Below are 288,358 nucleotides of genomic sequence, written 5' to 3'. Positions count from 1 at the left end.
GCAATTATACTCCAGTAAAGATATTAAATGAAAACACATTGAAAAAATTGATGATCTTGTATAAATCTAAATTTTATTCTACAGATGAATGCTAATAAGAATTCCTGATTTAAAGCCTGTTCAATAAACATTGGTTCCTTGAGTGTTTAAATAAATAATAAACAAACAAACAAACAAACAAACAAACAGGGCTTTGGTATGTAATGTACAGCATGGTGACATACTCCTTGGAGTAGAACAAACCCCAATAATACTTGAATGACAGCTGTGTTAAATCTCCTATAATGATAGTGACTTTGTCTATTTTTTCCTTGTTGCTCTGTTGCTCTATATAATTTGAAGTTAAGTGCATACAAATTTAAAATTTCCTGGTAAATTGGACCTGTTGATATGAAGTGCCCTTGTTTATTTCTAGTAATGCTTTTGCTTTCAAGTCTACTGTATCTGTTATTATATAATTTCCTTTTGGTTTATATTTTCACAGTAAAAAAAAAGAATAGTGGGCTTTTTATATAAGTCAGACAGCGTGTAGCAGTTTGTATTTCTCTGTACAATAAAATATTCTTATAAAAGTAAAAGAAATAGTCAATAATACTGTATTGCATAGTTTGTAACTCTCTATGGTGACTGAGGGTATCTAGATTTATTGTGGTGATCATTTCACAGTGTATACAAATATTTAATCATTATGTTGTGCACCTGAAACTAATGTTATTTGTCAATTAAACCTAAATGAAAAAAAAGAATTAATAGAACAATTAGCTAGGAAGTTAATAAAAGTAGATATAAACAATACTAGAATCATCGTCTTAACTGACACTTGTAGAACACTATACCCAGGAACAGTCAAATTCATATTCCTTGCAATTGTACATGGAATGTTCACCAAGATAAACTATATCCTAATTCATAAAAAAACTAACAGACTGGTTTGTTTCATTAGCAAAATAAATTTAAATTTTCTCCATGTCTCTTCTCCATGTCTCTCTTTTTTTTTTTTTTGGTGTGTGTGTGCTTCAAAACATAATTTTTTATTTGCTATGTGGAATAAAGACTGCGGAAGGGAGACAAAATTTAGAGACACAGTTAAGAGGGTATTGTTTTATAAGGGTACAAAATTCTCCATGTCTCTTGATAGCTCATTTCTTTTTATCCCTGAATAATATTTCATTTTATAGATGAACCACAGTTTATCCATTCATCTATTAAATAACATCTTGGTTGCTTCCAATTTTTGGCCATTATTAATGAAGCTGATATATACATTCATGTGTAGGTTTTTGTGCAGTCATAAATTTTCATTCATTTGGATAAATGTTTAGAAGTGTGATTGCTGGATGTCATGGTAAATCTATGTTTAGTTTTGTAAGCAACTGCCAAATTGTCTTCCAAAATAACTGTACCATTTTGCATTCCCATTGGCAATGAATGAGAGTTCCTCCTGCTCCACATCCTTGACAGCATCTGATATAGTCAGTATTTAGAATTTTAGCCATTCTAACTGGTGTGTAGTGATATTGTTGTTTTAATTTGCAATTCCTTAATGACACACGTTGTTGAGCATCTTTTCATAAACTTATTATTCATATGTATATCTTCTACGGTGAGATATCTGTTCAGATTTTTGCCCATTTGAAAATCAGGTTGTTTATTTTCTTCTTATTAAATTATTTTAAGAGTTTCTTGTATATTTTGGAGAACAGTTCTTTATCAGGTATATCTTTTGTAAATATTTTCTCCTAGTCTATGGCTCATCTTCTCATTCTCTTGAGAGTATCTTTTGCAGAGCAGAAAATTTTCATTTTAATGACGTCCAATTTATCCCTTCTTTCTTTGATGAATCATGCCTTTGATACTGTATCTTAAAAAGTCATTGTTAAGCCCAAGATCATTTAGATTTTCTTCTATGTTATCTTCTAGAAGTTTTATAGCTTTGCATGTTACATTTAGGTCTACGATCCCTTTTAAATAAATTTTTTGTGAAGCATGTAAAGTCTGTGTCTAGCTCCCAATCAAGGCTTACCATATGAAACCTTGAGTGGCAGGCTGCCAGCATTTTCTGTACCCTACAATTCAAAGTTGAAAAGAATAAATTCCTGGTGAGTGCAGCCAAGAGCTTGTGGACTCCTTTCATTTACCCAGTTCCAACTGATAGGATGGAGATTCTACTCCAGGTGTGGCAGACCTAGTATACTGGAACCCTGACTTTTCCCCCCTGTCCCAGCTTTTTTATAGGTCAGAGGTTTCACCCAGGGAAATAATAAACCTAAAAGTCAACAGACTACCACTCCACCCAGTACCCATAGTAGGTTTTCAGAGAGTTTTCTCAGGGGTGGAGGCAGTCCACAAGAAAGGGGGCATGAAATTTCTATCCAAAGCAAATGACTATTTGAAACAGAGTGTGGGAAGTTCAAGTCTAAGAACATTCTTGAAATAATTAGTGCCTCTCAATTAAGAGCAAGAGGATATACCATAGGCCAGTTAGTTCACCAGAGAGAACCAGAGAGAGATATAGCAAAGAAGAGACCTCCTTGGAGTAGAACAAACCCCAAAGACAGCCTTCAAAAACTATCACTTCATGAATTTAATTTGATTAGACTAATGGGCAATTTATTCCTCAGAACATTGAAAACATTAATGCAATCATCTGGGAATTAGTTGAGCCTAATAGGTGATGTATAATAATATATAAAGCAGTTTAAAAGAGAGGTCAGAGAAAGAGATAGTCAAAGAGAGCACTGCCAAAATCTCTGTGATCCCAAGGTGACTATACATATACTTGAAACTTTACCCTCTGAAGAGAAACATCAAAAGCTTCACACTACAAGGAAATAGACTTCTTTAAAATAGCCCAGTCACAAAACAAACAACTACAACATCAAAAACCAAGGAAACAATAAAAACAAGTCTTGGAGAGGGTTACATGTTAGGATCCAATGACTCACATATTATTTAAAATGTCTAGTTTTTGACAAAGAATTATGAGACATCCAAAGAAACAAGACCATGTGACCCATAAACAGGAAATAAAGTAGATAACAAAAGTTGCCCATGAGCAGGACCAGATGTCATATTTAACATCAAAGACTTCAAAGCAACCATTGCTTCAAAGAAATGTTCAAGGAACTAAAGGAAATGGGGAAGATCAAGATGGCAGCATAGGAAGTCTCTGAGCATACTTCCTTCCATGAAACACCAAATCTACATCTACATATAGAACAATTTCTCCTGAAGAAGCCCTAAAGGCTGATTAATCAGCTATTTCACTTAGAAGGACCACACAGGAATGGGTAGGAAACAGAGAGACTTGGTATCCATGAGAATCCTACCCTCTTCATGATGAACTACAGTAGGGAGGGATATAGCTGAGGGGCTTGAGCACACACCTGCATTAGGACACATTAAACAAAAACAAAAATTTCCCAGAAGGTTATAGGGAACCTAGATTATACAGGGAAAAAAATCCATGTGCTAATTTTAGAGCTCCTGCCGAACAAGCAGGGAACTACTGGAGCCCTCTCTGGGGTCAGAGGCACTCCCGAGTGCCATTGCTGAGTCCCCCTGAACTACTCCCACCCCACAATGGCTCCAGGTCCAGCCCCAGCTATCCAGCCAAGGTGACCTCTGGTCCAGTGCTCCCTAGGGACTGACCCCAGCCAGGGTTTCTCCAGCTGAAGTTGACCTACCAAAGCCACCAGACATAAACAGTCTATACAGGCGACACTCAGATGCAAGCCCACTTCTTCAAAACCAGGAGAGTTAGATATTTCACATAATTCAAAGAAGCAAAAACCAAAAATCAAACAAAATGAGGAGACAGAAGAATATGTTACAAATGAAAGAACAGAATAAACTCCAGCAGAAAACCCACAGAAATGGTGATAAGTAATTTAACTGATATAGAGTTAAAAGAAATGATTATAAGGATACTCACCAAACTTGGGAAAGAATGGAGGAACTCAGTGAGAAATGCAACAAATACTTAGAAAATATAGAAAAGAACCAATCAGAAGTGAAGAATGCAATAAATGATATAAAAATACACTGGATGGAATAAAAAGAAGATTAGGTGATGCAGAAGAATGGAGTAGTGATCTGGAAAGTAGAATAGTGAAATTGACACAATCAGAACAGCAAAAAGAAGAATTTTTTGAAATGAGTAGAGTTTAAGGAGCCACTTAGACAACATCAGGCATACCAATATGCACATTATAGTGGTCCTAGAAGAAGAGAGAAAGGGACAGAAAACCTATTTGAAGGAATAATGGCTGAAAACTTCCCTAACCTGGGGAAAGAAACAGACATCCAGGTACAGGAAGTATAGAGAGTCCCAAACAAGATGAACTCAAAGACATTCACAACAAGACATGTTATAATTAAAATGGCAAAAGTTAAAGGGAAAATCTTAAAGGCAGCAAGAGAAAAACAATTAATCACATACAAGGGAAACTCTATAAAATTATCAGCTGATTTCTCAGCAGAAACTTTATAGTCCATAAGGGGGTAGCAGGATATAGAGTGATGAAAGGAAAAAACCTTAGAATCTAGAATACTCTATCCTGCAAAGTTATCATTCAGAATAGAAGGATAGATGGTTCCCCATACAAGCAAAAACTAAAGGTGTTCATCACCAGTAAACTGGCCTTACTAAAAATGTTAAAGCATCATCTTAAGCAGAAAAAAAGGCCACAAATAGAAATAAGAAAGTATATGAAAGAAAAATCTCACTGTAAAGGCAAATATATAATCAGATATTTAAAGATCTGATTATTTACTTAACAATAAGTAGTTAAGAGACACACAAAATAAAATGGAGTAAATTATGACACCAGGAAAATGAAAAGTGTGCGTGTGGGGGGTGTTAAAAAGGAATGCTTTTAGATTGCTTTTGAACTTAAGTGACTATCAGCTTAAAATACACAGGTATATATAAAGGTCAATATATATGAACCTCATGGTAACCACAAACTAAAAACCTACAATGGATAACACAAAAAATAATGAAAAAAGAATCCAAACATAACACTAAAGGAATCCATCAAACAAGAAGGAAGAAACCAAGAGAAGACAATAAAAGAGAACTACAAAAAAACTGAAAAGAATGAACAAAATGGCAATAAGTAATAACCTATCAATAATCACTTTAAATTCAATGGACTAAATGTCCCAATCAAAATGTATAAGGTGGCTGACTGGAAAAAAAAAAAAAGGACCCATCTACCTATTTATATGCAGCCTACAAGAGGCTCATAATAGATCTAAAATACAAAGACACACATAGATTGAAAGTGAAGGGTTGGAAAAAGATATTCTATGTAAATGGAAAATAAAAGAAAGCTGGGGTAGCAACAATTTATATATGAAAAAAACAGACTTTAAGACAAAGACTAATAAAATACAAAGAAGGACATTGCATAATGATAAAAGGGTCAATCCAACAAGAGGACACAACATGTGTAAACATTTATGCACCTAACATAGGCTCACATAAATATATAAAGCAAATATTAACAGAAATAAAGTGAGAAATAGATGGCTATACAATAATAGTAGGCGATGTTAATGCCCCACTTACATCAATGGATAGGTCATCCAGGCAGAAAATCAGTAAGGAAACATTGGCCTTAAAAAACATTTTAGGGCTTCCCTGGTGGCACAGTGGTTGAGGGTCTGCCTGCCAATGCAGGGGACAAGGGTTCGTGTCCTGGTACGGGAGGATCCCACATACCACGGAGTGGCTGTGCCCGTGAGTCATGGCTGCTAAGCCTGCGTGTCCGGAGCCTGTGCTCTGCAGCGGGAGAGGACACAACAGTGAGAGACCTGTGTACCACAAAAAACAAAACAAAACAAAACAAAATCCACTTTAGATTACATGCACTTAATAGATATGTATAGCAAACTCCATCCAAAAGAAGCAAAACACACTTTTCAAGTGCACGTGGAAAATTCTCCAGGATAGATCACATGTTAGGCCAAAAAACAAGTCTCAATAAATATAAAAATTTTGCAATCAAGTCAAGCATCTTTTCTAACCACAATGGCATGAAGCTAGAAATCAACTGCAAGAAGAAATCTAGAAAAAACAGAAACATGTGGAGACTAAATAAAATGCTACTAAACAATCATTGAGTCAATGAAGAAACCAAAGAGGAAATAAAAGATTACCTTGAGACAAATGAATATGGAAACATAACTTTCCAAAATTCATGGGATGAGGCAAAAGCAGTTCTATGAGGGAAGATCATAGTGATATAGGCCCACCTCAAGAAACAAAAAACATCTCAAGCAAAAACTCTAAATGTATATTTAAAGAAACTAGAAAAAGAATAAGCAAAGCCCAAGGTTAGTGGAAGAAAGAAAATAATAAAGATCAGAGAAGAAATAAATGAAATGGAGACATAAAAATCCCCAAAACAAAACAGAATAGATAAATGAAATTAAAAGTTAATTCTTCAAAAAGACAAAATTGACAAAATATTAGCCAGACTCACCAGGAAAAAGATATAGAGAGCCCAAATAAATAAAATCAGAAATGAAAGAGGAGAAATTACAACATACACAGATGAAGAACAAAGTATAGGAGAATACTATGAACAATTATATATCAACAAATTAGACAACCTAGAAGAAACAGATGATTTCTAGAAACATATAAACTTTCAATGCTGAATCATGAAGAAATAGAAAATCTGAATAAACCAATTACTAGTAATGAAACTGAATCAGTAATTTAAAAATCTCCCCAAAACCAGAAATCTCTCCCAGCAGCATCAGAAGCAGCAGATTAAAGCTCCACAATCAACTTGATGTACCCTGCATCTGTGGAATACATGAACAGACAACGAATCATCCCAAATTGAGGAGGTGGACTTGGAGAGCAAGATTTATGAATTTTTCCCCTTTTTCCTCTTTTTGTGAGTGTGTATGTTTTTGTGTGAGATTTTGTCTGTATAGCTTTGCTTCCACCATTTGTCCTAGGGTTCTATCTGTCCATTAAAAATTTTTTTTTTCTTAATAAATATTTTTTATTTTAATAACTTTATTTTATTTTATCTTACTTTATTTTATTTTACTTTATCTTTTCTTTCTCTTTCTTTCTTTCTTTCTTTCTTTCTTTCCTTCCCTCCTTCCTTCCTTCCTTCCTTCCTTTCTTCCTTCCTTCCTTCCTTTCTTTCTTTCTTTCTTTCTTTCTTTCTTTCTTTCTTTCTTTCTTTCTAATTTTTCTCCCTTTTATTCTGAGCCATGTGGATGAAACGCTCTTGGTGCTGCAGCCAGGAATCAGTGCTATGCCTCTGAGGTGGGAGAGCCAACTTCAGGACACTGGTCCACAAGAGACCTCCCAGCTCCACAAAATATCAAATGGCGAAAATCTCCAAGAGATCTCCACATCAATACCAGCACCCAGTTTCACTCAACGACCAGCAAGGTACAGTGCTGGACACCCTATGCCAAACAACTAGCAAGACAGGAACAAAACCCCACCCATTAGCAGAGAGGCTGCCTAAAATCATAATAAGTCCACAGACACCCAAAAACACACCACCAGATGTGGACCTGCCCACCAGAAAGACAAGATCCAACCTCATCCACCAGAGCACAGGCATTAGTCCCTTCCACCAGGAAGCCTACACAACCCACGGAACCAACCTTAACCACTGGGGACAGTCACCAAAAACAACGGGAACTATGAACCTGCAGCCTGCAAAAAGGAGACCCCAAACACAGTAAGATAAGCAAAATGAGAAGACAGAAAAACACACAGCAGATGAAGGAGCAAGATAAAAACCCACCAGACCTAAGAAATGAAGAGGAAATAGGCAGTCTACCTGAAAAAGAATTCAGAATAATGATAGTAAGGAGGATCCAAAATCTTGGAAATAGAATAGACAAAATGCAAGAAATATTTAACAAGGACCTAGAAGAACAAAGATGAAACAAACAACGATGAACAACACAATAAATGAAATTAAAAATACTCTAGATGGGATCAATAGCAGAATAACTGAGGCAGAAGAATAGATAAGTGAACTGGAAGATAAAATAGTGGAAATAAATACTGCAGAGCAGAATAAAGAAAAAAGAATGAAAAGAACTGAGGACAGACTCAGAGACCTCTCGGACAACATTAAATGCACCAACATTCGAATTATAGGGGTTCCAGAAGAAGAAGAGAAAAAGAAAGGGACTGAGAAAATATTTGAAGACATTATAGTTGAAAACTTCCCTAATATGGAAAAGGAAATAGTTAATCAGGTCCAGGAAGCACAGAGAGTCCCATACAGGATAAATCCAAGGAGAAATACGCCAAGACACATATTAATCAAACTGTCAAAAATTAAACACAAAGAAATCATATTAAAAGCAGCAAGGGAAAAACAACAAATAACACACAAGGGAATCCCCATAAGGTTAACAGCTGATCTTTCAGCAGAAACGCTACAAGACAGAAGGGAGTGGCAGGAAATATATAAAGTGGTGAAGGAGAAAAACCTGCAACCAATATTACTCTACCCAGCAAGGATCTCATTCAAATTTGATGGAGAAATCAAAATCTTTACAAACAAGCAAAAGCTGAGAGAGTTCAGAACCACCAAACCAGCTTTACAACAAATGCTAAAGGAACTTCTCTAGGCAAGAAACACAAGAGAAGGAAAAGACCTACAGTAACGAACCCAAAACAATTAAGAAAATGGGAATAGGAACATACATATTGATAATTATCTTAAATGTAAATGGAAAAAATGCTCCCACCAAAAGACACAGATTGGCTGAATGGACACAAAAACAAGACCCATATATATGCTGTCTACAAGAGAACGACTTCAGTCCTAGAGACACATACAGACTGAAAGTAAGGGGATGGAAAAAGATATTCCATGCAAATGGAAATCAAAAGAAAGCTGGAGTAGCAATTCTCGTATAAGAGAAAATAGACTTTAAAATAAAGATTATTAGAAGACACAAAGAAGGACACTACAAAATGATCAAGGGATCGATCCAAGAAGAATATATAAAAATTGTAAACATTTATGCACCCAACATAGGAGCACCACAAAACATAAGGCAAATACTACCAGCCATAAGAGGCGAAATCGACATTAACACATTCATAGTAGGGAACTTTAACACCCCACTTTCATCAATGGACAGATCATCCAAAATGAAAATAAATAAGGAAACACAAGCTTTAAATGATACATTAAACAAGATGGACTCAATTGATATTAATAGACATTCCATCCAAAAGCAACAGAATACACATTTTTCTCAAGTGCTCATGGATTTTCTCCAGGATAGATCATAACTTGGGTCACAAATCAAGCCTTGGTAGATTTAAGAAAATTGAAATTGTATCAAGTATCTTACCGACCACAATGCTGTGAGACTAGATATCAATTACAGGAAAAGAACTGTAAAAAATACAAACACAAGGAGGCTAAACAATACACTACTTAACAACGAAGTGATCACTGAAGAAATCAAAGAGGAAATAAAAAAATCCCTAGAAACAAATGACAATGGAGACATGACAACCCAAAACCTATGGGATGCAGCAAAAGCTCTTCTAAGAGGGAAGTTTATGGCAATACAATCCTACCTTAAGAAACAGGAAACATCTCGAATAAACAACCTAAACTTGCACCTAAAGCAATTAGAGAAAGAAGAACAAAAAATCCCCCCAAAGTTAGCAGAAGGAAAGAAATCATAAAAATCAGATCAGAAATAAATGAAAAAGAAATGAAGGAAATTATAGCAAAGATCAATAAAACTAAAAGTTGGTTCTTTGAGAAGATAAACAAAATTGATAAACCATTAGCCAGACTCATCAAGAAATAAAGGGAGAAGACTCAAATCAACAGAATTAGAAATGAAAAAGGAGAGGTAACAATTGACACCGCAGAAATACAAAAGATCATGAGAGATTACTACAAGCAACTCTATGCCAATAAAATGGACAACCTGGAAGAAATGGCCAAACTCTTAGAAATGCACAACCTGCCAAGACTGAATCAGGAAGAAATAGAAAATATGAACAGACCAATCACAACCACTGAAATTGAAACTGTGATTAAAAATCTTCCAACAAAGAAAAGCCCAGAATCAGATGGCTTCACAGGCGAATTCTATCAAACATTTAGAGAAGAGCTAACACCTATCCTTCTCAAACTCTTCCAAAATATAGCAGAGGGAGGAACACTCCCAAACTCATTCTATGAGGCCACCATCACCTTGATACCAAAACCAGGCAAGGATGTCACAAAAAAAGAAAATTACAGGCCAATATCACTGATGAACATAGATGCAAAATTCCTGAACACGATACTACCAAACAGAATCCAAGAGCACATTAAAAGGATCATACACCATGATCAAGTGGGTTTTATTCCAGGAATGCAAGGATTCTTCAATATACGCAAATCAATCAACGTGATACACCATATTAACAAATTGAAGGAGAAAAACCATATGATCATCTCAATAGATGCACAGAAAGCTTTCAACAAAATTCAACACCAATCGATGATGAAAGCCCTGCAGAAAGTAGGCATAGAGGGAACTTTCCTCAACATAATAAAGGCCATATATGACAAACCCACAGCCAACATCATCCTCAATGGTGAAAAACTGAAAGCATTTCCACTAAGATCAGGAACAAGACAAGGTTGCCCACTCTCACCACTCTTATTCAACATAGTTTTGGAAGTTTTAGTCACAGCAATCAGAGAAGAAAAGGAAATAAAAGGAATCCAAATTGGAAAAGAAGAAGAAAAGCTGTCACTGTTTGCAGATGACATGATACTATCCATAGAGAATCCTAAAGATGCTACCAGAAAACTACTAGAGCTAATCAATGAATTTGGTAAAGTAGCAGGATACAAAATTAATGCACAGAAATCTCTGGCATTCCTATATACTAATGATGGAAAATCTGAAAGTGAAATCAGGGAAACACTCCCATTTGCCATTGCAACAAAAAGAATAAAATATCTAGGAATAAACCTACTAAGGAGACAAAAGACCTGTATGTAGAAAATTATAAGACACTGATGAAAGAAATTAAAGATGATACAGAGAGATGGAGAGATGTACCATGTTCTTGGATTGGAAGAATCAACATTGTGAAAATGACTCTACTACCCAAAGCAATCTACAGATTCAATGCAATCCCTATCAAACTACCACTGGCATTTTTCACAGAACTAGAACAAAAAATTTCACCATTTGTATGGAAATACAAAAGATGCTGAATAGCCAAAGCAATCTTTTTTTTTTTTTTCAACGCAATCTTGAGAACGAAAAACGAAGCTGGAGGAATCAGGCTCCCTGACTTCAGACTATACTACAAAGCTACAGTAATCAAGACAGTATGGTACTGGCACAAAAACAGAAAGATAGGTCAATGGAACAGGATAGAAAGCCCAGAGATAAACCCACGCACATATGGTCACCTTATCTTTGATAAAGGAGGCAGGAATGTCCAGTGGAGAAAGGACAGTCTCTTCAATAAGTGGTGCTGGGAAACTGGATAGGGACATGTAAAAGTATGAGATTAGATCACTCCCTAACACCGTACACAAAAATAAACTCAAAATGGATTAAAGACCTAAATGTAAGGCCAGACACTATCAAACTCTTAGAGGAAAACATAGGCAGAACACTCTATGACATAAATCACAGCAAGATCCTTTTTGACCCACCTCCTAGAGAAATGGAAATAAAGACAAAAATAAACACATGGGACCTAATGAAACTTAAAAGCTTTTGCACAGCAAAGGAAACCATGAACAAGACCAAAAGACAACCCTCAGAATGGGAGAAAATATTTGCAAATGAAGCAACTGACAGAGGATTAATCTCCAAAATTTATAAGCAGGTCATGCAGCTCAATAACAAAAAACAAACAACCCAATCCAAAAATGGGCAGAAGACCTAAATAGACATTTCTCCACAGAAGATATACAGACTGCCAACAAACACATGAAAGGATGCTCAACATCATTAATCATTAGAGAAATGCAAATCAAAACTACAATGAGATATCATCTCACACCAGTCAGAATGGCCATCATCAAAAAATCTAGAAACAATAAATGCTGGAGAGGGTTTGGAAAAAAGGGAACACTCTTGCACTGCTGGTGGGAATGTGAATTGGTACAGCCACTATGGAGAACGGTATGGAGGTTCCTTAAAAAACTACAAATAGAACTACCATATGACCCAGCAATCCCACTACTGGGCATATACCCTGAGAAAACCATAATTCAAAAAGAGTCATGTACCAAAATGTTCATAGCAGCCCTATTTACAATAGCCCGGAGATGGAAACAACCTAAGTGTCCATCATCGGATGAATGGATAAAGAAGATGTGGCACATATATACAATGGAATATTATTCAGCCATAAAAAGAAACGAAATTGAGCTATTTGTAATGAGGTGGATGGACCTAGACTCTGTCATACAGAGTGAAGTAAGTCAGAAAGAGAAAGAGAAATACTGTATGTTGACACATATATATGGAATTTGAGAAAAAAAATGTCATGAAGAACATAGGGGTAAGACAGGAATAAAGACACAGACCTACTAGAGAATGGACTTGGGGATATGGGGAGGGGGAAGGGTAAGCTGTGACAAAGCGAAAGAGTGGCATGGACATATATACACTACCAAATGTAAGGTAGATAGCTAGTGGGAAGCAGCCGCATAGCACAGGGAGATCAGCTTGGTGCTTTGTTACCGCCTGGAGGGGTGGGATAGGGAGGGTGGGAGGGAGACGCAAAAGGGAGGGGATATGGGAACATATGTATATGTATAACTGATTAAATGTGTTATAAAGCAGGAAAAAAAAACTATATCATGGATCACTTGGGAATAATGGAAACTTAAAATAAAAAAAAATCAAAGCAATAGTCCAAAAAAATAGTAATAATTATATTTTCCTGGGGTCTCAGCTGTCAGTGTTCTTGCCCCCACTGTGAGTCACAGCCAACCTCTGCCTCTCCAGGAGGCCCTCCAAAACCTCTAGGTAGGTTTCTGGTCCCCCTGTGGGCACTGTGTGGGCAACTCAGACTCTGTCCTGGCCCACCTTCCATGTGTACTAGTCCCCAAAGTCCACAGCTTCTAGAGCTAGACCAGTTTCATTTGTGGGAAAACTCACTGTCCATTCAGATATTCCGTAGATGCAGTGTTTACCAAGCTGGTCATTGGGATTCAATCTGTGGCTTGTGCAGCTGCATGGGAAGACTTTTGTTCCTGTTCCTTAGTTGCCCTGCCCCTGGTCTCAGCTGTGGCTTTAGACTCACCTCTGCGTGTGGGCCAGGCTGCCCTGGAGTACTCGGTTCTTCCCCAGTGAGGACAGGGAACAGAGATGGCACAACTGCCTGGGTTGCCCTGTTGGCAACAGGTGTGTGGGAAAGCCAGAGGCCATGGGCACGATAGATCCAGCCCTAGTGCCTGGCAGCCAGCATGAGGTCAACCCTGCTGGGGGCTTTTCTTAGCACCTGGCAGGGCAGGGGTTCAGAGTATGGATAGAGAGGCTGCAATGGTGGCTCCACCCCTGTGCATCACTCAACAGTGGTGCCTTGCTTCTATGGCAGTCTGGATTTCCTCCACAAGCATTCCTGGTTATGAATTTCCTCCCTACCATCCCCTCAGGCTGTCTCCTCACAGCCAAAAGCAGTCCTCCACCCTGGTTTGCTCTCCAATCCCCACCTTCCATCTCTCAGTCCCTGTGTGCACCGGCAGACACACTTCCCAGTCCGGGGCACGCAGGGTTGTGGCATGGACCATCTGTGTAGGTCTCACTCTGTCCTGTCTGCCACAGACCGGCCATTTCACGCTGCTCCCACAGCCTCAGAAGCTTCCCTTCTGTCCCAACTGATTTCCCCATCAGTGAGGGGGATTCCCTGGATGTAGAAGCCTCTCCTCTGCTTCAGCTCCCCCCAAAGCAGTGCAGATCCCATCCCACTTCCTCTCCTCTTCTTTTTCCCTTCTTTCTTTCATCCTACCTGGTTATGCGGGTGTCCAGTGTCCAAGGTCTTCTGCTTTCAGCCAGTGTTCTGTGAGAACTGTTCCATCCATAGATGTATTCTTGATGCATTTGTGGAGAGGGATGAATTCCATATCCTCCTATTCCTCTGCCATCTTGGTCCTCCTCCTCTTTCATTTCTGATTTTATTTGATTCCTCTCTCTTTTCTTCTTGGTGAGTCTACCTAAGTTTTGTCAATTTTGTTTATCTTTTCATGTAACCAGCTCTTACTTTCATTGATCCTTTCTATTATCTTTTTAGTCTCTATTTCATTTATTTCTTCTCTAATCTTTATTTCCTTCCTTCTACTAACTTTGGACTTCATTGGACATTCTTTTCCTAGTTTCCTGAGGTGAAAGGTTTTGTTGTTTGAGTCTTTTCTCGTTTTTTGAAGCAGGCATTTTCTGCTATGAACCTCCCTCTTACATCTAGTTTTGCCACATCCCATAAATTTTGGTATGTTACACTTCCATTTTCATTTATCTTGGGTAATTTTTATTTCTCTTTTAACTTCTTCTTTGACCCATTGGTTATTCAGTAGCATGTTGTTTCATACCCACACATTTGTGAATTTTCCAGTTTTCTTCATGTAATTAATTTCTAGTTTCATACAACTGTGGTCAGGAAAGATTTTTGACATTATTTCAATATTCTTAAATGTATAAAGACTTGTTTTATGCCCTAACATATGATCTATCTTGGGAAATGTTCCATGTGCACTTGAGAAGAATGTGCATTCTGTTGCTTTTAGATGGAATATTTTGTAAATATCTTTTAAGTCCATCATGTCTGAAATATCATTTAAGGCCAGTGTTTCCTGATTGATTCTCAGGAATCTCTGGATGATCTACATATTGATGAAAGTGGGGCATTAATGTCTCCTACTATAATCGTATTGAAGTCTATTTCTCTCTTTAGGTCTGTTAATATTTGCTTTATATATTTAGGTGCTCCTATGTTAGGTGCATAAATGTTTACAAATGTTGTGTCCTCTTGTTGGATTGACCCGTTTATCATTATGTAGTGTCCTTCTTAGTCTCTTATTACAGTCTTTGTTTTAAAGTCTATTTTGTCTGATATAGAGTATTGTTACCCCAGCTTTCTTTTCTTTCCCATTTACATGGAATAACTTTTTCCATCCCTTTACTTTCAGTCTTTCTGTGTCCTTTTATCTAAAGTGTGTCGCTTGTAGGAAGCATATAGATGGGTCTTTTTCTTGATCTATCCAGTCACTCTATGTCTTTTGATTGGAGAATTTAGTCCATTTGCATTTAAAGTAATTATTCATGAGTATGTGTTTATTGCCATTTTGTTCATTGTTTCCTATCTATAAGAGTCTGTTCTAAGTTGATAACAACTTAAGTTTAATTCCATTCTAAAGCTCAACATTTTTACTCTCTTCCCCACATTTTATGTTGTTGATGTCACATTTTACATCTTTTTATCTTATGTATCCCTTAACTAACTATAGTATAGTTATTTTTACTACTTTTGTCTTTTAGCTTTAATCCTAGCTTTATAAGTGATTAATACACTACACTTACTATATCTTTACCTTTACCAGTGAGATTTATACTTCCATATGTTTTCTTGTTATTAGTTAGCACTCTTTCTTTTTGACTTAAAGAAGTCCATTTAATATTTCTTGTAAGTCTGGTTTAGTGGTAATGAACCCCTTAATTGTTGCTTGTCTGGAAAACTCTATCTCTTCTTCAATTCTGAATGATAACTTTGTTGGATAGAAGATTCCTGGTTGGAAATTTTTTCTTTCAGCACTTTGAATATATTGTGTCACTCCCTTCTTCCCTGCAAAGTTTGTACTGTAAAACCTGCTGATAGCCTTATGGAGGTTCCCTTGTATGTAACAGGTTGTCTTTTTCTTGCTGCTTTAAATATTCTCTCCTTGTTTTTAACTTTCGTCATTTTAAATATAATGTGTCCTCATGTGGGTCTCTTTGGGTTCATCTTATTTGTAATTTTCTGGGCTTCCTGGATATGGATTTCTGTTTCTTTCCCCAATTTAGGAAAGTTTTTAGCCGTTATTTCTTCAAATAAGATTTCTGCCTCTTTCCCTCTCTTTTGCTTCTCCTTCTGGGGGCCCTATAATGTGAATGATAGTCTGCTTTATGTTGTTCTTTAAGTCCCTTAAGCTGTCTTCACATTGTTTTTTTTAAAAATTTTCTTGCTACTCTGATTGGATGAGTTCCCCTACCTTGTCTTTGAGTAGACTGATGCTTCTGCTTCATCTAGTCTTCTCTTGGACCCCTCTAGTGTATTTTTCATTTCAGTTGTATTCTTCAGCTCTGTGACTTTTATTTGGTACTTTCTTATATTTTGCACCTCTTTGTTGAAGTTCTCACTGTGTTCATCCATTCTTCTACCCAGTCCAGTATATTTTATGACCATTACTTTGACCTCTTTATCAGGTAAATTTTATATCTGTTTCATTAAGTTATTTTTTTCTGAGGTTTCCTTTTGTGCATGCATTTGGAATATATTTTTCTGTTTCTTCATTTTGCTTGACTCTGTGTTGGTTGCTCTACAGTAGATGAAACAACCACCTCTCCCAGTCTTAAAGGAGTGGCTTCATGTAGGAAATGAAACTTTTCATTCATTCCTGCCCCAGCCTTTTTTCATCTCTCCACCATCTGTATTTATCCAATCAGTCTATTATATTTGTAATAGCTCCCAGTAGTTGAGGATGTGGCAATATTTGTTAGTGTCAGCATCTGGATTCAGGGTGACTGGAAGACAGACCCTCAGGCAGTAGCTTTTAAAAGTGTATCTATATCTATATCTTTATCTATATCCACAGTCACGAGGGGCTGCAAGCATTAGCCTCACTGGCTATCAAAACCAGGCAATCTAGAGGTGTCTCCTAGGCAGCAGTCACAAAAACTGTGGCTCCAGATGAGTGGATAAGCTCCTTTCTGGGAGATATCAGTGAACTGAAATAAGGCAAAGGGAGAGTGCCAAGATGGCATCCACAATCTACGTTCCTTGAGAGCAGCTCTGTAGGCCACTAAGTGTGGCCAAACCTGAAGGCTGATCCTCAGTCTGGAGCTCTAGGACAAGCAAAGTGGCCTCCTTCACAGAAAGACAGGGGGAGTATGTGTGTCTAATTCTGCTGTCTGTGCAATGCCCTGGGGTGGTAGCCTGCTGAGAACTGTCCCTCTGATTGCTACAGTCCTGTGGGACACAGGGATGCAAACCATTTTGGTCACCAGTGCCAAGCAATCAAGGGTTATCCTCTGGGCATCAACCGTAAGATCCAGGAACCAGACACATGTAAAGCTCCCCTCCAAGAGACACTGGTGCTCTGGAGCATGGCAGAAGGTAAGTGTGAAGATAGTGCCTGCCCTCCAAGGTCTCTGGAGAGGATTACAGTCAGCCTCTACATGCATGTTTAATTAGAACCCTGTCCCTCAGGTCACAGTCATGATGATTAGCTAATAGGCCTCTTTCACAGAAAGACCAAGCTCTTGGGTTTATTGTCTCTTGCTGTGCCCTGGAGGTGGTAGCTGTTTATGAACTCTTTTTCCACTGGTTACAGTCCAGTGGAACCCAGGAGCATAAGCCCCACTGGCCACCAGAGCCAGGCAATAATCACAAAACCTGGGGTGCTAAATAAGAGTATGAGCTTCTTTGTGGGTGACACAAATTATTACAGTCTCATGGTATCAGAAAAGGTAACTCCCCTGGCCTCCAGAGCCAGGCATTGAAGAGACATTCCCTGGGTGTCAGTTGCCAAAAATTGGGACATGAGATGCATGTGAAGTCTGGAACATGGTAAAGGGAGAGCACAAAGATGGCACCCACCAATCTCCATCCCAGGAGAGTTTTCCAGCAGGCTCCTAGATGTGTGTGTTAAATTAAATGCCTGCCCCTCAGGCCGAGGTTTCAATATGAGTAGGTGAGCCTCTTTCACTTTAAGTCTAGGCACTATTAGCTGTCTCTGAGTTGGGCTGTGGGGCAGATAAGTCTGAGTGCATGTGTCCTTTAAGATGTGTTTCTCAGATTGCTACTGTCTTGTGGGTCTCAGTATGTGAGCCCTGTTGGTTTTCAAATTTAGATGTTTGGGGGGCTTGTCTCTTAGGTGCACATCTTAAAATTTGGGGTGCCTAATATGGGGTCTCAACCCTCTGCTTTTCAGAGAGAAGCTCTGGGATTTCGGTTCCCTTCCAGTTGTGGATTGCTATGCCAGGGGAGGGATTTATGGCAAGATTGTGTCCCAGCTTCTCCTACCTGTTTTGATGTGGTTTTCTTTTCCTTTGCCCAATGTGTAGTCATCACCCAGCCAGACTTTGTCTTTTTAGGAAGAAATTGTTCCATATGTAGCTGTAGACTCAGTGTGTGAGTGAGAAGGGAGTTTCAGGATCTTTCTATGGTGCCATCTTGAACTAGCTAAACTTAAATTCTTGCCATAAATTCCATTTGGCCATAATGAATTATGCTTTTCATATATTATTGGATACAATTTACTAAATTGTTATTGGAATTTTGCATCTCTGGTCATCATGGATATTGTTCTGTAGTTCTATAATCTTGTGATGTGGTATCAGAGTAATACCTCATGAAATGGGTTGGTAAGTGTTACCACCTCCTCTATTTTCTAATATTTGTGTAGGATTGTTAATATTTCTTATTTAAATATTTGATATAATCCACCAGTGAAGTCATCTTGGCCTGGACTTTCCTTTGTGGGAAGAATATTTTTACCAATTTAAATTTGTTCATTGATATAAGTTGTATTTCTTTCCTATTGCTACTCTAACAAATTACCACAAAACTAGTGTCTTAAAAGTATACAAATTCATTATCCATTAATATTTAATGGTGTTATTATATGGTTGGACATCTTCTTACAATCTTATTATTTATTTTCTACATGTCTCCTCTGTTTTTTCCCTCTGTTCCTCCTTCCCTTCCTTTATTTAGATTATTTGAATATTTTCTAGCATCACTTAATTTACCTTTGGGTTTTTTATTTTAAATATCCAAAGGTTTCTCTATGCGTTATAATATACATTCTAAGCATTTTACAATACACTTATGGCTAGTGTTATACCATTTAATGTAAAAAATGGAAACTCTGCAACTGTATAATTTCATATGCTTGACATCTCCCCTCATTGATATTACAATTGTTATATTTATTACTTATAAATAGATAATAAATCCCACAAGTGAACATTATACTTTTTGCTATAATTAGTGTGTGACTCATAAAAAAGGTAAATAGCAAAGAAAAAAATTATCTTTTCTATTTATCCAGAGACATAATTTTCAATAATCTTCATTCTATTCTGAGTGTCTCTGTTTCAACCTGGTGTCATTTTCCTTCAGTCTGAAGAAGATATTTTATCATTTCTTTAAGTGCAGGTCTGCTAGTAACAAATTCTCATAGGTTTCCTTTTTCCCTTTTCTTTTATTCCTTTCTAACCACTTTATTAAGGTATGATTGACATACAAATAGCTGTACTTAATGTACACAATTTCATGAGTTTGGAGATACATCTGTGAAACCATCATCACAATCTATGTCAATAAACATACCTACAAAAATTTCATCTTGCCTTCTTTACCTATTATTACTACCACCACCACCACCACCACCATTATTGTTGTTATTATTCTTAAACACCTAAAATAAAATCTACCACTTAGACAATTTTTAAGTATACAATACAGTATTAACTCTAGGCACCATGTTGTACAGTAGATCTCTAAGAATCATTCATTTTGCATAACTGAAACTTTATACACTTTGACTAACATCTCCCCATTTTCATCTTCCCCCCAGACCCTGGAAACCAGCATTCTACTCTCTACTTCCGTAAGTTTGACTAGTTTATATCCTTCACATAAGTGGTATTATGTAGTATTTGTACTTCTGTGTCTGGCTTATTTCACTTAGGATAATGTCCTCCAGGTTCATCCATGTTGTGGCAAATGGCAGGCTTTCCTGCTTTTCTTAAGGCTGAATAATATTCTATTTATGTATATATTATACTACATTTTATTTTTCTAAATTGAAGTATAGTTGATTTACAATGTTGTGTTTCTGGTGTATAGCAAAAATGATTTATATATATATTCTTTTTCATTTTATTTTCCATTATAGTTATTGCAAGGTATTGAACATACTTCCCTGTGTTATACACTAGGATTTGTTGTTTATCTGTTTTATATATGGTAGTTTGTATCTGCTAATCACAAACTCCCCACCCTTTCCCCTTTGGTAACCATAATTTTGTTTTCTATGTCTGTGAGTCTGTTTCTATTTTGTAAATAAGTTCATTTGTATCATATTTTAGATTGTCAATTTTTAATATTCTCTATTTCTTATTTATTTTTAATCTTTATTATTTTCTTCCTTCTGCTAACTTTGGGCTTTGTTCTTTTTTTCTAGTTCCTTGAGGGTAAACTTATGTTGTTTATTTGAAATCTTCTTCTTTGTAAACGTAGGTGGTTATCTCTATAAACTTCCCTCTTAGTGGTTTTATTACTTTCAAGTCACACATTTAAGTCTTTAATCCACTTTGAGTTGGTTTTTTGTGTATGGTATAAGAAAGGGCCCAGTTTCAGTCTTTTGCATGTGGATATACAGTTTTCCCAATACCATTCATTGAAGAGATTATCCTTTCTCCATTGTGTGTTCTGGGCAACTTTGTCAAAAATTAATTGAGCGTATGTACTTGGGTTTATTTCTGGACTCTATTCTGTTCCATTGGTCTACGTGCCTCTTTTTATGCCAGTACCACACTGTTTTGATTACTATAGCTTTGTAATATAATTTGAGATCAGAAAGTGTGATGTCTTCAACTTCGTTTTTCTTTCTCAAGATTGCTTTTGTTATTCAGGGCCTTTTGTGGTTCTCTACCAATTTTTAAATTCTTTTTTTTTTCTATTTCTGTGAAAACACCTTTGGAATTTTGATAGGGATTACAATGAGTCTCTAGGTCTTTGTGGGTAGTATGGACATTTTAACAATATTAACTCTTTCAATTCATGAACACAGGATATTTTTCCATTTATTTGTGTCTGGTTCATTTTCTTTCATTAATGTTTTATAGTTTTCAGTGTACAGATCTTTCACTTCCTTAGATAATTTTATTCCTAGGTGTTTTATTCTTTTTGATGTTATTGTATATGGGATTGCTTTCTTTATTTCCTTTTCAGATTAGTCATTGTTGTCATGAAGAAATACAACTGATTTTATATGTTGATTTTTGTATCCTGCAATTTTACTGAATTCATTTATTTGTTGTAACAGTTTTTGTTTATGGACTCTTTAGGGTTTTCCACATATAGGATCATGTCATCTACAAACAAAGATAATTTTATTTCTTCCTTTCTGATTTGAAGGCCTTTTATTTCTTTTTCTTGTCTAGCTCTTACTAGTACTTCAGTACTATATTAAATAGAAATGGCAAAGTGGAGATTCTTGCCCTGTACTCAATCTTAGAGGAAAAGCTTTTCAGTTTTTCTCCATTGATTAGGATGCTATCAGTGGGCTTTTCTAAATGGCTTTCATTTTGTTAAGGAAAGTTCCTTCTATTCTTATTTTGTTTAGAATTTTTATTGTGAATGTATGTTGAACAAACTATTTTCTGCTTCTATTGAGATAATTGTGTGATTTTTATCCTTTATTCGGATAATATGGTATATCATATTGATTGATTTTCATACGTTAAACCAACATTTCATCTCAGGAATAAACCTCACCTGGTCATGGTGTGTAATCTACTTGATGAGTTGAATTCAGTTTGGTAGTATTTTATTGAGGATTTTTGCATCTATATTCATCAGAGATGTTGTCTTATAGTTTTCTCTTCTTGTCATATCTTTGGCTTTAGTGTCAGGACAATGCTGACCTCATAAAATAAATTTGGAAGTATTCCTTTTACTTTTATTTTTTGGAAGAATTTAAGAAAAATTAGCATTAAGTCTTCTTTGAATATTTGATAGAATTCAGCAGTGAAGCCAACTGAGCCTGGGCTTTTCTTTTTTGGGAAGCTTTTGATTACTACTTCAATCTCCTTATATTTTTATTGGTCTGTTCAGGCTTTCTATTTCTTCTTGACTCATTCTTGTTAGGTTGTACATTTTTAGGAATTTATCAATTTATTGTAGCTTATCCAATTTGTTGGCATATAATTGTTCATAATAGTTCCTTATGATCTTTTTAAATTTGGATGCATCCATTGTAATGTCTCTTTTGTCATTTCCAACTGATTTTGAGTCTTCTCTCTTTTTCTAATTTAATCTAGCTAAGGGTTTGTCATTATTGTTCATTTTTTTCTAAAATCCATCTCTTCCAAAAATTTTTTTTCCAGGGGCCTTACCTCTTTTAATAGTGTAATAGTTATTATAGGAGTAACAGTTGATGTTTATTCCATTTTCAAGAAATAGGTCTTATTTGTGACTCATTAATAATTTACAATTCATTTTCATCTAACTGTCCAATGAATATCAATACTCAGAGAATCAAAGTTTTGTTGACTTTTTCTATTGTTTTTCTAGTTTTAAAAAATCTGCTAAATCTTTATTATTTCCTTCCTTATTTTAACTTTGGGTTTATTTTGTTCTTTTTATAATTCCTTAAGGTATAAAGTTAGATTATTTGAGATCTTTTTTAATGTAGGCCTTTATTACTATAGAAGTCCCTTTTGGTACTTCTTCTGCTGCATCCTGTAGGTTTTGGTAAGTTGTGTTTTCATTTTCTTTTGTCTGCAGATATTTTTAAAATTCCCTTTTGATTTCCTCTTTTACCCAGTGGTTGTTAAATAGTGTGCTATTTAGTTTCCACATATTTGTGAATTTTCCCATTTTCTTGCCACTATTGATTTCTAGTTTTATTCCATTGTGGTAGGAAATGATTCATTGTATGATTTTAATCTTCTTATATTTGTCAAGATTTATTTTGTGATCTAACTTGTGACCTATCCTAGTGTATGTTCCACGTGCACTTTAAATGTACTCTTCTGCTGTTGTATGATAAGTTCTGTATATATCTGTTAGGTCCATTTGGTCTACAGCATTGCTCAGTTCTGCTCTTTATTGACTTTCTGTCTGGATGTTCTATTTATTATTGAAAGTGGGTTTATTGACATCTCCTATTATTGTATTGTCAATTTCTCCTTTCAGTTTGTCAGTGTACTTATGCACTCAACATCAGAGCACGTATGTATTTAGAATTGTTATATCTTTCAGTTGAATTGACCCTTTTATTATATAATGTCTTTACCTCTAGAAACAGTTTTTGACTTAAAGTCTGTGTCTCATAATAAAAAGAAAACAAAGCAGGAGTGGCTAATATCTTTTTCCATTCCTTCATTTTCAGCCTATGTGTATCCTTAAATCTAAAGTGAGTTTCTTACAGATGGCATAAAGTTGGATCTTTCTTATTTAATCCATTCAGTAACTCTCCTTATTGGGGAATTTAGTCCATTTACATCTAATGTAATTATTAATAGGAAAGGATTTACTATTGCCATTTTGTTAGCTGTTTTCTGTTTGTCTTGTGATTCTTTTGTCCCTCTTTTTCTCTCTTCCTATCTTCCTTTGTCTTCCCATTGGAATTTTTTTTTGGTATTGATAGATTTTGATTTTTAATTTTTTTATTTTGTGTAACTTCTATAGCTATTCTCTTTGTGGTCACATAGGGGCTTACCTAAAATATCTTAGAGCTATAATAGTCTACTTCAAGCTGATAACAACTTAAAATAAGCTGATAACAACTTAAAGTAAGTTGATAACAACTTCACTTGCATACAGAAAGTCTCAGGTTTATCTCTCCTCCTCACTCATTATATACTATTGATATGTATGATTAACATAATTTATAATTGTTTTTAATACTTTTATCTTTTATAGTAGAATTAAAAGTTATTGTTACTGAGTGGAAGCTCATACTGCTTGCTTCACAACAGGCCAATAAATCAAGAGATGTGTTGTTGGGGCAAGGAATAATGACTTTATTTAGAAAGCCAGCAGACCAAGAAGATAGTGGACTCACGTCCCGAAGAAACATCTTGCCTGAGTTAGAATTCAGGAATTCAGGCTTCTTCTGAAAGTGGATGGAATCAAGTAAAATATTTCCTGATTCTGGTCAGCCTCTGGAGGGGATGTGTTCCTGCAGTCATTCACAGGTGGGCCTGGTCAGTATATTTCCTGTGAGCTAAACAAAAGTAGCTTAGCTTAATGCTCATTACCTGGGAGGCAGGGTTCCAGAGATGGGCCATTATGTATATTTAAGCTTACATGCAACATCCCTTTAGTGATTAACTTGTAATAGAATACAAAGATTCTTCCCTGTTACAATTCCGCACTGTCAATGTCCATTCCACAATCTTGTGGGAAAAGTTACAAAGACCACTCTGGCTACTTCCTGCTGAATGGAGGTGACAAATATTCCTTATAATCTTTAGTCAGTCCTTTTTTAGCTACAACGTATTGAACCTGATGAAACCCCTTAGCACTCTGTCTAATTTGTAATTGAACTTGGGGTGTTGGTTCCAGTTCCCAATACGTACACTAAATTCCTGTTGTAATTATCTGGACAAAGTTAAACAAACTGATTAACCCTTCTCCAGCTGCAATGAAATTACCATCTACTTCAGTTGGATATGCAGACTTGTTGGAGGCAAACTCATGAACAGAGGATAGTATAGTGCCCAAAGTTTTAATGTATTTGGCAACTGCTAGTTCTTTTAGAGCACTTATAGATTCTCTCACCTGGGCAGACACCTGGAATGGCCTACCATGCAATATTTCAAAAGGGCTTAATTTAAGCTTGCTTCTTAGAAGGAGCCACTGATCAATATCAGAGCAACTGGCAAGGCCTTATCCCAAGTTAATTTACTATTCATTTTCTTGGTTTTTCCTGTTGACTGTGGGCTCCAGGATGAATGTAGTTCCAATGTCTTAATCTAAATCAGGGGATAATTTCCTTAAGGAGGGCTTTAACCAATTAAGTACTGATTTTAAAAACTAATAACTTTGCCACACACAAAACAAATGGTCCCCAAAACATTCTCCTTTCCTTCTGAAGATTTTATGATGCATTGTTATCATTAACCAGTCTTTTACTATTAAACTTAAATGACCAGTTAAAACAAACAGTTCTGAGACCATTCTTCCACCACTGATTAAGACTAGGGTGGCAAGTATTGGGGATAATATTCATTTAGACTTCTGAGATTTCTGGGAAGACTTGGTGACCTTGCCAGCTTCAGCTGCCTTCTTGTCCACTGCTTTCACACCCACAGCAACTGTCTGGCTCATGTCACGAACTGCAAAAATGGCCCAGAGGAGGATAGTCAGAGAAGCTCTCAACACACATGGGCTTGCCAGAAACCATATCAACAATGGCAGCATCACCAGTTGTCGAGAATTTGGGGCCATCTTCCAGCTTTTCCCCATAACAATCAATCTTCTTCAGCTCAGCAAACTTGCAAGCAATGTGAGCTGTGTGACAATCCAGCACAGGTGCATATCCAGCACTGATTTGGCCTGGATGGTTCAAGTAATATCTTGAGCTGTGCAGCCAGCTGCTTCCATCAGTGGTCATTTTTGCTGTCACCAGCCACATTGCCACAACGAATATCTTTGACAGATATGTCCTTGACATTGAAACTCACATTGTCCCCAGGAAGGGCTTTACTCAAAGCTTCATGGTACATTTCAACAGACTTTAGTTCAGTTGTAGTATTGACTGGAGCAAAAGTGACCACCATGCCAGGTTTGAGAATACCAGTCTCCACTCAACCCACAGGAACAGTACAAATACCACCAATTTTGTAGACGTCCTGGAGGGGCAGACACAAGGAATACACTGGCTAGGAATACACTGGCTGGTACTGACAAGTCGATCTGTGGGAGAAGTGCTCCTCTTGCCTCAGAGGATGTTGTTTTAGATTAGGTGTCCCAGCATCCCTTTTTAATGGGATTACTATTGGCCATGTGTTTTTGGCCTTCCCTGGGCTGCTGTTAACACACACTTCTGGTCTTACCCTTTTGTAAACCTTGGGGGTGGGGGAGAGCTCTGTTTCCTTTGCTGGAGTTTTCATGAACACCATCTGTAGGCTTAAAGTGTGTTCTGGTGGGACTCTGTCAAGCTGTTCTGGTGAAAAACTTCAGGGTGAAGTCTGTCAAAAAGTTAATCAGCTCATTCTCCACTGTCAATTTTACTGGGGGCTCCTGTGGGGAATTAGTTGCCTCAAGTCCAAGGGAGCCCCTGGGCCTCTTAATTCTTCAGAATCTTCCTCTTTCTACCATATGAGAGGTTCTTGTCTTTTATTTTCTTCTTATGTTTCAGCCTAGGGCAATCTGTTTTCCAATGTTCTTCCTCCTTACAGTAAGCACATTGTTCCTTCCCCAACAGTGGCTTACCTCTCTTCGGTTACTCAGCTTCCAGGAATCCAATACCACTGCCAAAAAGTGGTGTTTCATTTTGCGTCTTCTTTCTTCTGTTGTTGCTCCCTGTTGAACACTTTAAAAGCAACATCTACCAATCGATAAGGATTTATTCCAAGTGCACCGTCTAATTTTTGCAACTTTCACCTGATATCTGAGGCACTTTGCCCCCCCAAAAAAGGTCAAATTTATCATTCTAATATTTTAGGGGGCTTCAGGATCTGCATTAAGATGATGTCTGTAGGCCTGATAAGACCTCTCTGAATTTTTGGAAAGGATTTTTATTTTGAGTCTCTTGAATTTTGCTCAAACTCTTTTGCTTTGGTTCCCCTTTTCAAAGCCCTGCCAAGATGCACTAATAAGTAGTGCTCTAATAAGGGCATTCTTCCCTCATTGGGGTCCTAATTTGGTTCGGCTGGGTACTGCCAAGTGGGCTTCAGGTGTAGAGGATCCTCCTTATAAAGGAGGGTTGCAATCTTTCCAATTAAAACGTCTGAGAAAACCATCTGGCTGATTATTTGCATTTAGCCCCCCTATATGAGATAACGGCAATGGAAATTACCTTGCCCTGGGAGTGGCTCCTGGCCCAAAGTGGGTGCCCTGTCGGGTCTCAAATTGTGATACCAGACCAAGTCCCTGTGCCCCAGAAACTAACACAGGATTTTCTAATTGATCCCTAGAAGGAGGGGAAGTCCTGAGCTCAGCCGGAGGAGTTAAGATTTGAAGCAACATACCCTCAGTCTCATTCCATTTTCTTATTTTCCCTGATGTAATAGCATACATGCTGGCATACAAAGGATTTCATCGTTCTTCCCCGCTTCTTCACAAATAGTTATAGAGTTATTCAAAAGCCACTGTAAAACCATGAATACCAATTGATCATCTCTAACCATTAAAACGATGCCTTTATGCTTTGGCATCAACCAACCAGGATTTCAATGCAATTGAAAAGAAACTTGGTTACTGCTGTGACATAAAACATTTTAAGATAATACTAAAATTATGACTGATCATTTACCAGGATACATCAGCATTTTAGGAGTTCCATATAGTTTTTTAAAATAAATTTTAATTAATTAATTTTATTTTTGGCTGTGTTGGGTCTTTGTTGCATGCAGGCTTTCTTTAGTCGCAGCAAGCAGGGGGTACTCTTCGTTGCAGTGTATGGGCTTCTCATTGCCGTGGCTTCTCTTGTTGCAGAGCACAGGCTCTAGGCGTGCAGGCTTCAGTAGTTGTGGAATGCGGGCTCAGTAGCTGTGGCTCTCAGGCTATAGAGTGCAGGCTCAGTAGTTGTGGCCCATGGGCTTAGTTGCTCCGTGGCATGTGGGATCTTCCCAGACCAGGGCTCGAACTCGTGTCCCCTGCCTTGGCAGGTGGATTCTTAACCACTGTGCCGCCAGGGAAGCCCAGAAGTTCCATATAGTTTCTAGAATGTGTATATTAATGTTTACCCATATGATACAATCTAAGAAATTTTATCACCACTTATTTGATAATGCTTCCCACATAATTTAATATACCAAATAAGCCTAATTAGTTTAATATTCCTCTCAGCAATAGAAAGAAAACAATCTGAGGTGTTCCAGGGACCCTTTGGAAAACCTCAAATTTAGCTAGAGGTCGAATTAACTTCATTTAGAATTTGATCTTTGGGAAGTTTGTCAAAAATATCAAAAAGTTTTAACCAGTGATAATAAAAGATCAATGGCAAATACAGATCACTTAAAGAAATTCATGGGGCTTCCCTGGTGGCGCAGTGGTTGAGAGTCCACCTGCCGGTGCAGAGGACGCAGGTTCATGCCCCGGTCGGGGAGAATCCCGCATGCCGCGGAGCGGCTGGGCCCGTGAGCCATGGCCGCTGAGCCTGCACGTCCGGAGCCTGTGCTCTGCAACGGGAGAGGCCACGGCACTGAGAGGCCCACGTACGGCAAAAAAAAAAAAAAAAAAAAAAAAAAAAAGAAATTCACAATTACCAAAAGCAGTTCAATATTTTAAGAAAACTTTGTCCTCTTAGAGAACCAAATTCAGGTTTTGTACCACTTTACCTTTAAAATTCATTTTCTAATTTAAAATTCATTTTCTAAATTAAGTTCAATCTTATTTTAGCCAATCCTGACCACGCACACAAATCTTTCAGTTTTCCTCCTCCACAAACCTTCCACAATTTTCTGTATCCATATTAATCTGTTCCTCACTTTCTTTTCCATTCAGAAACAACCAGCTCTAGGACAGAAACACCTTTTCCCCTTTAACAAAAATGCATTTCATTCCTCATACCTTCTTTGCTGAAAACACACATCCTACATCTTTGCATGCTGAAATGTTTCCCTTATAATTCTTAACCTTAAAACTTTAATCTCTAGTGAAAACCAAGAAGCAAGTAATTATAAACTGTCTGTCATACCAGCATTTCCTGATTGACAACTTATGCTTTAGTCATCCTCCCTCAAGAAGGCAAAGGTAGGTAAACTTAGACCTGCCCAGCAATGAATGTTCTAATATTTTATCCTATTTGCAATGACCCAGAGAGTCAATAAATTCTCTTCATTTAACTTAGTTTAAAGTTATGAAAATCTAGATAGACTATTTTTAGCACAGGGAGACCAGCTCAGTGCTTTGTGACCACCTAGAGGGGTGGGATAGGGAGGGTGGGAGGGAGACGCAAGAGGGAGGGGATATGGAGATATATGTATACCTATAGCTGATTCACTTTGTTATACAGCAGAAACTAACACAACAATGTAAAACAATTATACTCCAATAAAGATGTTAATAAATAAATAAATAAAAGGAGAAATAAAAATTCAAAAAAAAAGAAATACAGTGCATTTATTTTAATGATTGTATTTTTCTCCATATACAAACACTACTTATGACATAATACCTTGTGATGTAAGGCTAGTAGATAGTCAATAAATTTTTATTGTTTAAAAAATATATATATATATAAATAAAAGAAGAGAGACTATTTTAGATAGACATTCCCAAAACATAATTATTCCTATAGAGTTTACCTAAAACTCTTACCTCATTTACCTCTATTTTATTTACTTAAAACCTTTGTCATATTGTTACTTTTCTTGCTGACAAACTTTGTAACAGCAATAAGTCTTATTTGATTTCTAGTAAACCTAGGTACAATAAAAGTATTACACTTAATGTTGATAACTCTAAAGACATGATTATATTAATCAAACCAACAGGCTTAAGCTAAATTTAATACAAAATATTAATTCAATACTGAATATTTCCTAGATCACATGAACCCAAGACTAATCCTGGCCAGTTTCTTTTATATATGAGTATTTATGTAAGTGCTTAATTTCCTTTAAGCCAGTTAAACAGAGCTCTTTTAAAAATTAATTTTGGCAATGCCACACATCTATAACATGTACAAACACAGGGACCTCATAGTTCCCATTCCAAAATTTCAGCCATGAGTCAGGTACAACATTGTAAAACCCATCAGTTACAAAAGAGGTTGGATTCAAATTGGGTTTCTGGCAGATGGGACAAATCAAGGTCACCTGTCTAGATGGCTAAGCCCTTTTCACTAATATTTATGGAAAATACACTTCTATTTCTATTTGTAGCTTTTGGTGATTTTAGGAAACAACTGGAACCTTCCTTTTCTTCCCGGGAATGTCCCACTCTTGGACAAGAACAGTTTTTTTTTTTCTGTTCCTTTCCTCCATTTCACATCAGTAAAAGTTTTAAATATCACAAAACTGATTTGGCTGTAAATAGAGAAACAGCACCAAACAAAATGAAACAAAAAACCCAAAGGACAAACAGAAAACCCTAAATAAACCCTCAAGTTTGGTCTTTTTTTTTTTTTTTTTTTTTTTTTTGCAGTTTGTGGGCCTCTCACTGCTGTGGCCTCTCCCATTGCAGAGCACAGGCTCCAGACGCGCAGGCTCAGCAGCCATGGCTCACGGGCCCAGCTGCTCCGCAGCATGTGGGATCTTCCCAGACCGGGGCATGAACCCATGTCCCCTGCAACAGCAGGCGGGCTCTCAACCACTGTGCCACCAGGGAAGCCCTGGTCTTGGGTTTTTACATATACCAACGACACAAGAGACCATAAATGACATAGCTAACACAGTAAGGATAGCAGTACATGGTGCACAGGGTCCCAGGATAAACCTGCCTAAGCCCCTTGTGGAGATCCTAACAGGTACTGTGGCCACATATTGTTACAATAAAATATCATCTTCCTCTCACCCATGGGTTTATAGCTGTGATCAGAGTACTTATCCAAAATGCACCTCAGAGGACTTTCTTTAGTGATAGTTGAAACATTCCCTATTTTTAGAGACAGAAATTCAAGACAAACAGAACACAAGCTGCACACACAAAGAAACAAATGAACCAGTTCACAAATCAGGTAGAAGTCCAACAACTCTTTCCTCTCTCCAACAGGATACCCCATTCCAATACAAAACAAGTCGGCTTATTCTGGAGAAAAAACCCCAAATGGAAGGAAATAAAGTTTCTGGCTGTACACACTGGACACTGGAGTGACTTACCCTACTCCGTGGAGCCTGTTGGGTCCCAAATGTCAATTCCTTGCTCCAACTGCCTAGTGCTGGGGCAGCCGGTGCTGCTTTGGGGAATTTTGAAGGGATGATCTTCAGGACAAGTGGTCCTGGCAGCTGCTAGGGCCTTATCCCAAAATTCCCCAACTAGGGCCAGCTGGCCCTGAGCAGCAAGGCTCCTGGCTGGCGGTACCAAAATTTGTTACCAAGTCTATGCTCCTACTGCTCACTGCACAACAGGCCAATAAACAGATGAACTGTTGAGGTAAAGAATAATGACTTTATTCAAAAAGCCAGCAGACTGAGAAGATGGTGACTCATGTCCCCAAAAACCATCTTTCCTGAGTTAGAATTCAGGCTTCTTTTATGCTAAAAGGGGAGGGAGTAAAGTCAAACATTTCCTGATTCCGGTCAGCCTCTGGAGGGGATGTGTTAATTTCTTCCCTTCCTGCAGTGGTTCACAGGTGGGCCTGGTCAGGATGTTTCCTGTGAGCTACACAAAGGTATTTTAGTTAAAGCTCATTAACTGGAAGGCGGGGTTCCCAGAGATGGGCTATAATGTATAATTTAAGCTTACAGGCAACATCCCTTTAGTGATTAACTTGTAATAGAATACAAAGGCTCTTCCCTGTTACATTATTATTGGGGGAGTGGAAGGTACAAACTATTGGGTGTAAGATAGGCTCAAGGATGTTATTGTACAACATGGGGGAATATAGCCAATATTTTGTAATAACTATAAAGTAACCTTTTAAAATTTTATAAAATTTTAAAAAATGTTATTTACTCACCACTGGCCTCATGTAAGATATGAATCTTGCCAATCAGAACAGCCAGAGGTTCTGGGTGCCTCACAAACCTTTGTGCTTGTTCAAACCACCACCTTTGTTCTTAGTGGCCCCAGGAAATTAGGATGTGCCAAGTCCCATCAGTGTCCCAAGACAGGTAAGACAGAAGCCAGTCCCTTGAGTAGCAGCTAGAAATGTCAGGGTGCTAGATGTGTGGACCAATTCCTTCTCTTCTCACGGAGAAGCTGGGAGCTGGAGTTTATCACCCACTCACTCTGCACTCTGCCAGAGAAAGGATCTATTACAAATACTTACACTCTCATTCAGACCACACACTATTTTAACTTGTTGTTTTGCTTTAGATCATGCCCAGGGGCCTAGCGAATGCTAGGTTGTGTCAGCTCTCAGAGACAGGTGGGTTAGCTGGAGGGCTGGTTCTCTCTCTTGAACAAGCTAGGCTGAGGAGGTATAGGAAGTGCCCACCCAGCTGTTTAAATTCCCAGAAGACAAATGATTATTGATTAAAGCCACCTCTTAGTTCTTCATGGTCCCAGGAGGCTAGCAAATGCTGGGCCCTGTCAACTCCCAGAGATAGGCTAGTTAGAAGCCAGTCCCTATGGTACAGATATAAAAGTTGGGGCACTAGATATGTGGTCCAACTACTTCTAGGGAGAAACTGGAGGCTTGGTTTTATCACTGGAGGTAGTTGGCGGGAGAAGGCACACGAAGTGCCCACATGTCTGTTTGGGCTCCTGGAAGACTATTAATTGCCTGTTCTATCAGCTCCTAGATGCAGGCTAATAAGAAGCCTGACCTTCAGCCAGCAGCTGAAAATACAGGGACATTAGGCAGTCAAATCTCTTCCAGGGAGAAACTGGAAGCTGGGCATTTTTGCCTCTTGTTCGGCACTGAGTCCAGGGGGATAGCTGTGGGAAGTGCTTATTCCAGATTAGTCATTAGCTGTATGAGCTTCTGGTCCTCCATTTCTCCCTCCTCATTCCTTCTCATGTTCTATGAGTAGTGAGAAGATTATGGACATATAAGTGAATTGCCTTAGAGACTGTCATGAAAAAGACATTCTACACACTCAAGACCTCACTATAAGAGAAAGCTGAGCTGTAAAACTCAGAATAGTAAAATTCTGTCACCATCTATTAATCCAAAGTTGCTTCTGAAGGGCCACATGTCCGAGGGAGAAGAAGAAAGAGGAATACCATTGATCCTTGAACAATACAGGGGTTAGGGTCACTGACCCTCTGTGCAGTCAAAAGTTAGTGTATAACTTTATAGTCAGCCCTCAGTATCTGAGATTCTGCATCCAAGGATTCAACCAACTGAAGATTGTGTGGTACTGTAGTATATATTTATTGAAAAGTATCTTCCTGAAAGTGGACCTGTGCAGTTCAAACCCATGTTGTTCAAAGGTTAACTGTTAACCCTTTATAAGCAAACTTTCCTCTACACTGCTTCATTATACAAAGACAAAATTAAGAACTATAACCATGAACCCTTATCAGTGGTCTTCAACTTAAGTCAGGAGGAAAGCCAGATTAAAATTCACCTAACATTGATTGACTATTCACTGTGTACAAGTGATTCTCCTAGGCTTTTTTTTTTTTTAGCTCATTTAACAAAGCTCACACATCAATGATAAGGGTTTCTTGAAAGTGGACTCATAACAGACAATTAGTTTGAGTTCTGGTTCATTGCCTCCAGGCCTTTATATTAACACTTAATTTGCTCTCAGATTTTAAATCAAAGGACTGCTCCTCCCTGTCTCGAGTCTAACCTACAAACAGGTTAGTACTATCATCCCAACTTTTCAACATTAATATTGGAAATACTGAAGCATGATTTGGGAGAATGTACAGCTGTCTTTGTGCCTATTCTGACTTGGAAACCAAAGAAGCCCTTGCTTCTCCCTGAACCCAAGACGACTTGAGTTAAACCTCGACTTTTTTATGGGCTACAGCAGGAAGAGCAAGGAAGACCTTAGGAACTAAGCCATTGGCTTCTGCAGTCCCTTCTGGGGTTACTGAAAGGGCTCTTGGTCTCAACTAGGACAGTGCCTAGTTGTGGGCAGAACAAGGTTTTGATAAAATTCAAGTGTTGTATAAGTCTTTGGAAATCATCTTATTTCCCCACCTTCAGTCTGTTTTGCAGATAGGGAAAGCAAATCCCAGAGAGAGCATATACAGTTCTAAGAGGAAGCTGATCACCCATCATAGTCACTGAGTGGGCATAGTAATGCTCTGTGCAAAGGCATAAAGTAACACTGCCCCTTTAAAAGTAATGTTTATGTTTTCTTCTCTAATATTGAGAAATATAAAGAAAAAAATCGTCCATAATTTCACTGTCCAGTTGATTTTTCCCCCATTGTCATTTTTTACTAAGTAAAAATAATGTATGAACATGGTTAAAATACAGAAATATTACAAAAAGAAAAGTAAAAGCCACCTTCCCCTAAAGTTCCTCTCTTCAGAAATGACCACTGTTAACAGTTTCTTTTGATTCCTTGGGAAAAAAATATGCATATACGTGGATTTTTGTTCCTGCATATTGTCTTATACATTTTTATTTATATAAAGGAAAATACTATGCATACAGCTATGTGTCTTACTGAATCACTTCATTTATCTTGGAGACCCTTCTATACCATGATATACTGGTATATGTCAAAAACTCTTTTTTTTGTTGTTTTTTGTTTTTTTTGCGGTATGTGGGCCTCTCACTGTTGTGGCCTCTCCCATTGCGGAGCACAAGCTCTGGATGCGCAGGCTCAGTGGCCATGGCTCACGGGCCCAGTCGCTCCACGGCATGTGGGATCCTCCTGGACCAGGGCACAAACCCGCGTCCCCTGCATCGGCAGGCGGACCCACAACCACGGCACCACCAGGGAAGCCCCAAAACTCTGTTTTTAATTGGCAGTTTTGTGTTTAATCATGTAGACATATTGTGTCATTTAACTGTGCCTTTACTGATGGATGCCGTGTTTCTATTTCTTTGCTATTACAAACTGATTCAATGAACATCTTTGTCCATATACCTTGGGGCACTTTTGCAAGTACAGCCAGAACCTAGAAGATTGCCTGTCACATTGTAGGCATTCAGATATTTGTTGAATGAACATCCATAGAGATTTTTAGCAATAAGAAATGCTGAGTGAAAGGTATGTGCATTTGATATTTTCACATTGCCAAGATTCCCTCCAGAAAGAGTTCTTCAATTTACACTCCCAGCAAGTGTTTGAATGCCCAGGCATGCTGTAACCTACATAACAGCCTCCTGAAGAATTATTGGGGCAGAAAATAATCATAGCCCAACCAATCCTAGCTACCAGATGTAGCTATTGTGCTTTTGAAGAATAAGTGTAACAGTTCCTGGGACTGTAACACTTAAAACAAGAAGGAAACCTGAACAAGAGAAATGATCCTGAACAGACCCGGGGAGAAGAACAGAGGCCTGGAGAAACATCTGTTGAGGTACATCTACAACTCCTGTAGTCTTTCTGAATCCTGCATCTTTTCAAAGGTTCTATGGAAATCTTTCTTGGGGATGTCTAATCTACTTCTCTCTAATTGGAATTTGGGTTACTGTCTAGTGCGGGTAGAGAGGAGGCAATGAGTTGGCTGCATTCCCCTAAGCAACTTGTGATTTCCAAGGATACAGCACCACTGTACTGCTGTGCATTTCTCTGTGAACAACTAAGGGCTTTTCATTGAGGACAAACTCTGTGATTTTCTGGAGCATGTGGGTAGCCCCTCCCCTCCTCTCTCTCTTGCCTTCTGCCTCGGGTCTGAAACACTGAGCTTTTGTGATTGGGTGGGGGAGTGGGATGGAGTTGGACAGGTGGCTCTGTTTTCTATCAGACGTGAAGCAAAAAATGTGAGCAGCCAAAGAGTAGGCCTCCTTACCAAGGCTGCTATGGGAGCTGCAGCATTAATTTTCACGACTTCAGTCCAAAGGACCTAGCCTGGATCCCACCCTTGAAACTTTGGGTGGGGCTCGCCAAATTCAGGAGTGTATGTGCTGGGAGGAGAGAGTGCATAAGTAGGGGAGGACACAGATATCCTGCAACCTCTGGGCCTTTGTGGATCATGGAATCTAGGGGACATGCCTTGCAGGGGTCCCAGGCAGACATGAAGGGACAGACCTGGAGGCTGGAATGGCCAAGGTACCATTCAGGGTGGAGCTTTCTCTCGGGTCCTGTGTAGATCCCACATGCCCACAGTTGTAGCCCCACCAGTCCCAGAGATAGTCCAGGAATTAACATAGGGGCAACCTTTGGGGAGCAAGACTAAAGAGAACACAGTGTTGGTCCCCCTGTCCTGCCTCTCCTCAGCAGTGGCCCTTGGAAACTGAGCAGGATTTCCAAAGCATGTGAAGTCATCCCCTTGCCCTCTGAGTTAATACCTCAGTCCCAGAGAGGCGGTGGGCTGATAGCAACCCATAACTGGCAGCAATGATACTACCACAGTTCTGATGTCTCTAAGTTAGGTGCCTCAAGTGGTCTCCCCACAAAGACCCTGGAGAAGTCCGCTTCTCTCCCTGTTCCTTTCTCTCACAGGGCAGGCACAGCAGGAGAGGGCATCCAATCTTCTGAAGTACCTTAGTGTTACAGGGCCCTGCTGGTCTTCTGCCTGTTGGCTTTGCTCTCTGGCTGCACTTTGCCCTGAGAGCAAAGAATTTAATGTCTGCCTTGGGTACCTATGGCCACAGCTAGATGGCCAGATTCTGATTTATCTGGGCTCTGATGCTTTTTGTACTTGTCACTGAGAGACTGAATATACAAACAGACAATGGCCAGATCATATATGTCAATAGAACTCTGACACAGGTAAGAAGCCCAGGAAACCAAACCATAAACTGCAGCAACCAGCCCAGGAAGCCAAACTATAATCTCTGTAGCAACTGGCACAGAATGGTCATAACTTGGTCATTGACTGCCAGTTTCCTTAATTTTGTTCCACTTCCAACTCAGGACCAACCAGGAAAAATCAAATGTGCTCTCCAAACCAATCACATAAGATTTCCTGCTTCTTGTTAGCCTGCTTCCAGCTTCTCCATGCCAACAACTTCTAAAAAGAGCATACCTGAAGCCTCCTCTTTTTTGACTCCCCTGTGAGAAAGCTTTCCCACTCCACTGATAGCCTCTGAGCTCTGCCAAACATAAGTGATAATGGCTGACTCCCTTGCTATAGCAAGGTCTGAACAATAGCTGTTTATTTTCATATGGGTGATCTTAGTTTATTCCTATGGTTTTCCTAGAGGCTTCACCCGGACATGATTTACACTGCCCATCCCGCAGTACCCTAGCCTTAGATGTGCAGCACCCATGTAGGGCCCTGTGCTTTTCTGCTCACTACATGTCAAGTCCACACAGATTTTGTAAGTAAGTACCAGATACGAACTCCATTGTCTGTATCTTAAGTTCCTTGTCTATTCTCAGTTTGCTACCTGGGTTTTGATATCAGCTGACATTTATTTGGCATTCTCGGTATAAATATGACTTTCCTTTCATACAGCTTTTCTCTCTTTTGTGCCTCTACTTTGTGTTGTGTTTTTTAATAGTGTCATTTATCATAACGAGAATCACGGGTAGAACACTGAAGCAGGTCCTATAAGCCTCACAAGCCAGTGAGTTTTTGATTCTCAATGTACTGGTTCCAACCAGATGAAATCTGCTGTGAGTCACCAGTAAAACAAGATAAAATTCTCCTTCAATTCTGATATTTTTGTCCTGAGAGCTTGGCTTTCATTCAGAGAGAGCATCCTCTTTGGCTTTCCATCTGCCTGGTGGCACAAATTCTTGGTTCTGTGTTCAGAGGTGGCTAACCATTAGGTTGAGGGGGGGCCCTGAGACACAAATTGTAATTTCAACTAAAAGTAGCTACTTTTCATGGGGCTGTATACTTTTAAATTCTCACCTCCTCTAGGAAAAACTCCTGATATATATATCCTCTCATTATAATTTTAACTGTGCTTATTTCTCTAAATGGCATAACTTCATAAAGGATGGTTTGGGATTTCAATGGGAGAACATTTGAATTGAACAAAATCATTCATTTGTGAGGCTCCTCAGAAGAGAAAAGGAATAATATTTCTCAGGCCCAATGGGAAGCAGTTTTTTATTGGTAAGCAAAGGCCTTCAAACAAAATTCTGATTTGGAAATTGTATCACTAAAAGATTCTTTAGCCAAAGCTAGGGAGATATTTGACAAAGTTAAGCAACAACAAACTAGATTCATTTCCCTAGTTAGTGCTCCCACTCCTTGCCTTCTAGTTGTCTTCCTATATCATCTCTTTCTCTTTGCAACACAAATGTCCATCAATGACAGGTGGATAAATATGTGGTACATACATGCAATGAAATGTTATTTAACTATCAAAAAGAATGAGGTACTGATATATTGTACAAGGATGAAACTTGATACCATTATACTAAATGAAAGTAGCCAGACTCCTCAAAAAACACATATTGTAAGACAGTTGTGGGGATTTCTAGATTTCAATGGATATTTAGGTTATGGTTGTCAAGTTTTTTCTGATATTTTGACACCTCTTTATGAATTGACTAAATCCATAGTAAAAGATTCTCTCCTCTGGGAATCCAAACATGAACAGGTCTTCTGTAACCTTAAGAAGTTCTTCAGTAGCCTCCTTTCCTAGGCATCTCTAACTACAAAAAAGGCTTTTTGTCTACTTGTTCATCAGACAAATGCTTAGGCTTCATGGGACCCACCAAAAGATATTGTATACTAGGACTTAGATGCAAAGTTTTATCCACTTTTGCCATAGGGCAATAGCTGCCACTGTAAAACTTGCTGATGCTTCTGCTGAATTAGTTCTAGGATCCACAGTTCAGCTCTTGGTTTCTCATGCAGCAAAGACATTACTACTGACTGAGAACAAACAACACGTTTCACCTATGAATTAATCTCCATTACTCTCTCTCTCTGTCACGTTACTATTTACCACTGCAAAACCCTGAATCTTGCCACTCTCCTTCTGCTAACAGAAGAAGGGGGACCCCACAATTGTCTTACCAAAGCTGGGTCATTTCTCTCTTTTTTTAAGATATAAAGCATGAAAAAATTTACTCTTTTAAAATGTGAAATCCATTGGTTCTTAGCATACACACAGTTATGCAACTATCACAACTATCTAATTCAAGGATATTTTACTCACTCCAAAAAAACCCCCTGTACCTATTAAAAGTCACTCATCATTCTTCCCCTCCCCCCAGCCCTTGGCAACCACAAATCTGCTTTTGGTCTCTATGGATTTGCCTACTTGGCACATTTCATGTAAATGGAATTGTACAAAATGTGCATTTTTTGGTCTGGTTTCTTTCATTAAGCAAAATGGTATCAAGGTTCATACATATTGCAGCACACATCAGTACATAATTCAGGTCATTTTTTTTTTTTTTTTTTTTTTTTTTTCTTTTTGCGGTATGCGGGCCTCTCACTGTTGTGGCCTCTCCCGTTGCGGAGCACAGGCTCCGGACGCGCCGGCCCAGCGGCTGTGGCTCACGGGCCCAGCCGCTCCGCGGCATATGGGATCCTCCCAGACCGGGGCACGAACCCGTATCCCCTGCATCGGCAGGCGGACTCTCAACCACTGCGCCACCAGGGAGGCCCTCAGGTCATTTTTTAAAACATCTTTATTAGAGTATAATTGCTTTACAATGTCATGTTAGTTTCTGCTGTATAACAAAGTGAATCAACTATATGTATACATATATCCCCATATCCCCTCCCTCTTGTGTCTCCCTCCCACCCTCCCTATCTCACCCCTCTAAGTGGTCACAAAGCACCGAGCTGATCTCCCCATGCGGTGCAGCTGCTTCCCACTAGCTATCTATTTTACATTTGTTAGTGTATATATGTCAATGCTACTCTCTCATTTCATCCCATCTTACCCTTCCCCCTCCCCGTGTCCTCAAGTCCATTCTCTATGTCTAATTCAGGTCAGCATGCAGTTAATTCTCTTAGTTTTTGTTTTTGGAGATTTTGGGAATCTCCTTTTTTTAAACTTTATTTTTATTTTTTCATTGTGGCAAAATACACATAATATGATATTAATCATTTTAAAGTGTACAATTTGGTGACATTAACTACGTTCACACTTTGGTGAAATCATCAGCACTATCTAGTTCAACATTTTTTTTCATCATCTCAATGGAAACCCCATACCCACTAAGCAGGCACGCCATATTATCCCCTCCCCAAGTCCATGGAAATCACTAATCCACCCTTTGTCTCCATGGATTTGTCTATTCTGTGTATTTCATATATATGGAATCATAAAATATGGGGCTTTTTGTGTCTGGCTTCTTTTACTTAGCATGCTTTCGAGGTTCACGCATATCATAGCATGTATCAGTACTTCTTTACCTTTTATTGCTGAATAATATTTAATTGTGTGGACATACCACTTCTTTTTCTGGCTGCACTGCAAGGCTTGCAGGATCTTAGTTCCCTGACCAGGGATTGAATCTGGACCATGGCACTGAAAGCGCTGAGTTCTAACCACTGGGCCACCAGGGAACTCGCTGGAAATACCACATTTTATTTACTCATTCATCAGATGTTTTCAACGTTTGGCTATTCTCAAGAGTGCTGCTATGAACATTTGTGTACAAGTTTTTGTCTGAACACCAGTTGCCCATTCTTTTGGGAATCAGTCTAGGAATGGAATGGCTAGGTCACATGATAATTCTGATATTAACTTGTTAAAGAACAACCAAACTATTTTTCAGTGGCAGCACCATTTTACATTACCAACAGAAAAGTACGTATGTTCCTATTTTCAGAAGAAAACTATAATGCAAAAAGATACATGCACCCCAATGTTCATTGCAGCACTATTTACAATAGCCAGGGCATGGAAGCAACTTAAGTGTCCATCGACAGATGAATGGATAAAGAAGATGTGGGACATATATACAACGGAATATTACTCAGCCACATAGAGATTGTCATACAGTGTGAAGTCTGATAGAGAAATACAAACATATGATATCGCTTATATGTGGAATCTAAAAAATGGTACAAATGAACTTATTTACAAAACAGAAATAGAGTCACCGATGTAGAAAAAAAACTTATGGTTACCAGGGGGGAAACGGGGGGAGTCATAAATTGGGAGATTGGGATTGACATATACACACTGCTATATACAAAATAGATAACTAATAAGGACATACTGCATAGCACAGGGAACTCTAGTCAATACTCTTTATTTGCCTATATGGAAAAATAATTTTAAAAGAGTGAATATATTTATATGTATAACCTATTCACTTCATTGCACACCTGAAACTAACACAACATTGTAAACCAGCTATACTGCAATAAAACAAAAGAAATGAAACAGATTTCTGTATATTAATCTTATATCCTGTTACCTTGCTTAATTTATTTACTTGGTCTAGTATTTTTTGTGTGGAGTCCTTAGGATTCTCAATATAGAGTATCACGTCATCTGCAAGTAATGACAGTTTTACCTCTTCCCTTCCAATTTGGATACCTTTTACTTCTTTTTCTTTCCTGATTTAATTTCATCATTGACCTGTTGGTTTTTTAGTACCATCTTGTTTAGTCTTTTCCCGGTTTTCTTTCTGTGGTTGATTTCTAGTTTCACACCACTGTGATCACAAAGGATCCTTGAAATACTTTCTATCCTTTTAATTTTGTCAAGGCTTGTTTTGTGACCCAGTAAGTGGTGTATCCTAGAGAATGTTCCATGCGTGCTTGAAAAGAATGTGTATTAGGGGGGTTTTTTGGATGTAGTGTCATATAGATATCAATGAAGTCCAACTGGTCTATTGTGTTGCCTTATTGATTTTCTGGCTGGGTGAACTGTCCATTGATGTCATTGCGGTGTTAAAGTTTCCTAATGTTTTTTTTGTGTGTGTGTGGTATGCAGGCCTCTCACTGTTGTGGCCTCTCCCATTGCAGAGCACAGGCTCTGTACACGCAGGCTCAGCGGCCATGGCCCACGGGCCCAGCCGCTCCGCGGCACGTGGGATCTTCCCAGACCGGGGCACGAACCTGTGTCCCCTGCATCGGCAGGCAGACTCTCAACCACTGCGCCACCAGGGAAGCCCTCCTAATGTTTTTTTTTTAAATTTGTTTATTTATTTTATTTTTGGCTGCATTGGATCTTCGTTGCTGCACATGGGCTTTCTCTAGTTGCAGTGAGCGGGGGCTACTCTTCGTTTTGGTGCACGGGCTTCTCATCATGGTGGCTTGTCTTGTTGCAGAGCACAGGCTCTAGGCACGTGGCTTCAGCAGTTGTGGCTTGCAGGCTCTAGAGTGCAGGCTCAGTAGTTGTGGTACACAGGCTTAGTTGCTCTGCAGCATGTGGGATCTTCCCAGACCAGGGCTCTAACCCATTTCTCCTGCACTGGCAGGCGGATTTTTAGCCACTGCACCACCAGGGAAGCCACTCCTACTGTTATTTTATTCCTGTTAACTTCTCCCTTTATATCTGTTAATATTTGTTTTATATATTTATGTCTCCTGTCTGTATTGGGTGAATATAGGTTAATGTGTGTGATATCCTCTTCTTGTATTGATCCCTTTATCGTGATATGTCCTTTTTGTCTTTCTTTATGGCCTTTGTTTTAAAGTCTATTTTTTCTGATATTTGTATTGGTACCCCTGCGTTTTTGTCATATCTATTTGCATGAGTTATCTTTCCATCCTCTCACTTTCAATATGTGTGTGTCTTTTTCCCTGAGGTGAGTCTCTTGGGCAGCATATTGCACGTTCTTGTTTTTAATCCAATCTGCCACCCTATGTCTTTTGATCAGAGCATTTAGTCCATTGATATTTAAAGTTATCATTGATAGGTATGTAATTGTTGCCATTTTATTTTATTTTTTTTTATTTTTTATTTTTTTGCGATACGCGGGCCTCTCACTGCTGTGGCCTCTCCTGTTGCGGAGCACAGGCTCCGGACGCGCAGGCCCAGCGGCCATGGCTCACGGGCCCAGCTGCTCCGCGGCATGTGGGATCCTCCCGGACCGGGACACGAACCCGCGTCCCCTGCATCGGCAGGCGGACTCCCAACCACTGCGCCACCAGGGAAGCCCTGTTGCCATTTTAAACCTTGTTTTCTGGTTGTTTTGTAGTCCTTCTTTGTTAATTTCTACTTCTTTTTGTTTTTCCTGCTGTGGTTTGATGGTTTTCTTTTGTAGTATGCCTGAGTTCCTTTCTTTTTGGTTTAAGTGAATCTATTGAATGCTTTTGATTTGTGGTAACCCTGGGTTTCAAGTATGTGACCCAAAACTATATCTACTTGCTTTAACCTCATAGTCATATAAGATCAAACATATTCAAAATGATCTACACTTTTATATGCACCTCACCCAAAATTTTGTGATTTTGATGTCCTAGTTTACATTTTCATGCTTATCCTTTTGCTGTTCATTATAGTTTTTATTGAATATATATTGTAGTTTTTTAATTGAAATGTAGTTGATTTGTGATGTTCTGTTAATTTCTGCTGTACAGCAAAGTGATTCAGATATATAGATATAGATATATATACACATATATATTATGTACATTATTTTTAAATATTTTTTCCATTATGGTTTCTCATAGGGTATTGAATATAGTTCCCTGTGCAAGGGAACAACAAGTAGGACCTTGTTGTTTATCCATTCTACATATAATAGTCTGCATCTGCTATCCCCAAATTCCCACTCCATCCTTTTCCCACTCCCCTTCCCCCTTTGCCACCACAAGTCTATTCTCTATGTCTGTGAGTCTGTTTCTGTTACACAAGAGTTCACTTATGTCATATTTTAGATTCCACATATAAGTGATATCATATGGTATTTGTCTTTCTCTTTCTGGCTTACTTCACTTAGTATGATAGTCTATATAGTTCCATCCGTGTTGCTGCAAATGGCATTATTTCATCCTTTTTTATGGCTGAGTAATATTCCATTATATATGCATCACATCTTTTTATTCATCTGTTGAGGGACATGTCTTGGCTATTGTGAATAGTGCTGCTATGAACATAGGGGTGCATGTATCTTTTTGAATTATATTTTTGTACAGATATATGCCCAGGAGTGGGATTGCTGGATCATATGGCAGCTCTATTTTCAGTGTTTTAAGGAACCTCCGTACTGTTCTCCATAGTGGTGATAGCAATTTATGTTCCCACAAACAGTGTAGGAGGATTCACTTTTCTCCACACCCTCTCCAGTATTTATTGTTTGCTGAATTTTTGATAATGGCCATTCTGACTGGTGTGAGGTGATACCTCACTGTAGTTTTGATTTGCATTTCTCTATTAATTGATGATGTTGAGCATCTTTTCATGTGTCTCGGCCATCTGTATGTCTTTTTGGAGAAATGTCTATTTAGGTCTTCTGCCCATTTTTGGATTGGGCTTTTTGTTTTTTTGATATTGAGCTGCATGAGCTGTTTGTATATCTTGGAGATTAATCCCTTGTCAGTTGCTTCATTTGCAAATATTTTCTCCCATTCTGAGGGTTGTCTTTTCATTTTCTTTATGGTTTCCTTTGTTGTGCAGAGCTTCTAAATTTAATTAGATCAAATATGTTTCTTTTTGTTTTTATCTTCATTACTCTAGGAGGTGGACCTAAAAAGATCTTGCTGCGATTTACGTCAGAGAGTGTTCTATGTTTTCCTCTAAGAATTTTATAGTATCCAGCCTTACATTTACGTCTTTAATCCATTTTGACGTTTTATTTTATTTTATTTTTTGTGGATTGTGTTAGAGAGTGTCATAGTTTCATTCTTTTCCATGTAGCTGTCCAGTTTTCCCAGCACCATTTATTGAAGAGACTGTGTTTTCTCCATTGTATATTCTGGCCTCCTTTGTCATAGATTAGGTGACCATAGGTACATGGGTTTATCTCTGGACTTTCTATCCTGTTCCATTGATCTATATTTCTATTTTTGTGCCAGTACCATACTGTTTTGATGACTGTAACTTTGTAGTATAGTCTGAAGTCAGGGCACCTGATTTCTCTTGCTCCATTTTTCTTCCTCAAGATTGCTTTGGCTATTCAGAGTCTTTTGTGTTTCCGTCCAAATTGTAAATTTTTCTGTTCTAATTCTGTGAAAAATGCCATTGGTAATTTGATAGGTTTGCATTGACTCTGTAGATTGCTTTGGGTAGTATACTCATTTTGAAAATACTGATTCGTCCAATCCAAGAACATGGTATATCTCCCCATCTGTTTGTCTCATCTTTGATTTCTTTTGCTAATATCTTAAGAGTTTTCTGCTTGCAGGTCTTTTGCCTCCTTAGATAGGTTTATTCCTAGGTATTTTATTCTTGTAGTTGCAATAGTGAATGGGATTGTCTCCTTAATTTCTCATTCTAATCTTTCATTGTTAGTGTATAGGAAGGCAAGAGACTTCTGTGTATTCATTTTGTAACCTGCAACTTTAAAAGATTCATTGAGTAGCTCTAGTAGTTTTCTGGTGGCATCTTTAGGATTCTCTATGTATAGTACCATGTCATCTGCAAAAAGTGACAGTTTTACTTCTCCTTTTCCAATTTGGATTCCTTTTATTTCTTTTTCTTCTCTGATTGCCAGGGCGAAAACTTCCGAATCTATGTTGAATAATAGTGGGAGAGTAGCACCCTTGTCTTGTTCCTAGAGGAAATGCTTTTAGTTTTCCACCATTGAAGATGATGTTTGCTATGGGTTTGTCATATATGGCCCTTATTATATTGAGGTAGGTTCCCTCTATGCCCACTTTCTGGAGAGTTTTTATCAAAAATTGGTGTTGAATTTTGGCAAAACCTTTTTCTGCATCTATTGAGATGATCATATGGTTTTTATTCTTCAATTTGTTAATATGGTGTATCACATTGATTGATTTACATATATTGAAGAATCCTTGCATCCCTGGGATAAATTCCACTTGATCATGGTTTATAATCCTTTTAATGTGTTGTTGGATTCTGTTTGCTAGTATTTGTTGAGGACTTTGCACCTATATTCATCAGTGATATTGGTCTGTTATTTTCTTTTTTTGTAGTATTTTTGTATGGTTTTGGTATTAGGGTGATGGTGGTCTTGTAGAATGAGTTTGGGAGTGTTCCTTCCTCTGCAATTTTTTGGAAGAGTTTGAGATGGATGGGTGTTAGCTCTTCTCTAAATGTTTGATAGAATTCACCAGTGAAGCCATCTGCTCCTTGACCATTGTTTGTTGGAAGACCTTTAATCACAGTTTCAATTTCATTACTTGTGATTGGTCTGTTCATATTCTCTATTTCTTCCTGGCTCAATATTTGAATAGTTGAAGGTTATATCTTTCTAAGAATTTGTCAATTTCTTCCAGGTTGTCCATTTTATTGGCACACAGTTGCTTGTAGTAGTCTCTTCTGATGTTTTGTATTCCTGAGGCGTCTGTAGTAACTTCTCATTTTTCATTTCTAATTTTATTGACTTGAATCCTCTCCCTCTTTTTCTTGATGAGTCTGCATAAAGGTTTATCAATTTTGTTTATGTTCTCAAAGAATCAGCTTTTAGTTTTATTGATTTTTGCTATTGTTTTCTTTCTTTCTATTCCATTTTTTCCTGCTCTGATCTTTAGGATTTCTTTCCTTCTACTAACTTTGAGTTTTGTTTGTTCTTCTTCCTCTTGTTCCTTTAGGTGTAAGGTTAGATTGTTTATTTGAGGTTTTTATTATTTCTTGAGGTAGGATTGTGTTGCTATAAACTTCCCAGAACTGCTTTTGCTGCATCCCATAGTTTTTGGATCGTCGTGTTTTCATTGTCATTTGTTTCTAGGTATTTTTTGATTTCCTCTTTGATTTCTTCAGTTATCTTTTGGTTATTTAGTAACGTACTGTTTAGCCTCCATGTGTTTGTGTTTTTTACGTTTTTTCCCTGTAATTTATTTCTAATCTCATAGCGTTCTTGTTGGAAATGATGCTTGATATGATTTCAATTTTCTTAAATTTACCAAGCTTAATTTGTGACCAAAGATGTGATCTATCCTGGAGAATGTTCCATGTGCACTTGAGAAGAAAGTATAATCTGCTCTTTTAGGATGGAATGTCCTATAAATACCAATTAAATCTATCTGGTCTATTGTATCATTTAAAGCTTGTGTTTCCTTATTAATTTTCTGTCCAGATTATCTGTCCATTGGTGTAAGTGAGGTGTTAAAGTCTCCCACTATTATTGTGTTACTGTCAATTTCCTCTTTTATAGCTGTTAGTATTTGCCTTATGTATTGAGGTGCTCGTATGTTGGGGGTATATATATATATATATATATATATATATATATATATAATTGTTATATCTTCTTCTTGGATTGATCCCTTGATCATTATGTAGTGTCTTTCCTTGTCTCTTGTGACCTTCTTTATCTTAAAGTCTATTTTGTCTGATATGAGTATTGTTACTCCAGCTTTCTTTTGATTTCCATCTGCATGGAATATCTTTTTCCATCCTCTCACTTTCGGTCTGTATGTGTCCCTAGGTCGGAAGTGGGTCTCTTGTAGACAGCATATATATGGGTCTTGTTTTTGTATCCTTTCTGCACATCTGTGTCTTTTGGTTGGAGCACTTAATCCATTCACATTTTAAGGTAATAATCGATATGTATGTTCCTATTACCATTTTCTTAATAGTTTTGGGTTTGTTTTTGTAGGCCCTTTTCTTTTGTGTTTCCCACTTAGTGAAGTCCCTTTAGCATTTGCTGTAGAGCTGGTTTGGTGGTGCTGAATTCTCTTAGCTTTTGCCTGTCTGTAAAGCTTTTGATTTCTCCATTGAATCTGAATGAGATCCTTGCTGAGTAGAGTAATCTTGGTTGTAGGTTCTTCCCTTTCATCACTTTAAATATATCATGCCACTCCTTTCTGGCTTGTAGAGTTTCTTCTGAGAAGTCAGCTGTTAAACTTATGGGAGTTCCCTTGTATGTTATTTGTCATTTTTCCCTTGTTGCGGTTAATAATTTTTCTTTGTCTTTAATTTTTGTCAATTTGATTACTGTGTCTTGGCATGTTTCTCCTTGGATTTCTCCTGCCTGGAACTCTCTGTGCTTCTTGGAGTTGGGTGGTTATTTCCTTTCCTATGTTAGGGAAGTTTTCTTCTATAATCTCTTCAAACATTTTTTCGGGTCCTTTGTCTCTCTCTTCTCCTTCTGGGACCCGTATAATGCAAATGTTAGTGCATTTAATGTTGTCCCACAGGTCTCATAGGCTGTCTTCATTTCTTTTCATTCTTTTTTCTGTATTCTGTTCCTCAGCAGTGAATTCCACCATTCTGTCTTCCAGGTCACTTATCCGTTTTTCTGCCTCAGTTATTCTGCTACTGATTCCTTCTAGTGTATTTTTTATTTCAGTTATTGTATTGTTCATCTCTGTTTTTTCTTTAATTCTTCTAGGTGTTTGTTCTTTAATTCTTCTAGGTCTTTATTAAACATTTCTTGCATCTTCTTGATCTTTGTGTCCATTCTTTTTTCCAAGGTCCTGGATCATCTTGCTCTCATTATTCTGAGTTCTTTTTCTGGAGGGTTTCCTATCTCCACTTCATTTAAATTTTTTCCTTGGGATTTATCTTGTTCCTTCCTCTGGTACATAGTCCTCTGCCTTTTCATTTTGTCTATCTTTCTGTGAATGTGGTTTTCATTCCAGAGGCTGCAGGATTGTAGTTCTTCTTGCTTCTGCTGTCTGCCCTCTGGTGGATGAGGCTATCTAAGAGGCTTGTGCAAGCTTCATGATGGGAGGGACTGGTTGTGGGTAGAGCTGGGTTTTGCTCTGGTGGGGAGAGCTCAGTAAAACTTTAATCCATTTGTCTGCTGATGGGTGGGCTGAGTTCCCTCCCAGTTGGTTGTTTGGCCTGAGGTTACCCAGCACTGGAGGCTACAGGCTTTTGGTGGGGCTAATGGTGGACTCTGGGAGGGCTCATGGCAAGGAATACTTCCCAGAACGTCTGCTGCCAGTGTCTTTGTCCCCCAGTGAGCCACAGTCACCACCCCCTCTGCAGGAGACCCTCCAACACTAGGAGGTAGGTCTGGTTCGGTCTCCCCTGGGGTCACTACTCCTTCCCCTGGGTCCCGATGTGCACACTACTTTGTGTGTGCCTTCCAAGAGTGGAGTCTCTGTTTCCCCCAGTCCTGTTGAAGTCCTGCAATATAATCCTGCTAGCCTTCAAAGTCTGATTCTCTGGGAATTCCTCCTCCCATTGCCAGACCCCCAGGTTCGGAAGTCTGACGTGGGGCTCAGAACCTTCAATCCAGTGGGTGGACTTCTCTGGTATAACTATTTTCCAGTTTGTGAGTCACCCACCCAGCATTTATGGGATTTGATTTTATTATGATTGTGCCCCTCCTACCATCTCATTGCAGCTTCTCCTTTGTCTTTGGATATGGGGTATCTTTTTGGGTGAGTTCCAGTGTCTTACTGTTGATGATTGTTCAGCAGTTAGTTGTGATTCTGGTGTTCTCACAAGAGGGAGTTCCATCCCCTCACTTTCAATCTGCATGTGACCCTAGGTCTGAAGTGGGTCTCTTTTCAACAGCATGTTTATAGGTCTTGTTTTTTTATCCATTCAGTCAGTCTATGTCTTTCTGTTGGAGCATTTAATCCATTTATTTAAGGTATTTATCAACATGTATGTCCCTATTCCCGTTTTCTTAATTGTTTTGAGTTTGTATTTATATGTCTTTTTTCCTCCTTTCGTCTTTTGTTGTCTTCTCTTGTGATTTCATGACCATGTTTAGTGTTGTGTTGGGTTGCTTTCTCTTTTTTATGTATGTATTTATTGTATTTTTGTAGTTTGTATTACCCATGAGGTTTTGATATAGCAGTCTCTATATATACAAGGTTCTTTTAAGTTGCTGGGTCTCTTAATTTCAAATGCAATTCCCATTTCCTGCATTTGTACTCTCCTCAAGGTTGCTGGTATTGGTATCATATTTGTGTGTGGATGATTTCCTACTTTTACTGTATGTTTGCCTTTACCAGTGAGCTTTCCCATTTGTGATTTTCTTGTTTCTAGTTTTGGCCTCTCTCCCCACCCCACCCCCAACCCCCGGCCTAGAGAAGTTCCTTCAACATTTGATTCAAAGCTGGTTTGGTGATGCTGAATTTTGTTAGCTTTTGCTTGTCTGTAAATCTTTTGATTTCTCCATCAAACATGAATGAGAGCCTTGCTTGGTTGTACGTTTCTTGGTTGTAGGCTTTTCCCTTTCATCACTTTAAATATATCATGCCACTTCCTTCTGGCCTGCAGAGTTTCTGCTGAAAAATCAGCTGATAACCTTACGGGGATTCCCTTGTCTGTTATTTGTTTCTTTTCCCTTGTTGTGTTTAATGTTTTTCTTTGTACTTAATGTTTGTTAATTTGATTAATATGTGTCTTGGCATGTTCCTCCTTGGGTTTATCCTGTACGGGACTCTCTGTGCTTCTTGGACTTAGTTGACTATTTCCTTTCCCATGTTAGGGAAGTTTTCAACTATAATCTCTTCAAATATTTTCTTAGGCCCTTTCTCTTTCTCTTCTTCTGGGACCCATATAATGTGAATGGTGGAGTGTTTCATGCTGTCCCAGAGGTTTCTGATACTCTTCTCATTTCTTTTCACCTTTTTTTGTATTTTCTGTTCTATGGCAGTGAGTTCCACCACTCTGTCTTCCAGCTCACTTATTAGTTCTTCTGCCTCAGTCATTCTGCTATTGATTCTTTCTTAGTGTATTTTTCATTTCAGTTATTGTGTTGCTCATCTCTGTTTGTTCTTTAAATCTTCTATCTTTTTTTTAAACATTCCTTGTATCTTCTTGTTCTGTGCCTCCACTTTTTCTGAGATTTTGGATCATCTTTGCTATCATTACCCGTAATTCTTTTTCAGGTAGATTGTCTATCTCCTCTTCATTTAGTTACTCTTGTAGGTTTTTATCTTGCTCCTTCATCTGCAACATATTTCTCTGTCATCTCATTTTGTCTAACTTACTGTGTTTGTGATCTCCTTTCTGCAGGCTGCAGGACTGTACTTCCTCTTGCTTCTGATGTCTGTCCCCTGGTGGGTAAGTTTGGTTCTGGGGCTTGTGCAGGTTTCCTGGTGGGAGGGACTGATGCCTGTCCATTGGTGGGTGGAGCTGGGCCTTTTCCCTCTGGTGGACAGGGCCGTGTCACATGGTGTGTTTTGGGGTGGCTGTGAATTTAGTATGACTTTAGACAGCCTATCTTCTAATGGGTTGGTCTCTGTGCCTGTTTTGCTGGTTGTTTGGCCTGAGGCATTCCAGTACTGGAGTCTGCAGGCTGTTGGGTGGGCTGGGCCTTGTTGCCGATATGGGGACCTCTGGGAGGGCTCACACTGATTAATATTCCCTGATGCCTCTACTATCAGTGTCCTTGCACCCACAGTGAGCTACAGCAAATCCCTGCCTCCCCAGGAGAACTTCCAAGACCCCTCGGTAGTTCTAGCCCAGGTTCCTATGGAGGTACTACTTTGTGCTGGGTTCCAGTGCACCTGAGACCTTGTGTGCACCCTCCAAGAGTGGAATTTCTGTTTCCCCCAGGCCTGTGGTGCTTCTGCTCTCAAGCCCCGCTGGCATTCAAGGCTAACTCTTCTGGGGGTTTTTCCTCTCATTGCCAGGCCCTAAGACTGTCTTGGAGTGCTGTTTTTATGTGGGAAGGTCCCTGTGTAGCCTGTGTGGGTTAAATATGCTTTTTATTTTATTTTTTTGGTGTGAGGGCTGTTTTCTGTATGGATGTCTGCCACCCCTTTCCTCAGTATATGCTGGCCATTATCCCCATGATAGAGGGTTTGACTGGTGTTGTGGTGACCAGAGCCTGCCCTGGATATTGAGTGGAGCCTCCCCTTGGCTCTGTGGTTGTCACTGCCCTGTCAGGGAAGGGTCTGCTCTCTAGTTGTTGGAGTAGAGGCTCCCAGATATATTTCTTAGCTGTGTTTCTGATCTGCAGTGCGAGGTAGGCAGGACTGGAGCACTCCCACTGGGAGGGAAGTCACTGAGTATTCCTCCTCTGGAGCTGTACACCTGTGAGTGTGCTCTGCTGTGTCACATTTTGTCCATTGTGTGGGCTCACAAAGTACACTGTTGTTGGCACTTCTCTTGGTCCCACCTTAACCATGGGTATGTTGGCACTTGGCCCTAGTGACTCTCAGGCATTGTTTTCACCAGGCCACTGGTTCAGATCCACTGAATTCAGGTCCCAGGACTGCAGTAGTCATGCACCTGGACCCATTATAGGAGATATGGAGGCAGCTCAGACTCTGGCCTTGCCCAACCCTCACATGTACATGCCCACAAAGCCCATAGCTGCTAAAGCCAGAGCCATCTCAGCTGTGGAAGCACTTGGTTGTCCATTCAAATGTTCCACAGGTGCTGAATTTATGAAGCCATCAGCGAAGGTGTAACTCTGCAGTTCACGCATCTGTGAGGAGAGATTTCAGCTCTTCATACTTAGCCATATGGCCCCTGGGGCTCAGCTCTGATTTCAGCCCCACCTCTGTGTGCAGGCCACCAACTGGCAAATGCTTCCAAGGATGCTGGAGCACACAAGCCTGTCAGGCAGGGAGCGGGGGATGGGAGAGGCGGTGATTGGGGCAAGCAGGCTGCCCAGGCGGGGAAGGGGCGGAGGAGATAACGGCCAGTGTCACACAAACCCACTCCAGCGGGAGCCCTCCTCAGTGCCCATGAAGGAAGGGGCCAGCACATGGGCAGAGAGGCTGCAATGGTGGCTCCACCCTTTGCATGTCACTGAACAATGGCGCTTTGCTTCTATGGCAGTCTGGGCTTCCTCCATGAGCATTCCCAGTTGCAGAGCTCCTCACTCCTGTCCCCTCAGGCTGTCTCCTCACAGCAAACAGCAGTCCCTTCCCTGCATCTGCTCTCCAAACCCCATGTTCCAGCACCCAACCACTGTGCACAATGGTGGACACCTTTCTCAGGCTGGGGCATGCAGGGCTGTGGCACAGACCATCTGTGTAGGTCTCACTCTGTCCTGCCTGCCACAGACGGGTTGCTGTGCTCTCCTCTGTGCCCCCGAAGCTCCCCTTCTGTCCCAGCTGATCTCACCACCAGTGAGGGGGCTTCCCTGGATGCAGGAATCACTCCTTTCCTTCAGGTCTCCACCAGGAGTGCAGGTCCTGACCCGCTTCCTCTCCTCTTAATTTTCCTTGTTTCTTTCGTCCTACCCAGTTATGCAGGAATCCTTCTTGTCCTTTTAGGTGTCTGAGGTCCTCTGTTAATGTTCAGCATGTGCTCTGTGAGAATTGTTTCATTTGTAGATGCATTCTTGATGCGTTTGTGGGGAAAGATGAACTGCACATCCTCCTATTCCTCCACCATCTTGACTCCAGCTACATGAAACATAATCTTTTTTTTTTTTTTTTTGCAGTACGCGGGCCTCTCACTGTTGTGGCCTCTCCCGTTGCAGAGCACAGGCTCCGGACGCACAGGCCCAGCGGCCATGGCTCACAGGCCTAGCTGCTCCATGGCATGTGGAATCTTCCCGGACCAGGGCACAAACCCATGTCCCCTGCATCGGCAGGTGGACTCTCAACCACTGCGCCACCAGGGAAGCCCCCAGAAAACATAACCTTAAACTGAAGAAATTTCCTCTTCCTGCTCAGTGGGCTTGGCTTGTCCAGCCACAGGGACAGGAAGTACCAGAGGACCTCCAGTCCCAGGAAGCTACCCACCACCAGCAAACTGCATAAGAGGAGCCGGATCTTCAATCTCATCTTCCTCCAGTGGTGAGAAGCACACAGCCTGGTGCAGCCACTGCCACTGTGCAGCCACTGCCACTGCCTCCTTCCCCCTCCATGCTCCCCACCTCCTCCCTGTCCCCAACTGCCCAGAGGCCCTGTTGCAATTCTTTGCACTAACAATGAGATATCAGAAAGAGAAAGTTTTTTTAAATCCTATTTAAAATTGCATCAAAAAGAATAAAATACCTAGGAAGAAACTTAACCAAGGGGGTAAAAGACCTATATGATAAAAACTATAAAACATTGGTAAAGGAAATTGAAGATGATTTAAAGAAATGGAAAGACAGCCCATGCTCTTCAACTGAAAGAATTAATATCATTAAAATGGATATACTACCCAAAGCAACTTACAGATTTAATACAACCCCTATCAAAATATCCATGACATTTTTCACAGAACTAGAACAAATAATCCTAAAGTTTATATGGAACCACAAAAGACTCAGAATTGCTGAAGCAATCCTGAGGAAAAAGAACAAAGTTGAAGGCATAACCCTTCCAGACTTCAGACTATAGAAAAAAGCTACAGTAATCAAACAGCACAGTACTGGCACAAAAACAGACATACATTTCAACGGATCAGAACAGAGAGCATAGAAATAAATCCACACACGTACAGTGATTTAATCGATGACAAAGGAGGTAAGAATATACAATGGAGAAAGACAGTCTCTTTAACAAGTGGTGCTGGGAAAGTTGGACAGTTGCATGTAAATCAATGAAATTAGAACAATCCTCACACCATACACAAAAATAAACTTGAGGGACTTCCCTAGTGGTGCGATGGTTAAGTATCCACCTGCCAATGCAGGGGACATGGGTTTGATCCCTGCTCTGGGAAGATGCCACATGCCATGGAGCAACTAAGCCTGTGCACCACAACTAGTGAGCCTCTGCTCTAGGGCCCGCGAGCCACAACCACAACTACTGAAGCCTGCATGCCTAGAGCCTGTGCTCCACAACAAGAGAAGCCACAGCAATGAGAAGCCCATGCGCGGCAATGAAGAGTAGCCCCCACTCGCCACAGCTAGAGAAAGCCCACACGCAGCAATGAAGACCCAACCACAGCCAAAAATAAATAAATAAATAAATAAATAAATAAATAAATAAATAAATAAAAAATATAAACTTGAAATGGCTTAAAGACTTAAACCTAAGACGTGACACCATAAAACTCCTGTAAGACATCATATGCAAAACATTCTCTGACATAAATCATAGCCATATTTTCTTATATCCGTCTTCCAAGGCAAAAGAAATAAAAGCAAAAACAAACAAATGGGGTAGTTCCCTGGTGGCCTAATGGTTAGGATTCTGTACTTTCACTGCCATGGCCCAGGTTTAATCCCTGGTTGGGGAACTGAGATCCCACAAGCCACGCAGCATGGCCAAATAAATAAATAAATAAATGGGACCTAATTCAACTTACAAGCTTTTGTACAACAAAGACAACCTTCAACAAAATGAAAGGACAGCCTATGGAAATGAAGAACATATTTGCAAATGATGTGACCAATAAGGGGTTAATATCTGAACTATATAAACAGCTCATACAACTCAATATCAAAGAAACAACCAACCTAGTCAAACAATGGGCAGAAGACCAAAATAGACAGATGGTCAATAAGCACATGAAAACATGCTCAACGTCACTAATTACTGAAGAAATACAAATCAAAACCACAGTGAAGTATCACCTCACAAGAGTCAGAAAGGCTATCATCAAAAAGTCTACAAATAATAAACGCTGGAGAGGGTGTGGAGAAAAGGGGATACTTGTACAGTGTTGGGGGGAATGTACATTGGTGCAGCCACTATGGAAAACAGTATGGAGGTTCCTTTAAAAACCAAAAATAGAAGTACCATATGACCCAGCAATCCCCTTCCTAGGCAGATATCTGGAAAAGACAAAAACTATAATTCAAAAAGATACATGCGGGCTTCCCTGGTGGCGCAGTGGTTGAGAGTCCGCCTGCCGATGCAGGGGACACGGGTTCGTGCCCCGATCCCGGAAGATCCCACATGCCGCGGAGCGGCTGGGCCCGCGAGCCATGGCCGCGGAGCCTGTGTGTCCGGAGCCTGTGCTCCGCAACGGGAGAGGCCACAGCAGTGAGAGGCCCGCGTACAGCAAAAAAAAAAAAAAAGATACATGCACCCCAATGTTTATCACAGCAGTATTTACAATAGCCAAGACATGGCAATGACCCAAGTGCCCAAAAATAAATGATTCGCTTAAGAAGATGTGATATATATATAAAAAAAGAAGATGTGATATATACATACAATGGAATACTACTCAGCCATAAAAAGGATGAAATTGCCATTTGCAACAACATGGATGGACATAGAGAATATTATACATAGTGAAGTAAGTCAGAGAAAGACAAACATTATATGATATCGCTTATATGTAGAATCTAAAAAATAATACAAATGGATCTGTATGCAAAACAGAAACAGGCTCACAGACATAGAAGACAAACTTATGGTTACCAAAGGGGAAAGGGAGGGGGCAAGGGATAAATTAGGAGTATGAGATTAAAAGATACAAAAATAGATAAGCAACAAGGATTTACTGTATAGCACAGGGAAGGATATTCAGTTTCTTATCATAACCTATAATGAAAAATAATCTGAGAAAAACATGTATATATAACGGAATCACTTTGCTGTACACCTGGAACTAACACAGTCTGTTAAATCATCTATATTTCAATAAAAGAAAGAAAATCTCAATGAGAACCTGACCTAATATTATGTGTTGATGTATCATACTTGAAAATGAAAGCTGGCGGTTATCAAGCAGCATATGTTGTCATTAATTTAAGCTTTCCTTTGAAATACAGTCTTCTAATGGAAGCAAAAACAACACAGATAGCAGAACGTGTATTTACTAGAGCTTGTCAACTAACCGAAGACCAGAGTGTAAAAAGATATACACAATGAAGGTTGCTTTTGGAGCAGTGAATACCTTTGGAATTCTTTGAAAGCAAAGGAGTTTCTCACCTCTGATAGAGCCCCCATCAAAAACTAAAAACAAGTTGAAGAACTCTTATATGTACTCTTACTTCCTAGAGAGGTGGCTATTATAAAGATTGAGTCCCATACAAAATGAGGTAATATGGAACTAAAAGAAATGCACTATCTGATCATTATGCCAAACAAGTAGCCTTAGCCAAATTTATTATTTCAACTAAACCCTCAAAGGATAAATTTCTGGAGTGATTCAAATAAATAATATAAAATATCAATATTTATTTAGTCCCTGATTTGGAAAAGAAATCTTTTTAAAAATCTCTTTGTACCCTTGAATGAGATAATGTGGTGTTTCCAAGAAAATCACATGGTGGCATGAAATGAATTCAAATGGATATTAATAAAATTTCTCCATGAAACTACTCATTATGGTACAAATTGGCTACTATTTTAAAATCAATGTTGGTGGGGAAACTTTAAAAAGACAGCTGAGTTTATTTGGGGTCATTTGTACCCTGTCAAAAACATAATCCTGCCATTTGCAGCAATATGGATGGACCTAGAGATTATCATATTAAGTGAAGTAAGTCAGACAGAGGAAGACAAATATCATATGATATCACTTATATGTGGAATCTAAAAACATGATATAAATGAACTTATTTACAAAGCAGAAATAGACTCACAGACATAGGAAGCAAACTTATAGATACCAAAGGGGATAGCAGCGGGGGTGGTAGTGGTGGATAAATTAGGAGTTTAGGATTAACATATACACACTACTATATATAAAATAGATAAACAACAAGAACCTACTGTATAGCACAGGAACTATACTTGATATCTTGTAATATTCTATAATTGAAAAGAATCTGAAAAAAATGTATATGTAAAACTGAATCACTTTGCTGTACACTTGAAACTAACACAACATTGTAAATTAACTATACTTCAACTTAAAAAAAAAAGACATAGAAAAAAGAAAACCCATAATCCTGGAAAAATGGTAAAAGTGGGACATGGCCAAGAACCAAGCCTCAAGGGCTCTTTGAAGACATTAGAAGGATTTGATCTAGCTTACACGCTCCATGGGATTTGAATATGTTTTAGTTATCATGTGTGTCCTTTCTATATGGGTTGAATCATTTCCTTACTGGAAAGTTACAGCCTTTACGGTTGTTGGGGAACCTCTTAATTTTGTGTTTTCAACTTAGGGTATGTAAACTTTTATACCAAGTGACCAGGACACACATTTTACAGAAACCATTATAAAAGAGCTCTGTAAAGTGATACTCTTTCTTAAAAAACTATTCTCTTTCCATACAAAATCCCCTGGTAAGGTTGAAATAACCAGAAGAATCCTTAAAATTTGCAAAAAATTCAGAAACCGTTGAACTTCCTTAGCCAAATGTACTCACATAACCATATGGCCCACTCCTTCAGGGACACATTGATTATCCCCTTATGAAATGGAAGGTATACGTATTTAGGAATTTCATTTCTGATACTACTACTCTTTCCTGCTGCATAAATATATGGCAAAATATTCTATGGGACTCATATACTGTACTCAGTGCTATAACCAACAGGTCACACATCTTCCTAAACAGTCCTAAAAGTCTCTTCATGATCTTCAACCAAGAGGTTTACCTACTGGAAGAGATACCAGAGAAGAACTGTTCTTTTGTAATCCAACTTTAATGAGACATAATTTACATATAACACCATGTAAGTTTAAGGCATACAGTGTGATGATTTAATACACATATATATTGTGACAGGATGACCACAATAATGTTAGTAATACATCACAATCACCTCACATAATTACTTTTTTTGTGGCAAGAACATTTAAGATTTACTCCTATAGTAATTTTCAAGTACATAAGATAGTATTGTTAACTATAGTCATTATGCTATACATTAGATCACCCAAATGTATTCATCTTATACCTGGAAGTTTGTACCCTTTGACCAACATCGCCCCATTTCCCACATACCCCAGACTTCTACCAATATTTCTATAACTTTGCTTTTTTCAGATTCCACATATAAGTGAGATCATGGTATTTGTCTTTCTATGTCTGGCTTATTTCACTTAACATAATGCCCTCAATATTCATCCATATGGTTGCAAGTGGCAGGATTTTCTTATTTTTCATGGCTGACTAATATTCCATTATGTGTGGAATGTTCTTTATTCATTATTCAATTGAAAGACACATAAGTTGTTTTCATGTCTTGGTTATTATGAATAATGCTGGAATGAACATGAAAGTGCAGATATTTCTTTGAGGTAGTGATTTTACTTACATTGAGTATATACCCAGAAGTGGGATTTCTGAATCATATGGTAGTTCTATTATCAATTTTTTGAGGAACCTCCACACTGTTTTCCATAGTGGTTCTACAAATTTAAATTCCCAACAACTGTGCACAAGGATTCCCTTTTCTTCACATCCTCACCAACATTTACCTCTTGTCTTTTTGATAATGATCATTCCAACAGGAGCTTGGTGATATCTCATTGTAGTTTTGATATGCATTTCTCTGATCATTAGTAATGTTGAGCAGGTTTTCATGTACTTGTTGGCCATATGTATGTCTCCTTTCAGAAAATATGTGTTCAGGTCCTTTGTCCATTGTTAACTGGATTATTTGGGTTGTTTAAATTTTTGTTGTTGTTACTGAGTTGTAAGAATTCCTTACATATTTTTATATTAATATCTTAAGACATAAGATTTGCAAATATTTACTCCCATTCTCTAGGTTGCCTTTTCATTTTGTTGATGGTTTTCTTTGTTGTGCAGAAGCTTTTTAGTTTGATGTAGTCCTACCTGTTTATTTTAGCTTTTGTTGCCTATACTTTTGGATTCATATCCAAAAAATCATTGCTAACATTAATTTCAAGAGGATTTTCCCCTATGTTTTCTGCCAGGAGTTTTTATAGTGTCAGGCCTTAAATTTAAGTCTTTAATCCATTTTGAGTTATCCTTTGTGAGTAGTGTAATATAAGGGACCAAGTGCACTCTTTCACATGTGAATATCTAGTTTTCCCAACACCATTTATTAAGGAGATTATTCTTTCCCCATTGAGTATTCTTGGCTATCACGTCAAGTATTAGTTGACCATATATGCATGAGTTTATTCCTGGTCTCTTGATTCTGTTCCATTGGTTTAAGTGTCTGTTTTTATGCCAGTACCATACTGCATTGATTACTAGAGCTTTGTAATATAGTTTGAAATCAGGAAGTGTGACACCTCCAGCTTTGTTCTTTCTCAGGATTGCTTTAGCTATTCAAGGTTTTTTTGTGGTTCCATACAAATTTTAGGTTATTTCTATTTCTGTGAAAAATGCCATTGAAATTTTAATAGGATTGCATTGTATCTATAGACCACTTGGGTTCTGTGGACAATTTAATAATATTAATTATTCCAATCCAAGAACACAGAATACCTTTCCATTTATTTACATCTTCAATTTCTTTCATCATTGTTTTATAGTTTTCAGTGTACAGATTTTTCACCTTCTTGGTTAAATTTATTCCTAAGTATTTTACTGTTTTTGATGCTATCATAAATGGGATTGTCTTCTTTATTTCTTTTTCAGATAGTTTGTTATTAATGTATAGAAATACAATGGATTTTGTACGTCAATTTTGTATCCTGTAAATTTACTGAATTTGTTTATAAGTTCCAACAGTTTTGTGGTGGAGTCTTTAGGATTTTCTATATACAAAATCATACCATCTGTAAACCTAGACAATTTTGCTTTTTTCTTTATGATTTGGATGCCTCTTATTTTTTTTTTAATTTTTATTTGTTTGCAGTATGCGGGCCTCTCACTGTTGTGGCCTCTCCCGTTGCGGAGCACAGGCTCCAGATGCACAGGCTCCGTGGCCATGGCTCACGGGCCCAGCTGCTCTGTGGCATGTGGGATCTTCCCGGACTGGGGCACAAACCCGTGTCCCCTGCATTGGCAGGCAGACTCTCAACCACTGCGCCACCAGGGAAGCCCTCTTATTTTGTTTTATTGCCTGATTGCTTTGGCAAGGAAATCCAATACTATGTTGGATAGGAGTGGTGAGAGTGGGCACACATGTCTTGCTCCTGATCTTAGAGGAAAAACATGCAAATGTTCACCATTGAGTATGATGTTAGTTGTGGGCTTGTCATTTATGTCTTTTATTATGTTGAAGTCTGTTCCTTCTATACCCAATTTGTTGAGGGTTTTTATCATGAAGGAATGTTGAATTTTGCCATTTTCCCACTGTATCTATTGAGATGATCACATGTTTTTTTCATTCTATTAATGTGGGGAATCATATGTATTGATTTGTGTATGTTGAACTAACCTTGAATCCCAGAGATAAATCCCAGTTGATCATGGTGTATGATCCTTTCAATGTGTTGTTGAATTCATCTTGCTAGTATTTTATTGAGAGTTTTTCCATCTATCATTGGGGATATTAGCCTATACTTTTCTTTTTTTGTAGTGTCTTTATCCGGCTTTGTTATCAGGATAATGCTGGCCTCATAAAATTAGATTAGGAGTGTTCCCTCTTCTTCAACTCTTTGGAAGAGTTTGAGAAGGATTGGCATTAAGTCTTTAAATGTTTGGTAGAATTCATCAGTGAAACCATCTGGTCTGAAACCATCTGGTCCTGGGTATTTCTTTATTGGGAGATTTTTGTTTACTGATGCAGTCTCCTTACTCATTATTTGTCAGTTCAGATGTTCTATTTCTTCATTTCAATCTTGGTAGGTTGTATGTTTCTAGGAATTTATCCATTTCTTCTAGGTTATCCAATTTTGGGCATATAATTTTTTTTTTTTTTTTGCGGTATGCGGGCCTCTCACTGCTGTGGCCTCTCCTGTTGTGGAGCACAGGCTCCAGATGTGCAGGGGTCAAACCCGTGTTTGTTGGTTAAGTGACCTTAAACAAATGACCTGTGACTCTGCTTGTGTCCCAGAAAAAGAACCACTTATTAGAACTATTATTAGAACTATTGATCAGATCCTGGGAATTATGAATTTGAATTTAACAATCGTAGGACAATGTGCCAAATGCTTACCACCTGGAATTAATTAATAGAAGTTCAATTTTTCTTTTTAGTTTAAACAAATTGTTTAAATGTAAAAAAAGAAAGAAATTTATATCTGTAACCTAGCTAATGTAAGGCCTTTTCCAGACCTTATATCATGAACAATTCCTTTTTCCTTGATTTCCATGTGCTTCTAACAGACATTACTTCTTTGTGGCTAGGACACTTGGTCCTGTTTGTCTCAGACTAACATCTCATGCACCTTAGGAAGAGTATTCTGAGACTTGTCTGTACAAAAAGACCCTAATTCTATACATCTGCAAGGCTGAAATTCTGACTCAGATGTGAACTTCAAAATGAGGTCACCCTTGATTATTCAAGCATTCTACCTGAGGGAATTACTGAATCATTGTTTATGTGAATAATCAGAGCAGTATACCCAGTAATGGAAATCATACAAATAGAAAAAACTGTGAGACACTTACCACTAACTTTGGCAGAAGTTATTAATACCACCTCTGCCCCAGGTAGAATACAGGTTAGTCTCATTTTGGCATGAGTAGTGACAATCTCATTACTCTAGATTTCTTTTGGGCTAGTCATGTGTCATCACTAATACTTCTTGCTGTATTTGGATCAATGAGACAGACAAGGCAGTACAGGCTACACTTTGCCTTAAGGAAAAAGCTACTTGGATCTCTAAGGTTGATCATCATGGCCTATGGGAATTGTTCTCTTGGCCCGAGTTGAGCAATTGGAGTTCTGGGTTCCAAAGCATCATACAGAGAGGTAGCACAAGAGGGGTTTGGAGTAAGTGAGGAGCTGGAAAGGTAGTGTGAGCAGGGACAGGGGATTTAGAGCAGGTGGAAAGTGAGTATAGAAAGGTAGTGTAACCTTGATCTGAGCAGAGATCTGTAGAGGCTGCAGGAATGGAAGCCTGAAGGGAGAAGAAAGAGACAGCACTAGCAAGAACTGGAGGGAGGGCCAGAGCAGAGAAGCAGTGCAAGTGGAGTTCGAAGTGGGTTGGGGAGCTAAGAGGTGGTGCAAACCAGGATGAGGCTAATAGTAGTTGAGAGCTAGCAGAAGCAGGTATAGGGAACCAGAACAGAGAAGTAGTGCCAGCCGGGGCTGGAGAGAAAGTGCAAGCTGGGGTCTCGGCAGGAGCTTAGCAGAGATGTAGCCCCAGGAGTAGCTACAGAACGGTGGATGGATGGGGTGTGTAGCCTGGAGGTAGCGCTGACCAGAGAGGAGTGGGTTCCTGGTGGGTGAGAGAAGTAATGCTGGGGCTGAGGAGGGTAAATTGGAATTGGAGGCCGTTTTGGAGAGGAAGCACGAGTGAGGAACAGAGAAGTATCTTTTTTTTTTTTTTTTGCGTTATGCGGGCCTCTCACTGTTGTGGCCTCTCCCGTTGTGGAGCACAGGCTCCAGACGCGCAGGCTCAGCGGCCATGGCTCACGGGCCCAGCCGCTCCGCGGCATGTGGGATCTTCCCAGACCAGGGCACGAACCCGTATCCCCTGCATTGGCAGGTGGACTCTCAACCACTGCGCCACCAGGGAAGCCCCAGAGAAGTATCTTGAATAGATGTTGGGGCTGGTTTGGAGTCTGAGAGGTAGCACGATCGGGTATGAAGGGGGTATGAGTGGAGATGTAGAATGATTGGGATCAAGTTGAGGTGGAGGCTGCGGGAGGAGGGAGAATGGAAAGAGAAGGTCAGAGAAACAGTGAGAGCTGGCAACTGTGGATGGGAGAGGGTGGTGGAGAGAGGACCTGAGGGGTAGTTGGGAGAGGTATCACAAATGGGAGCCCAAGCAAGGCAGGACAAGCTGCACTGACCTGGGCTTTGCTCTCAAAGTCCCTTAGAAAACTGGACTTAGGGGGTTTTGTTGCAGTCATGGCATCCATTATTCTAATGCATCAACAAGGAAAGACATAAAACCAAATAGTGTCGAGGACTGGCACTCCCAATTGCTCCCAAGAGCGTGAAGAGATGTCTATACTCTGAGAGACATATATCTAGCAGGGACTAGGGAATATGAAGTCCCAGTTTTTGGAAAGCCTGACACAAACAGAGATAGCAGAGGCTGAACCTCTGGGGCACAGCAAGAAAGTGATAACTTGGCCTCTCTATTCTAAGCACATCTGGAATAACCAGGTCATGCTCTATGACTTGTATCAATCTTTCCATTTCCTTCTTTCTCAATCTCCCCCCTTCTCTTTTATCCCTTCTCCCCACTAATGTAAAAAACTTATCACCTTCCCCTGGGAAAGGCCGGCTATTGCCTCCTTCACTGTTCTTGAACAACACACAGCAGTTATACAACCACACCATGATTCTCTCATAGGTCCTTTCTTACCCTGCAGTGGTCTAGAGCTAATTTGTGAAAATGACCAGGTGATATGTGGAACTCTGCACTTTGGTACAAGGTTGAAAATGCCCTGGTACTGAATGCAGTGTGCCTTTTCCCTACCCTATACTCTCCCACTTTTTTCCTTAGAGGGAATCTTGCCATTGCTGACCTCCTGGGATGCATTGGGCTGATGATCATTAAGTGCTCAAGTGATTACATCCATATTGAAAAACCAGCTATCAGTGCTGGTTATGTCAAGTATGTTTCTAACAGATAACTTTCTCCTCCTTGTTTAGTGGGATCTTGGCCATCACTGTTGACCTCTACATACCTCTGCACAATGCTTTTACCTACCAAGTGATTTGCACCATGTCCCATACCTTAGGAATATTAAGCAGGGTACAGTTATCTGAGTGGCTCTTGGTTTGTTTCCAGTAATGGGATGGAATTGTCTAGACCACCCTGATTCCTGCAGTGTGTCCATTTGTTTGAGAAAAGACAATACTTGGTTGTGTACTTCTTGACTGTCTTCATTCTCATGCTTCAAATCTATATTTAGATCTCCTACTCTTTCCATCACCAAGCCTAGGAGGTCCTGTGTCAGTGTCAGGATCTAGGTCAGGTTCAGGACAGCCCAAGCCAGAGTGGCTTCATCTGAAACTTCAAGTGCATCACCACTGTCTCCCTGGTACTGGGCCTGTTTACTGGATGGACATGTCCTGCTCATCAGAGATGCCTCATATCCCTGGCTTCCCAACACTTCTATGGCCCTGAAAACTACCTTCCATTCAGTCATCATTCCCATCACCTACAGATTTCAAAATGCAGAAATCCAGAGGACAGTCATCCATTTCTTCAATAGCTACTTCTACATCCACCTGTACAGCCTTTTATGCAGAGTTCCTGGGTGAGCTTGTGGTATCAAGAAATCATATATATACAGTACCAAACGTAAGGTAGATAGATAGTGGGAAGCAGCCGCATAGCACAGGGAGATCGGCTCGGTGCTTTGTGACCGCCTGGAGGGGTGGGATGGGGAGGGTGGGAGGGAGGGAGACGCAGGAGGGAAGGGATGTGGGAACAGATGTATATGTATGACTGATTCACTTTGTTATAAAGCAGAAACTAAAAAAAAAAATAAAGAAAAGAAATCATTTTTCTGGTGGCTCCACCAAATCAGAATGTGTTGAGGGGTTGCCTGGTATAAGTTCTGGAATCCAAAGATGGTTGGGACACAGGCTATTTGGGTCATGCTGCAGAGCCACCTCCTGTGTGAGGGAGGAGGCTGTGGCAAAGTCCTTGGAGACCAGTGCTGGGGTAGAAGGAGGAGGAGAGAGTAATAGAGTAGGAGGTGGAAGGGGGAAGGGTAATGGAAAGGAAGTAGTGGGGAAGAAGTCATCTTCTTGGGCAGAGGCAAAGGAGACATTCCAGATGATAGAATCTCTCCTCTTCAAGCATGTTGCTCCTTCACTTTCTTGTTTTCTGGGTACAGAAAAACAACTTTGGAGAAGGCCCCAGTTGGCTTCTATCCTCTATCTATTTACTTCTGTCTCTGTGTATTTGTGCCTATTGTAAATGCTGTTTGGGTGTGTATGTGTATAAATGAATGCCTCCATGATTGGGGGATTCCTGGGGTGAGGGGGTACGGGCAAAGAGTGGTACTGTTTTATCCCTTTTCCCCCTTCTCTTTCCAATGTTTAAGAAGAACTGTATTTATTGGTCTTATGCTCTCACTTTCAGTTTTATCTAGTGTCCTCTTTCAGCATCAGCCAGAATGAAAAGCTCACAGCTGGGAAGAGATGGACTGAAGCATGGTGGTGTGGGTGAGGACACAGGCGGGAGCCATTCCCAGATATCCCAGTCTGTGCCAAGAAAGGCTTCAGGCTGCTGAATAGCCACCGCAAAACTGACTTGTCTTCCTCTACATCCAAATTTCTTCCCAAGTACTCTGAAAGATTTGCTCCTTCTTGGAGTCCGTAAGAAGGGGCAAGATCAGATTCCCAGGACTGCCTTCCATCCTCTTCCAGAGGGTGTTCTTTTTTGGAGCAAATAAAACAGTGGAAAAAACCTCCTGAATGAGTCTTTCAGCTTTTCCTCCCCTGCTCCATGAATGTATCAGGAATCCTTAATGGAGATTCCCCTACTGGCCCAGGGCTCAAGGAGTAAGCGGGGAGTGGGAGGGGAGAGAAGCAAGCTGAAAAGGCAGAAAGTAAATGAGAAAGCAGGGAAGAAAAAACATTCTCAGTTTGACTACCCTTCCCTTCCCACCAGCCCTACCCGTAACTATACACAGACATCTATTGAATATATAACTTTCTACCAACCTCTTCAAGTCTCAACCTTATCAGGCAACCTCCTCTCCTCACAGTCTCCCCCTTCCCCTTTTGTCTCTCATCTCACACTTTTTGCCATAGAAATGAAGTACCCTTTACATTTCTAGGTTTCATTTCTATTCTGGCCACTCTAACCTCACTGAATGCAATGGTATTAAACCTCGAGGTTGAGAAGGGTGGGGGGCCTGGTGAGGGTGAGAAGGGGCTGTGCCACACTGCCCACACCTCTACTACTAAGTTATAGCTAAAAGCATCAATTTCATGACCTTGAGAACACAGAGGTCATTTTAAGGGACCCCAAGAGTGTGCCTGCAACTTTCTCTTTCCCAAGGAAGGCTGTTTTCACTTACCACTTTGCAGGCCATTGAAGGCCAGCCCACAGAGTGGCAGTGAGCACTTTGTCTGGAAAATTGGCCTACTTAATGAGATTCTAGAGTCTGTATAGCTGTCATTTTCTTTCTATGTGTGTGTGTTGGTAAGGTTTCATAGCGTTTGAATGCAGACATTATAATATGTATTTTCAAAGAAGGTGACATAGCCCCATCTCCTCCCCGCAGCTGGCTCATTTAAAAGCTCTGAAACTCTATGGTGCATGTACTATTGAAAAATTCATAAAGTTTTAAATTAGATATAAAATAAGCTACACGGATATATTGTAAAACATGGGGAATATAGCAAATATTTAATAATAACTATAAATGGAATATAGCCTTTAAAATTTGTGAATCACTAATAAATAAATAAATAAGAATTCACAAAGTTTTAATCTTTATCAAACCTCATCCACTTTTCTATTTGCCATTCTGCTTTTTGTCTTATCACTTGGGCACCTTTATTTTTCTAATGAATGACTGGTTTGATTTTTGTTTCCCACCTCTTTATTTCACTTTGCTAGAGGCCTGTGATGATCCTGGAGTTTGCCGGGACTATGCCAGGGCCTCACACAGAGTGCAGCTTGTAATATGTCTAATAAAATCGCCTTTGGGAAAGTTCACTTTACTTGATCCTGGAGATTCAACTGTTCCTCACCCCCCTCCTGTTGTGTGTGGCAAGCTGCAGGCCTGGTGATTTTTAAGAACTTGAGGGTGGGGTTTTGGAGAGGAGATGTGGGCTTAAGCTATCCATTTGAGAAGGATCTACAAAGAAAAAGAGAGCACCCAGGCAACATATCAGCCAGCCCCAGTGGTGTGCTGACTTAACAACCAGCACTATGAAAAATTTCTGGCATGTATATTGCTGATTTCCACGGTGTGTATACTCTAACCATGACCAACTTCAAGATACAGACTTACGCCACTAAAGGTGGAGTTGGGAATAAATGCACACAATCTGATTTCCTGAGTCCTTAAGAGTCATTCCAGTACACCACAGCTCTGCATACTATGGACAAACTGCATCATATCTCCTAGAGATGGGGTCTTCCTCTTGGCAATAATGAGGTTGGACTGAGCAGTGCATAAGGAGCCTTGGAGCTTTGACATTCATAAGTTAAAGGTTCAGAGTCTGAAGGTTTGTAATCCTGACAAATGAGCAGGAATACTGGGCAGGAAGCTGGACCCCAAGCTGATATGCATATTCACAGATGATAAATATCAGGTGTGCTAGAGTTTGATAAAAGTGGAGAGGAATTGCTTTTTTCTAGGAGGGGAGGGTTAATAATCAAAAAGTTGAGAGTAGGCAATGACATTATTCCCAGTTTTCCCAGGAAAGAGTATTTGAAAGCCAAGGACCCTCAATACCTTTGTTTTTCAGGAAGTTCCAGGAGAGCAGCACCTCTCACCAGCAAGGCCTACCTAATGCATCACACTCTCCTTGACCTAAATATTGTGGCAAAAAGGGGGTCTCTGGTGCAAGACTTCTGAATGTTTGGTAAAAATTTTCTGAAATGTATTTTCTCAAGTGGATAGTCAATCACTCTGTGAGCTTTGACTCTTGCTCTATATGGGGTTGGGTTCATTAGGGTTCTAGGGGAAGTGACATGGGTGATTAGGGTCATTGCTCTAACAAGAGACACTTTCTACCTGGCAACTCATTTTCTGGACTTCCAGTCCAGTGCTTTTTCTAATGCATCTGATCTCTTGGAGACAGAAGCCATATTTTCCCAGGCCAAGGAACGATTTGAGCAGATAGGATGGAGCTCTGGAGGCATCAGTTAGCCAGGAGGCACAAGTTTTTGAAAAGCATTGGCACCCATATCCCCTGCCCCTAACAAGTGTAATAAGGCATATCTGTGCTCCAGCTGTGTGCTCATGAGCAAGTAATTGCCTTGAACCTCTCTCTCCTCGTGTGAAAAACAGGAGTAATAATATGAGTACCTATCTATGACATCTCGTTTTTGTGAGGATTAAAACAAAGCACTTAATAAGCTCAATTAATGTTTAATTAGTAGTAGCAGGGTTACATTTCACCCCTGGACAACACTGCTGAAGTTTTTGAAGTTTCCTTGGTTCCATCCCTTCTGCCCCCCAGCTATCCTGAATTTGTATCAGAATTCATAACTACCCCAGGGTCTCTTGATTTACTTTTGCTTGAGGGAGAGGAAGAAGCCCTTGGGCTGGAAATGGCTGAGTCTCAGGAGGCCTCTATGGAACAAAGGGACTTCTAAATCCCTCTGCCTCCAAGTGACAGAATGTGGTGGGGGGGGGGTGAAAAATTGGGTGGGACAGCAAATGCCTCACCATAGGTTCTGTTCAGATGAACACAGAATGGCCATTTTAAACCTCAGATTCACAGCAGCAGACTAAGGCAGTGCAGTGTCTTGTGCTTTGGACCCAGAGGAGAAGGGTGAAAAGCCTGTGGAGGGAATGCCCTAGATAATTGCTGACCTGGTGTTGTTTGCCTGTTTAGTTTAGTTAGTTTTGATGAAATTAAAATTCATATTTTAAAGCAAATCAAGGAAAATTTAAACATGAAATTTTTCTCTGCCCTTTGACCTCTTCCCTTCCCTCTGGTGTACATCGTGTATCTGCATTATGCATTGACCAGACCTCCCCAAAGACAGAAATACCTGCTCAACCACATAGAGCAATACTCTCCTAATGTCAGCAAGATGACTCTTTAGGAGATAATATTTCTTCCTAACCCTATAAGGGGTCTTGATGACCCACTATTTTGTACATGCAGATCTGGATTGTGTAAACTGTCAGTACATCGTATGATGTATAACCCTCTGTCTCAAAAACGTATATAACTGGGCTTTTAACTTTTAACAGGCGGAACAGTTCTCAGAGCTCTCTGAAAGACTTATCTCCTATGTTACACTCCTCAGGGTGGCTTCAATAAAATTTTTCATTTCTTTCATAGATTGACTGACTATTAATTAATTTTTCATTGACATTTGCATGGCATAGCTGGCAGGATATCAGAAACACCCACTAGAGGACACCTGCAGGACACCCCGAACTGGCCCTTGGTACCAACATGGGCCCTTTGAGATTCACTGGCTTCTCAGTATCTCTCAGGTGCTCTGGTAAGTTCTCCTGATATTTGTTTTCTTTTTTCTTTTTTGGAGTATAGTTGCTTTACAATGTTGTGTTACTTTCTGCTGTACAGCAAAGTGAATCAGCTATAAGTATACATATATCTCCTCTTTTTTTGGATTTCCTCCCCATTTAGATCACCACAGAGCACCGAGTAGAGTTCCCTGTGCTATACAGTACTTTCTCATTAATTATCTATTTTATACATAGTAGTGTATATATGTCAATCTCAATCTCCCAATTAATCCCATCCCTGTTCCCTGTTGGTATCCATACATTTGTTCTCTATGTCTGTGTCTCTATTTCTGCTTTGCAAGTAAGTTCATCTGTATCATTTTTCTAGATTCCACATATAAGGGATATTATACGATATTTGTTTTTCTCTTTCTCACTTACTTCACTCTGTGTGACAGTCTCTAAGTCCATCCACGTCTCTGCAAATGGCACAATTTCATATCTTTTTATGGTTGAGTAATATTCCCTTGTATATATGTACCACATCTTCTTAATCCATTCCTCTGTTGGACATTTAGGTTGCTTTTATGCCCTGGCTATTGTTAAACAGTGCTGCAATGAACACTGGGTACATGTATCTTTTGGAATTATGGTTTTCTCTGGGTATATGCTGAGGAGTGGGATTGCTGGGTCATATGGTATTTCTATTTTTAGTTTTTAGGAATCTCCATATGGTTCTCCATAGTGGCTATACCAACTTATATTCCCACTAACAGTATAAGAGGGTTCCATTTTCTCCACACCTTCTCCAGCATTTATTGTTTGTAGATCTTTTGATGATGGCCATTCGGACAGGTGTGAGGTGATAACTCATTGTAGTTTTGATTTGCATTTCTCTAATAATTAGTGATGTTGAGTATCTTCTCATGTGTCTTTTGGCGACCTGTATGTCTTCTTTGGAGAAATGTCTATTTAGATCTTCTGCCCAATTTTTGATTGGGTTGTTTGTTTTCTTGATATTGAGCAGCATGAGCTGTTCATATATTTTGGAGATTAATCCCCTGTCAGTTTCTTTGTTTGCAAATACTTTCTCTCATTCTGAGGGTTATCTTTTCATCTTGTTTATGGTTTCCTTTGTTGTGTAAAAGCTTTTAAGTTTAGTTAGGTCTCACTTGTTTATTTTTGTTTTTATTTTCATTACTGTAGGAGGTGGGTGAAAAAAGATCTGGCTGTGATTTATAGTAAAGAGTGTTCTGCCTATGTTTTCCTCTAAGATAGTGTCCAGTCTTACATTTAGGTCTTTAGTCAATTTTGAGTTTATTCTTGGTTATGGTGTTAGGGAGTGTTCTAATTTTATTCTTCAACATGTAGCTGTCCAATTTTCCCAGCACCACTTATTGAAGAGACAGTCTTTTCTCCATTGTATATTCTGGCCTCCTTTGTCATAGATTAGGTGACCAGAGGTGCATGAGTTTATCTCTGGGCTTTCTATCTTGTTCCACTGATATGTATTTCTGTTTTTGTGACAGTACCATACTGTCTTGATTACTGTGGCTTTGTAGCATAATCTGAAGTTAGGGAGCCTGATTCCTCCAGCTCCATTTTGCTTTCCCGATTACTTTGGCTATTCAGGGTCTTTTGTGTTTCCATACAAATTGTAAATTTTTTTGTTTTAATTCTGTGAAAAATGCCACTGGTAATTTGATGGGGATTGCATTGAATCTGTAGATTGCTTTGGGTAGTATAGTCATTTTCACAATATTGATTCTTCCAATCCAAGAACATGGGATATCTCTGCATCTGTTTGTGTCATCTTTGATTTTTTTCATCAGTATCTTATAGTTTTCTCTGTACAGGTCTTTTGCCTCCTTAAGAAGGTTTATTACTAGGTATTTTACTCTTTTTGATGTGATGGTAAATGGGATTGTTTCCTTAATTTCTCTTTCTGATCTTTCGTTGTTAGTGTATAGGAATGCAAGAGAATTCTGTGTATTCATTTTGTATCCTGCAACTTTACCAAGTTCATTGATTAGCTCTAGTAGTTTTCTGGTGGCGTCTTTAGGACTTTCTATGAATAGTATAATGTCATCTGTTACCAGAGACAGTTTTCCTTCTTCTTTTCCTATTTGGATTCCTTTTATTTCTTTTTCTTCTCTGATTGCCGTAGCTAGGACTTCCAAAACTATGCTGAATAACAGTGGCGAGAGTGGACATCCTTGTTTAGTTCCTGATCTTAGAGGAAATGCTTTCAGTTTTTCACCATTGAAAATGATACTTGCTGAGGGTTTGTTGTATATGGCTTTATTTTATTGAGGTAGGTTCCCTCTGCCCACTTTCTGGAGAGATTTTATCATAAATGGGTGCTGAATTTTGTCAAAAGCTTTTTCTGCATCTATTTCAATGATCATAAGGTTTTTATTCTTCAATTTGTTGATGTGGTGTATCACACTGATTGATTAGTGTATATTGAAGAATCTTTGGATCCCTGGAATAAATCCCACTTGATCATGGTGTATGATGCTTTTAATGTGTTGTTGGATTAGACTTGTTAGTATTTTGTTGAGTATTTTTGTGTCTATGCTCATCAGTGATATTGGCCAGTAATTTTCTTTTTCTGTGATATTTTTGTCTGGTTTGGTATCAGGGTAAATGTGGCCTCGTAGAATGAGCTTGGGGTCTTCCTTTTCTGCAATTTTCAGGAAGAGTTTGAGGAGGATGGCTGTTAGCTTTTCTTTGCTAGAATTGGCCTGTGAAGCCATCTGGTCCTGGACTTTTCTTTGTTGGAATTTTTTTTTTTTTTTTTTTTTTTTTTTTTTTTTTTTTTTTGCTGTACACGGGCGTCTCATTGTTGTGGCCTCTCCCGTTGTGGAGCACAGGCTCCAGACACACAGGCTCAGCAGCCATGGCTCACAGGCCCAGCTGCTCCGCAGCATGTGGGATCTTCCTGGACCGGGTCACGAACCTGTGTCCCCTGAATCGGCAGGTGGACTCTCAACCACTGCACCACCAGGGAAGCCCCTTGTTGGAATATTTTAAATCACAGTTTCAATTTCAATTTCATTACATGTGATTGGTCTGTTCATATTTTCTATTTCTTCCTGGTTCAGTATTGGAAGGTTGTACTTTTCTAAGAATTTGTCCATTTCTTCCAGGTTGTCTATTTTATTGGCATATAGTTGCCTGTAAGAGTCTCTTATGATCCTTTGTATTTCTGTGGTGTCAGTTGTAACTTCTTTTTCTGTTCTAATTTTATTGATTTGAGTCCTCTCCCTTTTTTTCTTGTTGAGTCTGGCTAAAGGTTTATCAATTTTATTTATCTTCTCAGAGAACCAACTTATAGTGTCATTGATCTTTTGAATTGTTTTCTTCATCTCTATTTCATTTATTTCTGCTTTGATCTTTATGATTTCTTTCCTTCTACTAACTTTGGGCTTTATTTGTTCTTCTTTCTCTAGGTGCTTTAGGTGTAAAGTTAGGTTGTTTATTTGAGATTTTTCTTCTTTCTTGACATAAGATTGTATTGCTATAAACTTCCCTCTTAGAACTACTTTTGCTGAATCCCATAGGCTTTGGGTCATCGTGTTTTTGTTGTCATTTTTTACAGGTATTTTTTGATTTCCTGTTTGATTTCTTCAGTAATCCATTGGTTATTTAATAGCATATTGTTTAGCCTCCATGTGTTTGTGTTATTTTACAGTTTTTTTTCCTGTAATTGATTTCTAATCTCATAGCTTTGTGGTTGGAAAAGAAGCTTGATACGATTTGAATTTTCTTAAATTTACCAAGGCTTGATTTGTGATTGAAGGTGTGGTCTATCCTGGAGAATGTTCCATGTGCACCTGAGAAGAAACTGCATTCTGCTACTTTTGGATGGAATGTCCTATAAATATCAATTAAGTCTATCTGGTCTAATGTGTCATTTAAGGCTTGTGTTTCCTTATTAATTTTCTGTCTGGGTGATCTATCCATTGGTGTAAGTGGAGTGTTAAAGTCCCCCACTATTTTTGTGTTACTGTCAATTTCCCATTTTATGGCTGTTAGCATTTGCCTTATGTATTGAGGTGCTCCTATGTTGGATGCATAAATATTTACAATTGTTATAACTTCTTTTTGGATTGATCCCTGATCATTATGTAGTGTCCTTCTTTGTCTCTTCTAGTAGTCTTTATTTTAAAGTCTATTTTGTCTGATGTGAGAATTGCTACTCCAGCTTTCTTTTGATTTCCATTCACATGGAATATCTTTTCCATCCCCTCACTTTCAGTCTGTATGTGTCCCTAGGTCTGAATTGGGTCTCTTGTATACAGTATATATAGGGGTCTTGTTTTTGTATCCATTCAGCCAGTCTGTATCTTTTGGTTGGAGCATTTAATCCATTTACATTTAAGGTAATTACCAATATGTATGTTGCTATTGCCATTTTGTTAATTGTTTTGGATTTGTTTTTGCAGGTCTTTTTCTTGTTTTGTGTTTTCTGCCTAGAGAGGTTCCTTTAGCATTTGTTGTAAAGCTGGTTTGGTGCTGCTGAATTCCCTTAGTTTTGCTTGTCTGTGAAGCTTCTGATTTCTCTGTCAAATCTGAATGGGATCCTTGCTGGGTAGAGTAATCTTGGTTGTAGGTTTTTCCCTTTCATCACTTTAAATATATCATGCCACTCCCTTTTGCCCTGCAGAGTTTCTGCTGAAAAATCACATGATAACCTTGTGGGGATTCCCTTGTATGTTATTTGTTGCTGTTTCCCTTGCTGCTTTTAATATTTTTTCTTTGTATTTAATTTTTGTTATTTTGATTAATATGTGTTGTGGCATGTTTCTCCTTGGGTTTATCCTGTATGGGACTCTTTGCACTTTCTGTACTTGGGTGACTATTATTTCCTTTCCTATGTTAAGGAAGTTTTCAACCATAATCTCTTCAAATATTTTCTCAGACACTTTCTCTTTCTGTTCTTTTTCTGGGACCCATATAATTCGAATGTTGTTGCATTTAATATTGTCCCAGAGTTCTGTGAGACTGTCCTAATTTCTTTTCATTCTTTTTTCTTTACTCTGCTCCTTGGCAGTTATTTCCACCATTCTGTCTTCCAGCTCACTTATCTGTGTTTCTGTCTCAGTTATTCTGCTATTGATTCCTTCTAGTGTATTTTCATTTCTGGTATTGTGTTGTTCATCACTGTTTGTTCTTTAGTTCTTCTAGCTCCTCATTAAACATTTCTTGTATCTTCTCATTCTGTGCCTCCATTCTATTTCCAAGATCTTTGATCATCATCATTACTCTGAATTCTTTTTCAGGTAGATTTCCTATTTCCTCTTCATTTATTTGGTCTTGTGGGCTTTTAACTTACTCCATCTGCAACATATTTGTCATCTCATTTTGTCTAACTTACTGTGTTCGTGGTCTCCTTTCTGCAAGCTGCAGGGTCATAGCTCCTCTTGCTTCTAGTGTCTGCCCTGTGGTGAGTGAAGTTAGTCCAGGGTCTTGTGTAAGCTTCCTGGTGGGAGGGACTGGTGCCTGTCCTCTGGTGGGTGGAGCTGAGTCTTGCCCCCCTGATGGGCAGTGCCATGTCAGGGGGTGTGTTTTGGGTTGTCTGTGAGCTTAGTACGACTTTAGGCAGCCTGTGTGCTGATGGGTGGGGCTGTGTTACTGTCTTGCTGGTTGTTTGGCGTGAGACGTCCAGCACTGGAGCCTGGAGCCTGTAGGCAGTTGGGTTGGGCAGGGTCTTGGTGTTGAGATGGAGACCTCCAGGAGAGATCACGCTGATTAATAGTCCCTGGGGCTGGGAATTCTCTGCTGTTCCAGCATCCTGGGCTCAGCACGCCCAACCCAGATGCTCGGACCTGACCCCTGGCCTGGGATCCAAGACCCTGAAAGCTGTGAGGCATGGCCAAAAAAGAAGGTAAAAGAAGGAAAAGCAAATAGACAGGGGACTTCCCTGGTGGCACAGTGGTTAAGACTCCAAGCTCCCAACATGGGGGGCCCCAGTTCGATCCCTGGTCAGCGCACTAGACCCCATATGCATGCTGCAACTAAGAGTTCACATGCCACAACTAAGGAGCTGGCAAGCTGCAACTAAAGGAGTCCGTTAGCTGCAACTAAGGAGCCTACCTGCCGCAGCTAAGGAGCAGGTGAGCTGCAACTAAGGAGCCCATGAGCCACAACTAAGGAGCCCGCCTGCTGCAACTAAGTCCCGGTGAAACCAAAATAAATAAATAAATAAATAATTTTTAAAAAAAATTTAAAAAAAGAATAGAGACAAACAATACCCAAGACAAATAGCGAAACAGAAACATCAACAACAACATAAAAAAATAAAAGAAAACAAACAAAACCCAGGACAAACAATAAAAGCAAAACCAAAAAAACAAAAACAAAAACAGAGAAAAAAATAAAAATACAAAGAAAACAAAAAACAAGAGAACAATGAAACAAACAAAAGAACCCCAAAATGAAAACAAACAGTAAAAACAAGACTACTAAAAACAAAAATACAGGAAGCAAACTGAAAAAAAAGCAAAGAAAACATAAAACACACAAAAACGATCAAAGAAAGTTCCAAACAAAAGAACAAAAAGAAAAACAATAAAAAAACAACAGTAAAGTAAAAATGGAAAAATAAAAAATACATTACAATTTTTTTGAAAAGAAAAAATAAATTAAAAAAAACAGCAACAGAACAAAATGTAACAAAAAATTTAATAGTAACAACAATGTTTTCCTGGGGCCAACTCCCACATGTACTTGCCCCCAAAGTCCACAGCTGCTAAAGCTAGACTGGTCTCAGTTGTGGGAGCACTCCTTGTTCATTCAGATAGTCCACACATGCAGGGTTTACCAAGCTGATTGCAGAGATTTAATCCATGGCTTGTGCAGCTGCATGGGGAGATTTCCATTCCTCTTGCTTTGTTGCACATCCCCTGGGGCTCAGCTTTGGTTTTGGCCCCACCTCTGTGTGTAGGGCACCCTCAGGCCTCTGACTCCCACCCAGGCAAGAGGGGACAAAAGCAGCGGCTGATTGGGGCACACTTACTCAGGCTGGGGAGGGATAAGGCAGTCACAACTGGGGCGTGTGCGAAGTGCCTGCAGCGGCAGAGACCAGCAGGAAGTTGCAATAGACTGGAGTGTGCTTGCTTTGGCAGCAGTCCCTCCCAGTGCCCGTGGAGGCAGGGGCTGGCATGTTGGAAGAGAGTCTGTGACTGTGGCTCCGCCCCTTGCACACCACAGAAAAATGGTGCCTCCTTTCCAAGGCAGACCACCCTTCCTCTAGGAGCATTCCCAGCTGCTGGAGCCCCTCACTCCCATCCCGTTAGGTTGTCTCCACACAGCTAAGAGCAGTCCTCTCCTCAAATCTGCTCTCCTAACCCCATGCTTTAGCACTCAGTACCCACCAGCATTGGTGGATTCCTGTCTCAGGCTGGGGCGCCCAGGACTGATTCCCAAGGAGGCTTTGGCATGGGTGGCACGTGTGGGCCCGCTGGGGCCTGTGCATCCAAAGGAGGCTTTGGCAGTGGTGGTGCTCAGGACCCCAGAGCCTGCGTGGGTGGAGGAAGCTTTGGCTTGAAGGGTTGGTGAGCCTGCTCAGATGGGTGCCCCTCCCAGTGCCTGTGGAGGCAGGAGCCAATGGGTGGGGAAGGGGGTTGCAATGGCGGCACCACCCCTTGCACACCACTCAACAATGACGCCTTGCTTCTATAGTGTCCTGGGTTTCTTCCACAAACTTTCCCGGTTGTGGCGCTCTTTAATCCTGTCCCTTCAGGCTGTCTCTTCACAGCCAACAGCTGTTCCCTCCCTGGATCCACTCTCCAAATCCCACTTTCCAGCACCCAGCCCCTCTCCACACCAGGAGACACACAACTCAGGTGTGCAGGGCTGCGGCATGGATCATGCATGCAGTTCTTACTTTGTCCTGCCTTCCACAGACTGGTTGTTGCATTCCACTCTGATCCCCCAAAGGTCCCTTTCTGCCCCAATTGATCTTCCCACCTTGACGGGGCTTTCAGCATGTGGGAACCTCTCCTCACCTTTAGCTCCCTGCCAGCAGTGCTGGTCCCTTCTCATTTCTTTTTTCTTTTTTCTTTCTTTCATCCTACCCAGTTGTGTGGGGATTTTTCTTGTCCTTTTATGTGTCCAAGGTCTTCTACTAGTGTTCAGCAAGTGCTCTGTGAGAACTGTTCCATTCGTAGATTGTTTGTATTCTTGATGTACTTGTGAGGAAAGGTGAATTCCACATCCTCCTATTCTGCCATCTTGACTCCTCGAGTTCTCCTGATAGTTGGATCTCATTGTTTGAGTGACGATGCTAAAAATTTTATTTGAGCTGTTTTTACTTAAGACTTGAAGTCTTAAGGGGCGTTGGTGCATTTTCCTAGGCAGGGACGTAGGCGGATCTGGGTAGGAGGTCCAGGGAACCATAGGTGGCTGGTTTTTTGTTAAATTTGGCTTAACTTTAGAAAAAACAAGTTGATATATGGCCTGAATAAACCGTTTGCTAGTGAAATGAGAGACTGAATTATTCAGCTCCAAGGCGCAAAGGACTTTTGCTCCTTCCAGCCACAAGGCATCCTCAGGTGGCTAAGAACCTAGCAGAAGTGTCTGAAGATTAATCCTTGTGATATGTAGTGGTCCCAAAGGGAGCCCCACTACAACCATTAAGTAAATACTGCTCTTCTGGGAAATGTGACAGAGGCTGATCACCTAGTGATCAGAACACCTGTGGTAGTTTTAGACCAAGACACATGAAAGAGTTGAACTGACCCAAGGGTAATTCCTTGGGGAGCTAGACTCAGAAGCAGCACCCATCCAATCGAACACACCATCCTCAGAAAGTTGTTCAGATCATATCTCATATCTGAATTAGGCTACCAAATTAATAAAGGGGAATTGTGCCTCAAAGGCCAAAAAGCTCCCAGACCAACAGCCACTTATGGGAAACCCAGCTGGGTTTATGTATAACATCTATGGAACTGACACTTGCAAGTATTTAACTAAATGGTAAGGTCTGACCAAATATAATTTGTGCCTGAGATGGCCAAAATGGGGCACTTTTGATTTTAAACTAAGTTGGTTTACTTACAGGCTCAATTAGAAAAATATCCAGCTATAAGATCAAACAGCCAGAATGGAAGGCATATTTTAATTGGTACCTGGAAGCCTCAAAGCAAGAGAATGATAAAGTGGCTTCATTGCAAGAGACAAATTGAAAATTATTAGAAGCAGTGGCTTAATTAGAAAAGACCTCAGAAACCATTGCTCATTCTCCCCCTCTTTCCTCCTCCTTCAGCTTCTTCATATCCTCTTCTTTTTGTGCTTCCCTATCCTGACCTTCCTGCTCTTCTACCTTCAATTTCAAAGAAAGAACTTATTGAGTCTAAGGGAAAGGATAAAGACAGCTCTAAAATAACAGCTGCTCCCTTTAAGGAGAAACCCACAAGTAGAGGGGAGCTTGATCTTACCTATACCCCTTGGACTAAGACAGAACTTAAGAACTTAACTAAGGATTTCCCAGATCCTTTACAGGATCATTTGGGTTTTGCTAAATAATTTGACCTTACAGTAACAACTTACGAGCCTGGATATTCAACCTTGTACCAGCTTGTACAATTACTAGTCTCTGAAAATAAAGCAAAAGAATGGCTCCAGGAGATAGATTAGAAGACACCTATGGAAGATTTTCTTAAACAAGGCTGCAGATTGCCAGAAATGTAGAGAAATTGCCCACAACTTTTATTAAGCTATTCCAAAGATCTTTCCAAAGGAAATAGATTGGGCAAAAATCCATCAATGCAAACAAAAGCCAGAAGAGACTTTTTTTTTGATTATTTCAAAAGATTTGAAAATATAGTCAAATACCACTCTGGCACTGACCCAAAGAGTTTCTTGAACCATCAGAATGATCCAATATTAAATTATATTTTCCTAGAAGGAATAGGTGAATTGGCATGACTGATAAAAAGATATGAACTTGATTGGGCTACTATGTATACTAATACACTTGTCACTATTGCTGACAAACTCTCCAAAACCTTACAGAAAAGAGAAAAGGAAAAAGCTGACAAGGTTATGAATATGCAGTTACAACAGCTCAGCGGTCCATTGAGACTACCTGGCCCAAATTTCAATCAGTCTTGAAGCAACCACACCTGCCTTTGGAACCCTGTGGGCCCCCCTTCCAAGTACAAAGGCCCCTTCCATGTTCCCTGCCTCTTGTTTGTAGAAAAGCTGAAATCTCCCAGCCCTCCGTGAGTCACAAAAGAGCAGACTCAAGCAGTTAATGATTAGGACAATAAAGTCACAGATTCAGTATCTGATACACATTTCTGAGTTGTTTTACAGATACTATAACTGCCACCAGAAGGAAAAAGCTAACTGCATGATGGCCAGATTGCAGCCATGACATAAGCTGCTCCATCTTGAGCAGTGCTGAATCTATGACTAGCACAATTCCAAGAACCGTCCTTAAGAGAATGGGATTAACACTATATCTCATAGGTATCACCTCACACCAGTCAGAATGGCCATCAATAAAAGGTCTACAAATAAATGCTGAAGAGGGTGTGGAGAAAAAAGAACCCTCCTACACTGTTGGTAGGAATGTAAACTAGTGCACCCATTATGGAGAACAGTATGGAGGTTCCTTAAAAAATTAAAAATAGAACTACCATATGATCCTGCAATCCCACTGCTGGGCATATATCAAGAGAAAACTCTAATTCGAAAAGATACATGAACCTCAATGTTCATAGCAGCACTATTCATAATAGCCAAGACATGGAAGCAACCTAAATGTCCCTCAACAGATGAATAGATAAAGAAGATGTGATATATATGTATGTATGTATATATATATATATATATATATATATATATACACAATGGCATATTACTCAGCCATAAAAACAGAATGAAATAATGCCATTTGCAGCAACATGAATGGACCTAGAGATGATCATTCTAAGTGAAGTATGTCAGACAAAGACAAATATCATATGATATCATTATATGTGGAATCTAAAAAAATGATATAAATGAACTTATTTACAAAACAGAAACAGACTCACAGACATAGAAAATAAACTTATGGTTACCAAAGGGGAAAGGTTGGGGGAAGACAAATTAGGAGTTTGGGATTAACATATGCACACTACTATGTATAAAATAGGTAGACAGCAAGGACCTAGTATATAGCACAGGGAACTATACTCAATATCTTGTAATAATCTATAATGGAAAACAATCTGAAAAAGAATATATATATAGTAAATTAACTATACTTCAATTAAAAATAGGAAAGGAAAAACAAAAGAAAAAACACCATTGCTCATAATAATCTATATATTTGTGGGCATCAAAATAATTGTAGCTTGTTCTGCCCATGTATGTAAATAGTCAACTAAAACTGTCAGCAAAGAGATGCTACAGAACTATGTTGACATCTTCCACTCTAAGAATATGGCACCCTATGTCAGCAGGAAGAAGTTACAGAAGACGGACCTTCACCCATAATCCCACAAAAATGGAATGATGTTCTGACAAGTGGGGATTTCTAAGCAGCTTTTGGCAGGAAAGAGCTCTTTGCAGAAAAGATCACTCTGCAGGAGGCCCCTTTGTTTTGTCACTTTAGCAAAGCTATATTGTAACTAATATAACCAGGCACCCCCATGCTCTGTTCACCTCTGGCCCTAGCACACATTTCATATCTTTTGATCACACAGTATTTTGCCTAACCTGCTGGTTCTTTCCATAGATCAGAGAAGTAGAAATGAAGAAAAAGTACTTAACAGATGACCAGATTGTTTCCCTAGCTTCCCCTTCAGTAATCTTTCAAATAAACTTTGTGAACAAACTGTGTGAACAAAATAGCATCTAAAGAAAGATCACGAGGAGTCAACAAGCCTGCATGCAGTGGGAGATGGCGATGACTCAGACCCCCTATCTCAATGATTAACTGAAATTACTTGTCCTTTTCCCTTTAAAACCTTTCATAGCAAAGCAGAATCTTGGGAGTTAGTTTTTGAGGGACATGAGTCCACCTTCTCCCCAGATTGCCAGCATTCTGATTAAAAGCAACTTTCCTTTCTACCAACAATTGCCTCTTGATATTGATTTTTGAGTGGCAAGTGGCCAGACCTGAGTTCAGTAACACCTTTATTGCAGAAAACCTGGGCATTTTAAAAAAGACTGCCACAAATTTAAATGAGATTTAGAACAAGGTAGGATTAACAAGGAATACGAGTGCTCTGAGGATTATGAGAAGGCATTCCCCCTCCTTCTCACTAACTACCTTAGGGGAAATTGAAATAAAAACCAGAGGGAAAACTTCTAAGGCCCTTGTAGACACAGGGGCTACATTATCTGTTCTTAACCCTACTCTTATTCATTGCCCTCTCCCTCAGAGTAAACAGTCGATTCAAATGATAGGGGTTTCTAATTTACCTATACAAGTTTTTAAACCAGCACCAATAACTTTTCAGCTAGGAACTATCATTGGAAGACATGTTTTCCTTTTGGTAAAATGTGCTCCAATTCATTTAATAGGATGAAACTTTCAGAGGCATACAACACCCATATTATCTTTCCACCAAAGGGTGAAATGATTTTAGATTTATAAAACTTAGATGCAGACCAGAACATAATTACCAAGAAATTGATGGTAGTGAAAACAAGAGTTTGGACAGATGGAGAGGAAATTAACTACTGTTACAAGTACCTGAGGAACTATGGTCATTCTCCTCCTCAGACATTGGGAAAATCAAGTCAGCTACTCCCATTAAAGTAACTATTGATAATTCCAAGCCTCTACCCAATATTTGACAATATCCACTTAGATCAGAGGCATTAAATGGAATTCCTATTATTCAGGAATTCCTCAATAAAGGACTTATAATTCCTTGTACCAGTCCTTGTAATAGCCCTATTTTACCAGTAAGAAAGTTAAATGAGGAAGGCTGAAGGTTTGTTCAGGACCTGAGAGCTATAAATACCATTGTGATCCCATGCTACCCTGTGGTTCCTAATCCTCACACCCTGCTCTCAGCCGTTCCAGCAGACACCTGTTATTTCTCAGTAATAGACCTATGTAGTGCATTTTTTAGTATTTCAGTGGAAGACGAAAGCAAATACCTCTTCGCCTTTATGTGGGAAGATCATCAGTATACTTGGAGAGTTATGCTGCAAGACTATACTGAAGGACCCACTTATTTTTCTCAAATACTTAAAGCTGATTTGGCTGTTCACTTCCTTAATGGCTCTGTTTTGATTCAATATGTAGCTGATTTGATTTTGTGTTCTAGAACTGGACAAGACTTTCTTTATTTTATATTTATTTATTTATTTATTTGGCTGTGCTGGGTCTTAGTTGAGGCACATGGTACCTTTGTTTTGGCATGCAGGATCTTTTAGTTGCAGCATGTGGGCTCTTAGTTGTGGCATGCATGTGGAATCTAGTTCCCTGGCCAGGGATCGAACCTGGGCCCCCTGCATTGGGAGCATGGAGTGTTAACCACTGGACCACCAGGGAAGTCCCCAAACAGGACTTTCAAACAGACACTATATGTCTGTAACAACAATTAGCCTCTAGGGGACATACAGTGTCTAAAAACAGACTGCAATTCTGTTTACCAATTGTGAAATATTTGGGTCATTTGATATCCAAGGAAGGATTGTTAATCGATTCTGAAAGAATTAAGGGAATCCTGGCTTTCTTGCTCCCCAAAACAAAGAAATAGCTAAGAGGATTTCCAGGTTTGACTGAATATTGTAGGAATTAAGTACCTACTTTTCCTCTCATTTCCCAACTCCTCTATGTGTTACTTAAGTACGACTGATCAGGCCCATTTCAATGGACAATAAAAGGAGAAAAGGCTACAGATGCCTTAAAAATACTCATTGACTCAGGCTCTGGCATTAGGCCATCCTAATTATAAATTACCATTTTTTCTCTTTGTGCATGAACATAAAGGAAATGCCCTAGGGGTGTTAACTCAGAAGCGTGGTGAACAGCATCAACCCATAGGATAGTATAGCCACCACCTAGATTCAGTGGCAAAAGGAATCCCACCCTATATGAAGGTTGTTTCAACAACAGCTCTCTCGTTCAAAGTTACTGAAGGGCTCATAATGGGGTCTCCTTTGACTGTCTATGTTCCACATTCAGTGGAATCTCTTTTAAATTCTCATTATACTCAGCACTATTCTGTGAGTAGACTCACTTCTTACAAGGCATTGTTGCTTTCTTTGTCTAATATTATTATACTTTGGCTCAATGTGATAATCTTAACCCCAAAATTTTGCTTCCAGTACCACAGGAAGAAAACAGCCACATCCGTATTTTATTAACGGATTATCTTCTTACTCCTTGGAATGATTTACAAGAAATCCTATTGATAATGCTGACTTAAGTTGGTTTACAGATGGATCTTACTTAAAAGATGAACACGGACATTACTGAGCTGAATATGCAATAACATCCACTGTGGACATAACTGAAAGTTCTTACTTACCAGAACCAAAGTTGGCACAACAAGCTGAATTAATTGCTCTAATCAGGGCTTGCCAGCTAGCCAAGGATCAAATAGCAAACATTTATACTGATAGTCGCTATGATTTTGGAGTGGCCCATGATTTTGGAATGCTCTGGAAGGAAAGAGGATTTCTTTCTTTCTTTTTTTTTTTTTTTTTTTTTTTTTTTTTTTGCAGTATGCAGGCCTCTCACTGTTGTGGCCTCTCCCGTTGTGGAGCACAGGCTCCGGACGCACAGGCTCAGTGGCCATGGCTCACGGGCACAGCCGCTCCGTGGCATGTGGGACCCTCCCGAACTGGAGCAGGAACCCGCGTCCCCTGCATCGGCAGGCAGACTCTCAACAACTGCGCCACCAGGGAAGCCCTGAAAGAGGATTTCTTACTTCCTCAGGGAAACTCATAAAAAAAATGGGAAACTAGTCTCAGAATTACTAGACTCCAGAATTACCCAAACAATTGGCCGTTATCAAAATACCTGGACATTCCAAATCTGATTCAATAGAGGCTAAACAGAATCAATTCATGGACTTGGCAGCTAAACAAGCTGCTTTAAGTTCTATTTCTGTCCAGCTCTGAGAATGTCCACTACTTAAACTTGACCCTGGTTTAACTGTTAAGAAATTTCCCCTACAGGTTCAAGAATTAGCCCCAAAAGATGAAAAAGAAATATGGAAGAAGAAAACAAGATGCTTTGATCCCACCTAACGAATATGATTTGGAAAATAATAAGATAATTACAGGGCCCATGGGGGTTCAGTTACCCTTACTCCAGCACATGCATTCCCTGACCCAATAGGCTCCTGAAAAAATAACTCTATAGAGAAAAGAGTAAATTTCGAAGCCCTCCCCAATGGTAGCCAAAAAGGCATATACTTGATGTATTATTTGCCTTAAATATAATCCCAGAAAACCACTCCATTGGTCACAAGGTCACTTTCTCATTCCTAGGGGACCCTTTCAGGTATGTCAATTGGGCTTCATCCAAATGCCACAATCTCAAGGATATGAATATATTTTGGTAATGATCTGTATGATTTCACACTGGGTTGAAGCTTTTCCGTGCAGGACAGCAACAGCTTTAACAGTAGGTAAATTACTATTGGAAAGAATAATTCCTGTTTGGAGGATCCATTTCCAGTTGCACAGTGACCAAGGGACTCATTTTACTGGGCAAATAATAAAATCCATATTTGGCCAATAGTGCACTTACCACCCCCAATCTTCAGTATTGGTAGAAAGAATAAAGAGTATTATCAAAACTCAATTGACAGATAGCCTCATCTACCAGAGGGCAGACAGCAGAAGCAAGAAGAACTACAATCCTGCAGCCTGTGGAACAAAAACCACATTTACAGAAAGATAGACAAGATGAAAATGCAGAGGGCTATGTACCAGATGAAGGAACAAGATAAAACAACAGAAAAACACCTAAATGAAGTGGAGATAGGCAACCTTCCAGAAAAATAACTCAGAATAATGACAGTGAAGATGATCCAGGACTGAGGAAAAAGAATGGAGGCAAAGATCGAGAAGATGCAAGAATGCTTAACAAAGATCTAGAAGAATTAAAGAACAAACAGAGATGAACAATACAATAACTGAAATGAAAACTACACTAGAAGGAATCAATAGAAGAATAACTGAGGCAGAAGAACGGATAAGTGACCTGGAAGACAGAATGGTGGAATTCACTGCTGTGGAAAAGAATGAAAAAAGAATGAAAAGAAATGAAGACAGCCTAAGAGACCAGTGGAACAACATGAAACACAAAGACATTCACATTACAGGGGTCCCAGAAGGAGAACAGAGAAAGACAGGACCCAAGAAAATATTGGAAAAGATTATAGTTGAAAACGTCCCTAACATGGGAAAGGAAATAGCGACCCAAGTCCAGGAAGTGCAGAGAGTCCCATACAGGATAAACCCAAGGAGAAACACGCCAAGACACATAGTAATCAAATTGGCAAAAATTAAAGACAAAGAAAAATTACTGAAAGCAGAAAGGGAAAAATGACAAATAATATACAAGGGAACTCCCATCAGGTTAAGAGCTGATTTCCCAGCAGAAACTCTACAAGCCAGAAGGGAGTGGCATGACATATTTAAAGTGATGAAAGGGAAGAACCTAAAATGAAGATTACTCTACCTGGCAAGGATCTCATTCAGATTCAATGCAAAAATCAAAAGATTTACAGACAAGCAAAAGCAAAGAGAATTCAGCCCCACCAAACCAGCTCTACAACAAATGCTAAAGGAACTTCTCTAGGCAGGAAACACATGAGAAGAAAAGGACCTACTAAAACAAACCCAAAACAATTAAGAAAATGGTAATAGGGACATACAAATTGATAATTACCTTAAACGTAAATGGATTAAATGCTCCAAACAAAAGACACATGTTCGCAGAATGGATAAAAAAACAAGACCCATATATATGCTGACTACAAGAGACCCAATTCAGACCTAGGGACACATACAGACTGAAAGTGAGGGGATGGAAAAAGATATTCCATGCAAATGGGAATCAAAAGCTGGAGTAGCAATACTCATATCAGTTAAAATAGACATTAAAATAAAGAATGTTACAAGAAACAAAGAAGGACACTAAATAATGATCAAGGGATCAATCCAACAAGAAGATATAACAATTATAAATATATATGCACCCAACATAGGAGTACCTCACTACATAAGTCAACTGCTAACAGCTATAAAAGAGGAAATCAACAGTAACACAATAATAGCGGGGGACGTTAACACCTCACTTACACCAATGGACAGATCATCCAAACAGAAAATTAATAAGGCAGCACAAGCATTAAATGACACAATAGACCAGATAGATTTAATTGATATTTATAGGACATTCCATCCAAAAACAGCAGATTACACTTTCTTCTCAAGTGCGCATGGAACATTCTCCAGCATAGATCACATCTTGGGTCACAAATCAAGCCTCAGTAAATTTAAGAAAATTGAAATCATATCAAGCATCTTTTCTGTCCACAATGCTATGAGATTAGAAATCAATTACAGGGGGAAAAAACCGTAAAAAACACAAACACATGGAGGCTAAACAATATGATACTAAATAACCAAGAGATCACTGAAGATATCAAAGAGGAAATCAAAAAATACCTAGAGAAAAATTACAATGAAAACACGACCATCCAAAACCTGTGGGATGCAGCAAAAGCAGTTCTAAGAGGGAAGTTTATAGCAATATAAGCCTACCTCAAGAAACAAGAAAAATCTCAAATAAACAATCTAAACTTACACCTAAAGGAACTAGAAAAAGAAGAACAAACAACCCAACGTTGGCAGAAGGAAAGAAATCATAAAGATCAGAGCAGAAATAAATGAAATAGAAACAAAGAAAACAACAGCAAAGATCAATAAAACTAAAAGCTGGTTCTTTGAGAAGATAAATAATATTGATAAACCATTAGCCAGACTCATCAAGGAAAAGAGGGATAGGACTCAAACAATAAAATTAGAAGTGAAAAAGGAGAAGTTACAACAGACACCACAGAAATACAAAGCATCCTAAGAGACTAGTACAAGCAACTCTATGCCAATAAAGTGGACAACCTGGAAGAAATGAACAAATTCTTAGAAAGGTATAACCTTCCAAGACTGAACCAGGAAGAAACAGAAAATATGAACAGACCAATCACGACTAATGAAATAGAAACTGTGATTAAAGGTCTTCCAACAAACAAAAGTCCAGGACCAGATGGCTTCACTGGCGAATTCTATCAAACATTTAAAGAAGAGCTAACACCCATCCTTCTCAAACTCTTCCAAAACCCTGCAGAGGAAGGAACACTCTCAAACTCATTCTATGAGGCCACCATCACCCTGACACCAAAACCAGACAAAGATTCTACAATAAAAGAAAATTACAGACCAATATCACTGTTGAATAAAGATGCAAAAATCCTCAACAAAACACTAGCAAACAGAATTCAACAACACATTAAAAGGATCATACACCATGATCAAGTGGGATTTATCCCAGATGTGCAAGGATTCTTCAATATTTGCAAGTCAATCAATGTGATACACCATATTAACAAACTGAAGAATAAAAACCATACGATCATCTCAATAGATGCAGAAAAAGCTTTTGACAAAATTCAACACCAATTTGAAAAAACTCTCAATATGAAAAAAACTCTCCAGAAAGTGGGCATAGAGGGAACCTAACTCAATATAATAAAGGCCATATACGACAAATCCACAGCAAACATCATTCTCAATGGTGAAAAAATGAAAGCATTTCCTCTAAGACCAGGAACAAGACAAGGATGTCCACTATCACCACTATTATTCAACATAGTTTTGGAAATCCTAGCCACAGCAATCAGAAAAGACAAAGAAATAAAAGGAATACAAATTGGAAAAGGAGAAGTAAAATGGCCACTATTTGCAGATGACCTGATACTATACATAGAGAATCCTAAAGATGCCACCAGAAAACTACTAGAGCTAATCAATGAACTTGGTAAAGTTGCAGGATACAAAATTAATGCACAGAAATCTCTTGCATTCCTATACACTAACGATGAAAAATCTGAAAGAGAAATTAAGGAAACACTCTCATTTACCACTGCAACAAAAAGAATAAAATACCTAGGAATAAACCTACCTAGGGAGACAAAAGACCTGTATGCAGAAAACTATAAGACACTGATGAAAGAAATTAAATATGATACAGAGAGATGGAGAGATATACCATGTTTTTGGATTGGAAGAATCAATATTGTGAAAATGACTATACTACCCAAAGCAATGTACAGATTCAATGCAATCCCTATTAAACTACCACTGGCATTTTTCACAGAAGTAGAACAAAAAATCTTAAAATTTGTATGGAGACACAAAAGACCCCAAATAGCCAAATCAGTCTTGAGGGCAAAAACAAAACGGAGTTGGAGAAATTAGACTCCCTGACTTAAGCCTATACTACAAAGCTACAGTAATCAAGACAATATGGTACTGGCACAAAAACAGAAATATAGATCAATGGAAAAGGACAGAAAGCCCAGAGATAAACCCATGCACCTATGGTCAACTATTCTATGACAAAGGAGGCCAGAATATACAATGTAGAAAAGACAGTCTCTTCAATAAGTGGTGCTGGGAAAACTGGACAGCTACATGTAAAAGAATGAAATTACAACACTCCCTAACACCATACACAAAAATAAACTCAAAATGGATTAGAGACCTAAATGTAAGACCAGACACTATAAAACTCTTAGAGGAAAACATAGGAAGAACACTCTTTGACATAAATCACAGTAAGATCTTTTTATCCACCTCCTAGAGTAATGGAAATAAAAACAAAAATAAACAAATGGGACCTAATGAAACTTAAAAGCTTTTGCAAAGCAAAGGAAACTACAAACAAGATGAGAAGACAATCCTCAGAATGGGAGAAAATATTTGCAAACGAAGCAATGGACAAAGGATTAATCTCCAAAATATATAAACAGCTCATGCAGCTCAGTATTTAAAAAACAAACAACCCAATGAAAAAATGGGCAGAAGACCTAAATAGACATTGCTCCAAAGAAGAAATACAGATGGCCAGGAAGCACATGAAAAGCTGCTGAACATCACTAATTATTAGAGAAATGGAAATCAAAACTACAATGAGGTATCACCTCACACCAGTTACAATGGGCATCATCAGAAAATCTACAAACAACAAATGCTGGAGAGGGTGTGGGGAAAAGGGAACCCTCTTGCTCTGTTGGTGGGAACATAAATTGATACAGCCACTATGGAGAACAATATGGAGGTTCCTTAAAAAACTAAAAATAGAATTACCATATGACCCAGCATCACTACTGGGCATATACCCAGAGAAAACCATAATTAAAAAAGACACATGCATCCCAATGTTCATTGCAGCACTATTTACAATAGCCAGGTCATGGAAGCAACCTAAATGCCTATTGACAGATGAATGGATAAAGAAGATGTGGTACATATATACAATGGAATATTACTCAGCCATAAAAAGGAACGAATTTGGGTCATTTGTAGAGATGTGGATGAATCTAGATACTGTCATACAGAGTGAAGTAAGTCAGATAGAGAGTAACATTACCATATATTAACGCATATATGTGGGACCTTGAAAAATGGTACAGATGAACCGGCTTGCAGGGCAGAAACTGAGACACAGATGTAGAGAACAAACATATGGACACCAAGGGGGGAAAGCAGTGGGGGTGGTGGTGGTGGTGGTGTGACGAATTGGGAGATTGAGATTGACATATAAAATGTATAACTAATAAGAGCTTACTGTATAAAAAATAAAATAAAATTCATAAATTCAAAAAAAGAAAATAAATCATACATAAGATCATGAAGATAACAACAACAACAAAACTCAATTGGCAAAATTCTCAGAGGCTTTTAGTCTTCCATGGTGAAAAGCTTTCCCATTGGTGCTTCTCAACCTCAGGTCTATCCCTTTTGGGAAACATCAACTGTTTCCTTTTGAAATAATCACTGGGTGACCTATGTGCTTAGATGAAGGCATGTAAGAACCAGCATTACTTAAGGATGCCATATCATATTATTGCCAAGGACTTATTAAAGCACTTAAAGAAAATGAAAAGTTACTAACTAATTCCTTTCACAGCGAGCTCCTGGGAGACAAAGACTCTAAGGACCACAGGTTACAGCCTGGAGATTTTGTCTATTGGACAAAATATCAAATAAAGTCCTCTTAACAACCACATTGGAAGAGGCCATATCAGATATTACTAATAAATCTGTGCTGCAAAACTTAAAGGAGTAAGCTTTTGGATTCACATTGCTCACCTTAAAAAGCCTCCTCTCCTAAATGGACTGCAACTCCTGTTTCTGACACCCAGCTTTGACTAACTAAAACCAGCACTACCAGACCAGGATGAGACAATGAAATCCGAAGTAAACAGATGACCCAAGATGCTGGACCAGGTCTGTATGCTAATTACTTTGATAATCGCTCACTTTTGCTTATGAACCAAATGTATTTATTTCTTGGGCTCAATCATATGAAAATTTCAAAAATCAATCCAATTGCTGGGTTTGTGACCAGTTACCCATGTCCAGCACTTCTGGATTACACTGGTGGGTTTAACCTCTTCAGGGTTCAGACTGGCTAGACCTAAGGCATTTTATCTTAGAAGAAAGAAATTCTAGTACCATGCAAGCCACCAATGATATCACTAAGTGGGACCCTCTTACCTGGTTAATTAATGACACCTGTTCTGAACCTGGCCATAAATACTCCTTTTCACTAGATGTTACCCAATCCCAACCAGAGCAGCATGCTAAGGCTAAACCTCAAAATGTAACAACCCGTCTTTTTGGTGGCATTATTCCCCAGTTATGGGATGAATTTATCTGATGCCAGCCTATGGCAACCTGAATATGAGGGACCCTCTCTGTTGGGGACAAACCAATCATACCAAAGATAATCAAACTAGCAATACTTATAAGTTATGGTGGATGCCACCTGAAAGTTGTCAATATACTATAACTTTGAGGATCAGTGATTGGTTTGGAACTAATTGGTTAAGAGGACCAGGGATATACTGGGTAGCTTCTAATGGGATCCAATGGATCTGTGGAACAAATTTGTGGCCTTGGCTTTCCTCAGGTTGGTTAGGGAGATGCACAATTGTTTACCCTTGGGTTCAAGGTCACTTACCAGTAACCTTGGAAACAGCCCCTGCCAATCTGCCTTTAAAGTGGGCACACTGGGTTTGATTAGTTTTTCAATGATATGATCATTTGGTCATGATATTTGTTCCTGCACATGGAATAGAAGATATCATTACTCACATAGAAGCTTTACTAAAATTTACTCAGCAAGCTTTGAATGATAGTAATTAAGCCATTAGCTTGTTCAATTCAGAAGTCTCCATGATGAGAAAAGTGGTCCTACAGAATTGCATAGCCCTTGATATTCTAACTGCTTCTCAAGGGGGAATTGTGCTATAATACATACTGAATGCTGTGTCTTTATACCTGACAAGTCTTCTAATGTAACTCATTCTTAATACATATGAAGACTCAAATTTCTGGTCTGAATAATCCTCTTCAAAGTTTAGGGGAAATACTAGGAAAATGGTTTGGTTTAGGAGGATCTTGGCTTAAAACTTTACTAATAATGTTGTTTACTCCACCTGGCAATTTTAATTACAGTTTGTCTAACTTGTAAGGTGATAGTTTCTTGCCTTTCATGCTATATATTACCTACTCCTACGAAGATAATGATGTCTAAACAACTTGAAATTATTGATTACATCTATAGTTCTTTATAAAATAATGGACATGCACAATGCACATGCAAGGCAAAACTGGCATAAATCTTATTGGACAACCTGGAATTGACCTTCAATCCTTGCTGAACATCCTATTAGTATAACCACCCCCCTGCCCAAGAATAGAGAACCAGGCTACTAGGTCCCAGCCATCAAGGGACATGATGAGCCCAGGGCAGGTAAGCAACCTGCACCGAGGGACGAAATAATTGATCACCTTATGCTTTTTATCAAAAGATTTATGATAAAAAGGGGGAGATTGATGAAATAAAAATTCGTAATTTAAGGTAACTCTCTAAAAATTTAAACATAAAATTTTTTTCTGCCCTTTGGCCTCCTCTCTCCCTTCTACTGTGCATTGTGTATCTGCATTATGCATTGACCAGACCTCCCCCATAGCAGAAATACCTGGTCCACCATATAGAGCAATATACTCCCAGTGCTAGCAAGATCATTCCTTAGGAGATAACATTCCTTCTTAATCCTGCAAGGGGTCAGGATGACCCATTACTTTGTAAGTGCAATTCTAGATTGTGTACACTCTCAATACATCCTGTGATTTATAACCTTCTGTCTCAAAAATGTATATAACTGTGCTTTGACCTCTAATGGGCAGAACAGTTCTCAGAGCTCTCTGGGTTATAATCTATCTCCTGGGTTATAATCCTCAGGTTGGCTCTAATACAATTTTCCATCTCTTTCATAGATTGACTATTGATTAATTTTTCATCAACACATTTTTTTTTTTAAGCCTGTAGCCGGTTACTTTGTAAGAGTCTGGAGGTGAGCTCACAGCAAGTTTGAGTGTAATATAACCATTTCCAAAGAGGGTTTTATTTTACTTTGTAATAAAATTTTAAGTGATTTGTCAAGAAAATATCCAAACTCAAATAAAAATTTGTCTCTTGTTCTACAGTTGGATCATGTATACTAAGACATTTTTTCACTATGTACAACAAAAATAAAGTATCTTTGGGTCTTTCCTGGCGGTCCAGTGGTTAAGACCCTGCGCTTCCAATGCAGGGGGCGCAGGTTAGATCCCTGGTTGGGGAACTAAGATCCCAAACGCCATGTGGCACAACCAAAAAAAATAAAAACAAGTAAAAAATTAAAATAAATAATGAAGGGAAAATAAAGAAAAAAAATTCTCTTTAAAATGACATTTCAATAGCTGATGTTGCCAAACTAATTAATATAAAAAAGGGGTTTGAAAGGGAGAAAACCTTTTTTAAATATGAGTTACTTGGTACTATATTAAGATTAAGGGGAAAAATACTTTTCCCGCAAATTATGAATCTGTATCTGTATCTTATTAATATGAGCATTTTTAATATTATTCCTTTATTTTAGAATGAATAATGCTTATAAGTATAACTAAGTCTCAAGTATAAAGGGGCTGATTATCTGCCTGGAGTATAATTTGAGCCTTTATTCCACTCCCAACTTATCATTTAGAAATTTCATTGTATTAATAACAAAAGTTAGGCAACTAAAGGAACAAGGTATAATTCAAATAAGCAAATTCTGTTCTTTATTAGCTGCCCTTGAGAAAGTTTGAAAATGGAGTTGAGGGGAAGAAATACCATAATGCTTATACTCATCAATTTATTTAATAGTGTTCTCTTTCTTCTCTATTAGCAAAGCAGTTGAACAAAGTTTTATGTACTTACTCAAAGAGACTAAATCTCGGTATGTTAAATGGCTTGCTCCATGTTGGTTTAACATGCACACATAAACATATAAAACAAACCAAATAACTACTTAAGAACTTGATGTAGAGAGGAGATTCCTTCCCCAAAAAGAAGCTTCTGGTGAGATGAAGTAGACATACTTTTCCCTATTCTTCTCACTATTCGTTCTTACAAATAAGAACCCTGGACATTATATATAAAATAAGAATATGAAAGGTGGAGAGAAGGCAGACAGCTAGAGTCCTTGGGACCAAAAGGAAGAGATGTTTATGAGTTCTGTGGGGTTTCTCTTTGCCTCATATATCCCAGACTTGGAACTGAAGAAGCTAGAAACCTCAAACTGCCAATTACTGCTGTAAAAGTCCCAATAAATCCCGGTCTCCCTAGCAACAGATCAGGAAAGGAGCATCTTAACAAGGCAGAAAACTTTTATATAATAATTGCTCTACTCCAGTCAAACATTACAGAAAAGAACTGTGGCTCCTCACCCCTACCCATACCAGAAAAATCCAGGTGGGTACCACAGAATTCTCATGAGGTTGTAGCAGAGCACCATAACATTCATGCGTGGGTGATGTTCAAGAGGTCTAAGTAGATAACTGGGATTCTCATCCCCCTTCGTCAGCAATGAAACCATTCATCCCCATGATACCAGTGGAGACCACGTAGAAACTCTGGACTTCAGCCCCATGCAGCACAACATTTTTTTACCTAATGGGGAAATATCAAAGGAGAAGTGGAGAGTAAGGAACTTCACTATCACCTAATGGTACCAAAGCACCCCCATTACAGTATCACTGGAGACTGTGAGAGAAGTCAGAATTCTGATTCTGGCCCAGCAGTAAAAATAAGCAAATAAGCTCCCATCCTTAGGTGGTAATGAGGTCAAGTGGGGAATCTGGAATTCTACTTACACCTGGAAGTAACAAGGTGGTGATACTCCTTACACTGCCAAAACACTGTGAGAGAAAACGAGGTGAAGCAGAAGATTTAAATAACACCCAGAGTCTAATAACATAATATTAAAATGTTCAGGTTTCAACTTAAAATCACTTATACCAAGAACAAGGAGGATCTTAAACTGAATGAAAAAAGAAAATCAAAGTGTGTCAACACTGAGATGATACAGATGATAAAATTATTTGAAAATGATTTTCAATCAACTCTTATAAATAAGCATCAGTGAGGAGTTAGAAACACAGCTGAAACAAAAATAGAAAGTCTCATTAAGGATTTAGAAAGCACCAGCAAGGAAATAGAAGAAATAAAAAAGACCAAATGAAATTTTAGAAGTAAAGCATAGAGTAAGTAAAAATTTAAAAGCTCAATAGGTGGGCTCAAGAGATTGGAGAGAACAGGTAAAAAATTTATGAACTGAAGATGCAGCATTAAAAATTGCCCAAACTCTTATAAGAAACAAAAAGCAGAGAATGACATCCTTCATAAATGTATATGCAAAAGTATTCAACAATATATTAGCAAACAGAATTCAAAAATATATAAAAAGGATATACACCATGACCAAGTGAGATTTCTTCCATCTATGTAAGGCTAGTTCAACATTTGCAAGTCAAATGATGTAAACTCTCACATTAACAGAGTAGAGAAGAAAAATCATATGATTATATCAATAGATGCAGAAGAAAACACTTGACAAAATCCACCAGCCATTCACGATAGAAACTCCCAGAAAGCTAGGAATAGAGAAGGACTTCCTCAATTTGATAAAAAAAAACATTAAAAAATCCACTACAGCCAAAATCATTTTTTTTATATTTTTAACATCTTTATTGGAGTATAATTGCTTTACAATGGTGTGTTCGTTTCTGCTTTATAACAAAGTGAATCAGTTATACATATGCATATGTTCCCATATCACTTCACTCTTGCGTCTTCCTCCCTCCCACCCTCCCTATCCCACCGCTTTAGGTGGTAACAAACCACCTAGCTGATCTCCCTGTGCTATGCGGCTGCTTCCCACTAGCTATCTATTTTAAGTTTGGTAGTGTATATATGTCGATGCCACTCTCTCACTTTGTCACAGCTTACCCTTTCCCCTCCCTATATCCTCAAGTCCATTCTCTAGTAGGTCTGTGTCTTTATTCCCATCTTGCCCCTAGGTTCTTCATGACCATTTTTTCCCTTAGATTCCATATATATGTGATAGCATACGGTATTTGTTTTTCTCTTTCTGACTTACTTCACTCTGTATGACAGACTCTAGGTCCATCCACCTAACTACAAAAAACTCAATTTCGTTTCTTTTTATGGCTGAGTAATATTCCATTGTATATATGTGCCACATCTTTTTTTTTTGACTGTTTCAAATCTTTATTTCCCTTTGAATGTAGCCCAAGCCTCAGTACTTTCATCTAAGAAAGTATCGTGTCAGATTGTATGACAAAATAAAATTTTATAAGTCCTATAAATAATTCCAAGTTTTACCCAATTTCCATTCCCCACAGCTCCAGCCCCACAACAAATTATAATTCAATAGGAATAAATTATTCAAAACAATAGATCTAAAGAAGTTTTCTAGACTCTTGTGGAATAATAGGGTAAGCTAGATAAATCATGTACCTGTATTTAGCTTAGTTTAAATTTTAAACAATTTTAACAATAGCTGTTACAGAATTTATAGTGAAAGAGGTACCTCAAGAATTGCAGGCAAAGGTTAATCTAAGTTGCTCTGTCTAAACTGTGCTTTGGGGTCCTATTTAGCATTTTTTAAAATTTATTTATTTATTAACATCTTTATTGGAGTATAATTGCTTTACAATGGTGTGTTAGTTTCTGCTTGATAACAAAGTGAATCAGTTATACATATACACATGATCCCATATATCTTCCCTCCGGCATCTTCCACCCTCCCTATCCCACCCCTCTAGGCGGTCACAAACCACCGAGCTGATCTCCCTGTGCTACGCGGCTGCTTCCCACTAGCTATCCACTTTATGCTTGGTAGTGTATATATGTCCATACCACTCTCTCACCTCGTCACAGTCTACCCTCCCCCTCCCAATATCCTCAAGTCCATTCTCTAGTAGGTCTGTGTTTTTATTCCCATCTTACCCTTAGGTTCTTCATGACCTTTTTCTTTTTTTTCTTAGATGCCATATATATGTGTTAGCATATGGTATTTGTTTTTCTCTTTTTGACTTACTTCACTCTGTATGACAGACTCTAGGTCCATCCACCTCACTACAAATAACTCAATTTTGTTTCTTTTTATGGCTGAGTAATATTCCATTGTATATATGTGCCACATCTTTATGAATTCATCTGTCGATGGACACTTAGGTTGCTTCCATGTCCTGGCTATTGTAAATAGAGCTGCAATGAACATTTTGGTACATGACTCTTTTTGAATTATGGTTTTCTCAGGGTATATGCCCAGTAATGGGATTGCTGGGTCGTACTAGAACAAAAAATTTCACAATTTGTATGGAAACACAAAAGACCCCGAATAGCCAAAGCAATCTTGAGAATGAAAAGCAGAGCTGGAGGAATCAGGCTCCCTGACTTCATACTATACTACAAAGCTACAGTAATCAAGACAGTATGGTACTGGCACAAAAACAGAAAGATAGATCAATTGAACAGGATAGAAAGCCCAGAGATAAACCCATGCACATATGGTCACCTTATTTTTGATAAAGGGGGCAAGAATATACAGTGGAGAAAAGACAGCCTCTTCAGTAAGTGGTGCTGGGAAAACTGGACAGGTACATGTAAAAGTATGAAATTAGAACACTCCCTAACACCATACACAAAAATAAACTCAAAATGGATTAAAGACCTAAATGTAAGGCCAGACACTATCAAACCCTTAGGGGAAAACATAGGCAGAACACTCTATGACATAAATCACAGCAAGATCCTTTTTGACCCACCTCCTAGAGAAATGGAAATTAAAAAAAATAAACAAATGGGACCTAATGAAACTTCAAAGCTTTTGCACAGCAAAGGAAACCATAAAGAAGATCAAAAGACAACCCTCAGAATGGGAGAAAATACTTACAAGTGAAGTAACTGACAAAGCATTAATCTCCAAAATTTACAAGCATCTCATGCAGCTCAATATCAAAAAAACAAACAACCCAATCCAAAAATGGGCAGAAGACCTAAATAGACATTTCTCCAAAGAAGATATTCAGATTGCCAACAAACACATGAAAGAATGCTCAACATCATTAATCATTAGAGAAATACAAATCAAAACTACAATGAGATATCATCTCACACTGATCAGAATGGCCATCATCAAAACATCTACAAACAATAAATGCTGGAGAGGGTGTGGAGAAACGGGAACCCTCTTGCACTGTTGGTGGGAATGTAAATTGATACAGTCACTATGGAGAACAGTATGGAGGTTCCTTAAAAAACTAAAAAAAAGAAGGAGTATTAAACATGAACAAGTTTAGACCTAATGGTTTGGAAAATTCTCAGTCTCTCCTAAAGGCAAGCTATGTTGAAGTTAAGAAATGGCTTCCAAGTAACGATCAAACCCAGGGTCCTGCCAGAAAAATACTGTATGCTCTCAAGGTGAAGCTGAGGGTATAGCTCTAAAATCCTTTGTTAAGGCATCAAAAAGATACAGTGTTCTGCTTTAGCCTATTAAGTTGGACAAAAAAAGCACTTTAGAGTTTAAGGTTGTGCCTAAGAGTATCTTCATCAAACAAGAGTATCTAAGAAACATAAAAACTTTATTATACAACCCTCCTGACATAAGACCAGGGTGAAGAAGGGTTTAATTGGAAGAAATTCAGGGTGTGGTGTTTATTCATAAGAGACCAAAATGATTTTAAAAGAATTACATTTCCAGACATACCACCAACTTTCACTGACAGGGACAAAAACACTACAAAAAGGAAAAAAGGACTTTGAACCTCCGAAACCTACTAGCAGGGAGCAAACCACAAAAACTACATAGTTGAAAATATAGCTTACCTAGCAAATAAAAGGAAGGATGACTCAAAGGGTGGAACCAAGAACAATGAGTAAGGACTGAGCCATTCCTGGGCAGGAATGGGGCTGAGTCCTTAATGAAGAAATTTACAAAATTTTCCTGTCTGGATTTCAGAATTTCTATGTACTTCTTTGTGCTTCACATTTTCTCCCTATTTGAATAGGAATACCCATAGGGGTTTTCTTTATCACTCTCGACCCTGTATGTTGGGCAAATGGAGTGCACATAATTCAGATCGAGAACTATACTTGAGGTGATTTACTTAAGAAAGTATACCTGAGAAAACTTCATCTGTGCATGGATCTGATTTAGATGATGATTTCACAGACTTTGAGCCAACGGTATAGTGAGATGAGACTTTTGTGGGCCTTTGTAGTGGGTAAGTATATTTTGCATGTGGGAGGATTGTAAATAATTTGTGGCCACATGGGGGACCTATAGGGTTTTTAAATTCACATGTACTTTACATGAGGTAAAATTCACCACTTTAAAGGGTACACTTCCGTGGTTTTGGGGACATTCACTAGGTTCTGCAACCACCTCCACTATCTAATTCCAGAACATTTCTATTGATACCCCCACCCACCAAACCAAGCCATACCTATTAGTAGTTAGTCCTAGTTTGTCTCTCCTCCCATATGATAGCAATAACTACTCTACAGATTTCTATCTCTATAGATTTGTCTCTACAGATTTGTCTATTCTGATTATTTCATATAAGTGGAATCATAGAATACGTAGCCTCTTGCATAGGGCTTCTTTCACTTAGCATGTTTTCAAGGTTTATCCATCTTGAAGCATGTGTCAGTTCTTCATTTCATTTTATTTCTGTATAATATTCCTTTGGATGGTTATGTCACATTTTATCTGTCCACATCCGTTTTATTTGTCCATCCAGCATTTAATGTATTGAATACATTTGGTTATTTTCATTTTTTGGCTATTATGAATAATGTTCTTATAACCAGTCATGTACAAGTATTGTATGGACATACGTTTTCATTTCTCTTGGGTATATACCTAGGAGAGGAATTCCTGTGTCATAAAGCAACTTTATTTTACCTTTTTGAGCAACTGCCAAACTTATTTTCCACAGCAAATCCACCATTTTACATTCCCTTATGATTTCTTTTTTAACCCATTCCTTATTTGGTAGTGTGTTGTTTGATTTCCACATTTTGTGGTTTTTCTAAATTTCCTTCTGTTACTAATTTCATATTTCATTTCACTTTAGTTACAACACTTACTTTGTATGATTTAAATCCTTTTAAAATGTATTAACACGTTAATGGCTTAAGATACAATCTATCATTCACAGTGTTCCAGGTTCACTTGAGAATAATATTCTGATGAAATTGGGTGAAGTGTTCTATAGGTAACTATTAGATCTGCTTGGTAATTAGGGATGTTCAAGTCTTCCATTTCCTTGCTGATCTTCTATCTACTGTTTCTGTCCATTATTGAAAGTAGGGTACTGAAATATCCAACTCTTATGATTAAATTACCTATTTCTCCCTTCCATTCTCTCCATTTTTACTTTATACATTTTGGAGCTCTGTTGTGAGGTGCTCTGTTGTGAGGTGTTTAATTTATTATATTTTTTCCAGGGATTGATGATTTCATCATTATATAATGTCCTTTCTCAGGACTTCCCTGGTGGTGTGGTGTTTAAGAATCCGCCTACCAATGCAGGGGACACGGGATCGATCCCTGGTCCCGGAAGATTCCACACACCATGGAGCAACTAGCCTGTGTGCCACAACTACTAAGCCTGCACTCTAGAGCCTGTGAGCCACAACTATGGAGCCCACGCACCAGAACTACTGAAGCCTGTGTGCCCTAGAGCCCATGCACCACAACTACTGAGCCCACGTGCTGCAACTACTGAAGCCCATGCACCTAGAGCCTGTTCTCTGCAACAAGAGAAGCCACCGCAATGAGAAGCCCATGCACCACAATGAAGAGTAGCCCCTGCTCACCACAACTAGAGAAAGCCCACGTGTAGCAATGAAGACCCAACACAGCCAAAAAAAAATGCCCTTTCTCTCTAGTGACAATTTTATTTCAAGGTCTATTTTGTCTGATATTAGCATATGAACTTCAGCTCTCTTGTGAGTAGTTTCCGTACACTATATTTTTACTTTCAAACAATTTGTGTCATTAAAACTAAAGTATCTGTAGACAGCATTTAGTTGGATCATTTTTAAAAAAAATCCATTCTGCTAATCTCTGCCTTTTAATTGGAGAGGTTAGTCCACTTACATCTAAAATAATTATGGATAAGGAAGGACTTATTTGTAGCATTTGGATATTAATGTTCCATATCTTATGTCTTTTTGGTTTCTCCATACTTATTTTATTTCCTTTTTTAGTATTAAATAGATATTTTCTAGTGTATTATTTTCATTCCCTTGTCATTTATTTTACTATATCTTTTAGTCATTATCTTACTGGTTGCTCTAGGATTACAATTAACATCTTAACTTATAACAATCTAGTTCAGATTAACACTGACATAATTTCAATAGTATACATTTTGCTTCTACATATCTCCATTCCTCTCCCAATCTGTATGCTTCTATTGCCACAGAATACATCTTTACATGTTGTGTTCCCATTAATGCAGATTTATAATTACTGCTTTTTGCAACTGTCTTTTAAATCATATAGCGAAAAAGAAGTTATAAGCCAAAAATACAATAATACTGGCATTTACATTTACCTATTTAGTTACCTTTCCTGCTGTTCTTTATTTCTTCATGTCGAGTTGAGTTACTGTCTAGTATCCATATATTTCAAACGAAAGGACTCTCTTTAGCATTCATTAAAAGGGCAGGTCTGCTAGTAAAAAAAACCCCTCAGTTTTTGTAGATCTGGAAATGCCTTAATTTCTTTTTCATTTTTATTGTGGTAAAATATACATAATTTTTTATCATTTTAATCATTTGTAAGTGGCATTAAATATACTCACAATGTTTTGTAAACATCACTACTAAATCAATACCCAAAACATTTTCATCATCCCAACAAAGCCCCCATACACATTAAACAAAAACTTGAGCTTCTAACCCCATCCTTTGCCCCCAGCCTCTGGTAATCTCTGTTCTACTTTCTGTCTCTATGAATTTGCCTATTCTAGGTGTGTCATAAAAGTGAAAGGATACAATATTATATTTTCATCTGTATCTGGCTTATTTCACTAAGCATAATGTTTTCAAGGTTTACCCATGGTATATCCTATATCAAAATGTAATTCCTTTTTGTGACACAATGATATTCCATTGTATGAATATATCACATATAGTTTATCCATTCACCTGTTGATTGACACTTCAGTTGTTTCCACCTTTTGGTTATTGTGAATAATGCTGCTATGAAACTTGTTACAAATATCTGAGTCACTGTTTTGAGTTCTTTTGGATATAAATCTAGGAGTGAAATTGCTGTATCATTTGGTAGTTCTATATCGAACCTTTTGAAAAATTGCCAAACTTTTTCATAGCAATTTCGCCTTTTTACATTCCCACCAGAAATGCACAAAGATTCCAAATTCTCCATATTCTTGACAACACTTGTTTTCTTTTTTTTTAAATTATAGACATCCTTTGTAGGTGTGAAATGGTATCTTACTGTGGTTTTTATTTATATTTCCCTGATGACTAATCATGTTCAACATCTTTTCATGAACTTATCAGCAGGTTGTATATCTTCTTTGGAGAAATGTGTACTTAAGACCTTTACCAATTTGGGGTGGGTTTGTTTGTCTTTCTATTGTTGAGTTTTAAATGTTTTTATGTATCCTGGGTATTAATCTCTTATCAGATTTATGGTTTGAAAATATTCTATAGCATTCTTCAGATTGTCTTTCTGCTTTCTTCATAGGATCATTTAACGCATAAAATTTCTTAATTTTCATGACGTCCCATTATTTTTTCATTTATCTCTTGTGCATTTGGTGTCATTCATGAAATCATTGCCACATCCAATGTCATTAGGATTTTCTGCAGTGTTTTCTTCTAAGAGTTTTAAAGCTTTGCAATATAAATGTAGATATTTGATCCATTTTGAGTTAATTTATGTATATGGTATGAGGGTCGAGTTTCATTCTTTTACATGTGAATATCCATGCAGTTTTCCATGCACCAATTATGAAAAAATTGTCCTTTCCCTACTAAATGGTCTTGGCACATTTGTCAAAAACAAATTGATTATATATGTGAGGGTTTATTTCTGGCCTTTATATACTATTCCACCTATCTCTATGTCTGTCCTTAACACCAGTACCATCCTGTTTTACCTACTGTAGCTTTGTAGTAAGTTTTGAAGTTTGGAATTGCAAGTCCTCCAAATTTATTCATCTCTTTCAAGATTGTTTTGGCTAACATGGACTCGAGATTCCATATGAATTTTAGGATGGGTCTTTTTGATTTCTACCAAAAATGTCATTAAAATTCTGATGATTGCATTGAATCTGTAGATCATTTTGAGTAGCATTCTCATCTTAACAGTATTAAGTTTTCCAATCCATAAACACAGGATGTCTTTGCATTTATTTAGGTCTTCTTTAATTTCTCTCAGCAAAATGTTTTATAATTTTTGGTGTACTAGCATTTTGCCTAAATTTATTACTGAGAATTTAATTCATAAATTAATTAAATTAATTAAGTTTTTACAGGTCCCACTCAGGAAGGAATGCATCAAACACATTCACATTTCCATTCTTTTTTTTAAGCAAATGACAAAGACCCAGCTTACCAGCTTTACTTTTTTAAACCTAAGCTTATCATTACATGTTTAAACAATTGTCAAAATGTACTAAGTGGCCAGCATTCATGCATAAGTAGAAAACATCCTCAATTTATATTAAATCAAAAGTGTGTTACCATTAATGCATTAATGTCTTTCACTACTAAATACTGAAAAAAATAGAATTTGTGTATGTATGTGTGTGTGTGTTTGTGTGTGTGTGTGTGTGTAAGATTCATCCTGGCAATACTGACTTCACAGCAGACTGACACTACTTGGCTCATGTTTCAAACACAATGCAAAAGAAGGTCTGTGCTGGTGTTAGTGTACAAAAGAATCAAAGCCACCTTAGATTACATTTAATAAAAAAAGCAATGTGCATATACAGATTTACAACAATTTTAAAGACCAAAAAATATGGAACTGTTATGTGGTCCCAACAATAAACTTGAAAGCATATGACAAATAGGGGTTCCAGTGAACTGTTTATAAATACTTTACATTAGGTGCAGTTATACTAAAAGTTGAATTCATTTTAAATCTTCAAGAAATGTTCCTATATTTATAGTTTAACATTTCAGTTAAATGCATGCAATTACTCCTTATCCAAGCATAGCTGCTGCTCCTTGCATTTTATTGTTAAGGACTTTAACTGGCCATCTTTTTCAACTTCTAATCTTTCTTCACCATTCTTGACAATTCTCTTTGTAGTGATTTTTCTGCCATTAATTAATTTAGTAGAAGTTGACATAGATTTGAAGTTGCCCATCCCACTATCACCAAATGACAGGGAAGAGAATGAAGTGAGTCCCCCATGACGTAGTGAACTGAACAATGTAAATTTTGGGTCAAAAGAAGAACATATACCTCCAAAAGATGGAAATCCACTTAAGGCAGAGAAAAATGACCCTGTGCCCCAGCTTTTGTTTCCATGGGGCCCCTGCAAATATGTTCTCAAGTGGGTCTTCAAAGAGGTCAAATAAAAAAAAGTATCTTCCACCAAAATATTCCCTGAACACATCTGGATTAAGGAATCTGAAGCCAAACTCAAATGGCCTGTCAAAATGACTTCCACCTCCATCATTTGTTTTTAGCATATCTGTCATAGATGTCCCATTTTTTAATATGTGATAACATCTCAAACACCTCATATACCTTGGCTATTTGAATTTTCTCTCCTCTTTTTCTTCTCAAGATTTTTATCTGGTTGCTATGCTGATGCCTGTTTCCAAGAAGCCTTTTTAATATCCTTGAATGAAGCATGTGTCTGCATGCATAGAACTTCATAGTAATCCATCATGTTTTAGCAAGCTGTTGGAAGGAGTCCAAGGACGTGGAAGCAGGTGGATAGAAGCAGCAGCGATGGGGTGATGGCCTGGGTCTCCTGTTGGCTCTGGCATGGCTGTGCTGGTCATGGAGGTGCAGATGGCAGCTCCCCAAGATTTCCTTTCTCTCCTTGGATTTAGGCTTTTAGATATTATTATAAATGGAATTCCATTCTTAATTTCATTTTGGATTGTTGCTGATGTACAGATACACATCTGATTTTTGTTTTCATTTGTACCCTGCAATTATGAAGAACTTGCTTCTTAGTTCTACTAGCTTTCTTGTGGATTCTTTTGAATTTTCCAAAGATTAGATCACATAATCTGTGAATAGAGGTAGCTTTACCCCTTCATTTCCAATGCTGATGCCCCCTTTTTTCTTGTATAATAGCTATTGCTAGTAATTCCAGTAAGACGTGAATGGCAAATGATGAAAGTGGGTATCCTTGTCTTGTCAGTGATCTTAGGGGTAAAATTTGCAGTCTTTCATCAATGAGTATGATGTTAACTGTGGGTTTTTCATAAATGTCCTGTATCATGTTGCAGAATTTTCCCTATATTCCCAGTTTTCAGAGTCTTTATCAAAAAAGGATGCTGGATTTTCTCAAATGCCTTTCCTGCATAAATTGAGATGATCATGAGGTTTTTTTCCCCTTTGCTCTATTCACATCATGTATTACATTGATTGATTTTCTTATGTTGAACCACCCTTGCATTCCTGGAATAAATTTGACTTGGTCATGGTGAGTCATCAATCCATTTAATATGCAACTGGATTTGGTTTTCTAAGATTTTGTTGAGGACTTTTGCATCTATATTAATAAGGGATATTGATCTATAATTTTCTTCCTTGTTATGTCTTTATTTGGCCTTGCATCAGAGTAATGTTGTTCTCATAGAATGAGTTAGGAAGTACTTTAATTTTTTGAAAGAGTACTAAAATATTGTTTTTATTTCTTCTTTAAATGTTTGGTGGAAATCACCAAAATTAATTCAGGACTTAATTTTTTTGTCAGGTGTTATGTTAGTTATTCATTCTCTTTACTTGTTAGGTCTGTTGAGATTTTCTATTTCTTCTTGAGTCAGTTTAGGTGAATTGTGTATTTCAAGGAATTTATCCATTTCTTCTACGTTATCTAATTTGCTGTACAATTTTTTATACTATTTTCTTACAATTCATTTAATTTTGTTAAGGTCAGTTGTTGTGTCACCACTTACATTTCTCATCTTAGTTATTTGTATGTACTCTCACTCCCTGTTTTTTCTTAGTCTTACTAAACATTTGGTGATTTTGTTTATCTTTCCAAGGAACCGTCTTCTAATTAATTTTCTCTATTGTTTGCTTAGTCTCTATTTTATCACTACTTTGATCTTTATTATTTCCTTCTTTCTGTTACCTTTGGGATAGTTTCTTCTTTTTTTTCTGGCTCCTTCATGTGTGAAATTAGGTTACTGATCTGAGACCTTTATTCTTTTTTGATTTACATAATTACAGATATACATTTTCCTCTAACAACTGTTTTCACTGCATAGCATAATTTTAATGTGTTTTTATTTGCACTTGTCTCTAAGTATTTTCTAATTTACATTACAATTTCTTCTTTGACCAATTGGCTGTTTGAGTGTGTTAATTTTTTTTTTTTTTTACACAATTTTTTTTTATTAGTTTCTGCTTTATAACAAAGTGAATCAGTCATACACATACATCTGTTCCCACATCCCTTCCCTCATGCATCTCCCTCCCTCCCACCCTCCCCATCCCACCCCTCCAGGGGGTCACAAAGCACCGAGCTGATCTCCCTGTGCCATGCGGCCGCTTCCCACCATCTATCTACCCCACGTTTGGTAGTGTATATATGTCCATGCCTCTCTTTCGCTTTGTCACAGCTTACCCTTCCCCCTCCCCATATCCTCAAGTCCATTCTCAAGTAGGTCTCTGTCTTTATTCCCGTTTTACCCCTAGGTTCTTCATGCCATTTTTTTTTTAAATTCCGTATATGTGTGTTAGCATACGGTATTTGTCTTTCTCTTTCTGACTTACTTCACTCTGTATGACAGACTCTAGGTCTATCCACCTCATTACAAATAGCTCAGTTTCGTTTCTTTTTATGGCTGAGTAATATTCCATTGTATATATGTGCCACATCTTCTTTATCCATTCATCCGATGATGGACACTTAGGTTGTTTCCAGCTCCGGGCTATTGTGAATAGAGCTGCAATGAACATTTTGGTACATGTCTCTTTTTGAATTATGGTTTTCTCAGGGTATATGCCTAGTAGTGGGATTGCTGGGTCATATGGTAGTTCTATTCTTAGTTTTTTAAGGAACCTCCATACTGTTCTCCATAGTGGCTGTACCAATTCACATTCCCACCAGCAGTGCAAGAGTGTTCCTTTTTCTCCACACCCTCTCCAGCATTTATTGTTTCTAGATTTCTTGATGATGGCCATTCTGACTGGTGTGAGATGATATCTCATTGTAGTTTTGATTTGCATTTCTCTGATGATTAATGATGTTGAGCATTCTTTCATGTGTTTGTTGGCAGTCTGTATATCTTCTTTGGAGAAATGCCTATTTAAGTCTTCTGCCCATTTTTGGATTGGGTTGTTTGTTTTTTTGCTATTGAGCTGCATGAGCTGTTTATAAATTTTGGAGATTAATCCTTTGTCAGTTGCTTCATTTGCAAATATTTTCTCCCATTCTGAGGGTTGTCTTTTGGTCTTGTTTATGGTTTCCTTTGCTGTGCAAAAGCTTTGAAGTTTCATTAGGTCCCATTTGTTTATCTTTGTTTTTATTTCCATTTCTCTAGGAGGTGGGTCCAAAAGGATCTTGCTGTGATTTATGTCGTAGAGTGTTCTACCTATGTTTTCCTCTAAGAGTTTGATAGTTTCTGGCCTTATATTTAAGTCTTTAATCAATTTTGAGCTTATTTTTGTGTATGGTGTTAGGGAATGATCTAATCTCAAACTTTTACATGTCCTTGTCCAGTTTTCCCAGCACCACTTATTGAAGAGGCTGTCCTTTCTCCACTGTACATTCCTGCCTCCTTTATCAAAGATAAGTTGGCCATATGTGCATGGGTTTATCTCTGGGCTTTCTATCCTGATCCACTGATCTATCTTTCTGTTTTTATGCCAGTACCACACTGTCTTAATTACTGTAGCTTTGTAGTATAGTCTGAAGTCAGGGAGGCTGATTCCTCCAGCTCCGTTTTTCGTTCTCAAGATTGCTTTGGCTATTCGGGGTCTTTTGTTTTTCCAAACAAATTTTGAAATTTTTTGTTCTAGTTCTGTGAAAAATGCCAGTGGTAGTTTGATAGGGATTGCATTGAATCTGTAGATTGCTTTGGGTAGTACAGTCATTTTCACAATATTGATTCTTCCAATCCAGGAGCATGGTATATCTCTCCATCTATTTGTATCTTCTTTAATTTCTTTCATCAGTGTCTTATAATTTTCTGCATATAGGTCTTTTGTCTCCTTAGGTAGGTTTATTCCTAGATATTTTATTCTTTTTGTTGCAATGGTAAATGGGAGTGTTTTCTTGATTTCATTTTCAGATTTTTCATCATTAGTGTACAGGAATGCCAGAGATTTCTGTACATTAATTTTGTATCCTGCTACTTTACCAAATTCATTGATTAGCTCTAGTAGTTTTTCGGTAGCATCTTTAGGATTCTCTATGTACAGTATCATGTCATCTGCAAACAGTGACAGCTTTACTTCTTCTTTTCCGATTTGGATTCCTTTTATTTCCTTTTCTTCTCTGATTGCTGTGGCTAAAACTTCCAAAACTAGGTTGAATAGGAGTGGTGAGAGTGGGCAACCTTGTCTTGTTCCTGATCTTAGAGGAAATGGTTTCAGTTTTTCACCATTGAGGGCGATGCTGGCTGTGGGTTTGTCATATATGGCCTTTATTATGTTGAGGAAAGTTCCCTCTATGCCTACTTTCTGCAGGGTTTTTATCATAAATGGGTGTTGAATTTTGTCGAAAGCTTTCTCTGCATCTATTGAGATGATCATATGGTTTTTCTCCTTCAACTTGTTAATATGGTGTATCACATTGATTGATTTGCGTATATTGAAGAATCCTTGCATTCCTGGAATAAACCCCACTTGATCATGGTGTATGATCCTTTTAATATGCTGTTGGATTCTGTTTGCTAGTATTTTGTTGAGGATTTTTGCATCTATGTTCATCAGTGATATTGGCCTGTAGTTTTCTTTCTTTGTGACATCCTTGCCTGGTTTTGGTATCAAGGTGATGGTGGCCTCGTAGAATGAGTTTGGGAGTGTTCCTTCCTCTGATATTGTTTGGAAGAGTTTGAGAAGGATAGGTGTTAGCTCTTCTCTAAATGTTTGATAGAATTCGCCTGTGAAGCCATCTGGTCCTGGGCTTTTGTTTGATGGAAGATTTTTAATCACAGTTTCAATTTCAGTGCTTGTGATTGGTCTATTCATATTTTCTATTTCTTCCTGATTCAGTCTTGGCACGTTGTGCATTTCTAAGAATTTGTCCATTTCTTCCAGGTTGTCCATTTTATTGGCATAGAGTTGCTTATAGTAATCTCTCATGATCTTTTGTATTTCTGCAGTGTCAGTTGTTACTTCTCCTTTTTCATTTCTAATTCTATTGATTTGAGTCTTCTCCCTTCTTTTCTTGATGAGTCTGGCTAATGGTTTGTCAATTTTGTTTATCTTCTCAAAGAACCAGCTTTTCGTTTGGTTGATCTTTGCTATCGTTTCCTTCATTTCTTTTTCATTTATTTCTGATCTGATCTTTATGATTTCTTTCCTTCTGCTAGCTTTGGGGGTTTTTTGTTCTTCTTTCTCTAATTGCTTTAGGTGCAGGGTCAGGTTGTTTACTCGAAATGTTTCCTGTTTCTTAAGGTGGGATTGTATTGCTATAAACTTCCCCCTTAGAACTGCTTTTGCTGCGTCCCATAGGTTTTGGGTCGTCGTGTCTCCATTGTCATTTGTTTCTAGGTATTTTTTAATTTCCTCTTTGATTTCTTCAGTGATCACTTCGTTATTGAGTAGTGTATTGTTTAGCCTCCATGTGTTTGTATTTTTTACAGATCTTTTCCTGTAATTGATGTCTAGTCTCATAGCATTGTGGTCGGAAAAGATACTTGATACAATTTCAATTTTCTTAAATTTACCAAGGCTTGATTTGTGACCCAAGATATGATCTATCCTGGAGAATGTTCCATGAGCACTTGAGAAAAATGTGTATTCTGTTGTTTTTGGATGGAATGTCCTATAAATATCAACTAAGTCCATCTTGTTTAATGTATCATTTAAAGCTTGTGTTTCCTTATTTATTTTCATTTTGGATGATCTGTCCATTGGTGAAAGTGGGGTGTTAAAGTCCCCTACTATGATTGTGTTACTGTCGATTTCCCCTTTTATGGATGTTAGTATTTGCCGTATGTATTGAGGTGCTCCTATGTTGGGTGCATAAATATTTACAATTGTTATATCTTCTTCTTGGATCGATCCCTTTATCGTTATGTAGTGTCCTTCTTTGTCTCTTCTAATAGTCTTTATTTTAAAGTCTATTTTGTCTGATATGAGAATTGCTACTCCAGCTTTCTTTTGATTTCCATTTGCATGGAATATCTTTTTCCATCCCCTTACTTTCAATCTGTATGTGTCTCGAGGTCTGAAGTGGGTCTCTTGTAGACAGCATATATATGGGTCTTGTTTTTGTATCCATTCAGCCACTCTGTGTCTTTTGGTGGGAGCATTTAGTCCATTTACATTTAAGGTAATTATTGATATGTATGTTCCTTTTCCCATTTCCTTAATTGCTTTGGGTTGTTATTGTAGGTATATTCCTTCTGTTGTGCTTCTTGCCTAGAGAAGTTCCTTTAGCATTTGTTGTAGAGCTGGTTTGGTGGTGCTGAACTCTCTCAGCTTTTGCTTGTCTGTAAACGTTTTAATTTCTCCATCAAATCTGAATGAGATCCTTGCTGGGTAGAGTAATCTTGGTTGCAGGTTTCTCTCCTTCATCACTTTAATTATGTCCTGCCACTCCCTTCTGGCTTGTAGAGTTGCTGCTGAGAGATCAGCTGTTAACCTGATGGGGATTCCCTTGTGTGTTATTTGTTGTTTTTGCCTTGCTGCTTTTAATATGATTTCTTTGTGTTTAACTTTTGACAGTTTGATTAATATGTGTCTTGGTGTATTTCTCCTTGGATTTATTCTGTATGGGACTCTCTGTGCCTCCTGGACTTGATTAACTATTTCCTTTCCCATATTGGGGAAGTTTTCAACTATAATCTCTTCAAATATTTTCTCAGTCCCTTTCTTTTTCTCTTCTTCTTCTGGAACCCCTATAATTCGAATGTTGGTGCGTTTAATGTTGTCCCAGAGGTCTCTGGGACTGTCCTCTGTTCTTTTCATTCTTTTTTCTTTATTTTGCTCTGCATCAGTTATTTCCACTATTTTATCTTCCACCTCACTTATCCGTTCTTCTGCCTCAGTTATTCTGCTATTGATCCCATCTAGAGTATTTTTCATTTCATTTATTGTGTTTTTAATCGATGCTTGATTCATCTTTAGTTCTTCTAGGTCCTTGTTAACTGTTTCTTGCATTTTGTCTATTCTATTTCCAAGATTATGGATCTTGGAAATAGAATCTTGGATCAGCTTTATTATCATTATTCTGAATTCTTTTTCAGGTAGACTGCCTATTACCTCTTCATTTGTTAGGTCTGGTAGGCTTTTATCTTGCTCCTTCACCTGCTGTGTGTTTTTCTGTCTTCTCATTTTGCTTATGTTACTGTGTTTGGGGTCTCCTTTTTGCAGGCTGTAGATTCGTAGTTCCCGTTGTTTTTGGTGTCTGACCCCAGTGGCTAAGGTTGTTTCAGTAGGTTGTGTAGGCTTCCTGGTGGGGGGGACTAATGCCTGTGTTCTGGTGGTTGAGGCTCGATCTTGTCTTTCTGGGGGACAGGTCCACGTCTGGTGGTGTGTTTTGGGGTGCCTACTGCCTTATTATGTTTTTAGGTAGCCTCTCTGCTAATGGGTGGGGTTGTGTTCCTGCCTTGCTAGTTGCTTTGCATAGGGTGACCAGCACTGTAGCTTGCTGGTCGTTGACTGAAGCTGGGTGCTGGTGTTGGGATGGAGATCTCTGGGAGATTTTCGCTGCTTGATATTATGTGGAGCTGGGAGGTCTCTTGTGGACCCGTGTCCTGAAGTTGGCTCTCCCACTTCAGAGGCACAGCACTGGCTCCTGGCTGCAGCACCAAGAGCCTTTCATCCACCCGGCTCAGAATAACAGGGAGAAAAGGTAGAGAGAAAGAATTAGTAGAAGAAAGAAAGAGAGAGGGAAAGAAAGGAAGAAGGGAAGAAAGGAAGGAAGGAAGGAAGAAAGAAAGGAGGGAGGGAGGAAGGATGGAAAGAAAGAAGGAAAGAAAGGAGGAAGGGAGGGAGGAATGAAAGCAAAAGGAAGAGTGAATGGAAGAAGGGAGGGAGGGAGAGAGGAAGGAAAGAAAGAAAGAAAGACAGGAGGGAGGGAGGGAGGAAGGAAAGAAAAAGAAAGTGGAAAGAAGAAGGGTGGGAGGGAGGGAGGGAGGAAAGAAGAAAGAAGGAAAGGAGGAGCGGAGGGAGGGAGGGAGGAAGGGAAGGTAGGAAAAAAAGAAAGAGCAGGTAAAGTAAATTAGAATAAAGTATGAAATATAGTAGCGTTATTAAAATTAGAAAGTAATTATTGAAAAAAAAAAAACGGACCGATAGAACCCTGGGACATATGGTGGAAGCAAAGCTATACAGAGAGAATCTTACACAGAAGATTACACATACACATTCACAAAAAGAGAGCAGGGGGAAAAATCAAAAATCTTGCTCTCCAAGTCCACCTCCTCAATTTGGAATAATTCGTTGTAAAAAGAGGAAAAGGGGGGAAAGTCTTAAATTTTGTCCTCAAAGTCCACTTCCTCAATTTGGGATGATTCGCTGTCTATTCATGCACTCCACAGACGCAGGGCACATCAAATGGACCGTGGAGCTTTAATCCGCTGCCTCCGAGACTGCACAGAGAGATTTCCCTGTCTCTGCTCTCACAGCTCCCGGGTCTCAGCCTTGGACCCGGCCCCGCCTCTGTGCGTAGGTCGCCGGAGGGCGTCCGTTCTTCGCTCAGACAGGACGGGTTTAAAGGAGCTGCTGAGTCGGGGGCTCTGGCTCACTCAGGCAGAGGGGAGGGAGGGGCGGGCAGTGTGGGGCGGGCCTGCGGCGGCAGAGGCCGGCGTGACATTGCAGCAGCCCGTGGCGCTCCGTGCGCTTTACCGGGAAAGCCGCCCCCGGGTCTCGGGACCCCGGCAGTGGCGGGGTGCACAGGCCCCCCGGAAGGCGGGGCGGACAGCGACCCGCGCCCGCACACAGGCCCTGCGGCGGCGGGCGGCGGCGTCGGCGGCGGGCCGCGGCGTCGGCGGCGGGCGGCGGCGTCGGCGGCGTCGGCGGCGGGCCGCAGCATCGGCGGCGTCGGCGGCGGGCCGCAGCGGCGGCGGCGGCGGGCCGCGTCGGCGGCGGGCCGCGGCGTCGGCGGCGTCGGCGGCGGGCCGCAGCGGCGGCGGCGGCGGGCCGCGTCGGCGTCGGCGGCGTCGGCGGGCCGCAGCGGCGTCGGCGGCGGGCCGCGTCGGCGGCGGCGGCAGGCCGCGGCGTCGGCGTCGGCGGGCCGCGTCGGCGGCGGCGGTGGCGGGCCGCGTCGGCGGGCCGCGTCGGCGGCGGCGTCGGCGGCGGGCCGCAGCGGCGGCGGCGTCGGCGGCGGGCCGCGTCGGCGTCGGCGTCGGCGGCGGGCCGCGGCGTCGGCGGCGGCGGGCCGCGTCGGCGTCGGCGGCGTCGGCGGCGGGCCGCGGCGACGTCGGCGGCGGGCCGCGGGCGGTGTCGGCGGCGGCGGCGGCGGCCGCCCACACCCGTCTCCGAGGTCCGCGCCTTACCCGCGGCTCGCGCCTGTCTCCAGCGCTTCCCTAAGCAGCCCTCTTAATGCCCTCTCCTCGCGCACCAGGAAACAAAAGGGAAAAAAGTCTCTTGCCTCTTCGGCAGCTCCAGACCCTTTCCCCGGACTCCCTCCGGGCTAGCCGTGGTGCACTAACCCCTTCAGGCTCTCTTCCTGCCGCCAGCCCCAGTCCTCTCCCTGCGCTCTGACTGAAAGCCGATACCCGAGCCTCAGCTCCCAGCCCCCCCGCCACGGCGGCCGAGCAGACAAGCCTCTCGGGCTGGTGAGTGCCTGAGGGCACCGATCCTCTGTGCCGGAATCTCTCCGCTTTGCCCTCCACACCCCTGTTGCTGTGCTCTCCTCCGCTACTCCGAAGCTTTCCCCCTCCGCTACCTGCAGTCTCCGCCCGCGAAGGGGCTTGTAGTGTGTAGAAACCTTCCCTCCTTCACGGCTCCCTCCCACTGGTGCAGGTCCCGTCCCTATCCTATTGTCTCTGTTTATTCTTTTTTTCTTTTGCCCTACCCAGGTATGTGGGGAGTTTCTTGCCTTTTGAGGGGTCTGAGGTCTTCTGTCAGCGTTCAATAGGTGTTCTGTAGGAGTTGTTCCACGTGTAGATGAATTTCTGATGTATCTGTGGGGAGGAAGGTGATCTCCGCGTCTTACTCTTCCGCCATCTTCCTCCGGGGTCGAGTGTGTTAATTTTAAAATATTTGTGATTTTATTAGTTCCTTCTGTTGTTGATATCTAACTTCATCCTGTTGTGGTCAGTGAAGATATTTTGTATGATAACAATCTTTTTACATCTATTGAGACTTGTTTTGTAGCTTAAAATATACTCTGTCCTGGAGAAAGTTCCATGTGCATGTGAGAGAATGTGTAATCTGCTATTGTTGTGTAGAATGTACTTTATATATGTCTGTTAGGTGTATTTGGTTCAGAGTTGTTCAAGTCCTCTAACTCCTTACTTATTTTCTGTTTGGTTGCTATTTCCATTATAGAAAGAGAAGTATTGAAGCCTCTCATGCTTACGAAGAACTATCTATTTCTTCCTTCAATTCTATCCAGTTTCCTTCATACATTTTGAGGATCTGTTATTAGGTTTGTAAATGTTTACAATTGTTATGTCTTCTTGTTGAATTGAATATTTTATTAATATATAACTCCTTCATCTACTATAAACTTCTTGATTTAAAATCGACTTTATTTCATATTAGTATAGACACCCCTGATCTCTTTCAGTTACTATTTGCATGGAGTCTTCTTCAATGTCAGTATATTTGTGTGTTAGATCTAAAATGAGTCCCTTTTCTTTTTTTATTTTTTTAACAAATTATTTTATTTATTTTTGGCTGCATTGGGACTTTGTTGCTGCATGTGGGCTTTCTCTAGTTGCGGCGAGCGGGGGCTACTCTTCCCTGCATTGTGTGTGCTTCTTATTGCGGTGGCTTCTCTTGCTGTGGAGCACAGGCTCTAGGCATGCGGGCTTCAGTAGCTGTGGCTCGCGGGCTTTAGAGCGCAGGGTCAGTAGTTGTGGCGCACAGGTCCAGTTGCTCTGCAGCATGTGGGATCTTCCCAGACCAGGGATTGAACCCGTGTCCCCTGCATTGGCAGGCTGATTCTTAACCACTGTGCCACCAGGGAAGTCCCCATGAGTCTCTTTTAGATACAATATAGTTTGACGATGTTTTATCTATTCTGTCAAGCTATGTCTTTTTTTTTTTTTTTTTTTTTTTTTTTTGCCGTATGCGGGCCTCTCACTGCTGTAGCCTCTCCCGTTGGGGAGCACAGGCTCCAGACGCACAGGCTCAGCAGCCATGGCTCACGGGCCCAGCCACTCCGCGACATGTGGGATCTTCCTGGACCGGGGCACAAACCCACCACCCCTGCATTGGCAGGTGGACTCTCAACCACTGCGCCACCAGGGGAGCCCTAAGCTATGTCTTTTTTTTTTTTTTTTTTTTTTTTTTTTTTTTTTTTTTGCGGTATGTGGGCCTCTCACTGTTGTGGCCTCTCCCATTGCGGAGCACAGGCTCCGGACGCGCAGGCTCAACGGCCATGGCTCACGGGCCCAGCCGCTCCGCGGCACGTGGGATCCTCCCAGACCGGGGCACGAACCCGCGTCCCCTGCATCGGCAGGCGGACTCTCAACCACTGCGCCACCAGGGAAGCCCAGCTATGTCTTTTGATTAAAGATTTTATTCCTTTAAAATTCCAAGTAGTTATTAATCAGGAGGTACTTCTTCTGCTATTTTGCTATTTGTTTACTATATGCCTTATGGAATTTTTGTAACTCATTTCCTATCATTACTGACATCTTTTGTGTTTGGATGATTTTTTTTCTAGTGAAACATTTTGATTCCCTTCTCATTACTTTTAGTGTATATTCTATACATAGGTACTTTGTGGTTACACTGATCATTACATTTAGCACCTTAAGGTTATAACAGTCTAATTAGAATGTATACCAACCTTGAATGTAAGTTGGTGCAGCCACTATGGAAAACAGTACGGTGGTTCCTCAGAAAAGTAGAAATAGAATTATCATATGATGCAGCAATCCCAGTCCTGGGCATATAACCAGAGAAAACTATAATTCAAAAAGATATATGCACCCCAATGTTCACAGCAGCACTATTAACAATAGCCAAAATATGGAAAAACCTAAATGTCTACTGACAGAAAATGGATAAAGAAGATGTGGTACATATAAACAATGGAATACTACTCAGCCATAAAAAAGAACAAAATAAGGCCATTTGCAGCAACCTGGATGCAAACAGAGATTATCATACTAAGTGAAGCAAGTCAGAAATAGAAAAATACCATATGATATTACATATATGTGGAATCTAAAATACGGCACAAATGAACCTATGTACAAAACAGAAACACACTCACAGACATAGAGATCAGACTTGTGGTTGCCAAGGGGGATGGGGGAGGGAGAGGGATGGACTGGAAATTTGGGGTTGGTAGATGCAAACTATTACACTTAGAATGGATTAACAAAAAGGTCCTATTGTATAGCAAGGGGTACTATATCCAATGTCCTGGATAAAACAAAATGGAAAAAAATATTTAAAAAAAGAATGTCTAGGGGGCTTCCCTGGTGGTGCAGTGGTTGAGAGACCACCTGCCAATGCAGGGGACATGGGTTCATGCCCCAGTCCAGGAAGATCCCACATGCTACGGAGCGGCTGGGCCCATAAGCCATGGCTGCTGAGCCTGTGCATCCAGAGCCTATGCTCTGCAACGGGAGAGGCCACAACAGTGAGAGGCCCGCATACTGCCAAAATAAATATAAATAAATAAATAAATAAATAAATAAGAATGTCTATATGTGTATAATTGAGGCACTTTGCTGTACAGCAGAGATTGGCACAACATTGTAAATCAACTACACTTCAATTAAAAAACAAAAAAGAAGGTATACCACCTTAACTTCAATATCATACAAAACCTCTGCTTCAGTAGAGCTCTGTCCTTCCCTCCTTCTATCATTGATGACATAGACTACATATTTATAAATTGTGTGCCCAATAAATAGAATGATAATTTTAATGCATTTATCTTTTCAATCATGTAGAAAATAAAAATTGGCATTACACATTTTCCCATTTATCTTTACCAGATATTTATTTCACTAATATTTACTGATGTTGAACATTTTTTCATGTGCCTGTTGGCCATCTGTATGTCTTCTTTGGAAAATGTCTATTCATTTCCTCTGCCCCCCTTTTTAATCAGGTTGCTTGCTTTCGTTTTTGAGTTCTATGAATTCTTTATATATTTTGGATATTAACCCCTTATTGGATATATGATTTGCAAATATCTTCTCCCATTCAGTAGGCTCTCTTTTTGTTTTGTTGATGATTTCCTTTGATAGGCAGAAACTATTTAGTTTAATGTAGTCTCATTTGTTTATTTTTGTTTTGGTCCCCATGCCTGAGGAGACATATCCAGAAAGATAATGCTGAGACTGATTTCAAAGAGCATACTGCCTATGTTTTATTCTAGTTTTATGGTTCCAGTTCTTACATTCAAAGCTTACAAACAATCAATTTTCAGGTGATTTTTGTTTATGGTGAAACAAGGTGATCTAGTTTCATTTTTCTTTTTGCTTTGCATGTGACTGTCAAGTTTCCCCAACATCATTTACTGAAAAGAGTATTGTTTCTCCATTGTATGTTCTTTGCTACTTTATCATAAATTAATTGTCCACATATGTCTGGGTTTCTGCTAATACCATGCTGTTTTGATTACTATACCTTTGTAATACACTTTGAAAGTAGAGAGTGTCACACCTCCAGATTTGATCTTTTTTCTCAAGGTTGCTTTGACTATTTGGGGTATTTTGTGGTTCCACATAAATTTTAGAATCTTTTTGTTCTATTTCTGTGAAAAATGTCCTTAAGATTCAGACAGGAATTGCACTGAATGTATAGATTCTTTTAAATAATATGGACATTTAAACAATGTGAATTATTCCAATCAATGAGCAGGAAATATCTTTCCATTTACTTGTGTCTTCTTCAACAATATCTTCTACTCTTCAGAGTACAGGTATTTCACCTTGTTAAATTTGTTCCTGGGTGTATTATTCTTTTTGATACAACTGTAAATGAGATAGTCTTCTTCACTTCTCTTTCTGATAGCTCATTATTACTGTATAGAAATTCAACAGATTTCTGTGTATTAATTTTCTATTCTGCAACTTTACTGAATCCATCTCTTATTTATAATAGTTTTTTGGTGAAGTCTTTAGAACTTGATGATATTGGGATGCTAAAGTTCCCTGCCATTACTGTATTGTCAAATTTTCCCTTTATATCTGTATTTGCTTTATATACTTAGGTGCTCCTACATTGGATTCATAAATGTTAAAAAGTAAAATATACACTTCTTGTATTCATCCCTCTATCATAATATAATGCCTTTGTCTTTTGTTAGACTTTGCTTTAAAGATTTTTTCTGATATTATTGCTACCACCCCTTTCTTATCATTTCCATCTGCATAAAATATCTTTTTCCATCGCTTCATTTTCAGTATGCATGTGTCTTTAGTTCTGAAGTGAGTCTCTTGTAAGCATCATATAGATGGGTCTTGTTTTTTTTATCCAGCCACCCTATGTCTTTTTTTTTTTTTTTTTTTTTGCGGTATGCGGGCCTCTCACTGATGTGGCCTCTCCCATTGCGGAGCACAGGCTCCGGACACGCAGGCTTAGTGGCCATGGCTCATGGGCCCAGCCACTCCGTGGCATGTGGGATCTTCCCAGACCGTGGCATGAACCCGTGTCCCCTGCATCGGCAGGCGGACTCTCAACCACTGCGCCACCAGGGAAGCCCACCCTATGTCTTTTGATTGGAGCATTTAGTCCACTGACATTTAAAGTAATTATTGATAGGTATGTACTTATACCTGTTTTCTGATTATTTTTGTCAGTTTTCCCTGTTCTTTTCCTCTTCTTTTAGGTTCTCCCCATTTAGTTTGATGATTTCCTTTATCAGTATGCTTGTGTTCATTTTTCTCATTGACAGTAACACAATAAAAGTAGGGGACTTTAACACCCTCCTTACATAAATGGATAGATAATCCAGACAAAAAATAAACAATAAAATACTGGCCTTAAATGACACATTAGACCAGTTGTACTTAATCGATATATATATAAAGCATTCCAACCAAAAGCAGCAGCATACACATTCTTTTCAAGTGTGCATGGAATATTCTCCAGGATAGATCACATGCTAGGCCACAAAACAAGCCTCAGTAAATTTAAGAAAATTGGAATCATATCAAGCGTCTTTTCCGACCACAATGCTATGAGACTAGACATCAACTACAAGAAAAAAACTGCAAAAACCACAAACACGTGAAGGCAAAACTATATGGACTAAACAACCAATGGATCACTGAAGAAATCAAAATGGAAATTTAAAAAACTACCTACAAATGAAAATGAAAACACAACAGTCCAAAACCTACGAGATGCAGCAAAAGCAGTTATAAGAGAGAAGTTTACACTGACACAAGCTTACCTCAGGAAACAAGAAAAATATCAAACAACATAACCTTATACCTAAAGGAACTAGAGAAAGAAAAACAAATAAAACCCAAAATTAGAAGTAAAGAAATCAGGACTTCCCTGGTGGAGCAGTGGTTGGGAATCTACCTGCCAATGCAGGGGACATGGGCTCGATCCCTGGTAAGGGAAGATCCCACATGCCATGCAGCAACTAAGCCCATGTGCCACAACTACTGAGCCTGCACTCTAGAGCCCGTGAGCCACAACTACTGAGCTCGCATGCCACAACTGCTGTAGCCCACATGCCTAGAGCCCAAGCTCCACAACGAGAAGCCACTGCAATGAGAAGCCTGCACACCACAATGAAGAGTAGCCCACACTCACTGCACCTAGAGAAAGCCCACATGCAGCAACAAAGAGCCAATGAAGCCAAAAATTAATTAATTAAGAAAAGAAGTATGAAGTATCACCTCACACCAGTCAGAGTGGCCATCATTAATAAATCTACAAACAATAAATGCTGGAGAGGGTGTGGAGAAAAGTGAACCCTCTTTCACTGTTGGTAGGAATGTAAATTGATACAGTCACTATGGAGAACAGCATGGAGGTTCCTTAAAAAAATAAAAATAGATATGACCATATGACCCAGCAATCCTACTACTGGGCATATACCCTGAGAAAACCATAATTCAAAAAGAGCCATGTACCACAATGTTCATTGCAGCTCTATTTACAATAGCCAGGACATGGAAGCAACCTAAGTGTCCACTGACAGATGAATGGATAAAGAAGATGTGGCACATAGATACAATGGACTATTACTCAGCCATACAAAGAAACGAAATTGAGTTATTTGTAGTGAAGTGGATGGACCTAGAGTCTGACATACAGAGTGAAGTCAGAAAGAGAAAAACAAATATCATATGCTAACACATATATATGGAGTCTAAAAACAAACCAAAAAAAAAGGTTATGAAGAACCTAGGAGCAGGACAAGAATAAAGACGCAGATGAAGACAATAGATTTGAGAACACTGGGAGGGGAGAGGGTAAGCTGGGACGAAGTGAGAGAGTGGCATGGACTAATATATACTACCAAATATAAAACAGATAGCTAGTGGGAAGCAGCTGCATAGCACAGGGAGATCAGCTCGGTGCTTTGTGACCACCTAGAGGGGTGGGATGCGGGGTTGGGAGGGAGATGCAAGAGGGAGGAGATATGGGGATATATGTATATGTATAGCTGATTCACTTTGTTATAAAGCAGAAACTAACATACCATTGTAAAGCAATTATACTCCAGTAAAGATGTTTTTAAAAAAAGAATTAAAGAAATCATAAAGATCAGAGCAGAAATAAATGAAATAGAGACTAAAATAAATAGAAAAGATCAATGAAACTAAAAGCTGTTTTTTTTTAAGATAAACAAAATTGATAAACCTTTAGCCAGACTCATCAAGAAAAAAAGGGAGAGGGCCCAAATCAATAAAATAAGAAATGAAAAAGGAGAAGTTACAACTGACACCACAGAAACACCAAGGATCATAAGAGACTACTACAAACAACTATATGCCAATAAAATGAACAACCAAGAAGAAATGGACAAATTCTTACAAATGTACAATCTTCCAAGACTGAACCAGTAAGAAATACAAAATATGAACAGACCAGTTACCAGTAATGAAACTGAATCAGTAATTTAAAAACTCACAACAAACAAAAGTCCAGGACCAGATGGCTGCACAGGTGAATTCTATGAAACAGTTAAAGAAGAGTTAACACCCACACTTCTTAACGTATTCCAAAAAACTGCAGATGAAGGGACACTTCAAAACTCATTCTATGAAGCCAGCATCACCCTGATACCAAAACGAGACAAAGGTATCACAAGAAAAAGAAAATTACAAATATAACTAACAGACATAGATGTAAAAATCCTCAACAAAATATTAGCAAACCGAATCCAACAATACATTACAAGGATCACACACCATCACCAAGTGGGATATATCCCAGGGATGCAAGGATTTTTCAACATCCACAAATCAATCAATGTGATACACCACATTAACAAATTGAATAAAAACCATATGATTGGGCTTCCATGGTGGCGCAGTGGTTGAGAGCCCACCTGCCTATGCAGGGGACACGGGTTCGTGCCCCAATCCGGGAGGATCCCATATGCTGAGGAGCAGCTGGGCCTGTGAGCCATGGCCGCTGAGCCTGCGCGTCTGGAGCCTGTGCTCCGCAACGGGAGAGGCCACAGCAGTGAGAGGCCCGTGTACCGCAAAAACAAAAAAACAAAAAAACAAAACAAAACAAAACATATGATTATATCAACTGATGCAAAAAAAGCTTTTGACAAAATTCAACGTCCATTTAGGATAAAAACTATCCAGACTGTGGGCATACAAGGAACATACCTCAACATAATAAAGGCCATATATGAGAAACCCACAGCAGACATCATACTCAACAGTGAAAAGTTGAAAGCATTTTCTCTAAGATTGGGAACAAGACAAGGACGCCCACTCTCACCACTTTTATTCACCATAGTATCAGAAGTCCTAGTCACAGCAATCAGAGAAGAAAAAGAAATAAAAGGAATTCAAGTTACTATACTTTTCAAGTTTAAATATTCTATTTAGTTACTCTTTATATAATTTCTATCTTTTTATTGATATTCTCACTTTGGTGAGACATTTTCTCATACTTTTCTTTAGTTTGTTAGATAATAGTTTCCTTTAGCTCTTTGAACACTTCAAAACTCATTCTATTAAACTCATTTAAAACAACCAACTTAAAGTCTTTGTCTAGAAATACATCATTTGTGCTTCCTCAAGCATGTTTGTATTGATTTTTCTCCTGTTAATGTGCCATATTTTCATTTTTTATATAATTTATTTATCTTTGGCTGCATTGGGTCTTCATTGCTGCATGTGGGCTTTCTCTAGTTGTGGCAAGCAGGGGCTACTCTTCATTGCGGTGTGTGGGCTTCTCATTGAGGTGGCTTCTCTTTGTTGTGGAGCATGGGCTGTAGGTGTGCAGGCTTCAGTATTTGTGGTACGCAGGCTCAGTAGTTGTGGCTTGCAGGCTCTAAAGCACAGGCTCAGTAGTTGTGGCACATGGGCTTAGTTGCTGCATGGCATGTGGGATCTTCCTGGACTAGGGCTCAAACCCATGTCCCCTGCATTGGCAGGCAGATTCTTAACTACTGTGCCACCAGGGAAGTCCCACATTTTCTTTTATTAAAATGTCTTTTAGATTTTTCTTGAAAAGTGGACATTTTGAATATCATAATATGGCAGCTATAGAAATTAGATTCTCACCTCTCCCCAGGAGTTTTTATTAATGCTGCCTATTGATCTTTTAGTGACTTTTTGAAAAAAAAATCCTCAAATTCATTTTAAATGGTAGCCTTTTAATACATTCTTTTCTTAAATTTTATTGAAGTATAGTTAATTTACAATGTTGTGTTAATTTCTGCTGTACAGTAAAGTGACTCAGTTATACATACATATATATATATGTTCTTTTTCACATTCTTTTCCATTATGGTTTATCACAATATATTGAATATAGTTCCCTGTGCTATACAGTAGGACCTTGTTGTTTATCCATCCTATACATAATAGTTTACATCTGCTAATCCCAAACTCCCAATACTTCCCTCCCCTACTCCCCTCCTCACTGGCAACCACAAGTCTGTTCTCTATGTCTGTGAGTCTGTTTCATAGATATGTTTATTTGTGTCATATTTTAGATTCCACATATAAGTGATATCATATGGTATTTGTCTTTCTCTTCCTAAATTACTTCACTTAGTTAATTTAAGCTTTCTTAATAATGTTGTTTCTTCTTACTAAATCCCATGCAAGTGAATATGTTTTTAGATCACTGTCCTTGAGCCGTCTTCTGCATTATTGTTGTATTTTCCCCAGTTCCTCTCAACAGTCATTTGAATCTATCTACTTGTGGTCTTTTACTTCATAGATATTAACATGCATGGTTCTTTACTGAAGGATTCTGTCCTTGCATTTTAGTCTACTTGTATTTTTATCAACCCTCTATAATATTTTAATGGATTTGTTAATATTCATTCTCCTTTTTTATAGCTTAATAAAGATGCTACAGAAACCGAACCAGTATAAGACCAGGTCCACAGAGCTCAGCAGTGCAGATGGATGTCAAAGATGAAGAGACTTGCTGGAACGTGATTAAGCCCTTCTTCAGGAATGACTCAAAGCTGAGATACTTAGAGAAAGGGGAAGATAAAACACCACTCTGTAGAGCAACATGACTGTTTTACTTCAGCTACCACAATCTTTCAATGAGTTTACAAACCACATTACTAATGTATGTGGTAAGCTGTTACTTATAACCAGTCTGCTATTAATCTCCAAACTTTTTTAACTGAAGTTGGAATGGAAAAAAACATTAGAATGACCAAGTTACTCAATCACCTAAGCTAAAACCTGCATACCACTTAAATAAATAATGAGATGCTTCTTAAATTTACACCAAGCATTCTATTCTTTCCCATCAATTAAAACTATTATCCCACAGTTTGTTGAGTTTAAAATAATAATATAAATAACCACTAAAAATATACTAGCAAAACTGAATAAGGGCATGAATGTGTGTGTGTGTGTGTGTGTGTGTGAAAGGGAAAAGAGACAGAGTAGTTATTTGCATAGCTGCATAATTATTTCAATATTCCTTTCATTTTACACATTTCTTTTTATAGAGGTCTCATTATTACATAAATACAGTTGACTCTTGAATAATGTGGGGGCTAGGGGCACCAAACCCTCATTCAGTCAAATACCTGCATATAACTTTTGACTCCCTAAAAACTTTACTAATAGCCAACTGTTGACCAGAAGTCTTACTGATAACATAAAGTCAATTAACACATATTTGTATGCTATATGTATTTTATACTACATTCTTACCATAAAGTAAGCTAGCGAAGAGAATGTTATTAAGAAAATCATGAGAAAATACATTTACAGTACTGTAATATATTAATTGATACCATAAGTTTACATCATTTGTTTACAAGATGAATCGTCTGTGAGTACCCACAACACTCTTATATGATACAAAACACTTTAGATGTTATACATATTATTAACACTAGACATCAAAAATGAAACAATGTGAAAAAAGATATTAATATTTATTTACAGGTATAATGATTCACACATTGATAACAAAGATTGCTTTATGGTAGCCTAGTGTAATCAATATGATAGCCTATACACTAATGAATGAAATGTTATAAAAATTTTATGGTATAAAATATTACAGTCACATTCATAATACAGTATTGGAAAGGTTATTACACTTTTAAAAAACCAATTATCTGTGATAAGGCTGATGCACAGTTTCTCCAATAACAAGAGGCATACTGTAATGTCATTCTTTGAAAGTAAAGTTATAAAATAGTAAGAATACTAACCCACTATTAATTTTATATTAAATGTCATTCACATTATGCCTATGTAAGGATAGGTTACCCAGCTCAATACAAGTCTTGTAGGGGATGTTATATACAATGAATTCTTAGGGGATGATGATGATGGTGACTAAAAAGGTCTCATAGTTTTTTTGCTGGAAGTTTATTAGATTTTCATATGAAGACACTCACAGACATACACAATAGATACGTTTCTAAACTGTAGAGAATGATGATTATTTGCTATCATTAAGTGAAAGTGGATCATCGTAAATTCTTCATCTTCATCATCTTCACATTGACTGGACTGAGGAGGATGAGGAGGGTTTGGCCTTGCAGTCTCAGGGATGGCAGAGACAGAAGGGGAGGCAGGAGAGGCAGGCACACTCGGTGCAACATTACAGAAATACATGATAATTTGTCTGACTTTTTTGCCTTTTCATTTCTCTAAAACTGTTTCTATATGGTACTAATCCTTCTTCCAAGATTTGCTTTAGTTTCAGCACCTGTATCATATAAGGGTCCCTGTCATAAAAGAAGTCAAAAGCAGTCCTGAATAACTGGAACACTGCTAGATTGTCTAACGTCAATTTGTTTTCTGGCACTGCTTCTAAGTCTTCTTACTTGTCGTCTGGCACTGGTTCAGAAGCACTCATCTCCATCAAGTTGTCATATGTTAATTCCTCTGGTGTGGTGTCTGTTAGCTCTTGAATTTCTCCATAGATCCATATCTTGAATCACTCACTCCCCCCATCTTTTTGGCCATATCCACAATCTATTTCATGATTTCTTTGATGGCTCTGTCATAAATCCTGTGAAGTCATGCACAACATCTGGACAGTTTTATTTCCAGCAGGAATTTATTGTTTTGGGCTTGATGCCTTTCATGGCTTTTTCTATAACAACAATGGCATCTTCAATGGTGTACTCCTTCCAGACTTTCATGATGTTCTCTCTATCGTGGTTCTCTTCTATAGCGTTGATAATCTTTCCCATACAGTACTGTGTGTAATGAGCCTTAAAGGTCCTTATGACCCTCAGACCTAGAGGCTGAATTAGAGACATGTATTTGGGGGCATAAACCACTTTGACGCCCTCAGTATTGAACTCATGGAGTTCTGGATGGCCAGGGGCATTGTCCAATATCAAAAGAAACTCAGAAGGCCATCCCTTACTGGCAAAGTATTTCCTGACTTCAGGGACAAAGCATTAATGGAACCAATCCAGAAAAAAAAGGTTGTTGTCCAGTCCTTCTTGTTGTACAACCAAAAGACTGGCAGCTGGTGTTTATCTTTTCCCTTCAAGCCTCGGGGGTTAGCTGCTCTATAGGGTAAAGGCAGTCCTGTTCATAAACCCGACTCCATTTGCACAACACAGTAGAGTTATCCTACCCGTTCCTGCCTTAAATTCTGATAGTTGCTTCTCTTCCTTACTAATAAAAGTCCTTTGTGGCATTTTCCCCCCAGAATAGGGCACTTTTGTCTGCGTTAAAAACCTGTTCAAGAAGATATCCTTTCAGCAGGACAGTGGCCATGGACGTTGGAATCCGCTAAGGAGTGTGTAACAACTCACCTGCCAAATTAACTAGCCCTGAAAATGGATGGCGCTGGAGAGTCGGGCACATGCCTGACTGTTGCACAGATGGCCAACAAACACATGAAAAGAAGCTCAACATCACTAAGTACTAGAGAGATGTAAATCAAAACTACAATGAAGTATCACCTCACACCAGTCAGAACGGCCATCATCAAAAAAATCTACAAACAATAAATGCTGGAGAGGATGTGGAGAAAAGGGAACCCTCCTACTCTGTTGGTGGGAATGTAAATTGGTACAGCCACTATGGAGAACAGTATGGAGGTTCCTAAAAAAACTAAAAATAGAACTACTATATGACACAGCAATCCCACTACCGGGCATATACCCAGAGAAAACCATAATTTGAAATGATGCATGCACCCCGATGTTCATTTCAGCACTATTTACAATAGCCAGGACATGGAAGCAACCTAAACATCCATCAACCGAGGAATGGATAAAGAAGATGTGGTACATATATACAATGTAATATTACTCAGCCATTAAAAGGAACGAAATTGGGTCATTTGCAGAGACGTGGATGGACCTAGAGACTGTCATACAGAATCAAGTCAGAAAAACAAATATCATATAATATCACTTATATGTGGAATCTAGAAAATGGTACAGATGAACTTATTTGCAAAGCAGAAATAGAGACACAGATGTAAAGAACTTACGGATACCAAGGGGGGAATGGGGGTGGGATGAATTGGGAGATTGGGACTGACATATATATATTATTATGTATAAAATAGATAACTAATGAGAACCTACTGTATAGCACAGGGAACTCTACTCAGTGCTGTGTGGTGACCTAAGTGGGAATGAAATCTAAAAAAGAGGGGATATATGTATACGTATAACTGATTCACTTTGCTGTACAGCAGGAACACAACATTGTAAAGCAACTATACTCCAATAAGAATTAATTAAAAATAAATAAAATACATATTTTTAAAAAAGACATCCTTTCTCCTCAGTGATTTTCTTAATGGTATCTGGAAACTTGTCTGCTGCCTCTTCATTAGCAGAAGTTGGTTCTCTTGTTATCCTGACATTTTTAAAGCCAAACCTCTTTCTAAAATGATCAAACCATCCTTTGCTGGCATTAAATTCTCCAGCTTTAGATCCTTCACCTTCCTTTTGCTTTGCCATATAGTGACTGCTTTATTTTGAATCATATTAGAGTCTATAGGCATGACTTTCTTATACCAATCCTGCACCCACATAGAAGCTGCATTTTCAATAGGAGATAAAAAGTTATTTCACAAAAAGTGCAAGGTTTTTAGGTCTGTTGCTAGCCACAGCAAGGACTTTATGAATTAGTTTTCTTTTCTTTTCTTAAAATGGTCCTTATACTGGATTTATCTTGAAATGGCAGGTGCATGTCAAGCAATTCAACTTTTTCTTGTAATGTCACGACTTTTTTCTGTTTCTTGGGAGCACTTCCAGCATCACTAGTAGCACTTCGAATGGGTCCCATGATGTTATACAAGGTTTACTGTATTGCACTAAACATGAAAAATACACAAAAACAAGGCTTCCCTGGTGGCGCTGTGGTTGCGAGTCTGCCTGCCAATGCAGGGGACACGGGTTTGTAACCCGGTCCGGAAGGATCCCACATGCTGCGGAGCAGCTGGGCCCATGAGCCATGGCCATTGAGCCTGTGCATCCGGAGCCTGTGCTCCACAGCGGGAGAGGCCACAACAGTGAGAGGCCCGCATACCACAAAAAAAAAAAAAAAAGGAGAAATCACTTTTTACTGTTATGCAATTTACTGGGGACAACTCACTCACACAAAGATGATTAACATCACACAGCGTTTCAAGCAGATCCTCCCAACACTTGCTCTCACCACAATAGCAATAGGAGGTGGCTACAAAATACAAGTGATGGTACACGACTCAGGAGGACTATATCACAAAAGGCACTGGAGGCTTCTTCCTTGCTCTCTGTCTTGGATTGTTCACTCTGGGAAAAGCCAACTGCTATATGCTGAGGCCCACATAGAAGGAATGAAATATTCCTACCAAAAGCAATGTGACTGAGCAATCTTCTAAGTGAATCCCACAACCCAGTCAAACCTTCAGATGGTTCCAGTCTCAACAGACTCCCTGGCTCCAATATTCTGAGAAATGCTGTGCCAGAACTATTAGCTAAGCTATACCTGAATTTCTAACCCCTACAAACTGTGAGGTAATTAATGTTTGTAGTTTTAAGCCTTCATATTTTGGGCCAATTTTTTACACAACAGTAGATATCTCATAAACCTACTTGTAAAGAAAACAAAAGTTTTAAAATTTTAGGAGCGATCCTGAAAAATATACTAGATGATAATCCTTTCCAAAGCTAATCAAAAAAGATATTTGTGGAAGAACAGGTTAAAGACTTCAAATAGATTGTAGACGTAGACAGCTTCACATTAAACTTTATATTCGTTTTCTATTCCTGGCTAAAAATTACCATGAAGTTAACAGCTTTAAATAACACACATTTTTTATATCGTGTTATGTGTTGGCCAAGGATCTGGGACAGCTTAGCTGCCTCTACTGCTTAGGGTCTCACAAGACTGTAATCAAGGTGTTGGCTGGGCTGGGTTCTCATCTGGAGGAATAGTTAGGAAAAGAATATACTTCCAAGTTCATTCAGGTTGTTGGCAGAATTCATGTTCTTGTGGCTATATAACCAAATTTCCTGACATTTTGCTGGCTGCCAGCAGGAGACTACCCTTAGGTCCTAAATAATGCACACAGTTCCTGTTTCCCATGTGTCCCCCCAAAATAACTGCTTACATTGTCAAACCAGCAATGACTTTCTTCCTCCAGTCTGATATAAGATAGTCTTACATAACATGATATAATCATAGAAGTGACTTTTGGTCACGTAACATAACCTAATCAAGTGAATGACATTCCATCACCTCTGCCATTGTTTACAGTTTGCTATTGGTTGGAAGTCACAGGTACTGTGTGCACACAAGGGGAGGGGAATAGACAAAGGTGTAAACACTAGTAGACAAGAAAATATTGGGGGTTACCTTATGGTTTGTCTGCCACAAACCTATTTTAAAAACAGGACCAAGAGTTGCTGTTATTTAGAATTGGTATTTCCCAGACCTAAGAAGATACCCAACTACTATATATATATGTATAATAGTTTATCTTTACTTACTTTTCAATATTTTTATTAATGCCTGCAATTTACTCTTCTATAATTGGCATGTTTAACATTGTTACAGTAAAAACTATTAACTTTAGTTCTAATAGTCTACAAAAATCTTGATGACACTTGTAAATACATTTGAAAATATATTATTTTTGGAATAAGTTATCATGAATATGGCTCAGCTTAAAAACACTGCCAAGTGGTTATAATGGTTCTCAAATAAATTTCCCATACTGAGGTATAATTGCTCTACTGGTATATTTTTCTAATTATAATTGCTCTAACATTTTAAGGTTAACTTTTTTTTTTTTTTTTTGCAGTACACGGGCCTCTCACTGTTGTGGCCTCTCCCATTGTGGAGCACAGGCTCCGGACGCGCAGGCTCAGCGGCCGTGGCTCACAGGCCTAGCTGCTCTGTGGCATGTGGGATCTTCCCAGACTGGGGCACGAACCCATGTCCTCTGCATCGGCAGGCAGACTCTCAACCACTGAGCCACCAGGGAAGCCCCTAAGGTTAACTTTTGAAAATATTATGAAATAGACATGAGAATTTTAAATCTAATACTTGAAAGTATGTCTTTAAAAATTAATTTGAGCATCCTAATTCTGAGATTTCAATTTCAAAGTGGTGTTTTTTCTACTCCTTCACTTTACACATTCATATAAAGTAGTTATATTAGTCAGGGTTCCCCTTAGAAACAGAACCAGAAGGATATAAAACAAATATATGAAGAGATTTATTATAGGAATTGGCTCATGTGGCAACACAGGCTGAGAAGTCCCACGATCTGCTGTCAGCAAGCTGGAGGCTCAGGAAAGCTGGTGGTATAATTCAGTCCAAGTCTGAAGTCCTGGGAACCAGGGGAACCAATGATGTAACTCCCACTCCAAGACTGAAACTCTAGGGGAGAAGAGAGGTGGTGGTGTAAATCCTGGAGTGTGAAAGCCTGAGAACCAGAAGCTCCAATGTCTGACAGCAGGAAAGAATTCACTCTTCCTTTGCCTTTTTGTTCTATTCTGGCACATGGGTGAGGGCGGATATCCTTTACTCAGTCTACTGATTCAAATACAAATCTTCTGGATAGACTCTCACAGACACACCCAGAAATAATTCTTTACCGGCTATCTGGGCATCACTTAGTGCAGTCAAACTGACACATGTTGTGACTTGTTAAATTATCATTTGTCAAGTAGAGCCTCAGGATGTCAGATGGTGAGTCACAGTTCAACAAAAGACCACAAGAGTTCCCAGGCTAGGGCTGAATTGGTCAATTCAAACCCAAAAGAATCGGGCTTTGGAAAGCTTCTTGAGTCTAATATAAAAGGTGCACAAGGGGGAGGCTTTGGATGACAATGCTTACTACAAGGGCAGTTGGGGGAGTCATATCAGGACCTTACATTTACTTGTGCCCCTGCTGTTATATAGGGCATGCATTCTTTGAAGGGGCTAGTGTCAACTTAAGGCCCCTGAAGGGTACTTAAACATACAAAATGGATGCCAAGGTAGCAATATTATGGAGTAGTTTAAATTCTCAACAACACATAAAATTAATCCTCACAGTAGTCAACTACATAATACTACTTCTCATCCATTTTCCATTTAAAAAATATGCCCAAAGTAGGAATATGGAGAAATATAAAAGTTCTGGGGAACCAAATAAGAAAATGTATAACAGAATATCATATATAAAATGTTTTAAAATATAGGAAATATCATGATGTAAGTCATCATAGAGTTCAATTAAATATATTTTATATCCATATGATACCTTGCACTGAATCATTTTAAAAAACTAATATCTCACAATTGTTACACTAATTTGACATATGGAAAACTGATACACAGAAGAGTCTCAAGCTGAAAAATAAGTTCTACAAAAAGTTTATTTGTGATGTATTTTTTAGTCACTTATTTCATCACTCAATCATACAAAAATATTTATTGAAAATATTTATTTAGTAGGTAGACAGTATACTACTAACTGCTATGATCATATTTGGAATACTGTTAATTCTACAGATAAATGTGAGGAGAATTGGCATCCTTACTATGATGAGTCTTCAAATCCATGAACACAGTATGTCTCTCAATTAATTTAGGTCATTGATTTCTTCTACCAAAATTTTGAAGTTGAAAGGTTATTTAAATACAAATTATATAATTCTTTCATAAATATGGGCCTATTCAAATTATCTGTTCTTGGGGAAATTATAGTAGCTGGTGTTTTAATATCTTTTAATGCCTTTACGGTTTGTAATAATGTCATCTTTTATTCATGATAATGATAATTTTGTTATGTCTCTTTTTTTCTTGGAGGTTATGGCAGGGAGCTTATCAAATTTATTGATTTTAAAAAGGTTTCCTTTTGCTAATTTTACTTATTTTCTTTTTTCAATTTCACTGACTTTAGCTGCCATATTTATTATTCATTACTACCGCTTGCTTTCAGTTTAATTTGTTCTTTTTCTACCTGCTTCAAGGGGAAATTTCTAATGATTTAAAGCCTTTCTTGAATACCAATGTAAGAAATTAACATTAAAAATTTCAAGTTCTGTGTAGAAACATCCCAGTCTTGATATGCTGTCTGTTTTATTCAGTTCAAAATATTTTCTAATCTAATTCTTATACAAATCTAATTTCTAATCTAATTTTTTATACTATTTAGATTTGGAGAGGTTGTTGCTTAATTTCCAAAGAGTAGAGGACGTACCAGATGTTTCTGTTATTGATTTCTGGTTTAATTCCATTATTGCCACAAACAACACTTTCTATGATTATGATGATAGTACATTTGATCAAATTTCCTTTTGGCCGAGCATATGGTGAATACTGCTGAATGTTTCAAGTGAACTTGCAATCTACAGTTGTTAGGTGGATTGTTCCATAAATGTCATCTAAGTCAAGTTGATTTATAGTGTTCAGACTTCTACATCCATGATATTTTCTATCTACGTGTCTTAATATATGAACAAAATAATGAATTAATAATAATTGATGAATAATGAGAGAGGAAAGTTAAATTCTCCAAGAATAATTGTGGATGTTTCTATATCTTTTTTCACTTTTTGTTTCACTTATGTTGAAAACTATAGTTAGTTGCATCTTAAGTTAAGAATAATCCAGAGATGGCCATATCTCTTGCGCCCATGGCTGCCTGCTTCCCTGCGCATTTGGTGCCACTGGGGCTCATGCAATGCAAACAGTCATACCACCTCTGTGCATGGTCCTCTCAGGGGCAGACCCAAGAGCTCCAAGTCATCCACAGGACCAGATTCCTGTGGGTGGACCACACACAGAGATGGGAATAAAAGCAAAGCTGAACCCCAGGGATGGGGTGACTAAGGAACAGAATCGAGTAGCTTTGCATCACTTGCACAAGCTGAAGATTAAATCCCTGTGATCAGCTAGTTAGACCCTGCATCTATGGAATATCTGAGTAGACAATGAGTGTTCCCACAAATGAAAATGGTCAAGCTCTGGCAGCTGTGGACATTGGGGGCAAGTGGACACAGGAATTCGGACAGATCAGAGTCTGAGTGGTCCCCACAGGGCCCACAGGAGGTCCAGAGACCAGCCCAGAGGCAGAGGAGAGATCCTGGGGAGGCGGAGGTTGGCTGTGACTCACAGTGTGTGCAAGGACACTTACAGCAGAGACCCCAGGGAAAAATAATTATTACTGTTAATTTCATTATGTTTTGATTCATTGTGTTGTTGGTTCTGGCTTTTTTGTTTTATTTTGTTGTTAGCTGTTGTTTTAGTATTTTTTTATTTAGTCTTTTGGGATCTCCATGTTTTATAACATAGCTTTTAATTTTTTTAAATATTTCTATTCCTACTTTGCTTTTCTATTGTTCTGTGCTTTTTCCCTTTTTATTTTATTTTTATTTTATTATTTTTAATCATTTTTATCAGTTTGTTCTGTTTCCTTGCTTTCTTCTTCAGTTGGGACACTGCTTTGGTTTTGTTTTCAGGTTACGTGTTTTTGTTAGATTTAATCCTAATTGATTTTCTTTTGAATTTTTCTATTTGGTTGTTCTCTTGCTGTTTGTTTTATTTAGCTCTGTTTTTGTTACTTTTATGTGTGTGTCTTTCCTTGTTTCTGTTTTTGTCTGTTTGACTTTGTTTTTACCATTTCTCTGGGTATTGGTTGACTTATTTTTTCTTTTTTATATTTCTATTTCAACGTTGCTATTCTGTTGTTCTGTCTTCTTTCCCCTTTCTCGTTTTCTCTTTTACTCATTTTTGTCAGTTTGTTTTATTTCCTTGCTTCATTCATCAGTTGGCACTCTGCTTTGGTTTTGTTTTCTGGTTTTGTGTTTTTGTCAGTTTTCCTTTTAATTGTTTGAGTTTGTTCTTGGGTTCTTTTGTTTGTCTGGTTATTCTCTTCCTTTTTGATTTTTTTTGGTTCTGATTTCATTTCTTTTGTGTGTGTGCGTGTTTCCTTGTTTCTGTTTCTCTTTGCTTGATTTTACTTTTTACCATTTCTCTGGGGTTTTGTTAGTCTTTTATTTTTAATCTCCTTTATTGATGGGATGAGAAACTTGCAGGGTCTTGGTCCCTTGACCAGAAGTTGGGCCTGAGGCTCTGGGGTGGGAGCATCAAGTCCAGGACGCTGAACCACTAGAGAATTCCCATCCCCAGGGAAGATTAACCACTGAGAGCTCTCACAGAGGCCTCTATCTGAAGCCAAGACCTGGCTCCACCCAACTTCCAGCAGCTCCCAGCGCTGGATGCCTCACATCAAACAAACAAGACAGCAATACAAACCCACCCATCAGCACGCAAACTACCTAAAGTCATACTAAGTTCACAGACAACACAAAATACACCACCTGACATGGCCCTGCTAATCCAAGAGAAAAGACACAGCTCCACCCACTAGAAAGCAGGCACCAGTCTCTCCCATCAGGCAGCCTACATAAGCCACTGGACCAACATCACCACCAGGGGCAGAGAACAGAAGCAAAATGAACTATGACCCTGCAGCCTGCAGAGAGGAGACCTCAAATACTGCAAACTAGACAAAATGAGAAGACATAGAAACATCTTATAGGAAAAGGAGCAAGGTAAAAACCCACAAGATATAAAGCAGAACCTAACACACCACTGTAAAGCAATCATACTCCAATAAAGATGTTAAAAAATCAATAAATAAAAAAAAACAAGAGCAAGTAAATGAAGAGGGAATAGGAAAATTACCCAAAAAAGAATTCAGAGTAATGACAGTAAATATGATCCAAAATTTCGAAAACAGAGCAGAGAAAATACAAGAAACGTTTAACAAGGACCTAGGAGAGCTAAAGCACACACTAACAGTAACGAACAACACAATAACTGAAACGAAAAATACTCTAGAAGGAATCAATAGAAGAATAACTGAGGCAGAAGAATGAAAAGTGACCTGGAAGATAGAATGGTGAAATAACGGCCACAGAGAAGAATAAAGAAAAAAGAATGTAAAGAATGGAGAACAACCTCAGAGACCTCTGGGACAAAACTAAGCGCACCACCATTTGAAGTGTAGGCATCCCAGAAGAAGAAGAAGAAAAAAGGCTCTGAGGGGCTTCCCTGGTGGCGCAATGGTTGAGAGTCCGCGTGCCGATGCAGGGGACACGGGTTCGTGACCTGGTCCGGGAAGATCCCACATGCTGCGGAGCGGCTGGGCCCGTGAGGCATGGCTGCTGAGCCTGCCCATCCGGAGCCTGTGCTCCACAATGGGAGAGGACACAACAGTGAGAGGCCTGTATACCACACACACACACAAAAAGGGTCTGAGAAAGTATTTGAAGAGATTATAGTGGTAAACGTCCCCAACATGGGCAAAGAAATAGTCAATCAAGTCTAGGAAGTGCAGAGAGTCCCACAGAGGATAAACCCAAGGAGAAACACACCGAGACACATGTTAACCAAACTAAAAAAATTAAAACTCAAAGAAAAAATATTAAAAGCAGCAAGAGAAAAGCAACAAATAACATACAAGGGAATCCCCATAGGGTTAACAGCTGATCTTTCAGCAGAAACACTACAAGCAAGAAGGGAGTGCCAAGAAATGTTTAAAGTGATGAAAGAGAAGAACATACAACCAAGATTCCTCTACCCAGCAAGGATCTCATTCAGATTTGACAGAGAAATCAAAAGCTTTACAGACAAGCAAAAGTTTAGAGAATGCAGTACCAACAAACCACCTTTACAACAACTGCTAAAGGAACTTCTCTACACAGGAAACACAAGAGAAGAAAAAGACTTACAAAATGAAACCGAAAACAATTAAGAAAATGGTAATAGGCACATACATATTAATAATTACGTTAAATGTAAATGGATTAAATGCCCCAACCAAAAGACACAGACTGGCTGAATGGATACAAAAACAAAACCCGTATATATATGCTGTCTACAAGAGACCCACTTCAGGAGTAGGGACACATACAGACTGAAAGTGAGGGGATGGAAAAAGATATTCCATGTAAATGGAAATCAAAAGAAACCTGCAATAGCAATATGCATATCAGACAAAATAGACATTAAAGTCTATTACAAGAGACAAGGAAGAACACTACAAAATGATCAAGGGATCAATCCAAGAAGAAGATATAACAATTGTAAATATCTATGCACCCACATAGGAGCACCTCAATATATAAGGCAAATGCTAACACCCATAAAAGGGGAAATAGACAGTATCACAACAATAGTATGCCACTTTAAAACCCTATAATAGTAGGCAACTTTAACACTCCACTTACAACAACAGACAAATCATCCAAGCAGAAAATAAGGAAACACAAGCCTTAAATGACACATTAGACCAAATGGACTTAATTGATATTTATAGGACATTCCATCCAAAAACAATGAAATACACTGTCTTCTCAAGTGCACATGGAACATTCTCCAGAATAGATCACATCTTGGGGCACAAATCAAACCTCGGTAAATTTAAAAAAACTGAAATCACATCAAGCATCATTACTGACCACAATGCTATGAGATTAGAAATAAATTACAGGGGAAAAAACATAAAAAACACAAACACATGGAGGTTAAACAACACATTACTAAATAACCAAGAAATCACTGAAGAAATCAAAGAGGAAATCAAAAAATACCTAGAAACAAATGACAATGAAAACATGATGGCCCAAAACCTAGGGGATGCAGAAAAGGCAGTTCTAAGCAGGAAGTTTATAGCAATACTATCCTACCTCAAGAAATAAGAAAAATCTCAAACAATCTAACCTTACACCTAATGCAACGAGAGAAAGAAGAACAAACAAAGCCCAAAGTTAGTAGAAGGAAATAAATCATAAAGATCAGATCAGAAATAAATGAAATAGAAAGAAATAAAATGATAGCAAAGATCAGTAAAACTAAGAGCTGATTCTTTGAGAAGATAAACAAAATTGATGAACTTTTAGCCAGACTCACAAAGAAAAGAAGGGATAGGACTCAACTCAATAAAATTAGAAATGAAAAAGGAGAGGTTACAATGGACACCGCAGAAATGCAAAGCATCCTAAGAGACTATTATAAGCTACTCTATGCCAATAAAATGGAAAACTTGGAAGAAATGGACAAATTTTAGAAATGCAAAACCTGCTGAGACTGAACTAGGAAGAAATAGAAAATAAGAACAGACCAATCACAAGCACTGAAATTGAAACTGTGATTAAAAATCTTCCAAGAAACAAAACTCCAGGACCAGATGGCTTCAAAGGTGAATTCTATCAAACATTTAGAGAGGAGCTAATTCCCATCCTTCTGAAACTCTTCCAAAATAAAGCAGAGGGAGGAATACTCACAAACACATTCTATGAGGCCACCCTCACCCTGATACCAAAATAAGACAAAGATGTCACAAAAAAAGAAAATTACATGCCAATACCACTGATTCACATAGCTGCAAAATTCCTTAACAAAAAACTAGCAAACAGAATCCAACAGCAGATTAAAAGGATAATAAACAATGATCAAGCGGCGTTTATCTCAGGAATGCAAGGATTCTACAATATATCCAAATCAATCAATGTGATGCACCACATTAACGACCTGAAGGAGAAAAAACGTATGATCATCTCAATAGATGCAGAAAAAGCTTTTGACAACATTGAACACCCAGTTATGATAAAACCTCCCCAGGAAGTGGGCATAGACGGAAGCAACCTCAACATAATAGAAGCCATATATGAAAAACCCACAGCCAACATCATTCTCAATGGTGAAAAACTGAAAGCATTTCCTGAAGATCAGGAACAAGACAAGGGTGCCCACTCTGACCATTATTATTCAACATAGTTTTGGAAGCTTTAGACATGGCAATCACAGAAGAAAAAGAAATAAAAGGAATCCAAATTGAAAAAAAAAAACTAAAACTGTCACTGTTTGCAGATGGCATGATACTATACATAGAAAATCCTAAATATGTCACCAGAAGACAACTAGAGCTAATCAACTAATGTGGTAAACTAGCAGGACACAAAATTAATGCACAGAAATCTCTTGCATTCCTATACACTAACAACGAAAAATCAGAAAGAGAAATTAAGGAAACAATTCCATTCACCATTGCAACGAAAAGAATAAAATACCTAGGAGTAAACCTACCTAAGGAGGCAAAAGACCTGTAGGCAGAAAACTAAAAGACACTGATGAAAGAAATCAAAGATGATATAAACAGATGGAGAGATATACCATGTTCTTGGATTGGAAGAAGCAACATTGTGAAAGTGACTCTACTATACAAAGCAATCTACAGATTCAATGAAATCCCTATCAAACTACCAATGGCATTTTTCACAGAACTAGAACAAAAAATTTCACAATTTGTATGGAAACACAGAAGACCCTGAGCAGCAAAAGCAATATTGAGAAAGAAAAACTAAGCTGGAGGAATCAGGCTCCCTGACGTCAGACAATACTACAAAGGTACAATAATAAAGACAGTATGGTACTGGCACAAAAACAGAAGTATAGATCAATAGAACAAGATAGAAAGCCCAGAGATAAACCCATGCACATATGGTTACCTTATCTTTGACAAAGGAGGCAAGAATATACAACGGACAAAAGACAGTCTCTTCAATAAGTGGTGCTGGGAAAACTGGACAGGGACATGTAAAAGAATGGAAGTAGAACACTTCCTAACACCATACACAAAAACAAACTAAAAATGGATTAAAGACCTAAATATAAGGCCAGACACTATAAAACTCTTAGAGGAAAACATAGGCAGAACACTTTATGACATAAATCACAGGAAGATCCTTTTTGACCCACCTCCTACAGTAATGAAAATTTGTTTAAAAAATGAACAAATGGGACCTAATGAAACTTAAAAGCTTTTACACAGCAAAGGAAAACATAAACAAGACGAAAAGACAACCCTCGGAATGGGAGAAAGTATTTACAAATGTAGTGACTGACAAAGGATTAATCTCCAAAATATACAAGCAGCTCATGCAGCTTAATATCAAAAAAACAGACAACCCAATCAAAAAATGGGCAGAAGACCTAAATAGACATTTCTCCAAAGTAGATATACAGATTGCCAACAAACACATGAAAAGATGCTCAACATCACTAATCATTAGAGAAATGCAAATCAAAAACACAGTGAGGTATCCTCTCGCACTGGTCAGAATGGCCATCATCAAAAAATCTAGAGACAACAAATGCTGGAGAGGGTATGGAGAAAAGGGAACCCTCCTGCACTGTTGGTAGGAATGTAAATTGATACAGCCCCTATGGAGAACAGTATGGAGGTTCCTTAAAAAATAAAAATAGAACTACCATATGACCCAGCAATCCCAATACTGGGCATATACCCTGAGAAAACCATAATTCAAAAAGATACATGTAACAAAATGTTCAGCATTGAACATAAATTTGCAGCACTATTTACAATAGCCAGGACATGGAATCAATGTAAATGTCCATCAACAGATGAATGCATAAAGAAGATGTGGCAGATACATACAATGGAATATTACTTAGCCATAAAAAGGAATGAAATTGAGTTATTTGTAATGAGGTGGATAAGCCTAGAGCCTGTCACACAGAGTGAAGTCAGAAAGAGAAAAACAAATGCCATATGCTAACGCACAAATATGGAATCTAAAAAAAACAGTACTGTATAATTGTAAAGCAATTATACTCCAGTAAAGATATTAAAAAGGAAAAAAAAAGAATAATCTAGATAACTTTCTCCATTCTGTAGTCTGAATGGTAATTCTACCCATTTCACATAGTTTATCATTTTCTTCCTGTTACTCATTACATATCTTTGTTACTCTATTTAAAGTGGGTGTTCTTTGGGATTTTTCTAGGTGATGTATTTTTTAAAAATTATATTTATTTATGGAGACATAAGATATTGCAAAGACAGTAATAAGTTTGCTCAGACCTCTTACCTATTTTTCTACAAAGGTAATATTTTAATGTAACTATAGTAGCATATCAAAACCAGAAAATCAACATCGGTACAAAGTGTGTGTATAATTCCATGCTATTTTATCACATATGTAGTTTAGTGTAACACAACAATCTACATCAGAACTAATACAACATTACAAAGATATCCATTGTGCTACTCCTTTATAATCACTCCCACCTTATGACATGGCTAAAAGATGACAAACAATAATCTTTTCCATCTGAATAATTTTGTTAAGGAATGATGCATATGTGACAATCTGAAATTAGTTTTTCCTTCACCATACTACCTGTGAGACCCATGCAAGATTTTGTGTATAACAATAGTTCACTCCTTTTTATTGCTTGGTAGTATTTCATGGTATGGATATACCACAAAATTTTTAACCATGCACCTACTGAAGCACATATGGGTTGATTTCAGTTTGTGGCTATTCCAAATAAAAGTGATGTGAATATTTAGATGCAGGGATTTGTGTGCAGACGTAAGCTTCATTTGTCTGACATTAAAAAATCACATGATTGCAATTGCTGAGTCGTATCATGTGTTCAGTTTTAAAAGAAACTATTAAAATATTTTAAAAAATAAACATAAGGAAATACTATGAACAATTTTATGCCAACAAATTCAACAACCTAGAAGAAATGGACAAGGCTCTAGAAACAGGCAGTCCACCAAAACTGAATCAAGAGTAAATAGATAATTTGAGCAAAATGGTCACTAGAAGTGAAACAGAATCTGTAATTTAAAAACTCCCTGCAAACAAAAGCCCAGGACCAGATGTCTTCACAGATGAATTCTACCAAAATACAAAGAATTTATACCAATTATTTTCAAACTCTTCCAAAAAACTGAAGAAGGAACACTCCCAAAGACATTCTATGAAGCCACCATCACCCTGATACCAAAGACCCCACCAATAAAGAAAATTACAGACCAATACCTTTGATAAAAACATATGCAAAAATTCTCAACAAAATACTAGCAAACTGAAACCAACAACACATAAAAAAGATCACAGACCACAAGCAAGTGGAATTTATCCCAAGTTCACAATGATGGTTCAACGTATGCAAATCAATCAATGTGATACACCACATAAACAAAAGACAAAAAATATATGATCATCTCAATAGATGCAGAAATAGCATTTGACAACATTCAACATCCATTCATGATAAAAACTGTTACCAAACTGGGTATAGAGGGAACATATTTCAAGATAATAAGAGCTATTTATGGCAAACCCATAGTCAATATAATACTCAGTAGTGAAAAGCTGAAAGGCTTCCCACTAAAATCTGGAAGAAGAAAATGATGTCCACTCTCACCTCTTCTATTCAACATAGTATTGGAAGTCCTCGCCACAGCAATCAGACGAGAAAAAGAAGAAAAAATGGTATCCAAATTGGAAGGGAAGAGGTAAAATTGTCATTATACACAGATATGATACTATACATAGAAAACCCTAAAGACTCCACACAAAAACTACTAGAACTCATAAACAAATTCAGCAAAGTAGCAGGTTACAAGATTAACATACAAAGGTTGCATTTCTTTATATCAACTATGAAATATCAGAAAGGGAATGTAAAGAAACAATACCTTTTAAAATCACACCGCCAAGAACAAAATACTTAGGAATAAACCTGACCAAGGAGGTGAAAGACTTATATGCTGAGAACTATAAAACATTAATAAAGGAAGTTGAAGATGATTCAAAGAAATAGAAAGATATCCCATGCTCTTGGATTGAAAGAATTAATATTGCTAAAATGGCCATACTACCCAAAGCAATCTACAGATTAAATGTGATCCCTATCAAATTACCCATGAGATTTTTCACAGGGCTAGAATAAATAATCCTAAAATTTATATGGAATCATAAAAGACCCAGAATTGCCAAAGCAATCCTGAAGAAAAAGAACAAAGCAGGAGGCATAACCTTCCTAGACATCAGAGAATACAACAAAGCTACAGTAATCAAAACAACATGTTATTGGCACAAAAACAGACATATGGATCTATGGAACACAACAGAGAACCCAGAAATACACCCACACACTTATGCAGCCACATAGCCCAGAGAGATCAGCTCGGTGCTTTGTGACCACTTGGAGGGGTGGGATAGGGAGGGTGGGAGGGAGGGAGACACAAGAGGGAAGAGACATGGGAACATATGTATATGTATAACTGATTCACTTTGTTATAAAGCAGAAACTAACACACCATTGTAAAGCAATTATACTCCAATAAAGATGTAAAAAAAAAATTAGCCAACTTCACAAAACTAGTTCTGTGAGAGCCATAACTCAAACCAAGGTGTTATCTTGCTTAAACTCTTGCTTTAATAAATGAATAAGTGCATGACAAAAAAGCCAAAAAAACCCCAAAAACTAAAAATAGAGCTACTGTATGATCCACCAGTCCCACTCCTGGGCATATATTCAGAGAAAACCATAATCTGAAAAGGTAGATGCACCCCAACGTTCATATCAGCACTATTTACAATAGCCAAGAAATGGAAGCAACGTAAATGTCCATTGACAGAGGAATGGATATATAAGATGAGGAACGTATATACAATGGAATATTACTCAGCCATAAAAAAGAATGAAATAATGCCATTTGCTGTGACTTAGATGAACCTAGAGATTGACATACTGAGTGAAGTAAGTCAGAGAAAGACAAATATCAAGTGATACGCTTATATGCAGAATCTAAACAAGTGGTACAAATGAACCTATTTACAAAACAGAAATAGTCACAGATGTAGAAAACAAACTTATGGTTACCAAAGGGAAGGGAAGTGAATGGATAATTAGGAGATTGGGATTAACATATACACACTACTATATATAAAACAGATAAACGACAAGGACCTACTGTATAGCACAGGGAACTATACTCAATATTTTGTAATAACCTATAAGGAAAAAGAATCTGAATATATATATATATATATATATATTCAGTTATACAAACATACATGTATGTATGTATGTAAAACTGAATCACTGTGCTGTACACCTGAAACTAACATGACATTATAAATCAAGTATTTTTCAATAAAAAAACAAAATAAACCTATGCACTTATGGTCAATTAATCTATGTCAAAGGAGGCAAGAATATACAATGGGGAAAAGACACTGTCTTCAATAAGTGTGCTGGGAACACTAGATACCTACATGTAAAAGAATGAAATTAGAACATCCTCGAACACCACATACAAAAATAATATCAAAATGGACTAAAGACCTAAATATAAGACCAGAAACCACAAAACTCCTAAAGGAAAATACAGGCAGAACACTTTTTGAGATAAATAAATAGTAGAAATATCTTTTGGGGTCTCTCTCCCAAAGCAAAGGTAATAAAAGCAAAAATAAACAAATGGGATCTAATTAAACTAAAAAGCTTTTGCACAGCAAAGGAAACTATCAACAAAATGAACAGACAGCCTAGAGAATGCGAGAAAATATTTGCAAATGATATGACAGATAAGAGATTAATATCCAGCATATATAAATAACTCATACAACTCAACAGAAAAACAACAAACAACCTAATTTTAAAATGTGCAGAAGAACCAAATAGACATTTTTCCAAAGAGGAAATGCAGGTCACCAACAGGCACGTGAAAGGATGCTCAACATCACTAATCATCAGGGAAATGCAAATCAAGACCAGAATTAGACATCACCTCACACCTTTCAGAATGGCTATCATCAAAAAGTCTATGAATAATAAATGTTGGCGAGGATGTGGAGTAAAGGGAACCCTAGTACACTGTTGGTGGGAATGTAAATTGGTGCAGACACTATGGAGAACAGTATGGAGATTCCTTATAATACTAAAAACAGAGTTAGCATATCATCCAGTGATCCCACTCCTTGGTATATATTCAGAGAAAACTCTTAATTCGAAAAGATAAATGTTCTTCAATGTTCTTGCAGCACTATTTCTGGTAGCCAAGGCATGGAAGCAACCTAAGATTCCATCGACAGATGAATTGATAAAGAAAATGTGGTACATATATACCATGGAATAGTACTCAGATAGAAAAAAGAATGAAATAATGCAATTTGCAGCAACATGGATGGACCTAGAAATTATCATACTAAGTGAAGTAAATCAGACAGAGGAAGACAGATATATATCACTTATTTGTGGAATCTAAAAAGTGATGCAAATGAACTTATTTGCAAAACAGAAATAGACTCACAGAACAGAACCTTATTGCTACCAAAGGGAAAAGAGGGAAGGAGGGACTTGGGATTAAAATATATACACTACTCTATATAAAATAGATAACCAACAAGGACCTACTGTATAGCACAGGGAACTATAGTCAATATCTTGTAATAACCTATAATGGAAAATAATCTTAAAAAGAATATATATATATACACACATATATATATCTGAATCATTTTGCTGTACAACTGAAACTAACACATTGTAAATCAACTATATTTCAATAAAACATTTTTAAAATACAATTTTAAAAAATGATACTACCTGTAGGTTTTTTGAATAAGTTGTTATCAGGTTAAGGATGTTACTCTTTATTCTTTATTTTTTTACAAATCATGTATGGGTTTTGGATTTTGTCAAAAGACTTTTACTGCATCTATTTATATGACCATATGATTTTTCTTTTTTTAGCCTGTTGATGTGATGGATTACAGAAACTGATTTTTGAATGTTGAAACCATGTTGCATACATGGGATAAATTCCATAAGTTCATGGCTTAAAATATTTTAATACATATTTGGATTTGATATATTTTGTTAAGGATTTTTATATGTGTTCATGAAATACAGGTTTGTAGTATTCTTTTAATGTCTTTGATTTTGATATATGATAATTGTGGTCCCATTTTATGAGTTAGGAAATATTCCTACTGCTTCTATCTTCTGGAAGACTTTGCAGAGTATTGATATAGTTTCTTCCATAAATTGTTGATAGAATCCCCCAGTGAATCCATCTAGGCCTTATGCTTTCCCTTATTGAAGGTTGTTATTTATCAATTTAATTTCTGTAATACGTAAGGGCTTATTCAAATTATCTATTTGTTAAGGAATTGTACATCTATATTAAATTGATATTAGTCTGTATTTTATTTATTATTTAAGTTCCTTTGCCTTTGATATAAAGGCAACACTAGTCTTATAGAATGAGTTAAGAAGTGCTTTTCTTTTTCATTTTCTGAAAGAGATCACATGCAAATTGGTGATAAATCTGCAAATATTTAATTCATTTTTGCAGTAAAACTAAGTGGGCCTGGAGATCTTTTTTCCAGGAGTTTTAAAATTATAAATGTAAATAAGTTGTTATTGGACTATTCATTTTACTTCTTTTAGTGAGTAACAGTAATTTGTGTTCTTTGAGGTATTGGTCCATTTCATTTAATGTGTCTAACTCAAGCATGGCAAGTTATTCATATTTTCTCATTTCTTTAAGGTCTTCATAGTTTATTGTTATATCTTGTTTCTCTTGTGTTATTGAACTATTTGTGGCTTCACTTTTTTCCCAGTCTTGGTAGAGGTTTGTTAATTTCAACCAGCCTTTCAATGAAACAGCTATGTTTCATTTTCTCTATTGTTTTGTGCATTGTTTCATCAGTCTCTAGTCTTATCTTTTTTCATTCTCTTCCTTCTTCTTGTTTTGTATTTAATTTGCCATTCTTTTCCTAGTTTCTTAAGGTGTTTTGTTTACTGATTTTGAGGTTTTTGTTTTTTCTGATGTGTGTATTCAATGGTATGTTTCTCGCAGCACTGATTGACCTGTATCTTACATATTTAATATTTTTTCTCATTCATTTTTAGGTATTTGTATTTCTTGAAAGACATTTTCTTTCATCAGTGGGTTATTTAAAAGTACGTTTTGGGCTTCCCTAGTGGCGCAGTGGTTGGCAGTCCTCCTGCCGATGCAGGGGACATGGGTTCGTGCCCCAGTCCAGGAAGATCCCACATGCCATGGAGTGGCTAGGCCCGTAAGCCATGGCCGCTGGGCCTGCACTCCGCAATGGGAGAGGCCACAACAGTGAGAGGCCCGCATACCACACACACACACAAAAGTATGTTTTTTAGTTTCCAAGTGTTGATAAAATTTCCTGTTACCTTTCACTTATGCATTTCTACTTTAATACTATTGTGGTCAGAAAACACTCTGTATGGTTGAAATGCTTTTAAACATATTGAGATTTGCTTTGTGGCACAAAATATGGTATCATTTCTACATTTGTTTATTTCAAATGTTCATCTGAAGAGAACATTTACTTTGGTATTACATGGATGGCCTGTTTCTTCTGTCAATTAAGTCTGGGTAATTCATAGTTTTGATCAGTTCTCTACCCTTACTAATTTTGTCTAATTCTATCCACTATTGAGAGGAGTGTTTGCCAACTCTATTATTTTTGTATCGATTACTACTTTTTGTATTTTCAACCTCTGCTGTTTGATGCATAAAATTTAGGATTGTTATACATTCTTAGTTGACTCTTTTATCATGTTTTGTCTCTTCCTGGCCCTTGTGATTTTTTGTGGTGAAATTTACAGGAACTCCTAATTTCTTCAGGTTCATATTTGCATGGTTAGCTTTTTCCATCTTTCTACTTCCAAGATATATATATCACCATATTTTGAGTGATTTACTGACATATAGCATGTATAACTGGCCACGTAAATTTATCCTCTATGCCATTCTGTCTTATAATTGTACCCATATTATAATTTATGTTATATATATTATTGTATATTATATACATTATAATTGTTCCATAATTAGAAAATTACATTTATTATAACTTTTGACATGGTAGGGTTAACTCCACAATTTATATTGCTATTTGCTTGCTCCATCTGTTTTTCATTTATGTTTATCTTTCCTACCTATTTTTTACTTGAGTGCGTTTTAGGATATCATATTGATTTATCTAGTGCTTTTGAGTATATCTATTCTTAGAGATCTTTAGTTGCTCTTGGTAATAAGTGCAGAGAACTTTTGTCTCTTTTCCCTCTATTTATAATAGTTTTAAATATTTTCACCACATGCTTTGAGAACCATGCCACACAGTGTTAAACAGTCTTCACCTTCTACTGTTCTTTTGTCCCTCCTGGTGTTCCAATATTTATCATTTCGCTTGTTTGGAGAATGTTCCTTAACCATTCTTATAGGTCTGGGAGCATCAATTTATCCTGTGTTTAATTTCTTTGAAAATGTGTTTATTTCTTCTTCATTCCTGAAGGATAACTTTGCCCACTATAAAAATATAGGTGACAGTTCCTTTATGACTTGAAAAATGTAAAGTCACCTCTTTCTGGCCTCCACATTTTCTGAGGACAAGTCTACTATCATTTGTGGTTTTTTTCTATAATAGTTTTTGTTTGTTTTTGGCCCCCTCTGGCTGCTTTCATGAGTATCTTTTGTTTTTAATGGTTTGACTATTGTGTGCCTTAGAATGGATTTCTTTGGGTTTCTACTATTTGGGGTTCACTAAGCTTTGTGAATCTATGTGTTTTAAAAAATTGGAGGAGTCTTCAGTCATTGTCAAACACATTTTGGTCTTACCTTCTTTCTTACCTTCTTCTGGGACCCCAGTAACAGGAATCGTGGAACTTCTGTTATTGTCCCAAAGACCCTTGAGGCTTAAAAAAATGTTTAGTCTATTTGCTCTCTGTGAATAATTTTAATTGTTCTATCTTTAAGTTCACTGGGTCTTTTCTCTGTCATCTCCATTGTGCCGTTAAAACCATCCATTTAGTTACTTCATTTATGTTTTTCAGTTCTGAAATTAAACACTTGGTCCTTCATATCTTCTTTCCTGAGATTTTCTGATATTCTATTTCAAATGTGTTTTTAATTGCTTGTTAAAACATTCCTGTGGGGGCTGCTTTACAGTCTTCAATAGGTAATTCCAACATCTGTGTCACCCCTATGTTGGCAGCTATTCATTGTCTTTTCTCATTAAAGTTGAAAATTTCCTGGCCCATGATTATGATTTTTTTTTACACTAGACATTTTGGGCATATGATTCTGGAATTCATTTGAATCTTCTTTTTACAGACCTCCTATGAGTCAGCTCTGGTGAGGGATGGAGATTCTGCCATCTAAGCACCAGGTAACAGTGAATGTACAGGTTCTCCCCTTGACATTCTTTAAACTCCAGAAGGGAGAGGAAGCTCATTACTGCTGATCATATGTAGGTGTGAGGGAACAGCATATTATATCAATGCTCCTCACCCATGTCCTCCACAGATATCAGAATGGGTGGTTGGGACAGCACTCAATAGGGCTGGAGAGTGATTAAAGTACTAGCTTACCACATGGCCTCATCTGACAAGCCCCATGTAGAGAGGGAAGTGCTCTTTGTTACTGCTGGATGTGGATATGAATCCAAGATGCCCACAAGGCCTCTATTTATGCCATGGGGATTAGTGTTGCCACTGTGCAGTAAAGGTTTTGCTGTCCAACAGGCCTTCTCTCATACTACCCTGACATTGGTTGAGGGTGGATGAGAGTCTCACTGTAGATTGGCAACAGAGAAGGCTAGGATGCCACTCAGGCTTTGCTGATGGAGGTGTGGATTGAGCAGTGATTTTGACCCTTAGGTTTGGAAGTAGTAGGGCAATACTTTCTAAAAGTTGTCTTATTTGATGGGTTGCTACTGGCTAGAGAATCCTTTTCCTAGGGATTTGTTCTGTCTTGATTTTTGGTCTGTGCTCACAGGTCTTTCTATGTGCCAGATACTTCAGCACTTAACCTGAGATATATTAGGCAAAAGAAAAAAACTCAACGTAATGTCTTTCCTTGGGTGCCAATGTCTCTTGCTGATCTCCATCCCTTTTCATTCTTCTTTTATTTCTTTTATATATAATATCCAGGGTTTTTGGCAAATATGAAAGTGCATCTCTGATCTTGAGCCCAAAGTCCTAGGCCATATAAAATTAAGATATTAATTTGTATGCATTTATGTCTATCTTTTTATTATGTCTCTCCTCTTTTTAAAATTCTATTTTCCTTCTTTCCTCTATTCCTTTTGATTTGAATATTTTATAGTATTCCATTTTAATTTAATAATTTTTAGTAGGTTTTCCTATATTTCAGAGGTTTCTCTAAGGATTAAAATGTACATGGGTGAAGTCATCGGGGTAGGCTCGGCGGCGCCGGCAGGGCTGTGCGGAGCGGTCGGCGGTGGCCCTAGGGAGGCCGCGGCACCATGGCGGGGCGGCAGACGTGCTCAGGCCGGCGAGGCGAGAGGCGGCGGTGTTCATCTGGTCCGCAGCACCCTTTGGCAGGAGCCTGGGGTGGGGAGTGCCAGGGCGGGGGTCATCCCGGGCAACGCGGGGCCACGGGGCGGAGCTCGCAGGCTGTCGGGGTGCAGGAGGCCTGGGCCGCCGCGAGGAGCCGCTGCAGGCCGCTGGGCTCCGCCGCTGGGCCGCTTGATGACGACGCTCCCGCAGGGGCCTCGCCTGAGCAGGACGCGGCTGCGGCGGCTGCGAGGCCACGGGAGGCCGTGGAGGATGGAGGAGCAGAAGGAGGAGGGCGAGGCCGAGATCCAGGAGCACGGGCCTGAGCACTGGTTCTCGAAGTGGGAGCAGCAGTGCCTGGCCGAGGATGAGCAGGACGAGCAGTTGCCCCCTGAGCTGCAGGAGGAGGCGGCGGCCGCCGCGCAGCCCGAGCACAAGCAGCAGAAGCTGTGGCACCTCTTCCAGAACTCGGCCACCGCCGTGGCCCAGCTCTACAAAGACCAAGTGTGTCAGCAGCCAGGACTTTCTCTCGGGGTTCCCTTCCAAAATGCAGCCAATGCCGTCACCAACCTTTACAAAGAAAGCGTGGATACACATCAGCAAAGTTTTGATATTGGAATTCAAATTGGCTATCAGCGACGCAATAAGGATGTGTTGGCTTGGGTTCAAAAGCGCAGAAGAACTATTCGTAGAGAAGATTTGATCAGCTTCCTGTGTGGAAAAGTTCCTCCACCGCGACACTCTAGAGCTCCCCCAAGACTGACTGTAGTGTCCCCTAACTGAGCTACTTCAACGGAAAATAGCTCATCTGTAGAGACTGATTTGCAACCCTTCTGGGAAGCCATAGCTCTGCATGGTAAAGCCGTTTAAACATATTTCTTTGGAAAAATGGTTAAGAGTGTGCCTGTGGACCCAATTTCACATTTAGGTTTAGGTCCAGATATATTGTCTGTTTTGTGTCTATTCTAGTTACTACTTGCTTTAGAAATGTTTAAATAGAATGTAAGCTAAGAACTTATGGGCAATTTTTGAATGTTAGCCAGCCTATCCTAAAAAAGTTTTTAGAAAGTTAGTTTGAGCTGATTGGTGTTACAATAACAGCATTTTTTGCAACACTGATTAGAATTTATTGCTTTACACAATTACATTTTACATGTTTCCTTACTCTTCTGAGTCAAAGAGGAAGTTCCTGTGTCTTAAGAATTCTACTGCATTTGTAACTACCTGGAGAGCCCAGTCAGTTATGGACAAGTAAGGCAGATAACTGTTGGGCTAGTTCTCATGGGAACTCCCTTTGACACCTTAAGTTATTGAGTGAGCCTGTAGAACCTGAGCGTTGATGACCCAAGAGGGAGTGGACAGATGTAAGAATAATTAAATTGACTTTCCTTATGTCTGTTGTCCCTTAGGGCCTTGCTTTGATAGTCAGGACTGTTAGAGAACAGGTCCATCACCATCTCCCCAGGCCAGACCTGCCATAAAAAGACATTCTTGGTTGAGGGGTTTAAGTATTATTGGAGAAGCCTGGGGTATGTAGTCAATAAGTTTGTTGTTGCTTGTTCTCTAATACAGGCTTCCAGATAGAACTGGGAGAGGTACTTATAGGACATTCAATACTCCTGTAAAAATAAAACAACAAAATAATAAGACTTGGTTGAAGCCAAGATGAAAACATGGATTGTACAAGTGACTAAACAGATAGAAGTAATTAGTGAGTTAGCTCATGAGTCCTGTTAAAAGTTAACATATTTCTGAGCCATAGTGTAGGTCATCTAAAATAAAATAACCTGGAGATAAAAACTGGTATGTATACAAAGGGCTTCTATATCATTGAAACTATAATACTTCAGAGATTCTTGTTCTCATTGGCAAACATTGATTCTTTATCTAAAACCCCATTCAGAACATGGGACTTGGGAAAAGTGTTGTTTTTTTTTCCCCTCCTAATTGTGAGTTTGTTTACGATAAGTTAAACACACAAAAGCATTTTATTGCAAGAAAGTCCATGATGTATGGATGCAGTACGTAAGACTGCTTGCTGTTTCTAATATAGTGGAATAGTTGATGCTGTCAGAAGATTGAAACTCAGGCAAAATAGAGACTGATCTGTTCCTACTGAACTAGAGTTTCATATCTTTTACCACTGTTTGAAAAAGATTACTAGAAGTGTACATAGTTTGTCAGATTAATTTTAGTGCATGGTAGTATTTGATGTAGTTGTGTTTTCCTTAAGTATTTTGATTTCCTTTGTCATCAGGTGGATTTATGATTCATTCCATATTTCTCTTGTTAAAGCGTCCTTTTTTCTGTATTAAACTCTACTATAGAAGGTAGTTTTAAGAAACATAAATGCCACTCTTGTTATAAAATCTTAATGCAGTTGTACACATTGTAAAAAGGGCAAGCCAGCAGCCCTCCCCACTGCAACTACTATATTCTCCAAATCCCATTAAACAAGATGGACTTAATTGATATTTATAGAACATTCCATCCAAAAACAACAGAATACACATTTTTCTCAAGTGCTCATGGAACATTCTCCAGGCTAGTTCATATCTTGGGTCACAAATCAAGCCTTGATAAATTTAAGAAAATTGAAATTGTATCAAGTATCTTTTCCGACAACAATGCTATGAGACTAGATATCAATTACAGGAAAAGATCTGTAAAAAATACAAACACATGGAGGCTAAACAATACACAACTTAATAATGAAGTGATCACTGAAGAAATCAAAGAGGAAATTAAAAAATACCTAGAAACAAATGACAATGGAGACACGATGACCCAAAACCTATGGGATGCAGCAAAAGCAGTTCTAAGAGGGAAGTTTATAGCAATACAATGCCACCTTAAGAAATAGGAAACATCTCGAATAAACAACCTAACCTTGCACCTAAAGCAATTAGAGAAAGAAGAACAAAAACACCCGAAAGTTAGCAGAAGGAAAGAAATCATAAAAATCAGATCAGAAATAAATGGAAAAGAAATGAAGGAAACAACAGCAAAGATCAATAAAACTAAAAGCTGGTTCTTTGAGAAGATAAACAAAATTGATAAACCATTAGACAGACTCATCAAGAAAAAAAGGGAGAAGACTCAAATCAATAGAATTAGAAATGAAAAAGGAGAAGTAACAACTGACACTGCAGAAATACAAAACATCATGAGAGATTACTACAAGCAACTCTATGCCAATAAAATGGACAACCTGGAAGAAATGGACAAATTCTTAGAAATGCACAACCTGCCAAGACTGAATCAGGAAGAAATAGAAAATATGAACAGACCAATCACAACCACTGAAATTGAAACTGTGATAAAAAAATCTTCCAACAAACAAAAGCCCAGGACCAGATGGCTTCACAGGCAAAATCTATCAAACATTTAGAGAAGAGCTAACACCTATCCTTCTCAAACTCTTCCAAAATATAGCAGAGGGAGGAACACTCCCAAACTCATTCTACGAGGCCACCATCACCTTGATACCAAAACCAGACAAGGATGTCACAAAGAAAGAAAACTACAGGCCAATATCACTGATGAACATAGATGCAAAAATCCTCAATAAAATACTAGCAAACAGAATCCAACAGCACATTAAAAGAATCATACACCATGATCAAGTGGGGTTTATTCCAGGAATGCAAGGATTCTTCAATATATGCAAATCAATCAACGTGATACACCATATTAACAAATTGAAGGAGAAAAGCCATATGATCGTCTCAATAGATGCAGAAAAAGCTTTCGACAAATTTAACACCCATTTATGATAAAAACCCTGCAGAAAGTAGGCATAGAGGGAAATTTCCTCAACATAATAAAGGCCATATATGACAAACCCACAGCCAACATCATCCTCAATGGTGAAAAACTGAAACAATTTCCACTATGATCAGGAACAAGACAAGGTTGCCCACTCTCACCACTCTTATTAAACATAGTTTTGGAAGTTTTAGCCACAGCAATCAGAGAAGAAAAGGAAATAAAAGGAATCCAAATTGGAAAAGAAGAAGTAAAGCTGTCACTGTTTGCAGATGACATGATACTATACATAGAGAATCCTAAAGATGCTACCAGAAAGCTACTAGAGCTAATCAATGAATGTGGTAAAGTAGCAGAACACAAAATTAACGCAGAGAAATCTCTGGCATTCCTACATACTAATGATGAAAAATCTGAAAGTGAAATCAAGAAAACACTCCCATTTACCATTGCAACAAAAAGAATAAAATATCTAGGAATAAACCTACCTAAGGAGACAAAAGACCTGTATGCAGAAAATTATAAGACACTGATGAAAGAAATTAAAGATGATACAAATAGATGGAGAGATATACCATGTTCTTGGATTGGAAGAATCAACACTGTGAAAATGGCTCTACTACCCAAAGCAATCTACAGATTCAATGCAATCCCTATCAAACTACCACTGGCATTTTTCACAGAACTAGAACAAAAAATTTCACAATTTCTATGGAAGCACAAAAGATCCCAAACAGCCAAAGCAATCTTGAGAACGAAAAACGGAGCTGGAGGAATCAGGCTCCCTGACTTTAGACTATACTACAAAGCTACAGTAATCAAGACAGTATGGTACTGGCACAAAAACAGAAAGATACATCAATGGAACAGGATAGAAAGCCCAGAGATAAACCCACGCACATATGGTCACCTTATCTTTGATAAAGGAGGCAGGAATGTCCAGTGGAGAAAGGGCAGTCTCTTCAATAAGTGGTGCTGGGAAAACTGGACAGGGACATGTAAAAGTATGAGATTAGATCACTCCCTAACACCATACACAAAAATAAGCTCAAAATGGATTAAAGACCTAAATGTAAGGCCAGACACTATCAAACTCTTAGAGGAAAACATAGGCAGAACACTCTATGACATAAGTCACAGCAAGATCCTTTTGGACCCACCTCCTAGAGAAATGGAAATAAAAACAAAGATAAACAAATGGGACCTAATGAAACTTCAAAGCTTTTGCACAGCAAAGGAAACCATAAACAAGACCAAAAGACAACCTTTAGAATGGGAGAAAATATTTGCAAATGAAGCAACGGACAAAGGATTAATCTCCAAAATTTATGAACAGCTCATGCAGCTCAATAAGAAAAAAACAAACAACCCAATCCAAAAATGGCCAGAAGACCTAAATAAACGTTTCTCCACAGAAGATATACAGACTGCCAACAAACACATGAAAGGATGCTCAACATCTTTAATCATTAGAGAAATGCAAATCAAAACTACAATGAGATATCATCTCACACCAGTCAGAATGGCCATCATCAAAAAATCTAGAAACAATAAATGCTGGAGAGGATGTGGAAAAAAGGGAACACTCTTGCACTGCTGGTGGGAATGTGAATTGGTACAGCCACTATGGAGAACTGTATGGAGGTTCCTTAAAAAACTACAAATAGAACTACCATATGACCCACCAATCCCACTACTGGGCATATACACTGAGAAAACCATAATTCAAAAAGAGTCATGTACCAAAATGTTCATAGCAGCCCTATTTACAATAGCCTGGAGATGGAAACAACCTAAGTGTCCATCATTGTATGAATGGATAAAGAAGATGTGGCACATACATACAATGGAATATTACTCAGCCATAAAAAGAAACGAAATTGAGCTATTTGTAATGAGGTGGATGGACCTAGGGTCTGTCATACAGAGTGAAGTAAGTCAGAAAGAGAAAGACAAATACTGTATGTTGACACATATATATGGAATTTAAGAAAAAAAAATGTCATGAAGAACCTAGGGGTAAGACAGGAATAAAGACACAGACCTACTAGAGAATGGACTTGAGGATATGCAGAGGGGGAAGGGTAAGCTGTGACAAAGCGAAAGAGAGGCATGGACATATATACACTACCAAACATAAGGTAGATAGCTAGTGGGAAGCAGCTGCATAGCACAGGGAGATCAGCTCGGTGCTTTGTGACCACCTGGAGGGGTGGGATACGGAGAGTGGGAGGGAGACGCAAGAGGGAGGGGATATGGAAACATATGTATATGTATAAGTGATTCATTATGTTATAAAGCAGAAACTAACACACCATTGTTAAGCAATTATACTCCAATAAAGATGTAAAAAAATGTACATGGGTGATATTTTCCCATTTACTAAACACTAAAATATTACTACTTTAAATAAAATCTATAAATCTTAGGACCATATAGGTCCCATTACCATCTGCTTTGTAATGAACTATAGTCCTCTGATTTTGTCATACATACAAGCTAAAAGTAAGCCTGTTAGTTTTATGAATTCTGGCAGAAGACATGAACATCATGCCTCAATGACAGAAGATTTTATAACTCATGACATAGTAAGCTGCATGAGCATCTTCACATTGATTTCATGAGTTCACATTGGTTCTTCAAGCCTTCCACCTTATTCCAAGGGGCAATGAAAAATGGTCTAGGTTGATTCTGCACATGTAATGGGTTTGCATCAGAAGTGAGGAATCCCAAGTTTAGGAAACCTGAATATTTTGGATTCTCTGTATATTAACTTTTCCAATAGGCCCAAAGGATTAATCCAGGTACCACAGGATCTATTAGTGATTGCAGAGGCTCTGCCTTTGTCTGCAAGTTGTAACTCTAGGGCAATTCTATAATCTAAATCAAACCCTGGCCAATGAGTTGAAGCTGACTTGACTGCATTCAAGGAATAGGTAGAGGAACCTTAATGAATTAAGCACCCCATGGTGCTTTCACTGAAGCTTTGCTTCAGGTTGTGGAGCAGGAGATAAAGTTTCCCAGAGAGGGAAAGCTGCAACATTTCAAAGTGAAGATGAGATTACCCTGTGGCTAATGTTTCTGTATTATTAAAAAATACTAACTTCATCTGACAAACAAGGCTTGTTGGACCTTTTTTCTCAAAATGGATATTCTAAATGTTTTAAGAGATTGCAAAGTGTCATGCCATCCTCTGTCACAGAAGGAAACATTATTATTTGGATAGAGCAAAACAATAAATTTAAAAACCAGCCCTGTGGGATTCCCTAGTGGCACAGCAGTTAAGAATCCACCTGCCAATGCAGGGGACACAGGTTCGAGCCCTGGTCTGGGAAGATCCCACATGCCGTGAAGCAACTAAGCCCGTGCACCACAACTACTGAGCCTGCACTCTAGAGCCTGCGAACCACCAATACTGAGCCCGTGTGCCACAACTGAGCCCACGCTCTGCAATTACTGAAGCCCATGTGCCTAGAGCCCGTGCTCTGCAACAAGAGAAGCCACCACAATGAGAAGCCCGCGCACCACAATGAAAAGTAGCCCCCACTTGCCGCAACTAGAGAAAGCCCACACGCAGCAACGAAGACCCAACACAGCCAAAAATAAATAAAAATAAAATAAATTGAAAATACCTAAAAATAAAAAAAAAAAAACAAAAACCTGCCCTGTGCTAAAATTACCTCCCAACACCTACTTTATGTTGTTACCATAATTTAACATCTAAATACATTGAAATTCCTCTCAGGCAATGTCATAATCTTGTTTCCAAGAGTCATGTACTTTTTAAAGGGTTTAGGAGAAAAACAGTTATCGTATATCCCCAGATATTTACCATTACTTGCTCAAACTTTATCCCTTTGAAGTACCAAGTTTCTCTCTGGTGTCACTACCTGAAGAAAACCATTATCATTTCTTTTAGAGCATTTTTGTGATAAAAAATTATCTAGGTTTTCCTTCATTTGAGAATAATCCTGAATTCATTTAAAATGATATTTTTCCTAGTTATAGACTTCTGGGTTAATTTTACCTTCAGCACTTTAAAGATGTTCTATTTTCTGGACTCTGTAGTATCTGGTAAGAAATACAGTTATTTATTCAAATTACCATTACCCTATATATAATAAACTGATTTTTGGTAGGAACTTTCAAAATTTTTTCTTCATCATTGGCTTTCATCAGTTTGATTACATTGTGTTATCAGTATGCATTTGGGTTTATTCTCTTCAAGGTCACAATGCTTATTGAATCTGCACATTTATGTCTTTCACCAAACATTATTATTATTTCTTCAAATGTTTTCTGTCCCAATCACCATGAGGTGACGGATGGGTAAAGAAAGTAGTATGTCCATATACTGCAATATTATTCATCTATAAACAGGAATGAATTATGGATACACAGTATGACATGTATGTTCCTCTTAATCATTGTGCTAAGTAAAAGAAACCAGACACATAAGGGTCTTATTCCATTTACACACCCTTTTACTATGGCAAATAGTGTGGCTATACATATTTCTATACAAAATTTCTACTTGAACATTAATATTCCTTTACATATTTCCATACAAAATTTCTACTTGAACATTAATATTCCTTTAACTGAGGAATATACCTTTGTGTGGAATTTGTGGGTCACAGGCATTCTATAAATTTTTGAGGGACCACCATACTGTTTTGCACAGTAGCCTCACTATTTGACATCCCCCATAACAAAGAACAAAAATCCCAACTTCTCCACATCCTTAGCAACATTTATTATTTTCCATTTTTCATTTTATACCCAAAATGTTAAGTGATACTCATGGTTATTTTGAATTGAATTTCTCAAGTAAAAATATTAAAATTCGTTTCATGTACTTACGGCTCCTGGTATATTAACTTCTGAGAAATATTTATGTCCTTGGTGCATTTCTAAATTGTACTTTTCTTCCATTTTTTAGTTGGAAGTGGTCTTTACATATTCTCCATGCTAGTAAGTTCTAATACATAATTTCCAAGTATTTTCTCCCGTTCTGTGAGCTGTCTTTTCACTTCCCTCAGAGTGTGCTATGGTGCACATGTTTGGTAAGTTGGATAAAGTCCAACTATGGGCATACCTCTGAGATAGTGAGTGTATTGTTCCAGCAAATATCACAGTAAATTGAGTTGAGTCAAATGAATTTTTAGGTTCCCCAGTGAAAATAAGTTATACTTACACTACATTGTAGTCTATTAAGTATGCAGTGGCATTATGCCTAAAAAACAATGTACATACCTTAACTAAAAAATACTGTCACCTGAGCCTTCAGTGAGTAGTTATCTTTCTGCTTGTGGAGGATATTGCCTTGATGTTGATGGCTGCTGACTGATGAGGGTAGTGGTTGCTAAAGACTGAGGTGGCTATGGCAATTTCTTAAAATAAGACAGCAGTGAAGTCTGCCACATCAACTGACTCTTCCTTTCACGAACAACTTCGCTGTAACATGCAATGCTGTTTGGTAGCATTTTACCCACAGTGGAACTTTAAAATTGGAGTCAGTCCTCTCGAACCCTCCCACTACTTTATCAAGTAAGTTTGTGTAACAGTCGAAATCCTTTCTTGTCATTTGGACAATATTCAAAAGCATCTTTAATGGGTGTAGACTCCATCTCAAGAAATCACTTTTTTAGTTCATCCATAAGAAGCATCTCCTCACCCATTAAAGTTTTATTACAAGATTGCAGCAATCCAGTCACATCTTTGGGCTCCACTCCTAATTTTTGGTTCTCTTCCAATTTCCACCACATTTGGAGTTACCTCCTCCACTGACATCTTGAACCTCTCAAAGTCATCCATGAGGGCTGGAATCAATGTCCTCCAAAGTCCTGTTAATGTTGATACTCTGACCTCTTCCCATGAATCACAAATGTTCTTAATGACATCTGGATTGGTGAATCCATTCCAGAAGGTTTTCAATTTACTTTGCCCAAAACATCAAAGAAAACACTATCTATGGCAGGTATTGTCTTACAAAATGTACTTGTTAAATAATAAAAATTGAAAGTCAAAATTGTTCCTTAACCAACAGGATGCAGGATGGATGATGTTAGCAGGCATAAAAACAACATTAATCTCATTGTACATCTCCACCAGGGCTCTTGAGTGACCAGGTGCATTGTCAATGAGCAGCAATATTTTGAAAGGAATCTCTTTGCTGAGCAGTGGGTATCGACAGTAGGCTGAAAATATTCAGTAAACCATGTTGTAAACAGCTGTGCTTTCATCCAGGCTTTGTTGTTCCATTTGCGGAGCACAGGCAGAGTAGATTTAGCATAATTAATAAGAACCCTAGGATTTTCAGAATGGTGAATGACAACTGGCTTGAACTCAAAGTTACCAGTTACATTAGCCTGACAAGAGAGTCAGCCTGTCCTCTGAAGCCAGGAATTGACTTCTCCTCTGTAGCTATGAATGTCCTAGATGTACTTCTTCCAATAGAAGCTGTTTTGTCTACACTGGAGATCTGTTGTTTAGTGTGGCCACCTTCATTAATTATCTTAGTCAGATCTTCTGAATAATTTGCTGCAGCTTCTACATCAGCACTTATTGCTTCACCTTGCATTTTCATGTTATGGAGATGGCTTCTTTCCTTAAACTTCATGAATGAACCTCTGCTAGCTTCAAATTTTTCTTCTGCAGCTTCCTCATCTCTGTCAACCTTCATAGAATTGAAGAGAGCTAGGGCCTTGCCCTGGATTAGGTTTTGGCTTAAGGGAATGTTGAGGCTGGTCTGTTTGTCTATCCAGACTGCTAAAACTGTCTCAGTATCAGCAATAAGGCTGTTTTGCTTTCTTATCATTTATGTGTTCACTGGAGAAGCACTTTTCATTTCCTTCAAGAATTTTTCCTTTGTATTCACAATTTGGCTAACTGGCACAAAAGGCCTAGTTTTTGGCCTGTGCAGGCATTCAGCATGCCTTCCCCACTAAGCTTAATCATTTCTAGCTTTTGATTTAAAGTGAGAGATGTGCAAGTCTTCCTTTCACTTGAACACTTAGAGGCCACTGTAGGGATATCCACTGGCTTAACTTCATTTTTGTTGTTTCTCAGGGAATAGACAGGCCTGAGGAGAGGGAAAGAAACAGGAAAACGGCATGTCAGTGGAGCATTTAGAAACATACAACATTGATTAAGCTCACCGTCTTATATGGATGTGGTATGTGGTTTTCTAAAACAATTACAATAGTAACATCAAAGATCATTGATCACAGATCACCATAACAAATATAATGATGAAAATTTTTGAAATATTGCAAGAATTACCAAAATATGACACAGAGATATAAAGTGAGGAAATGCTGTTGGAAAAATGGTATCAATACACTTGCTCAATGCTGGGTTGCTACAAACTTTAAATTTGTAAGAAACACAATGTACCCAAAGTGCAATAAAACCAACTGCAATGAGGTATACTGTAATTTATTATTTCTTTTGATGATTTTACTTTCAGTGTCATATCTAAGAATTGATCGCCAAATTAAAGATCAAGAAAATTTTACTATATATTTTCAATTATGGATTTTTGCAGTATTAGCTTGTATATTTAGCTTTTGATAGGTTTTGAGTTAATTTCTGTAAAGGTTATGAGTTAAAAGTCCAATTACATTCTTTTATATGTTGATCTCCAGTTGTCAAAGGACCATCTGCTAAAACTACTCTTTCATAATTGAATGGTCTTGGCAATCTTCTGGAAAATCAATTAGCCATAAGTTGTATTTCTGAACTCTCATTTCTGTGACATTGGCCTATATGTCTATCCTTACACAAATACCATACTGTTCAAGATTACTGTTGCTTTGTTATGGTTTGAAAAAAGTGTAAATCATCCAAATTTATAGTTTTCAAGATTGTTTAGGCTATTAAGGTTATTTGCAATTTCACACCTATTTTAGGTTCAGCTTTTCCGTTTCTGGAAAAAAGGCAGTTGAGATTTTGATAAGGATCACATTAAATCTGTATATTGCTTTATGGGCTGATGGCATGTTAAATATGCTTTCCAATAAATGAACGCAGGATGTCTTTCCATTTTTTAAATTTCTTTCAGCAATGTTGTGTAGATTTCAATTTACAAGTCTCACATCTATTTGAATAAATGTACCCTACATATTTTATTATTTATGATATTGTAAATGGAATTGCTTATTTGCCTTTATGTATTGTCCATTGCTAGTACACAAAAATATAACTGATTTTTCTGTATACTCTGAAACACTGCTGAATTTCTTTTAAGATCTAATAGTTTTTTGCATGTATTCTTTAGGATTTTCTGTATGTATGACAATATCATGAGAATAGAGACAATTTCACATCTTCATTTCCAATTTTGATATATTTTATTCTTTTTCTTGGCTAATTGTTCTGGCTGAAACTTTTAGTGCAAAATTGAATACAAGAGGCATCCTAGTTTTATTTCTGGTCATAAGGAGACAGCCATCTTTTCCCCTTTAACTATGTTACATGGTATTCATAAATGCCTTTCATCATGTTGAGGAAATTCCATTCTATTCCTAGTTTGTAGAGCTTTGTATATCATGAACGGGTATATATTTTGTCTAATGCTTTCTTTGAAATGAATTATCACGTTATTTTTTTCCTTTCTACTATTAATATGGTATGATTGATTTATGTATGGTAAATCATCTTTGCAATTCTGGAAACAAAATCCCATTTTGCTCATGGTGTATAATCCCTTTTAGCATGTTGTCACAATTTTTAACTAGTATTTTAAGGTTTTTGGCATTTATATTCATAAGGTATACTGACCCATAGGTTTTGTCTTTGTGTTTGTCTGACACTGGTATCATGGAAATGTTATCTCATGAAATGAATTTTAAAATGTTCCCTCAATTGTATTTTTGGAGAGAGGCTGAAAAGTGGTATTAATTCTTCCTTAACATCTGGAAGAATTCACCAGTGAAACCACTTAGTACTGGGCTTCTTCACTGGCAGATTTTTAAAAATATAATTTCCTGAGGTGACGTTCACATAACTTAAAAATAACAATTTAAAGTGGCATTTAGCACATTCACATGATTTAGTAGGAAACATTCTCATCACTACAAAGTAAAGCCCTATAGTCATTAAGCGGTTTCTCCACATTCCCTCTATTCCTAGTTCCTGGCAGCAAATAATCAAAATTATTTCTCAAAGTAATGTCTATATGTATGAAATCATATAACATGTGACTTTTTGTGTCTGGTTTCACTCACTTAGCATAATGCTTTGTAGGTTCATCCAAATTTATCATGTTGTAAGTACCTCATGACTTCTGTGGCTTAATAATACTCCAATGTAGGCATATACCAAAATTTCATTGTCTCTGTAGACATTTTGCACTGTATTCCACAGCAGCTGAACCATTTTAAATACCAGCTATGTGGACAAGATTCAATTTATGTATATTCTTGCCAACACTTTTCTTTTTCATGCTTTTAAAATTACAAACACATTAGTGGATATGAAATTATCTCATGGCTCTGCTTTTACCTCACTTATGTCAAATAATATGAAGCATCTTTCATGTGCTTTTTGTCCATTTATACATTTTCTTTGAAGAAATGTCTTTTCAAGTTTTTGCCCATTTTTTAATTGGGTTGTCTACTTGTTGAGATGTAAGAGTTTTGTTTTTTTGTTTTTAATACATAACACATCCTTGATACTTGACCCGTATTGGGCATATGCTTTGTATTTTCTCATCTTCTGCATGTTGCCTTTTTCCTCCTTGGTAATGTCCTATCATGCACAAAAGTGTTGATTTTTGATAGCATCTAATATATTTATTATTTATTTATTTACTTAGACTTTAGATATCACATCTAATATCCCACTGCCAAATCCAAGGTCATGAAGATTTATTCCTATGCTTTCTACTAAAAGTTACAGAGATTCAGTTCTTACATTTGGGATGTTGATGCACATTGAGTTAATTTTGTATATGGTACATCTTCATTGCTGAGTACATTTGTCCAAGCTCCATTTGTTGGTAGGGGTTCAGCTTCATTCCTCTGCATGTGGAAATCCAGCTGTCAAGCACCATTTGTTGAAGGGACTACTCATTCCTCTAAATGATCTTGGAAACCTATCAATAGGCAACTGGGTATAGGTATATGGGTTTATTTCTAGAAACTCGATTCTATTTCGTTGGTCAATATGTATATACTTATGCCAGGACTGTATCATTTTTGATTAATGAAGCTATGCAGTAAGTTCTGAAATCAGAATTCAAGTCTTCAGACTTCGCTCTTTTTCAAGACTGATTTGGTTACTCACAAACCTTAGCAATTACATATGAATTTGAGGACCAGCTTTTCCATATCTGCATAAAAGGCTATGCATGTTTTGAAAGGAATTGCACTGAATGTGTTGATCACTATGGGTTATACGACATCTTAAGAATATTGTATTACAGGGCTTCCCTGGTGGCGCAGTGGTTGAGAGTCCACCTGCCGATGCAGGGGACATGGGTTCATGCCCCGGTCCGGGAGGATCCCACATGCCGCGGAGCGGCTGGGCCCGTGAGCCATGGCCGCTGAGCCTGTGCGTCCGGAGCCTGTGCTCCGCAATGGGAGAGGCCACAACAGTAAGAGGCCCGTGTACCACACACACACACACACACACACAAAGAATACTGTATTATAATACATTTACACAGGATGTCTTTCCATCTATTTACATGTTCCTTAATTTATTCCAGCAAAGTTTTGCAGTTTTCACTGAACAAATACTTCAACTCCAGGCTAAATTTATTCCTAGGCATTTTATTCTATTGAATACTATGGTACATGGATTTTTAAAATAATTTTTAAATTTCCTTTTCAGATTGTAGTTAGCTACAGAAATACAAATAATTTTGAGTGCTGATGGTTTAATTTTGCTGATCTTATTATCTCTAGAAACTTTCTGTGAATTCCTTGGAATTTTCTACATAATAGGAATATAAAAAGAGTTTTAATTCTTACTTTCCAATTACTATGCCTTCCATTCCTTCTTCCAGCCTAGTTGCTGTAGCTACAATATCGAGTACAATATATAACAGCAATGGTGAAATCAGGTACATTTGTCTTGCTGATGATCTTAGGAGAAAAGCAGTCATTTGACACTGATATTAGCTATGTGTTTTACATAAATGCTATTTATCATGTTCAGAAATTTCCTATTCCTAATTCACTTTTTTTTTTCTTTTCTGAAATCATGAAAGGTTTGTTGGTTTGTATCAAATTCTTGCTCTGTATCAACTGAGATGATGCTTTGGTTTCTTTCCCTCATTACATTACTGTGATGTATTATCCTTGTATTACTGGCAATAATTCTACTTATTTATGGTGTATAATTCTGATAATATGATGTTGGATTCTTTTTTGTAGAGTTTTCTGGAAAAAATTTGGAATCTATATTCTAAAACATACTGGTAATTAATTTTCTCTTCTTTTGATGGTTTTACTTGGCTTTGGTGTCAGAGTAATGTGGACACAGAGAATAACTAAGTATTCCCTCCTTTCCTTTTTTTTTTTTTGCAGTACATGGGCCTCTCACTGTTGTGGCCTCTCCCATTGTGGAGCACAGGCTCCGGACGTGCAGGCTCAGCGGCCATGGCTCATGGGCCCAGCCGCTCCACGGCATGTGGGATCTTCTCAGACCAGGGCACGAACCCATGCCCCCTGCATCAGCAGGACTCTCAACCACTGCATCACCAGGGAAGCCCCTCCATTTTTTTTTAAGAATTTGAGTGATTATTATCAACACAATATTTGGTAGAATGTACCACTGCAGGCATATGACAGAGGTCTTTACTGACTGGTTTTATATTTTGGTTACTTGTTCAGTCCCTTTATTTATATAGATCTCTTCAAATTTTCAAACACCATCTGAATCTATTTTTTTTTACTGAAGTACAGTTGATTTACAATATTCTGTTAGTTTCAGGTATACAGCAAAGTGATTCATATAGTATTTGTCTTTCTCTGACTTACTTCACAAAATATAATATTCTCTAGGCCCATTCAGGTTGCTGCATATGGCAAAATTTCATTCTCTTTTATGGCTGAGTAGTATTCCACTGTATATATACCACATCTTCTCTATCCATTCATCTGTTGATAGACACTGAGGTTGCCTCCTTATCTTGGCTATTGTAAACAATGCTGCTATGAACATTGGGATGCATGTATCTTTTGTAATTCTTGTTTTCATTTCTTCAGATATATACCCAGGAGTAGATTTGCTGGATCATACGGTAGTTCAAAATTTGTTCTGACAGTATTTAGAAGCTTTTTATTTCTGTAAATGGGACAGATATTTGATGTTCTCTATTCCCCCATCTACACTGACATCAAACTACAGCCTGTTTTTGTAAACAAATTTTTATTAGAACACATCTGTACTCATCAATTTACATGCTTTGTACATGACAGTAGAGTTCAGCACTGTGAGAGAGACAATATGGTCCACAGGTTTAAGACATTTACCATCTGGCACATTAAAAGAATAAGTTGTTGGCTCCTCTACTGAGATGTTACCAAAGAAGAATTATAAAGTTAGAAGATTTAAACTACAAAACAATAAAAATTAGGACAGCATGGTATGGAGGAAGAAAATGGCTTTCCTTAATTTTTAAAATGTATTTTAAAATCTGTGTAAAATGTTTATATTCTGGTGTCCACGTTTATTATTTTAAAAATGCACTGACTCATCTAAATAGCACCAAGCATCAGGAAACATTTCTGTAACCAAAAGAAAAAAAAAACACTTCTTTGTTCCCCATCATTTCACACTTAATCTCAGGAAAAGATCAATTTCTTCTGTGTTACTATACTTGGTGTATGCTGAAACATCATCTGTATGTCAGCATTTTCAGTATGGATTCTTTTATTGAATACATTAACAAAATCCATTTGAGATTCATCTATATTGTTAAATGTATTAATAATTCATTATGCTTTACTGTGAAGTAATACTACATTAAATGGATGTAGCACATTTTATTGATCCACTACCCTGTTGGAGGCCGTTCAACTTCTTTCAAGTTTGGGCTGACAAAAAAGCTGCTATGTTGTGAAGGTATACATTAATGAATAGTTCTATATGATAACAAAGGTTATTATTTCAACTTGGATAAATAACTATGAGAGCAACTGCTTGGCTATAGCATAGATATAGGTTTAATTTTATAAAAAACTGACAAACTGCTTTTACGAAGTACCTGTTCCATTTCATAAACAAAGCTTAAGACTTCCACTTATTCTATATCTTTAGCAGCACTTGGAAATGCTGGGGTTTTTTACTCAGCCATTCTAGTAGAGATTTATTGATACCACAGTGATTTCTAATTGGCATTTCCTTACTGACAAGTGATGCTAAGTATTTTTCCATTTGCTTATATATCACTTTAATGAAAAAGTATACTTCCATCTTTTGCACATTTATTTTATTGTGATATAATTCATATACAATAAAATTCAACTTTTTACTTTCTCACTTACCACTCCTTCTAGCCTCTGAAAACAACTCTCTACTTTCTGTCTTTATAAATTTTCATATCGTAGACATTTCACATAAATGAATCATGCAATATGGTGCATTTTGGGTCTGGATTCCATCATTTGAATAGTATTTTCAAATTCTTCCATTTTGTACAATGTATCAGTACTTCATGCTTTTAATTGTACTTTATTTCACTTTGATAGTATCTCTTCAAGGACAAAAGTTACCGTATTTTGATTTGGCTGCTTGTACTTTAGACTTAGTATCAAATCCAAGGTCGCAAAGATGTACAACTATGTTTTCTCTTAAGAGTTGCAATGTTAGCATTTAAATTTAGGTTTCTGATTCATATTTTATTCATTTTTGCAAAGTGTGAAGTCGCTGGACCAAATTTATTCATTTGTATGTGGATATCCACTTGTCCCAATATTATCTGTTGAAAAGATTTTGTTGTTCCCCACTGCAGTGGCTTGACACCCTTGACAGAAATCAATTAATCATGTATTTGTGGGTATACTTGTGGACTTTCCATTTCCGTCCTCCCATATGCCTATATAACCTATATATCTATCCATACAATTTTACAATGAGGTCTTAATGACTAGTTCTCTGTACTAAGCTTTAAAATTAGGAAATATGAGTTCTCTAATGTGTTTTTTTCAAAATTGCTTTGTCTATTCTGTATCCATATTTCCATATGAATTTTAGACTCAGCCTGCCAATTTCTACAAAAATGCCAGCTGGGACATTGATAGAGACTTCTCTAAATCTCTAGATCAATTTGGGGACTACTGTCAATTGTATTCATTGCCTATAGCTGCCTAAAAGCCAACAACTGGAAAGCTTAACAAAAGAAAAATTAGTTCTTCCACAGTTCTGGAGACTAGAAGTCTGAAATCAAGTTGTCAGTTTAACACAAGTAAAATTAATTATCTCACAGTTCTATAAGATAGAAGTCTGAAATCAAAGCATTCATAGAGTCGTGCTTCCTGTGAAGGCTCTAGGAGAGAACATATTCAATGTTTCTCTAAGCTCCTGGTGTGGCCATCAATCCTTAGTGCTCCTGTTCTTGTAGACACATCATGTTAATCTCTGCCTTTGTAATTACATGACATTTTCCCTGTGTATCTCTGTCTCTGTGTGCCCTTTCCTCTTCTAATAACACCAGTCATATTGGATTAAAAACCCAATCTCCCTAGTATGATCGCAGATTAACTTAATGACATCTGCAAAGCCCCTATTTTCAAATAAGGTCAAATTCATAGAAAGCAGAGATTAGAATATTAGCCTATCTTTTAGGGATACATAATTCCATTGATGACACCATCTTAACATTACTAATTCTTCCAATTAAGGAACATGAGGTATCTTTCATATTGCTCAGTTCTTCTTAAATTTCTTGCAATGTGGTTTTTCTGGTTCTCAGTGTAAAAGTCTTACACTTATTTTGTTCAATTTATGTCTAAGCATTTTATTCTTTTGGATACTATTGTAAATTGAATTGTTTTCTTATTTATTTATTTATTCAGATTATTCATTGCGACTATACAGAAATATAGCTCATTTTCCTATATTATCTTATATCATGCAATCTTTCTGAAATCATGTATTAGGTCTAATTATGTACTGTGGGTTACCTAGGATTTTCCACACACAAGATCATTTCATCTGTGAATACAGTTTTTGTGCTTCATTTCCAATCTAAATGCAATTTATTTTTCTTACCTAATTAATCTGGATAAAATTTCTACGATAATGTCAAATAGAAGAAATAAGAGTAGACATTCATGTCTCATTCCTGAATTCAGAGGAAAAGTACTCAGTCACTGAGTATGTTAGCTGTAGGTTATTTCTAGATACACATTATCTGGTTGAGAAAGAAACCTTCTATTCTTAGTTTCTGAGATGTTTTTAATATGAACAGGAGTTCGATATCGACGAATGCTTTATATAGATCTATTGAGCTTATGCACATTTAAAAAACCGGGTTACTTCTTCTAACGCTGTCAACTTTTAAGAGCATTTCATATATTCTAGATAGATGTTATGTGTTACATAAATGTGCTTGAAATATACTCTTCCACTCTATGACTTATTTTTTTCATTTTCCTAGCACTTTCCTTTGAGAGAAAAATTATAATTTTGATGAAGTCAAATTCACCTATTTTTTCATTTATGGATAATGCTTTTGGTGTCCTATCCACAAATTCATTGCCTAGTCCATGGAAAGAAAATTTGTGTTTTATTTTAAAAGCACAATAGACGTATTTTCTTTTAAATTTAGCATATGACCAGCATTGAGTTAATTTTTTATAAAGTGCATTAATCTTTTCTACATTGAGGTCAATTTTTTATTATATACATGGGAAATCATTACCAGCATCAATTGTTGAAATGACAACATACTTCCATCAAATCAACTTCAAAACTTTGTAAAATATCTATGGACCATATTTGTTTGGGCCCACTTGTAAACTCTCCTCTATTCTATTAATTGATGGCTCAATCTTTAGACTAAAATCAGACTGATATCATGACTACAGTTTAGTATACTAAGATTTGAAATTGTGCACTTCTTTCCTATAATTTTCTACTTTGAAATTATTTTGGCTGTTTCAATGACTATGCCATTCCATAAATTTTAGAATCATGTTGTCAATATCTAGAAAAATATCCTAATTTATTCTTAATTAGGATGGCCATTAAAGATATAGATCAATTTGGGAGAATTAAGAATATGGTGTTTTCAACTGATGAATAATTTTTTTGCATCAGTTATTTGGGCAATGTTTTGTTGCTTTCAGCACACAGATTCAGCAAAACTTTCACTATAATTTTACTTTCCTACAGGCAATGCACTCTTTGCATGGTTCCAATATTCACAAATTTCTGTTACCAGGGTTTAGTTAAATAATACCTGTCTTCAGATAACACCAGTCAAATTTTAGTTACTATAATGTATAAACTGAGTAAATAGGTAAAGTAAAAAAAAAAAAAAATTCCTGCTACTGCTTTATTCCAAAAATTATTACATAAATAACCAATGCACATCATGATCACTAACTAATCATGTTGCTTTTGAAAAATAAGATTTTTTTCATACTCTACTTTTTTTGGAAGTAGTTGTTTACAATTATCATATTAGTTTCACATATACAGCATAGTGATTCAGTATTTTTATGAATTATATTCCATTAAAAGTTATTACCAAATAATGGCTATATATCCTGTGTTATACAATATGTCTTGTTGCTTCTATATTTTATACATAGGAGTTCATATCTCTTAATCCCATACCCCTACCTTGCACCTCCTCACTTCCATTTCCACACTGATAACCACTAGTTTGTTTTCGACATCCATGAGTTTGTTTCTGTTCTGCTATGTACATTTGTTTTGATCTTTAGATTCCATATATAAGTGATTCCATACAGTATTTGTCTTTCTCAGTCTGACTTATTTCACTAAGCATAATGTCCATCCACATTGCTGCAAATGGTAGAATTTCATTCTTTTTTATGGCTAATATTCCATTGTGTGTGTGTATGCATATGTGTGTGTGTATAATATACACACACACACGTATATATACCTCTTCTTTATCCATTCATCTATTGATGGACACTTGGGTTGCTTCCATATCTTGGCTATTGTACATGGTACTGCTATGAACACTAGGGTGCACGTATCTTTTTGAATTAGTGTTTTCATTTTCTTTGGATATACACCCAAGACTGGAATTGCTGAATCATATGGTAGTTCTATTTTTAGTTTCTTGAGGAACCTCCATACTGTTTTCCACAGTGGCTGCACCAATTTACATTCCCACCAACAGTGTACTAGGATTCCCTTTTCTCTACATTCATGCCAATTTTTGTTATTTGCAGACATTTTGAGGTTAGCCATTCTGACAGATGTGAGGTGGTATCTCGTTGTTTTGATTCGCCTTTGTCTAATACTTAACAATGTTGAGCATCTTTTCATCTGCCTATTAACTATCTGTAGATCTTCTTCTCTGGAAAAATGTTCAGGTCTTCTGCCCATTTTTTAATTGGGTTGCTTTTTAGAAATGGAGTTGTATGAGCTGTTTATATAATTTGGATACTAACCCCTCGTTGGTCATATCATTTGCAAATATTTTCTCCCACTCAGTAGGTCATCTTTTTGTTCTGTTGATGGTTTCCTTTCCTGTGCAAAAGCGTTTAAGTTTAATTAGGTCTCATTTGTTTATTTTTGCTTTATTTCTTTTGCCTTATATTATTGCCAATTCCTCCTTTTGTTTGTTAATATTTGCTTTATATATTTAGATGCTCCTGTATTGGGTACATATAGTTAATAAGTATAATTTATTGTATTGATCCCTTTATCATATTATCATGCCCTTGTCTTTTGTTATACCCTTTAAAGTTTTGTCTGAGTATTACTACCCTCACTTTCTTATTTCCATTTGCATGAAATATCTTTTTTCCATCCCCTCACTTTCAGTCTGTGTCTGTCTTTAGCTCTGAAGTGAGTCTTCTGTAGGCAGCATGTAGATGGGTCTTGCTTTTATAGCTAATCAGCCACCCTATGTGTGTTTTTTTCCTTGGCCGTGCCATGTGGCATGGGGGATCTTAGTTCCCCAACAAGGGATCGAACCCACATCCCCTGCAGTGGAAGCACAGAGTCTTAACCACTGGACCACCAAGGAAGTCCCACCCTATGTGTTTTGATTGGGGCATCTAGTCTGTTGACATTTAAAGTAATTACTGATAGGTATGTACTTATTGCCATTTTATTACTTGTTTCCTTTTTGTTTTTGTAGTTCTCTGTTCTTCTTTTTGTTTCTTCCCCTATGGTTGATTTTATTTTTTTGAGCTGTTTCAGGATCACAGCAAAATTTAGGAGAGACTAGAGATTTCCCATATACAAGCTGCACCACATGCATATCCTCCCTCATTACCAATGTCCCCCAACAGAATGGCACATTTGTTACAAGTGACAAATCTACGCTGAGATATCTTAATCACCCAAATCCACAGATTACATTATGGTTCACTCTCAGTGTTGTATATTCTATGGGTACATAGAATGTATAGTGACATATATCCATCGTTAACATATCATACAGAGCATTTTCATTGCCCTAAAAATCTTTTGTGCTGTACATGTTCATTCCACCCCACCCCAACCTCTGAGAACCACTGATCCTTTCACGTTCTCCATAGTATTCTCTTTTCTACAATGTCATATAGTTGGAATCATACATTATATAGCCTTTTCAGACTGGCTTCTTTCACTTTACAATATGCACATATGAAGGAATCATTCATGTCTTTTCATGGCTTCATATATCATTTCATTTTAGAATTAAATATTCCATTCTCTGAATGTACCACAGCTTACTTATTCCTTCACCTACTGAAAGACATCTTAATTCTTCCATATTTGGTCAATTATGAATAAAGCTGCTATAAACATCCATGTGCAGATTTTTGTGTGAACTTAAGTTTTCAACTCTTCAGGTAAATGTCAAAGTGCGTGACTGCTGGATTTTATGGTAAGAGTATGTTTACTTTTTAAGAAACTGCCAATTGTCTTCTAAAGTGGCTACAACATTTTGAATCCCCACCAGCGATGAAGGAGAGTTACTGTTGCCCCACATCCTTGCCAAAATATGGTATGGTCAGTGTTTCAGAAGTTTGCCATTCTAATAGGTGTGCAGAGGTATCACAGTGATGGTTAAATTTGCATTTGTTTTTTACATTAAGTCTTTTCATGTTTATTTTGATCTGTATATTTTCTTTGGTGAAGGGTCTATTAACATCTTTGACCCATTTATTTAAATTGGGTTGTTTTTTTAAATTTTTTATTATTATTTAAAAATTATTTTTATTAATACAATGTTGTGTTAGTTTCAGGTGTACAGCAAAGTGAATGAGTTATACATATGTATATATCCACTCCTTTGTTTCTTATATTCTTTTCCCATATAGGCCATTACACAGTATTGAGTAGAGTTCCCTGTGCTATACAGCAGGTTCTAATTAGTTATCTATTTTATATATAGTAGTGTGTATCTCCCAATTTATCCCTGCCCCCCTTTATCCCCTGGTAACCATAAGTTTGTTTTCTACATCAGTGACTCTACTTCTGTTTTGTAAATGAGTTCATCTGTAACCTTTTTTACAGATTCCACATATAAGCAGTATCATATGATACCTGTCTTTCACTTACTTCACTCAGTATGACAATCTCTAGGTCCATCCATGTTGCTGCAAATGGCACTATTTTGTACTTTTTTATGGCTGAGTAATATTCCATTGTATATATGTACCACATCTTTATCCATTCACCCATCAACGGACATCTAGGTTGCTTCCATGTCTTGGCTATTGTAAATACTGCTGCAATGAACACAGGGTGCATGTATCTTTTCAAATTACGGTTTTCTCCAGATATACGCCCAGGAGTGGGATTGCTAGATCAAATGGTAGCTCTATTTTTAGTTTTTTAAGGAACCTCCACTGTTCTCCATAGTGGCTGTACCAATTAACATCCCCATCAACAGTGCAAGAGGGTTCACTTTTCTCCACTCTCTCCAGCATTTATTTGTAGATTTTTTGATGATGGCCATTCTGACTGGTGTGAGGTGATATCTCATTGTAATTTTGATAGAATTTCTCTAATAATTAGTGATGTTGAGCATCTTTTCATGTGTCTCGTGGCCATCTGTATGTCTTCTTTGGAGAAATGTCTATTTAGACCTTCTGCCCATTTATGACTGGTTTGGTTTTTTTTTTTTTTTTGATATTGAGCTGCATGTGCTGTTTGTATATTTTGGAAATTAATCCCTTGTGGGTCACTTCATTTGCAAATATTTTCTCCCATTCTGAGGGTTGTCTTCTCATTTTGTTTATGGTTTCCTTTGCTGTGCAAAAGCTTTCAAGTTTAATTAGGTCCCATTTATGTTTTTATTTTCATTACTCTAGGCAGTGGGTCAAAAAAGATGTTGCTGTGACTTATGTCAAAGAGTGTTCTGCTATATCTTTCTCTAAGAGTTTTATAGTATTCAGCCTTACATTTAGGTCTTTAATCAACACTAAGTTTATTTTTGTGTATGATGTTAGAGAGTGTGCTAATTTCATTCTTTTACATTTAGCTCTCCACTTTTCCCAGCACACTTACTGAAGAGGCTGTCTTTTCTCCATTGTATCTTCTTGCCTCCTTTGTCAAAGATAAAAGTGACCATATGTGCGTGGGTTTATCTCTGGGCTTTCTATCCTATTCCATTGATCTATATTTCTGTTTTTGTGCCAGTACCATACTGGCATATATATCATATATATGCTCTTTTGTCATATATATAAATTTTCACTTGGGTCTATTTCTGGGCTACCTATTCTGTTTCATTAATCTATTTGTCTATTGGGGGCAATAATACAACACTATCTTGATTACTGTCTGTAGCTTTAAAATAAGTCTTGAAGTAGTGTAGTGTGAATCTTTCAACTTTGCTCTTCTCAAATAACATGTTGGTAATGCAGGGTATTTTGTCTCTCCATATAAACTTTATAATCAGTTTGTTGATATCCACAAAATAACCTGCTGGAATTTTTATTAGGACTACCTTGAAGCTATTCATCAAATTGGGAAAATCATACATCTTGAAAATGTTGAGTCTTCTTTACCCATGTACATGTATTGATACTATCTCCATTAAATCAGTTCATTTCTATTATCAGAATTTTATAGTTTTCCTCATATAGATCTTGTACATATTTTGTTAGATTTATACCAATTTCATTATGGAGAGTACGAACATAAATAGACCTGTATTTTTAACTTCAAATTCCACTTGTTTGTTGCTGGTGTCTACAGAAGTGACTGAAAAACCTTGTATCCTGAAACCTTTCTATAATTGTTTCAGTTCTGGGAAGGTATTTTTGGTTTTTGTTTTGTCAATTCATATTTTCTACAGAGACAAACATGTCATTTCCAACCAAAGTCAGTTATATTTTTTCCTATCCAAAATGTATTCCTTTAATTTCCTTGTCTTTGCTTTAGCTAGAATCCAGTACAATGTTAAAAAGGAGTGGTGACAGGGAACATCTTTGCCTTTTATCTGATCTTGGTGTGAAAGCTATTAAGTTTCTCACCATTAGGTATCAAGCTGTAGGTTTTATGTAGATAGATCATCTTTATCAGGCTGAGGTAGTCCCCCCTGCATTCCTAGTTTATTGCAAGGTTTTTGTTTTTTTTAATCACAAATGGGTGTTGGATTTTGTCAAATGCTTTTTCTGCATCTATTGCTATGATCATGTGATTTTTCTTTTTTTTTTAGCCTGTTGATATAAGAGTTTACATTAATTAATTTTCTCTTCAAATATGTTCTCATGCCCTTTCTCTCTCCCTTCTCCTTCTGGGACCCCTATAATGTGAATATTGGTGCATTTAATGTTGTCCCAGAGGTCTCTTACACTGTCCTCATTTCTTTTCATGCTGCTCTCTTTATTCTGTCCTGTGGCACTGATTCCCACCACTGTCTTCCAGCTCACTTATCTGTTCTGCCTCATTTATTCTGCCATTAATTCCTTCTCGTGTGTTTTTCATTTCAGTTATTGTATTGTTCATCTCCGTTTAACAGTTTGTTCTTTAAATCTGTACCTCCAGGGAGATCATCTTGATGCTTTGTGATGACCTAGAGGAGTGGGATAGGGAGGGTGGGAGGGAGGTTCAAGAGGGAGGGGATATGGGGATATAAGTATACATATAGCTGCTTCACTTTGCTGTATAGCAGAAACTAACACAATATTGTAAAGCAATTATATTCCAATAAAGATGTAAAAAAATAATAAAGCAAATTTGAAAACAAACCAAAAATCTTCTCTTTGTTAAACATTTCTTACATCTTCTCGGTCTGTGCCTCCATTCTTTTCCCAAGATCCTGGATCATCTTTACTATTATTACTATGAATTATTTTTCAGGTAGATTGCCTATCTCCACTTCACTTAGCTGTTCTTCTGGGGTTTTATCTTGTTCCTTCATCTGGACCACATTTCTCTGCCGTCTCATTTTGTCCAAACTTCTGTGGGTTTTTTTTCATTTGTTTTTATATAAATTTATTTATTTAAATTTTTATTTTTGGCTGTGTTGGGTCTTCGTTGCTGTGTGCAGGTTTTCTCTAGTTGTGGCAAGCTGGGGCTACTCTTCACTACTGTGAGCAGGCTTCTCATTGCGATGGCTTCTCTTGTTGCGGAAGCACAGGCTCTAGGCACACAGCTTCAGTGATTGTGGCACTTGGGCTCAGTAGTTTTGGCTCGTGGGCTCTAGAGTGTAGGCTCAATACTTGTGGCACACAGGCTTAGCTGTTCTGTGGCATGTGGGATCTTCCCAGACCAGGGATCAAACCCGTGTCCCTTGCCTTGGCAGGTGATTCTTAACCACTGCACCACCAGGGAAGTCCTAACCTTCTGTGTTTGTGGTGTCCTTTCCACAGGCTGCAGGGTCATAGTTCCTCTTGCTTCTGGTGTCTGCCCCCTGGGTGGGTGAGGTTGGTCCAGGGGCTTGTGCAGTCTTCCTGGTGGAAGGGACTGGTACCTGCCATTTCAAGGGGTGGGTTTAGAGTGGCTGTGAGCTCAGTACAACTTTAGGCAGCCTGTCTGCTGATGGGTGGAGCTGTGCTCCCAGCCTGCTGGTTGACTGGCCTGAGGCATCCCAGCACTGGAGCCTGCAGGCCGTTGGGTGGGGCCAGGTCTCAGTGCCAAAATGGTGACCTCCATGAGAGCTCACACCAATCAATATTCCCTGGGGCTTCTGCCACCAATGTCCTTGCCTGCACAGTGAGCCACAGCTGACACCTGCCTCCCCAGGAGACCCTCCAAGACCCGCCAGTAGGTCTAGCCCAGGTTCCTATGGAGTCACTGCTTTGTGCTCTGTCCCAGTGCACATGAAGCCTTGTGTGCGCCCTCTAAGAGTGGAGTCTCTGTTTCCCCCACTGCTATGCAGCTCCTGCACTCATGCCCTGCTAGCCTTCAAAGCCAAATGCTCTGGGGGCTTCTCCTCCCAATGTCAGACCCTCAGGCTGGGGGAGCCTGACGTAGGGCTCAGAACTCTCACTCCTGTGGGAGAACCTGATATATCTTCCAGTTTGTGGGTTGCCCACCTGGCAGGTATGGGATTTGATTATATCATGTAAGTGCCCCTCCTACCATCTCATTGTGGATTCTCCTTTGTCTTTGGATGTAAAATATTTTTTTTGATAGGTTCCAGCCTTTTTTATTGATGGCTGTTCAGCAGTTAGTCGTGATTTTGGTGTTTTTGTGAGAGGAGGTAAGCACAAGTCCTTCTACTCCGCCATCTTGTCCAGAATGGAGGGGCTGCTTTTAGTTTGGATGAGTGCTGCCTCTTTCCTCAGTGTGTGCTAGCCATTATCCCCTTGATATGGGGTGTGCAGGTCTGGTGGCCTGTGCACACTCCCAGGACAGCAGGGGCAGGGACTGGCATCTGACCATTAATTAATTTTCAAATGCTGAAACAACCTTGCATACCAATTATATATTCCATTTATTCATGATGCATAATTCTTTATACATTGTTGTATTTGATTTGCTAATATTTTGTTGAGGACTTTTATCTATGTTCATGAAAGATACTGGTCTGCAGTTTTCTTGTAATGTCTTTGCCTAATTTTCCTATTAGGGTAATGTTGGCCTCACAGAATAAGTTAGGAAGCATTTTCTCTGCCTCTATCCTCTGAAAACGATTGTAGAGTACTGGGATGATTCCTTCCTTAAATGTCTTACAGAATTTACTAGTGAACCCATCTGGACCTGGTACTTTCTGTTTTGGAAGGTTATTAAATATTGATTCAATTTCCTTCATAGATATAGGACTAAGGAGCTTGTCTATTTTTTTTAAATGTAACTTTTCCTATACTTTTTTTTTTTTTTTTGGCTGCACCATGCACCTTGCAGGTTCTTAGTTCCCTGACCAGGGATTGATCCCGGGCCCCTGGCAGTGAGAGAACCAAGTCTCAACCACTGGACCACCAGGGAATTCCTGAGATTGTCTATTTTTACTGTGTAAGTTTTGGGAAACTGTGTCTTTTGAGGAATTGGTCCATTTCATTTAGATTATCAAATATGTGGGCACAGAGTTGTTTATAGTATTCCTTTATTATCATTTCAGTGTCCACAGGATCTGCAGTGATGTCCCACCTTTCATTTCTGATATGAGTAATTTGTGTCCTCTGGTTTATTTTTCTTAGTCTGTCTAGAGGCTTATAAATTTCATGGATCTTTTGAAAGAACCAACTTTTGGATTCATTTATTTTTTGTATTTCTTGTTTTCAGTTTTATTAATTTCTGCTCTACTTGTTATTTTTCTTCTTACTTTAGATTAATTTGCTTTTTTCTAGTTTCCTAAGGTAGAAACTTAGATTGAGTTTAGTTGTTTCTTGTTTTCTATAAATACATATCCAGTGCTATAAATTATCCTCTGAGCACTGCTTTCATTACATTCTACAAATTTTGGTAAGTAGAGTTTTCATTTTTATTTAATTAAAAATATTTTAGAATTTCACTTGATACTGCTTCTTTAACACATGTGTTATTTAGAAGTGTTTTTAATCTCAGCACATTTGAGATTTTCCAGATATATTTCTATTATTGATTTCTAATCTCATTCCATTGCACTCTGAGAGCATATATTGATTTTATTCTTTTAAATTTGTTAAGGTGTGTTTTATGGCCCAAAATGTTTTCCATTTTGCTGAATGTTCCATGTCAGCTTGAGAAGAATGTGTAATCTTAGTGTTGTTCAATGAAGTAGTCTATAGATATTTATTAGACCCAGCTGATTGATGGTGGTGTTGAGTTCAACTATGTCCTTACTGATTTTCTGCCTGCTGGATTTGTCCATTTCTGAAAGAGAGGTGTTGAAGTCTCTAACTAATAGATGGTTTCGTCTATTTCTCTTTGTAATTTGCATAGGTTTTGCCTCAAATAGTTTGATGTTCTGTTGGTAAGTGTATACACGTGAAGGACTGTTATATCTTTTTGGAGAACTGACCCCTTTATCATTATGTAATGACCTTCTTTATCCCTGACACCTTTAATTTCTTTGAAATTTGCTCCATCTGAAATTAATAGAGGTACTCCTAATCTCTTTTCACTAGTGTTAACATGATATATTTTTTCCACCCATTTACTTTTTTTTTTTTTTTTGCGGTATGCGTGCCTCTCACTGCTGTGGCCTCTCCTGCTGCAGAGCATAGGCTCCGGACACACAGGCTCAGTGGCCATGGCTCATGGGCCCAGCTGCTCCGCGGCATGTGGGATCTTCCCGGACCGGGGCACGAACCCGTGTCCCCTGCATAGGCAGGTGGACTCTCAACCACTGCACCACCAGGGAAGCCCACCCATTTACTTTTATCTGTATGTGTCTTTATAATTCATTTTTTTTAGGAAGCATATAGTTGACTCTTGTTATCTGACCTACTCTGAACACTCCCAAATTTGTGCAATTAGAACACTGATGTTGAAAGTGATTATTGATATAGCTGGATTAACATCTACCATATTTGTTCCTGTTTTCTATTTGTTGCACTTTTTCTCTGTTCCTGCTTTTGTCTTTTAATTTTTTTGGCCTTTTGTGGTTTCAACTGAGCATTTTATATGATTCCATTTTCTCCCCTTTTTTAGCATATCAGCTAATACTTCTTCTGTAACTTTTTTTTTAGTGCTTGCCACAATGCAGTATACATTTACAATTAATCCAGGTCTACTTTCAAACAACATTATATCACTTCCCGATAGTGTGAGTACCTTTTAATAACAAAATAATCCTAATTCCTCCCTCCTGTCCCTTATATCATTGCTTTCACTAATTTCACTTATACGTAAGTATACATAAGCACAAACATATATGCATATGATATATAAAAGTACACACAATTGAATAGTGTTATTATTAACAAATTATTACCTGTTAGATCAATTAAGAATAAGAAAAAAAGTTTTTATTCACCTTCACTCATTCCTTCTTCAAGGCTCTTCGATACTTTATGTAGATCTGAGTTTCCAATCTTTATCACTTTCCTCCTCTCTAAGCACTTCTTTTAACGTTTCCTGAAAGGTCTACTGGCAAAAAAATGGACCTTCAATTTTTGTTTGTCTGAGAAGGTCTTTATTTCTTCTTCGCTTATGAAGGATAACTTCGCAAAGTACAGAACTCTAGTTTCCAGGTTTTTTTCTCTAACCACTTAAAATATTTCACTCCATGCTTTTCTTACTATCATTTCTGAGAAGTCAGGTGTGATTCTTATTTTTATTCCTCTATAAAGGTGTCCTCATTTCTTTTACAGTGTTTTTGATATTTAACATTTCTTTTGGTTCTTAGGATTTCCACCTCTCTGCTTACATTGCCCACCTGTTCCTACATGCTGTCTACGTCACCCACTAGAGTCCTTAACATAGTCCTCTTGCTTCTTTCAGGATTTTTTTTACGCTTTAATTTTCTGTTGTTTTTAAAAATGATATTCCTAGGTATAGTTTTGGGGCCATTTATCTTGGTGTTCTCTGAGCTTCCTCGATCTGTGCTATGGTGTCTAACATTAATTTGGGGGAAATTTTCAGTCACTATTACTTCAAATATAACTTCCATTCCTTTACTTCTTCTTCTTGTATTCCCATTACACGTATGTTACACTTTGTGGTTGTGCCACAGTTCTTCAATATTCTATTTTTTCTTCAGTCTTTTGTTCCCTTTGCTTTTGGTTTTCAAGAATTCTATTACTACATCCTTGAGCTCAGAGATTCTTTCCTCAGCCTTGTTTAGTCTACTAAGGGGCCCATCAAAGCCATTCTTCATTTCTGTTACAGTGTTTTTTATATTTATCACTTCTTTTGGTTCTTTCTTAGGATTTCCATCTCTCTACTTACACTGTCCATCTCTTCTGGCATGCTGTCTACTTCACCCATTTAGAGCCCCTAGAATATTAATCAAAGTTGTTTTAAATTCCAGGTCTGCTAATTCCAATATACCTGCCATCTCTGGTCCTGGTCCTTGGTCTGCATCTTCAAATTGGGTTTTTTGCCTTTAGGTATGCCTTGTAATTTTTTCTTCATAGCTGGACACGACATACAATGTAAAAGGACCTGCTATAACAAGGCTTTAGTAATGGGATGGTGAAGCGTGAGGGAAGGGGAAACATTCTACAGTCCTATAATTAGATTTCAATCTTTCAGTGACCGTATGTCTTTGGACTATGTAACTTCACAACAGCTTCTCAGTTTTATTCTTCTTGCCTTGGGTGGGACAGGATGGCTACAGTAAGCTGGAGTTGGGTATTTCCCTTCCCCAGGTTAAGTTAGGCTATGATAATATCCCAGCAGGTTAGGCTCTGGTTAAACAGTTTCCTCTGAGGTCAGGTCTTCTTAAGAACAGAGTACTCTGGCTTATTTCAAGATGATTCCCCTTTCTCTCCCCCTGACAGAAGTACAAGGGTATTTTTCTCCTGTATGTACTCCTGGAGGTAAATCTCACAATATTGTGGAGATCCCTCTATGACTGGGTGCCCAAGGAGTTTTTACCTCTCAGACTTGTCCACACTGAGGCTCCAGCAATTTAACAATTACAGTTCAGGTTTTCCTATCCTGGCACTGGTTCCTGCAGTGGTTTCTGCTCGTCTGCTACAGTAAGCCATGACTCCCTGTATTCACCCGTCTCTTCTCTCCAATCTTGTGGGCAATAGTTTGCCCTGTGTCCTCTCCTCTTTTACAGATACAAGAAGCACTGGTGATTTTTCAGTCTGTTCAGTTTTTTACTTATCTTTTGGATGGACTGGCTCCAAGCTCCTTACATGTGGACCTAGAAACCTCACTTACTTCTTTTGAAGTCTACTAGTGATCAGTCACTGCATATCAGTTATTCAGTTTACATGCAAAAATGTAGTTATGTTGCCTCCTTGTCTTCCAGGGATAAACCCATATGACATCTTCGAAAATACATAATCAAAAAAGGAAATGGCCAAGAAAGAAAATAGAAGTGCAGTGATAAAAGTGTTAACACTGATGGGAAATTTGAATTTAATGTAAACATAGTTATAACATAATTGGCTGACCATGGAAATGTTGACAATATCATTTAAGACCTTTAGATATGAACCTGTAGTAACTTACCAGTACAAATGAGAATAGTGACTGTGCTGAAAAGGATGAAGATGTCCAATAGGGAGTGACATACCAGCAAAAATTTTTATGTTAAAGAAACTTTCAGAAATATTTCATGACACTGAAAGCATGAAAGATGAAATGCTGGATGGAAATCCATATTTAGAAAGAAGAATGACAATTCAGCAAACTATAGAAAAGATGCTCACTCCTAATATACAAATTATACAAGGAGAAGAAAGTAAGCACTGTTAAATCTACTATTGATAATTTTTATAATAAAATAAAACACTCTGTTTCTAACATTTCATATTAAAATATAGTAAATAACTGTTAGCTTAACTAATGCTTTAAATTTCCTATACATTTGTGATTGACAGTAAGAGAATTTTTAATGTTTTGTCAAAAAACTTTTTAGGTAATGGAGCAACAGTAATTTTTCATTTAATTAATATTGCTTTCAGGTAGCAGTCATTTTTACAGTCCCACAATACTATGTAAAGCAAGACTTGCCTATATATATTTTTTTTTCTTTTTTTTTTTTTATTAGTTTCTGCTTTATAACAAAGTGAATCAGTCATACATATACATCTGTTCCCATATCCCTTCCCTCATGCATCTCCCTCCCTCCCACCCTCCCCATCCCACCCCTCCAGGCGGTCACAAAGCACCGAGCTGATCTCCCTGTGCTCTGCGGCTGCTTCAAGACTTGCCTATATTTCATGGGATTTTTTGGGGGCGTGGGGTGCCACTGTAAATGGTACCATTAATTAAATTTTGATTTCCAAATATTCACAGCTAGTATACTGAAATGCAGGCCCTTTATTGTTTTCTCTTGCCTTATGGTATTGGCTTGAACTTCCAATACAAAATTGAATAGTCATGGTGAAATCTAACATACTTGCCTACTTCCTGTTCATAGAAGGGGAAACCATTAAGTCTTTAATGGTTGATACTGATGTTACTATCAGTGCTTAGGAGATTCAATTTATCACATTAATGAGATTGCCTTCTATTCCAAATTTGCTAAGCATTTTTTTATTATGAATAGGTTTTAAATTATGTCAAATGCTTCTCTTTTTGTACATATTGAGATAATATGTTTTCTTTTTTAGTTACATGATTGACTTCCAAATGTTGAATTACTCTTTCAGTTCTGAACCAGACCATTTTTTTTTTTTTTTTTTTTTTTTTTTGCGGTGTGTGGGCCTCTCACTATTGTGGCCTCTCCCGTTGTGGAGCACAGGCTCCGGACGCGCAGGCTCAGCAGCCATGGCTCACAGGCCTAGCCGCTCCGCGGCATGGGGGATCTTCCCGGACCGGGGCACGAACCTGTGTCCCCTGCATTGGCAGGCGGACTCTCAACCACTGCGCCACCAGGTAAGCCCACCAGACCATTTTCAAATACACCCAGAGCATTCTGTTCTCCTTAAAAATGGCACACTGTCAAGGGAAACTTGTTTTAGCACAGTCAAACAGACTTCGGGGAAGGGAAATCCCAACTTCTGTTCCCTACAGCCTTTGACATAGAGAAAAGAAAATACCCAACTCCAGTCCCTTTGAGCCTCTGACAGGAGAAAGGGAAGTACCCAAATCCAGCCCTTTCGAGCCTTCCTGTCTCACCTCAAGTGGGAAAAACCCAAGAATCACTTGGTAAGGTCACAGACAAGGGGCACAGGCTCACTATAAGACTGAGACTTAATCACAGGAATATAAATGCTACTCCTCTCCCCACATACCTTACCAACATATTAGCAGAGCTCCTCTTCCACTTTCCAGAGTTCTCCTTGGGTTGCCTCTTAAGTTATTTCCAGGGATTACAGTGTACTTAAGAGTGGAGGAACAGGGAATGTATCTATGTCACACTTTCTGAAACAGGAGTCCTGGTGCCTGTTTTTTTTTTTTTTTTTTTGCGGTACGCGGGCCTCTCACTGTTGTGGCCTCTCCTGTTGCAGAGCACAGGCTCTGGACACGCAGGCTCAGCAGCCATGGCTCACTGGCCTAGCTGCTCCATGGCATGTGGGATCTTCCCGGACTGGGGCACAAACCTGTGTCCCCTGCATCGGCAGGCAGACTCTCAACCACTGCGCCACCAGGGAAGCCCCTGGTGCCTGTTTTTATAAATAAAGTTTTACTGGAAAACAGTCACACTCATCCATTTATTAATTGTCTAAGGTGACTTTTGTGCTACAATGGCAGAGTTAAGTAGTGTGAAAGACCAGGATTTGAAAAGCATAAAACACCTTCGATTTGGTCTTTAAACTTTCTGACCCCTGTGTTAGAGGGCATTATGGTAAAGCTCCAAATACAATAGCAACAAAAAGGATAAAATATTATGAATAAGCAGGTCAAAAACTGTTTAAAATATATATGAAGGTAACTATAAAATACACATTAAAATTCAAAAAGAGCCTTATATAAATAAAAAGACATCCCTTGTTTTTGAATTAGGATGTCCCAAGATCTTCAAGACATCATTTGTAAGTTTATAAATTTTATAAACATAATTTTATAAATTTAATAAAATCCTCCCCCCCAAATCCCCAAAAATTAGTTTTACAGAGCTACACAAATTGATCCTGAAGTTCAACTGGAAAAATAAACCCACATAAATTTCTAGGAAAACACTGAAGAAAAAAAAGAGCTCCATGAGTGAACTAACCTGACAAATTATTATAATATACTATAAAGCCTGTATAATCAGGAGTGTGGTACTAGCCCCTGAAGAGAGAGGTCAATGGAAAGGAACAGAAAAGTCCAGAAAACTATATGTAAAAGCTTACTACATCACAGTCCATTTGCATTTAATAATGTACTGCTTCACAATATCTTGCAGTGTTATAAGCTCATAGTCCCCTGTTCTTTATTTTACTTTTTTATATATAATACATATATGTATGTTATAGACCTAATATAATGATGTTACAATTTTAATTTTCAATAAGGTATTTGCTTTATAAAACTATGAAGAGAGAAAAGGCAAAAAAAAAAAAAAAAAAAAAACTTTGCATTTACCCAGATATTTACCAGTTCTAATGCCCTTCATCTTTTTCTGAGGATCCAAGTTTTCAAGAAGTTTCATTTACTTCTGTCTTAAGTACTTTTTATCTTGTGGTGTAACATAGATCCATTTGTAACAAATACTCTTAGTTTTCTTTTATTGAAAATGCCTTTATTCCATCTTCATTTATGAGTATTTTCACTGGATATACATTAAGGGTTGACAGGTTTGTTTCTTTTTTTTTTTCTTTTTTGCTCACGACTTTAAAGGTGCTGTTCCATGCAGTTTGGCTGAAATGGTTTCTGACGAGAAGTCACAAAGTAATATGATCATTATGCCCATGTATATGTCATTTTTCTGTTGCTAAACTTACACTTTTTGTTTGGCTTCAGACACTTTAATTATGATGTGCCTAAGGTGGCCTTCTTTGCCTTTATCATGCTTCATATTTAGCATTTTCTGTCTGCAAATTTTTACATTTAATGGAGTTTGAGAATTTTTCATTTAAAAAATGTTTTTCCCCATTTCTCTCTTTCATCTCTTCTGATATCGCAATTAAACATATGTTTGACTGATGTGATCTAACAGGTTTCTGTGGCTCTGTTCAGTTTTTCTCATTCTTTTTTTTACTCTTTTCCTCACCTAAGATAATTTTTATTGATCTGGCTCCAAGCTCACTTACTCTTTCTTCTGTCACGTCTATACACATACCAAAGTTAAATCCCCTCAATGAACTCTGCACTTCAGAAATTACATTGTTCCTTTCCAGCATTTCCACTTATTTCCTTTTCATGAGTCCCTTGTGGAGAGTTCCCATTTTTCTTATGAGATTTTCATGCATTTAAAATATGTTGTTTCAACGTGTGGACACTGCGGGGGGAAGGAGGGCTGGGATGAACTGGGAGACTGGGATTGACATACATATGCTGCTGGGTATGAAACAGATAACTAGTAAGGACCTGCTGTATAGCACAGGGAAATCTACTTGGTGCCCTGTAGCAACCTGGATGAGAGGGAAATCCAAAAGGGAGGGGATATGTGTATACATATGGCTGGTTCACTTCGCTGTGCATCAGGAGCTAGCACAACATTGTAAAACAACTATACACCAAAAAAATAAATAAATATAAAAAAAAGAAAATATGTTGTTTCACTTCATTGAGAATAAAACTGCCCACTTTAAAATTCTCAAATGCTAGTTTACAATTTTGGTTTACCTTAGAGTTGGAATTTTCTTTTCTCTAGAGAATGTGTTACACTTTTTTGGTTCTTCATAAGAAAGAACATTGTAATTCATAGGAAGACCACTATAAAAATAATGTACAAAACATAAGCTAAATAGTAAACAGGAAAACTAAAATGGAATTCTAAAACAATTCAACTGCTCCCAGAAAAGCAAGAAAGGAGGAACAAAGAAACTAATAATGGAGAAAACAAATAGAAAGCCAAAAAATAAAATGGCAGACCCCAGCAGAGACACGGCAATAATTCCAATAAATGTTAATGGAATAAATGCTCCACTTAAAAGGCAGAGACTGTTAAAAATGGATTTAAAAACTAACATAAACTAAATATGAAATACAGAGGTGAACTTTGAAATGGGTGGAAAAACAGTATGAGAAGGAAACGATAAGCGTAAGTTCACTAAAATAGTTGTATTAATAGTAGATAAAACATTTAAAAACAAAACTTATTACTGGAAATCAAGAAGGACTCAGACTAAAAAAAGTACTGATTCAGGGCTTCCCTGGTGGTGCAGTGGTTGAGAGTCTGCCTACCGATGCAGGGGACACAGGTTAGTGCCCTGGTCCAGGAAGATACCACATGCTGCGGAGCAGCTGGGCCCGTGAGCCATGGCCGCTGAGCCTGCACGTCCGGAGCCTGTGCTCCACAACGGGAGAGGCCACAACAGTGAGAGGCCCACATACCGTAAAAAAAAAAAAAAAAAGTACTGATTCAACAATACACAACAATCATAAACATATCTGCACTCAGTAACAGAATACATGAGCTACATCAAAATACATGAACTAAAGACTGACAAATAAAAGGTAATTCCACACTCATAGTTGCTAATTTTAAACCTCTGTCAGCAATTCACAGACCTAAAAAAAAAATTCAGGAATGCATACATGCATAAAAGACATGAACAACATTATCAATCACCTAGATTCAATTGATACTGTTAGATAATACAACAAAAATGACATAACGCACATTATTTTCAATTGTACAAGGTAGGTTTACCAAGAGGGACAATATTCTGGACCATAATACAGTACAAGTATAAATAAAAACATTAAGATTGTAAAGAATATGTTCTTTAACCACAACAGAATTAAACACAAACCATAAGGTAACTAGGAAACCCCCAAATATTTAGAAATTAAACGTTCCTTTAAATGAACATTGACTCAGTCAAAAAATTACAAGAAAGATCAGATGACATTTTGTACTGAATAATAATGAAAATATGTATTAAATCTGTGAGATGCAGCTAAATAGAGAAATTTATGACTTTAAATGTCTATGTTAGAAAAGAAGGAAGGTCTTGGGACTTCTCTGGTGGTGCAGTGGTTAAGAATCTGCCTGCCATATACCCTGAGAAAACCATAATTCAAAAAGAGCCATGTACCACAATGTTCATTGCAGCTCTATTTACAATAGCCAGGACATGGAAGCAACCTAAGTGTCCATCATCCGATGAATGGATAAAGAAGATGTGGCACATATATACAATGGAATATTACTCAGCCATAAAAAGAAACAAAATTGAGTTATTTGTAGTGAGGTGGATGGACCTAGAGTCTGTCATACAGAGTGAAGTCAGTCAGAAAGAGAAAAACAAATACCGTATACTAACACATATATATGGAATCTAAAAAACAAAAACAAAAAATGGTCATGAAGAACCTAGGGGCAAGATGGGAATAAAGACACAGACCTACTAGAGAATGGACTTGAGTATACGGTGAGGGGAGAAGGGTAAGCTGTGACAAAGTGAGAGAGCGGCACACACATATATACACTACCAAACGTAAAACAGATAGCTAGTGGGAAGCAGCCGTATAGCACAGGAAGATCAGCTCCGTGCTTTGTGACCACCTAGAGGGGTGGGATAGGAAGGGTGGGAGGGAGGGAGATGCAAGAGGGAAGAGATATGGGGATATATGTATATGTATAACTGATTCACTTTGTTATAAAGCAGAAACTAACACCCCACTGTAAAGCAATTATACTCCAATAAAGATGTTAAAAAAAAAAAAAAAGAATCTGCCTGCCAATGCAGGGGACATGGGTTTGATCCCTCATCTGGGAAGATATCCCACATGCTGCAGAGCAACTAAGCCGTTGCACCACAACTACTGAGCCTGCGCTCTAGAGCCCACGAGCCACCACCACTGAGCCCGCGCACCAAACTGCTGAAGCCCGTATTCCCTAGAGCCCGTGTGCAGCAACTACTGAGCCCGCGTGTGGCAACTACTGAAGCCTGCGCACCTAGAGCCTGTGCTCTGCAACAAGAGAAGCCAGCGTACTGCAACGAAGAGTAACTCCCACTCGCTGCAACTAGAGAAAGCCCACGTGCAACAATGAAGACCCAACACAGCCAAAAAAAAAAAAAGAAGGAAAGTCTCAAATCAATGATCTAAGCCGGAGGGGGGGGGTTCACTGATTTACAGCCCCCAGGCCTGTGTTGTCTTTGTAAATAATGTTTTATCAGAACACAGCCACATCCATTCACTTAAATTATCTATGGCCGACTTCTGCCACAATGGCAGCACTGAGCAATTGTGAGAGGCCATACAGTCCATAAAGCTAAAAGACTATGCTGCCCTTGAACAAAAACTTTGCCTACACCTGACCTAAACTTCTACCTTATGAAAGCAGGAAAGGAAGACAAGTTAAACTCAAAGCAAGCCAAAGGAAATTATAAAGGTAAGAGCAGAAATCATTGAAATAAAAAACTGAAAAATAGAGAAAACAAAAAACAAAAAATCTCAAAACTGATAAATTAGACAGATTGATAAAGAAAGGAATAAAACTAATTTCTAATATCAGGAATTAAATAAGGAACATCACTACAGATGCTTCATACATTCAAAAAATAAAAAAGGAATATTATGAACTGATATGGAGTAGGTTCCAAAAAGTAGTATTAAAAGGAAAACTCAAAATACAATACATTAAGGAACAAATATATCATGCTACCTATCGTGTGAGAAGGGAAAATAAGAAAACATATATCTGTGTCAGCAGAATAAACCAGAAAACAATGAATTTAGTCATCCATAAGGGATGGGGAGGCAAATGAGGTAGAACGGATACAGGAGAGAATGACACTTCTCTGAGTGTAACCTTTTGTACACTTTTTAACTTATTAAAGCACATTACTACTCTAAATATTCAAAAAATAAAATTATATCAGTAAGAACGTGATGGAAGGAAAACTAAAACTAAACAAATGAACATAGTTACATTTTGAGTTTACACCATAACCATATGGAGAAGAAAAGGAATCAAATAGGATGGGAAAAAGAGAAAGAGGAAGGGGCAGGGAAATAGGCAAGGAAAGGGTAAGAATGGAAGGAAGGGACGGAGGGAAGAAGAAAGGATGCATTCAAGTATCTTATAAACACAGTATCTGACAGTATACCCTCAGTCTTCGGGGATGGGGGGGTGGGTGTCAGGGGGCGAGGAGCAGAAGTGAAAATAAACCCTTAACTATTTTTAGTGGGTTTGTTTATTGGCTTTTCGGTGAAGCAATTTTGAAAATACTTTAGATACATTGTAAGACTGCACAATTGTGTAAATATTTTTGATGTTGCTGGGAGCCAGTTTTCTCACTGTGCATAGAAGGAAGAGATAATTATAGAATGGGGAAAATCAAGAAAGAACACTATAGGGATGGATTAGAACTGAAGGTACAGTATGAACCCACACAGAAATAAAATAAGTATATGTTTAGTGTATATGTATCTGTGTATCTGTGTATATATATGTATGTACTTCCTAGCTCTGTAGGAAGGGCTAACAAGAAAAGAGCTCAGGAGCAATGAGCAGCCAAGCACCGAGATCTTGGTTTGTAAATACTATTCCTCCACTAAAAGGAACCAAGGCTCCTAGAAGAAAGAGACAATTGCAGGATAAGGCAGGATAGGTATGAGTCTTATGACAAAAGTAAGGAAATGTTCGAATAAATGTTGGGGACATGTTACAAGCACATAAGAAACAGTTTTAAGGGGCTCCCATGGGCCATATCTAGAACATTTTGAGCAAAAAAATATTTAAGAAGCAAAATGAATTATTAACCATTGAAAAAAGCTAAGAATTTCAATCCCTCATAATAATAAATAAATCAGAGAGAAGGTAGGTCTTGTGCTTATAGTATTATGCTGAGGCTTGACTGGTAAATCTGGAGGAAGTACTAGAGTTGCAAAACGTTCACAGTAAAGAATGGGCAAGGATAAAGGCTAAGTCCAGGGGGATATTTTGATAGGGTGCAAGATATTTTCATGATCTCAGAATATCTCACTACACTGTGATGGAATCATCAACAATGTGAATATTCTGGTTGCCATGCTGTACTACAGTTTTACAAGGCTGTGGAAATGCTGCAAATTAAAGAAGGCTACAAAGACATGACAACTAAGTATAATATATTTTTTTGGTATGAAAAACATAACATAAAATTTATTATTTCAGCCATTTAAAAATGTACAATTCAGTGGCATTAAGTACATTCACATTTTTGTGCAACCATCACCACCGTCCATCTCATCATCCCAAACTGAAACACTGCACCAATTAAACAATGATTCTTATTCTCCCTCACCAGCACCCCACCCCTAGACCACTAAGCTACCTTCTGTATCTATAAATCTGACTATTCTAGGTACCGCATATAAGTAGAATCATACAGTATTTGCCATTTTGTGGCTGGCTTGTTTCACTTAGCATAATATTTTCAAGGTTTATCCATGTTGTAGTATGTATCAGAATTTCATTCCTTTTTAAGACTAATATTCCATAGTATGTATAAATGATATGTTGTTTATCCATTCACCTGTTGATGAATTTTTAGGTTGTTTCAACCTTTTGGCTATTGTGAATAATGGTGCTATAAATATTGGTGGGCAAATAACCTGTCTCTGCTTTCACTTATTCTGAAAATATATCTAGAAGTGAAATTGCTGGATCATATGGCAATTCTGCTTAATTTTTTAAGGAACTGCCATATAGTTTTCTACAGTAGCTGTACCATTTCACATTCCCAACAGAAATGTCCTCTTTTGCATTATACCCCCATGTTTGTTTCCTGTTTTCGAGATTCCACGTTGCTCTCTTATAATTAACTGCCTTGTTTTGGTGTGACACAGCCTCCATTTGCTTTCTGAGAAAGGGTGTGTAAGAGATACAATTTTTTTGAACTTGTGTGTTTGAAAATGAACTGTTTTGCTCTCACACTTGATTATTTGGTTGAGTATAACATTCTAGGTTAAAAATATTTTCAAATCGTTTACTCCATTGTCCTTCAGCTTCCAGCGTTTTTACTGGCAAGTTCAAAGATATATTTATTCTTGTCCTTTTCATGCAACATGGTTCCCCCCCGCACCCCCCGTGCAAGTTATTACCATCTTCTTTTGACTCCCATTGTTCTGAAGTGTCACAATTATGTCCCTTGCTGTTGGTCTTTCTTTTCCACTATGCTGGGCACTTAGTGTGCTGATACAGTTTGAAAATGCACATCCGACATTTCTGAGAAAATTTTTTGAATTATTTTAGTATTTTCCTTTCCTCCATGTTCTCTGCTCTCTCTCCTTTATTTGGACGTTAGATATCCTCTTCTAATCCACTAATTTTCTTAACTTTTCTCTCTTATTTTCATAGCTTTGTCTTTTTGTTCTACTATCTGGGACATTTCCTTGGTTTATCTTTCAATCCACTTATGGACTTTTTCATTTACGTTATCATGTTTTTAATTTCTAAGAGCTCATTTTGGTCCTCTAAATATTCATTTACATGGCTTTTTTTTTGGTTTTTTTTTTGGCTGAGTTGGGTCCTTGTTGCTGCGCGCGGGCTTTCTCTAGTTGCGGGGAGTGGGGGCTACTCTTCGTTGCAGTGCATGGGCTTCTCATTGTGGTGGCTTCGCTTGTTGCGGAGCAAGGGCCCTAGAGTGCGTGGGCTTCAGTAGTTGCGGCACACAGGCTTAGTTGCTCTGCGGAATGTGGGATCTTCCCGGACCAGGTATCAAACCTTTGTCCCCTGCATGGGAAGGTGGATTCTTAACCACTGTGCCACCTGGGAAGTCCTGGCATTTTATCGTTTCATGGGTGCAAAGTTTTCTCTCATCTCTCTAAAGGAATTTATTATAATTAAAACATTTTCTTCTGTTCTCTGCATTGTTTGTTTGTCTTTAATTGCTTGCTGTTGGTTTGTTCATTTTGGTCTCTGCCCTTCTGCTTAAAGATTTTCTTCAAATGTGGAGTGATCCATGGTTCTCTGTTCATATCTAAGAGACTGGAATGAAAAGCTGATTGGAAGTTTTAGGAATATAGGTGGGGCTTGTTAATCTTTGTTCTTTGTGGTAGAATGACATGGTTGGGTCATTTCAATGGAGATTCCCAACTGTAAATACTGGTCTGATTTCTTCAGTTTGTCAGTTTACCCTGAGAGAACTCCAGCATTCTCTTGGCTGTCAGCAAAGTCTACGCCTTCTTCATGGCACTACCTTGTATAGTTAAGCGCTAAAACAAAGTTTTTGGTCTGACTGTTTTAAGAGTTCAGGCAAGGTAGGGATCAACGAGTGGCAGCAACGTTGGGGGAATCTTAATAAATGATGTGTGACGTGGGATAAGCCCCTCCTAGGAAAATAAACTGGCACATCTAAGTATAATATTTATCTCTACGCTGGATCCAGGACTACATGGGGTAAAAATGCTCTAAAGAACATTGTTATGAAATATGAAGGATAGTTTAGACAAATGAGGTAGACAAATGTATTATGGTTATAAAAAAAACCCCAAAACAACCCTATTCTTAGAAAGTATCCACTGAAGTATTTAGGGGTAAAGGGCCAAATGTTCTAGAAAAAAAAACTATTTATACAGAGTGGAGAGGGAGGAGCACAAAAGATAAAACTAGTAGTGGAAAATGTAAACAATAGGCAAATCTTGATAAGAGAATACGTGTGTTCCTTATATTATTTTGATAAGTTTCCGTAAGTTTAAAAATATTTTCGAATGAAAAATTTTTTAAAAAGGAATGACATTCATAACATTTTTTAAAACTACTGTAAATTTTTATCCAGAATATTAAAAACAATACTGTCACAAATCAATTAACAAAATTAAAAGACAAAACAACCCAATAGATAACAATAAATGACGTGAAAAGAAACTTAAGAAAAGGAAACCAGAATCATTAATAAGCCTATGAAAAGATCTTCAACATCACCAATAATTAGTGAAATGCAAATTAAAGCACAAGATATAATTTCATATCCATCATGTTGGCAAATTTTTTAAAGAAATAATAACAAAAGTGCTGAAAAGCATAAGCAGGGGGGAAAAGGGATAAGGAGAGGAAAGAAAATGTTACTAAGAAACCAATATTCTCATACTCTTTGGTGAGAGCATAAATTGGAACAATCACTCTGGACAGTAACACATATTTCACTTTACATACACATAATTTCACTTTAATAAAAACACTAAAGAAATTCTCATATGTGCATAGGAAGTCCTCTAAAGATTTTACCACAGCTTTGTTTTTTGTTTTTTTTTTTTTTTGCGGTACGCAGGCCTCTCACTATTGTGGCCTCTCCCGTTGTGGAGCACAGACTCCGGACGCGCAGTCTCAGCGGCCGTGGCTCACAGGCCCAGCCACTCCGCGGCATGTGGGATCTTCCCAGACCAGAGCACGAACCCATGTCCCCTGCATCAGCAGGCGGACTCTCAACCACTGTGCCACCAGGGAAGCCCTGCAGCTTTGTATTTAATAGTAAATAACTGGAAACAACCTAAACATCCATCAATAGGCTAACAGATCCATTGTATTTTCACCAAGTGGAATATGGTACAGTAATTGAAATGAATTGGCTAGATTAATATATTTATCAATATAGATAAATCCCAGGGTAAGATATTAAAAATATTTAACAACTAGTTTGGCACCAACCAGAAAAGACATTGTAAATAACTACTATGGCTATACCACTCCATAGTGGCTGAATATCCTGAATATCACTCAAAAATAATGAGTGAAAAAACCAAAGTTGTAGAATACATAAAATATGATAGAATTTTAATAAAGTTTAATAGCATGGAAAAACCATTACTGTACAACTAAGCAGTAAAAGTATTTAAAAAAACACATGGTAAGGATATACGACTTCAGAATAGGACTTACTTGTGGTGTGTGATGAAGAGGGGGCTTCAACTGTACTGTTTAAGGTTGTGAAAAAGCTGAAACAAATATGATAACATTTAAGATCTGTTAAAGCAGGGTAGTAGTAACAAGCACTCAGTTTCTCATTCCCAATATATTCCGTTTGAAATATTTCATTTAAAAAATTTAGATGACTTACTTTCAGGAGAACCAGAGGATAGAAAAGATACTCTACTCTTAAAGGGCACACCCCAAATCTCACACACTCTGAGACCCTGGGAAGAAGAAGTAATTTGAAAGGAGCCTGGATCAGACCCTCCTGCTGATCTTGGAGAGGCTCTATGAGACGCAGGAGGCAACTGGAGCTCACCCTGAGGACATAGATGCTGGCAGCAGCCATTTTTGAGAGCTCATTCTATCAGGAGGATACTGGTGCTGGAAAACACCATTTTGGAATCTTCCCTCTAGCTTATTAGGGATGGAACTGGCCCCGCCCACCAGCCTGTCGGCATCAGTTCTGGGATGCTTTAGGTCAAGCAGCTACTCACATGGGAACACAGACCCACCCACCAGCAGACCAGCTGCCTTAGGACCCCTTGAGCACCAGCCACCCTCAGACACGGGCTACCACCAGTGCACCAGCACTAGCCGAGGGACCTCTGAGGGCCTACAGCCAGCCATTAAGACCCAGCCCACCTACCAGTGGGCAGACACCAATTCTGGGACCCCCAGGGCCCTGCAGCCAGAGACATCAGGACCTGGCTCTGCCTACCAGCAGGCTGGCATTAGCCCCAGGACACCCTGGGCCCTGGCTGCACATACCAGTGGGTGGGCACCAACCCCGTTAGCCCCTTGACCCTTGTGGTGCCCACCAGTGGGCAGACACCAGTGCTAGGACCACCACAGCCCCATGGCCTACCAGTGTCAGGACCCACCACACCTACCAGGAGGCTGTTATCAACCCAGGGACCCCCTAGGTCCCAGCCCCATCCACCAGAGGGGCTGACATCAGCTGCAGGATTCCCCAGCGCCCTGCAGTCAAAAACCCCGGGACCCAGCTCTGCCCACCAATGGACTGGCACTAGTCCCAGGATTCCTGGGACCCGGCCCCGCCCACCAGCAGGCCAACACCAGCTCTGAGACACTGTGGACGCCTCAGTCAGCTGCCCTAGGATCCAGCCTGCTCACCAGCTGGCTGACACCAGGTTTGGGACACCCTGGTCTCTTCAACAGATGAATGGATAAAGAAGATGTGGGATACACACACACACACACACACACACACACACACACACACACACACACACACACACAATGGAATATTACTTAGCCATAAAAAAGAATGAAATCTTGACCTAGAGGGTATTATGCTAAGTGAAATCTAAAAACCAAAACAAATGAACAAACATAGTACAGAAACATAAATACAGAGAACAGATGGTTGCCAGAGGGGAGGGAGTGAGAGGAGAGAAATAGGTGAGGGGGATTAAGAGTTGCACGATAAATGAGTCACTGCTATAAATTGTACAGTGTGGGAAATATAGCCAATAAGTACGTAATATCTTTGAATGGTGATAGATGGTAACTAGATTTATCATGAAGATCATTTTGAAATATACAGAAATATCAAATCAGTATGTGGTACAACAGGAACTAACATAGTACTGTGGGTCAATTATACTTCAAAAACAAAGTAACTCATAGAAAAAGGCATCAGATTTGTGGTTACAAGAGATGGGGTGGGGAGGTGGGGTTTGGATGAAGACAGTCAAAAGTTACAAACTTCTAGTTATAAGATAAATAAGTAATAGGGATGTAATGTACAACATGATAAATTAACAGTGATGTATGTTATAGATGGAAGTTGTTAAGAGAGTAAATCCTAAGAGTCCTCATCACAAGAAAAAAATTTTTTTCTATTTCTTTAATTTCGCATCTATATGAGATATGGATATTCACTAAACTTATTGTGGTAATCATTTAATGATGCATGTTAAGTCTAATCATTATGTTGTGTGCCTTAAACTTATACAGTGCTATATGTCCATTATATCTCAATAAAACTAAAATAAAAATGTACAAAAAATAAAATTAAAAAGAAAAAAATAAGGGCTTCCCTGGTGGCGCAGTGGTTGAGAGTCTGCCTGCCAATGCAGGGGACACGGGTTCGAGCCCTGGTCTGGGAGGATCCCACATGCCGCGGAGCAACTGGCCCCATCAGCCACAATTACTGAGCCTGCGCGTCTGGAGCCTGTGCTCCGCAACAAGAGAGGCCGCGATAGTGAGAGGCCTGTGCACCGCGATGAGGAGTGGCCCCCGCTTGCCACAACTAGAGAAAGCCCTCGCACAGAAACGAAGACCCAACACAGCCAAAAATAAATAAATAAATTTTTAAAAAAAGAAAAAAATAAGTAGATTAAAAACATAGTTACCAACAATTTCATTAACCTAGGATTAAATCACAAAGTGGCTGCTAAGGAGTGGTGAACTGACTGGAAAGGGGCACAAGGAAACTTTCACAGGTGATGGAAGTGGAAGGGTTACAATGCTTTAGGGATGCAAAATTTGCCACCCCAAAATGTTTCTCTTTGGCATGAGGATTAATTTAGGCTGATTATTTTTAAATAACAGAAGACTCTGGAAGACTTTCATTATACTTACCCTGAAACTACCTAAAGAATTTAGATCAAGGGCCTGTTCCTGGAATAGAGCTATCACCAAAGATATCTGCAAATAATATGAACTAGCTGTGGTGGGAGGAAACTTAGCAGGGCCTAGAGATAAAGAGTCCACTCTGTGTCAGGTTGTCTCTGCATTTATATACCAGACGTTTGCTTTTCCATCTCCATGTGAATTGCCTTCCTTCCCTTTGAAGTCCCAAACCACTACCCCCAACACCCTCTTTTGTCTTTAGCTAAAGATGGTATTTAAGGTGAAGGCTTCAGCCATTCTGGCGAGTTACTTAACATTCCTGGGTCTGCCCCATGTATACATGGTATTAAACTTTTGTTTGATTTTTCTTCTGTTAATCTCCTGTAAATCATGTCAATCTAATTACTAGACCAGCCAGAGGTCTAGTAAGGATAGAGGAAAATTTCTTCCTTCCCGACAACGATTTTAATATATGTGAACTATACCTCAAAGTTTTAAAACGGGATTATATGAGCTTTTATTTTAAATAGTTCAATTTTATTTTACTTGTTTTAAAGAGGAGAGAAAGAAAAATGACAGTGAAGGACTTGCTGAATTGCACATGCTATTTCACAAGAAATATAACTTACAAAATGACACCCTAATGTTTTTTTGGATAAAAAATCATTAGCATGTAAAACATTATATATATTCTTACCACATGTTAATTTTAACGTATTGACACCATACAATGAAGAATGAGAATAAAAGGATGAGTATAATTACTTCTACAACTCACAAAATGACAAATTTCTGTGGCTGGTGTATTTCTACTTTCAGGGCTTATAACACATTTTGTTGTGTAACCTTAACTCCCTCAGTTTTTCCTCTAGTTCAACATTTACCATGGATTCAATGTTTACCGCCAGCCCTTTTATAACAGTTAATTGTATTCCTGTCATTGACAAAAAATTAATCAACAGTCAATCTACTGAAAGAAAAGGAAAATTTTATTCAAGCCAAATTAAGGATTATAACCGAGGAACAGCCTCTCAGAAAGCTCTGAGAACTGTTCCACCCATTAGAGGTCAAAGCAGTTTTTTTGAGACAGAAAGCTGTACATTAAATGCCATAGATACATTGCACAATTCAGATCTGCAAGTACAAAGTGGTGGGTCATTGTGACTCCTTACAAGATTAAGAAGGAATGCTATCTTTTAAGGAATTGCCTTGTTGGTGCTAGGAGAAGGTTGCTCTTTATGTTTGAGCAGGTATTTCTGCTGGCGGGGAGGTTTGGTCGATGCATAATGCAAATACACAATGCACAATAGAGGGAAGACAGGAGGCCAAAGGGCAGAGAAAAAGCTTTAGTTTTAAATTTTCCTTGACTTGCCTTATATGAATTTTTATATTTTTATTTACTTCGTGGTTGACTATATTTCACTGTTAAATACCTTTTTCAAGAAACGTTCATGAATGCTAATTCCATGAGTAATTTTATATTTGATTATTTCTGCCTGTCTCCTTAATACTTGAAAGACAACCTCTCTCTTTGAGTGATATGGTAACAAGTTTGGTGACAACTTTTTAGATGAATTCCAGTCACTATGGTGAACTTAAGAATGCTATGGGAAACCTCCCCTCACCCAACTCAAAGTAGAAATGCTGGATAAAATAGAACACACTGACAAAAGTACATAAGAAAGATCAAAGAGAAGATAAGAAATTCCTCAGATACCAGAAACAAAGAAAGAACTCAAAGCCACTGCTGCTATATCTAGGCAAGAAATGTGCTCTCCAGAAAGTAGAAGAGCTTGGCTTCCTGTATGGAAGGTCCTACAGATCCAAAAAAGAGAGTGACAATTCACAGTTCCAGTTCCACAACCAACGTACAAAAGTATCCTTTGCCCATCACTGCCAATAGTAGTTGTCTATTTAGTTTTATACCAATCTAGCAGATAAGAAAGGATATTGCACTTATAACTTGCATTTCCTTCAGTATATTTTCTATGCTTATTATTGATTCAGATAGGCATTTCCATGGAATTATCTATTCATATCTTTTACCCATTAATCTACTATTTTTCTTACTAACTCTTTGGAATAGCAGAGATAGAAACCCTTTACCTTTTGTGTGCAATACAAATTAGTTTTCTTTCAAATTCTGTTTGTGGTGTATTTTACCATAAAAGTTATTTTAAAACTTAAATTTATCTTTAAAAAGGATTCAAAAGTTTCTGCCTTAGTTGGAGGCTGTAATTTCCTCAAGTGAAAAAAAAGTGAATTTCCAGAGATATTAAAAAATTTAAAGTCCTCACATTTTCATCAACTCTCCTACTTCTTGCACTCTTAACCTCGCCTGAACAAGTTTAATATCAACAATCATTTGGATCATATTCTCGTTTTCTCCAAGTTTTTTTCATCATGGCTTAATTTGCTAGAAACCAAGGCCTTTTGGGGCAGACAAAGCAGATTTCTGACCAAAGAATATTACCACAGATGAAGTTCATCTCATAATGATAAAAGGGTTAAGAAAGACATAATGCCAAAAGTCTATGCAGAGCCTCAAAATAAATTCAGCAAAAATTAATAGAACTTCAAGGAGAAACAGACTGACTGCAATTATATTTAAAGATTTCAATATATTTCTCACCATAATTGGTAGAAAAAGTAGATAGAAAATCAGTAAAGATAGAGACTGAACAACTCAATCAACTAACTTGACTTGGCTGATGTTATATAACACTTCAGCCAACAGCAGAACACACATTCTTTTTTAAGCACACACTGAGCATTTTTAAGATAAATCATAATCAGGGCCATAAAACAATCAAGTAAATTTAAAATAATGCAAATCATATAAAGCATATTCTTTGACTATAGGAGAATTAAAATAGATAATAATCCAGAAAGATCTCTGGAATATCCCTCAATATCCCCCAAATGTATGCAAACTAAATAGCACACTCATAGATCAAAGAAGAAATCAATATGGAAATTAGAAAGTATTTTGAACATAATAAAAATTAAAACAATATATCAAAATTTGTGGGAAGTCACCAAAGACGTACATAGGAGAAAACAGCATAAAATCCCTATGTGAGAAAGAAAAGTCTTGACTCAGTGACCTGACCTTAAGAAACTAGAAAAAGGGCAAATTAAACTAAAGGTAATAAGCAGGGAAAAAAAAAAATCAGCCCAAAAAAAAAAAAAATCAATGAAACTGATAACATAAAATAATAAAGAAAATAAATGAAACCAAAATGTAGATCTTTGAGAAGATTAATAAAATTGATAAACCTCTAGCCAGGCTGATGAGAAAACAGAGAGAAAGAGAAGGCAGGACAGCATTACCACAAATGAGAAAGGTGACATCACCTGGTTACATAGATATAAAAAAATGATAAGTGAATTTTATGAACTTCATGTCAATAAATTCAATGACTGAAATGAAATGGACATATTCTTTAAAAGATGCACACTATCAAAGCTCACTCAAATATATGTATATAACCTAAAGACCTTACAATAAATGTTAAAAATCTTCCCCAAAAGAAAATATCAGGCTAAGATGAATTCACTGGTGAATTCTACTAAACATGTAAGGAGGAAATAATATGGATTCTTCAAACATTATTTCAGAAAACTGAAGAGGTATTACACTCCAACTCAGTTTAATAAATTAGGCCACAATCAGGCTGATACTACAACCTCACAAAGACATAAGAAAACTACAAACTAATATCCCTCATGAAAGTAAATGCAACAATTAACAAAATTTTAGCACATCTAATCTAACAACATATAAATAGGGTAATGTATCTTGACAAAGTAAGGTTTATCCCAGAAATACAAGCCTGTTTCATAATTCAAAAATAAATGTAGTTAAATACATTGAATTCCAAAAGAAAAACCACATAATCATCTCAATGAACACAAAAATAGCACTTGACTAAATTCCAAGCTCATTCAAGACTTTAAAACTCAAAAAACTAAGAATGAAAAGAAACTGATTTAACCTAATAAAGGAAATCTACAAAACAAAAACCTATAGCTACTACCATGCTTAATGGTGAAAAGACTGAATGCCCATTCCTACCACTTCTATTCAACACTGCATTGGGAGTTCTAGGCAGTAAATAAGGGGAAAAAATTAAAGAAGATGAGATTAGAAAGAAAGAAGTAAAACTGCCCTTATTTGTAGGTGAAATAATCCTATATGTAGAAAATCCTAAGGAATCCATAATAAAACTACACAACTAACAAAGAAGTTTAGGAAGCAATAGGATACAGGATTTAAACCCAAAAATCAATTGTATTTCTATACTACAATAAACCATCCAAAAATGAAATTAAGAGAACTCCATTCTGGAGACGCAGGAGGGAAGAGATATGGGAACATATGTATACGTATAACTGATTCACCTTGTTATAAAGCAGAAACTAACAAACACACCATTGTAAAGCAATTATACTCCAATAAAGACGTAAAAAAAAAAACTCCATTCTGAATAGCATCAAAAAGAATAAAACATTTGGGAATAAATTTAACAAAAGAAAAGATTTATACATTAAAAACTACAAAACACTTCTCGGAGAAATTGAGATATATAAATGGAAAGAAATTTATGGAAATCTACCTTCAAGGATTGGAACATGCAATATTATTATGAAGACAACACTCACCAAACTGATCTATAAAGTCAATGCAATCTATATCAAAATCCCAACAGGCTTTTGTGCGTGTGTGTGTCTGTGTGGAAAATGGCAAATGATCCTAAAGGCAAAGAATGCAGAATACCAGAAACAATTTTGAAAAACAACAAAAGTATTAGGTCTTTCATTACCAGATTTTTAAAACTTACTTTAAATTTACAGTAATCAAGACAGTGCAACATTGATAAAAGATTAGATACAGAAAATAACTGATATATTGGACTTCATCAAAATTCAAAATTTTAGTGCTTCAGATAGACGCTATAGGAAATGAAAAGACAAGCCACCTAGTGGGAGAAAATATTTGAAAATCATATTTTTGATAACTTTGTGTCCAAACTCTATAGATATAAAGAACTCTTACAATGCAATAAGAAAAAAATTAGAAATGGAAAAGATTTAAATGTTATTCCTTCAAATACATATGAATGAGCAATAAGCAAATGAAAAGATGCTCAACCTCATTAGAGTTTAAGGAAATGCAAAATAAAACCACAACAAAATACCACTTCACACAAACTAAAATGGCTATAACCAAAAAGACAGGCAGCAACAAGTGACGATGAGGATGTGGAGAAATGTGAACTCTTATATATTGTAGGTGGGAATGTAAAATAGCACAGCCACTGTGTAAAACAATTTGGCAGTTTCTTTAAAAGCTAAATAAATACTTACCCTATGACCCAGGTAATCCACTCCAAAAACTCTACACAAGAGAAATGAAAACATACAAGAACATGTACATCAATGTTCACAGCAGCATTTATTAATAGTCAAAAGAAAAACAAAAAGGGGAAACAATTTAACGTTCTGTCATGTGCTAAATAGGAAAAAAATGTAGTATATTTATAAAACTGAATAATATTCAGCTCTAAAAAAGGAATAAAATACTGATATATGCTACCAAAAGGATAAACCTCAGAAAGATTTTGGGAATTCCCTGGTGGTCCAGTGGTTAGGACTCGGCACTTTCACTGTCATGGTCCCGGGTCCAATCCCTGGTATTGGGGAACTAAGACCTTGCAAGCTGTGCAGCACGGCCAAAAAAAAAAAAAAGAAGAGAGATTTTAATAAGTGAAAGGGGATCAAACTCAGTATAATAAATATTATATGACTTCAATTATACGAAATATCCAGAAAAGGCTAATTTTAGACAGATCAGTGGTAGCCTGGGGCTGAGGACAGGAACAGGACTGAATATAAACAGGCTTGAGGGAATTTTTGGAAATAGTGAAATGTCCTAAAGCTGGATTGTGGTGACAGCTGCACACTATACAAATTTACTGAAAATAAGTAAATTGTGCAAATGCAATGAATAATTTTTATGGTATGATATTATACCTCAATAATCTTTAAAAGAACCAAATTGAAAAATTTTAACTAAAAAATACATCATCTACAATAAAAAAAATTCACTTGAGATCTCAATAGCAGAATAGAGACAGGAAAAAAAAAGTCACTGAATTTGAATTTGAAGACAGATCAACAGAAATTACTGTTCTGAGCAACAGAACAACAACAAAAAAAAGGCTGAAACAAAACAGAGACTCAGGACCTATGGGGCACTATAAAAATGCCTAGCATATAAGTCTTCAGAATGCCGGAATGAGATAAATATTGTGCAGGCAAATAATGTTCGTAGGAATATCATCCAAATTTCCCAAATTTAATGAAAGATAAATCCACATATTCAACCACCTCAGCAAACCCAAACAAGATAAACCGAAAGAAAAACACACCCAAAAATATTAGTCAAACTGCTAAAAAACAAAAGTAAAGAAAAAATTTGCAAGCAGCTACAAAAAACAACACATTCCTTATGGGGAAACAATGATTCAAACAACTGCAAATTTCTCATCAGAAACGATGGAGGACATAGAGAGTAGAAAAATACCTTTATTTAAAGTGCTGAAAGAAGAAGTAAATAATGGTTTCATTATCTAACACCTCTTTATCCAGTGAAAAGGTCCTTTAGGAATGAAGGTGAAATGAACACATTCTTACATGCAGGAAAATGAAGAGAATTCATCTCAAGCAGCATTGAGATGAAATGATAGAGAGCTCTTTACTCTTGAAGGTAAATAATGTCCAGAGGGAGCTAGGATCTTTAGGAATGAAGGAAGAACAATGGAACTGGTAAATAACTAACAGATTATTTTTCTCCTCCTAAATTCTTTAAAATATGTAAGACTCTAAAATATGAAAGGAATCATAACATAGTCTGGTGAGCTTTCAAAATATATAAATGTAAGACACATGGCAACTATTAAAAAAAAACCACTGGGGGAGTAATAAAGAGATCTATATGAATGTTAAGCCTTCTGTGTTTTACTTGAAGTGGTGAAACATAAAATCTATACAAACTGTTAGGTGATTGCTAGGTATGTATAGTGTAATCCCTACAGCAACAACAACAGCAAAACAAATTTAAGAGATGCAACCAAAAGTTTAAAAAAGAACATTAAAACGCAATACTAAAAAAAATGGTCAAATAAGGCAAAAGGAAAAAATGAAAAACATCAACAAACAAAATTAACAAACAACAAAGCTCAGACATGTAGAAAGTTAGAAGAAGCATCACTATGTTCCTTAAGAAAAGAAAAAAGCTTGACAATTTGATTTTCTTGACCTCAGAAGTTAAGCCATTGTGGCAAAGAATTATAAAGAAATTTAGAGAAAGGAAGGTGCCTATGGGGAAAGACAGAATGAGCAATTGATTACTGGAACGAATGCCACAGAAAGTCATATAAAAGCAGGTAGGAATACTAAACTAAAAATTATAATAAACTGCTAATGGCCAAGTGTGGGATTCCACAAGAAGGAGAAGCCCCTCAAGGTTTCAAAAACAAGGGTCAGGCTGTACTGGCCTGCAGTTTTATCAACAGGTGGCCACAAGGAAGATCAGAAAGATTCCCTCTGTGCTATCTGGGGAACGGGAGCAGCAACTATGGCTGAAATCCTGCCCAGAAGCATCTCTCCTATCTCTCTTACCACAGAAAAAGTTCTTAATCTCAAAGGAAGATCACTAAAACCTCTGGCCTGAAGCACTGGGTAGAGGAATAGAGGGCAGAGAAAAATTAATGCCAAGCCTATCTCCCCTAAGGAACAAAAGCCTAAATATATACAACGTGGGGAAACCCAGTGGTGGAAACCAACTACATCTGGGTAAGGGAGAAAAAACAAAGCTTTAGCCCTGGAGGAGGAACAGGAATACAAGCTGGGAAGAGCATTAAATATGAAGGTGCAAGAAGACTTGTGAAGGCTATACTCTAAGACCCAGAATCACAGTTCGGGCTTAAAATTAAAATAATACACGGAGGAAAACTGAAGGAGACAGATCCTCTCCGGGAAGCAGTGCAAAGAAGGAAACCCAAAGCCAAGCAGGGACATGAAAACAAAGTATCATTACATGGTTGAAAATCTCTGGTGCACTGAGGGAAACCATAGTAACAAGCTTCAAAACCAACCCAATTCTCACTAATTGGATACAAAATTCCACATTAATAGCCTAGACAAAAGAAAGGTATGTTTTTCTCAAAGAATAAAAAATATTTACTTCAGTATCTACTATCTTATATAACGTCTATCAACAAAAATTATAATGTTAACAAAAATAAAGTGATAAAAAACAGTCTGAAAAAGTGCAATCTTCAAAACCAGACTCAGATACGAAATGTGGGAACTAACAGAGAATTTTAAATAACTAGGATAATATGTTTGAAACACAGGCAACAGACGAGATCACATAGGTAATATCAGAAGACAGGTATAGACCAGAAATACAGCTACACGTGGAACAACTCCTACAGAACACCTACTGTATGCTGGCAGAAGACCTCAGACCTCCCAAAAGGCAAGAAACTCCCCACGTACCTGGGTAGGGCAAAGTGGAGAGATTCCCACACAGAGGATCAGTGCCGACCGGCACTCACCAGCCCGAGAGGCTTGTCTGCTCACCCGCCGGGGTGGGCGGCGCTGGGAGCTGAGGCTCGGGCTTCAGTCGGGGCGCAGGGAGCGGACTGGGGTTGGCGGCGTGAACACAGCCTGAACGGGCTAATGAACCACAGCTAGCCGGGAGGGAGTCCGGGAAAAAGTTTGGACCTGCCGAACAGGCAAGAGACTTTTTCTTCCCTCTTTGTTTCCTGGTGCGCCAGGAGAGGGGATTAAGAGCCCTGCTTGGAGGAGCTCCAGAGACGGGCGCGAGCCGCGGCTGAAAGCGCAGACCCCAGAGACGGGAGTGGGACGCTGGGGCTGCTGCCGCCGCCGCGAGGCCTGTGTGCGAGCGCAGGTCACTGTCCACGCCCCCCTTCCGGGGAGCCAGTGCAGCCCGTCACTGCCGGGGTCCCGGGATCCAGGGACGGCTTCCTGGGAGAACGCACGGCGCGCCTCAGGCTGGTGCAACGTCACGCCAGCCTCTGCCGCTGCAGGCTCCACCTGCACTCCGTGCCCCTCCCTGCCCCCCGGCCTGAGTGACCCAGAGTTCCCGAAGCAGCTGCTCCTTTAACTCTGTCCTGTCTGAGCGAAGAACAGACACCCTCCGGCAACCTACACGGAGAGGTGGGGGCAAATCCAAAGCTGAGACCCAGGAGCTGTGAGAACAAAGAAGAGAAAGGGAAATTCTCCCAGCAGCCTCAGAAGCAGCAGATTAAAGCTCCACAATCAACTTGATGTACCCTGCATCTGTGGAATACATGAATAGACAACAAATCATCCCAAATTGAGGAGCCAGGAGTCAGTGCTGTGCCTCTGAGGTGGGAGAACCAACTTCAGGACATTGGTCCACAAGAGACCTCCCAGCTCCACATAATATCAAACGGTGAATATCTTCCAGAGATCTCCATCTCAACACCAGCACCCAGCTTCACTCAATGACCAGCAAGCTACAGTGCTGGACACCCTATGCCAAACAACCAGCAAAAAAGGAACACAACGCCACCCATTAGCAGAGAGGCTGCCTAAAATCCTAAAAAGCCCACAGACACCCCAAAATACACCACCAGACGTGGACCTGTTCACCAGAAAGACAAGATCCAGCCTCATCCACCAGAACACAGGCACTAGTCCCCTCCACCAGGAAGCCTACACAACCCACTGAACCAACCTTAGGCACTGGGGACAGACACCAAAAACAATGGAAACGACAAACCTGCAGCCTGCAAAAAGGGGACCCCAAACAAAGTAAGATAAGCAAAATGAGAAGACAGAAAAACACACAGCAGTAGAAGGAGCAAGATAAAAACCCACCAGACCTAACAAATGAAGAGGTAATAGGCAGTCTACCTGAAAAGAATTCAGAATAATGATAGTAAAGATGATCCAAGATTCTATTTCCAAGATCCAAAATCTTGAAAATAGAATAGACAAAATGCAAGAAACAGTTAACAAGGACTTGAACAACTAAAGATGAATCAAGCATCGATTAAAAACACAATAAATGAAATGAAAAATACTCTAGATGGGATCAATAGCAGAATAACAGGCAGAAGAACGGATAAGTGAGGTGGAAGATAAAATAGTGGAAATAACTGATGCAGAGCAAAATAAAGAAAAAAGAATGAAAAGAACAGAGGACAGTCTCAGAGACCACTGGGACAACATTAAACGCACCAACATTCGAATTATAGGGGTTCCAGAAGGAGAAGAGAAAAAGAAAGGGACTGAGAAAATATTTGAAGAGATTATAGTTGAAAACTTCCCTAATATGGGAAAGGAAATAGTGAATCAAGTCCAGGAGGCACAGAGAGTCCCATACAGAATAAATCCAAGGAGAACTACGCCAAGACACATATTAATCAAACTGTCAAAAATTAAACACAAAGAAATCATATTAAAAGCAGCAAGGGAAAACAACAAATAACACAAAAGGGAATCCCCATCAGGTTAACAGCTGATCTCTCAGCAGAAACTCTACAAGTCAGAAGGGAGTGGCAGGACATAACTAAAGTGATGAAAGAGAAAAACCTGCAACCAAGATTACTCTACCCAGCAAGGATCTCATTCAGATTTGATGGAGAAATTAAAACGTTTACAAACAAGCAAAAGCTGAGAGAGTTCAGCACCACCAAACCAGCTTTACAACAGATGCTAAAGGAACTTCTCTAGAAAAGAAACACAACAGAAGGAAAAGACCTACAATAACGAACCCAAAACAATTAAGGAAATGGGAATAGGAACATACATATCAATAATTACCTTAAATGTAAATGGACTAAATGCTCCCACCAAAAGACACAGATTGGCTGAATGGATACAAAAACAAGACCCATATATATGCTGTCTACAAGAGACCCACTTCAGAACTAGAGACACATACAGTTTGAAAGTAAGGGGATGGAAAAAGATATTCCATGCAACTGGAAATCAAAAGAAAGCTGGAGTAGCAATTCTTATATCAGACAAAATAGACTTTAAAATAAAGACTATTAGAAGAGACAAAGAAGGACACTACATAATGATAAAGGGATCGATCCAAGAAGAAGATATAACAATTGTAAATATTTATGCACCCAACATAGGAGCAACTCAATACATAAGGCAAATACTAACAGCCATAAAAGGGGAAATCGACAGTAACACACTCATAGTAGGGGACTTTAACACCCCACTTTCACCAATGGACAGATCATCCAAAATGAAAATAAATAAGGAAACACAAGCTTTAAATGATACATTAAACAAGATGGACTTAATTGATATTTATAGGACATTCCATCCAAAAACAACAGAATACACATTTTTCTCAAGGGCTCATGGAACATTCTCCAGGATAGATCATATCTTGGGTCACAAATCAAGCCTTGGTAAATTTAAGAAAATTGAAATTGTATCAAGTATCTTTTCCGACCACAATGCTATGAGACTAGACATCAATTACAGGAAAAGATCTGTAAAAAATACAAACACATGGAGGCTAAACAATACACTACTCAATAACGAAGTGATCACTGAAGAAATCAAAGAGGAAATTAAAAAATACCTAGAAACAAATGACAATGCAGACATGACGACCCAAAACCTATGGGACGCAGCAAAAGCAGTTCTAAGGGGGACGTTTATAGCAATACAATCCCACCTTAAGAAACAGAAAACATCTCGAGTAAACAACCTGACCCTGCACCTAAAGCAATTAGAGAAAGAAGAACAAAAATCCCCCAAAGTTAGCAGAAGGAAAGAAATCATAAAGATCAGATCAGAAATAAATGAAAAAGAAATGAAGGAAACGATAGCAAAGATCAATAAAATTAAAAGCTGGTTCTTTGAGAAGATAAACAAAATTGATAAACCATTAGCCAGACTCATCAAGAGAAAAAGGGAGAAGACTCAAATCAATAGAATTAGAAATAAAAAAGGAGAAGTAACAACAGACACTGCAGAAATACAAAGCAACCTAAGAAACTACTACAAGCAACTCTATGCCAATAAAATGGACAACCTGGAAGAAATGGACAAATTCTTAGAAATGCACAACCTGCCAAGACTGAATCAGGAAGAAATAGAAAATATGAACAGACCAATCACAACCACTGAAATTGAAACTGTGATTAAAAATCTTCCAAGAGACAAAAGCCCAAGACCAGATGGCTTCACAGGCGAATTCTATCAAACATTTAGAGAAGAGCTAACACCTATCCTTCTCAAACTCTTCCAAAATATAGCAGAGGGAGGAACACTCCCAAACTCATTCTACGAGGCCACCATCACCCTGATACCAAAACCAGACAAGGATGTCACAAAGAAAGAAAACTACAGGCCAATATCACTGATGAACATAGATGCAAAAATCCTCAACAAAATACTAGCAAACAGAATCCAACAGCACATTAAAAGGATCATACACCATGATCAAGTGGGGTTTATTCCAGGAATGCAAGGATTCTTCTATATACGCAAATCAATCAATGTGATACACCATATTAACAAATTGAAGGAGAAAAACCATATGATCATCTCAATAGATGCAGAGAAAGCTTTCGACAAAATTCAATACCCATTTATGATAAAAACCCTGCAGAAAGTAGGCATAGAGGGAACTTTCCGCAACATAATAAAGGCCATATATGACAAACCCACAGCCAACATCGTCCTCAATGGTGAAAAACTGAAACCATTTCCATTAAGATCAGGAACAAGACAAGGCTGCCCACTCTCACCACTCTTATTCAACTTAGTTTTGGAAGTTTTAGCCACAGCAATAAGAGAAGAGAAGGAAATAAAAGGAATCCAAATTGGAAAAGAAGAAGTAAAGCTGTCACTGTTTGCAGATGACATGATACTATACATAGAGAATCCGAAAGATGCTACCGGAAAACTACTAGACCTAATCAATGAATTTGGTAAAGTAGCAGGATACAAAATTAATGCACAGAACTCTCTGGCATTCCTGTACACTAATGATGAAAAATCTGAAAGTGAAATCAAGAAAACACGCCCATTTACCATTGCAACAAAAAGAATAAAATATCTAGGAATAAACCTACCTAAGGAGACAAAAGACATGTATGCAAAAAATTATAAGACACTAATGAAAGAAATTAAAGATGATACAAATAGACGGAGAGATATACCATGCTCCTGGATTGGAAGAATCAATATTGTGAAAATGACTGTACTACCGAAAGCAATCTACAGATTCAATGCAATCCCTATCAAACTACCACTGGCATTTTTCACAGAACTAGAACAAAAAATTTCACAATTTGTTTGGAAAAAAAAAAGACCCCGAATAGCCAAAGCAATCTTGAGAACGAAAAACAGAGCTGGAGGAATCAGGCTCCCTGACTTCAGACTATACTACAAACCTACAGTAATCAAGACAGTATGGTACTGGCACAAGAACAGAAAGATAGATCAATGGAACAGGATAGAAAGCCCAGAGATAAACCCACGCACATATGGTCAACTTATCTTTGATAAAGGAGGCAGGAATGTACAGTGGAGAAAGGACAGCCTCTTCAATAAGCGGTGCTGGGAAAACTGGACAGGGACATGTAAAAGTATGAGATTAGATCATTCTCTAACACCATACACAAAAATAAGCTCAAAATGGATTAAAGACCTAAATGTAAGGCCAGACACTATCAAACTCTTAGAGGAAAACATAGGCAGAACACTCTATGACATAAGTCACAGCAAGATCCTTTTGGACCCACCTCCTAGAGAAATGGAAATAAAAACAAAGATAAACAAATGGGACCTAATGAATACTTCAAAGCTTTTGCACAGCAAAGGAAACCATAAACAAGACCAAAAGACAACCCTCAGAATGGGAGAAAATATTTGCAAATGAAGCAACTGACAAAGGATTAATCTCCAAAATTTATAAGCAGCTCATGCAGCTCAATAGCAAAAAAACAAACAACCCAATCCAAAAATGGGCAGAAGACTTAAATAGGCATTTCTCCAAAGAAGATATACAGACTGCCAACAAACACATGAAAGAATGCTCAACATCATTAATCATTAGAGAAATGCATATCAAAACTACAATGAGATATCATCTCACACCAGTCAGAATGGCCATCATCAAGAAATCTAGAAACAATAAATGCTGGAGAGGGTGTGGAGAAAAGGGAACACTCTTGCACTGCTGGTGGGAATGTGAACTGGTACAGCCACTATGGAGAACAGTATGGAGGTTCCTTAAAAAACTAAAAATAGAACTACCATATGACCCAGCAATCCCACTACTAGGCATATACCCTGAGAAAACCATAATTCAAAGAGAGACATGTACCAGAATGTTCATTGCAGCTCTATTCACAATAGCCCAGAGATAGAAACAACCTAAGTGTCCATCATCGGATGAATGGATAAAGAAGATGTGGCACATATACACAATGGAATATTACTCAGCCATAAAAAGAAACGAAACTGAGCTATTTGTAATGAGGTGGATAGACCTAGAGTCTGTCATACAGAGTGAAGTAAGTCAGAAAGAGAAAGATAAATACCGCATGCTAACACATATATATGGAATTTAAGAACAAAAATGGTTATGAAGAATCTAGGGGTGAAACAGGAATAAAGACACAGACCTACTTGAGAATGGACTTGGGGATATGGGGAGGGGGAAGGGTAAGCTGTGACAAAGCGAAAGAGAGGCATGGACATATATACACTACCAAACGTAAGGTAGATAGATAGTGGGAAGCAGCCGCATAGCACAGGGAGATCAGCTCGGTGCTTTGTGACCGCCTGGAGGGGTGGGATAGGGAGGGTGGGAGACACAAGAAGGAAGGGATGGGGGAACAGATGTATATGTATGACTGATTCACTTTGTTATAAAGCAGAAACTAAAAAAAAAAAAAAAAAAAGAAGAAGACAGGTAGAAACTATAAGAAGGAATCATATAAAAATGGTAGAAATTAAAAACGCAGAAATGAAGAATGCCTTGAATGGGCTGATAAGTAAACTCAACACAAATGAATAATCAGGAAACTCGAAAATAGGTTGACAGAAACTCCAAAGTAAGGTGAAAAACTGAGGGAAAAAAACCATCATTCAAGACAAAACTATAGAGACAGTAGAAAGATCAGTGGTGGCCAGAGGTTAGGGATGGAGGGAGAGATAAACAGGGAAAGTATAGTGGATTTTTAGGGCAGAGATTCTGTATAATAGTTTAATCTTGGATGTATTGTCATTATAAATTTGTGCAAACCCATATAATGTACAACAGCAACACTGAACCCCAATGTAAACTATGGATTTGGATGATGATGTGTTTTTTTTCCTAATACATTTATTATTTATTTATTTTTGGCTGCATTCAGTCTTCGTTTGCTGCACATGGTCTTTCTCTACTTGTGGCAAGTGAGGGCTGCTACTCTTCATTGCAGTGCACGGGCTTCTCATGGCGGAGGTTTCTCTTGTTGTGGAGCATGGGCCCTAGGTGCGCAGGCTTCAGTAGTTGTGGCACGTGGGCTCAATAGCTGTAGTGGCTCACAGACTCTAGAGCACAGGCTCAGTAGTTGTGTGCACAGGCTTAGTTGCTCCATGGCACATGGGATCTTCCCAAACCAGGGCTTGAACCCGTGTCCCCTGCATTGGCAGGCAGATTCTTAATGACTGTGCAATCAGGGAAGTCCCTTCATGATGATGTGTTAATGTAGGTTCATCAGTTGTAGTAAAAGTACCACTTTGGTGGGAAATGTTGATAATGGGGGCAACATTGCATGTGTAGGGGAAGGGGTATATGGGAAAACTCTGTACCTTGTTTTCAATTTTGCTATGAACCTAAAACTCCACTAAAAAGGTAAAGTCTGTTTAAAAAAATGACTTTAACTCAAATCCATACAAAGAAATAAACACGGCCAGGAAAACTTATTACATGGGTAAATATAAATGACAGAATATATTTTTTACTCTTTTCTTCTAAAATGATTTAAAAGAGAAGTGCATACAGGGAGATCAGATCAGTGCTTTGTGACCACCCAGAGGGGTGGGATAGGGAGGGTAGGAAGGAGGGAGACGCAAGAGGGAAGAGACATGGGAACATATGTATATGTATAACTGATTCACTTTGTTATAAAGCAGAAACTAACATACCGTTGTAAAGCAATTATACTCCAATAAAGATGTTAAAAAAAAAAAGAGAAGTGCATAAAAGACACAAATACAAAACAACTATAAAACAGCATTGTTGGGTTATAACATGTAAAGGCCTCATTTGTATGGCTGCAGCACAAAGGAGAGAGGGTGCAAAAAAGAATTATTGGAAGATTCCATACAATATTGGACATAATTTAGTATTAATCTGAAGTAGATGATTTCAAGTTAATATGCATATTATAATCTCTTGAGCAACAATTTTAAAATAAACTAAAAAATACACTAAAAATGAGTTTTCCTCTAACCAGCAATTGGTATTTATAGGTTTAAAAATTTTTAATCATTCTATTATGGGTATAGGGATATCTTTTTTTTTTTTCATTGAATTTCTCTAATTGCAAATGAGCATCTTTTCATTTGCTCATTTGCCATCTCTGTATTTTCTTTGGTGAGGTGTTTGTTCAGATGTTCTGGCCAATTTTTAATTGTTTTTTTTTTGTTTTCTTATTGTTGAGTTTTAAGAGCTCTTTGTATGTTAAAGTCCTTTATTAGATATGGGGTTTGCAAAATTTTCTCCTAGTCTAGGGTTTTTGTCTTTTCATTCTCTTGACAGTGTTTTGTGAAAGAAAACTGTTTTTTAAATTCTTCGGGCACGCTGTGTGGCTTATGGGATCTTAGTTCCCTGGCCAGGGATCGAACCCAGGCCCCTGCAGTGGAAGTGCCAAGTCCTAACCACTGGACGGCCAGGGAATTCCAGAGCAAACATTTTTAATTTTAATAAAGTCCTATTTATCAATTTCTTTTTTGATGTCATATCTAAAACTCATCACCAGGCTTCCCTGGTGGTACAGTGGTTGAGAGTCCGCCTGCCAATGCAGGGGACACAGGTTCGTGCCCCGGTCCCGGAAGATCCCACATGCCGCAGAGTGGCGGGGCCCATGAGCCATGTCCGCTGAGCCTGCGCGTCCAGAGCCTGTGCTCCGCAACGGGAGAGGCCACGACAGTGAGAGGCCCGTGTACCGAAAAAGAAAAAAACCAAAAAACAAACAAATAAAATTCATCACCAAACCCAAATTCACATATTCTCCTGTTTTTTTCTTTTAGAAGTCTTACAGTTTTCCATTTTCTACTTAGGCTGTGTTCCATTTTCAGTTGATTTTTGTGAAGGGTGAGGGCCTCAAAATAGGTTCATTTTTTAGCCTGTGGACATACAATTGTTCTAGCACCATTTGTTGAAAAGTCTATCCTTTTACCATTGTACAGCCTTTCTGACTTTGTCAAAGGTTAGTTCGCTATATTAGTATGGGTTATTTCTCAACTCTCTATTCTGTTCCATTGATCTATATACCTATCCTTTTACCAGTAGCATGCTGTTGTCATAACTATAGCTTTACAGTAAGTCTTGAAACCAAGTGGTATAAGCCCTCCAACTCTGTGCTTCTTCTGCACTATGTTACTTATTATAGATAATTTGCCTTTCCATAAAAGGTTTAGAATCAGCTTATGAATATTGACAAAATTTTCTGGTGGAATTTTGATGTAAATTGCATTGAATCTATAGCTCAAGGTAGGAAAATTTGACATTTTAACCATCTTGAGCTTTCCAATCCATGAACAGAAAGTATCTCCATTTATTTAGATCTTCTTTGACCTCAACAGACCCTGTACATATTTCTCATCAACAGACCCTGTACATATTTTGTTAAATTTACACCTAAGTACTTCATTTTCATTTGGTACAACTGGAAATAGTATTTTTTTTAAATTACAAATTCTAATTGTTCGTTGCTGGCATATAAGAAAGTAATTGTAAGAGGCACATGAAAAGCTGCTCAACATAACTAATTATTACAGAAATGCAAATCAAAACTACAATGAGGTATCACCTCACACCAGTTAGAATGGGCATCATCAGAAAATCTAAAAACAAATGCTGGAGAGCGTGTGGAGAATAGGGAACCCTCCTGCACTGTTGGGGGGAATGTAAATTGATACAGCCACTATGGAGAACAGTATGGAGGTTCCTTAAAAAACTAAAAGTAGAATTACCATATGACCCAGCAATCCCACTCCTGGGCATATACCCAGAGAAAGCCATAATTCAAAACCACACATGTAAGACACTGATGAAAGAAATTAAAGATGATACAAATAGATGGAGAGATATACCATGTTCTTGGATTGGAAGAATCAACATTGTGAAAATGACTCTACTACCCAAAGCAATCTTACAGATTCAATGCAATCCCTATCAAACTACCACTGGCATTTTTCACAGAACTAGAACAAAAAATTTCACAATTTGTATGGAAACACAAAAGACCCCGAATAGACAAAGCAATCTTGAGAACGAAAAACAGAGCTGGAGGAATCAGGCTCCCTAACTTCAGACTATACTACAAAGCTACAGTAATCAAGACAGTATGGTACTGGCACAAAAACAGAAAGATAGATCAATGGAACAGGATAGAAAGCCCAGAGATAAACCCACGCACATATGGTCAACTTATCTTTGATAAAGGAGGCAGGAATGTACAGTGGAGAAAGGACAGCCTCTTCAATAAGTGTTGCTGGGAAAACTGGATAGGGACATGTAAAACTATGAGATTAGATCACTCCCTAACACCATACACAAAAATAAGCTCCAAATGGATTAAAGACCTAAATGTAAGGCCAGAAACTATCAAACTCTTAGAGGAAAACATAGGCAGAACACTCTATGACATAAGTCACAGCAAGATCCTTTTGGACCCACCTCCTAGAGAAATGGAAATAAAAACAAAGATAAACAAATGGGACCTAATGAAACTTCAAAGCTTTTGCACAGCAAAGGAAACCATAAACAAGACCAAAAGACAACCCTCAGAATGGGAGAATATATTTGCAAATGAAGCAACTGACAAAGGATTAATCTCCAAAATTTATAAGCAGCTCATGCAGCTCAATAGCAAAAAAACAAACAACCCAATCCAAAAATGGGCAGAAGACCTAAATAGACATTTCTCCAAAGAAGATATACAGACTGCCAACAAACACATGAAAGAATGCTCAACATCATTACTTATTAGAGAAATGCATATCAAAACTACAATGAGATATCATCTCACACCAGTCAGAATGGCCATCATCAAAAAATCTAGAAACAATAAATGCTGGAGAGGGTGTGGAGAAAAGGGAACACTCTTACACTGCTGGTGGGAATGTGAATTGGTACAGCCACTATGGAGAACAGTATGGAGGTTCCTTAAAAAACTAAAAATAGAACTACCATATGACCCAGCAATCCCACTACTGGGCATATACCCTGAGAAAACCATAATTCAAAAAGAGTCATGTACCAAAATGTTCATTGCAGCTCTATTTACAATAGCCCGGAGATGGAAACAACCTAAGTGTCCATCATCCGATGAATGGATAAAGAAGATGTGGCACGTATATACAATGGAATATTATTCAGCCATAAAAAGAAACGAAATTGAGCTATTTGTAATGAGGTGGATGGACCCAGAGTCTGTCATACAGAGTGAAGTAAGTCAGAAAGAGAAAGACAAATACCGTATGCTAACACATATATATGGAATTTAAGAAAAAAAATGTCATGAAGAACCTAGGGGTAAAACAGGAATAAAGACACACACCTACTTGAGAATGGACTTGAGGATATGGGGAGGGGGAAGGGTAAGCCGTGACAAAGCGAGAGAGAGGCATGGACATATATACACTACCAAACATAAGGTAGATAGCTCGTGGGAAGCAGCCGCATAGCACAGGGAGATCAGCTCGGTGCTTTGTGACCGACTGGAGTGGGGGGGAGGGAGGGAGACGCAAGCGGGAAGGAATATGGGAACAGATGTATATGTATAACTGATTCACTTTGTTATAAAGCAGAAACTAAAACACCACTGTGAAGCAATTATACTCCAATAAAGTTGTAAAAAAAAAAAGACACATGCCCCCCAATGTTCACTGCAGCACTATTTACAATAGCCAGGTTATAGAAGCAACCTAAATGCCCATCGACAGATGAATGGATAAAGAGGATGTGGTACATATATACAATGGAATATTACTCAGCTATAAAAAAAAGAACAAAATTGGGTCATTTGTAGAGATGTGGATGGACCTAGAGTCTGTCATACAGAGTGAAGTAAGTCAGAAAGAGAAAAACAAATATCGTATATTAACGCATGTATGTGGAATCTAGAAAAATGGTACAGATGAACTGGTTTGCAAGGCAGAAATAGAGACACAGATGTAGAGAACAAATGTATGGACACCAAGGGGGAAAAGCAGGGGTGGTGATGGTGGTGGTGGGATGAATTGGGAGATTGGGATTGACACATATACACTAATATATATAAAATAAGTAATAAGAACCTGCTATATAAAAAAAGAATAGAATTCAAAAAAACAAAACAAAAAAGGGTTTAAAGGAATAAAGAAAGAAAAGAAAAGAATTGACTTTTGTATATTCTAAATGTATCCTGCATCCTTCTTATCCTTGCTTATTAGTTCTAGATTTTGAGGTTACTTTTCTTACTGTTTTCTAACTCTGCTTTTAAAGAACTACATCACCGTACAGAATACCTCTCTCTCTTGTAATTAGAGAAATTGTGTATCAGTTTGTCATCACAGGTGTTTTTTCTAATGTAACAATGTTTCCAATACTGTATTATGAAAAAAATACTGTATTATGAATATGACTGTAATACTATATGCCATAAAATTTTTATAACACTTCATTCAGTATTGTATAGGCTATCATATTGATTACACTAGGCTACCATAAAGCAATCATATTGCTGCTTCTTCATTGTCAATGCATAAATGATTATACCTGTAAATATATGTTAATTTCTTTTTTCACATTATCTTTTCATTTTTGGTATCTAGTGTTAGTAATATGTATAACATCTACATGCTTTGTATCATATAATACTGATGGAGGTACTGATAGACATCTGGTAAACAGAAGACATAAGCTTATGGTCTTGATAAATACAGTAGAGTACTGTAAATGTATTTTCCTTATGATTTTCTTAGTAACATTTTCTTTTCTCTAGCTTACTTTATTATAAGAATACAGTATATAATACATATATCACATAAAGTATGTGTTAATCAACTATTTATTTTATTGGCAAGGCTTCTGGTTAAGTTCTTCAGGAGTCAAAAGTTTAATACGTGGATTTTTGACTGCCTGGACGATTGGCACTCCTAACTCTTGCACTGTTCAAGGGTCAGCTGTACTTGCCAATCACGTATCTGGTAAGAGACTAGTGTCCAGAATACACCAAAAGCTGTTATAACTCAATAATGAGAAGGCAAACATCCACTTAAAAATCAGACAAAATATTTAAATAGACATTTCATCAAAACAGACATATGAAAAGCTAATAAAAACATGAAGGGAATTCCCTGGTGGTGCAGTGGTTAGGACTCCACGCTTTCACTGCCGAGGGTGTGGGTTCAATCCCTGATCTAGGAACTAATATCCTGCAAGCCACAGGGAAAACAACAGGAAAAATTCCCTAATTCATTAGTCATTAAGGAAATGCAAATTGAAACCACAATAAGATGCAATTTTACTCCAACAGAATGCAGTATCATATGTAGAGAGAAATGTAAAAATCATTAACCCTCCTACATTGCTGGTGGGAATGGAGTATGCTAAAGTTACTTTGAAAGAGAATTTGGAAATTTCTTAGAAAATTAAACATAAATTACCAAATGATCCTACAATTTACACATAAGAGAAATGAAAACATACTCACACAAAGATTTCCATGTGAATGTTCACAGAAGCATAATTTATAATAGCCAATAAAACAGAAACAACCCAAACTTTCATCAAGTGTTTAATACAAAAACAAAAACTGGTATACTCATACAACTGAACATTATCTGCAAACAAATGAGATACGGATGAAATACTTCAAAATAATTAACCTACGTAAAAGAAATCAAACACAAAGACTACAAGTTATATGATTCCAATTGTATGAAAGATCCAGAAAAGGCAAATCTGTAGAAGCAAAAGTAGATTAGTGTTTGCCTGGGGTTAAAGGTGGAAACGGAGATTAAATGTAAACTAGTATGAGGGATGTTACTGGGATGGTGAAAATGTTATAAAACGGGATTATGGTAATGGTTGCAGAACTCATTAAATTTACTAAAAATTATTTAATTGTACACTTTAAATGAGCAAATTAAATGGTATGTAAGTTTTATCTGAAAAATAGTTGATTTTTAAAATTGGAATGGTCTAAACACCACCAAAAGAAGACAGACAGACATTGTCATATGGGATAAAACACAAGCCAACCCACCTATCTACTTACTCTAATTATTTGACCTAAAAACCCAACCACCAACCTACTTACTGTGAAGCACATACCCACACAAACTTTACATAAACAAAAAGATTAAAAGTAAAACATGAAGAAAGACATAGCATGAAATATTAACCAAAGAAAAAAGATGAGAATCTATACTAATTTGAAACAAACAACAGAACAAGAAGGATTATCAGAGAATAAAGAGGAACATTATGAAAAGATAAAGGGGTGACAGCCCCCAAAAGATATAATCCCATATGCATATGCATCTAACAACAGATTCTCAAAATACAGAAGACAATAAATCATAGATGTGAAAAGATATATAGGCAAATTCAAAAGTAGTTCGAGATTGCAACAATGCTCTCTAAAAAGTTAATAATAAATCATAGATGTGAAAGGATATATAGATGTGAAATAAATAAATTATAGATGTGAAAGGATATATAGGCAAATTCAAAAGTAGTTCGAGATTTCAACACTGCTCTCTAAAAAGTTAATACAGTCAGAAAACCAGAAAAAATATGGAAGCCATGAACAACACTCTCAACCAACTTGATATAATTATAGAACACTCGAAACAATAACAATAAAATACATATTCTTCTAAAATACACATGTGTAACACTGACCAAGACAGATCATGTTCTGGTCTATAAAACAAATCTCACTGAATTTAAAAAACTAATAATATAAAGTGCACTCTAAAATATAAAATTAAACTAGAAATCAATAACAGAGAGATATCTGGAAAATTCCCAAATAATTGGAAATTAAACAACAAATGTCTAAATAACAGAAATCAAAGAGAAAGTCTCAAGGGAAATTAAAACTAAAGACACTGAACTAAAAGACAAAGAAAATATAATACATCAAAATCTGTGAGATGCAGCTAAAGCAGTGCTAATGGGTAAATTTATAGCACTAAATAACTATACTGGAAAATAATAAAGACCTAAAGTCAGTAACCAAAGCTTGCATTAAAGAAACTAGAGAAAGAAAAGCAAATAAAGCAAGGAAAAGGAAGGAAATAAGATCTAGAACAGATATCAAAACAAAATACCAAGGAAATCAATAAAACCAAAACTTGGTTCATTGAAAATATTGAACAACACAGGTTTGAACTGCATGGCTCCACTTATACAAAGTTTTTTTTTTTTTTTTCAATAGTAAATACTACAATTCTACATGATCCGTGACTGGCTGAATCCACAGATATGGAGGACCTGTGGATATAGACAGCCCGTCTATAAGTTAGTTATACATGGATTTTCAACTGTGCCTAGGGTTGGCTGACCAAAACAAACAAACAACAACAAAAACCCACAGAAGAGAAAGAAACTATAAATCATGAGTATCACAAATAATGCCAAAGATTTTAAGAGGAAAATGAAGGAATACTACAAACAACTTTATGCTTATGAACTTGATAAAGTACATGAAATGGAATAATTATTTAAAAGACGTAGACTAACTACCAAAACTTGCTGAAGAAAACCTGAATAGCCCTATATCTTTTTTTTTTTTTTTTTCGGTACATGGGCCTCTCACTGTTGTGGCCTCTCCCGTTGCGGAGCACAGGCTCTGGATGCGCAAGATCAGCAGCCATGGCTCATGGGCCCAGCCGCTCCGCGGCATGTGGGATCCTCCCGGACCGGGGCACAAACCCGTGTCCCCTGCATCAGCAGGCGGACTCTCAACCACTGCGCCACCAGGGAAGCCCCCTATATCTTTTAAATAAATTGGATTGAGATGTTACTACTAAAGCTGAAAACTTCAAGCCTAGATGCTTCCACCAGTGAATTCTACCAAACAATCAAGGAAGAAATAATACCAATTCTATACAATCAATTCCATTAAAAAGAAAAGGAGTGAACATGGTCCAAATATGAAACCAGTATTATCCTGTTTACAAAACCAGAGAGAAACACTACCAGAAAATTACAAATCAATACATCTAATGAATAGATGTAAAAATTGTCACAAAATGTTAGCAAATCAAATCCAGTAATATTTAAAAAACTGTATTACAATCAAGTTCATCTAAGGAATGTAAGGTTAGTTCCACATACAAAAATCAATGAAATTCCACATCAACAATTTAAATAAGAAAGACCACACAGTCATCTCAATAGATTTAGAAAAAGGAACTTGAAAAATTCATATTTTCATGGTAAAAACTCTCACAAAACTATAAACAGAATGGGAAGTGCTTAACCTAATACAGAGCATCTATATAAGACCTATAGGTAACAGATACTGGAAAGAAGGAAAGTATGCCCTCCCTCTCTACCCTACTCAGCACTGTACTGGAAGGCCTACCAGTTCAATAAAGCAAGAAAAACAACTATAAGGCACACATGTTGGGAAGAAAGAAATTTTAAAGGCCTTTATTTGCAGAAAACATAATTGTCCATCTGGAAAATCTCAATCTACAAAAAAAAATAAAAAACCCTTAGAACTAAAAAGTGAGTTTAGCAAGGTTGCCAAATATAAGGTCAATAAACAAAAGTCAACCATATTCTTATACAGAGTTACAAATAATTGGAGCTTGAAATAAAACAATAAAAATAATTCAATTTATAATAACATCCCCAAAATTGAAGTTCTTATATATAAATCTAACAAATATGTGCAGCATCTATATGCTAAAAACAAAATATTAATGAAATAACCAAAGAAGATCTAAATAGGAAAAATACCATGTCTATGAATCAGAAGATTCAGTAAGATATTAAATCTCCCCAATCTCATCTGTAGATTCAAAGCCATCCCAATCAAAATCTCAGCAACCTCTTTTTGTGGATTTTTAGAAGATATTTTTGTAGATAAGAGTGGGACAATAAGAGTGGGAAGAGAGCTTCTCAGAGACACAGCACAAAGGGAAAACTTAACCTGAGGGTGACATAGTCATTTAGGAAAACCAGAGGCTACTACCCAAGGTAAGCAACCCTGCTCACTAAGAAGTGGTGTCACTCTGAGGAATGCAAGCCACGTCCTCTACCCTCAGTTCCAGATCAGCAGTGCAGAGGTTTTGCCAAGGGGCAGAGGTAGGCTGTAATAACAGAGAGCTCAGAGGTATCCCCAAGGGAACCAACTTAATTTGGAACACACTGGGGAAAGTTCAATCATAAAAGTACTCCCAAAAAGAACAGAAATTTTGGTGGTAAACAATTAAGAGGACACTGGTAACTACAGGAGAGCAACAAACTAAAGGAACACCAGTTAGAAGTTTACCAGAGACCAGAGAAAGAGACAGATAGAAAAGCCCTCCTGAAGTCTGTATGTTCTCAGACTACAGTGGAATTAAACTAGATCAACAACAAAAAGATAACTGGGAAATTCTCAAATACTTGCATTTTAAATAACACACTTCTAACTAGCACATGGATCAAAGAAGAAATCTCAAGAGAATTTAAAATAAATTTTGAGCTAAATGAAAATACAACTTGCCAAAAGTTGCAGGACACAATGAAAGCAGTGCTTAAAGGGAAATTTATACATTGAATGCATATATTAGAAGAGAATAAAAGTCTAAAATCAAAAACTTAAGCTTCCACCTTATGAAACTAGAAAAGAAGAGCAAATTAAATCCAAATTAAGCTGAAAATAAATAAATAATAAAACCACAGCAGAAGTCAAATTAAAAACAGCAAATAGACAAAATCAGTAAAACCTAAAGCTGATTCTTTCAAAATAGCAATAAAATCAGTAAGCCTCTAGCAAGGATAACTATGAATTAAACAAAGAGAAGACACAAATTACTAATATCAGAAATGAATGAGAGGGCACTATGGATTCCATGGACATTAAAAGGGTAATAAAGGAATACTATGAGTAACTATGCCTACAAACTTGATAATCTAGATGAAATAGATCAATTTCTTGAAAGAAACAATTTACCAAAACTCATACAAGGAGAAACAAACAATCTCATTAGGCCTATATCTATTAAAGAAATGGAATCAATAATTAATAATCTTCCAAAACAGCACCAAACCCAGATGGGTTCACTAGTGAATTCTAGCAAATATTTAACATATTATAACAATCCTCTACAATATCTTCCAGAAGATAGAAGCAGAGGGAGTACTTCCTCAATTCTATGAGGCCAACATTACCCTGATACTAAAACCAAAGACATTACAAGAAAACTATACACCAATACCTCTCATTAACATAGATACACAAATCCTCAACAAATTAGCAATCTGAATCCAACAATATAAGAAACAAATTATACACCATGACAAAGTGGGGTTTATTCCAAGTATGCAAGGCTAGTTTAACATTAGAAAATCAATAAATGTTAACCACTGCATCAACAACTAAAGAAGAAAAATCACGTGATCATATCAATAGATGCAGAAAAAGCATCTGACAAAATCCAATAACCCATTCATGCTAAAAACTCTCAGCAAACTAGGAACATAGGGGAACTTCCTCAACTTGATAAAGAGCATCTACCAAAAAAAATACAACTAACATAGTTAATGTCAGAAACTAGGAGAATTCCCACAATGATCAAGAAGGTGGCAAAGATGGCTCCTCTCACCATTCCTTTTCAACAATGCACTGACAGTCCTAGTTAATGCAAAAAAAGATAAAGAATGGGGCTTCCCTGGTGGCGCAATGGTTGAGAGTGCGCCTGCCGATGCAGGGGACATGGGTTCGTGCCCCGGTCCGGGAAGATCCCACGTGCCGCGGAGCGGCTGGGCCCGTGAGCCAAGGCCACTGAGCCTGCGCGTCCGGAGCCTCTGTTCCGCAACAGAAGAGGCCACAACAGTGAGAGGCCCGCGTACCACAAAAAAAAAAAAAAAGAATTGACTAAGATAAAGAAAAGGAAGTAAACGGAATACAGATTGGGAAGGAAGAAATATAACTGTCTCTGTTCAGAGAAAACATGCTCATCCATTGTAGAAAATCCTAAAGAACTGACCCCCCCCCCAAAAAAACAAAAAAAAACCTTGAAACTAATAATTATACCAAGGTTGCAGGATACAAGGTTAATATACAAAAGTCAACTGCTTTCCTATATACCAGCAATAAACAAGTGGAATTTGAAGTTAAAAACACAATACTATTTACATTTGCACCCCCCGAAATGAGGGTATAAATCTAACTAAATATGTACAAGATCTATATGAGGAAAACTACAAAACTCTGATGACAGAAACCAAATAACTAAATAAGCAGAGATATTCCATGTTCACGGAGAGGAAGAGTAAATACTGTCAACATGTCAGTTCTTCCAAACTCAATCAATAGACTCAATGTAATCCTAATCAAAATCCCAGCAAATTATTTTGTGGATATCAAAAAAACGATTCTAAGTTTTATATGGAGAGGCAAAAATCCAGAACAGCCAGCACAATACTAAAGAACAACGTCATGGGACTGATACTCTCTGACTTCAAGACTTACTATAAAGCTATAGTAATCAAGACACTGTACTATTGATGAAAGAATAGACAAATAGGTCAATAGAACAGAATACAGAGCATAAGCCCAGAAACAGACCCACATAAATACAGTCAACTGATCTTTGACAAAGGAGTAAAGACAATATAATAGGGGGAAAAAAAGACAGTCTTAATCAACAAACGGTGACGGAACAATTGGACATCCACATGCAATAAAATGAATCTAGACACAGACTTTACACCCTTTACAAAAATTAACTCAAAATGGATCACAGACATAAATGTAAAATTCAAAACTATGAAATTCTTAGAAGATAACATACGACAGAATCTAGATGATCTTGGGTATGGTGATGACCTCCTAGATACAATACCACAGGCAAGATTCATGCAAAAATAACTGGTAAGTTGGACATCATTAAAATTAAAAACTTCTGCGCTGCAAAAGACACTGTCACAAAAAGAGAGAAGATACAGACTGAAGGAAAATATTTATAAAAGACATATATGATAAAAGATTGTCATCCAAAATATACAAATATGCTTAAAACTCAACAATAAGGAAACCCAATTTAAAACATAGGCAAAATGCCCGAACAGACACACCTCACCAAAGATATACAGATGGCAAATAAGCATATAAAAACATGCTCCACATCATTTGTCATTAGGGAAATGCAAATTAAATTAACAATGAGAGGGCTTCCCTGGTGGCGCAGTGGTTGAGAGTCTGCCTGCCGATGCAGGGGACACAGGTTCGTGCCCCGGTCCGGGAAGATCCTACATGCCACGGAGCGGCTGGGCCCGTGAGCCATGGCTGCTGAGCCTGCGCTTCTGGAGGCTGTGCTCCGCAACGGAAGAGGCCACAATAGTGAGAGGCCCGCATAACGCAACAACAACAACAAAAAATTAACAATGAGAAACCACTATATACCTTAGAATGATCAAAATCCCGAACACTGATAACACCAAATGCTAGCAAGGATGTAGAGCAACAGGAACTTTCATTCACTGCTAGTGGGAATGCAAAATGATATAGCCACTTTGCAAAACAGTTTGGTAGATTTTTACAAAACTAAGCATACTCTTACAATATGATCCAGCAATCACATTTCTTGGTATTTACTCAAAGGAGTTGAAAACTTATACTCACAAAAACCTGCACACAGATGTTTGTAGCAGCTTTATTCATTAATTGCCAAAACTTGGAAGCAACCAAGATGCCCCTTTGTAAGTGAATGAATGAATAAACTGGTATATTGAAACAATGGAATCTTATTCAGTGCTAAAAAGAAATGAGCTATCAAACCATGAAAAGATAAGCAGGAACCTTAAATGCATATTATTAAGTGAAAGAAGCTAATATCAAGAAGCTACATATTGTATGATTCCAACATCTAAGATTCTGGAATAGACAAAACCATGGAGACAGTAAAAAGATCAATGGTTGCCAGAGGCTAAAGAGGAGAGAAGTATGAACTGGCAGAGCACAGAGGATTTTTAGGGCAGTTGTAGAAAAACCAAGAAACCAGAATATTTGAGAAAAAAAAAAAAGGTTAAAGCTGGAGCACTCATACCACCTGTTTTCAAGGTTTATTGCAAGACTTATTATGCAGTATCAGCAAAATGACTTGACACGTGGATCAGTGGAACAGAACAGGGTATGTAGAAATAAACCCATACATATATTCAACAAACAGTATTGGAATTATTAGAGGATGAGGGAATGGGCTGACTTCAGAAGAGCGTAAGACAAACGTTTTAGGTTATGAAACAATTCAATATTTTGACTGTAGTGATATCTATACTATGGAATGTGAAAACTCATAGAACTGTAAACTAAAGAAAGTGAATTTTACATTATTTAAATTACACTTCAAAAAACCTAAATAAAAATTTTAAAAACCAGACACTACATAGTGAGAAAATCAAAATCATGATATAAGTATATTAAGATAACGGAAAGGACCAGCAGTGAGTGAAAGGACCAGCAGTGAGTATGTATATAACATACCTGAATTCAGGGTGGGGGTGAGAAGGGTATATATACGAAGGAGAGTTAAATCCGCATCATCTAGGGTGGGCAATCAATAGATAATAGCTAAAACTTAAAAATAAAAAAGCTATACTAGGGCTTCCCTGGTGGCGCAGTGGTTGGGAGTCCACCTGCCGATGCAGGGGACGTGGGTTCGTGCCCCGGTCTGGGAAGATCCCACATGCTGCGGAGCGGCTAGGCCTGTGAGCCATGGCCGCTGAGCCTGCGCGTCCAGAGCCTGTGCTCCGCAACGGGAGAGGCCACAACAGTGAGAGGCCCGCGTACCGCAAAAAAAAAAAAAAAAAAACACACACACACAAAAAAAGCTATACTAGCATATTATTTAGATATATGGATCTAAGTAACAGAAAAATCAAAGTTCAAAGTGATTTAGTTACCTTTGAGAATGGAAAATTAAGGAGTAAGGGAAATAAGACAGGTTTTTAAAAACAAACATAAAACTACACAACTCTACTATATGCATATAGAACTTTTATTTTTAAATTTAAATTTTCCTTTTTTTTTTTTTTTTTTCAGTACGCAGGCCTCTCACTGCTGTGGCCTCTCCCGTTGCGGAGCACAGGCTCTGGACGCGCAGGCTCAGCGGCCATGGCTCACGGGCCCAGCCGCTCCGCGGCATGTGGGATCTTCCCAGACCGGGGCACGAACCCATGTCCCCTGCATCGGCAGGCAGACTCTCAACCACTGCGCCACCAGGGAAGCCCCTAAATTTTCCTATTTTATACATAGTATCAATAGTATATATATGTAGCACAGGGAACTCTACTCAATGCTCTGTGGTGACCTAAATGGGAAGGAAATCCAAAAAAGAGGTTATATATGTATATGTATAGCTGATTCACTTTGTTGTACAGTAGAAAATAACACAACACTGTAAAGCAACCATACTCCAATAAAAATTTTTTTTTTAATTTTCTTTTTTTTTTCTTTGGCTGTGTTGGGTCTTTGTTGCTGCGCACGGTCTTTCTCTAGCTGTGGCAAGTGGGGGCTACTCTTCCTTGTGGTGTGCAGGCTTCTCATTGCAGTGGTTTCTCTTGTTGTGGAGCACAGGCTCTAGGTGCGCAGGCTTCAGTAGTTGTGGCACACAGGCTCAGTAGTTGTGGCTCACGGGCTCTAGAGCACAGGCTCAGTAGTTGTGGCGCACCAGCTTAGCTGCTAGGCAGCATGTGAGATCTTCCCGGACCGGGGATCGAACCCATGTCCCCTGCATTGGCAGGCGGATTCTTAACCACTGCACCACCAGGGTTAGGTACCACCAGTTCACTGGTACATTAAACTACTGTCTAGTTAACTTATAAACCGTATTTTATATAAAGGTAAGAATTATTTAAAAGAAGTACAAAGATGGGGATGGGGAGACTTTTAAATATGAATGAAAAGCATCTTTCCTAAGTCCAAACATTAGTATAAATAAACAGTAGGCAGCCATCCAGTATAAAATTGCAACTTGATCAGCTGGATTCTCTGAGACTGGGCACTGTCTACAGAAGAAATAAATCTGGAGTTCCACCCCTACCAATGGGTAAGACTGCAACTATTTCAGTACAGAAACCTGATATGTAGCATAACAAAGGTGGGCCCTAACTAGCTATATTTCTGCCAAACTGGAGCCTTCCTCTAACTGACACTGTCAGTCCATATGACTAATCCTCATTCCTGTTAGAATAGGAGTCTTGTCCTGTACATCAGGCCTTTAGTTCAGGTCCTGCTCCAATCTGCACCAACCACCAGGGGACCACAATGCTAATATCTGTCCACCTGAATAACGTAACTACCCAGAAGTTTCCTGCTGAAATGCTCTACTTAGCATTTTGGATTCCATCCCTCTGAAAGCCAGGCCAGATCAGGCACATATTTACTCTGTCCCCTACCCCTCAAGTATGAACTTCAAGCCAGTGGTTTTCAAGCCTTTAGAAGAGTCTACACTCTTAAAACTATTGAGAACCCAAAAAGCTTTAGTTGATTTCTCTACTACATTAGGAAGTAAACTAAAAAGCTTTAAAAAAATGTTTAAAATACTTATTAATTAATAATTTATTTGTTAATTCAATAATTTGGTTAATTTAATTAAAATATTTAATGTTTCATTTAAAAATATTACATATATTACATGTTAACATAAATAACAAATATTTGTGGAAAATGGCTGCATTTTCAAAACCAAACAGCCTTAGGAATGAGTGACATTGTTTAATATATATATTTTTGCATATCTCCTTTAATGTCTGGCTAAGAAGACAGCTGGAGCCTCATATCTGCTTCTGCATTCAAACTACTATGCAATGTTTTCCTTGGGTTGAAATATATGAAAAAAGTCCTGCGTAACAAATATGTAGTTGAAAAAGAAATATATTAATATTCTTTCAGGTAATTATGAATAGTCCTCATTGATACTATACCAAAACTCAACATGTGGTAGTTTCTCAAAGATTACTTGAAATTTAGGAATCTGAAAACATATCAACAAACTTCTCATACCCTGTTATATTAAAATGCACCAATTTGTCTTGCCCTTCAATGGATATTTGACCCATGCATGATTTTGAAACATTCTACAGAGGTCATTTGGAAAACACTGGTTCACTGAGTAACATGGATCTTCAAAACGTTGGCATATTTCATTAAATAATATTTTAAAAATCACATTCATTAAACTCTCCTCTCATGTCATCAGAAAAGTCTTCTAGTATTGAGAAGCTATAAAGTTCACACAGGTTGACACAAGTCTACAAAAATTCTAAATTTTGTTCGAAAGCTCAAATTTAAAATGGGCAACAAATACCATCAGTTGTTTTCCTTGAAGGAATAAGCTCACTTTATTTAGAAAAAAAAATACGCCTAATACCAAAATATGAAAAACAGTAGCTTTCTATTAGTTATTCTTATAAGTAAAATGCTGAAAATGAAAAAAGTGAGTAGCACAATTTGCAGACAATGTTTCAGGCTATTTTCCTCAAGGCAATCATTACAATTCAGTTTGCAGATGTGCTTCATGTGTACTTCCCTTTTCATCACACAATATTAAGACAAAGGGCTTCCCTGGTGGCGCAGTGGTTGAGAGTCCACCTGCCGATGCAGGGGACACAGGTTCGTGCCCCAGTCCGGGAAGATCCCACATGCCGCGGAGCGGCTGGGCCCGTGAGCCATGGCCGCTGAGCCTGCGCGTCCAGAGCCTGTGCTCCGCAACGGGAGAGGCCACAACAGTGAGAGGCCCGCGTACCGAAAAAATATATATATATATATATATATTAAGACAATATACTTAAGGGTCCATATTTAATAAAATTAGTAACATTTACTGCTCAAAGACTTTTTTAAAAAAAGAAACTGGCTTTTTTTTTTTTTTAAACTACAGGTGCATGGTGAAGAACACAATGTCTACTGCTCGAGTTTGGTGCCACTAACCTTGATTCGTACTCAGGCAGAAGCAGATTTATTTTCTGCTGTTCTGACACCATCAGTGCAGATGTCAACACAGCAAAAACAAATGTAACAACTTAGTATTATTATAAAAATATTTTCCACTTTGCAGATCCTTTGAAAAACTGAAAAGTGTTTTATACTGTTGGCCACCACCTCAGATGATGTTCCCCTAGATCTACTCCCACCCTATTATGGCTTACTGCCCTTTCCCAACAGTACTACTGATGTCTAAACCAGTCTAAACAATGACAACTTCACTATAATTTAACCTACTGTCTTGTAGGAAACAAGGGACCAAAACGGACAAACCACTTCATTACCAAATCAATAAAGGTTTCCCACCCCTCCCAAGAACTTAAGCTGTGTCTTCTGAATAGCTGTTTTCTCAGTTAGCTGAAGGTTTTAGACCATTAGCAAACTTCTTGTTTTTTTTACCTCTGGAAGGGAATCCTAAATATATAACATACATTTCTACCTAACAAAACAGAAGATATAACTATAACTTAACCTTTTCTGGATGCCCTCTACATTAAATTGTCCCAGACGACTCTATTTTATATATGTTTGTCTCCTCACTTGCAGTCAGGCTATGAGCTGCCACTTGTAATAATGATCGATGTATCATGCTATCAACCCTCTTCTACCTTTTAAATCTGCCATGGACTTAGAAACCAGATTTATTAGAATTATGTATTAAAGGCTACAAGTGAGGGATACACTGAAATGCAAGCAATGTGAGTTCTAGTGCATGAACACTGCTGTACCTCTTTTAGCTATTCAAAATTCCTTTTATTCTACATCTCTGTTGTGTGCAAGACAAGTTAACTGGCTAAACAGATGAGTTCCAGACATTAAGATGATATTGTACTTGTGTATAAAATGAAGGTTTGTCTAGATAACTTGAAATCCACACAAAAAGAGGTTTGACAAATCAACAATTGAAGACAAGTGTTTTTAAATAATTTTTTAATTTTAAGATTGTAGATCCACATGCAGTTGCAAGAAACAGCACAAAGATAATCCTTTTATTATTTACCCACATTCCTCCGATTCATCAGTATCCACCAGGATACTGATAGATAGTCAAGATACTGAACATTTCCATTAACACAAAGATACTTCATGTGATCTTTTATAACCACATCCACCACCCTCCTATATCCAAACTCACCCCTGAAACTTAAAACCTACTCTACTCCCCATTCCTATAATTTTGTCATTTCAGAATATTATACAAATGGTATCATACAGTATGTAAACTTTTGAAATTAGATTTTTTTTTTTTACTCAGCATTAATTCTCTGGGGATTCATCCAGAGAACTGTGTGTACCAACTTCATTCTTTTTTATTCCAGAGTGGTATTACATGTGTTGAGAGTTTAGCTAAGCTATTACGTGGGTTTGATGCCCCAGGATCCATTTTGTTTGGCCAAGAGTTCTGAGGGGGCCTTAAACTGACATTAGTTCCTCATGCAAGAACATGCTCTAGATAGCAGCCCATGGAGCCACAAGTAAATTTAAGTCCTGATAAAACTGCTCCAATGGCCATTGTAATAAATAGTACCCCCAGCCTCCCAGGGCTTTTCCCTTGTGCACCCCTTAGACTCCTGAGCTTACCAAAACCCTGCTCTTTTTGAACTGATCAATCCAGCCTTAGCCCAGAAACCCCAAAGCCCTCTACCTACAGACCCTAATAAAGGCAAACGCCCTAGATCCTGCTCCGATCTCTCTGCCTGCACCCTGCCTTGACCTTGACCCCCCACGTGGCCCAAGATGTGTTGTGTACTTCCCTCCAGGACTTGTGAGTGATAAACTTCTCTATTTCATTTTCCTGTATAGTCTCTTGTTGAACTTTGGCTCACCATCCAACACCCTAAGGGGCTCTACTTAGCAAATGTTAATTTAACAAAGTCACAACCACATGTAATGAATGTGCCACAATTTATTTGGCTATCCAACCATTAAAGGATATCTGGGGGACTTCCCTGGTGGCACAGTGGTTAAGAATCCATCTGCCAATGCAGGGGACATGGGTTCGATCCCTGGTCCGGGAAGATCCCACACGCCATGGAGCAACTAAGCCCGTGCACCACAACTAATGAGCCTGTGTGCTAGAGCCTGCGAGCCACAACTACTGAAGCCTGCATGCCTAGAGCCTGTGCTCCACAACAAGAGAAGCCACCACAATGAGAAGCCCACACACCACATGAAAAGTAGCCCCTGCTCTCAGCAACTAGAGAAAGCCCGCACACAGCAACGAAGACCCAACGCAGCCAAAAATAAATAAAATATAAATAAATTTATAATAAAAAAGACATCTGGGCATTTCTATACTGTTACTGTTATGAATAAAGATGCTATGAATATTCATGTACAGGCTTTTATGTGAACATAAGTTTTCACTGCTCTGGGATTTATTTTTTTTACACTCAAGAGTGTAAATGCTGGGTCATATAGCAGTTGTATGTTTGTTTTAATAAGAAACTGCCAAACTTTTCCAGAATGGCTATACCATTTTACATTCCCATCAGCAATTTATGAGTAATCCAGATTCTCTGCATCCTAACCAGTACTTGGTGTTAGCCCTATTTTTCATTTTATCATTCTAATAGGTAAACAGTTATATTTCCTTGTGGTTTTAATTTGCATTTCAAACATGGCTAATGACTGAACATCTTTTCTTTTTCTAATTTATCTGCATATCTTCTTTTGTGAAATGTCCCTTCACGTCTTTTGCCCATGTTCTAATTGGATTGGTTGCTTGGTTTTTTACCATTTGGTTTCCAGTTTATGTATTCTAAATGCTAGTAACTTGTGAGATATGTGGTTTACAAATAAGTTCTCCCACTTTGTAGCTTCTTTTTACATCCTCTTAACAGAGTCTTTGGCAGACTAAGAGTTTTTAATTTCATTAAGTTTAATTCATTCAGTTTTTCCATTTATAGGTCATGCTCTTGAGATCAAGTATATGAACTCCTTGCCTAGCCCAAGATTCTGAAGATTTTCTCCTGTTTTCTTCTAGAAGTTTTATAGCTTTAAGTTTTGTGTTTTAGGGACTTCTCCAGTGGTCCAGTGGCTAAGACTCTGTGCTCCCAACGCAGGGGGCCCGGGTTCGATCCCTGGTCAGGGAACTAGATCCCGCATGCCGCAACTAAGAGACCAAATGCTGCAACTAGAAGATCCCACATGCCGCAACTAAAAGATCCCACATGCCTCAACGAAGATCCCGTGTGCCACAACTGAGACCTGGAGCAGCCAAATAAATAAATAAATATATTTTTTAACAAGTTTTGTGTTTTACCAAGTCTGTAATTTTTCAGTTCATTTTTATATAAGGTGTAGAACTTGGATCAAGGTTCATTTTTTTGCCTCTGGATGTCCAACTGCACAAGCACCATTGTTAAAAAGGGTCTCTTTCCATAATGAACTATTTTTCCACTTCTCTCAAAAATTAGTTGGGCATAATTGTGTTTGTCTACTTCTCAGTTCTCAGATTTTTTGCACTGATCTATGTGTCTATCCCTCTATCAATGATACTCTCTTGATTATTGTAGGCATATAATAGGCATTAATAACAGAATGATTCCACCAATTTATTCTTTTTCAAAATTGTTTTAGCTATTCTAGGGCCTGAGCCTTTCCATATACGTTTTAGAATAAGCTTGTCTATATCTATAAAAACACACTAGGTTTTAAATTGGAATTCCATTAAACCTGTATCACTCTGGGGACAACTGACTACTATGTTATCTAATTTATGAACATGGTAAGTATTTTCAATTATTTAGGACTTCCTTAGTTTATTTCATCAGCATTCAGTGATTTCAAGAATATAGATGCTGTATGTGTTTAGTTAAAACTATATCTAAGTATTATATTTCCTTAGAGTAGTTGTAAATTATTTTGTATTTCTAAATTTTGGTTTCTACACATTCATTGATAGCATACAGAAATGTGATTGATTTTTCTGTATTGATCGTGTAGCATGTGACATTGCTGAAATTACTAAATCTACGAGTTTCTTGGGGTTTTGTAGATTCCTTGAGATTTTCTACATAGACAAACATGTTATCTGCAAATAGGAACAAATTTCTTTATTTTTCTCTCTCTTTCTTATTAGGATACATTTTACTTCATATTCTTGCCTTACTACAGTGGCTTGAACTGGTACTCTGTTGAATAAGAGAGGTGAGAGAGGACATCTTTTCCATTTTCTTGACCCTAGAGGTAAGTATTCAGTCTTTCATCATTATGTATAATATTAGCTAAGGGGTTTTTGTAGATGCTATTTATCAAGTCCAGGGAGTCACCCTATATTCCTCATTATCCAAGAATTATCATGAATGGGTATTTGATTTTGTCATATGACTTTGTCATCAATTCATATAATCATATGATTTTTCTTCTTTAGCTATTTATAAGGTGTGTTATGATGATTGATTTTCAAATGCTGAATCAGCCTTGCATACTTGGAAAAATTCCACTTGGTCATTGTGTATAAATTTTTTCATACACTGTTGGATTCAATTTGCTAACATTATGTTTAAAGTATTTTGGGTCTAAGATGATGAAAGATACTAGTCTGTAGTTTTGTGGGGGTTTTGTACTAACTTTGAATGTTTTTGTACCCTAATTTCATATCATGGTAATACTAGTATCAAAATGAGTTCTATTTTTTGAATGAGATTGTGTAAACTTGGTTTTAATTATTCCTTAAATAATTTGCAGCATATAACAGTGAAGTTATCTGGGTCTTGAGATATCTAATTTAGAATCTTTCAAGTTACACTTTCAATTTCTTTAATTGCTATGGGACTATTCACGTTGCTCATTTCATCTTGGTTTAGATTTTGGTAGTTTGTTGACTTTGAATAATTAGCCTTTTACTTCTAAGTTGATGAATTTATGAGTACAAAGTTGTCTGTATTGTGCCCTTATTATTTTTTCAATGGCTGCAGGATCATTCCTAATATTAATGACTTGTCTACTCTAACTTTGTTATTCTTGCTAGAAGTTTATCAACTTCATTAAATTTGTATTCCACTTAGTTTCTCTACTGTTTTCCTATTCTCAGATTCATTAATTTCTTAACTTATTTTTTCCTTCCTTTTTCTGGTTTTGGTTAAATTATGCTCTATTTTTCTAGTTTCTTGAGGTAGGAAATAGATTATGAAATTGAGACCTTTCCTCTTTTGTAATGAAAGTATTTAGTGGTATAAATCCCCCTCCATATTATGCTTTAATACTGGGTCTCACATATTTTGATAGCTGTGCTCACATTTTCTTTCAGACACATATGTATGCATATATACATGTATACACACACACACACACACACACACACATATATATATAAATCTCCCCCTTTGAGACTTCATCTTTGACCCATGGATTATTTAAAGTATTGTTTTATGTCTAAGTGGTTAGAGAGTTCCTTGTTAGTTTTCTGTTACTAGTTTTTACTCTGAATCCACTGTAGTCAGAATATACTATGTGTGATTTCAATTGTTTTAAATTTGTTAAGGTTTGTTTTATGGTTAAGGTTTGGTCTATCTTGGTAAATCTTCCAAATAGTATGGAAAGTACTATATACTATAAAATAGCATGTATTTTTCAGGAACAAAAAGAAATGAGCTATCGAGCCAGGAAAAACATGCATGTTGCTAAGTGAAAGAAGTAAAGTGAAAAGGCTAAACATAATGTATGATTCCAACTGTCTGACATTCTGGAAAAGACACAACAATGGAGGTAGTAAAACTATCAGTGGTTGTCAGGAATTGGGTGGGGGTGAAGAGAGAGAAGGATGAAAAGGTAGAGCACAAGGGATTTTTAGGGCAGTGTAACTACTCTTGTATGATACTGTAATAATGGATGCATGTCATTATACATTTGTCAAAAATAAATAAAATGTATAATACAAAGAGTGAACCCTAATGTAAGCTTTAGTTAATAATATCGCTACATCAATATTGGCTCAACTGATAAATGTACCATGTAAATACAAGACAGCAATAGAAGAAACTGGTTTTATGGCGGGGGGGGGGGCGATACAGGGTTACCTAGGAACTTTCGGTAGTTTCTTCTCAATTTTGCTGTAAACTTAACACTGCTCTAAAAATAAACCCTATTAATTAAAAAATAATAATGTATATTCTTCAGTTGTTGGGTGGAGTGTTCTATAAATGCCAATTAGATTTTGTTGGTTTATGGTGCTGTTCTTCTATAAAATTACTGATTTTTTGTCTAATTGTTCTGCCAATTTTTGTGAGAAGACTGCTGAAGTCTCCAACTGTAATTATGAATTTGTCTATATCTCATTTCAGCTTTATCCGTTTTTGCTTCACATATTTTACAGTTCTGTTGTTTGGTACATATACTTTGAGGTTGCCATACCTTCTAAGTGAATTTTATCATTATAAAATGTCACTCTCTTTAGTAATTTTTTTTTGTCTCAAGCATACTTTACCTGATATTAATATAGCCACTACTGCTTTCTTTTGATTGAGGTTCATATGGTATATCTCTGCCTACCCTTCTACCTTCAATCTACCTATATAATCATATTTGAAGTGAGTTTCTTATTAACACATATAATCGGGTCATGGTTATTATTCCACTCTGACAATCTCTTGTCTTTTAAATGGTGCATTTAAGCCATTTAAATCTAATGTAATTACTAATATATTAGGGCTTGAGTCTGCTTTTTTATTTTTCCTCTGTTCTCTTAGCTTTCTATTTCTCTGATTTCTTTTACCTGACTCTCTGTGGGTTACTTGAACATTTTTTTAGAATTCTGATTTATCTCTTGTGTTTATTAGTATGTTTCTTTACATAGCTTTTCAATGGTTGCTCCATATTATATATACATTACATATCACAGTCTACTACTGTGAACACTTTACTAGTTCAAGTCAAGTGTAGAAACCAACCTTCCTTTATGTCCCTTCACCCTCTCCCATTTATACCATGATCGTCTTAAATATTTCCTTTAAATACATTTTAGATACAACAACAAAGCATGATCCATCAAAGAAATAAGTTGGACTTTATTAAAATTAAACAGTACTACTCTGAGAAAGACAATACAAAGAGGATAGAAAGACAAGCCAGACTGGGAGAAAATATTTGCAAAACACATATCAGATAAAGGACCTGTACCCAAAATATACCAAGAACTCTTAAAACTCAATGATAACAAAATAAGAAACTCAGTCAAAAAAAAATAAACAAAACATGTGAACAGTCACCTCACCAAAGAAGATACACAGATGGCAAATAAGGATATGAAAAGATGTTCAACATCGTATGTTGTAAGAGAATTACAAATTAAAACAATGAAATACCACTACACACCTATTAGAATGGATAAAAAAATTTTTTTAAGACACATGCTAGCCAGGACAGAGCAACAGGAACTCTCACTCATTGTCAGTGAGAATACAAAATACAACAGCCACTTTGAAAGATAGTTTGGCAATTTATAACGAAACTAAACACATTCTTATCATACAATCCAGCAATCATGCTCTTTGGTATTTACCCAAAGGAGCTGAAAACTTTTGTCTACACAACAACCTGCACAGGACTGTTTATAGCAGCTCTATTCAAAAAGCTATGGACTTTAGTTAATAATAATATATCAATTGCCAAAATCTGAAAGCAACCAAGATGGTCTTTAGCTGGTGAATGGTAAGTAAACTATGGTACGTCCAGACAATGCAATATTATTCATTGCTAAAAAGAACTGACCTATCAAGCCATGAAAAGACATGAAGGAACCTTAAATGCATACTGTTAAGTGCAAGAAGACAGTCTGAAAAGGCCACACACTGTATAATTCTGACTACATGACATGGAAAAGAAAGGCAAAACTACAGAGACAGTAAAAGGATCAGTGCTTGTGAGGGATTGGGAGGTGGGGTGCACAGGAGAGGGAGGGATGAATAGATGGAGCCCAGGGGGAACTATTGTGTGTGATACTGTAATGCTGGATACATGACATAATGCATTTATCAAAACCCATAGAGATGTACAACACAAAGTGAACCTTAATATAAACTATGGACTATAGTTAATAATAATATATGAATAATGGTTCATTAGTTGTAACAAATGTATCACACTAATGCAAGATGAGCAAAAGTGCAATCTGTGTGACTGGGGAGAGGGGGCAGTATCATAATACTATCCATAGAGTTTCCATAGGAACTCTCTGTACTATCTGCTCGATTTTTCTGTAAATCTAAAACTGTTTTATAAAGTAAAATCTATTAATTTAAAATGTTTTTAGTTTAAGAAAAAAGAGACTTAAGTATGTAGTAGGGAGAAGGGGGACAGGCTTTCTCCAGAATTATCCACAGCAATATTGAAATGCCTGAGAAAAACAGAGCAAGTATAAAAAAGTTCTGAGGAAAAGAAAATGTGAACTAAAATTATTATGCCCATTGTTATTTATGTACAAACACAAAAGAAAGTCATTATTCAACTTTAAAATACTCAAACAAATGCATCTGTGAGAATTTTATGAAAGAAAAAAGCCGAAATTATTTTTAAATGAAATTGACAAACAGCTACTAAAATTTAGATGGAAATGGAAAGAGCCTAGAATAGTTAAAGCAATTTTTTTTAAAAGAGAAAAAAGTTGAAGGACATAAAGTACTTGACGTCAAGACTTAATAAAAAGCTACAGTAATCAAGAGCATGGTATTAGTAAAAGAAAAAAACATAGACCAATGGAACAGAAATAGAGCAACAAATATGCGGACAAATTTCTTCTGACAACGGTATCAAGTCAATTCAATAAGAAAAGGGAAGTCTTTTCAAGCAATAATGCCAGAACAACTGAATATCCATATGCAAGAATAATAAGCATTGACCCTTACTTAATGCCAAATGCAAAAATTAACTTGAAATGGATCAAAGACCTAAACATAAGTAAAATTATAAAACTCCTAGAAGAAAACATAGAATATTTTTCCCACCTTGATGTAATATAAGTATTCCTTAGTAGCACAAACCATTAAAAAATTATGAAATGAATTTCATCTAAAAAACTTCTGATTTTTGAATGACATCTTTTAAGAAAACCAAAAGGCACACCAGAGAATGGGGGAAATATTCACAATACATATATCTCACAAAGGACTTGTATATGGAAAATATAAAGAAACATTCTACCTCAATACTAAGACAGACAACCCAATTAAAAATGGACAAAAAGGACTTCCCTGGCAGTCCGGTCCAGTCGTTAAGACTCTGCGTTTCCACTGCAGGGGGCGAGGGTTCAATCCCTGATCAGGGAACTAAAATCCTGCATGCCACACAGAGCAACCAAAACAAACAAACAAACAAACAAAAAATTAGGACCTTTTATCAAAGAAGATATAGATGTCAAATAACTCATGGAAAGATACTCAACATCGTAGTCCCTAGGGAAATGAAAATTAAAATGCCAAGATACTACTAAACACCTATTAGAATGGCTTTAAGAAAAAAATATGAAGTGCTGGTGACGATGTAGAACATCTGGAAACTCCCATACATTTCAGGTGGGAATGTAAAATGGTAAAGCTTTTTTGGAAAACTGTCAGTCTCTCATAAAGTTAGATATACTCTTACAATATGACCCAGTAATCCTACAGCATGACAGAGTAATCCTACTCCTCGGTATTTCCCCAAGATAAAAATTAAAATATATCTCTATACCAAAACTGGTATGCAAATATTCAGAGGCAAAAACTGAAGACACCAAGAAGTCCTTCAACCAGTGAATGAATAAATGAAAAAACTATGGTTCTGTCAATTTTAAATTATTTGTAAATGATATCTAAATTGAAAAAAAGGAAGATAACTAACAAACTTGGAGAAAATATTTGTAATTTATCCATTTAAACACATAGAAGATTCTTTGATACTGCAGCAAAAAATTACCAGAACTTCAATAGATAAATGGGAAAAGAAGCAGCTACTAGCAAAAGAAAAAACCTATAAAAATGACATTTAAATATGAGAAAATGTTCAAACTCACTCAAAAATTTTAAAAATGCAAATTTAAAAAACACTGGATGTCATTACTCACCAGATTGGCAGTATTTTTAAAATATGAAAATTGGGAAATCTGAGTAAGATCAGTGCATTGTATCGATGTCAATGTCCTTGTTGTATTTCCTCAAGTTTTGCAAAATGTTACTGGGGAAAACTGGGTAAATAATACATGGGCTCTCTCTGTATTATTTCTTACAACTATATGTGAATTTACAACTATTCCAAAATAATCACACCACTGTATGTGACGGTGAAAAGACTGAAAAAAGTTTCATTAAGAGAGGCTTGGTTAAATGTCGTAAATACGTATAAAGGGAAAGTAAGAAGCCACTGCAAATATAAGCATATATGTGCATCTAATGCATTATGTATGCATATATATATGCACTTATGACCATGGTTTAAACAGCATGTTGGTAAGATCCTCCATTTGCTTAAAACAAATACACACATATACGCACATACATGTATATATTATATATAAGGAAAACACATTCAGCTGGTGAAGCTGTGAGGACATAGGCACTCTCACACACAGCTGGTGCAAATGCAAACTATACAATCATTTTGGAGGGATATTTGGCAATACTTAAGACAGCAAAAGCAATTAATAACTCTTATAGGAGCACCTGTAGATACATCTTCAACAATACAAAAATTTATATACACAAATTTATTCACTGTAGCCTTGTTTACAATTGGAAAACACTAAAAAGAATCTAACTGCCTACACACCAGAGATTAGTTAAATAAACTACAGTCCATCCAAACAATGAAGTATAAGGCAGTGTAACTGAGCAGGACGCTAAGGGGCCTTCCCAGGACATATTCCTCCCCCATATCCTCTGCTGTAGCTCCTCTCTGAAGTACCCAGATAACCGTATCTCATGCATATTTCCTGAGTTTTTCAGGTGCTAAAAACCACCACCAAATGAAAGAAATTAACGACTTGATGATCATGCAGACCTTCTGGTGCATAAGGATTGATCATGTTAACTGCCCTGTTATCTCAACACCAATCAGAGAATTGTGCAGGAGCTGATCACAAACCCTGGGATTCCCCTCCCTCATCTTGCCTTTAAAAATGACTCCCCTCCTTCACCTTGCCTTTAAAAATGCTTTGCTGAAAAACTTGGGGAGTTCAGGGTTTTGGGTTTTTTTAAAATATTTATTTATTTAGGCTGCAAAGTTTCTTAGCTGCGGCACGCTGGATCTTTGTTGCAGCATGCAGGATCTTTAGTTGCGGCATGCGGACTCTTAGTTGTGGCATGCCTGTGGGATCTAGTCCCCCAACCAGAGATCGAAACCAGGCCCCCTGCATTGGGAGCACGGAGTCTTACCCACTGGACAACCAGGGGTTTTTGAGCAGGAGCCACCTGTATCTCCTTGCTTGGCCTTGCAATACTGTGCATCTTGTTCAGTAACAGCAGCAAAATTGAAAGTACACGAAGTATTTTCTCAAACCATAATATAATTCAACTAGAAATTAATAACAGAAAGATGACAGGAAACTCCCTAAAGAACTTAAATTTTAAAAACAATTATACCTTTAATTCTCAGAAGTTGAAATCTTTCTTGTATTTTTCATACTTCAACATAACATTTTTAGTCATTCCTTTACATTCATAACAACTGCTTTAAAGTCCTCAAAACATTAATTCTGTCATCTATGTCATTTCAGAGTCAGCTTCAATTAATAGATTTTTCTCCTTATATTTTCCGGATCTATGCCAGCCTGACACTATTTTTTAAATCTGCTTTATTCACTTTTCAGAAGTAAAACTTTTGTTTCCTTCCCACTCTTTTCCAACATATCAGTAGTTAAAAATTACTGGCATAAGATAGTTATACAATCCGATTAAAAAATGAGCAGAAAAGCCAAATAACATTTTTCCAAAGAAGACATACAGACGGCCAACAGATACATGAAAAGATGTTCAACATCATTAATCGTCAGGGAAATGCAAATCAAAACCACAATGAGATATCACCTCATAGCTATTAGAATGACTATTAACAAAAAGACAAGAAATAAGTGTTGCTGAGTATGTGGAGAAAAGGGAACACTTATGGACTGCTGGTAGGAATGTAAACTGGTACAGCCACTATGGAAAACAGTATGAAGGTTCCTCAAATAATTAAAAACAGAACTACCATATGATCCAGCAAGTCCACTTCTGGGTACTTATCTGAAGGAAACAAAAACACTAACTCAAAAAGATATTCACACCCCATGATCACTGCTGCATTATTTACAATAGCCAAGACATGGAAACAACTTAAATGTCCACCAACAGATGAATGGATAAAGAAATTGTGGTATTTTATGTATATGTAAAATATATACATAAAAATATATACTATACAAATATATACTATATATATGCACACCATATATATATATATATATATATATATGGTGTGCATATATAGAATACATAAATACAATGAAATGTTATTCAGCCATAAAAAAGAAAGAAATCTTGCCATTTGTGACAATATGGATGGACCTTGAGGGCATTATGCTAAGGGAAATAAGTCACACAGAGAAAGACAAATGCTGTATGATCTCTCTTATATGTGGAATCTTTAAAAAAATCATAGATACAGCGAACAGATTAGTGGTTGCCAAAGGCAGAGGCAGAGGGTGGGAGAAATGGGAAAAGAAACTAAGACACCTGTAGACAGCATCAAGCATACCAACACACAAAATGAGAGGTCCAAAAGAAAAGGAGGGAGAGAAAGGGATATCAAGAATATTTGAAGAAAAAAGGAAAAAAAAGGAAGTCAATGTTGACAGACTCACTGAGAGACCAGATGACATGTTCTCCAGCATCACACCTCTGAAAAATTTTCTCTGGTATGTGTCCAGCAAGGCCTGCAATTCTTGATTGAAATCCACATTCACTTCCTTGGGTCACTGCTTTCTAAAACATCATGGATACTCTGCTTCCAAGAGGGCTTCCTGGAAAAGTTCCAAGGGAGGGTAGTTGATATGATAGCGCTGGAGAATGGGACTGTATGTATAGAGTTTGGTGTTTCAGGCATATATGTCTCTCTGCTGACTTTCCATGTGCCCTTTAGACATAATCAGGGATATATACACATTCTGAACAACATTTACTGAAAAGAAATATCACATGAGGTATGGTGCAAAATAACCTGGAAATGTTCAAATCAAGTCATAATTCTCACTTCCAGACAGGTTATAAATTTTGAGAACATATTAACAAAACTGTCTTCCCCATCCATTTCAAATACACCTACAGATACATCATAAAGCAAACAATATCCTTGAGCTGTCAATATTCAACCATGACTATGGGTGGATCAGTCCCCATATAAACCTCAAGTTCCTCATCTGTGAAATGGTTTAACAATTATTTAGAACTTTTAAGAGTTCCAATGAGTTGATGAGTAAAGTACGTCCTATGTAGCAAATACTCAATAAATAGAAGTGATAGATCTATTTTTATTAAAATGACAGAGAACCTTGAAGCAATGTTCAGAATCCTGCAGGACTAAACAGGCTTCATATATAACTTGGGATCTGCAGTTGTAACCTCTCTCATCTCTGTACAACTCAGGTGTTCATTATAAGGTATAAGACATATCAATACAATTCAGAAGCACAAGCCAGAGGGCCATGAGACTTCTTTATTGAAAGATGGGCCCAGCCTGACCCCTCTCAATTTTCTCAGTGATCTCCAAATATCAGTTATCTTTGTCTGCTTTGTCTTCATCCTATCAATCTGTGAAAAGGTAATAGAAATCTCTTTATTTAGTCTAATGAAAGCTGTTCTCTCCAATCCTTCAATATTCTTCACAGGTCCCCAAATTATATTTTGTATACTATTTTGTTATCCATAATGCAGACCAAAACTAAGGAAGCAATATTCCCTATGCCTTCCATTCAGTTTTCAAATATGAATAAAGGGTAATTACAAAAAAAGAATATTTGATGAAACAATGCCCAATCTACATAGCATAAGAAATTCAATGAATCCCAAATAGAAGAAACTCAAAAAAGATCCACACTGAGCTGTAGTATAATCAAAATGTTGAAACCCAAGAAAAAGAGAGAATCTTTTTTTTTTTTTTTTTTTGGCTGCATTGGGTCTTCGTGGCTGCGTGCAGGCTTTCTCTAGTTACTGAGAGCAGGGGCTACTCTTCATTGTGGTGCGCGGGCTTCTCACTGTGCTGGCTTCTCTTGCTGCGGAGCACAGGCTCTAGGCACACAGGTTTCCGTAGTTGTGACTCACAGGCTCTAGAACGCAGGCTCAGTAGTTGTGGCACACGGGCTTAGTTGCTCTGCTGCATGTGGGATCTTCCCAGACCAGGGCTCAAATCCGTGTCCCCTGCATTGGCAGGTGGATTCTCAACCACTGCACCACCAGCGAAGCCCCCCCGCTTTTTATAAATTTATGCATTTATTTATTTATTTTTGGCTGCACTGGGTCTTCATTGCTGCACGCCGGCTTTCTCTAGTTGCGGCAAGCATGAGCTACTCTTCATTGTGATGAACAGGCTTCTCATTGCAGTTGCTTCTCTTGTTGCGGAGCACAGGCTCTAGGCATACAGGCTTCAGTAGTTGTGCTGCGTGGGTTCAGTAGTTGTGGCTCGTGGGCTCTAGAGTGCAGGCTCAGTAGTTGTGGCGCACGGGCTTAGTTGCTCCGCAGCATGTGGGATCTTCCCGGACCAGGGATCGAACACATGTCCCCTGCATTGGAAGTCCCTCTTTTCTTGCTTTTAAGATTCTCTTTTTGGACTTTCCTGGTGGTCCAGTGGGAGAGAATCCACCTTCCAATGCAGGGGACATGGGTTCGATCCCTCATCGGGGAACTAAGATCCCACATGCCATGGGGCAACTAAGCCCACACACCACAACTACTGAGCTCACGTGCCTCAACTACAGAGCGCACACACTCTGGAGCCTGTGCGCCACAACTATAGAGCCCAAGCGCCACAACTAGAGAGAGAAAACCCACGCACCACAACTAGAGAGAAGCCCGCGCTCCACAATGAAAGATCCCGCACGCCTCAACAAAGACCCCACGTGCCTCAACTAATACCTGACGCAGCCAAATAAAAAAGCAAGAAAATAGAAGTAACTCATCCTCAGAAACCATGGAGGCCAGAGGCAGTGGAATGACATATTTTAAGTGCTGGAACAAAAAAAAAGTTCTGAATGGTACAGATGAACCAGTTTTCAAGGCAGAAATAAGAGACACAGATGTAGAGAACAAATGTATGGACACCAAACACCAAGGAGGGAAGCGGGGTGGTGGGATGAATTGGGAGATTGGGATTGACATATATACACTAGTATGTATAAAACAGATAACTAATGAGAACCTGCAGTATAACACAGGGAACTCCACTTCACTGTACAGTAGAAACTAACACAACATTGTAAAACAGCTAAACCCCAATAATAAAAAATAATAAAAAATAAAGTCAAGAAGAAGCCAGAAAGGAAAAATAAAAATTAAAAAAGCTCTGAATCAACAAATCTATTTCTGACAAAACAATCTTTCACACCAGAAGGGCAAGAAATCGACTTATGGCATGACAGCGTGAGGAGCTCGAGTGTCCTGCTCCCCACTGAAACTGACGAAAACTGTTAAAAAAAGAAACCCAACCATTTAAAGCCTCTGGAAATGGTTCTAAGGACAAAGAACAAATGAAGAAACATCTATTCAAGAACATCTTTTAAAATTCACTAAGAAAGGTAAGCCTACGGTATTTGAACCAAGACTACATTCTCCCTCCCACCGTTCTTCTCCCATCCCAGCTCAAGGAACGGGAGACTCTACTCAAGACTCCTGAAGCCAAGAACACAGGGCTCCCTCTCCACCCTCCCCACCCACCTCCCCCAGTCCCATTTAGAGAGCTTTCCTCCCTGGAAGAACAGGGCATCGGAGTTTCCCATCCAGCCACCAGCTGCCTATTGCTAGGGCTGAGTCCTGAACAAGTGTGGTTTAGAGGAACGGTTTCCCTTCTGCCACCTAACCCCAGGTGGTGGAATGTAGACTCTAATTGGGTGTGGTACATGGAGACTACTGGGACCCTGAACATCCTTGCCCTGGGCTGTGAGAGAAAGGCAAACTGAGAGGACCTCTGGTGGCACCCTCCCCTCCACTAAGTGCTCAGCTAACCGAGCAGAATTGTCTCTCAGAGAGAAACTTGCCATTGTCCAGAGAAACTTGCTATTGTCCCTACCCCCACCTCCAGAGACCAGACTCAGAGCTTTTGCTTGAGGGAAGAAGCAGACATTAAAACGGAGCGCCTATTCTCTTCTCAAAGGAACTGAACTGACTTCATTTGCAAGACCACGGAGAAAGTCAAGCCTAGAGGAGCCCTGAAACAACAGTGAGGTCGTAAAGAAAGGCAATCGGGAGAAGATTCAAAATATAGGCTAAACTGTAGGTCAGCTAGTTTGCAGGTGAGAACTGGGCAATAAGGCAAATGGGAGGAACCCTCCTACAGCCAGAACAAATATCAAACACTAACTTCAGCAACTATTTCTTCAAATGACCCACTATTTGGTTGAATTAGTTTTCAGAATAGTTTATGCCCTAGGGCATTATGGAAAACAATTAAACAATCAGTTCACAGTAAGTGGAGCTTGGCTGCTGGGTGTGGTGAGAGACAGTCAGCTCTAACAAAACCCCTGTCATCCTAGGTTGGTGGTGGGTATATTCAAATTGCATCTCCCCAAGGAGCAACATCAGGGAACTAACCTTGTGGGAAAGGAGACTACAATGAGATACCTCTTCACACCCTCTAGGATGGCCAGAATTGGATAAGTCAGATAATGACAAGTGTTGGTAGAATGTGGACAAGTTAGAGCCCTCATACTGCCGGTATGAGTGTAAAATGATGCAGCCACTTTGGAAAAAAGTCTGACAGTGTCTCAAACTATTAAACACAGAGTTAACATATGATCCAGCAATAACACTCTTAAGTATACACCTAGAAAAATGAAAACATGTATCTACACAGAAACTTGTACACAAATATTTTAGCAGAATTATCCTTTTTTTATTATTATTATTTATTTATTTATGGCTGTGTTGGGTCTTCATTTCTATGCGAGGGCTTTCTCTAGTTGTGGCAAGTGGGGGCCACTCTTCATTGCAGTGCACGGGTCCTCTCACTATCACGGCCTCTCTTGTTGCAGAGCACAGGCTCCAGACGCGCAGGCTCAGTAATTGTGGCTCACGGGCCTAGTTGCTCCGCGGCATGTGGGATCTTCCCAGACCAGGGCTCGAACCCGTGTCCCCTGCATTGGCAGGCAGATTCTCAACCACTGCGCCACCAGGGAAGCCCCAGAATTATTCTTGATAGCCTAAAGGTGGAAACAACCCAAATGTCCATAGATGGATGAACAGATAAACAAAATGTAGTATATCCATACTATGAATGGAACATTATTCAGCCATAAATGGGATGAAGTACTGATACATACTACAACATGGATGAACTTTTAAGCATTATGCTAAGTGAAAAAAGCCAATCACAAAAGGCCATATATTATATGATTCTATTCATATGAAATGCTCAAAACTGGGAAATTTATAGAGATAAAAAGTAGATTAGTGGTTACCTAGGGATGGGCAGGTGGGATTGAAGGGGGTATGGGTTTATGGCTAAAGCATATGGACTTCCTCTTGGAGTGATGAAAATGTTCTAAAATTGACTGTGGTGATGGTTGCACATATACTAAAAACTATTGAATTGTATACTTTAAATGGGTGATTGTATGCTATGGGTGATTGTATGCTATGAATTATACTTCAATAAATCTGTCAAAAGAGAACTGAAGGAAAAATTAAGACATTCCCAGATAAACAAAAGCTTAGGGAGTTCACTGCTAACAGACTTACCCTACAAGAATTGCCAAAGGGAGTTCTTCAGGCTAAAATGAAAGGATAATAGTAACTCAAAAGTATATGAAGAAATAAAGAACATGGGTAAAGGTAACTACATAGGTAAATATAAAAGCCAGTATTATTGTACTTTTGGTTTGTAACTCTTATTTTTTTCTATATGATTTAAAAACAAATGGACAGGCTGACTCTAAAATTCACATGGAATTACAAGAGGCCCTGAATAGCCAAAACAATATTAAAAAAGGACAAAGTTGGAGGACTGACACTTCTCAATTTTAAAAATTAGCACAATCTACAGCAATCAAAACAGTGGCACTGGGGGCTTCCCTGGTGGCGCAGTGGTTGAGGGTCCGCCTGCCGATGCGGGGGACGCGGGTTCGTGCCCCGGTTCGGGAGCATCCCACATGCCACAGGGCGGCTGGGCCCGTGGGCCATGGCCGCTGGGCCTACGCGTCCAGAGCCTGTGCTCCGTAGCGGGAGAGGCCGCAGTGGTGAGGGGCCCGTGTACCGCAAAAAAACCCAAACAAAGAAAAACAGTGGCACTGGAATAAGGATAGAAACAGGTGGGGTCTGAAAGACCAAAAACAAACCCATACATCTATGGCCAACTGATTTCAACAAGGGTGCCAAGACCATTCAATGGGGGAATTAACAGTCTCTTCAACATATGGTGCTGGGATAATTGGCTATGCACATGTAAAAGAATGAAGTTGGACCCCACATCATATATAAAAATTAACTCAAAATGGATCTATGATATAAATGTAAGAGCTAAAACCATAGAACACTTAGAAGAATAAATAGGGATAAATCTTCATGACCTTGAATTTGGCAAAGAATTCTTAGATTTGACACCAAAAGTACAAGCAACAAAAGAAAAAAAATAGACTAAGTGGACTTCAGACTTTAAAAATCTGTACACCAAAGGACATTACCAAGAACGTGTAAAAAACATATACAGAATGGGGAAAAATTTGCAAATTATATATATGATCAGTCTACTATCCATAATATATAAAGAATTTATAACTCAACAACAAACACCCAAATTTAAAAACGGGCAAAGGGCTTGAATAGACATCTCTGCAAAGAAAATATACAAATGGCCAACAAGTACGTGAAGATGCCCCAAATCATTAGTGATTAGGGAAATGCAAATCTAAACCACAATGACATATAACTTCAAACACACTAGAATGGTTGTAATTTTAAAATTAAACAAACAAACAAAAACAGGAGATAACAAGTGTTGGCAAGGAGGTACGGTAATTCTATGTTTAACTTATAGAGAAATTGTCAAACTGTTTTCCACAGTGGCTGCACCATTTTATATCCCAGTAACAATGTATGAGAGTTCCAATTTCTCTACTTCCTTGCCAGCACTTGTTTCCTGGTTTTGGTTTTTTAATAAATTAGATTCTGTCCTCAATTTAGAAGAAATTTCACTTGGCCCCTGTTACTGTTACCCAGATAACAGGCACTTAAAAATTCATCTTTTTTATTGACTTTTAAAATTTTCTCTTCAAAATGTATAAAAAATAACCCATGCTAGAAAAAGTTCATTATGTCACAAAAGTTTCAGAAATGCATGGGAAAAAGAATCACTTTAAAATAATGGTTACCTCTGGGGAAGAGGTGAGAGATGCAATCAGGGATGGGTACACAGGGGACTTCAACTATAATGGTAATGTTTAATTTTTTATGTTTGGTTGGTGAGAAAAGAGATTCACTGTATTATTCTTTATATGTTTGTATATACCTTAAGTATTTCATAACATATATAGAAAGCCCCCCAAAAAAGACAAAGAAAAGAAAGTTAATCTAACATTCCTTCACCACTCACTACCACCACCAAAAACAAAAACACTAAATCATACTAGATAGAGTACTCTACAACTTACTTTTCTCACATAACAATACATTACAGCATCCTCTAAATCAAGAGTGTAAAGAGGTAAATCTGTTTCCACAGCTTCAAAATATTTCATAATACGAATGCCCCACAATTTATTCAAACATCCTCCTACTGATGGATATACAGGCTGTTTCCAGTTACCTGTCACAAAAACAAAGCTACAAAGGCATCCTTGTTCATATGTCCTTATACAATGGTACATTTATTTCTGTAGGATGTATTCTTAAAAGTCAGACTATTAGGTTCCAGTATTTAGTCAAGTGGTATCTGTATTTTTTATTTCCCTAAACACTGGCAGATTATTTTTTCAAAAGGTTACAGCAATTCATACTCTCCAGCAACGTATGAGTGAGATATGGGCATTTCTTGAGTGAAATTTCTTTTAACCACCTAAGCATTTAATAGATTAAATTCAGTTTTACTGTCTTCCCCATACAGTAAACATGTTATGATATTATGCTTAACATAAATTTATTTTCACCAAGAGATCTGAACACGGGAAATTTAGCTCTTTTCTTACTCATTGAGTAATCAAACTAACAATCCACAAAATAACATAGCAACTCCCACAAATATTATCTATACACACACACAAACACACACACACACACACCTCTACCTCTGACATGCTTCCAGAACAAATGTTAAGTATTATATGCCCAAAAGTCCTTATTTGGGGTATATATAAAGGGCATAGAAAAAAATTTTTAATCTAGCCCACAATGAATATGTTACAAACTGACTGGTTTGTCAAAGCTACTAAGTTTGCACATGAAAGGCAGCCCGAAGGAATTAAGGACGGGTAGGCCCAACAGGTTAGGCAGTTCCTGAAAGTGCTCGAGGGAGACATAATTTTTCATTTTAGGGCGTCATGGTGTCAAAAAAAACCCATTTAAAAAAGTAAAACAAAGAGGAAAACGACCCAGGATCGCTCCCAGGAGCTAGTTTGTGCAACCACCTATCCTAATCCGTGACAGTAAGGTGATTAAGGAGAGAGAAATTATTCTCCGATATTTTGAAGAGAGGAGAGAGAGAAAGATAAAATGCAGGCCGGCTCCTCCCCCACTCAGGCAGGCCACGCGATCCCGAAGTGTGTAACCTTGCTAACGGTGACTTTTCTACCCGATGTGAGGTTCAGCACTCACCACAACACAAATATCGGCGAGTTCTTGGACACTCCTTAGTAGATTCGTCCTTTGGCCGCCTTTCCATATCTGGTACGCCTGCAGTGCTTACACGCCACGCGAACGCCGCCATCTTAGGTCTTAGATGAGCTCTAAGGGATAGGGCGATAGAAACCTGAGTTGGGCGTCACAGCCAAATAGCGCCGGCACCGAACCGCCGTGCACTGCCCAAATGGCTCCCCCAGCAACGTGACCCAGGCGCCCTGGGGCCCCTCCCCAGTGTTCCTGACCAATTGCGCTTCCTGTTACAGCGTTTATCTCCGCTGAAATTCCCTCGTTATTTCCCATTTTCTTTCCCTTCATTTCTTTCTTCTTTTTCCATTCCAAATTGCTTTTATCTTTGCCCCGACTCCTTTCCACATTTCTAGATATCTCTCATTCTAGTCAACTTTCATTTACCTCACATGTGTATAGCATTTTTTAATAGACAAACCTATCTTTCTGTTATTTTACCAAATTATCACAACATTATAAGGTAAGCTGGGAACTGATGTTCCCTATTTTATCGATGAGGAAACTAAGGCTTAGAGAGATGAACCAATTTTCCAAAAGCTGCAACAGCTAGTGAGTGTTAGACTGTACAAAACCTAATTCTTTTCATTCCGCTGAGCTCCGTGCTCCTATAGATCATGGTCTACTTCAACCAGATAATTGAAAAGATGAGAAAACTGTACAGAGATGGGAAGGGTTTAGGCCTAAATTCATACAATAAATCAATGACAAAACTGGATTCAAAACAAGATGCTTCCTTGTTTAATTCTGTAACAGAAAGCGTCTTTATAAAGTGGTTGGGATGCTGTTCTCCAGCCCAAAAGTCCTTCTTTTAGACTTCGCTCAACTTCTGACTCCTCTAAGAAGCCTCTATATTAATCAAAACGTGTATCTTTTTTGGTCCCTCTCCATGAGGAAAAATACACTAGCTGGATGCCAGCCCCCAAAACATTTTCTTAAACTGAGACTCAAACTTGTTTGTGCAAAATTACATGTGAATGGTGTGGAAGGTTAGTGGGGGAAGGTTCGTGCTGCACAGTTAAGGAAAAGACAATTTAGAGGTCTTAATTCCTTTCCAAAGGATTAGTTTCTACATTCTAAAATTATCATTAGTTTTCTACAAGAACCCAGCATAGAACACCTCTTATTCTATTCATTTACATCACTACTTTCCCTTTCTTTATGTTGATATTGTCACCCTCAAATAGGAAGTAATGGTAGAGAACTGTATAAACATCTGGGCCTTGATGTGTGGCCATTTTCATGTAAAATACTGCATAGACCTGACCTGTGTTGTCAGTAATGTGTGTAGTGAGGTGAAAAGGACTTAGCTTAGCTTAAAGTATGTCATTTCCTGGGGTTTAGACATGTTTGAGCACAGTTTGGAAACTGGTTGGTAGGGCAGACACCAGAAATCAATTGCAAGAAGAACTGCTGAACTCTTGAGAAAGAATTCATTTTAAGAGAGGATGGAGTCAGGCAGACAGCCTAGGGTAAATGGAGGGTCAATTCTGGGTATTGCAGATCTGTGACTTCAACTATCCTTTCCCATCAAGTGGCATATCTCTTGGTTGTACTATAAAATGTATTTATTTTAAGCTAGGTACACAACATCTCTCTGCAGTGATTTAATGGTAAGTAGAAAGGTGGAGAAAAATAAGTGAAACCTATTACAGTTTTGCTCTGATGACTCTCAGGATGTCTTCTGTCTGGAAAAATGACTGGATTTAAAGAAATATATATAAATAAATAATCAGCAGGAAGCATTAGTAGAACAATAGGCTTGTAAAACTGCTAGTCAATTTTAGGGGAAAAAACCCCTGATGCACTGGTTTTATTTAGTGGTGTTTCAAATTGAAAGGTGCTGGACCCAGAGACCTAGGAGCAGAAAAGCCCTATTAATTTACAGCCAAAATGGAAGCTTCGTACCCCTGCCTCCACCCACTCACATTTCCCCTAGTCTGCCTACCTTGATTCCAACCCAAGAAAAATTCCTCCAGAAAACACCAGAGACAGAGATTCGTTTGCTCCTCAAGGCTGATCCTCTTAGCTTCCTGGACTCTACTGGTGCAGTCAGTACCTGTTCCATTCTCTATGAGAGTCCAATTTTCCTCTTTCATAAGTAATTGTTCCAAAAGTAGTAAAACTGTCTCCTGCAAGGATATAAAATCCAAATAGGCAAAAGAAGAGTTGGGGTTTCACCATCATCCAGCCACATTTAGCAGGCACTTACTTATAAAGGGCTCTAAGCTGGAGAATTTACAAAGATAATTGCACAGACCTCTGGGAAAATAGTTTCTGTTACCTTTGCATTCATACCTAAGGCAAATAAATGAATAATGGATCTATAAATGACAATCAAAATAATTGATGCATGCAAAGTTAGACTCTGCATTTGATTTGAATACATTCATTTGAAACATGAGTTGGGAAAAAGTACAATTTGTTGTGGCAAATGGGAGAGCAGATATAACAGTTTATTCATTCATTAAGAACTTACATGTAAAGAATAGGGCTACACAAGAGGTTAGTAGAGAGTACAAATATGAATGAAACTAAGTATTGGTCCTCAAGGAGATTAGATTCAAGTTGGGGAGGGGAAAATAAGAGGAGTTCTAAAGAATTATAAGCAGTATCTTTGTATCAGGCAGTGTACTAGGTACAAGGTGGGAATAAAAGTGAGACTTGAGTGTGTTAGCCTCAGGGAATATACAGACTAGTGGGGCAAAATAAAACCTGAAGGTTGGGTAATATTTTTATTAGGGGACTCAAGGAGAGGAAAAGTATTTAATACACATATTTCAACACCTAAAATGATTTATAAAGTCATACATTTTGCAAAGCTGTACTAAGTGATGCAGTGAATGTGAAGAACAACAACAAAAAGAAATCTATGAATATACTGCAAACCAATGAGGGCAATATATTAGAAGGAAAATATATCATGAGACATCTAAAAATCACACTATTTACATTATGTGTAAAGTCGACCTATCCTGAAGCACTTTAAAAATTTTTTAAATTGAAATATAGTTGACTTACAATATTATATTAGTTTCAGGTGTACAACATAGTAATCGATATTTTTATAGATTGTACTCCATAAAAGTTATTATAAAACATTGGCTACATTCTCTGTGCTATACATTACATCCTTGTAACACATCTATTTTATATCTAGTAGTTTGTACCTCTTAATCCCTCTCACCCATTTTGCCCCTCCCCCCACCTCTCTCCCTTGTGGCAACCACCAGTCTGTTCTCTGTATCTGTGAGTCTGTTTCTGTTTTGTTATTTTTGTTCATTTGTTTTATTTTTTAGATTCCACATATAAGTGAAAACACACAGTATTTGTCTTTCCCTGTCTGACTTATTTCACTAATCATAATACCCTCCAAGTTCATCCATGTTGTCACAAATGGTAAGATTTCATTTCTTTTTTATGGCTGAGTGATAATCCATTGTAAATATATACCACATCTTCTTTATCCATTCATCTGCTGATGGACACTTTGGTTGCTTCCGTATCTTGGCTATTGTAAATAATGCTGCTATGAACTTTGGGGTGCCTGTATCTTTTTGAATTAGTGTTTTCATTTTCGTTGGCTAAATAACCAGGAGTGGAATTGCTGGATTGTATGGTAGTTCTATTTTTATTTTTTATTTATTTTTTTTTTTTTGTGGTACGTGGGCCTCTCACTGTTGTGGCCTCTCCCATTGTGGAGCACAGGCTCCGGACGCGCAGGCTCAGCGGCCATGGCTCACGGGCCCAGCCGCTCCACGGCATGTGGGATCTTCCCGGACCGGGACACGAATCTGTGTCCCCTGCATCGGCAGGTGGACTCTCAACCACTGCGCCACCAGGGAAGCCCTATTTTTAATTTTTTGAGTAATCTCCATACTGTTTTCCATAGCAGTTGTACCAATTTACATTCCCACCAACAGTGTACTAGGGTTCCCTTTTCTCCACATCCTTGCCAGCACTTGTTGTTATCTTTTTGACAAAAGCCATCTGACAGGTGTGAGGTGATATCTCACTGTGATTTTGATTTGCATTTCCCTGATGATTAATGATTTGAAACTCCTTTTTCATTGAGATATAATTCAGACACCATAAAATTCACATTTCAAAGAGTATGATTCAGCGGTTGTTAGTATACTCATAGACTTGTGTAATCCTTACCACTATCTAATTTCAAAACACTTTCATCACCCCAAAAGGAAATTCCATAACTATTATCAATTATTCCCTCTTTCCCAAAACAAGTCCCTGGCAAATACTAATTTTTTTTCTGTCTCTATGTATTTACCCCTTCTGAATATTTCATATAAAGTAAATCATACAATAGGTGGCATTTTGTGCCTGACTTCTTTTACTTAGCATAGTAATATGTATATTTGAGTTGTTTCTACTTCTTAGCTATAATGAATAATGCTTCTATGAACATTCATGTATGAGTTTTTGTGTGGATATATATTTTCAATTCTCTAGGGAATATACCTAGGAGTGGAACTGCTGGGTAATATGGAAACACTGTTTTGAACCCTTTGAAGAATTGCCAAACTGTTTTCCAAGGTACTGCATCATTTTACATTCCCACCAGCAGTGGAACAGGGTTCCAGTTTTTCCATATCCTTGCTAACATTTTTCATTTTAATTATAGCCAGCCTAGTAGGTGTGAAGTAGCATCTCACTGTAGTTTTGATTTGCATTTCCCTGATGGCTAATAATGTAGAACATCTTTTTATGTGCTTATTGGTCATTTGTATATCTTTTTCCGAGAAATGTCTATTCAAATACATTGCCCATTTTTTGATCAGGTTATTGGTCTTTTACCATTGAGTCATAAGAGTTTTATATATATTCTGGATACATGTCCATTATCAGATATATGGTTTGCAAATATTTAATCTGATTCTATGGGTTTTTTCAATTTCTTGATGTGTCCTCTAGAGGACAAAAAATTTTAATTTTGATTAAGTATAATTTATCTGGGTTTTTTGGTATGTGTTGTTGTTCCTTGGGCTTTTGATGTCATATTTAAGAAACCATTGTCTAACCTGAGGGCGTGAAGATGTACACCTAAGTTTTCTTCTAAGAGTTTTACAGTTTTAGCACTTACACTTAGATCTTTGATCTATTTTGAGTTAATTTTTGTATATTGTGGGAAATAAGGATCCAACTTATTTCTTTTTTTTTAAAGCAATTTTTAAATTTATTTATTTATTTATTGGCTGCATTGGTTCTTCATTGCTGTGTGTGGGCTTTCTCTGGTTGTGGCAAGTGGGAGCTACTCTTCGTTGCAGTGTGTGGGCTTCTCATTGTGGTGGCTTCTCTTGTTGCAGAGCACGGACCCTATAGTGCACAGGCTCAGTAGTTGTGGCTCGCAGGCTCAGTAGTTGTGGCACATGGGCTTAGTTGCTCCGCAGCATATGGGATCTTCCCGACCAGGGCTCAAACCCATGTCCCCTGCATTGGCAGATGGATTCTTAACCACTGTGCCACCAGGGAAGTCCCAAGACTAGTCTTTATTTGTTGAAAATTAGTTGAACATAAATGTGAGAGCTTATTTCTGAACTCTCAATTCTATTCCATTGATGTAAATATATGTCTAACCTTACATCAGTACCATAAGTCTTAATTGCTGTAGCTTTGAAGTAAGTTTTAGAATTAAGAAGTATGAGTGCTACAACTTTCTTTTTCCCCAAAATGTTTTAGCTATTCTGCTCTCTTGCAGTTCCTTATTAATTTCAGGATTAGCTTGGTAAATTTTGAAATAATCAAGGTGGAGTTTTGGGGTTTTTATAGGGATTGTGTTGGATGTGTAGAAAATTGGGGGAAATATTGGCATTGTCTTCCAACCCATGAACAGGGAATGGATGTCTTCCCATATATTGATCCATAGGTCTTCTTAATTTTTTCAATGACATTTTGAACCTTTCTATGTACAAACTTTGCACTTTTTTGTTAAATTTATTCCTAAGTGGTTTTATGCTATTTTATTTAGTTTTTTAATACTGTTTTTAAAAAATATTTATTTATTTGTTTGGCTGCATTGCGTCTTAGTTGAGGCATGCAGGATCTTCATTGTGACATGTGAGATCTTTAGTTGTGCCACGTGGGATTTTCAGTTCTGGTATGCGAACTCTTAGTTGCAGTATGTAGGATCTAGTTCCCTGACCAGGGGTCAAACTGGGGCCCCCTGCAGTGGGAGTGCTGAGTCTTAGCACTGGACCTCCAGGGAAGCCCTGGCTTTATGCTATTTTAAATGGAACTTTCTTAATTTCACTTTCAGAGTTTTCATTGCAAGTGTATAAAGCTACAACTGATTGTTGTATATTGGTATTGTATTTTACGACTTTGTTAAAATGGTTTATTAGTTCTAGTTCTAGTAGTTTTTATGGATTTCTTAGGATATTCTATATACAAGATTATGTCATTTAAAAATAGATATAGTTTTATTTCTTTTTCTTGCCTAATTGCCCTGAACCTCCACTACAAGGCTGAGACTATGCATCCTTGGCTTGTTCCTGATCTAAGGAAGAAAGGGATTTCATAGGTGCTGTATTAGCTTCCTATTGCCACTATAACAAATTATCACTAAGTTAGTGACTGCAAATAACACAGATTTATTCTCTTTACAGTTCCGGAGGCCAGAAATCTGAAATCAGTTTCACTTAGTTAAAATCAAGGTGTTAGCAAGCCTGTGTTCCTTCTGGAGGCTATAGGGGACAATCCGTTTCCTTTCATTTTCTTGCTTCTAGAGACTGCATGCATCCCTTGGCTTGTGGGCCTCTTCCTCCATCTTCAAATCCAACAGTGTAACATCATCTCTAATCTCTTTTTTTTTTTTTTTTTTTTTTGCGGTACGCGGGCCTCTCACCGCCGCGGCCCCTCCCGCCGTGGAGCACAGGCTCCAGACGCGCAGGCCCAGCGGCCATGGCCCACGGGCCCAGCCGCCCTGCAGCACGCGGGCACGAACCCGCGTCCCCTGCATCGGCAGGCGGACCCCGAACCACTGCGCCACCAGGGAAGCCCCATCATCTCTAATCTCTCACCTCTGCTTCTGGCCTCTCATCTTCTCTCTTTGACTCTGATCCCCTGCTTCCCTCTTATAAGGAACCTTGTGATCACACTGGGCTCATCTGAATAATCCAGCATAATCTCCCCATCTCAAGATCTTAATCACATCTGGAAAGTCTCTTTTACCATGTGAAATAACATGTTTATAGGTTCTGGGAATTAGGACAAGGACCATTATTCAGCCTACCAAAGCTGCTCTTTTTCAGTTTGGGTAAGGTCCCTTCTATTCCTAGTTAGGTGTTTTCTTTCATAAAAGAGTTTGGATTTTGTTAAAGGTATTTTTCTACATTTATTGAGATGATCATGTGTTTTTTTGTGCTTCTTCTATTAATAGGGTGATTGATTTTCCTATGTTGAACCAACTTAGCATTCCTGCAATAAATCCCACTTGATCATGACATATAATTCTTTTTATATTTCCAGGTTCAGTTTGGTAGTATTTTGTGGAAGACTTTTGTGTCTATATTCTTAAGAGATATTGGTCAGTAGTTTCCATTTCACATGTTATTACCTGGTTTTGGTATCAGGGTAATTCTGGCCTCAGAGAATGAGGTGAAAATTGTTCCTTCCTCTCCTGTTTTTTGGAAGAGTTTGTGAAGGACTGTTAATTCTTTAAACATTTAATACAATTGACCAGTGAAGCCACCTAGGCCTGGGCTTCTTTTTATGAGCTTTTCTTTGATTACTAATTCTCTCTCTTCACTTTTAAAGGTCTATTCAGGTTTTTTTATTTCTTCTTGAGTCAGTTGTTGATAGTTTTCTCCTTTTTCATGCTACTTAACTATTTCAGATGAAATTTCTACAGGATTTAAGTCATCAGAATAGTTATGAGCCAAGTCATTGGATGCTTTGTGTAAGTCAGAAGTATTCATAGAAAATAATTTTTCTCTTCTTAAAAATGAAAACTGTGAGGGTACTTCACTTAATTTTTCATATTTCCACTTCAAATGTGAAATTAAGGCATCTATAATTTCCTCAATTTCTATTTGATATGCATTTTCTCCACAATAATTGATGCTCTCATCTGGTGATTTGAACATTTACAATTTATTTCCTTTTTTTACATTTATTTTCAAATTCAGAAAGAAAATTCATATCTGTTGATAAAGTTTTACATTCATAAAACATACTTTCAAAGTTGATTTTTTCATTAGCATTAAAAATATATAGAAATATGTATATTTGAGCACACATATTTTCTTTTGCTTCAGGCTCTAATATGGCTCAGTACAGCACTGCCGGTTTCTGTCTTTACTTAAAATTTCAGTATTCTGTTCATCATGGGTCTATTGCACTAACTTTAATTTTTTTTTAAATATTGCATTTACAACTTCATGTCCACTAAGGATGACTGTAATAAAAAAGACAAGTGTTTGTAAGATTGTAGAAAAATTGGAACTCTCATATATTGTTGGTGGGAATGTACAGTGAGGGATAGTTTGGCAGTTCCTCAAAAAGTTCAACCTAACGTTACCATATGACCCAACACTTCCACTCCTAAGTATATGCCCAAGACAAAACATATGTCCACACAAAAACTTGTTCATAACTGCATTATTCATAACAGCCAAAAAGTAGAAATAACTCAAATGTCCATCAACTCATGAATGGATAAACGGAATGTAGTATATCCATAGAATGGATGAACCTTGAAAACATTATACTAAAGAAGCCAATCACAAAAATACCCATATTGTATAATTTTACTCACATGAGGTGTCTAGAATAGACAAATCCATAGAGATAGAAAATTGCTTTGTGGTTGCCTAAAACTGGGAGGAAAGGGGTTGAAGTTGAGGGGAGTGGGGACTGACTCCTAATGGGTACAAGGTTTCTTTTTGGGGTGATGAAAATGCCGTAAAAATATATTATGGTGGTGGTTGTACAACTCTGTAAATATACTAAAAACCATTTTATTGTGCACTTTAAATTTAAAATAAAGCTGTAAAAAAGTAAACAAATACATTAAAATATTATTTATCTTTATTACTGAGTTTTTGATGCTTTCTTAAATTTTACATCAAAGGCAAGTGCCATACCTTATCCTAATCCTGGCTCTGACATTCTTGCATTAAATCATGCATTGCCCTAAAGCTACTGATCCCTGAAATTCCAACCATTAGAAATTATTACTTTACCCTGAGGTTTTCATTCCTATTAGAATGTTAATTTCCCAAGAGAAAGAGGAGCAGAGAATATCCCAGTAAGTAGTGTCCACCATTCGCATCTTGTAAGTGAAGTTATTGGTTCTTTTCCCCAGAACATTTTTTAATGGGAAAGTGTGAGACATTAGGGCTCTGAAACAAAGAGGGAACTGGGGATGAGAGAAGTCAAGAAAAAAAAAATGAGGGCAACAGAAGCAAATTGTGCCTTTTTAATATAAATTTCCTATGATTAACTTATCTAATATTTATTGAATACCTACTCTGTGTCAGGCTCTGGGGTAGGTACAGGAGTACAGCAGTGAACAAAACAGATAGGTTCCATGCTTTCAATGACTTCACAATCTGGTAGGTGAGATAGACCAGTAAAGACCTGATTTTGTATAGTGCCAAGTACTGTGATAAAGGCATGAGATAGTGCACAGAGGAAGGAAAGTATTAGGGTTTGCACAGTGCTTTATAGTTTACAAAGCACCTTCTCACCCATGATCTTGCTTGATCTTCACAACAACCCTCTGAGTTTTTCAGAACAGAGATTGGTGTTCTCATTTTACACATGAAAAAAATGAGGTTAAGCTGAACGGTAGTCAAGACGAGAATCCAGGTTTCATGATCTTTTCACTATATCCTGCAATTCTTGCACACAGAGCCCTGTCTACTCTCCTCAGGTCATTGTACTGGAGCTATAAGAGGAGTGACTGAATGAGTTTAATTTTCTATCTTCCTTCACACCCTCAAAATCTGCTCTCACAGATACTCCCAAAGCCTTAGCCAACACTAGAAAAGGATGAGGGAGGCAGGAGTGAACAGGTCCTTAGCCAAAAGATATATACACATTGTACTTGGATATACTAGAGTTCCCCTTCATGAATTCTGTGCCAGCCTCTTGCTCTTTGCCAAGTAGACTAATAAATGGCATTATTGATCATCTCTAAACAAACACCTCAATCTATGCAAATGTGAACTGAATCTCTCTGCCTGTTATACTCTATGTAATTTCAAGGAAATCCAAAACATGTTTCTGATTTATTTGCATTTACCTCATAAAAATAGTTATAGAAAGAGCTGGCTTCCCTGGTGGTGCAGTGGTTGAGAGTCCGCCTGCCGATGCAGGGGACACGGGTTCGTGCCCTGGTCCGGGAAGATCCGACATGCCACGGGGCGGCTGGGCCCGTGAGCCATGGCCACTGACCCTGCGCGTCCGGAGCCTGTGCTCCGCAACAGGAGAGGCCACAGCAGTGAGAGGCCCGTGTACCACAAAAAAAAAAAAAAAAAAAAAAAGAGCTATGTGCTGGACTTCCCTGGTGGCGCAGTGGTTAAGAATCTGCCTGCCAATGCAGGGGACACAGGTTCAGTCCCTGGTTTGGGAAGATCCCACATGCCACAGAGCAACTAAGACCGTATACCACAACTACTGAGCCTGTGCTCTAGAGCCCTCGAGCTAAAACTACTGAGCCCACATGCCACAACTACTGAAGCCCATGCACCTAGAGCCCATGCTCCACAACAAGAGAAGGCACCGCAGTGAGAAGCACACGCACTGCAACGACAAGTGACCCCAACTCTCAGCAACTAGAGAAAGGCCACGTGCAGCAATGAAGACCTAATGCAGCCTAAAATAAATAAATAAATAGATAGATAGATAAATAAATAAATAGCTATGTGCTGCCCCAATGCCATTTTTGGCTTCTTAATAAGCCTAAGTTATCTTTTGCTATTCTTAAAACTGGACTCTTCTGTGCCAAGGATGGCTATTTGTTTTTGATATGCCAGAATGCTGCAGTATGACTCAAATAGGCTATGCAATTTGAATTTTAGGTTCAAAAGCTTTGACCAAAGATTGAAAAGCAAAATTCTAAGTTTAGTCATAATAACCTCACTCAGATCTCAGGCTTCCCAATCAGATCACCTTCATACTCTGAACTTAGATTCTAGGCACACCCTCGAGACTGAGATTTTAAAACTCACCTCCAGGTTCACTCTCCTAATCTTTGCACTCTTCTACTTAAAACAAACAAACACACAAGAATTGTTCTTCCTCAGTGACCACACAAAAAGGTGTTGAGCTTCTATTGAGTTAGACAGGATTTGGCCTTAGACTAGAGAAACTTTGGCTGGTATGGTATAAGGATGCCCCTTATATTCCAAGACTGTAAATGCCTGGATGCTAAAATAGCTAAAGTTTTAGAGATTCACTAAATTACATTAGCTGGTAAGGCTAAGGAAGCTGAGGGGCAAAAGAGACTATAAAAACGTTTCTGAGGATTTATAACAGTAATAACTAACGCTTATGTAGTACGCCAGGGATTAGTTTAAGAGCTTTACATATATTTGCTCTTTTATTTGTGCAGCAATCCTATGAGATTGGTACTATTATCACGTTTTATAGATGGAAACCAGAGGTTAAGCAACTTGCCCCAAGGTCACACGACTAACAAGTGACAGAGATAGTGTTTAAACACAGGCAACTAGGATCTAGATCCATGATATACTATGATATATATGGCTTTGCTAAGAAACTGGTCCCTTCACCCTCTCAAATACCAGCTCTCAGGTACCTGGAACTCTACAGATAGATATAGATATAGATATTTTCTTTTAGCTTAAGGCTTTATATTCTATTAAAATGAGTACAGTCTGTTTTCAGAATGAATGGGTTTTGCTTCAAAGGCTTGCTTTTAAGTTCTTGGGAACTCAGAATGCATTTTCCCATAGAAACAACATTATACATAATAGTTAAGTTATCAGGCCAGACTGTAGAAATCTATTTAATTTTTGGAAAACTGAACCATAAAAATAATATAACCGATCTGAGCCTTAGGTATTAGAAGAAGAAGGTCCTGTTGTTCACGGGATGGAGTATAGGGGGAGGAAAGGAAGAGAGTTACCTTCCCTTTCTTAAGCAGAGAGCCAGTCCATCGGCAAAATATTCAAATAGGTTGCTTTTTGTAGCCCCTTGCTTTATAGAGCCCCTCCCCCCAGACTCTTGAGTGCCAAAACCCACAGGCTCATCCTAGGAGATCACATATGTACTTTTGCCACACAACAAAATAACACAAACATAGTGGCTTAAAATATTAATTACATCCATTTATTAACTCACCGTTCCTGTGGGTCAGGCGTCTGGTATAGCTTAGCTGGATCCTCTGCTCAGGGCTCACAAGGTTAAAATGAAGTTATTGCCCAGGGCTGCAGTTCTCATCTGGAGCTCAGGGCCTTCTTGCAAGCTTACTCAGATTGTTGACAAAATTCAATGCCTTGCATATGTAAGACTGAGGTCCCTGTTTTCTTGCAAGCCATCAAACAGGAGCCACTCTCGGCTCCAAGAGACTGCTCACAATCCTTTCCACATATCCCCTTCCATTTTCAAACCAACAACAGAAAACTTCTCAATGCATCAAATCCCACTAGTACTTCAGTTCTCTGACTTCTTGTTCTGCCACTAGTTGGAAAAGATATTCTACTTTTAAAGAACCCATTAATTAAATCAGGCCCAACTAGATAATCTCTCTATTTTATGGTCAAGTGATTTAGGACCTTAATTTCATCTACAAAATCCATTTACAGCAGTACCTATATTAGTATTTGATTGAATAACTGGCAGAAGGTGTGTGTACACCAGGAACCCAGGAATCTTAGGAGGCCATCTTAGAATTCTCTCTATCATGCCACTGAAGTCTTCTAGGCCTCACAGAGTGACCTACCCTCTCTACCAGAACCCAAAGTCCCAGTCCCTTAGATCCTAACATTTACATGTCATGGGGAAAAGTAAGCTGATTATTAGCTTGTATGCAATGGGCCTTTATTTGGCGTAGCAATACTAGTAAGTAAAGGTCAAGTGGCTGCCCTAATCCTCCTAGAGATATTTGTATACCTAGAAAGAAGGTGCTTATTAATCTAAACACATTTCCATATAGTTTATTTTCAGGCAGTATAACAAATTTATGAGAAAAATTCAGGCCATTTGGTGAAAGGTATTTTGGGGCAGAGGGCCATCATGAAGTCAGGTAAGACCTATTTGGGAACTTACTCCTACCCTCTTCATGTCCCCTAAGTTGTTCTTATTTATCACAGCTTTGTTCCCTCCTCCCACAGATTTTCTGCAAATTCACTTTATTTTCTTCTTTATGGCTCAACTGCCAGTGGCATCAGGAGCCTTGGAGAAGAGGGAGAGAGATAAAAGAAAGGAAGGGCAGAGATGGCAGTAGACGACTTTATGAAAGTGTCATTTGTGAATCAAGCATTTGTAAGTTAGAGACTGTACAAAATATGATTTCAGAGGTTGCAGGAAGGCTCCTTGCCCTACAATGGCTTCACATAACGGTTCACAAATGCCCAAGAATAACAAGTCATAAGATCTTTAGTTAGGGACTTGAGAGCAAAGTTTGAATTCCTTAAGGATACTTGTCATTCCCTGAAGAGGCTTTGATTTCATACGAAGGAAAGGGATCTCTCTCTCTGTCTCTCTCTTGCCCTTGCTCTTGCTCTTGCTCTTGCTCTCACTCAAAGTTCAACTCAATTTTTCAGTTGTTTTTCACTTACCCTGAATTTTTGAGTGGATAGTTGGACCTATTTCTGTCTCACATACCTAATTTAACATATGGCACAAGCAAAATCAGGAATTCAACTCATAAACCAACTACCAACTCCTCCTTCATATTTCTCGTCCTTTTATTTACACTGCTAAGCACTCTGGAGTTATAAAGAGATAGGATACCATTCTCACTTTAAAGTAGCTTAGAGTTCAGTAGAGGAGCCAGAACATATATCAATAGAAGCAACAGTGCAATCTAGGCTGTAAATACCAAACAGCTGTCATTGCTTCCTGAATAAAGTCTAAGCTCTTTAGCCTAGAGGTCAAACCACCTCTGTGTACCTATGTGTGTTCCAGTCTCATCTCTTTTTACTCTCTCTCCACTTCACCAAAACCAGTTTACACAGTATCCTGTCATACCCATTCTATGTATCTTACTTTTGCCTGGGCTGTCCTTGCCTCCCACTCCTTATTCTTCACCACTCTAAATTTTACCCATCCTTCAAGACTTGCATCTTGAAAACGTTTGTGACCACAGCAGTCTTTCCCTTCTCTGAACTGTAGCATTGGTGATCAGTACAACTCATTTCACCCTTGGAATACAACTGCTTTTCATGGAACCTCTTTTTTTATATTCACTTTAGTCTTTCCTCCCCATAAGATCCTAAGGGGATTAAGAGTCTAAATTTTTAAATCTCTGTATTTCTCATAATGTAGCCTGGCTCAGTACTCAGTTAAAACTTGGTTAATCTACTGATCAGAGTCAGGAGAGGGAGTGAGAGTGGCGGGAATTGACTTATTTTATTTTATTTTATTTTATTTATTTTATTGTTTTGTTTGGCTGTGTCGGGTCTTAGTTACGACATGTGGGATCTAGGCTGAGGCATGCGGGAAATTTCACTGCGATGTGCAGGCTCTTCATTGCTGTGCGTGGGCTTCTCTCTAGCTGTAGCTTGTGGATTTCCTCTTCTCTAGTTGTGGTGCGCAGGCTCCAGAGTGCATGGGCTCTGTAGTTTGCGGCATGCGGGCTCTCTTGTTGAGGCACACGAGCTCAGTAATTGTGGCGTGTGTGCTTAGTTGCCCCGCGGCATGTGGGATCTTCGTTCCCCCACCAGGGATGGAACCCATGTCCCCTGCATTGGAAGGTGGATTCTTTACCACTGGACCACAGGGAAGTCCCAGAAATGACTTTCTAAAGGACACCGAGGCCTCTTAGAGAAGAATATACCCACTGCTCATGAAATACTCACTTTAGGTAGCTATTTTAGATAGAAAAACCACAGCAGGATCAAACTTTTCTCTCAGAAGAATAAGCCTGTCTCTATAGTACATCTGGCCAGGCTGTCCTGAGGAGGCTATACTGGCTTAAGGCCATGTCATTTCTTGATTCTCCACTTCCATCCATCAGGAAAGACGAAGCCTAGATCTTAAAAAGCTTATTTCTAGAAAGAAAATAACTTTAATAGAAATTTAAAACTTGTGCTGCTATCATAGTAACTTTCAGAAATGGGTCCAATCTGATGTTTTAAATGAAAGAGAGTCATTTCCCTGTCAACGTCCCAAATGCCCGATACAGTGAAGGAGAAGTGCTTCCCAGTGGCAACCTGGGAGGAGGACTCTGCCATGGTTTGATTCCCTAGGTATTTAATGGACAGGTCCCTTAAAGAACAATTGTTTCTGAAACTACTAAAAGTGAGATAGTGAGTCGAAAGCCACATATATAGGCCCAGATACCTCAATATTAAGGCTGAGTACTGAGCAGCAAGTCCAGAGATTCTAGATGGAGAAGAGGAGATATTTCCTGTTTGAAACTTCCTTGGCATTGTTTATTCCTTATGCCTATCTCACAAAATGTAAAAATGGTACACCTCCCACATTTCTGAATAAGGCCTTCAGATTTGTGTGTGTATTTTCACTCCAAGAAGTCAGTTTCTCCATTACTTGGAAAAATAAAACAAAATCAGAAAACTTTGAGAGACCTCCAAAACCACATAGAATCCATGTAATGCCAAGAAAATCAGATGGGTTCTTTTCATTCAAGTATCTTAGTGTTTATCTCCACATTGATCAACTAACTGCCTATGAAAACAAATTCTGTTTACACCATCCAATTAAACTCATGGCCAGTTGTCCCACCAATGTTATATAATAATTAAAGCATCTATTTCTTGGGCATTTGCTATAAGAATGGTATTATATTTAACACTAAGACTTTCAAGACATCGTATTTCAGAGACTCATAATGTCTCAGTCATCGTGAGAAAATTCCTTTAGATAATTCTTCTAGAGTTGAATCACTGTAGGTAAGATTTAGTGGAAAAAATGAATGTAAATACATTTGATTAATAAATTTAATTTCCTGTCAAATGTATAAAACTAATACACAGCATCCTGCTCAAAATAATGCTAAATATTCAAAGATATTTCAGAAACATCTAGGAAAATGAATAATAGCTTGTTCGTTTTATAATTAGTTCTGAGGCTGCTCTGAAAGTCTTTAGTCATTAAATATCTGAAATCTATTTTTAAAAATGGTTCACCTCATTTTATGAAAGGCAAAATAACCTCCCAGAAAGTTTCAGTATATTGTCTATAGACACAGGATGAGATTGCAATTCCTACCGAATCGCAATTCACGTCACACTTCCCTCCAGGCTTACTTCCTAATTTACTCGTTTAAAAATTTATTTATTGGGGCTTCCCTGGTGGCGCAGTGGTTGAGTCTGCCTGCCGATGCAGGGGACGCGGGTTCGTGCCCTGGTTCGGGAGGATCCCACATGCCACGGAGCGGCTGGGGGCCCGTGAGCCATGGCCGCTGAGCCTGCACGTCCGGAGCCTGTGCTCCGCAACGGGAGAGGCCACAACAGTGAGAGGCCCGTGTACCGCAAAAAAAAAAAAAAAAAATTTATTTATTACTCATTAACCAAAAAAAAAAAAAAAAAAAAGGACTTAGATGCATGTCTGAGTGTTTGTTCTACTATCCTTAACTTCTATTTCTTCAGCTATTTCTTCACTTGGCTTGAGTGGATGGCTCATAATTTTCATCAGAAGACCTTTGATTGTTCCTTAGTCTTTTTTTTTTTTTTTTTTTGATTTAGTTCCCCAACCAGGGATCGAACCTGCACCCTTGGCAGTGAAAGCACGGAGTCCTAACCACGGGACTGCCAGGGAATTCCTTGTTCCTTAGTCTTTAATGCCACAACCTTGATTTTAACAAATAATGCCACTTGTAAATGAGACCTGGAGAAGGAATTCAGAGGAGAGAAGATAAAAGGAAAGGAGACTGAGTTTGAATTGTGTTTATCCTTCTTCTTGGATTGATCTTTTCCTGATGAAGAAGAAAATTGCTACTCAGTTCAGCTCCCACATAAGGCTAGAGATTTGGGATTGTGCAGTGGGGGAAAGTAATGGATGAGAGAAAAAAGATAGGAAAGAAAAGAGGAGTGAGTGAGCATAAGGGGTAGGTGAGTGTGGGTGCAAGTGTGGAGCGTGAGCAGGATCCAAGTATCAGGGTAGATAGAAGCAAGTGCTGAGGTGAGTGTCAAGGAGTGGGAAGGGAGGTGGGGAGCAAGGAGAGATAAGTGTTGAAGGAGAAGCCCTAAGGTTTTAGTCCCAAGCACTGCACATTTGAGCTACTGCAGCTCAGAAGTATGTGTTCGTGTGTGCGTGTGTGTGCTTAAGAGCTGGCATCTCAGAATTCTGTTCTTGATGGCACACTCAAAAATGAATCTCCCTGCTGTATAAAAAGTAAATAAAATAAAATTTTTAAAAAAATGAATCTCTATTCACCTGTTTTCCCAAGAACCAAAACAAGAGAAAATGAGTTAGACGGATCTTGGCAGTCTTTGAATAGAGATTTACACTTGAGATTGGCCCCAAGAACTTCCAAAACGATGCACAGCTGATCAGAGTATTAGTGGTGGAAAATACTCCATTAGCAAATGTAGCCTTAAGGACTTTTCAGAGAAGTTGTTCAGTGTTTGTTCCGAGTGGCAACCTCTAATCTTCCTCAGCCAAGGAATTTGGAAGTGGAGAGTAAGCAAGAACATGAATATGGACATGTAAGACGTTTTTCTTCTTCAATATGGTAAGGGTAAACTCAGCTTTGTCCTATCAACAGATTTTATTCCCCCCACTATTTCCACCCAGGTTGCCCCTACCTTCAGCTGAATTTTTCCAACTCAGGTATTTGGACACTTTTGCCTATAAGAGCTCCAGGCCAGTATTGTGCTGCCCTCGGGTTTCCCCGTACTAACCGAACTATCTGGAGCTCAACCATATTTCATTCTATTTCTCACTCTCACCTTCTTCTATTTATGCAGGAGAACAGTAACGGTGTCATCTTCCTGGAGCAAATCAATTGTTCCTTTTCATAGACTGGTGGCTTTGTTTGTGTCTACTCTGTCACTGACTATAAATCTACCACCTCATGTACCTCCTGTTCCTGATTGACATGAGTCTCAACATCCCCATGCTGCTGGTAGCCAACAAGGATGACCTGCTATGGAACCACCCCCCGTCATCAGAAGACATTGTGCAGGTTTCCAGTGACTTGGATAGCAAGCTCTCTGCCAGGGAGTATGTATCATACCTTCCAGAAGCTACGTCAGGAAGAGGACCACAGGCATATTCAGCTTGGTGACAGGGCCAACCACAGTGCTCAGGTCAGTGGGGATCCGGAGGCAGTAATAACAGTGTGAACAGCAGCAATGAGGGCAATGCAGAAAAACATTGGTTCCTGTTGGTTCCTTTCTCAGCTCAAGTCTCCCAACGTACAAGCAGGCACTGACCTCTAAGGGCAGGGCATCTTCTACCCATACTTGAAGAGTCAGAAGTGGTGGGCTGAGAATTGGAGCATTTTTTTTCTTTCTCTTCCTATATTACTGAACTTCTTGATTTCAAAGTTTGTGGTTTTCTGCTCTCATTGATTATTTCTTATAGAAGCAGAAACTCTCTGAGAAGATCCATCCCTTCATACCACCGGATGCCTCTTCATCAGACTACATCAGCCCTTAGCTCAGAAAAGGTAGAATTGGGTTCCCTAAAATTGTCACTGTTGCTTAGTAATTTAGGGATTACCCCATTATTGGTCTTTAGGTCTTTTTTTCCTCCTCTCCATCTTATTCATTTACTTTTAAAGTCAAATAAATGAACTTGCTCCTGAGATTTTGTTTGGGTTCCTCTTCTTTTCCTCAAGATGATCCCAGGGATTGAAGAGCTACATGTAAAAGAATGAAATTAGAACATTTTCCTCATACCATATACAAGAAAGAACTCAAAATGGATTAAATACTTAAATGTAAGGCTGGAAACCATAAAACTCCTAGAAGAAAACATAGGCAGTAGAGTCTTTGACAGAAGTCTTAACAATATATTTTTTGTATCTATCTCCTTAGGCAAAGGAAATAAAAGCAAAAGTAAACAAATGAGACCTAACTAAATTTACAGGCTTTTGCACAGCAAAGGAAACCATCAGCAAATCAAAAAGACAACCTACTAAATGAGAGAAAATATTTGCAAATCATATGTCCGATAATGGATTAATATCAAAAATAAATAAACAGCTCATACAACTCAATATCAAAAAAACAAACAACCATATCAAGAATGGGCAGAAGGGGCTTCCCTGGTGGTGCAGTGGTTGAGAGTCCGCCTGCCGATGCACGGGACACTGGTTTGTGCCCCGGTCCGGGAAGATAACACATGCCGCGGAACGGCTGGGCCCGTGAGCCATGGCCACTGAGCCTGCACATCCGGAGCCTGTGCTCTGCAACGGGAGAGGCCACAACAGTGAGCGGCCCACTAAAAAAAAAAAAAAAAAAAAAAAGGGCAGAAGACCCAAATAGACATTTTTCCAAAGAAAACATACAGATGGTCAACAGGCACATGAAAAGATGCTCAATGTGGCTAATCACCAGAGAAATGCAAATCAAAACAACAATGAGATATCACCTCACAACTGTCAGATGGCTATTATCAGAAAGACAACAAATGACAAGTGTTGGCGAGGATATGGAGAAAAGGGAACCCTAGTACACTGTTGGTAGGAATGTAAATTGGTGCAGCCACTATGGAAAACAGTATGGAGATTTCTCCCTTTTGGCTATCGTGAACAGTATTTTTAATTTCCTTCTGAAATTATTCATTGCCAGTGTATAGAAACACAACTGATTTTGTACCCTGCACTATTGCTGAAGTCAGTTATTAGTACTAACACTATTTTTCCAAATGTTTTATGACTTTATGTATATATATGTATAAAAGATTGTATCACCTATGAATAGAAATAAGCTTACTTCTACTTTTCCAGTTTGGATGTCCCTTATATCTTTTTTTTTTTTTTTGGTACGTGGGCCTCTCACTGTTATGGCCTCTCCCATTGCAGAGCACAGGCTCCGGACACGCAGGCTCAGCAGCCATGTCTCATGGGCCTAGCCGGTCCGTGGAATGTGGGATCTTCCTGGACCGGGGCATGAACCCGTGTCCCCTGCATCGGCAGGCGGACTCTCAACCACTGCGCCACCAGGGAAGCCCCCTTATATCTTTTTCTTGCCTAAATGCTCTGGTTAGAACTTCCAGGACAATGTTGAGTAGCAGAGGTGGAAGTGAGCATCCTTGTCTCATTCTTGATCTTAGGGCAAAAGCTTTCAGAATTTCACCACTGAGTCTGATATTAGCTGAGTTAAAAAAAAAAAAAGCCCTTTATGATGTTGAGGAAGTTCCTTTCTATTCTTAGTTTGCTGGCTTTTTATAATGATAAAGCATTGGATTTTATCAAATGCTTTTTCTGCATCAATTAAGATGATCATGTTGTTTCCTTCATTCCATCAATGTGATGCATTACATAGATTCATATTCCTTTGTTGAACCGCTCTTGCATTCCTGGGATAAATTCTGATTGGTTGTGGTTGTAATCCTTTTAATATGTTGCTGGATTCAGTTTGCTAGTATTTTGTTGAGAATTTTTGCATTTTTGTACATAAGGAATATTGGTCTGTAGCCTTTTGTAGTGTCTGTCTAGCTTTGGTGTCATGGAATGAGACAGGAGATATTTCCTTCTCTTTTAACTGGTGTTAATTCTTCTTCAAACTTTTGGTAGATTTCACTAGTGAAGCCATCTGGTCCTGGAGTTTGCTTTGTTGGAAGGTTTGACATTACTGATTTAATTGCCTTACTTGGTATAGGTTTGTTAAGGTTTTCTATCTCCTCTTGAGCCAGATTTGGTAGCTTGTGTGTTTCTTGGAATTTGCCCATTTCATCTGGGTTATCTACATTTTTGGTCTTCAGTTGTTCATAATAATCACTTATTACTATGTAACCATAGTGATTGCATTATTATATGATAATAGTGATCACTTATTATAATCTTACAAACATAAAAAAGTAAGGTCTTTTTATTTCTGTTAGGCTGTAGCAATGTCTATAAGGTTTTTAAAAATTATAAAACAAGGTCTATTTTCTCCCTTCTGACACAATAGTTGTGAATGCTGCCACCCCCACAGAAGATGCCCCGCTGAGAAATGGGGAGTGGTAGGTGGGTAACCAAAGATGCCATAATGCTCTCTTACTGTATTTTTCTTTAGCAATCTTTCTTCATTAAGCACTCCTCTAGTTGCTCTTAGTTTTTTATTAGATCTCAGAGTTCTGAAAAAGTTGATTCTGACCGTTTTTCCCAGCCTAATGGTGGTAGCTTTAGTGGATGGATGAATCCCTGGAGCTTCCTCTCCTTCATTCTTAGTGATGTCATCCCTCCCCCCAACATTTTATTTTGATTATGAAAACTTTCAATCACACAGCAAAGATAAAAGAGTAGTACAGTGAAGACCTACCACATAGATTCTACCACAGACATGTTTTATACTTGTTTTTAATCATATAACCATTTATCTATGAATCCCTCTATCAATCCATTAACTCATCTTATGCTTTGATGCATTTCAAAATAAATTGCAGACTTCCATAAACCCTCTGACACTTCCATATGTATATCATTAACAGAGTTCAATATTCCTTTTAGTATTTTAAACTCTGATGTAAAGTATACCTACGATGAAATACACAATTACTAAGTATACATTCACTGAGATTTGACATGTGTAACTTTGACATTTGAGGAATGTCCCAAATACTCTGATGAGGTTAGTAGGATCTTGAGATAGTTAAAAGATCCTCAGGGCATGTGGCCCAACTTTTCTATCTGAGGATTCTCTCCATAGCATCCGCACAAAATCCACTATTGGCTTCTATACCTTCAGGGATTGGCATCTCACCAATTCTGGAAGTAGTCTGTTCCATCTTTGGACAGCTCAGAGTATTCAGACGTCCTTATTCAGATATCCTAGAGCTACACACAACAAGATGAATCATCTTTCTCCCACTGCAGACAGTCCTTATGAGCTGTAAAGAGCCCTTCCCCAAGTATTCCCTTCTCCATAATATGTCCTGGTTCCTTTAACTGCTTTTCACTGCACCCACCAGCCTGCTAATTCGACTCGGAATGCTGTATCAAAGTCTTCTTTAAATGGCACTGTGTCGAAGCCAAGGACAAACTCCCACTAAGGTGGGCTGTTCAAATTAGAGGGAGTTGAGTACTTTTCTTTCACTCTTTCCTCTGATGCTGAACGTCTATAAGACGTTTGCCCCTTTGACTCAGACCCTAGTCGAGCTTGGTATAAGACGTTGACTCTTTTCCCCCAGGCGACTCAGTGTTTCTTTGATTATTCCATGCTGCCATCTGGTGGCTAGATCAGGTAGTTCATGCCTTTTTTTGTTTGTTTTTGAACTATTGGAGCAGGGGAGAGGAACTATAGGTTAAGAAGTAAAATAAGCGGAGTCTTAAGAAGAGGACTTGATTCCTTCCCCTCATATAATTCCTGCTGTATGTCATGCATACATACTTTGGGAGCCCAAAGTGGAGTGCGTGGACACAGCTAGGTTATGGCCACAGAAAGTATGTCGGGAACATGCCATTTCGGTCCAAATCTGACTAATTAATTTTGAGCAAGTCACTTTTCCTTCTAGTGTCTCAGTTTCCACACCTTGATCCCAACATATTTATAAAATGAAACCAAGCAGAAGTGAAGGCAAAGCCAGGTTGTGAAAGGAGGAATGTGAAGTGGAGGACTGAGGGCTGAAGTGAGGGAGGGGGCAGCAGGAAAGGGATGAGTAAAGCCTGAACATGATAAACAGCAGGAGAATGCAGGGCTGCTGCAGGGCTGCTGCAGGACATGCTGGGTCCTAGGCTCACATTTCGGGGTGTGCCTTTCTATATAAGTAGTCCCTTTCTATAAATGTCATGGACCCATAAGAGGTGTAGTGATTTAGCAATGAAGATTTAGAATGATGGGTAGAGAAGAGGTACTTATACACTTGTTTATTTAACAGTTCATGTGGAAATTCTCCATAATGTCTGAGTACTATCTCTTCATTTTTAGGTCTAGAAACCATTTCTTCATGTTCTTTATTGTCAAATGCACCATACCTGGCTAATTTCATGTCTTCCATTACTAGAAAAAGGTAGCAACACTGTTACCATTTCCAATGCAATGGCTCTTTGGAATGTTTGTATCCTCTGCAGTTCTTTTAGCTCAAGTCTTGGCAGTGGACCTTGGTAGCCTAGAGCCTTAAAATGTTCTGTGTCTGATGTGAGTGAGAGTCACCCCAAATCAACATGTCAACACCATTTTGGCGGCCTAATCTCACCCGATCCCATGAAAGATTACTATGACAGCCAATGGGAGTAATCTGCTAGTCTGGCCACCCTCCCAGAACCAGAGCCTGGCTGCAGAACCCCGGAACAACCAGTTTATAACTTGTCTTTTCACCTTTTAAGGTGTTTTTGTGAAACAAAAGATTTTGATTCCAAAAATTCAAATTTATCAATTTTTTAGTAGTGGATGCACTTTGAGTCTTATTTTAGAAAATTTTCCCTAACCCAAGGTCTAAAAAGTATAGAACATTTCCACGATTGTAGAAAATTCTATTGGACAGGCCTAGTTACCCTAATAATTGGTACCCTGTGCTAAAGACAAAATAAGCTGAAACAGGTTAAATTCTATAGTGGGATCAGATTCTTGGTGATACTATTAGTTTGTGGCCTATAGAGAAGGAGCTTAGGACCTGATAGTGTTGCTGCTGGCGATAGTTGACTTGCTTTTTAGGTCTTGCTGGTTAGTCTAGGCTGAGATCACAGTAGTTCTTACATAACAACCACTTATATAATCATTTTTTTCCTGCTGACTGAAATGATATCAAAATGTTTGTCACTATTTACTGCCTTTTACAGGTATGGTTATTTTTCAAATATACTGTGATCACTACAGTAATTTTAAGCTCCATTTAAATTCCACAATTCTCACTAGAGAGATTTGACATGCAAGGCAGTCTTCTCAACAGAGATATTTTACTAAAGTGCAACCAAAATTATCTGAGTCCAAGGACCTCTACTGTGGGATCCTCTTGCTGCCACTAGTTTTTAAACCAAAAGCAAAGAAAACAACATCCCTCAATCTCAATTTACCGCTCTATGCAACAAAAGACTTCTTTTCCTCTATTTGTCACATTAGAAACTTGTGAAGGACTAAATTAGGGTGAAATTTTAAAGACTTTCAGAAATATATATTTTATATATATATATATATATATATATATATATATATATATATGAATCCCATTTCCTTCCCCAAATCTGGAAAGCATAACAAATTTGTTTGTAGGTGTTTGCTTCATAGTTTAATTTTTTGAGTGTTGAGGAAAGGTCCTATGGAAAATTATACTACTTTTACAATGCAATATCCTTCATTTGGAATAAGTCAGATTACCTTTTTGTGTGAACCAAGAGCACTTAGAAGATGGAGTGTGTCCTTTAAGGAAGAAAATTTTGCATACTTTATTACTTATTTGGAGACTGGAGGGCATCCTTACCTGATACTATTTGGGTTAATAGTTACACTTTCCAGTTCAGCCACTGGGAGGGCAATGTATCCTTTGATTTTCTAGGAGTTGTGAGTAATACTTAGTTTCCATCATCTCCCTCAGTTTCTCTATTGTTTCTCTGATAAACCGTATAGGATGGTTTAGGAGATTAATTGCTTCTCACCTAAATAGCCAGCTTTCTGGGGGAAGCTTTGGCTTTTATATGAACATTTTCCTACCAGTTACTGGCAGCGGGTGAACTTCTCTACTCTACTCTTATGACTGCTTCATTGTGGGGGTCATTAGGTTCATGGAGGAAGTAGAAAAATACTAAAGATTAAGGTTTCACAGTTTAAAAATTACAAATAATATAGATTATTTGGGGGCTAAATCGGCATTCTGTTCAATATCTTTTCCTTCCTCTCTCTTGTTCACTTAGAAGCACTTCCAGTCTTCTATTATCAGGGGCCACACAGGCAGAGTGCTGAAGTAGAAAATACACTGACTCAGAATCATGGTGTGTGACTCTGAGCACATCGTGTAACCTTTATGGGTCTCTTTTTCGAGTAAACCTTCACTATCACATTAGATAACGGAAGGGAAAGTCCCTTGAAGAGGGTTCTAACCTTAATGTATTGCCCCTTCCTAGCTTCTTTGGTTCAAACGTTTGGTGGGGCAGTTATACATTCTGGCTAAATGAGGTATTTGAATACTTTATTAACATATCAAAGCTCCACTTCCCCTTTCCTCCTATTTCAAAACCAAATTAAACTAAAACCTTTTCATTTGCTATACTGTTTGTGGAGAATTTTAACATCAGTTATCTAATTTGATTTACTCAACGTCCCTATTTTACAGATGCGAACCCATTGAAAACCCTTTGAAGTCGTGGCTCCTAGACTAGAAATGAAGCCTACCTCCAGTCTAATGTTCTTTTTAGTATGTTGCCGTTTTTTTTGAAATCTCTCTTTTTCTTGTTACTGGGTAAAATTTTGAGCTGGCTAAACTACAAATATGTCTGGCTTTCAATCTTCTAGGCCACTCCTCTTCTACTCCCTCCGCCCTCAGTCCCCTCCCTCTCACTTCTTAAAGCGCTGCACTTTGCTGCGACCGCCATATTTCTTCTTTTCCCGGGGTAGAAGCTTGCTCATATTGGATCTCTTTGCCCGTGTGGTTCTTTCTGGAACATTTTCCAGCCCCCAACCATGCCTTATGGCGTATTTCTTTTAAAAAATTCACCAAAAATTCATAAAATATTTTTAAAAATCTGAAATTTCTCCTAGTATTTTCTTGACACCTCGCTATTTTACAGATATTTGGGATATTTTTAGGCAGTTTTCCATTTTAAAGGAATTTTTCTTTGGAATGATTTTTGATTGACTCCTCTGGTTTTTTGTGGTTTAGTTTTCTTTTTCTCCCCCTTTTCTATATTTTGCCCATCGGGGCTGTGGATACCTGGTTTTAATATTGTTATTTTTTTGCCCATCGGGGCTGCGGATACCTGCTTTTATTTTTTTTTCCCTTAGCCCATCGGGGCCTCGGATACCTGCTGTGTACCCTCTCTCTCCCCAGCCCTCTGGCCCAACGGGGCAATGGATACCTGCCTTTTTTTTTTTTAAATTTATTTTTTGGCCCATCGGGGCCTTGGATACCTGCTTTGATTTTTTTTTTCCTTCCCATCGGGGCCACGGATACCTGCTTTAATTTTTTTTTTTTCCTTGCCCATCGGGGCCGCGGATACCTGCTTAGATTTTTTTTTTTTTTTCATCGCCCATCGGGGCTTTTTATGGATGGAAAAGTGTTGGGTTTTGTGGTTCGTTGTACTATCTGGAATGTCTACAAAATGTTGCTGCTAATCGTTTGGTGTTGTGTGAGTGGACCTACGGCTTTGGCTGGGAGATGACTTTGCAGTTAGGCTAGGGGGTTGTTTAGGCTGGGGAGGAAAGATGGCGGCCACGTTAGAATTGCCGCCCAGCTTGGCTGAGGGCTAGTTGTTTGTGCTAAGTATAAACCAGGAAGGTAAGATGAATAGTGGGACAGGCAGAGGAAATGATATGCATTGCATGAGTTAAGTGTTTTGAATGAGCTGATTTGGGTCATGTTAGGAGTTTTGCATGAATTGTGGTATCATGGTGGAAAAACAGGATCATCCTGTGTCACATTACAAAAGACTAATCGAAAATGAGAGGGCGAGGACCTAGGCGCAGGGTTCAAAATGGCGATTTTGACTTTGCAGCATTGCTTAGCATGGCTCTCTGCTTTGTTAGAGTGTTCAAAATGGCGGATCCATTTTGCCGCAGTGTTCCAGTGGCGGGAAGCCACATCATGGGTGTCTTTGTTCTAGTGTGCAGCATGGCGGTGGAAATATTCTGTTACATAGTAAAAGATGGCGGCTTAAGTACTTGCCGCAGTCTAAAACATGGCGGGCCTTTGTCTTTGCCGTGTGCATTTCCTGACAGGTTTTGCTTCAGGGACAATATGGCTGACCTTGTCATGTGGTTATCATGGCAGTTTGTCACGTGGACGTCATGGCAGGGGTTAGCGACCGTTACATTCTTGGCGGGCTTTGCACCAGGAGTGCCTGCCGCATTGTTAAAGATGGCGGGCTTTGCCGCGGAAAAAGTGAAAGGAGGGATTGGCAGTGTTGGATTGCCGCATGACCCACCCAATCAGAAAGGACGGTGGAATTGGTCGCAGCCAGTTAGTGGAGGATGGAATTAGACCGAGTTAGCATAGCACCTCGCTACCGTCTCTATTCAGCCAGTCAGGACGGGCCACGTTTGTACTACTCCCAGTGGGTGGTACCAAGGTCTTTCCAAGGACATTTGGCCTTTCCACCTCCCTCCCCTTTCACTTGCTCCCTCCCCTCCAGCATTGCCACTTGCAGTGCAGGATATTAGGTTGTTCGGGCTGAACTTCACGCCATTCCTCTGCATTGGTGCCGTGGCCTAAGGCTAGTGTACTACCCGCCCCCGCCAACCCCGCCTCTGCTCTTCTGCACTTTGGCCAGGGGCAGTGCTCCATGCCTGCCAAGTGTGAAAATGGCGGTGAGTCGTGGCAACGACCAGAATGGATCGCAGATGATCGTTGGCCAACAGGTGGCAGAAGAGGAATCCCTGCCTTCCTCAAGAGGAACACCAACCCCGTGGCTAATGCTGGGGTCGGATTTTGATTTCTATTTGTTTCTTGGATGTCAGTCATACATAGTTTGATTATGTGGTTTGCTAGTGTTCGATTTAAACCTTAAGGGACTACTATGGAAATGTATTTAGGGGCTTTATTTGTAGACTTCATTTCAGTTACATTTAATTGGTTTACATGTTTGGGTTCCTTTAAAATTCCTTAAAGTTTTCAGTTTCTTTTTCTACAATTGTCTTTAGATATTCAAAGTAAAATAATAAGCCATTTTAAATTTTTTACTATTTTTTACTTTGGGGCTGACTTAATAAACTACTTCCCTTTGAATTTTTGAAGAGTCTTATAGCACAGAAGTTGTTAATTAAAAATTTAACGTTATGACTGAATGTAAAAAGGAATATTTGAAGGTCCACTCCGGTCCAGGCCTTGCTTTGTTCCCACCCTTAATGCTGCACTAATTGACTAATGACCCACCTATATGCAGGAAACTTGAATTGCTGTGGACTTGCTTCTTCTATTTGAATTTATTATATTGGAGTATTATTGCTCATAATTTCAATTTTCTGTGTTTCCTTGACTCCACAGCCTCTAGCTCCACCCCAGCCCTGTTCCCAGCAACCCCCTTTCTGGCCCCAGCCCCGGCCCCAGCCCCAGCCCCAGCCCCTGCCCCTGCCCCTGCCCCAGCCCCTGCCCCAGCCCCTGCCCCTGCCCCAGCCCCAGCCCCAGCCCCAGCCCCAGCCCAGCCTCAGTCCTGTTTCTCCCTAAAGCCCGTGAAATTTGCATTGATTCAATGCTAAAAATAAGTTGTCCGTGGCTCACCCAGTAGACTGGGATACCCTGTCTGCCTCTAGCATTGCAGATCTTGAATGCTGACTACCCGAGTCACCGTTTTCAATTAATGTACAGAATCCCTTTTGTCCATTGTCCCATGTTAGAACAAAGAATCCACACACCCTTTGCATTAATATTAGGAAATGTTAATTAATTGAGAGCTTTCATAAGTCTAGTTACTCAATCTTCTCAATCCCCTGTCCTTAAGGAAGGAGAAACCATTCCTCTGTCATTGCTGCAGTAGTCACAATCCCAGTTTTCTGGACAGTGCATATATACTGTGCTGACCACCTAAACTCTTTCACTGAGTGAAATTCTAATTGTTCATAATCCTGCCCATTGGATTAGATCCCAGTCAAAAACCCTTTTGTATTCAGCAGGGGGCACAGAAAACCCAGATTTTTTGTTCCACAGTTAATGTGCTCAGTCCCAATTGTCATAGCCTTGTCCATTAAACAAAGGCATCCTACCAATTTTGCTCTGCTTTTCGGGAGTCCTGCTGTTCTTGGACAATTAAAGTACCAAACTGTACATCGTCTTCCCCATTAATCAATGACCCTCCATCCCATTCGCATTGCTATTAGGCAGTGCTGACTACCTGAGACCATCTTCCTTGAATTATTAATGAGATAATAATTGAGCCTATTAACAGTCCCAAGTACACTCTGCAGTCATGCAAAGGGATTTAGACAATCCCAATTGTTCATTACACAAGTCCTTTGCAACTTTTTTGCACTACAGCAGAAGTGCTCATCCTCAAAGTCCTTTACTTTGGCATATTAATGGGTACAATCACTGTTAGTCATGGTCCTGCCTAACAGGTAAGACCCACCCATGCTCTTCATTGCTCCTAGGCAGTTCGGACTACCTATCACTTTGCATTAATATGTAAAATCATTTCCCATGGCGCCACCCATTAGTCTAGGATATCCCTTACTTCTGTGCCATTTCTTCTGAGGAGTTCTGATTACCCAAAGTCCCTTCTCTTATTAAACAATTGATGTTCATAATTGAATATATCTATGGTCCCATGCAATAAAAAATGAAATCCCACACTCGGTGGAATACTGCTAGGTTGTGCAGATTATTCAAGAACTCAGCTTTTGGACAGTTAATTTGCACAGTTGCAGTTGTCCAGAGTCCTGTCCATTTTAATGGGCCACTGTATCCCATTTGCATGGTAGATGGGTCAAACTCTCAAGGAACCTTCTCTTGAATTGATAATGTTCATAGTTTCATTTGTCAATGTCCTGTGAATTAGTCACACCCACCTGCTTTGTATTCCAGCAGAGGACCCTTACTATTTAAGAACTCTGCACTAGGACATTTTATGTGCACAAACCTAATTGATTACACCTGAGCCTTTTGTATCAGGAACCCTGCACCATCTTTACTTCTGAAAGGTGCTAATTATTTAAGGCCATTTCCTGACACTGTTCACATGCAAAATTGCAGTCCCAATGACTCCTTTCTTTAAACTAGAATCCCATCCCCAACTAACTGCCTTTGTATTACAGCAGAGGATACTTCCGGCAGTTAATGGGCTTGATTGCAGCTACAGACCCCTCTGTTAGTCTAGCACCCATTCCCCTCCTAGATGATTTACATTACTACCGGCAGTACGAGGGACTGATAATGGACTTATATGGCTACAGTCCCTTATGTTAACCTAGGAACCCATCCCCACCTAACTCCCCTTGAGTGAGGAGGGTACTGCGGAGGGTACTTGGAACTGTTAATGAGCTTTATTGCAGCTACAGTTCCTTTTGTCACTCTAGAATCCATTCCCTTCCTACTCGATTTACATTATCACAAAGGGCACAAGGGACTGTTAATGTGCTTAAGTGGAGCTACAGTCCCTTATGTTAACCTAGGAACCCATCTTCCCCAACTTCTTTTGCATTAATACAGAGCCTACATGGACTTGTTAATGGGCTTAATTGTACTGCTGTCCCTTCTGTTAGTCTGGAATCCCATCCCTCCTACTCAATTTGCGTTACCCCAAAAATGTATGAGAGACTGTTACTGTGCTTAAATGCATCTATAGTCTCTTATGTTTACCTATGACCCCATTCCTGTCTAAATTCCTTTGCATGACTGCAGAGGGTACTTGGGACTGTTAATAGGCTCAATTAGAGCTACAGTCCCTTCTGTTAGTAGAGTCCCATGCCCTCCTACTCTTATTTGCATTACCAAAAGGGGGACAATGGACTGTTAATGGGCTTTATTGCAGATACAGTCCCTTCTGTTAATGTAGAAGCAGTTTCCTTCTTACTGGATTTGCATTACCACAGAGGGTACAGGGACTGTTAATGTGCTTAAATGCAGCTGCAGTCCCTTATGTTAAACTTGGATCCCATCCCCAACTATCTCCCTTTTCATTACTGCAGAGCCTACATAGAACTTGCTAATGGGCTTAATTGTACTACTGTCCCTTATCTTAGCCTAGAATCCCATCCCCTCCTAATTCCCTTTAGATTACCAAAGAGGACACAAGGGACTGTTAATGTACTTTTAAATGCATGTACAATCCCCCCCTCCCCGTTTTTTAACCTAGGATTCCATTCCCACCTCACTCTCTTTTCATGACTTCAGAGGGTACTTGGGACTGTTAATGGGTTTTATTGCAGCTACAGTCCCTTATGTTAGTCTAGATTCCCATTCACTCCTACATGATTTACATTAACACAGAAGGCACAAAGGACTGCTAATGTGCTTAAATAGAGCTACAGTCCTTTATGTTAATCTAGGATCCCATTGCCACTTAACTCCCTTTTCATTACTGCAGAGCCTACATGGACTTGTTAATGGGCTTAATGGCACTGCTGTCCCTTCTGTTAATCTAGGAGTCCATCCCACCTACTCAATTTGCATTATCCCAGAGTGTACAAGAGACTATTACTGTGCTTAAATGCATCTACAGTCTCATGTTTACCTATGATCCCATTCCCACCTAACTCCCTTGCACTACCACAGAGGGTACAAGGGACTGTTACTGTGCTTAAAAGCAGCTACAGTCCCTTATGTTTATCTAGGACCCTATTCCCGCCTGACTCCCTTTCAATGACTGAAGAGGGTACTTGGGACTGTTAATGGGCTTTACTGCAGCTACAGTCCCTTCTGTTAATCTAGAATCAGTTTCCTTCTTACTGGATTTGTATTACCACATAGGGTAACTGGGACTGTTAATGTGCTTAAATGGAGCTATAGTCCCTTATGTTAACCTAGGATCCCATTGCCACCTAACTCCCTTTTCATTAATGCAGAGCCTATATGGGACTTGTTAATGGGCTTAATTGCACTGCTGTCCCTCCTATTAGTCTAGGAGCCCATCCCTCTTACTTGATTTGCATTACCCCAGTGTGTAGAGACTGTTAACATCCTTAAATGCATCTACAGTCTCTCATGTTTACCTATGATCCAATTCCCATTTAAACCTCTTTGAATGACTGCAGAGGGTACTTGGGACTGTTAATGGGTTTTATTGAAGCTACAGTCCCTTCTGTTAGTCTAGACTCCCATTCACTCCTACACGATTTACATTAACACAGAAGGCACAAAGGACTGCTAATGTGCTTAAATAGAGCTACAGTCCTTTATGTTAATCTAGGATCCCATTGCCACCTAACTCCCTTTTCATTACTGCAGAGCCTACATGGACTTGTTAATGGGCTTAATGGCACTGCTGTCCCTTCTGTTAATCTAGGAGTCCATCCCACCTACTCAATTTGCATTATCCCAGAGTGTACAAGAGACTATTACTGTGCTTAAATGCATCTACAGTCTCATGTTTACCTATGATCCCATTCCCACCTAACTCCCTTGCACTACCACAGAGGGTACAAGGGACTGTTACTGTGCTTAAAAGCAGCTACAGTCCCTTATGTTTATCTAGGACCCTATTCCCGCCTGACTCCCTTTCAATGACTGAAGAGGGTACTTGGGACTGTTAATGGGCTTTACTGCAGCTACAGTCCCTTCTGTTAATCTAGAGTCAGTTTCCTTCTTACTGGATTTGTATTACCACATAGGGTAACTGGGACTGTTAATGTGCTTAAATGGAGCTATAGTCACTTATGTTAACCTAGGATCCCATTGCCACCTAACTCCCTTTTCATTAATGCAGAGCCTATATGAGACTTGTTAATGGGCTTAATTGCACTGCTGTCCCTCCTATTAGTCTAGGAGCCCATCCCTCTTACTTGATTTGCATTACCCCAGAGTGTAGAGACTGTTAACATCCTTAAATGCATCTACAGTCTCTCATGTTTACCTATGATCCCATTCCCATTTAAACCTCTTTGAATGACTGCAGAGGGTACTTGGGGGTGTTAATGGGCTCAATTAGAGTCATAATCCCTTCTGTTATTCGAGATTCCCATGCCCTCCTAATCCATTTGCATTACCAAAGGGGATACAAGGGAATGTTAATGTGCTTGAATGCAATTACCTACGATCCCATCCCCACTTAACTCCCTTTTCGTGATTGCAGAGAGTACTTGGGACTGTTAATGGGCTTTGTTGCAGGTACAGTCCCTTCTGTTAGTCTAGAATCTGTTTCATCCTGCTCCATTTGCATTAACACAGAGAGTACAGGGACTGCTAATGTGCTTAAATAGAGCTACAGTCCTTTAGGTTACTCTAGGATCCCATTGCCACCTAACTCCCTTTTCATTACTGCAGAGCCTACATGGACTTGTTACTGGGCTTTATTGCACTGCTGTCCCTCTGTTCATCTAGAATCCCATCCCTCATACTCAGTTTGCATTACCCCAGAGTATAGGAGAGACTGTTACTGTGGTTAAATGCATCTACAGTCTCTTATGTTTACCTATGATTCCATTCCCACCTAACTCCCTTGCACTACCACAGAGGGTACAAGGGACTGTTACTGTGCTTAAAAGCAGCTACAGTCCCTTATGTTTATCTAGGACCCTATTCCCACTTAACTCCCTTTTAATGACTGCAGAAGATACTTGGGACTTTTAATGGGCTTACATGCAGCTACAGTCCCCTGTCTTAACCTAGGATCCCATTCCTAATTATCTCCCTTCCATTATTGCAGAGCCTACATAGAACTTGTTAATGGCCTTAGTTGCACTACTGTCCCTTCCGTTAGTCTAGAATCCCATCCCTACCTAATTCCTTTTAGGTTACCAAAGAGGATACAAGGAACTGTTAATATGCTTAAATGTAGAAACAGTCACTTTTTTAAGGTAAGATCCTATTCTCACCTAACTCCCTTTGCATTACCACAGAGGGTACAAGGGACTGTTACTGTGCTTAAAAGCAGCTAAGTCACTTATATTAACCTAGGATCCCATCCCCAACGATCTCCTTCTTCATTACTGCAGAGCCTACATAGAACTTGCTAATGGGCTTAATTGTACTACTGTCCCTTATCTTAGCCTAGGATCCCATTAGAGCTAATTACCTCCTAATTCCCTTTAGATTACCAAAGAGGACACAAGGGACTGTTAATGTGCTTTTAAATGCAAGTGCAATCTCCACCCCCCGCTTTTAACCTAGGATTCCATTCCCACCTCACTCTCTTTTCATGACTGCAGAGGGTACTTGGGATTGTTAATGGGCTTTATTGCAGCTACAGTCCCTTCTGTTACCCTAGATTCCCATCCACTCCTACATGATTTGCATTACCACAGGCTCTACAAGGGACTGTTAATGGGCTTAAAAACAGCTACAGCTTCTTATGTTAACCTAGGATCCCATCCCCACCTAACTCTCTTTTCACGACTGCAGAGGGTACTTGGGACTGTTAATGGGCTCAATTAGAGCTACAGCCCCTTCTGTTAGTCCAGATTCCCATGCCCTCCTACTCAACTGCATTACCAAAGGGAGTACAATGGATTGTTTATGTGCTTAAATGGAGCTACAGTCCCTTATGTAACCTAAGATTCCATTTCCACCTAACTCCCGTTCCTGACTGCAGAGGGTACTTGGGACTGTTAACGAGCTTACTGTAGCTGCATTCCCTTCTGTTAGTGTACATTCCCATCCTCTCTTACACGGTTTGCATTACCACAAACTGTATAACTATTAATGTGCTTAAATGCAACTACAGTCCCTTATGTTAACCTAGGATCCCATTCCCACCTAACTCCCTTTTCATTAATGCAGAGCCTACATGGGACTTGTTAATGGGCTTAATTGCACTGCCTTCCCTTCTATTAGTCTAGATTCCCAGGCTGACCTCGATTTGCATTACCAAAGGGGGTATAATGGACTGTTAATGTGCTTAAATGCAGCTACAGTCCCTTTTATTTTTATTTTTTTTAGCTAGGAACCCATTCCTACCTAACTCCCTTTTCATGACTGCAGAGGGTACTTGGGACTGTTAATGGGCTTAATCACAGCTACAGTCCCTTCTCTTAGTCTAGATTCCCATCCCCTCCTACAGATTTACATTACCACAGAGGATACAAGGGACTGTTAATGTGCTTAAATGCAGGTATAGTCCCCTTTATTGTTTCACCTAGGATCCCATTCCCAACTAACCCCCTTTGCATTACCACTGACTGTACAAGGGACTGTTAACGTGCTTAAATGCAATTATCGTCCCTTATGGTAATCTTGGATCCCACCCCCAACTAACTCCCTTTGTATGACTGCAGAGAATACTTGGGACTTTAAATGCAATTGATTGCAGCTACAGTCCTTTCTGTTAGTCTAGGATCCGTTCCCTTCCTTCTTGATTTGCATTACCAGAGAGGGTAGAAGGGATGGTTAATGTACTTAAATGGATCTACAGTCCCTTATGATAACCAGGATCCCATTTCCACCTAACTCCTTTTGCACTACCACAGAGGCTACAAAGTACTGTTGAAGTGCTTAAATGCAGCTACAGTCCCTTATGTTAACCTAGGATCTTGTTCCCACCTAACTCCCTTCGCATGACTGCAGAGGGTATTTGGGACTATTAATGGGCTTTACTGAAACCACAGTCCCTTAGTCTAGGATCCCATCCCCTGCTACAGGATTTATATTACCACGGAGGGTACAAGGGACTGTTATGGTGATTAAATGCAGGTAGATTTCAAGGATCCCATTTCCACCTGCCTCCATTTGCATTACCAAAGAGGCTACCAGGGACTGCTAATGTGTTTAAATGCAGGTACAGTGCCTTGAGTTAACCCCGAAATCACACCTAACTCCCTTTTCATGACTGCAGATGGTAATTGGGACTGTTAACAAGCTGTAATGCAACTACGGTTTCTCTCTTAGTCTAGAATCCCATTCCCTCCTACTTGATTTACATTACCACAGAGTGTACAAGGGACTTTTAATGTGCTTAAATGACACTACAGTCCCTTATGTTACCTATGATCCCATTCCCACCTAACTCCCTTTGCATGACTGCAGAGCCTACTTGGGACTGTTAATGCGTTTACCTGCCTATACAGTCTCATCTGTCCGTCTAGATTCCCCTGCCCTTCTACTCAATTTGCATTATAAAAGAGGGTACAAAGGACTGTTAATGTGCTTAAATGCAGTTACAGTCCCTTTGTAAGGTGGGATCCCATTCCCACGTAACTCCCTTTGCATCATCCCAGAGGCTACAAGGGACTTTCAATGCGCTTAAATGCAGGTACAG

At 38.3% G+C, this 288,358-nt stretch overlaps 1 protein-coding gene, 1 long non-coding RNA gene and 1 pseudogene across 10 annotated transcripts; all 3 read right to left on the bottom strand.

The window, feature by feature from the left end:
* Nucleotides 1-104,020: 104,020 nt before the first annotated feature.
* LOC309796911 (dnaJ homolog subfamily B member 6-like) lies at nucleotides 104,021-105,225 on the bottom strand (annotated as a pseudogene). The gene has a single exon. The product of its transcript is annotated as a dnaJ homolog subfamily B member 6-like (transcript).
* A 23,762-nt stretch (nucleotides 105,226-128,987) lies between these two features.
* Nucleotides 128,988-252,220, bottom strand: LOC309797042 (uncharacterized protein). 8 transcript variants are annotated; one of them, XR_014292532.1, is made up of 7 exons: nucleotides 252,055-252,220; nucleotides 243,906-244,064; nucleotides 194,943-194,998; nucleotides 186,752-186,841; nucleotides 185,561-185,836; nucleotides 159,137-160,964; nucleotides 150,610-150,682 (listed from the first exon to the last, which is right to left on the bottom strand). XR_014292532.1 is itself a non-coding variant. In XM_082610434.1 (2 exons), the coding sequence occupies exons 1-2, from the start codon at nucleotides 158,813-158,815 to the stop codon at nucleotides 149,978-149,980; spliced, it is 777 nt and encodes a 258-aa protein (XP_082466560.1). In that variant the 5' UTR covers nucleotides 158,816-159,129; the 3' UTR covers nucleotides 145,309-149,977. The 8 variants fall into 8 exon arrangements, 1 of the variants encoding a protein (XP_082466560.1); XR_014292533.1 differs by lacking the exon at nucleotides 185,561-185,836; XR_014292531.1 differs by lacking the exons at nucleotides 150,610-150,682; nucleotides 185,561-185,836; nucleotides 186,752-186,841 and adding an exon at nucleotides 128,988-131,323.
* A 25,718-nt stretch (nucleotides 252,221-277,938) lies between these two features.
* Nucleotides 277,939-286,145, bottom strand: LOC309796415. The gene is made up of 2 exons (XR_014292452.1): nucleotides 285,215-286,145; nucleotides 277,939-284,559 (listed from the first exon to the last, which is right to left on the bottom strand). It is a non-coding gene; the product is annotated as an uncharacterized lncRNA (long non-coding RNA).
* Between the last annotated feature and the right edge of the window lie 2,213 nt (nucleotides 286,146-288,358).

This window comes from Mesoplodon mirus (assembly GCF_964341445.2).
Source record: "Mesoplodon mirus genome assembly, chromosome: X".
Taxonomy (NCBI): Eukaryota; Metazoa; Chordata; class Mammalia; order Artiodactyla; family Ziphiidae; genus Mesoplodon; species Mesoplodon mirus.
This window is presented reverse-complemented; position numbering and strand designations above follow the sequence as displayed.

Bases quoted from the DNA above. Each gene is read 5' to 3' on its own strand.
- LOC309797042 (XM_082610434.1), bottom strand. From the start codon at position 158,815: ATGGAAGAAAAGTACAATTTAGAAATGCACCAAGGACATAAATATTTC. The intron at 150,683-158,743 runs GTAAGTACATGA...TTCTTTGTAAAG, and splicing joins AAGTTAATATACCAGGAGCC to GTTGGTGACGGCATTGGCTG.